Source organism: Rhopilema esculentum, chromosome 13 (genome assembly GCF_057945365.1).
Source record: "Rhopilema esculentum isolate cy_ngs chromosome 13, ASM5794536v1, whole genome shotgun sequence".
Taxonomy (NCBI): domain Eukaryota; kingdom Metazoa; phylum Cnidaria; class Scyphozoa; order Rhizostomeae; family Rhizostomatidae; genus Rhopilema; species Rhopilema esculentum.
The window spans coordinates 3,468,422-3,678,287 of NC_142827.1; the positions used below are offsets into that span (position 1 = coordinate 3,468,422).

At 37.3% G+C, this 209,866-nt stretch overlaps 15 protein-coding genes across 22 annotated transcripts; 10 read left to right on the forward strand and 5 right to left on the reverse strand.

The window, feature by feature from the left end:
- Positions 1–430: 430 nt before the first annotated feature.
- LOC135691759 (histamine H2 receptor-like) lies at positions 431–7,496 on the reverse strand. Its single transcript, XM_065209722.2, has one exon. It carries the CDS (start codon positions 4,534–4,536, stop codon positions 3,616–3,618), a length of 921 nt encoding a protein of 306 aa, XP_065065794.2. The 5' UTR covers positions 4,537–7,496; the 3' UTR covers positions 431–3,615.
- Positions 7,497–7,848: 352 nt separating this feature from the next.
- On the forward strand, positions 7,849–31,391 carry LOC135692275 (uncharacterized). Its single transcript, XM_065210373.2, has 6 exons — positions 7,849–7,923; positions 27,043–28,549; positions 28,759–28,898; positions 30,007–30,241; positions 30,508–30,608; positions 31,053–31,391. Exons 2-6 carry the CDS (start codon positions 28,467–28,469, stop codon positions 31,247–31,249), a joined length of 756 nt encoding a protein of 251 aa, XP_065066445.2. The 5' UTR covers positions 7,849–7,923; positions 27,043–28,466; the 3' UTR covers positions 31,250–31,391.
- On the reverse strand, positions 13,761–22,344 carry LOC135692274 (uncharacterized). Its single transcript, XM_065210372.2, has 5 exons — positions 22,185–22,344; positions 17,674–17,816; positions 15,996–16,230; positions 14,723–14,823; positions 13,761–14,093 (listed from the first exon to the last, which is right to left on the reverse strand). Exons 1-5 carry the CDS (start codon positions 22,265–22,267, stop codon positions 13,897–13,899), a joined length of 759 nt encoding a protein of 252 aa, XP_065066444.2. The 5' UTR covers positions 22,268–22,344; the 3' UTR covers positions 13,761–13,896.
- Positions 31,392–33,245: 1,854 nt separating the features above from the next.
- Positions 33,246–42,100, forward strand: LOC135692273 (hydroxyacylglutathione hydrolase, mitochondrial). 2 transcript variants are annotated; one of them, XM_065210370.2, is made up of 9 exons: positions 33,246–33,405; positions 35,910–36,052; positions 36,877–36,941; positions 37,732–37,849; positions 38,582–38,687; positions 39,400–39,503; positions 40,106–40,207; positions 41,230–41,309; positions 41,622–42,100. In XM_065210370.2, exons 1-9 carry the CDS (start codon positions 33,303–33,305, stop codon positions 41,716–41,718), a joined length of 918 nt encoding a protein of 305 aa, XP_065066442.2. In that variant the 5' UTR covers positions 33,246–33,302; the 3' UTR covers positions 41,719–42,100. The 2 variants fall into 2 exon arrangements, with proteins under 2 accessions (XP_065066442.2, XP_065066443.2); XM_065210371.2 differs by lacking the exon at positions 41,622–42,100 and having other exon boundaries at positions 41,219–41,309.
- A 2,335-nt stretch (positions 42,101–44,435) lies between these two features.
- LOC135692277 (large ribosomal subunit protein uL16) lies at positions 44,436–49,504 on the forward strand. The gene is made up of 6 exons (XM_065210376.2): positions 44,436–44,467; positions 44,686–44,714; positions 45,149–45,207; positions 45,735–45,981; positions 48,461–48,623; positions 49,296–49,504. Exons 2-6 carry the CDS (start codon positions 44,692–44,694, stop codon positions 49,455–49,457), a joined length of 654 nt encoding a protein of 217 aa, XP_065066448.1. The 5' UTR covers positions 44,436–44,467; positions 44,686–44,691; the 3' UTR covers positions 49,458–49,504.
- A 650-nt stretch (positions 49,505–50,154) lies between these two features.
- LOC135692278 (uncharacterized) lies at positions 50,155–54,974 on the forward strand. The gene is made up of 3 exons (XM_065210377.2): positions 50,155–51,847; positions 52,770–52,889; positions 54,618–54,974. Exons 1-3 carry the CDS (start codon positions 51,664–51,666, stop codon positions 54,833–54,835), a joined length of 522 nt encoding a protein of 173 aa, XP_065066449.2. The 5' UTR covers positions 50,155–51,663; the 3' UTR covers positions 54,836–54,974.
- A 7,618-nt stretch (positions 54,975–62,592) lies between these two features.
- Positions 62,593–80,055, forward strand: LOC135692272 (DENN domain-containing protein 3). Its single transcript, XM_065210369.2, has 5 exons — positions 62,593–63,107; positions 65,176–65,394; positions 66,483–68,729; positions 69,125–69,560; positions 73,622–80,055. Exons 2-5 carry the CDS (start codon positions 65,190–65,192, stop codon positions 74,475–74,477), a joined length of 3,744 nt encoding a protein of 1,247 aa, XP_065066441.2. The 5' UTR covers positions 62,593–63,107; positions 65,176–65,189; the 3' UTR covers positions 74,478–80,055.
- A 6,707-nt stretch (positions 80,056–86,762) lies between these two features.
- On the reverse strand, positions 86,763–98,276 carry LOC135692276 (mediator of RNA polymerase II transcription subunit 7). Its single transcript, XM_065210374.2, has 7 exons — positions 98,071–98,276; positions 94,070–94,142; positions 93,748–93,842; positions 93,014–93,091; positions 92,381–92,454; positions 88,760–88,898; positions 86,763–87,919 (listed from the first exon to the last, which is right to left on the reverse strand). Exons 1-7 carry the CDS (start codon positions 98,251–98,253, stop codon positions 87,827–87,829), a joined length of 735 nt encoding a protein of 244 aa, XP_065066446.2. The 5' UTR covers positions 98,254–98,276; the 3' UTR covers positions 86,763–87,826.
- A 3,380-nt stretch (positions 98,277–101,656) lies between these two features.
- Positions 101,657–112,563, reverse strand: LOC135692144 (uncharacterized). The gene is made up of 5 exons (XM_065210187.2): positions 111,816–112,563; positions 111,333–111,399; positions 109,589–110,031; positions 105,681–105,863; positions 101,657–104,904 (listed from the first exon to the last, which is right to left on the reverse strand). Exons 2-5 carry the CDS (start codon positions 111,388–111,390, stop codon positions 103,666–103,668), a joined length of 1,923 nt encoding a protein of 640 aa, XP_065066259.2. The 5' UTR covers positions 111,391–111,399; positions 111,816–112,563; the 3' UTR covers positions 101,657–103,665.
- Positions 112,564–122,471: 9,908 nt separating this feature from the next.
- Positions 122,472–123,584, forward strand: LOC148958602 (uncharacterized). The gene is made up of 2 exons (XM_089112114.1): positions 122,472–122,746; positions 123,285–123,584. The coding sequence occupies exons 1-2, from the start codon at positions 122,645–122,647 to the stop codon at positions 123,489–123,491; spliced, it is 309 nt and encodes a 102-aa protein (XP_088968240.1). The 5' UTR covers positions 122,472–122,644; the 3' UTR covers positions 123,492–123,584.
- A 5,358-nt stretch (positions 123,585–128,942) lies between these two features.
- On the reverse strand, positions 128,943–205,811 carry LOC135692149 (cytochrome c oxidase assembly protein COX19). Of its 5 annotated transcripts, none has more exons than XM_089112082.1 (4): positions 205,668–205,811; positions 205,137–205,248; positions 167,483–167,588; positions 128,943–129,471 (listed from the first exon to the last, which is right to left on the reverse strand). In XM_089112082.1, exons 1-3 carry the CDS (start codon positions 205,744–205,746, stop codon positions 167,507–167,509), a joined length of 273 nt encoding a protein of 90 aa, XP_088968208.1. In that variant the 5' UTR covers positions 205,747–205,811; the 3' UTR covers positions 128,943–129,471; positions 167,483–167,506. The 5 variants fall into 5 exon arrangements, with proteins under 5 accessions (XP_088968208.1, XP_065066270.1, XP_065066268.2 ...); XM_065210196.2 differs by lacking the exon at positions 128,943–129,471 and adding an exon at positions 199,419–199,524 and having other exon boundaries at positions 167,464–167,588; XM_065210197.2 differs by lacking the exons at positions 128,943–129,471; positions 167,483–167,588 and adding exons at positions 196,394–198,765; positions 199,419–199,524.
- On the forward strand, positions 147,934–150,231 carry LOC148958603 (uncharacterized). 2 transcript variants are annotated; one of them, XM_089112131.1, is made up of 3 exons: positions 147,934–148,064; positions 148,583–148,792; positions 148,902–150,231. In XM_089112131.1, the coding sequence occupies exons 1-3, from the start codon at positions 148,036–148,038 to the stop codon at positions 149,152–149,154; spliced, it is 492 nt and encodes a 163-aa protein (XP_088968257.1). In that variant the 5' UTR covers positions 147,934–148,035; the 3' UTR covers positions 149,155–150,231. The 2 variants fall into 2 exon arrangements, with proteins under 2 accessions (XP_088968257.1, XP_088968258.1); XM_089112132.1 differs by having other exon boundaries at positions 147,940–148,064; positions 148,583–148,909.
- Positions 156,959–159,714, forward strand: LOC148958604 (uncharacterized). Its single transcript, XM_089112130.1, has 3 exons — positions 156,959–158,297; positions 158,861–159,070; positions 159,180–159,714. The coding sequence occupies exons 1-3, from the start codon at positions 158,269–158,271 to the stop codon at positions 159,430–159,432; spliced, it is 492 nt and encodes a 163-aa protein (XP_088968256.1). The 5' UTR covers positions 156,959–158,268; the 3' UTR covers positions 159,433–159,714.
- On the forward strand, positions 189,103–191,545 carry LOC135691849 (uncharacterized). 2 transcript variants are annotated; one of them, XM_089112079.1, is made up of 3 exons: positions 189,103–189,806; positions 190,664–190,873; positions 190,983–191,545. In XM_089112079.1, the coding sequence occupies exons 1-3, from the start codon at positions 189,778–189,780 to the stop codon at positions 191,173–191,175; spliced, it is 432 nt and encodes a 143-aa protein (XP_088968205.1). In that variant the 5' UTR covers positions 189,103–189,777; the 3' UTR covers positions 191,176–191,545. The 2 variants fall into 2 exon arrangements, with proteins under 2 accessions (XP_088968205.1, XP_088968206.1); XM_089112080.1 differs by having other exon boundaries at positions 190,664–190,990.
- LOC135692146 (transcription elongation factor, mitochondrial) lies at positions 205,781–208,890 on the forward strand. The gene is made up of 4 exons (XM_065210189.2): positions 205,781–206,018; positions 206,212–206,451; positions 207,163–207,306; positions 208,085–208,890. The coding sequence occupies exons 1-4, from the start codon at positions 205,782–205,784 to the stop codon at positions 208,619–208,621; spliced, it is 1,158 nt and encodes a 385-aa protein (XP_065066261.2). The 5' UTR covers position 205,781; the 3' UTR covers positions 208,622–208,890.
- The last annotated feature ends 976 nt before the right edge of the window (positions 208,891–209,866 follow it).

The following is a 209,866-nucleotide window of genomic DNA, read 5'->3' on the forward strand; positions in this document are numbered from 1 at the left end:
ATAACACTGTACTTGCAGTAACTTTAAAACCATCCAAACCATCAACTCTTTTGATCAAGTTACACCAAACTCTCTTCTCTGGATTCTTCTGCGGAAACTTAAAAAAATGTAGGCCACTGGGTGAACCATCTGTGTTATAGGAAAAATTATAACAACAAAGAGCAGCGCATTGTCTCCCCAGCGATTTCTTCTTCTTCACCTGAATATTAGCTACCGGTTTCTCAGTATTCTCAGCCATATTGCTACCGAAAATTTTTCAACAGATTAGCAAATAATATCAGGAAATATTGACAAACACAGTGTTTGGCCGTATCTAAGGTTTGCGATTGTTGTGCGGAACAACGCTAGCCTCGTTTTCGAAGTCACTCTTCGCAATGATAATGGAATGTGAAAGGGGTGAGGTGATTTCAGCTGTAGATCAACGCAACGCAGCTGTGGGAATATTGAAATGATGAAGGCCTCTGGTAATGGTCTTCACCAGTTGATCTCTGAGCAAACTCTTCTAATAATGGTTCTAATGGGCAAGTGAATATAATGCATTGACTTGATATTGGCTGATCAGCCTAACCTCATCATTGTGTCTGATGATAATTGAGTCGGAGGGCCTAGAGGTGTGTCATACCCCCAGTTCTTTATGAGTTGCCTGGTATATCTTCATTTGGTCCATAAAATTCTCAGTTGGTTGGTACAAACGTCTATTGGTAGGTGAAATAGCACCTAAAGTTTTCTTCATCTATCTATTTGTAGGTAAATTTTATTATGGATGGCCCTCTACCGCACTAGTCTGGAAGGACAAGATTTGCAAATGCTAAAACGTCACTAAAAGACATGATTTACAGCGTTAATGATATGATTTGCCCCACTTTTTCTTAAAAAATCCTCAAATTGAACATTTGAGGCTTTCTGGGCCACCACCATCCATTTGCGCCTCTACGGAGGTGTTCCTGGCATTTTCAAGAGGGACGCTTCTCCAATCTTCCAACCCTGGCTACGCCACTGGTCGAGTGACATGCAAAGTAGCATCAACACCAAACTGTTCCATAGAGAGTTAATGTAAAATTTGATGCAGGAAATACAAAGATTCCCGTGAACAAATCGCTTACGGTCATTATGAGGACGAGTTCATTCGAAAATGTCCGAAGCTGTTTTGATTTGCACAATGTAAATATCAAAGACCGTTTGACATAAATTTCACAAGTGCGAACAGAATCGCAAAGCCAATCTATTTTGGCTTTCCCAATACCGTCGGCACTTGATGGACTTCATCCAGTTTACGGAAGTTTGGAGAAGAATACATCTAACATCGACATGAAAATTTCCGTGGCTGGTTTATTAATTTTCTTTTTGACTCATTTTCGGCATCTTTATAGCGTACCGGCATGATATCATGTCCTTTGGATGATTCGCCCACCTCTCCACTCCAATCTTCTATTTCCATTATCGAAATATGTGGCTCTGGTACCCAGGGTATTCAGTGAGCGCTCCCTCGCATCACATCTTAAAATGATCGTTCATTTCTCTATATATTTTAAAAAACCACATGAAGATGAAGAGAAGAATGACTCTCGATTGATGATTGGAATTCCATTTTAAAATTCCATTCCAATTCCACCTCAAAGAGACATGAATTCCATTTTAAGAATGGAATTGATCGAACGCAAGAAAAGTATGCCTCAAAATGTTCTGCAATCTATTTTAAGCAACTCTTAAGGGTAGAAGGGTACTTAAGGCCTCCCCCTTTACTTTTGCCCTAAGGACTCGAAACCTCTCGGTGGCCCCTACTTGTAATAAGTGTAGAATGAGCAGAGACGCTTGATTTGGAACAGGTTCTCAAACGGTTCTGGAATATTTACCCTAACAGCAGAATTATTTGATAATGAATTCTGTTGTTAAGGGATTCTCTTTTAATTAGAGGCAGTATTATTGCCAATGAAACATTTGATCTGGAGCACATTCTTCGTTTGAGAAAAATGTCTTCATATATTCTTTAAATATTGTTGCTTCTTTCAAAATCTGAAAATTTTTCATGGAAAAACAGTTACAAATAGTTCCAAGGTTTTAGAGAAATAGCCGCCCTCGAATAGATTTAACGCTTTAGGAAAAAACGAAAAAACTGAGTCATGCAGTGCTCTGTCATTATAACATCATCATAATAATATCGTTATAATGGCAACTGAGAAAATGAGATATAAATATGCGAGCTGAGACTGAGCTATATACTTATGATATTATCAAAAAATGGATGATTCTGAGCATGAATATTCATTAAAACAACATTTTTAAAAGAAAATGGTGTGTGCAATATTGGGACTTTCTTTCCATGGGAAAACTACCGAAAAACCGTTCTTGTTTCGATACGGGGCACATCGCACAAATGAATACCTTCTCATATTTTATTTTTCTACCGGTAGTTTGATACATTTTTTGTCAGCAGTTTCGTTGAATAGAAACATCGGCACCTTCAATGTTTGCTTCTAGCGCCACCTCTGAAGTATCTAACTAGAGTTTTGTTCAGATTTGCATGATTGTTTGTGATTAATGACATACACAAAGACGCAGTACCATTTTCACCAACCATGTTTGTCAATACATTTTCCTTGTACGTATTGAACAAACCAATTATATATTTTTTAATTTCTTTGGTCCAATCAGCCTCTTATACGTCTACCTTTGCACAAAATAAATACACTTTGTCCGATTTCAATTAAAATTGCTAGATTAATATTTTTCCATTTCCAAATGTCCTATATCAACACGTGAAATGTTGTGCTTTTTGCTACCTTTCTAGAAGCCTTTTGCAAACAGTGTCTTTTCTTGATACAAAGATATCATATTGTTGAGACCAAAGGGCTAAATTCAATTATTTTTGTTTACACTCAGCATGCAGCAATAAGAAGAATCTGTTTAGAAATCTTTGGACATTGCAAACCGCCTTTTATTATTTTTATGACAATAAGCAAATTTCCACATTTGAATCAATGAAAAACATTTTCGGGGGTTATGATGGCACAACATTTGCCGTTTAAAAAGCAGACACCGCCAATTAATCGTTTCAACATACAACCACACACTCCTTTTCACTTTATCTTTTCTGCTTAATGCAAGTCAATGCGATTCTTCAATTTCAACTGTTATGTTAGAAATATGAAAAACTTCTCCTTAGCAAAACATAAATCAAAGTCTCCGTTACTATTTATTAATGATGCTCAACTTAGTATATCTTTAGACAAAACTTAATCTACCTAAGTAAAAGTGGTCTTTATTCTGTTCAATGATTGAATGAAGACAGTTTTGTGATATCAAAAAACGATTTTAAAGGAAAGCCTATCTAAATACGCTTTTCACGACTACGCGCCAATTTCTATCTACTATTTCAATGCTGGGATCAGTCTAATGTTGTCAATCGGAAGTATATAAGACAATGTATAATTCTTTTTTTATGATGTTGCTTTAAACTGGTGTTAATAACATATTATTCAGAATGTTTCATTAAGGTTGGGGATAAACGGATGGTTTCAAAAATCGAGCCGACCTTTATAAAAATTTTAAGTTTTTGTTTTCGCTTGCAATCCTCCCAGCTCCAGTGTCCATGCCTATGAATTAGAATATTGTATTTTACTCAGGAGCTTCGGTGCTCTTACAGAAAAGCGATCTTACAACTCTGCGACATTTTATATTTCCACGTATAAAAATCAATGAGTTAAGAAAACTGACACTAGCCGCAATTACACCACTCCATATGTAAGTTGTCTCCAGCAGAACTCCGGCAGCAGAACTTTTTTTGAATCCATGATGCGTCCAGAAAACTGAAGCAATGTTGTAGGGGGTGTAACAAATAAGAAATAAACCCAAAACCAGACGAATTGTTTTCACTGCAGCTAGACGTTCATTTTGAGAATTCGGCATTTCATTTCGACTGCCGGGTTGAAATCGAAAGATTGCATTTCTTTGGTGTCTCTCAAGAGTTTTTAATGTTTTTGTATTCAATATAAGAAAAACTGTCTTAAGCACAAAATTAAAAATCAAGATAGTTAACTTGCGGTAGAAGGACTCCCATACTACGCTAATTGTGGCAGCAATAAATCCACTAATAAAGCAAGATACAACCAATAGGATCATGCGATTAGTGTTCATCATTGTCTGATATCGAATCGGTTTTGTAACGTGAAGGTACCGATCAACCGAGATGAGAAGTATCATTAAGACCGAAATACATCCCAAAAAAATCACCATAAAATGAATAGATTTGACCTCAAGGCAGTTTCTTTGTCTACTTGATATCCAGAATGCTCCCGTCACAGGCTGTGCAAAAATTCCAAAGCACAAATCTGACAATGTCATTATGAGAATAAATTTGTTCGAAAATGTCCGATGCTGCTTCGATTTGTACAATGCGAAATTCAAAAGCGAATTTGACAGGATATTGACAAAGGCAAATATAATCATAATGGCTCCTGCAATTGTTGTATTTGGGTTCTCTAGATTGTTTGGAGCCAGCGAGAGACAACGACTTACCACTTCATTTTCTCTTACCATCTTTGTCTATAAAATTTTTCCTCTTGGCGATAAAAATATATTTTTTGTTATGACGCCTTTCTTGGCTTTTTACCTGCAATCCTCTGATATTAACGATGCAAAAAACGAAAATACTACGATAGGCAACTCTCGTTAAACAAGCCTTCCGCACTCTTGCACAGTGCTGCTTCTTCGTTGGAAATATCTTCACTTTTAATCTCTTTATTATCATTTTGATTAAATTTCAAGTTTGTGCAAACATGGCGATAAATATCCCCCCTTACATAGCTGACACTGTCAGTATGACAATAAGTTTGTTTGAAAGGATTCTCCGTAGCTTTCTCGCTTTGTATAGTGTGGCAATAAATATAGCATTTGACATTAACGCGCTGAAACCGGGTGTGGCCGCTTATTAGCTAATAGCGATTCTCATTGGTTACCAGGTGGCCTTCAAGCAGGCGAGTTTTTTCCCCAGTTTGAACATTGTATGAAACATAGTATATCTCTGGGATTTGATTCACTAATGATTTTTCGGCGTTTCACGAGGTAGTTTACTTTTTTTGCTGGATACTTTGTATTCATCTAAAATTAATTTTTCATATCTTGCAAAAAAGAGATTCTACCTTTTGATAACAATGGAAGGGATCATTATCACCGAATTCACCATTTATTCATTTAATTTCATATTTTCAGAAGACATTGCCCGTTGTATCTGTATGTAACAAAGATCACTGCCCAAATCGGTTATCACTGCAGGTTAAGCTGTGCCCTAGCGTGAAGACAGTAGCAAGACATTGTGAAATACTTTAAATGACACAAAAAGCCCTTTTTATCAATGAGTTTATGTGAAGAATCGAACCAATAAGCAAAATATAAATACGTTAATTCTATAAACTAAAACATAGTGCCAACAGAAAATCTGAGTTTTTGCAACACGAGGAGTAAGAGAGAAAGAAAAAAACCAGAACGGCTTTAGCATTCGAATCAATAAACTGCCTGCGTTAAAATTTGATGGTGAAATTTCAACAATATGTTGCTGACATTGAGCAAATATTTTTTTAATGATTGTTCCTCACTATAATTGCATGGTGGGTGATAACACTCAGGATCGAGTAAGGCGGTTTTGTCGACAACGATAATAGATTTTATGGTAATTTTTTTCATCAAAACAAGCCACTTTTGAGCTCATAGTTCTAAAAAAAGTCCAAAATACAACCAGAGTGCTTGCATTAGTAATCTTTCGCCCTTGTGAAGAGCCGCATTTTAACATGTGATTAAAAAGAGAACCTCTACAAGCAACGTCAGTCTCTACAAATAGGGTCCTCAAGCAAAAATTTTGCAAATTTCATATAAGAATAAAAGAATAAGACAGTTTAGTTGCTGCGGAAAATGGAGACGCCTGCCGAAGAAGGTGCAGTCTCTTTGTGCTTGATTATAATCACCAACAGTCATGGAAACCTAAGAAAAACTCTCGTTGGATCCTTTGCGATTCTCTTTGCACTAATAAGCATAGCGTCAAATGTGTTTTTGATCCATGCAATGTTCAAATCGAAGCAGCACAAGTCGTATTCAATCAAATTTCTGTTAATAATTACAACCTCTGATCTGTGCACCGGTTTCTTTGTAATGCCAGGATTGGGAGTATTTTGGTTCACAGGAAAGCAACTAAGTTGCTTTGAACTCCAAGTAATGGAATTTCTGTTGGTATTTTTTACATACATCTCAATGTTGATGGTCGTTTGCATCTCAGTCGATCGATACTTCCACGTGACAAAGCAAGTCAGATACCAAGCCTGCATGAATCGTTTCCAATTTTCCCTTTAAGTAGTAACATGTTTAGCACACGGATTTCTAATGGCTATAATTTGTATAATGTTCTCTTCACTCTACATAGTAGTTGTGATGATGATTGTCAACTTACTTCACGTTTTATGTCGAATTATATTTAATACAAGAACACTCAGAATCCTAGAACGTCATCAAAGAACAATAGCATTACGTCTGCAAAATGGGAACCAAATCATACATGACAAAAATCGTGCTGCAGAAGAGAAACCAATTAGAACGATTCATTTGGTTTTAGCAGCAACTTTAGCCTGTCATCTTCCAGTCAACATTGCAGCTACGGCTTGGACGTATTTCAAGTTTCACCTACATATCAAGTCAGGAACGACATTAACCACGCTATATGAATGGACAATACTCATTATGTTCAGGGTGACTTTTCTTAATTCTTTGATAATAGTTCAAGGCAAGAGAATTTGGAACAAGAGAAAGAGAACTCATCCAAAGTACAAAAATACTTCTAAAGGCAATAGGATTCCCTTCATTCCGCAATTTTTATCGCTTTTGCTTAAACATGGCATTTATACATATTTTCCCGTTACAAAAACGCTGGCATATCTTGATGAATTTCTAGGCGCGTTTCTACCGACATCAAATACAATTAGGATCCTAATTTATCTTTGCTTTAAACTATTTCAACCTTTGATCAGACAATTTATTGTTTTTTTTTGGCCTTGAATACTGGATAAAAGTTTTATATTTATATCTATCTACTGTCACAAATTAAATGATTTGTTATTTGTTTAATTTTAAAAACTCTAAAACGATAAAGATTTGAACCAGAAAAATCTTGTGTCAACAGTGTCAAGCAAATCTTCAACATTTTTCTTGAAATACATACGACGTTAAATGGTTAAAATCCAGCTTTCATAAAAAAAGTGAAATGATCTCATCATCCATATTTGAATTTAAAACTCGCAACGAAAAAGCCGTTGACAATCAGATTAAACGAATATCAGAATGTTTTTTTAATTTTGATTTGCATCTGTTTCTAAGAATTTTCCACCATCACCTTACGAAAAAGTGATTTAAACCGGATGTATTCGCTGGCAGGTGGCAACCAACCACGCCAGATTTGCCCATAGTTTAAACATAATATAACTCTATATGCTTAAAATCAATTCTGTGTTATCCTACATGGTGATTTCAGCTGTAGATCAACGCAACTGAAATGATGAAGGCCTTTTGGAATGGTCTACACCAGTTGATCTCTGAGCAAACTCTTCTAATAATGGTTCTAATGGGCAAGTGAATATAATGCATTGACTTGATATTGGCTGATCAGCCTAACCTCATCATTATGTCTGATGATGATTGAGTCGGAGGGCCTAAAGGTGTGTCACACCCCCAGTTCTTTATGAGTTGCCTGGTATACCTTCATTTGGTTCATAAAATTCTTAGTTGGTTGGTACAAACATCTATCGGTGGGTGAAATAGCATCTAAAGTTTTCTTCATATATCTTTTCATAGGTAAATTTTATTATGGATGGCCCTCTACCGCAGTATTCTGGAAGGACCAGATTTGCAAGTGCTAAAACGTCACTAAAAGACATGATGATAAAGGTAAATTGCAATCACTTTCCTTGTACGTATTGAGCAAACCAACGATATATTTTTTCATTTCTTTGCTGCAATTGGCCAATTAGTTCTTTTTACCTTTTCCTTTGCACGAAGTAAACACACTTTGTCCGATTTCAATTAAAATTGCCAGATTAATATATTTCCATTTCCTTATGTCCTATATCAACACGTGAAATGTTGTGCTTTCTCTAGCTTTCTAGAAGCTTTTTGCAAACAGTGTTATTTTTTGATACAAATATATCATATTGTTTAGACCCAAGGGCTAAATTCAATTCTTTTTGTTTACACTCAACATGCTGCAATAAGAAGAATCTGTTTAGAAATCTTTGGAAATTGCAAACCGCCTTTCATCATTTTTATTACAATTAGCAAATTTCCCCATTTGATTTAATAAAAACCATTTTCAGGATTTGGCAACACAACACTTGCCGTTCAAAAAGCAGACACCGTCAATTAATCGTTTAAACATACAACCACGCACTCCTTTTCGCTTTATCTTTTCTTCTCTATTCAAGTCGAAGTTCCCAGTATAAACTAATTTCAAGACTATGATTTGAAATCTGAAGTTCATTTATGAGAACGGTTTGTAGATAGCGAGATACGGAATCGATGATATCAACCCGGAATGGTGAAAAAAGATGAAAATACTAAAAAAGTAGTAAAACTCGACCCGAAGTGCAGGGCACAGCCCCCTAGAACCCACGCACACGATTGGTAGGAAATTAAGAAACCCCGAAAAAACCCCGTTAGACAAATAAGCAGGCAGCAAAGGGCACCAAAATGCCTTTATCAGGGACATATCAAAGTGCATGATAGAATATGCTCCGATCTGGGCATTACGGAACTGGCATTATTGCATCAACAAATGGTCAATTCTACAATTGTTCTAATGAAAAATATGAAACTGGCATAAGTGTATTTCCGTATCTTATGGAAGCGTTGGCTATGATACTAGCTGCAGAGCTGCACTTGTGAAATGTTAGGTGGCTAATGAGTGCATGCATCAGAAAACATCCATGTGAAATAGAATCAATATTATTTGTACCACACCAAATCTGTACCTACGTATGCATTTCAATTTGCAAGTGCTCGAAATGTGGAGCCCTTATCCAGGGGGGAGGGAGGGGGTTGCTTTACCTTTGAGAGAAATTGAAAGACTACGGGGATTTGCCTTACACAAAAAACTTTTTTGACTCTGTCCTTGAAAGAATTTCTGTAGATATGAAAACTATCCTGGAATAATAGCTTTTATTCCAAATTTGAGCTTTAAGAGAATAACGCTATTGAGTAGAAAACACTCCCATTTTCATGACAAATCTGACCTGTCCTGCAAAAAGTGTCTTTGATGGGCATACCTCTGCCAGAAAAAAGACAACCCTGTCCCAGAATTTTCAGCCGAAAATCAGACTGTTTTAGAAGGGACATCCCCGGTATTCAGTGTATTCCGTAAATTCCCTGGGCCCTCGTCCAAGTGTCATTTTTATTCTGTGATGGATGTCTGAAATCGATAAGAGAAGGCAAAAAGTAAGAGAGAAAGAGAAGCGTCAGCATTGATTTCAAGGGGCGTACATGGAGGCATAAAGTGTTACCTTAGACAACCACATAAAAAAGATAAATGGCCAAGATCAAAAGTAAAAATGTTTTAAGATTCAAGACTTGCTGACTATTAACTATAATTCTTCTGTTGTGTCAAGTTGTGTTTTGATTTGAAATTCCCACAGTTTTACCGAATGATTTCATATATTTTCCAGAGGGTCGATTTTTTTAAAACACCACAAAATTGAAAAAAACAACACCACAAATTAAATTTACAACACCACAAAGCGGTAGCAAAACCACGTTAGAATAACCCCTGGTTCGGGCTGCATGAAAAGTCGAGGCACGCCATTCAAACCGACAAGCACATATTAATGCCTGGTTTAATGATAGAATGAAGACAGTTTTGTGATATCAAAAATGTTTTAAAAGGAAAGCCTATCTTAATACCCTTTCAACGACTGGATATATGCGCCTGTTTCTATCTACTATTTCAACGCTGAGATCAGTCGAATGTTGTAAATCGAAATTGTATAAGCCAATGCTTAATTTTTATTTCATAATGTTGCTTTGAACTGGTATTAATAGCATATTATTCAGAATGTTTCTTAAGGTTGGGGATAAACGGATAGTTTCTAAAATCGAGCCAACCTCCGTAATTTTATGAAAATTTTAAATTTCTGTTTACGCTTTGTTTTCAAGAATCACGAAGTCAATAGTTGGCAAACAGGGGAGAAGGTCCTTTTTTCGACATTAGTGTATACCATTTTATTTAATTGAAAAATCTGTTACACGCCAACCTGACACTTGAAGACCCCTAAAAAATTTTTCCAGCATTAGGGGCTTCAGGTCCCAAGCCCACCTTCTCCAGAGTACAAAGAAAGAAGGATTTTAAATTGGTACATATGAATCTTTTTCAATGAGTTACTCGACGACTTCGTTGCTTTGCGTAACGTCTCTTACGCTCATGTCTTTCCATCTAATGCCCAAAAGTGTTTGTGACTGCTTGCCTTTTTTCTCACTAATGCTTTTTGTCCTCTGCCCAAAAGTTACAATTTTTCTGGTACCATTTCTCTATATAAAACCAATCTGTTTTTCTTTTGGAATTTTTTTGCGTATGTCTAGCATATCTTTTATATAATCATCAACATATAAATGAAAAGCGATATCCAATGTCGTCCATTACTTTTCTCACAAACAGCGCTGGAAATGGATAACATTATTCTGCAACACTTTAAATTTCCATAAAACTTGATCAGAGAATCCAAAAAACAGCACTCCACTCAAAGAAGGCATCTATGAAACCAGACGGTGAATGCATTGTTATTAGACAGTGGTAAACACCAAATACTTCCATAACTAAACGAAGTGTTTTCAGTGCAGCTAGTTACTCATTTCGAAAGTTGGTTTTGATTCTCTAGCATACCTTCTCTAGCAGGGCAAGTTTGAAATATTCGTCAATATAATCATCGGCATAGCTGATGTTAAACATTTAGCGAGGGTCAGTCTGGATCTTGCCTGACTACTCTCGTTCATTGAAAAAGAACTCCCGAAAATAGCCTGAAATGCTTTAAACTTGCCCTGATTAGCAAAGCTGCTGCAATTCTCTCAGCTCCTGTATCCATGCCTATGAATTTAAATATTGTATTTCACCCAGGAGCTACGGTACTCTTACAGAAAAGCGATCTTAAAACTCTGCGGCATTTTGTATTTCCACGTATAAAAATCAATGAATTAAGAAAACTGACACTAGCCGCAATTACACAGCTCCATTTGTAAATTGTGTCCAGCACATTTCCGGGTGCAGAACTTTTTTTGAATTCATGATACGCCCAGAAAACTTAAGAAATGTTGTAGGGGGTGTAATTGATAAGAAATAAACCCAAAACCAGACGAATTGTTTTCACTGCAGCTAGACGTTCATTTTGAGAATTCGGCATTTTTTGTCGATCGCCAGGTTGAAATCGAAAGATTGCATTTCTTTGGTGTCTCTCGAGAATTTTTAATGTTTTTGCATTCAATATAAGAAAAACTGTCTGAAGTATGGAGTTAAAAATCACGATGGTTAACTGCCGGTAGAAGGACTCCCATACTAAAGTTATTGTGGCAGCAACAAATCCACTAATAAAACAAGATATAACCAATAGGGTCATCCGATTAGTGTTCATCATCGCCTGATATCGAATCGGTTTTGTAACGTGAAGGTACCGATCAAGCGAGATGAGAAGTATCATTAAGACCGAAAAATATACCAAAAAAGTGACCGTAAACTCAACAGATTTAAGCTCAAGGCAGTTTCTTTGTCTACTTGATATCCAGAATGCTCCTGTCACAAGCTGTGCAAAAATTCCAAAGCACAAATCTGACAATGTCATTATGAGAATATATTTATTTGAAAATGTCCGATGCTGCTTCGATTTGTACAATGCGAAAATCAAAAGGGAATTTGACAGGATATTGAAAAAGGCAAATACAATCAGAACGGTTCCAGCAATTGTTGTGCTCGGGTTCTCTGGATTGTTTGGGACCAGCGACAGACAACGACTTATCACTCCATTTTCTGGTACCATCTTTGTCTATGATATTCTGTCTATGATATAATATTATAGGCAACTCAAAGTATATTTTCTTGTTAAAAAATGCTTCTGCACTCTTGCACAGTTCTGCTACTTCGTTCAAAATATCTTTACTTCTAATCTCTTTATTATCATTTTAATAAATTTCAAGTTTGTGCAAACAAGGCGATAAATATCCCACCTTACATAGCTGAAACTGTCCGTAGGACAATAAGTTTGTTTGGAAGGATCATCCGTAGCTTTCTCGCTTTTTATAGTGTGGCAATAGATAGAGCATTTGACTAAACCGGATGTGGCCGCTGATTGGCTAATTGCGATTCCCTTTGTTACCAGGTAGGCACCCAGGTGGGTTCTCTCGGTTCAGACGTAGTATAAAACATAGTACATCTCTCCGCGTTGTTGCTATCGATTTTTCATCGCTTTACGAAGAAGAGAACATTGGAAGGGAATATCAACATTTCTTTCTAATCTACATTAATGACTTTGTTAGTATCCTAGAATGTGACGTTAAACTTTTCGCAGGTGATACTTTGTTATTTACAACAGTTCAGAACGAGGCAGGAGCTTTTTCCGAATTGAATAATGATTTCGATGTGGTAAATCTGTTCGCATGATAATGGAAAATGCAGTTTAATAATAAGAGAACTAACGAGGTGATTTTTTCTACTAAGGAAGATAAGACCAATTAAGAGAAGTAAGTTACAGTCTTAGGAGGCTGGGTGAACACGACCCGATAGTAAGTAGAACAACTCGTTTATATTTTGGAAATGTTCGCAACGAATGGAAGAAGCTGAAGCAGGATGTCCGAATGTCAGAGTCAATTGAAAAGTTTATAAACAAGCTTCCAAAGATAATAAGACCACAGAAAAGGTAAGTTCTCGAGATCCGTAATGAAGATGGTCTAAGGCCCCGTTCACACGGGAACGCAATCGTTCCGTTCCGTTCTTTTCCGTTCCGAAAAGCGGAACGCTCAGGGGTTGTGTTCACACGGGAACGCTTCAAACGACATCGTTCCGTTCCAAAAAGTGGACCGATAAAATAAGTGATACGAAAAGTGGAACGGTACGCAATCGTTCCGTTCCGTTCCCGTGTGAACGCGCAGAACTAGTCCAGAAAATGGAACGATAAGAGTTTTGCCCTTGGCGCATGCGTCTGTGTTGTTGTTGATGGAATGAAAAGGTGACAATAATAAACTCAGCGAAGAAAATGGAGGATTTCAAAAACACCATTGGCTGAATCTCACCGTTAGTCCATTTAAAAGATTCAACACCATTCTGCAAACATTGAAATTCCTTCCTTTTAGGGTTGGCTTCAATTTTCCCACGAGCTTGCTTATTTTGGGGCGCCTTTGTATTCTCCATTTATTCAAATTGTTTAAAAAATTCAGAGATAGCTCAGAGATAAATCGAAATGATGAAATCTATCTCCATTGTGGACATGCGCATTAAAAATCATTCGCTTATTTTGGCGCGCAAATTGCAGAACGGAACGATTGCGTTCCCGTCTGAACATAAACAAAAAGCGATACGCAATCGTTCCGTTACCGTGTGAACAGTATACCTTTTCGTTCCAGAAACTGGAACAAAAATGGAACGGGAAAATCTAAACAAAACTCCGTACTTTGTTCTGTGCTCTCGATGCAGATAAATTTCGCCATAACTTTTGAGTCTATTAGCCCAATTTGTGTCTATAATACAGAAAAAAGGATTTTTGCGAAGCTGTTATATCATATTAACGAACATTATTGAATTTCTAAGCGTCATATAATAAACAAAAATAATTGCAAGTACAGCCATATCAGTCAGAATTTCTGGTGCAATAATAAGGATTTCTTTCATGAAGTTCACTCTAATACGTAAATGTCCTTTATGATGTACTCTGGCTTCCCACATGAGGTGTATGTGTAAATGCCAGCATCGTCTGCACCTTTTTCTCTTCGCAGTATAACCGTTGCCTGGCGCTCTCCCTTTCCGTTCTTTAAATGCCAGAAATTATCAGCGTCATTATCACAACGTCCAGTTGCTCCCCCAAAGTAGTTATCTAAAAGATGTAGGCATTAGGAGAAAGTGAGAAAATTTTGATCTATTAAAACTCATTACTGTATTGGATTTTTCTTTTACAGCAACAAATTTTATTAATCTATTAACAGCCAGGATAGCACCAAAGCCTGAGGGTACGGTCGTTCTAGAAAACACTGTATAAGAATTGGCAATTTTCAATATGCATGAACAGAAAGAAGTAACTGTCGAAATTAGGAAAAGTTGAAGTTTTATTTTTCTTTGAATTTCATCCCTGCAATCCAAAACACCAGCCAAAGTAGAAACATGCTACAGGAAGCGACTGTCACAAAATGTCACACGAGCCAGCTATAGCTGCTATACCATAGGTACATTTTCCCTCCCTGTTCTTACTTTCTTTGACTCTCTGATGCTCTTGCACCCAAGATATATAGCTGTTTTTGAGCTTAACACCAACCATGGAGTAGAAATTTAATATAAACAGGTCTGTTTACTGAACAAAAAAGCAAAAAAGCTTGTCAATGCAGAGATTAGAGACTATTCACAACAACGTTTTTGCGTGATAAGGATAATCAATATAAATTCCTATAATCTTATCCATACTCGGATTTCGCTGTTTTCTTATCGATAAGTTGTTTGATGGTCACCTACTTGTTGATGAGCCCATGTTCTTCTCCCCAAAAATTATGTCTCCTCTTGTTGGATTAAATGGTTCTAACCCAGCTTTGTGATTTGATATGCTGTCCGGCACTCTAACAAAAAGATAGGTAAAAGCAATGTGTATTGAGAAATCGCTACAATATCGGACAAAATCGTCGAGACAAAATGCAATTTTGCAATTTTTTATTTTACGCTGTCCCTGTTAATTTGAATCCCTCCCCCCCCCCCCCAAATCAATGTTGCATTTGTAGTTCAATATTTTGTGCTTCAAAACATTTATCAAACATTAAATATGGCGGGGGGGGGAGAGTTATTTTTCAAAAGAAAGAGAAAATATCAACTTTTTTGAAAGGTCTCAACTAATTTTTTTTACTGGATTTTAGCTTAAATTCAATCAAACTAAAATGCAGTCAATTCATTTTTTAGGACAATGTGATCTTTAAATTTTACGTCTATCCTTTCATATGAATTGATTGAAAAATCTTCGTTTTTATCGAATGTAACATGAAATATTCCTATTCCATTAATTCTCAAAGATACATAATTTCAAAACAGCTGTAAAAAAGTAAACAGTTTGAGACAAATATATACTTAGTACAAAATGTCAAACCACTATTGTGTAGACAGAAGGAGTTAGCTTCCCCCTTCGACTCCATTTGTAATTTTTTGAATAGGCATGTACTCTTGTTTCTGATTGGCTCAATTCGATTCACAACTGGTTAGTTCTGAAAACAACTCAACCTTCCTTCGGAGGAAAATTTGCCCATCTTAAAGTCTTCCTAGTACATTTCAATTGAAAGTTTCTTAGAAATGGAATTTAAGTTAAATCATCTACATTTTGTATTAACGCTTTCTTAGGAAAACCAAAAGTTCAAGTACAACAGTAAATTCCCCTCAATTTATATATTTTCAAGTTACGCATTGGCCTTCCGAAAAACTAATGCATCGTTGGATTCCTTCTTCGGCTAACAGCCGTGAAACCGTAATGTCTTCTGGATTCTGATAACCACTTTAATCAGAATTTTCAATCACTAACTATTCTTACGTTTAATACTCTGAAGAGTGTGGGGAAAAACTAAAGCAAGTTTTAAACTCTCGTTTTTAAAAGCAACTTTACAAATATTTTTCAAAAGTTATAAAGATACACAGATTCTTACGTATGCAACTAATTACCGCTACCTGCTACTTATAAACCCTAGCTATTGTTTTTTTGATAAGTGACTTGCTTTTCCTATGAAGTAAGTAAAAACGCCTTTTAACTTACTTGTGGCCAAAAATCTGCCAGCATGAAGTATCACCTTTAAACACTTGAGTGTACATTATCTGTTGCCAATGGCCTTTTATGTGAATCACAGAGTATGAAGGATTGCCCTTGCCACATCCATAGTTGGTTACCTTTCCATTGATATTCAAACTTCCATTTGGATCGCTGTACATGCCTAGAGTAACTCCATCTTTGTGAATGTGAGACACCATCGAAGTATCCACTTTTCTCCATGCTTAAAAACAAAAGTCCTGGTTTTTCACGACAAAAATTAAGAGACTAGAATCTTGAACAGGTTAAATTTAAAATCGATAAATTTTGGAGAAATCTGAAGTTTAAACAGCAGAGTCCAGAAAAGTTGTTAACCTTCCTCCAGATAAAAACATCCCAGAAGGCAAACCTTCCTCACAAAACAATAGAAAGTGGGCGTGGCTTGGGTGTGTCATAGGAGCTTCTATTGTTTTTCGTGGACCTTCCTCCGGTCAGAGGCCGTGCGACCGTAATGTTTTCCTGACTCTGCTGAACAGAAATCCGAAATATTGGTTCAAGGACATTTATGATAAATACTTCATTGCTCGTGATACTCTATATTCTTAATCGCCGACTTTTCACTGTCTCTCTGTTTTTACAATACACTGTAATTACAGAAAGTTTGCTTAGCGGCAACTTTGTTGAGAAATTCATTGTGATTTGTATTTTTATGCAGTATGATATTAAGCCGGTACTGAAAATATAGTCGCAAAGCATGCCGGTTGCGCAAGAGCCGTTAAGGTTTAAAAATAGCACGGAAAAGCTGAAACGTATCATGCATCGGTACACTAAGCTACTTTTCGTCCGACACACACTCAAAGTATAAACGTCGGATAAGGACTAAAGAAGGCAGAAGTTTACCCTGGGTACCAGAACCTCAAAATTAAAAAATGCGCGGAAATTGAAAACCAAGCGGAGAAGCGGAGGAGCATGCTTCTCAGAAAGATGCTCCTCCGCCCCTCTGCTCCTACCTTCTATTTAATCGATAGAAATTATGTGGTAGCCAGGGTAGCAGAAGTTTATATACAGATCCATATCGAAAGTAACCCGAGAAGAAAAAATGCTGCGCCGTCCAACGCTATGCTATGTTTCCACTTTTTTGCATTATATACTGTTCTTAATTTTGTTGAAAATCTGAGGCTGGATTGTTCTTAATTTATTCTTAAATTGATATGGTGTAAGCAGTGCGATTGCGATTGCAGTGCACTTCGCTCAAGGGAGGTGTTCAGGCCTCATTTGCCAACAAAGTGAGTGAGACAACCTTCATTTGCCCACAGGTTTGAATATTCAACGAAAAAGCACCCACACATGGCTTGAAATCCTCGTTTTCGAGATAAAACGTTGTTCAAACTTGCATTTTGCAGCAGATCAGCCTCAGCTTGTTTTTAATATGTTCTTAACATTTAACCAATTTTGAGGCTCGTGTTCTTATAAAATTGTTCTTATAAAAATAAAGCGTGAAGTTGACGTTAAAGCAATTGACAGATCCTAACGAGGCCTTATCCATCTGCCAGTCAACCATTGGCCAATCAGTGAGCGTGATACAACTCACACGCCTATTGATTGGCTTATATTGATTTACAGGTGGATTAAGCCACTTTAGTATTTTTCGGTTGCTTCTAATGCATTTTCTAGTTGCAGGGCTAACCTTGTGCTTTGCACTGGACTTGCTTTGCAGCTCTGATATTGTCAATGAGCTCAATTTTACTCGTTTCCAGGTATGTTTTAACCATTTGCATTCCATCCTCGCATGTCTTCTGTTGTTTAATCTTGACTTCACTTTTCGCTTCACTAAAAATTAAAGCTAAAAGTTAATGTTCTTGTTAGCAACAGCCATAACCATCAGACTACCGAGACTCCTTGACGTGAATGAAATAATAATACCAAAGATGTAGTCGAAAATCATTGGTGTATATATGACAGCGTTCAATATATTTACCAAATAGGGAGAAGGACCACTTGAGAACGATAATTAGATGTTCTTTTCGCCCCCTGTTTATTTCACGAGTTTCATCTTTTTATTGTGACAGGGACAATTCTCTGGCTAAAATTTAACTAAAAAATATGTTCCTGCATCCACTTCTCTTCGAAATCCAACGGCTGCTCGACGGGCTCCAAGGAGTTCTTGCGGCGAAAAGTCGATAAAAATGTAGCAAATATGAAACACCGCAATAAGCCGAGAATAAACAACAATAAAAACACGTAAATCAGTAAAGGCTAATGTTTCGCCACGGCATACGGGGCTTCGTCAGAGCAAAAGTTTATACATTTATTGTTTTATCTTGCGCTCGGCCAATGCTTCTAAATCACAGTCCTATCAATCCATGCGATGCGAATGCTGGTAAAACGTCATATGGCAGGCGCGCAACCAGAAATTTCAGAGGGCAGGGGTCCAAGACACAAAAAGGGCACTAATTAAACTTCATTCAAGGTCCACCGGGGCATTTGTTTAGGTACACCGAAAATATGAGCAGTTAGTAAATCTGTAAATATTGTACGCCAGACAAGGGAAACTGATCAATAGAGAAAAGTTGTGGTGTACGGTTTATTTTGTGGTGAGGTGTGATGAAGTTTAGGAGGCCCGAAGGAGGGGGGAAATGGAATAAACAATGCCTCTTGCGAGCGAAGCGAGCAAAAATTTTGCCACCACAACCTTGCAAATAGCTTAAATTCACTAATTCGTTTAAGATGTTTTACTTTTTAATTGTAATTTTGTTACTTCTAATAAATTCCATTTAAAAATGGAATTCATTGCTTTGTGAGGCTCCCTAGACCTCGAGGCCCTAGGGCAATTTGCCCCTTTGTCCCCCTCTCGGCGACCCTGCTGTCATCTCCTTTTCCCAGCGCCAGCTCACTTTTGAATAGCAACCCATCATCTTCCATATCCGAAGACATTTTGCGCTTTAAAATATTATTATTGAATTCTTTGCTTCGCACTACAGATTGGAGGAGGTTGAACAGTTCCACGAGCCTTGCCTTCAGCTGGTTTCTGTCTCCAAGTCTTGCCTTCAGCTGATTTGTAATACTGACAAGGAACGGAACAGCTGAACATCAACTTTTTGTGCCATATTTACTGCTTGCTAATACCAGTCCGAAAATATTTCTCTGCATTCGCTCGTTTCATGCAAAGGTCTTCTATGACCCTGTCAACTATGTGACAGGCTTGAAAAATGTCTTGGTTTTTATTCTTGTAACTTTTTACCAGAGGTCGTAGAGGCTCTATCCCGTTCAAAATCTTGTGCCTTTATTTTGGTTTTTGAGTTCCAGAACCATTCTTTTTCAAAGCCAGTGCGTAGCGCATCATAAAACACGCTATAGAGTTGGGGCTTGAAGATAGACTCTATTACTGCAACATGATGACGTTCGACCCAACAAGTGCGTGAAAGTTTGACTAAATCATTTATCTGTATTCCTGCGAGGTCCATTACATCTCCGGAGTGTGTCATTTACTGTATGACCAACCATTTTAGCGTAATAGTTAAAATATTCAAGCAATTTTCCAGGAAAAAGGGCACTTTTCCCCTTTTGAGAAAAAGGGCAGGGGTCTGGACCCCCAGGACCCCCCCCGTAGTTGCGCGCCTGTATGGAGATAAAGTGACCAGAGGCTTATGCTTTCTATGACCCCTCGTTGCTCGCAACCTTCACTGAAGCCTTTGCTTGCTAATAGATCATGACATATCTACATCGTAGTTATAAATGAACCAGTGGCAAAATTAGGGAATGTGGATGTTATTAACCTATCAACCTCGTGCCATACACGTCGATGAGATTTTTGACTGTATTAACTAGTCACAGGTTTACCAGGCACGGATTCATTATGTCTACCCAACCTGTATTTCTGTTCAAACGATACCGGATTCATTTCGTACCGGATCGCGTTTCATATCGGATAGGCCTTCTGTTCACACGATGACGCTTGATTCCGATACGCTCTGTGTCGTTTTTGCGAAGTCAAACCATTCCGCTGTGAATGTTGAATGGAATCATATCGGATCGCTTTTGAGCTCGTGTGAACGCATAAATCCGATACGGTTTCTTTTCCTCTGTTTCGAAAAGGCAGCTTCGTTTTCGGAGTTTTTAAAAACAGTTTGGCACACATTTCAAGACACAAGATTGAAGTGGATTGCAGTTGAACAACAAATATGCTCCTTGCGATGATGATGAGCTTCACAAGACTAATGCAAAGAAAAATTAGATTGTTTGAAAATTGATTTTGAAATACTTCTTCTTAAAAACAAAACAACGTATCAGTTCTGTCACGTCAAAGAATGTTTTCAATCAGAAAAAGAGCAAAACAACGAACAACATTCCACGTTGCTATGCAACTGCTTCAAGACAATGGATTTTTCGGAGCAGTGTTGATGCGTGAACAGGAACAGGCCCGATACGAATAAATCCGGTATCGTGTAAACAGAGCTTAATATTCGTATCGGATTGGGTCAGTGAATCCGATATGAAATGAATCCGGTATCGTGTGAACAGAGCCTCAGGCGACCCCAGGCCAGCTCTCTTTTTGCGCCAGGTGGTGAAATGATCCAGTTGACAAGATCTGCCGAGACACTGCCAATCGGGCTACGTAAAGACTCATGCTGGGATCGTCTCGACATAAACTGGTCCAAAGGCTACCATACACTTTTTTCTAAGAACCAGTAAATTTAAGTTCAGGCTGACTGTTCTTAATTTTTGCGAAAATTTGAGGCTGGATTGTTCTTAATTTGTTCTTAAATTAAAAAGGTATAAGCAGTGCGATTGCCAGCTTTTTCGCTCTAGGGAGGTGTTCAGGCCTCATTTGCCAACATAATGAGTGAGACAACCTTCATTTGCCAACAAATTTGAAAATTCACCGAAAAAGCACCCACATCTGGCTAAAAATCCTCGATTTTAAAAAAAACGTTCAAAATTGCATTTTACAGTAGCTCAGCCTCAGCTTGTTCTTAATTTGTTCTTAACTTTTTAACAATTTTAAGGCTCGCGTTCTTATAAAATTGTTCTTACAAAATGAAAAGAGTGTAGTGCTTTTGTCTTACTTTGAAATTTTCCAGTGTGGAATCCATGTAGATGTTACGCCGGGAATATCCGGCAAAGATTTCCCTTTGTATTTTTGTTGTTTATTGGCGCATATCCGGCCTGAGTTTTATACGGATTCCACCTTTAATTTCACAGTGGATACTTTAAGGAATTCCAGTCAATTCTGCTTTATAAGACAAGAATTCAGCCATAAAGTCCCAGCTCAGTTTTACATTTAATATATTATTTGTGAAATGAAACAATCTATTGAGAAAATGTTGGCTATATTGAATGAGTTGGTAACTTCATGAAATGAAAGATGTATGTAAGACCCCGTTTACACTGTCCCGTGCAAGTTTGGAACCGTGACAAAACTGTCGCGGTTCGCCCTTGCGTTTACACTAACACTGTGGAACCGTGACGATTTTGCTCTGCTATCCGGAACAGTTTTGACCCTGCTTTGAAAGCGAACGAATTTTGTACCGTCACGGTTCCGTTTTTGAACGGGACAGTGTAAACACCTATCCGAAACGATTTTGTCACGGATTCACAAAGAGGTCTTTTGTATGGCTGTTTCAGGTAATCGAGGCTTTGATTGCGGCGTAACTACGTTCTCAAATTCTGAAGAAAAGGAAATTCTGAAGAAAAGACGACCACAGAAAAGGCTTGTATTGTTTCCCAGTTCAAGCCTTGATTGGACTTTGCAGTTTTGAAGTCTAAAATAACACTGAAAATTAAAGCCACATTTTCGTTCGTCCAAGGGAAGTTTTTATCGGCCTTCTTCTCCATTTTATCTCCATTTTATAAAAATTCGATTGTTGACTTCAGCGGCAAAATAAAAGCCTTGGTTGACAAAATACAGCTTCTTCTAAACAATATTCTACCATTAAATTAAGGTCGCACTGGTACAGTGTAAACGGAACGGCTAAACGGAACAATTTGGAACCGCGACAGTGTAAACACTTGCGAACCGTAACGGTACAAAATTGTCCCGGGACAGTGTAAACGGGGTCTAAATGTAACAAGACAAGAACCGACTTGAAACAACTTGAACTTATACTTAAACAAGAATCGACATCCTTAGGCATTATGACTTTTGCAAAAGTTACACAATACAGGCACAAGTCAATTGGGAAATAAGTAATACTTCACCTTGTAGAAGGAGGCTGCAAATTGCAATTCCCAGTTCCAAGAAGAACTGCCGTAGCAAGCAGTAGTTTGAGCAAGTTATCCATATTGTCTTTCTTCTTCCTATCGTGATCTTCCTCTGTCGTCCTCTTCAAATATCACATGCTTGGTAAACATGGCCCTTTATAACAATGCATATGTCTGTCATTTCTCAAAGCCACAGTGACGTCACTGCTCGTATTTGTCAACACCTTGATGACAAAGCGTGCTTCGAGACAGGCATGATACGTGTATCAGATGAAAATGTTTACCAGACCAGCGGAAGTGTTCGACAGAGAAAATCGAATAATGGGTGTGTTTAGGGATGAAAGGGTGTTACTTCCTATTCGTATTTAAACAAATACGCGATTAAACATGGGGACAACATCGAAGAAAGTCTAACCACGAGATTAAAAGGGCTAAACTAATAGCAGCTATCCAAAGGTTTACTTATGGTGTTGCAGAACATTTCTGTAGCCCAGAAAATACCATCAATGACCATACTGTAACACCATTACTGAAACTCAACGACAAACGAGAGAGTTTCCGTCGAGTCAATGAGCAATACCTCATTGGCCTAGCAAACACTCTCACACCAAACGGTATGAACAGAACCACTGACCGTTAACCTTACAGTAACATTATCATTATTTCATATTATAGTACTTCACAGGGCCGTAAATCCCGGGGGGACGGGGGGACTGGACCCCCCGAAAATCTGGAGCAAAACGATATTTTTGAAGAAATTACCATCATTTTCCTTGAAAGAAAGAAATCCCTGGTAGCCGGGTTAGAACCAAACTACGTTTTCTGTGTTATTGCAACAAACCTCAGCCACTAAGGTTATTTTTGTAAGCAGAGTGGTTTTTATAATTTTTACAAGATAAAAACTTACCGTTTTCTACCGTTTTTTACCGTTTTCTACCGTTTTATTTTTGAAAACAGAGTATGAAAAAATAGAGAGCAATCTGTCATTTTATTTGACCTATTTACTAACTTATTTAGGAACATTTCTATTATTTGTCTATTATTTACTTTTATTTAGTAAATCACTTTTTGTATCATTAAAATCAAGATTTCATTTTTGATGTGTAAACATGGTCTACTGAAATCAGTCGAAATAAGTAAGACGCACATTTCTGTTCAGAAAGTAAATTTCTACCAATCAATACAACAGCGTCCCATATTTCCCCAAATTCTGTCACTAAGGTTTAAGCATGACTCTTCCCCTCAAAAATTTCACCCAATAAACAATAATCTGTGTTCTTTTGAGAAACGCCGAACTTTCTATCCTGAGCGATTCTAGTATTTTATTAAATTTAGCCTGGGGGATGCTTTTTTAGCCTTTCTAGAAGGTAAAATTTCAAAAATTTTCTTCAGCATCGGACCCAACCAGGTAGGTCCTCCTACGACAGTAAACTTGATTCTTAGCTCCCAAGGTTCAAGTTCTTGGATCCGTCTCTGAAAAATGTTATCCATCCAATCATACACACAAGTCAATGTACCAAAGAACATCTGTAAATACCTTCTATAGAGCAGAAAGTCTTGAGAAATCCAAAAATATTGACTTTTGTTTTTAAAGTAATTTGCCCCTCAACTATTTCCATAACACATACCATAAATCCCTTGTGGTGCGATGACCCACTGCATACTTTTTATTCATTCGCTCTGCTGAACCCCCCCCCCCAAATTCACATGACATATTTACGGCCCTGGTACTTCATTCCCATTACATTTTCATTCCACCACCACCACCCACCCTCTCTAATTCGCCACCCTTCCCTCCTCTATCACTGCGCTGCATTCACACCATTCCACATCAGCCAATCCGCACATTCTCGCTCAATGGGCATGTCAGTATGCACGTTCATCCTCTCAAGGCTGTCAATTACAATTAGCAACCTATTATTATGCAAATTATGTCATGGTGCCATGGCATGGCAGTGCATAGCATATCTAGTTGCAGGCCATTACACAGCACGTGGCTCATGCCACGTTGTATGAGTTGTTTTCCCCTCCCAGTCACACCCCTCTCCTAGTTTTTTTCTCTACCTGCCCCTATTACACTTCCTTCTCCTTCTCTTCCAGCTAGTTCTCACACAGTATTCACTGCGTGACAGGTGTATCAGTCTGATTGATGGGTTAAAAACTGAGATAGTTTTTTCCCTGAAATCAAACGCCGACCATACATTACGTCATTGCTCAGGCAATACAAGGGCTGATACACCGAAAGCCCAAATTGTTTTTCCTGAGATAGGGACTTAGTTTTAGAATTAATAAGGGGCCCCGCGAAGGAATTAACTTGGCGTATTGCGGTGTTTCTTATTTGCTACTTACTTATGTTGCACTCAGTGGCATCTCCAGCCTGGGATAAGTGGGGGGACAAAAGGTGTGTCAGGAACAACGCCCATTTGGACCACGCCCTTTCCCCTCTTTGAAGCTTTTTTTTCCGGAGGAAACACCTGTTGTCTCCCAAGAAATGTCATTTACATGTGACGATCTAGATAACGTACATCCCCCCCCCCCCCCCGAAGTTTTCTCATCAGGTTTGCAAGAATCTCAAGGTCCAAAATTTCTGAAAAAGTGGGGGGGGACTAGTCCCACCCCCGCTCCCCCTCGTGGCTCCGCCACTGGTTGCACTGCTTGAGGTTTGCCAGTCAACATTTGCCAAGATATATGAGTGTCTTTTAATCTAATTTAGAATATACCAAATCGTTGTTTTGACAATATCAGCAACATTGCCTGTCAAAGATTCAGTAATCATGTTTACGCAAAAGTTCATTTACAGACCAAAGACTAAAGAATCTTTATGCTTTGGTCCTATCAAAAATAGCCTTCAAAGTAGGGAGCTTGTCTGGATAAAAAATCATTCCATCTAGCAAGCATTTCTTCTATATAATTTGCAGGCTGGTAGACTTAACATCACATTGTTGTTTACATACAAAACTATTCTATTAAAAGCACTTGCAAATGAAATATTCCATTTCAAGCAGATATCATTAAATTTGCAGATACCATTTCAAGCAGATATCATATAAGGTAGTACTACTTCCAACAGAGAATTTTTTTTCCACTACAAAAGTATGGATTTTGTTGCTAATGTGTCAACTTTGCCCTAAAGTTTTTCAGAGGAGCCCCTCAGCGTGAAAATTTCCTGTCGATATTCATTAATATTCAATAACTATTTAACCTCAATATTCAACAATTTTGTCCCATGAATAGACATCTAAGAAAAACTGCTACTTGGAACTTGGCAATATGATTATCTTTGCTTTGTTTTCTCTAAATAGGTGCAAAATGATCACTATTTAACAAGCGAAATCATTCATATATTACACTAATTTTTTATAAGAAACGGTAGGCTCAATTTTTCGAAAGTTAAGAAACAAACCTTCCAAATTGAAAAAAGCTGAGAAACTTTTATAATTTGCAGTTTTAATTCTACGAGTTGACACTCAAAACAGTCTTGACATTAAACATCACTGTATATACACCAATTCGACTTACGACGTCGTTTTGGAAATTTCTCCAAACTTAATTATACGACTTTTTAAGCTCAGATATGGTTTTATCGCCATAATTTTAGGCCCAAAACAATTTTTCATATTGTTTGAGCTTATATTTTAGATTTTACGGAGAAATGAAGTTTGAAAATTTATAAGGGATTTGACCGCAAAAATCGTTTCGGGGGAAAACTTTACCCCCCAGTTGCCGATCACGGTAAAATCCTTTATAAAATTGTCATCTTTATGTCGTTATAAAATCAATATCGTGAGCAATACCATAATGAAAACTTCCAAGTAGATTAAAATCATTGCTCTCAATCCGAATCTGCGGTCAAAAATTTTGTACAAAAGAATTTGAAGAATTTTTTCAAAATGAGGCCGTGAATCGATTCAGTGTATTGCAACACTACTTGACATGCAGTTTGAATTCATTCTCAGTAAATTGCACACTCAAGAAGTTTCCATTTTAAAATTTGTTTTGACTTCAACTTGACATTGATGAATTTCAATGAGCTTGACAGATCTAAACAGAGATGGTCATTCTAGGAAAACGAAATTCCTTGATCACTTTGTTAGTTTATCTCTGGATGTGAGTGAACTACTTTCTCTACCTTGGAAGCACATTTAAAAACTTCATAACCTTAGAAATTAAAGAAACATAAAAGAAAATTTTTGATAGCAAAATGGCCAGAAACTGCCTACCAGCACCGGACCTTAGTTTCTTATTGAAAAAATATGACTGTTTTATTCAATTGATTTATTCAATTGATCTGAAGCGAAATACATGTATATAATTTTCGCTGTATGAGCACCTATAAAGAAAATAATCAAACTGTTTTTCATTCGATCTCTAAAGAGATGCTGAATTGTCTAAGAATGAGGCGTCGTGAGAAAAGATCTTGTTAGATATTTGTTCGATATCTGAGAGATATCTGAGATATCTGAATATTTGTCGTGTTGCTATTGATATGGCCGCTATATTTTAAAAAAAGAGCTAAGAAACGTCATTTAAGGGGAGCACCATTTGAAGACATATCCCGAATAATTCTTAAAATTCTGTGATAGTCTGTACTTTTTTGTTTCCAAAGTTAATTTTATTCCAAAGTTAATTTTCTTGATATTTTAATCCTACTTTGCTCACGCAAATCATTCTTTCCTTCTCATACTCAATCCAATACTCAGAGAACAACATAGAAAATCAGTGGAGCATAGCAAGGCGGTTGGCTGAGAGTTTCGTTCGCAATGTGACCCAACTGTAAAATAAACGTTAATTAAATGAATTATAAAAATATCAACGTTTATGAGAAGTATAATTTATTCTATCTTATATTTTGTAGGGCGATGTCCAGGTTTCTAGACAGCCGCCATTTGCAGTGGAATTGACTGAAATCAGGGTCTTTTAAGGGAAAACTAGAGTTGCACAATTTTCTCGGGAGCACTGTACTCATGGGCTCCGACGCAGGTTGGAAAGTGGAGGGGGCCAAGAGAAAATATAACAATCATAACTAAAGGTTTTAAAAAAACTCCATTGTTTTTGTAAAAAGTGACGGGACCTTGGCCCCCCGCCCCCCTTCGTTGGAGGCCCTGGTGTTAAAGGAATAATTATTGGTTCCTATAAGTGTAAAAGATGTACATGATGCTCAGGTACAAGAAGCTTGTGTTTCAGACCAGTGGCGTAACGAGGGTTGAATGAAAGATTAGAGGGGCAAAGAGGAGTCTGACAGCACAAGGTCCGGGGCTTTTCCCCTGGGAAAATTTTTGCTGACCACACCCTAGAGAATTAGGGAAAACGTCTCATATTGTAAATGCGTTTGAAGAAGCTATCACTGTTTTGCCTGGCAATGGTTGGCTAACCAAACACAATAACCGTCATATGTAGCTTTTTGTTGCAGACCCCTTTCAACAACTGTCTATTGCAGTAGGAGCACGTTCTCAGAAACCAACTTACTCTAAAACCCAATCTCCAGGGAGAAAAAAATCGGCGAAATACGAAAAAGTTGGCGCGAAATACGTTATGGGCATGCGCAGTGAACTATTGCTGGGATTTCTCGCGAAGAATTTTTCTGCGAAAAAAAGTTAAAATGAGTTCAACTTTTTTCGCTTTTCGCTTGCGAAATCCTTCAGCAGCCAAGCAAGCCGCTTGCAAAATCCAACGCTTCCAAACTTAGCATTCCAATGTCCTGAGGTCAACAAAAGCATTCAAAGGAATTTGTTCGCGTGAAGTATTTCGCAGCGAAATTTGGCAATACTTTTTCTCACTGGAGATTGGGCTTAATGGCTCTACTGTATTTTCTTTATGATTATGTACCTCCCCCTTCAAATATGAATATCGTTGCCACAACACTGAGCCATTAAAAAGCACAAAAGCGTATACTGCGTAAAAGATGCACCACTTGTATGGCTTGTTTTTCCAGATACCTGTTTCCGCAGCATAATGTTCTAAAATAAATCACCGGACATGTAATTTCAAGAACTCCGACGCTTACAAAACTGGATAATAGAAGGGGCAATACTTTGTAAATAAATGGTAAACCAATACTTAAATCAAAGAAATTAACTCTTTGAATTGCTTAAAACACATTTCTATACCTACATAATTTGGTAAGCTGACCTACGACCAGTTACAATATATTCTGTCAAATTGTGTAGACTAGCACGTAGTGTGTTAACATATTAACCTATAAAAGGCCGTGTCTACCTGCCAGCCATTGCAGTTTCAGCATTAATAGACCAAGGTAAGATATAAAGAAAGAAAGGCATCATGGATAAGCTTGTCAAACTGATGCTAGCTACAGCAATCGTTATTGGAACTTGTCATTGCAAGCGTCATCCACCTTCAACAAGGTAAGACAATGCTATTCAATCAACCTACTTACAGCTGCATTGCAGTGTTAAACATGTACCAAAGTCCATCTTCTATATTTTTTGAGGACGTCCTAGGGTCAGAGTGCACGCTTTGTGACCTTAACGACATTTTTTCTAGATATGCAACAATTTTTGCTTTTTCCACGCTTTGCCTAACACAAAATAACAGAATGTACTTACTTTTATAGTGGAGGCCATAAGGGGCCATCTTCACTGGGTGACAGATGTGTGGATGGGATGAGAGCAGTTAAAAGGTACGTCGAGCTGAGTAGAAGTGCACTTATACACAAAATCATGGTTGCAAAGCATCTTCAATGCAAAGCCCAAGGTAAGCTTCTGCAATTTAAAACTTCAGACAAACACGTTTACATGTTGAAGTAGCTTACATTTTTTCAGCAAAGTTCAGTTTTAGAAGAGAGGCCTGTTTTCTTATACTTAGTCCCTCCGTTTCCCATTACGAAACTGCCCTTATCTACCAAATCTACCTCATGTTAGTATTACTATTTGAGGAGAAGGTATGGCACAATTTGCTTAGGGGCCTGGAATCTAAAACCCCAATCTAAAAATAGCGTGAGGGGGGCAATTGTCAGGTTGGGTCCACATCCTATCTCTCTCAGCGTATGAAACTGCCCATCTCCACCAAGTTTCATGCTGGTATCACATTCTGCACAATTCATGTAATAACATCCCACACTATACAATTCATCGTTTAATTCTACTTGTAATCTTTTCAAGGAATACCGTTAGCAACATCGGTTATATTTGATTTATATTATATTTAGCGTTGATAATTTAAATTATTTGGTTTCAATTAGCTTAAGTATGCATAGCTAGAAATTGTACCAACTTCAAATAAAGAAAGAAAAAAATACCATGTGAATCAAAAACAGCCAATAAAACCGGCACTAAATCACAGGACAGGAGGTCAGAATCTCAGCTCCTTTCAGTATCGTTGGCGTTACAACATGGCCGTAGCTATCACTTTTTTTGGGGGGGGGTGAAGGCTCAACATCTTTTGCTTTCAATGAACGACCCCTTATTTTCCGACTGTTGACATACTAACCAATTTACGGTACGACGTCACACCACTTGATCCGTCCGACTTTAGGCCACTGCAAAACAGCAGCTTTGCAGAGCACATTTTGAAAAATAACAAGACCTTCATTCTCCTTTAGCAAATTTGGTCGGCGATGCTTGTTCCTCGAAGCCTGCAGGTTGCTCAAAGCCTACATGTAACAAAAACACCGGATTAAGGTCTTATTTTCTTAGTTGAACATCCAATAGAACTTTCTTTAAAAATCGGATCTTTCTACCGCCTAACATGAAAATAGCATTTGATAGATTTCTTCTTGGTGACAAAAAGTCGCTAGCATGCAATAGGCTTTAGAGGAAGAAAATAAATGGAATGGAAATATACCGGAAGGTTTTTTCTTTAGGATGGAGAAAAGTGGACATTTCGATGGTGTCTCACACTTACAAAGATGGCGTTACTCTGGGCATGTACACTGATCCAAATGGAAGTTTGTATGTCAATGCAAAGGTAACCAACTATGGGTGTGGCAAGGGCAAGCCTTCATACTCTGTGATTCATATAAAAGGCCATTGGCAACAGATAATGTATACTCAAGTGTTTAAAGGTTCTGCTTCATGCTGGCAGATTTTTGGCCACAAGTAAGTTAAAAGGCGCTTTTACTTACTTTATAGGAAAAAATTCACATTTCATAGAAATTTTCAAACTACCTATCCAATTTTCTTCGATTTTGTATCCATATCCAATTTTCTTCGATTTTGTATCCATATCCAATTTTCTTCGATTTTGTATCCATATGAATTATGACCTTTTTCAGAAAAGCCGGTAAAGCATGTTGAAACTCTGACAAGCCAGAAATTGTATCGATTGTAGTTTGTTAAGGAACTTAAACAGGATTTTTTTTAAGGGTGCCAGACAAAGTTTCGAGTCATAAAGCTGGATTAGAACCATTCAATCCAACTATGGGTGACATCATTTTCGGTCAGAAGAAAATGGGCTCGTCAAAAAGTAAGTAACGATTCAGCAGTTGAGGTACGGTGAATACCACCTTTATAATATCAGCGATGTTTATATACAATCAGCCTTAAGATACAATTAAAAATATTTTATTTTAATATATTCAAGATAAAATAAGAGGACTAAAATAGTCTAACTTAAACCCCTCGATTTACCTCCCTTTTCGCATCCCAATTGTCGGTGGAACGAGCTCTGTTGTCCGCAAGAGCAAGCCTTGACGAGGCGAATGAGCCGTTGCTCTTACATTTCTATTATGTTTTAGTATTGTTTCCAGGCACTTTTCCTTTGCCTGTTTTGTACGGTTTTGTATGCCCTTTGCGAAGGCAAAGTGACGTTTTGTTATATTGTCGAAATATTTCATCTTGATATATTTTATCTTTTATCATTGATATATAAAAGGTTTTCTCAATTTTTTCTATTCCATGTATCTTCTAGATAACTACTTTGGGGGAGCAACTGGACGTTGTAATAATGACGCTGATAACTTCTGGCATTTGAAGAACGGAAAGGGAGAGCGCCAGGCAACGGTGATACTGCGAAGAGAAGAAGGTGACGACGATGCTGGCATTTACACATACACCTCATGTGGGAAGCCAGAGTACATCATAAAGGACATTTACGTTTTAGAGTGAACTTCATGAAAGAAATCCTTATTATTGCACCAGAAATTCTGACTGATATTGCTGTACTTTGCTTATATAACATTTTCAAAATACAAGAATATCTTTTTAAGTAAATTATAATGCTTTAAACATGATAGCTTTGCAAAAGAAAGCTGATTGCTCCATTACTAATAGAAATATAAAGTCTTCTTCGCGGAACTTAGTTTTTCTCTGGGTGCCTAAATATTCACAATTTTGTTCTCAAAACCATGATTTATATTGAGTCTCTGGTTGTGTTTAGACGATGCCGGATAACTTTTGTTTTGGATTTAAAGTTATACGGAAAGGCTTTCAATTTACACGAGTACTGGACTATCCATGCTAAACTTGGTTTAGTTAGCCAAAACTTTTAACCCTTCTTGTAAGTCGTTTCAAAGTTATTTTTAATCGTATAAATCAGTTACCTCGATAAGCTTTGCTACTGATGCATGTTACAGATAAGAACATTATGCCACTAAACAAGTTTTGATATCGCATCGTAGGTTTTTCGAGGCTGTGGTAGCCTGTGATTTCCCAACAAGCCATGGAAATCAACTTGTAGGACTGTACTGTCTAAGAGTAGTTCTGGTTGCCACAGCTTATGAGAAATCTCTTTCGAATTTTGTCTCTTTTTACAAAATGATTAAAGTTCAAGATTGGCGACTTTTGATTGGCTAAAAACCCGTTAACAATGGACGAGAACAAAATTCCTCCCTTATTTGAGCAGCTACATTATATCTTATCCTAAATTCATGGGCGGCGCCAAAGGGGGGCTGGGGGCCTAAGCCCCCTCCCACTCATTTGGAAAAGCGTTTTTAAGAAAATGAAAAGAAGATAAGAAATAGAATAGAAGAAAAAATAGTGCGATTAACCCTTTTATTGCTTAATTTTCAAGGAATAAGCCGAGATCTATGAGGCCTTATAAAGCATTGAATTCCATTTTAAGACTGGAATTAATCAATCGTAATAAAGGCATGCCTTAAAAATTTGCCAAATTTCTTAACCGATTTCAAGAAAATGAGTACAAGAAATATTCTGAAATATATTTTAAGCTGATCTGAAGGGCGTGGTCGCAAAGATTTTCTGCTCTCTACGCTCGCAAGGAACCCTCTTCTTTCAGAGTTATACCAAGGGCCTACGACAACATCTCGCCGTCCTTTCCAATTTTCCGGTAGCATAATGATTGCCCTTTAAAATCATATGCATCAAATATTTTGAAGCATTTTAGTGGGTTTTACAAAATTTGCTTCCTTAGTGAAATGAAGCTATCAACTCGAGCCCCCCTCCCCACTTTGAATTTCTTGGCGCCGCCCCTGAAATTGCAGTAGTGACATTGTCGCAGTTTCCTCTTATAGCTGAAACACCATATTTTCAACCGAGACCAGTTTTATTTATTCAGATACGAAAATTAGAGATAACTACAGAAATGTAAATTTTAAAGCAGCATAACAACAGATGTAAATTTGCTTTATCAAAATTGGCTTTTCGTTGTGCGTTAAAAATATTTTACAAACTTACACAAATAAATGGTTAAAACCCAAGTATTAAGTTAATACATAAGTGAAAACAAATATGATATAAAAAACCAAATAAAATTTGATGAATTGAATTGATGTCCATTTAAAGCAAAGTTTTATTATTAATTAAAACTTCTTCTACCATGGTTGTAAACAGTAGTTTTGTATTTGTGGTAATTTTGATAGTTTGGTAGTTTGTTGAAGTCAGTTGGGCCTTTGTATAGAACATTCGTTGTCCGCGATTTGACAGTGCTATCTGCATAGTCAATAAAAGTCGGTTTCTTGTATTATACGAATGAATTTCATCATTTCTTTCAAAGAAAATAAAGAATAGAATGTCAATGGAACTTTTTTCGGGTATATAAATATATGAAGTTCAAACAAAAGCGAAGCTTTGGTCCTCCTCCAGGGCCTCCTCTGTATTTGCATTTGGTGCTGATCCAAAGTCCTCGTTCTGGTTCTTGTCTCTCTTTCAAATTTACTAAAGAAGGTCAGATTGTCAGATAGGTCAGATTGTCTTGTGTGAAATGAAACTTCGACATGTTCTGTTAGCTTTTAAGCAGCTTAATCGTCAAATTCACGGACGTACTCAATTCCTTATTCAACCTTGCAAGGCCGAGGTAACCAGAGGTATGTTTAGTTAAATCTTGTAAGTTTAGACGTTAAAAAAGTTGTTTTTTAAACCACCCCTTGAAAGTCTCATAAACTTTTTTGTGGAATTTTTATTAGGTATTGCCTTTTTCCGAAAACCTATGGAAATCAGTATAAATGTAAGGGCTGAAGTAAGAAATATATTTAACAAAAATTTAGCCAGCCGTGTAAATACAGGGGTGTTGGTCTGTTGTTTGGGAGGGGGGGGGAGTGGTGATGTCACATCAGAAATTCTAAGCCCCAATTTTCAAATAGCCAACGCCAAAATTCTCTCGTTTCAGGAAGGAATTGACAGAACTGCATAATGTTAAGGCTCTGTAAGAAATGGCTAGTACAATGTTCGTACAAAATAATAAATGGCTTATTGTCATTCGGAAATTTTGCTCCCTTCACCCTCCCAAAAATACCCATCAATTTACATCCCTAATCAAGTATAAAATTATGCCACAACCAAACAGTCCTGTTCAAACTAAAAACTAAAATGTCCTTTTTACAATACATAATTTTAGTATATGATAAATAGCATATCATTAGCAGAGCGCATTGCCCTCCCATGCCCTCCATTCATTAGCTCTTTAAGGCTGTTTGTTGGAAAATCTAAATGATTTTCGGAAAATTTTAGAATTTTCCACAAATCACATCCCAATGACTGGCTGTTTGCTTTGAATTGATTAGTTTTATGTAGCATTGGCTGAAAATAGCCAAGAAAGTTAATCCTTGCAGAAAAATTTAGTGGTCCTTTGTCAGGAAACACTTTAGGATTGCTTTTGCGATAAGCTCTGAGATTTTTCCAGTTGATCACGGAACCTTTACAGTGGGAGGCAAATAAGCAAGTGGCAAAATGATAATTAAGATATCTATTCAGAATTTTGCTTTATGCTGAAGATGTCTCTGCCACCGAAACTCCCATGACACCAGAAAGTGCTACAGAGATTTTAAATATAGGCCCATGTCAACCTCGAAAACTGGAGACTGATCCGATTACAAATGACAAGCAAAGAGTTGATTTTTTCAATTCTAGATGGAATCTGCACAGAATTGGATTGACATTTAATGGGAATTTGTTAAAATTTTAATATCTGCCCCAAAAGAATCCTTTTTAAGGTGCAAGGTCTCATATAGAAGCGAATTCTTAATATTACTAGAGGGATTTCAATGTTGCAGACACTATCAACGAACTTCAAGATTTCCAGCCTTTCTATAAAACATTCATTGTCACAAACACAGAAGAAGATGATCTGAGGGACCTCCTGAAATCTATTATGATCAATCGGCTTTGCTCTTCTTTTCCAAACCTCTCTATGATGCTTCAAATTCATGTTTGTCTACCAGTGTTTACCATGCTTATTTAGAGGGCTTGTTTTGCAAGGAGTTTGTTAAAACTACTTTCGATCACCCATTGAAAATGATCATTTGTCAAATCTGATGACCCTGAGTCTCTGCAGAAACACTGAAGTTGATTGTGACGAGGTACTGGACTAGTTTGCAACCATGAAAAAGAGAAGAAAATTATTGGTTGGAAAGACCTTACTTTTTGGCATTATTGTGTCATGTAGCCTGGTTTTCCTTTGCTATCATGTCGTTTTGATAACATTGTTTAACTTTGTAACCTTTTGAATTTACTGAAAAATGCTTCCACTTCAGCAAGAAGGGACCTTCCCATGAGGAAATCTATCTGCATCTAAAATATAGCAAATTCGGTTGCACAGTGGGCCACCAGACCTATACATAGCAAATGGGAACTGACAAATAGATACACATGTGTATTCTACCATTGAAGTAGATATGTTGTGAAAAAACATTATAATGTCCACAGCCCTATATGTCAGCCCTGATCATTAGGAATGCGAATAATAAAATAAATAGTGCATTTTATGATTTTTGTTGCAACAGTTAATTTACCAAGCATAAAAACTTTACAAAAACACCTAATTTATATCTTTCCCCAATAAGCCCCATCAAATAATGTGCTGAATTAACAAGCACCCAGAGAGTATTATCATACTATAAATTTTCCAATAAGCCGCATATTGGAAGATTTATAGTATGATAATACTCTCTGGGATTTGCTATACAAGAAGAACCTTTATTGTTTCACCCAAACTAAGGTTGGAGCATTCATTCCACTCGAAAGAAATGAAAGGGCCCTTTTTAGTGTTGCATGGAGTGCTAGGCTTCTGAATTATTAAGGCTTTGAGTGCCAATGTCTTTTTTTACCTAGAACTCGAAGCAGGTTGAGACAGAGCACAGATTCAACCTAGCATGCCTGGCATACTTTATGGTTCTAGATAAACTTCAATGGGGTGGGTCAAAGTGATCTTTTGGGCACAACAAGGATCTTCTGCAAAATAAGTAAATATTTTAGCATTCCCAGTTTAAATTCTGCAAAATAAGACCTTCATTAACCTTTTTAATGTTTTCCCTCCCTGTCATCTCAACATAGAGATATTTAATTTTGTTTAATCATTCACAATTTTTAACAGGCTGTCACACCAAGTCAACCAGAGTATTTGCAAGCAACATGAGAGTGAAAGTATTATCAGCACTTGATGACAATTACATGTATTTGCTGATTGATGAAGAATCAAATACCGCTGCAATTGTTGACCCAGTTAACCCAGAAAAGGTTTCTAGAAGTTTTTTTTGTTTTGTTTAAGATATGCAGTAAAGTATTGTTCAGAAATGAATGGTTTTTATCTTTTATCCAAAATAACTTATTAATTAGAGAAAATTTACAAAGAAATTTTAGAGAACAAAGAAATATGGAGAACATCAGAATATTTTTTTGAGATTGTTGGTACTCACTAGCTTGTGTCATAGTTTGTTTTTTAAGCTGTACTTGACTCGGATTTGAGTCTCATTGAATAAGCTGTAAGTGTTACTACAATTTCAACTTTGGGGCCCTGAAGGTTTCCTTCATAGATTTAAGCCTTATTTGCATCTTACATAAATTTACTTTTTCAAATCACTTTGAGGGGGTACTGGTAAGCTATTTTTTTAATTGTTAGTGCTTTTGAACTATTTTCTAATCTGTAATTATCATTGGTGAATGCAAGCTGCTAACTGGCTCACTTCATTCTGATTTTTTGTGTTGGGTGTGAAGCTGGCAAAAATTTTCACTTTGCTTGTGCACCAGAATATCTAAAAATTTATTTTCAGACAATATATAGTCCTTAGTCATATTGCTTGTTTCCTATAATTGTAGCAAAGTAATCCCTTTGTTGTTGTACTACTAGAAGTTTCTAACTAGTCTTGTAAAGTATGGTTGAACTGTTACCCCTGAAAAAGTCACATGTCTTGCTTTGGCCAATTTTAATTTTGTTTCACACGTGTTAAACTAATGATATCCGATTACAAATCACCCTCCTAGACATACCTTGTCAATTGTTAATTAAAATGGTCATAGTTTGATGTATAAAGTAGTAAAAGTCCGGCCATTTTCTTTTTTAGGTAATTTCTGCAGTAAAAGATGAAAAAGTTAACCTTACAACGGCTCTCACTACACATCATCACTGGTATTTATAGAACATTCTTTTTTGGTTCAGTGTCTGATTACTAATTTTATTTTTCCCATAAGTTATTTATCATTTCTATTCCATGCAATTTCCTACCCAGCAGAATTTATTTCTTTTCCTTCTCATATTATTATAAAAGATACCAATAAGGGTGAGAACAAGGACTCTTATAAAAAGGGCACTTTGGCCCCACTTGACCCTTGTATGAAATGGCAAGATGGGCGATAGCCCCCCTACACCCCCTTCTCTGGGGCCCCTAAACATAACATATAAGAGTAAAAAAGAACATTGCTAATCGACGACAAGGAATGCAGCTCATATTACAAATTGAGAGGGCTAAAACTTTGGGGGGGGGGGCAAAAATGCCAAAACCAAAAGCAGGTTGATTTTGTATGCTTTTTAATTACATTTTGGAAATTATTAGGGGGGATAAAGCCCAAAAAGCCCCCTGCTTCTGTGGTTCCTGGTTTGCGGGGAATAATAAAATATATCTTGAGACTGATTAAAAGAATGAAAATATGAAAAAGAAGATAATTCTTCCACCCTCCCCTACATGTGGGGCCTCATTATTTCCTTCTTTCTGTTTTTTGTTATGTTCTTTGAAAATTCAGATATTCCTGCTGTTTGGCTTTTTTCCTCCTGACATACACATCCTAATAGCTCTGCAACTTTCATTTAACATTTATTTAAAATGGAAAGTCTTAACTACTGATCAAGTGATGATATCTAGAAGGTATAGTCTTTAACTCAAATCTTTCTTTGTTACTTATTGTTTAAGATTTTTTAACAGGGATCATGCCGGTGGAAACGAAGAGTTATGTTCAAAGGTAACAGGGCTTAAAGTTTATGGAGGAGATCAAAGAATTGGTGCCCTTACAAATCAAGTGAAACATGGCGATAATATACAGGTACCATTTATTAGAAAATTTAAACTGCAAAAGTTTCAATTGGCACAGAAAATCAGAGACATGGCACATGGTATCAGAAGTGTAGTAGGCAAAACCTCTTATACGAAGCACTTAACACAGATTGCAATAAAAGCATGATAATCTGCACCCACGCAGTTTGATATGCTGAGTAAGATGGGATTGTGACCCAGTCTGAGAAATGCCTTCAATAGCTATATTTAGAATGATTAATTGTTCCCACCCCTAAAATGATAAACTCTACAACTTTGTTGAAAATAAGACCAATTACATGAAATTTGCAACAAATACTAATCATAACACGGTAAAATCGTCAAAATGCTCCCAGATTCATTTTTACAGAATGTAATCGTTTCCAGATCTCTAAATGCTAATCTTTAAAACTTGGCTAAAAATGAAGTCAATGACCAGCAACTTGATTTAGATGCTAATTATAATACACTTAAAAGATTTGAATCGACACCCATTTTCAAAGTGCCCCCAAGTACTATTTTTGAAATGTTATTGTTCTCTGACCCCTCAAATGATTGTCTCTGTAGCTTTGTTGAAAATGAAATTAATGACATGAAATTTTCCATTAATACTAATCATTTTCACAATAAAATGTGTTCTATTCAGCACGTTAAAACGACAGAACTGCATAAAGACAGACAGCCCATCCACCCCCACAGTTGTGGAGGATTTGTAGCCAGTCTTCATAATTTGTCATTTTAGGTTGGAAACCTGAAGATAAATTGTCTGTTCACGCCATGTCACACTTCTGGCCATATCTGTTATTTTGTAGAAGGAGATGGGAAGGTGGCACCCAGTGTATTCACAGGTGATAATATTGAGGCCTAAAACCATGATTTTCAGAAGTCAGTATAATTAAACACTGCTGACAAGAACTTTTGGTTGTGTTTTTCTAAGGATAATAAAACATTAATCTAATATGTAATAATCCAGGAACTATGAATCCATACACCATAAGATGTTTTTATTATTTTTTTATAAACCGATGCTGAGAAGAATGTAATCCGCAGAGTTCCTGGTTCATATTTAGGTTTTATAAATATTTATTAAACAGCACTTTGGTAAATAGATCAGGATTTAATCAAGCTTTTTTGTTTGTTGTCAAGATATCGAAGTTTTATGAGACAGACATTGATTGAAATGAATGGAAGAAGTTTGTCATTATTCACATATACTCATGTGATTTGATGACAGCCGCCCAGCAGGGTTTATGTGACTATGTCAGTTCGGGGGCGTCGATTCAGAATTTCAATATAACTTACCCATACGAAGAAGCACTTACGTGATATGAGGTTATTTGCCCCTTAAAATGAGTTCAACACTTACTATATAAAAAACATGCACAGAGACGTACAATCGATTTTAACGACATAAACCACAGATTAAGATGACTTAATGAACATATCTGAAGGATATTTACCATGCCTTACTCTGTCTGTCCCTATCGATTGTTATGTTGCCCAAAAAGGGGTTTCAAGATGGCGAAAGGCGTTTAGCTTTTGCAAATGTTCTTGCCTTAGGTGACACCCTCTTTGTCTCTGGTTGTGGTAGATTCTTTGAAGGTACAGCTGAGCAGATGCACCATGCACTGAATGAGGTCTTAGCGACCCTTCCACCGGCAACGGTAAGATCTACTTTGCAATTTCAAAACGCTTTCTCAATCTTTTCAATTTTCAACACACACTTGATTTTTGAAAATCTTAGAAACTATGCGGTAATGAAAAGCTCTTGAATTGTAAAAGTTAATTACAAAAATTCAGGACATTAATCTTTCATGCTTTTTCTGTTAAAACCGACAGTCCACAGATGAAAAGTCTTATTGACAAATATAAGCAATATTTCTTTTTGAGTGCCACAATCAAACTTGAAAATAATTTGAAAAGCGGCCTTACCTTTCTGAGCAGCCCGAGTATAGGGATTCATATATTTAGGTGTGTACACGACCATTGCATGCCTCGATTGTTTCTGTTAGGCTTTGGTTCCTCGATTGATTCGTTTTATTTGCAAACTGTTTACAAGAATTCAAGGAGCCCCTTGCCACCCTCACCCTTCCTTTTCATCCAAACCCTTTATTCAAAGTAAGGGTTGCCAGATCCGATAGTGACATAACAATATTCAAATCCTACCTCGTCACATCATTCCGTTTTATCATATTGTCTATCAAAACAGACTTTATTTGTTCCTTTGTTTCATATTTCTCATGTGTATGTTCATTTTGCCTCACAGACAGTGTACTGTGGCCACGAGTATACAGTGAGCAATCTGAAGTATGCCCTTCATGTTGAACCCGGAAACCAAGATATTATCGATAAGCTGGCATGGGCAAAGGTATCAATTGTTTATTTAAAAACATTGTTTATGGATAAACTAATATTTTATATCATCAACAGTGTCTTGGCTAAGGATGTCTTGAATAGTGGGAAATGAAGAAATTTTGCGAGAAAATTAAGTGATTCGCTCAGGTTTGCTTCAACCCTGTATCGAATTATCTTCAAAAGCTTCCGTTAACGTGTTTTATCAGTATTCTGCGAGTTGATCGTGCTCCTTTTAGCAAAAGACAAAATATTAAGTGTGTTATAAATTCCCTTGTTTACTTAAAAATAACATCATTGCAATCTGCCCTACCATTTTCCAGCACACTATCTATGAAGCACATTTAACTGTGATTGGAGTACACTGTACAGAGCCCGATCATCTTTTCATCTAGACGTTTTTGGAATACAAACGAGACAAACTAAAAAGCCGCCATTGTATAGACAGAATGAGTTCGTTTTCTTTCTTAGACTTCAGTGATTATTTTTCTAAAGGCACGTAGTCCTGATTATAAAACTCTTCCGGTCATGTGTTCGCATTTTTCTGACAGTCTTTTTCCGATCCACAACTGGGTGTATATGCTCCATCTTGTTCATTTTGACACTTATTCTGACACTTTATACTCTGAGGAGTGTCAGATGAAACAACTTTTTTTATGCTTTAAAATATTTGCTTTTATCAAAGCCTTTTCCCAATTTCTTGCCGCTAAAAAATTGTTCACGCTTAGCAGTGCTGGCTATACTTAACTCTCTGTATCATTTGTGCTTTTTCAGAAAAGGGTTTCTTTATCCAGCGTTTTGCCCGTAATCAATGCAGTGTAGGACTCGAAGTTTCAGTCCATATGTTTTCTCCCTGTTCCACCTCCAAATCTCGATTGCCTTAATGTCTTACAGTGTATGTCACCAGTCTATTATCAACTGCTTTTTCTTGCATTGATTATTAGAGAGCTGCTATTAATCCTATTTAAAGGTTTTTTATAGAAGTCTCTCTAAGGTACAAGTGCTAAGTTTTTTATTCCCTAATCAATTTTATTGAAGAACCGACGTGAAAGTAACCTTTCAACCATTCCATCAACCATTGAAGCGGAACTGAAGTGTAACCCTTTCATGAGAGTCAAGTAAGTCGGGGATCTGCCTAAATTTTTCGATTCACGACTTTCTAGCAAAATTTTATTAAACCATAGCTTTAACTTTTTCTGATTTTTGTTTTTTTCATTTTCAAGTTCTGTACAGCCTAAAAAGCTGAAAAATAATAAACTGTACTGAAATAATGGACTGACTGAAATTTGTCGTACAAGTGGAATTTTTGCTCTAAAGATTAGGTCTTCGATAAACTGTTAAAATTATAGCTTCCTTTTTCTGCATTATATTATTGTTGCACAAAATGATACTACATCGTACCGTAATATTGTTTTGTTTATATTTTACAGTGAGGCAGTGGTGCAATGTCATACTAAAACAACAGATCCTGTTGCCACCATGGGGGCGCTGCGCAAAGAGAAAGATGCATTTCGCCCTAAGATGTAGTCTGTGCTGAAGCTGTCCTATGCGCTTGATTCAACATTCGGGCAGAAGAAGAATGCCTTAATGAATACACACGAAGTCCGTTTGCATGCTGATTAAAGTTGGGGAAATGAACAAGCGAAAGTCTTCTTATTTGTGAGCAGCCCCCGTCAAAGAGTCAAGAGCATTCGTGATACAGTTCCATGCGCATACTCCTTGACTCAAAGACAGGGGGTTTGCTTCACTCATTCGAAACTTTGTATTGTCTACTAACAAAGAAGTAGTTGCTGTTTCTCATCTATAGCAAGAATAAGAATCGACTATTTTTGTTCAAACTTAATGTATTTGCATTGATAAGGTGTAAGTAAGCAGCGATTGGATGATACAAGTCATACATAGGCTGTAACTCGGTGATATCTTTCCACGCCTTACCTACCCCTTCGACTGCATATTGTTCCATCTTGGTTTTTCAAAGGACAGCTCATTTCACAGAGTTCTTATTTTTCAATATTTCGCAGCCTATATCTGTTACACCTTAACCCTAGCCCTTATATCTTATTGTATTTATGAATGAAGAGCTTAAGTATTGTTAACATTCAGTCATTTCTCCAGACATACGGTAAAGTAGAAATGAAATAGTGACATTTACATTTTATCAAACTACTTACCTCTGAGATTTCTTTTATCATTAAAAATTCTTACTCGAAAAAAATCCAAATTCCCATCGTGCATCGTGAAAAAGATCGTCTCCCAAGTTCAAAAGTAGAACAATCCACGAAAATAACTTTTCATTGTTATTAAACCCTAGCTTAAGATGATGTAAGTAAAACACACGCTTTCTAATTGTAAAATATATACATTACAAAATTTACACATCACAATCATTATTTTCGAAATTTTTCGCTGCCACGATCAAACGAAATTATTCGCTGCCAAAAACTTGAAAAATTGACATTCGAGACGAAAAAGAATGACATTTAACCAAGGAAAATTGCTCTTACTTATTTCACTTCTCAGCTCCTCAAAATCTAATTTCTCAGCTCAGCCATTCTCTCCCCACCTTCAATGGAGCTCCATGTTCTGTTATCACACACTATCGAACAGAATTCGATGTGGTTAAAACCGAAGTTCAGCTACAATTAAGAATATTTTCACCAGGGTTGCAGAGGTGGGGGTGTGGTGGTGGTACAACCCCACTTTTAGAAGAAGCTGTCAGTAATTTTGGGTTTGGCGGTAAAAGTTTGGATGTGATCTTGACTTCGGTCATCATGTGCTAAAAATCGTCTAGGACATCATTTCATAAAACTATTTGGATAGCGCGTTGAGTATGACTCTACTAAAAGGCATTTTGCTCTTCAAAGACTTCTCGTTTCTGCATCTCTAACCACAGATAGAGGAAGGAAAAGAAAACTGTAGCTTTTGTAGGTGTTCATTTGAAAAGAAAATCTTCGTAGTATATCTTTGATGATGTGTTTTGGTTTTTTGTTGTTGCTGCTCAACCTTTTCCCCTTCTACTTTCACCAGGCTCTAATCCAGTCCAGATTGTCCAAAGGATAGCTTTAAACTTTGGAGAATCTCTCCTATCTTTGTGTCAAACTTAAACCAAATAAAACTATGCTGCATAATTATAAAAAGATTACAATTGTGATTTTGCCTAGGACCCTCCTTTGTTAAAAACGATCTTCTGAATATTTCAAACCTCCATTCTCCTCTGGTTCATAAGTTTGCCGAAGCCTCAAAAAATTGACTAATGTCGTAGTGCAGGGCGTCGTGGGTAGAGACTCTTGGGGGGCACAGCTTGCAAATTTTGCGACAACGGGTTTGATTTAAAATTATGACAAGCGCATGCGCAGGTTTTTGAATGCAGAAGACATGGGAAACAATATATATCTTTTGCAGCATCAATTTTACCACTCGACAATTGGATAATCCTAATAATCAATAATCAGTATCTGTGATTACTAGTGAGACTCGCAGTATGGCTGATAATTAATGTCTTAAGAATCTAAAGAAACGAACTGGACGATTTTCAGTGCATTAGAAGTCTCCTTAGCAATGGTGTTTCAGCAAATTTGCCGATTACTTCATCACAACTGAGTGTCAAATAAGTCAAGCTCAACATTTTAATCAACCTCTCTTGGTCCATTGTTGATCGCAGCCTCTTTTTGCACATTTGAGCACACTTGAGCTTTAAAAAGGTGCACTTGCATTTAGTAAAATCAATTGGCAAGCTTGCTATTTCCTGTACAACTGTACAGATTTTGATAGGCAGAATGAAAAATAAAAACTTACGAGTTTAACAGTCTTAAGAAAACTTTTTTTGTTTATATCTTCCTTCTTATACTAACTAGTTCCTTTGAACTTTCTTGCTTTTCTATGAGCTAAAAGTATTATTTTTCTGAACAGATACGAAATTTCCGACAAATTTCCGAATGGTCGATGATAGGGGGCAGGCGCACCCCTGCCCCCTCCCCATGCCACGACGCCCCTGGTCGCCTGATATTCTTTTATCATTTTATCAAATCTGCGTCAATGAAATAAAAAACCGGCAAACTATGTTGTCCTATACCCGTTCCTTTTTAGAACAGTGGCTGTAAAATTTTTGTTTTTATGCATACTTTGTCGTGACTTGTAGAAAATTCTAGGTGATGATGACAGACTGACAGACATGACAAAGGATTCCATACGAGGCGATAACCTAAACGAGATCGCTGCATCATGCTTGGATCTGCGCTTCTCTAAGGCCTTTCTCTATAAATTTTGATCGAAAACGGTGAGTGAGCAATACAAGTTTTAAGAATCCACACGAATCACGGCATTTGTGAATTTCTATCTAATTCATTGGGTTAGAATAAGCAGTACTAAAGTAAAATTGTCTGCATTTTGTTCTATTTGTTACCTGTCTACTAGATTTTGATAAATTCAGTTTAATTTCTTAGCCTATTGGATCTTCCAAGGCCTAATTTTTCAAACTTGTCCTATCGATTTTAGATCAAAATGGGTCGCAGACCAGCAAGATGGTAAGTTACTTTTCTATTTGAACTTCTCATATTTTCTCGTTAAATTTCTTCTGTGTTGCTGTACAGAAAATTCGCCATTTAAAACTAGTTTTTCTACCATATCATTTCTCTGGTATTATTTAGGAACTTGACAAGGGGGCCTAAGATTTGCTTATAGATAATTTTATTATCAGACTAATTTCAAAGCACAGTAACTGTCAAGTTCTTTTGCAACTAAAGCCTACTAAACTGAGAAATTAGTCCAATAAACCACCTCGATCGAATCTTTATCGAGGATGAGTCCCAGGAAGAAAAACTAAAGAAGGGAAAAAGATTTCCTTGGTTGGTATTCTACAGTTGTTTTATCGGACACAGTTTTTCTAATAATATATGTTTTTCCAGTTTTTCGGATCTTTTTCACAGTAGCATTCTGAATAATTTAATTCTTTTTATAGCTATCGTTATTGTAAAAACAAGCCATACCCCAAGTCAAGGTTCTGTCGTGGTGTTCCAGGTAATTGATTATTTTGTATTAGTGTGTTTTTTAGGGTTCTAAAACACTATAAATCTTTTAGAGTTTCCAAGTGTTGGTCCTAGAAAGATTTTTTTGCAATGAAATAAATATATATAAAGTGTGTTAATTTTTTAAGAGCCTCACCAGAGCCTAAAGCCAAGAGCCTAAAGTGTGCTAAAAATTGCTTTCATTTATATTCTTTTTGAAAATAAATAGTTTTTTCTGTGTCAAGCATTAAAAGCCTGCCCTATTGCAAGCAAAATTAAACAAAAGCAATTCATTTTGATGACATTGTGTGATGATACATTGTTAGGTTACTTAGGATGATTGAGGTTAGTCAAATGAAAGTAGTTTGGTTTGCTGTTTTCCTGCTTTTCTGTGATATTGTTATTTGAATATTATTTAATTTGCTTTTTGTCTTTCATTAAACGCTCAATACAGCACAACAAAATAAGTAACCTTCTAGATTGTGTGTTTTGAATTAAACAATGCATTTTTGTAGCTAAAATTTTCTTTTTTCATGACAGACTCAAAAATTAGAATCTTTGATCTTGGAAGAAAGAGGGCACCAGTTGATGACTTTCCACTTTGTGTGCATATGGTCTCTGATGAGTGGGAACAGTTGTCAAGTGAAGCTTTAGAAGCTGGTCGCATCTGCGCAAACAAATACCTCATTAAGATGGCAGGAAAAGATTCTTTCCATATTCGGATGCGACTTCATCCCTTTCATGTTGTCCGAATCAACAAAATGTTGTCATGTGCAGGAGCTGATAGGTTTGTTTTGAAGTATATACATTGTACATATCGTTTTGTGATTTTACAGAGTTGAAAAGGGGCAGAAGGGTATCAGTCTTGGTTGCAGGGATTGGGGAGTCAAGGCGACTGAATTTCTCCCTTTGCTCAAACCAGTTTAGTGAATTTAACACATAAAGAAGCTTTTTAAGGGTCAGTTCCAAGCAAAAATGCAAGGTTCATGCCCATCCCAAGTGAAGGCCACAAAAGCAAAGACCATTAATCCTTGTCAAAGTTAGAAAGATTCCAAAAACAAGTTAGAAAGGCACAGCAGTTAGGAAATGGTAGGCAAAGGCCCTGCTCACACGATACCAGATTCTTTTTGCATCGGATTGCTTTCCATATCAGATAGGCCTTCTGTTCACACAATGACGCTTGAATCCGATACGTTCAGTATCCTTTTTGTGGAGTGAAACCATTCCGCTGTGAATATGGAATGGAATCGTATCGGCTCTCTTTTGAGCTCGTGTGAACGTATGAATCCGATATGGTTTTGCTCCGAAACCTCTGTTTCGAAAAGACAGCTTCGTTTTCGGGGTTTGTAAAAACAGTTTGGCACACTTTTCAAGACGCAGAATTACAGTGGATTGCAGTTAAACAACAAATATGCTCCTTGCGATGATGATGAGCTTCACAGGAATGCAAAGGAAAATTAGATTGTTTGAAAATTGATTTCAAAATACTTCTTCTTCAAAACAAAACAGCTTATCAGTTCTGTCAGGTCAAAGATTACATTTAATCAGAAAAAGAGGAAAACCACAAACAACATTCCAGGTTGTTATGCAGCTGCTTCAAGACAGTGGATTTTTCGGGGTAGTGTTGTGGCGTAGTTTATTCGTGTGGACAAGAGTTAATCCAATACAAAATGAATCTGGTACTGTGTGAACAGAGCTTCATATTCGTATAGGATCTAGAATCCGGTATTGTGTGGACAGGGTCTAAAAAAGGGTCAGAGCTAACAAACTTCCAATACAAAATTACACCATGAAAAGGCTCTGTTGGCAAGGATAGTTCATACTTACTTAGTATATAGACAAGAGAATGTATTTACCTTTTTGCAAAACTGAAAGAATATTTTGCTGTTTTGAAGAAAAATTTGGTGAAACTTTGAAGCTTTTCTCTGGTGAAAAAAAATTTCTGAGAAGTTTGTTTAGCAGAAATTGAATGTGTGAGTAGAATTACTTAAGTAAGCCCAAGCTGCCTATTATAATTAAAAAGCAGATAATATTTTCACAAAAGAAACTCTGGTTTATATGATGCAACTATGATATATATATATATATATAAGTTTGACTAAATGCTGTGAAGAGCCATAAAATATTAATTTTGCCTTTCCCTTTATGCGCATGCCCATACGTTGCACTTTCTCATTGGTTCAGACAAATGGATAGAATTATGGCAATAAACAATAGAAGTTTAGACTCATCTCCCCAACAGCTTAGAAGTTGTTTGTCTGATTTCATCATTCACTACCTACAGTCTGATTTCTCAGCTGAAAGATCGTCCCAGTAATATGTTTATAATCAAAGCAAATGTGCATGTATTCAATTCAAGTTTTATGAAATAAATTTTAATCGACCCTTTGATATATATTTCCAGAATTTGTTTTGAAGCACTGATTTGAAGTTCCCCAGAACTTCTTGCTAAGAAAAGTAAAAATGTCCTCAAAATTTATTTTTATTTGAAAACTATATATTGAAATAGGGCATTATATATTTACTGCTGGGGCTTAAGTTACCTATTCCATGGAGTTTTCTTTTGGAAATTTGTCTGCTCTGGCCATTTTTGTTTTTATAATATTTATACACATAGAAAGTTTAGGTATATATATATATATATATATATATATTTTAATTTCTTCAATCTATGATATATCACGCTCTACGTGCTAACGTATTGAGCACTGTGCTACGGAAGTATCAAAAGACAAATTTCTATATATATATATATACTCAATCTGCAGACAGTACTGTTTCGCCCTTTGTGGGCTCGTCAGTGCAGCACAGAGCTTGTCTGAGACACAACCCGAGCTATGCTGTCAGAGCAACAAGGCAGTTTAACGGATTGATTGTGGGACCCTGCCAGAGTACTCAAACAGCGCATGCGCAGTGAGCTTCGCATAATGCTAGAAGCAGGTCCCCACAGAGTCCCAGACATAGAGTGCTCGACCAAACTAGTGTAAGGGAGCGTAATACTCAATATATATATATATATTTATATAAACATGTACTGTTTTTCAAACTGATGTGTTTCTTTTTTAATTAGATTAGAGATTGTGGCCAGCATAGACTCAAGATAAGTGGGGCCGCTGTTGCATAATAGAATTTTTCAAAAAGGCTAATCTATATATATATCATGTTTCATAATTGATCTTTTAGCTGCCATTTATCAAATTGTTTCCATGCTCACATTTGTATATGTTTTTGAATATAGCCTCACTGTATCTATATTTCAATGTTAGGCTCCAGACTGGTATGAGAGGTGCTTTTGGAAAGCCACAAGGCACAGTTGCACGAGTTCACATTGGGCAACCCATCATGTCTGTGCGATGCAAGGACAACCATAAGCCAATTGCAATTGAGGCTTTAAGAAGAGCCAAATTCAAGTTTCCAGGAAGACAAAAAGTAAGAAAATTGACAAAAGTTAACCTGTGACTTTCTGCATTGAACCAAGCAGTTATGGTTTACAATGTGTGATATCATATGATACCATTTGATACCAGTTAAAGCTGAGTAGACCCTGCATTTCCCTGGTTTACTCAGCTCTAACTAACTAACAGTATTGTTTGGGTTTTTAATGAAACTTGGAGCAATCAGGTTTTGAGCTTTGCATTGCCACATCCATCTTATAGAAAAATTGCACATTCTTACTGAAAAGGCACATGAAAACATGTAGCTTTTGATTTCGAAATTATATTGGGCTGATACTACAGATATTTTCTAGCAAGGATTGTTTTATTATATGAATTGAATATCAGACAGGTTAAGGATGGGTTACCAGGCTGGATGAGTTTGTGTTCTGTTAACACAGGACATCAGTTAACTTGTGTCAGATTTTTGTCTCATGGCCTATCTTTTCAACTTTTGCGAACTTGAAACCCTTGCATTCACCTATCCATTCATTTTCTAAGAACCTGTTATGTAGCATGGAATTATTCAAGTAAACCCATTAACTATACTGTAATGGGGTCAGTTCTATTTAAGGTTTGAAAGGGGACCAAATACAAATATGTTTCCACTTATTCAACTGAATGTCATATATACAGAAAGTTGAAGAACCTTGTTTAATTCTTTTAGATTTTCATCTCAAAGAAATGGGGCTTTACAAAATGGGAACGTGATGAGTACCTCAGTAGAAGAAATGATGGCACTTTGATGCCAGATGGTGTGCATGCAAAGTATCTTCCACCCCGTGGCCCACTCAGTGCATGGAAGCGCAGGGTTCAAATCAGTGCCTAGTTGTAAATCAATGTGAAAAAACATTTGAATGAATTCAATCAAAAGTATCTGAAAAGTAGTATTTTCTAGCTTCCTTTTCTGCTGTTGCTAGATAAGTATCCTTTGTATGGATCAATCCATATATAGCATCACATCTAAGTGCAATACTGTCCAGATTTTCTTGAAATTTGACTCTTTTTTTTATTTCAGTTAAATTTTTCAGTCAATTTTTTATTTCTGTGCTAGGGGTGTACCGGATCAGGATTTTCAGAATCCGGCCGGAACCGGATTTACCAGATTTCTTCGTGGAATATCCGGCCGGATTCTACCGGATAATCTGACCATTTATAGAATTTTAAGTAATAAAAAGTTTTGAGCCACTTTGCGAAAAAATGTATAGCGAGAAGATCAAAGAGACCTATTCAGGGTTGCCAGATTGAATTTACAAACGAAGGCTAGACTGGTGAGCAATTTAAGCCAAAATGCTCATAAAAAGGCCAAATCAAAAAAACTCTCAAGAATCCATCGAGCAGGCACTGGTTATATTTCTACCCTTGTGCCTGTTAGATAATTTCTTAACTTTGATAAGAATCTTACTTTTTTCCAAAACCCTTTGCTAATATCAAGATAATATTTAGGTTAGGTGATAAAATTTGAAATTTGGTTAACACTTTGTAGTTAACTACTAACTGTTCTATGAATGTAGTAATTACTTATTAATTTTGGACGTCTGCTGAAAAGGCCAACAAGGTCAAATTTTTCCAGGCAATCTAAATCTAAAAACCAAAAATGAAAAATTTGGCCTAAAAAGCCGATCTGGCAACCCTGGATCAAATTTGTGAATTATATCATCCAGTCTTCCTGTTTCGTGATGACGAGCACTTTCATTTCAAATCTGTTTTCAAGGCGCTTGTTTTATCATCGATATTGTTTAGTTCTGGAAAATCCATTTTTGATCACTGTATGAAGGGAGTCTGACTTGGTTTTCCAAATTTTCTTAGTTTTGATTAAAGTTTTGGAAAATCCGGCAACTGGTCGGATTTCGGAAACAAATCCGGCCGGAACCGGATTTTCAAAAAATCAGCGATCCGGCGCCGGATTATCCGGTAAATCCCTATTCTGTGCCAGATTCTGTCTTAGTTTGGCTTCCTTTTCTAAAACAGGGGCTTTGGCCTTTTTACCTTTTTTGGTAGATTCTTTGCCATCCTTCATGTAACAAACAATGATTTATTGTTTGTTTAATTTATCAATAAGAGCAACATTTGATATTATTTTTCTCTGAGAACCCCCCTCCCTGTATCTAGCCCCAAAGCAGCCTACAGGGCAACCCATACTTTCAAGATGTTTATGTCATGTCATATACCCCTGCCAAAACCTTTTTAAAAAATATGTAAGACTTTAGATGTAAGACAAAACATATTGCAGACTTACTCTCTAGCAAAAAGAATTATCAGTAAAGATTAGTCCATGTCATCTAAATTTAGTCTCATGAAAATCGATATGTGATTTTACAATCAACCATTTTCAAGTGAGACAGCTAATGATAAAGAGGCCATTATTTTCAGAAAACTGCATGGCCAAAGGCGGCTGAAAGTACACACTTTGATCCAAACATAAATTTAATCTTTGCCAAACTTTAAGCTATGGCAAATGAAAGATTTGAAGTTTGCTACCAGATAAGTGTTATCTTGGCTGTAGTTCAGAAGCTACCGTAATTTGATGGGAACTAAATTATGGTAATTTGTTAGGGAAAGTGCCTTTGATTACGTGGCCATATTTAGCAAATTTTAAGCATATTTGACTGATTTCGAAAATATAGATGTGTTTTTATCCCCTGGTTGTGCAATCAGAAAGTCCTAAAGAGAGACTTGTGTGAGGTCATAGCTTGGAAACCCTAAACGTTCCTTGACAACACCTTATAAAGCACTTCCTGTTTATAAAGCAATAAAACCCCTTTAATTTTCTTCATTTTTAGCCCCTCCCCCCTTGGAAAGATATAAATCAAAATTTATTTCAAAAGAGGCCATTGGAGGCATGTCTGCTTTTTTTAGCCAATCAAAATATGAGATTCGTTCTAGAATTTTCTGGGAAGTGGGAATTCCCCTCTCGAAAGCCTTTGGCGATTGATGATCCTCCATTCTCCAGAAAGCAGATGGTCAGAGAACAGTTTTGCAGATCGATCTAGAATTTAAAGTAGGACGTCAGTGAAGTAACAAACTAAGGATTGATGGACCGGTGTGTTAAGGATAAAGATGGAAGACTTGGATTTCGGGCTTTTGGTGACGTAGTAGTGATGTGTGCCGAAGATACTTGCGGGCCTAAAGGGAAGGCCGAATTTTGGTGCGAGGAATGCTGCCGCACTTCAACTACCGTCGCAACAAAGATCCGTACTCCAGCGTGGAGAAATCTCTGTAAGTCGTGTTCTGTTTTATTCTAATAGATGTTTCAACTTCATGTTCGCTAATAAGGGCTTTTATCCGAGATGAAGGTGTTGGAAGACATATTGCAATAATTTTTTTTTCCAGACCAACTTGAACAATGTAGTGTCTTATTAGATTTGTTAGAATATGTACTTACAACTCTTTAACCTATGATAATTAATCAACGACTTCTGTAATTTATAACAATTTCAACCTTTCTCTTCGATGTTACTGATCTCTTTTGAGAGATTACGTCATGATGACGTCAACCATAGTCATGCAAACATAATGTAGGCTTCGGGCCAAATAATTTTAATTTATATGAATGAATTCTAGGTAACTAATCTGTTTCTCCCGTTTTCTTAGTTTTCCTTCTCAATTTATTTTTGCTTTAGGACATTTTCGTTGTTAAGTTTTCCCCTCTATGATATATAAAGTTCCTAAAATCTGTATAACTATTGAACAATTTTCAATTGAATAACAATTGAAACGAATTGGCATTCAACTGGCAGTTTGACGAGCATGCTGTCTGAAATTGTTAACAATGAATCTTTCTGTTTTTAAGATTCTAATTTGTCCTAAATTTAAAATTCATTGTAGCTACAATAAAAGGAGTAAATATGATTTAGTAATAAAGACCCTGCCATGTTTAGTATAATAAACATAGTTTGGTTGCTGAAAAATTGCAGATAGTGGGCTTGCTATTTTCATTTTCATTGGCCTACTCATTACTTGCCAGTCTCTTTTTCAGATTCTGTTATGAAATTCTTGTTAAGATAATTTTTATATATTGCTTAGAACCTCCTTTCATATATCTCAAAAGATGTGAATTGTAGGAGACCATTGAAGGAGGCTATTTGCTAGTGAAGGAGACCAGAATTTTGTAATAGTCTTATAATACTTTTTTCACTAGCAACATCAACAGCAAGGAGTGTCATGAATCCTTCTAGCGACCCTGGCATTTCTCCTGGATACATCACAGTTGCATGTGTCGTAGGATTTCTGGTTTTGGCTACCATTATTGCAATAACAGGTAAATTCATTTGGAATTTAGCATTCACCTAAAACTATGTTAAAAGTTGTTCCTATATGGGGGTACCAGGTATTTTGGCGTGATTGCATGATCAGCCTATTTTCGATGCATGAATTCATGAAACAAATTTTTGTTATGCGTGAATGCGTGAATAGACATTGGCACGTGACCTTTGAATCAGTATTACAAATGCATGATTGCGTGAAAATGAATTTTGAAACAAATTTTGATAAATGTCTTGGTAAATGTCAGTTTCCACTACCAGACCAGGTAAATGTCTCTATTATTCAGAGGTTCCAATGCCGATGGCTCTGCCAACAAGAAGTTACTACTATTAGATAGTTATTAAAAAATTCAGAGAGCTTCTAGCGGGCGTGATCTTGAAATTTAATTTCCAGTACCATGAAATCGTGAATGCAGTTATTTCATGCACGATTGCGTGATTCAGCCTGTATACCTGGTACCCCTCTAAAGAGTATGACACCACAATGTCAAGGCTATGAGTGATGTTTCAATTGTGCCAGACTACCAAAAAATTATCATCTTTCTTTTGGGGGTATGGAAAGGATAATTTGCTTAAGAAAAGTGTATGTATATATGCTTATGATAATTGGGAAAAGAATTTTTTTTTTAATATACCTTTCTTACCAAAGTGTAATGCAATATGGACATTCTTGTTTACTTGGTATAAATCACCTTTCCTAAAAAAGGAATCTTTCAATTTTTATTCATTTTTATAGCACCCTTGAATAACTTATGGTCTCCAAGGGTCCATGCCACGGTTTGTAGACTGGGGGGGGGGTGGCAACAAATGGAACAATTTTCCTTGTTCCCCGTAACAAAATTTTGCCAATATGCTGACATAGTTCCTCAACATTAAAAGAAGGTCCACCAAAGGGCTTAGTTCCTTGCAATTTAAAGAGAAATTTAACAGGCCATTACAAAAGGGCGTCCAAAAGATTTCTTTGCTGTAAATCCTTGAATTGTTTAAAGTATTGAGTTGCTACCACCCAAAAGAGTTCCTTCATTTTTACATTCACATGCCAGTAGGATTCTTTCTGCGTAGGAACCTAAAGACTTGTGGGTAGAGAAAAACATGTCCCTTTAAACAGAAGAAAAGTCTCCTTGGTCTTGTGGATCTAAAATGCCAATCATAACTTGTGATTCTGCCATTGGGAAGCATTACTTGACAACTAAGATTTTGCCAGAATTTTTAATGACAGCATGTTTCTTAATTGGCAGACTCACTAAAAATCCTTTTTGTTTTGTAAAGTTTTTTGAGATAATATCTCCATCTAGTTGAATAGTTTATTACAGGCCACAGAATAAGAAGCCACAGATTGGTATTTCATCCTACCTATTGTTATCAAGATCTATTTACATGAAAATAAAAGTAATTACTAACATGCTGATAAGATAAATCTATGTGAAAATTTGGGCTATTTTCAAACCTTAACTTTCAATAATGTGGGGAAATGTCTGCCCCCTGCCCCCTCCTTTTGCATGGACCCTCTCTTTCAAGTTGCTCATAAATGTTTCAACAAGCTGAAGATTAAACATGCTTGTTTGAGACATACTCTATATAAATATCGACTAATTTGTTATACTAAAACATGGCTTAGTCTATTTTTATGACACTTGATTTGTTTTGTTTAAATGAAACTTTTGATTTTATTTGTTTTGGTTGTCATGTGGAATATATAGAAATAACATGTTTTTGTATCCCAGTTTATTGGAAAAAGCAGAAGAATAAAAAAAAGCGAGAAAGGAGTAAACAGAACACTTTGCCTACTCAAGTTGATAAGAAAATGGATGGAGAATATGTTATCCAACTAAATGGTCAGGTTGTGACATACCAACAAAAACGCGATGTTACAACAGAGCCCATTCAGGCCACACCAGATGATAATTTGGGACCAGAATCTGGTCTCCTCACAGGGCAATAAATCAGGGGAATCTGAATTCTGACAGAACACAATTTCTAGTGAATGTAGATAGTTAGTAAATAGTGTGTATATATGCAAAAATGACATTTGATGAGTTTATGTAAATATTGGTCAAATCAAATTTTAATTGCCAACTTTACATTTTCTTTATCTGATGACTGCCTCAACAACATTGTTCACATTTGATTCTCTCAAAAAAAAGTTGATCAAGGCTGACATCTTGATTGGCATGTGTCCTATTAATGCATCTTTTTGTAATTAATAAATGGTCATTAATTTGTGTTGATATTTTAAAACCCCAATAGCAATGCTTCTTTCCCTGAGGTCATTTATCTTGTCCCCAATAGAATAACTCTAAAACAGTTTTTTTTTCGACACGATGGCCCCGTTTAACATATTCAAAACTGATGTGCTATGCAGACATGTCAACTCTCCCAGTTTTGCCAGGAGACTCTAGGTTTTCCTTGCTTTCTCCCAGTCTCCCGGTTTTTTTAGAATTTTCTCCCTGTTTTTCTTGTCTTTTAGCAGAGGCTATCTTATAACAAAAATGATTGAAATGGCTTTCTTCGTGACAATGTTTTTTGTTAGTGTTTACAAATCGACGAAAACGTTGAAAACCATCGATAATTGTTGTCATTAACTGTTTGTCCAACAGGACTTTTTTGCAGGTATGTTGTTTATAAATTCAAGAAATTCCAGGGATCCCCCTGTTTTTGGCCAAATCTCCCTTTTTTTCTCAACAAAAGATCTGAAATCTCCAGGTTTTGAAAATTTTAGGTTGACAGGTCTCGATGTCAGCTTGAAGTTGACGAGGAGTAAATGAGCGATATTGCAATAAAAGAGGTGAACACAGTCGACTCAGATGGTAGTTAGTCACTCTGCTTTAAGTCATAGTATTGTTTACAGTCACATAAAATTTAGACCCTAATACGCAAAATCGTTCAATTAAGCTTTAAAGTCAGTCCGTTTACTAATGCTGCCAATGAATCTGAAAATTGGCAATGGCTTTTCCCTACCAGAGAACCGATCCATCAGTCCTATCTCTGGTCGGTACTGTCTGGAAGGGAAGCATAACTTGCTTAAAAATGCTAAGCCTGTCATAAAAACCTAAAAAACATCAGCTGCACCATGTCTCTTTCCAGTCTCCTCGATCCTGAGCCAGTCTCATTGCCTCAACCATGCTCACACCACGGAGATCCTTCAGTACGTCGCTGTAGCGGGTTTTTATTTGTCCTTTTTCTCTTGGACCTAGCAGGTTTCTGGTCCACCTCCTCCTCTTGGGCCAAAAACGACGATACCATTCAACAGGAACTTGTCGTAACTACTGTTACAAAGGACATTATCAATGAATTTCGTTAAATTTATCCAGAAGAGTCTGCGTTCACACCAATTTTTGAAGGAATTCACCATTTGTCTTCCTTCCAGCGGATGCTGATTAGCTGTCTGTAGCACAATTATTCAAATCTTGTATGTTCTTTCTGTCCGAGCTTTTTAGGGCCCAGCTTGTATCTTTCCAGATTTTTATCTTTTCAGTTTTCTTTGCATTAGTAACAGGCCCGTTTTTTCACTTTCAGTAATTACTCGTCTGTCAACCAGGGGTGGCGCTAGAGACAAACCTTCAAGGTGCCGAAGTTTATATTCTCGGTAACTGCCGACGCTGGATGTGTCAAATTGCCGACAGAAAAAAAAATTCGATTTGCCCCATATAGCAGGCAGGGCCGTCGCGAGGCAAGCCTCGTTGGGGGGGGGGGGTGGAATGCAAATTTACCTGATTAAAAAATTATTGCCTGAAACTTTTTAGCTGGTGTCACAAACCTCTGCAATACATTTTATCAATCTAACTCTGTATGATAATAACCGACTTTTCTAATAGTCTTGTCAAATCTCTATATCGGGACGGGCAAAAATATAGTTACTACCTGAGGCGGCACCATGGTTGCCGCCGAAGGGGCAAGAAATTTTCGAATTGTGATGCTTCTAGTTCCCTGGAAAATGCGCTCTTTTAAGCAAATTTCACTAAAGCAATCCTCCTAATCCTATTGAAAATTATTGTCTTTTTGCAAAACTTTTTTACAGCAGATAAAAACAACAATTTCGCCGTGGTCTTGAAAATACCAGGTTGTCAGTTACTTTTAAATTTAGATCCCTCTCTCCATCTTAGCATGCCTTTTGAATGTTAAGAAAAATCTGGAGCTCATATTGAATTGCAGTTGACGCTTCTACTGAGAAAATTTAGAAGAAATGGACACGAGGCACAATTTTACCTAAGATTGCTTGATCCTTTATAGATTTTATGACAGGAAGGTCTCTGAAATACCTAAAGCGTTTCTTCCACCGAGCGGATTTTACCTGAAATTTCCTATTGAGATACTATTGGGGTGGGTGTGACAACCCCCCAGTCTCGACGCCCCCTGAGCAGCACCTCCAATGAAAGGGCACCGATATAGAGCATTTTTCCAAGAGCAAGCAAGCATATAGAGCAAGCAATAGAGCATTTTTCCAAAATCGTTTGTTGTGGGTGCAAAATTCTCCCTTGCCCCCTCCCCGCCCCCATTTTCCAACCTGTGTCGGAGTCCACGAGATTTTCTCGGCAAATTGTGCCTTGTAAGAAACTTAATGCGCAAATATTGCCTATTGTTGAATATTTCTTCCTATCCATGTTGGAAGAAGTTAATCGATGGTTTTCTCTAAAACATTTGTTTGTCGGAAGCTATGCGGTGAACAATGCTATTGAAAAATAGTTGATGAAAAAGGACAAGAAGTGCTTTTTGAAAAATCTATTACGCAAAATGTGCTCATGATCGAAATGTTTTCATTGGCAATAATAATGTCTTGAAACGAAAAGAGAATCCCTTAAGAAGAAAATTCATTAAAGAGTTTATTTACGACAACGTGATTTTGCTGTTGTTAGGGTAAATTTCCTTGAAACGGTCCAAAACATGATCCAAATCAAGCATCTCTGCACGTTTCGCATGAATTGGCATTCGCATGAGCAGCAACAGGGATTTCAACAGAGAGGAGCACGATGGTATTGTGGGTCAGGCGAAGGAGCACCATGAAATTAAGAGCCAGTGCAGTTTTCTCCTCGATTATTTTTGTCATTCAAACAAGATTTAAACCGGGTGACATCCATCAAGTGCCGACGGTATTGAGAAAGCAAAAATTGATTGGCTGCCGACGGGGGGGCTAACAAAAATCTAGGGGGGGCTAAAGCCCCCCCTTGCCCCCCCATGCCGCCACTCCTGCTGTCAACCAGCTCCTGTAGTTTCGTCATGCTGCCCGCTACCTGTACCTTATCATCAGCATATATCTGGTTGGTTATCTGGTATCCACCTATCAAGTACTGCCTTGAAATCCATGTAGCGCCTTTTTCATGATTGTCTCAGAGTAGATATAAAAAATATGGTGATTAAATGCCAGGGGCGTAGCTAGAGGGGTGCCGAGGGGTGTAACGCCCCCCCAATACTTCATTAATTCGTCGGTAAATCTCCCTTTTGTCTACAAAATCCTTTATTTGTCGGTAAAATCATCTACCAGTGGGTGAAATAGCACCTAAATTAACGTCTTCGTTGGTAAATTTTTCTTTTCATAACCCTCCATAAAGTCTGGAAGGTCAAGCGACGCCACTGTAAAATGCATCCTTGCCTAACGCCTTGATCAATTTTTAACCATTCAGCAGGGCCTCCCATAAACACCCCCCCCCAACCCCCAACACACACTTTTTCACAAAAATAGTGCCTTTTTCAAAATCTTTTGTTATGATTGTGAAATTTTCCCTTGGCCTACCAACTTTCCAATCTGCATCGGAGCCCATGCTCAGTCAACCCATAAGTAGCTTTTACTGTTGCTTTTTGATCAATATACATTGCTTTCAAGAGAATGATGACGTGTGGTCAGGACAGCCCATGTCGTACATGCTCTTTCAAAGGATTTCATGATCCACTTTGTCAGACGCTTTCCTGTAGTCAATGAAACAGAGAAACAGATCTTTCCAGAGAGAGGCAAAGTTTGTGGTAGAAAGCCTCCATGTTTGGGCCTTCATTTTTTATTATTTCAGCAGAGATTTCATATATTACTTTGCTTTTCCCATCTTTCATTTCTTTGATGGTTTCTCTTGATCCTTCTAGCGGCGGTGTCGGTTCGTCTCCGGCGGAACAGTAGTCTTCCAGCCTTTTAACGAGTTTTGTCTTGTCTTTGTCTTTAACGAATCGTTCCATCTTTAGATAATGGTATCCGCTGTGGGCTTGAATGTTTTGGTGAGGCATCCAACAACTTGATCATACTTTGACTTTAGTATTAGTATTTTTCTTCAATTTTCTGGCATTCATGTTTTAGTAACTTTTCTTTGTCCATTCTAATTATTCTTTGGGTTTTGGTAATTCACTTTATCAACTGGACCTAGATCGTATTTCTCTCCTCGCTGTAGCTTCAGTTACCGTTTAAGCACAGATCCATTTGTTACTTTTCTTCTTTTTCTTACAGGTCATACAGGTCCTGTAAGTTAAGGTAAATAGGAAGACAAAGTGAAATTACTGGGCGCAACAATAGACAACCAACTAAAATTTGATGACCATATAAAATTGTGTGTAAAGAAGCAGGAAAAAAGATAAATGCACTTTGCAAGAATAGCGCCTTATTTAAAGTAAGATAAAATAAAACTTTGATGAAAACATTTGTTTTGACATTCTTCAATTACTCTTCGCTGGTATGGATGTATTGTAGTAGGAAAAACGATAAACTTATTGATAACATTCATAAAAGATCATTGCGAATAGCCTATAACGATTTTTCATCTAATTTTGAACAACAACTGCTCAAAGACAACACGGATACAATCTGTTGCAAACCTTGTGTTTCATGTGTTAGACTTTAGACAGAAAATTTTCCAGCTTTTGATTTTATTATTTATAAGATACAAGCTGATTACATATTACGTTGCTACTGTACTCAAAATTCACGCCCTCTCCTTCCTCCTCCTACCAAGAACTCTTCACGACACGTGTTCATTTTTCTAGGGACCTGGGGCGAGGCCTCTAACACAATCCATACAAGGAATTTAAAGCAACTTGCAACAGAAATTTACAAAACTGTTCATCACGAAACCCCAAGTTTTTCATGGAAGATATTTTTAGCATTAACTGAATCACCTCATTTTTTTGCGTAGTTAAATTTGGTTATTGTTAAAATATTTGGTTGGTTTTAATTAGCTTTAGTATAGCTGGTAGAGTACGTTTACCAACTCAAAAGAAAGTAAAGAAAAAAGGTCGGCCCGTCATTTTGATGCTTAATTCGATATCTGCAGTTAGGAGTTGGTGTTCGCTGTTGCAGTCTACACCTGTGTGAAATAGACGTTTAAATCGAGAAGAACGAAAATTTGAAGAAATGACGATTTTTGCGAACGGATGGACTTTTCCTTCCATGTCCATCTTATAACATTCAAATCCGAGTCCAAACTTTTATCCAAACGGCTAACATACAAAACGATGGTTCTTCGCGAACTTCATTACCACATGCACTCTGATGAAAATATTTTACGAGGTACAGCGCAGTCTTTCTCAAGCACTGCCTGTCCTAAATGTGCCTCAACACTTAAACTAGTAAACTGAAGCCTGGTTCACACGTGTAAAGCAAGGGCTGAAGCAAGCGAAGTAGGCATGCGCAGTTAAAACTTTTTGGATTGTGACAATGTGAAGTAAGCTGTTCACACACATGCAAGCAAATTAATCAAATCTGATGAAAAAGTAAAGGTTTCCTTGATCGGCTTCAAGAGAATCATACATAAACAACGATTTGGTCTGTGATATAAACAAAATTTGAAGAAGAAGTTTAACTTTCATTAGGATACTTGATGCTAAAGCGTAGAATACGTAGACGAAAGCAACTCACAGTTTCAACAGTACATAGTCATTTTTTCCTATCCATGGAAAACCTGTCGGACTTATTGTAAAGAACAAGTTGTTTTCTTACAGCTTTTGCAAATATTTCTTCCGCCATGTTATATTTGTTGAATGCAAATTATAGTTTTACCACGTGACTCTGTACTCGGGGGCGTTGTGGCTCCTAGAAAAGGGCCGGGACGAAATGATCATAAAAGGGCCCGACAAACCAGAAGTCGCCAAAAAAGATTATATATGTACCTGGAAGCCATGCACTTAAGAATAATTAAAAATATGCCAGTTTTTATCATTTTTAAAGGTTCATTTGCTATATTTGTACCCCCTTTATCTAACCATTGTCTCTTTAAGACTGCAAAGAAAGTATAACAAATCCAATGCAATAGTGCACGCTTGATACAAACACAGACGCGACTGCACTACGAGCAAAGCGAGCAAAAAAATTTTGCGGGGAAGCCCTTTAAATAAGCTTGAAATACATTTCAGAATGTTTTTACAGTCATTTACCACGTTTTACAATTTTTAGGCATACTCTTGTTGCGTTTCGTTAAAATGCAGCTCTTAAATTGGAATTCCTTGCTTTAAGAGGTCCCCTAGAGCTCGAGGCCCCAGGGCAGTTTGCCCCTCTTTGTCCCCCTTCTCGGTGGCCCTGTTCATATTCTACGCACTTCTTTCACAGTGGCCTGAATTGAATGGGGCCCACCGGGAAATTTCCCGATGTCCCGCCTAGCCACAACGCCCCTGTCTGTACTCATTTCATAGAGCACGCGCTGAGTACGACGTTCACACCACAAAATTTATTGAACAAGCATGACGCAAAGGAGAAGCAGACGCAGCAGTGAAGCAAGATCATCAAATCTTTTTTATATTCTTCATTCAATGCATGCTTCATGTTTGCTCCATGTGTAAGCCACTTGCTTCTGCTGCCACGCCTGCTTCTGCTTCAACTCCAGGGCCTAAAATAAGAATTTTTTACAGATCTACATTTTCTTATAAATTTTCAATGGGCGTGGCAAATATAGAAACTGCCACCATAGTGCAAATAGCATGTCCAGGATGGGCAAAATTTTGAATGAATGAAGCATGTGAAGCTGGCTCTTTGCAATATACGGATTGGGTTTATAAGAAAATTAGCAACACATAGCGATGTCTTAACTTGTGAGCATAAAGTTATCTAAAGGAAACCCTTTTACATTGTTTGTTCGGATCTCCGTCAAATTTATTTTTTCTTTCCTTTAACCTTCAAAAAACCATTCAAATCAGTCTTGCTTCCCAGACTTTAGTATTTTTGTTTTTTAGAGCCCGAATCATGCGTGTTAACCAGGCTTTAGGTCGCAATAGCTTTGGCAAGCCTCTTGGGCAAAACGGTTAGCTTCCTTCAAATGTTTAGCCTTGCATGTATTAACTTTCTGAATCTCGCTCCGAATATCTCTGAATCTCTCTGAATCTAACTTGCTAAGCATATATGTTTATAGGTTTATATGTACAAGGAAAATAACAAAAAAGCATTACGTAGCATAAAATGTTACCTAAAATAGGCTATTAGGTAATTCTAGAAGCAGAGGCATACACAACTTGATGAGGGTAATCCTACAACAATAGAATGCTGTGTAATGCGGAATGGGGCTTTGTCACCAAGACAGAACATTCATTACACAAGGACAAGGGGGTTCACCAAAATGCTACGCAAAAGACGAAATAGCTACGTATGCAAAACAATGCGAAGCGTAATTGCTAAATGAACCCATGCTTAGGCTGGCATTATTTTAGCTATATTACACCTTGTCGTGTTTTTACATTTTTCATACAGCTTTTCCATTTTTCACTAAACAAAATAAATATGGTCAATCTGATTTCCTGTTTTTCCTATCAGGTGCTGTCAAAGTATCCATTTTTACAGTCATTCCGTTTTCAAACATTACAACCCCATCCAATCTCAATCCTTATTTTCCGATTTCCCAGAAAACTTTTCTGTGAAATGGAAATCAGTCGCTGAAGGCTATTTAACACGTTGCAACTTGTTGCAACCTGCAATCAATGCATTTCCGATTTCCCATGTTCGCGGAAGAGGCAATTCGAGGCAGGAAGCGGAACTGACTTGGAAGAGAGGGCGATACTTCGTTTCACAAAAGCAGGCGGGCAGCTCGTAGCAGAGTTTTGAGAAAATCGAAACAAGCACAGATGCTACACACTCGAGTTGAGCTAGCGAAGATTCATTATAGAAATACATTTTCGATAACAAAGATTGAAACTAGGGTACATTTGATACAGAAGTGATGTAGCACTTGACACCAGTTAGCCTAAAGATCCTTAGTCTCGTCATCGAGGAAGAAGTACTCTATTGAATTAGATAAAGATTTCATAGAAGGGAGGGTCAGGTATGTTGAAATTTTCTCTCATTAGATGTTTAAATATACAAATAATCTGTCTGCTGTGAATTATTTGTTTTTTAATCAAGGTGTATTTTTAATTAAATAAAAACTTTTATGTTTTAAAATTCTTGCAAGAAAATGCTTGTTAGTGGTTTATTATCAGATGCAGAACCTGAAAAGAAACTGAGCATGGTCTATTGTGTATCTTGTAAAATAGTGCTCAACATGATTCTTTCTACAAAATGCATTTGATAATGCAGTATCAATTGCAATTTGATCAAATATACTGTACCTAGTATGACAGCTGAACTTTCATACTAGGCAGCTGGGCAGCTGAACTCCCAAGAAATTTTTGTAAAACAATGAGTGCACTCTTGCACAGGCGAAAGATGGGTTTGGTTTGGATGTGTTTTTGGATGTGCTGCAAATTAGGAAGTTTTTCAAATATGGCAAAATGGCCCTCTAAATTTGGTCGCAACTGTGATTGGAAAAAATGTGCCATTCTAAATTGAGTGATCCACTTGAGATCAGGGCTGCCAAAAAGTTTCAGTGGGCTTGTGGCAAAACTGAAGAAAGCTCCTTGCGAGCGAAGCGAGCAGACAATTTTTGTGTCAGCTGTTCTTTGGATTAGCTTCAAATACACTCCAGAATATTCTTTGCAGTCATTTTCTTGCAATTGTTTCAATATTACTTTGTTTCAATTGTTTCATTGTCACGTTTTACTTTTATTTTCATTCTTTAAACTGATTACTATCATTTAACTATAAACGGTTTTATTCCATTCTTAAAATTGAATTCCTTTCTTAATGAGATTCCCTAGACATCAAGGTTTCCTTAACTTTTTCACAGAATGTAGTCCAGGCGCAAAATTTGAACATCTTTAAGACCAGGCTTGATAAGCGTTGGGAAGACCAGAAATTAAAACTGGAATTTTTTGCTTGAAGAGCTGAGGTGGCCCAACTGCAGAAGGGAATGAGATGACATGTTAGGTTTTTTCACAATTGATTCCTACCGCTGCTTTTGAGCCACTTCTAACCGAATTAATGAAAAAATAGTATTTTTAATTAGGTTAATGAACAAGTGCAGCAGCTCTTCCTTGAAAAAACTTTTTATTATCTTTATCCGAATTGAAATCCGAATAATTAGCCAAGTGTCGGCTTCGCCACTACATGTTCACCCATCTTCAGAGGAAGGTGGTGATGGATTTGTATGTATGTATCAAGGCCCTTAGGCAATTTGCCCCTTGTACCCCTCTCGGTGGCCCTGCTTTAGATCATCCTCATGATGCTCTCAGGATGCTTATGTTTTTGGCCTTCTTGGCCATTTTTATAGGGTATGTCTTTACTTGCCAAGTCTTTAGGAATTTGAATAACAGCCACTGATGGTAGTGGTAGGTAAGCGCAGTTCAACTCTCAAGCATGAATATCCCTGAGATGTAAAATGGATGTAAAAAAGGAAAAATGCTGAAAAAAATATGCACACACTCAAGAATCACTGAGAAATTTGATGCACACTCGAATGTGCTCACTTATCACAAATGCACTCTTGCACTCAAAAACTGCCATGAAATCCAGACCGGTACTGTACAATGATCCCCAATATACTGGATCAATGTTCATCCAAGTGCATTAGTTACTGAATCTACTAGGCCTACTGAATGAAAGAAAATATGATTCATATTTTGAAAAAGTTACACATTCAAAATAATATCTAATTTGCACCTGAATTACATAAGTATTATTCCTGATATAAAAAATTATGTTGGCAATAGTGCTCTCAAAGAGCTGTCTTTGGAAGTGCTGCTCAAATCTCTATTGTACCCTGTTGTTTTCACTGCATACTTTGTTAGCTCATCGTGGTTTTTGGAGCATATTCTTATGCCCTTTCCAAATTTGCAATTAGAGTCCTAGACTATAGTCCCACCTATCCAAACCCTGCTCTCTTTGCTGTTATGTTTTTCTTGAGTTTTTGATACTTTTTTGGTATTTTTGATTAGAAATGCCCAGATTTTTATTGAAATCCTGTCATTTTTAAGGCCCTTCAAGGTGAATTTTATGTTATATTTTTCTTTTAGCATCACATAACGCCATGGCTGGGGCTCTACACAATAGATTGGTAGATGCCTGTGTTGTTGTGGGAATGGATGAACAAACAGGGCTGCTGCCATTACCAAATATGATCAGAGTCGATCAAGTGAACGAAATTGATGTGCTAGGCCCATTCCAGTTGAATGTTCTTGGTGTTCTTACTGGGACAACTGCTTTTTATCCTTGTCAACAGGAGCAGCTTTCGGGTATGTTGCATTCAGTTACTGATTTCTACAAAAAGTCCATGTTTTGTATAGTAAACTATATTCTGTATTGTGAGGTTCTGTTAACTCATGTTTTGGAGTTTGGAGCAGGGCAGTATTGAGCAGGCCTAATAGGATTGCAGGGAACTGAACAGTGTAGATGTACAGGAAAATTTGGTTGCAGGGCACAAAAAACAAGACGGGGGTATTACATGCTTGCTTTGGGGCCCACGCTCTAAACTACTGAGACTATCTAAACATATCTGCTTTTGCAGAAAATTTTATCAGTCTGCAAACGTTAACAGACTTTTAAACAAAAAAAATTATGTTGATGTTTTCTTAAATTAGCAGTTAAATTAGCATTATGTTTAAATTCCCAAAGCCCCTTTATAAGGAGCCTCGTATTCATTATAGCACATAGAGAAAAAACTCGAGCCTTTTGGAGATTTTACTTTTACTCCAGAGATCATTTACCTTCGACAACTCAGATGTTAATTATCCTTAAAATTATTTTCCTTGTCTATTAAAGATTTTGAACAGTTCACTTTATAACAAACTGTTAATTCAAAAAATACATCGTCTGATTTTTTTGTATTTCAAAGAAGGGTAAATGCTCTCCAATAATTTCAATTTTCAAAAAGCTCTCGGCTTTAAGGAAAGTCGATCCAATTATGTAATTCGTAACCCGGACCAGTCTTTGTTCCATGTTCGTACGCACACAGACATTGTAAAATCTTAATCATCTAAGATTGCACGTTTTTAAGATATATATTCATAACCAAACGCTTTTTTATTCCAGTGTTTTAATTCCAGTTAGACTTAGCTCATTTTGCAAAGAGACCCCTTTTTCCAAAATCTAGCATTTATCATTTTATTTTATAAGCCATGGCGTATAGAGTTTGTTATTAATAGATATACTTCGGTGCAATGCTATTTAAAAACTTGACTGTTCTTAGGGTTTAGGTAATACATGATACATGATAAAGGTCCTTACTTTATGATATTTCTTTACCGATGATATATAGTGTTACTTAAGGTCTACAGGGAATAAAGATGATATATAATTGATATGGGAATTTTTGAATTTCTAGGTGGTGATTACTATTCTGAGTCCAATGTGATATGCCCCTGTGCTGCAACTAACACGCCAGCAAGCCACGGAAGGAAATTCCGACGATCGATGTCTTATGCACCAAATACAATGCCTTTCTCTGCAGAAGTCGTTCAGAGTTTGCCCCCGTTTTGTTTCCCTGATGGTGGCTATGCGTATAAGTCCGTCCAAGATCCGCACATGCACTATCTTGTCCTTACCAATATGGACGGGGGTCGTACATATTGTTGCGGGCTTGTCATGACGAGGAAATTTGCAGCTAAGGAGGTCAGTCAGCTTTCAAATTCTTATGATCTCTTTCTGAAGTCAAATGATGAAACTACGGATAGTCTGTACATCCCTTTTTGTGTTTGCCTGGTATCAAAGTGGGCCTACTTCAATACGATGAAGGATCTTCTTTCGTCGCTTCTGGTTAAGTTGCGTGATAAAGCCAACGTTTGGCCAACCATAATGAAATTCGCATCCCATGTGGCTTGTATCATGGCCCCTCCCCCTGGAAACCTATCTATAGAAGTTGAACTTTTTAATAACACAATATTCGTCCCGTCGGCTGATGAAAGCGAAAGATCTGTAATGGACCTTGACCTTCAGCTTCCTTTGCTGCTACTGCCCTTTTCAGAAATCATCAAAGTCATATCTTGTATTCTGACGGAGCAGCGAATGATATTCATCTTCTCAAATCAAGCATTGATACCGATTGTGATAGAGAGCTTCTTTACCTTCATCGAACCATTCAAATGGCGGCGGACCTATGTCCCTGTACTTCCCCATAAGCTCGCTGATTTGATTGAGGCACCTGGTCCGTTCATAATGGGATGTCACAGCCGTTTGCGCAACCACATTAGGCAAGTTATACGCATGGAAGAAATACCAAGCATTGTTGTAGTTGATCTAGATAGAGGCACTGTTGATGAAAGCCCCAAAGAGAGCATAGTAGTTCTGCCAGACTATATCGCACAGGCATTTTCTGTTCGTCTGCGTTTTATGAAGTACCTGTATGACCTCGAATGTATGAAGATTCCAACCTTCTATAATGTAGTCGAGGCTAAACTTCATAGAGATACGTTCAACAGAGAGTTCAGGCAAGGCGTTAAAGATGCATGCCTCGATATGATGGTAAGTCTGTTTGCTGAGGTGTTGTTGTTTACCAGAGTAGGTGAAAAGATCTTCGATAAAGAAGGATTTTTGAAAGCGAAACTTGACCAAGATCAGCCATTTTTCAAGCAAGTGTGCGCTTCTGATGCATTTGAGCGATTTGTTGATGATAGGCTTGAAAATCCGAGTCAGCGCGATACTTTTGCAGTTCTCGCCGAAAAAATAATCAACACTAGTAATTCTTTCACAAGAAAACGAAGCACAACAAATTTGATGCGCAGTGCTGGTAAGAGCCCCCAATCACGCAGTGGAGATCAACTGGCCCCGAAGACGTTTTTCAAGCAGCCGAAATTCCTAAAAGAGGGTTTGCACAGTGGAAAGTACTTTGAAAAGTGTATCAGAAGACTAACAAATGAAATTGACAGTCAGAAAAACATTTCCTTAAAAGCGTCCTATTTGTATCTTCGTGGCATGATGCATTTGACAAGTAACCAACTAATCGAAGGCCTAAAGGACTTCCATTCTCTGTACTCAGCCAATCAGGAGCTCTTTCCAAGCGAGTATGTCCAGAGTGTTATTGCAGATCTCGACTCAGCGACTGAAGAATCACTTAAACAACAGGATTTCTACAAACGGGCGGCGATGTTCAGAATTTTCAAGAAGAAGATCGAAGAACAGTCTTCTGGTCGACCATTGCGGAAATTACCCAATTCACCGTTAAGATTCGAAGAGTTTGCGAAATTAACCAAGGCATTGCAGATTGTTTTGAGTAATGAGACGGCAGAACGATTATTTGCCGCCCTGACACATAACAGAGGGAACGAGGTAATGCCAGACCAATTCGCTCTACTCTACAACACGTTTACCAACATCAAAAGTGACTTGGAGCTCCTGGAGTTGCCTGGATTGAAGCTGGTTGGAGAAGAAGAATTGATCATACAATCACCGCTGATTAACACGACCAGGGGCATGGGCCGAATCGTCATCACAACAACAAACCTCTTCTTTGTGGTTGATGGTGTTCGCGAAACTGTCTTCATTATGAAGCTTCACGGTGTGAAAGAGGTTACACGATACCAGCACTACGTTGTTTTCCCACCTGGTGTTGCCGCCATAAGAATTATAAATAAAGGTAAGTTTTATATCAAAACTCAATTTTAGAAACAAATTTATCGTAGCTTTTTTCATTTATGCCATATGTTTTGCCATAGTTTTATCCTGTAACCAACTTGAGCGAAGACAAAACTTTCTGAGCTAATCATTGCGTGACGTCATCATTGCAAGTACTGGATTTCTACATATAACTTACCCTTAGACCCCCTAATTGATGCAATTCATCTTGTCTGCTAATTTTAAAGCTAATTTTTTTGTGGCCGTGGTTATGCGGTTTCCTTTTAATGCTATTATTGCTAAAGTCTCCCTCACTCTGAAACGTTCACAGTTTTGAACAGTCGCTAGTGCTAATGGTTGGGAAACTCGAGCAGGTTTATTTGTCTTGTTGCCGTTATATCTCCTACGTATTTTTAGAACGAAGTGCTGCCACATTCTTTGCCTGCCTTAAAGATGACAGAGACTTCTGGGTGACTGCGATAAATGAAATGGCTGGAGCCAGTGAGATTGCGTTCTCCTTAAAGGACCCAAAAGTTGTTCTCCAAGCGGCAAATCACGTGACATTGATGAACGTGCTGGTTCAGATGGGGATTTCAGAAAAGATTGCCAGTGCTGTTTGCTACTTTGCACGGAAGCGAGATTCAGATCATGATAAGCTTTCTGATGAAACTCGCGAATCACTGGAAAGGAGGCTAGATCCCTGCATCCGAGAAACTAACAGAACAACTGTTACCAGCGTGACCTACGTTCCTGGAACAACGCAAGCCGAGGCTGAAACAATATGGTGTGGTCTTGGATCGGGAACCATCATTGTGTACGAAATAGAAGAGTGGACTATTGTTTCAGAACTCAGGTTAGAAGTTTTTGTCGATTTTCAGAGTTTATTTGTAGATAAATGAAAATTACAACATTTCTGGCCTAGATACTGTTCTCTATGTTCCTCTGCTTGCTGCGTTTTGAACACCAAGTTAGATTTAGGGTATCCTTTCTACTTGACACTTGGGAACATGCTTTGACTAACGAGTGACAAAGTTTTCATTGATAGCCTACACGGTTTTATTATTTCTCAATAAATTATACTGATAGAAATCAAATTCTACTGATAGAAATAATTTTTGATGTATTATTGAAATCCAATTCTCGTCTTCACAATTACTGACTAGATGTTTATTTGCTGTGATATTGTGCCAGTATTTTGCATCAGCTCAAAAGCCTGCTCACTGATCTCTTTCTTTTCACCGTTGCAATTTTCCAATTGAGGGAATGGCTAAGTAGAATCACATACCTTTCTGCTTTGGCGTTTATACCAAACTTACTTGCAACACAAATTAAAGGCATGTTATTATTTTTATTATTATTATTATTATAATTTTATATTACCTCCATTATCCGTCGCATGAAATCCTCTAGCTCTCCTTGTCCAATTGACAAAATATCAGTGATTTGCTTCAAACGCTGTCCTTATCTTCGCTCTTTCTTAACTGATTTGATTCGCTTAATCTGGTTATCTGGATATGTCCCATCGGAATGGAAAAAAGCTTGCACTATATTAATACACAAAAAAGGAGATACAGAGGATCCCTCAAACTTCAGACCTATCACTCTCCAATCGGTCCCACTAAAAATCTTCACATCTTGCCTCCGAGATTCTGTATTTGATTTTCTCAAACAAAATAGTTTCATAGAACATCAGATTCAAAAAGGTTTTACCCATCAGATATCGGGTACACTAGAACATACTGCGATGATGAGCCATATAATAGACAAAGCTCGAATAAAACAACGGTCTCTAGTCATAACATTATTGGATCTAAAAAATGCCTTCGGAGAGGTTCATCACAATCTAATCAAATCTGTTCTGTCTTATCACCACGTACCAGAAAACATCCAGTCCCTGATTTCTAGTCTCTACATAAATTTTAAAACCTCTATTATCACAGATAAATTTGTTACCCCTGCTATTCCTGTTAAACGTGGAGTTCTTCAAGGTGATTGCCTAAGTCCCCTTCTATTTAACATGTGCTTTAACACTTTCATTCAATACATAAAGGCAGAAAAATTCAAACAACTTGGTTTCTCTCCCCATAGCCAACCAGACTGTATGTTTACCCCAGAGCACTGGTTTCAGTTTGCAGGCGATGCTGCAGTCATTACAAATGGGGAGAAAGAAAACCAGCTACTCTTAAACTGCTTTACAAGATGGTGTCAATGGTCTAACATGATTATAAGAGTAGACAAATGCACAACCTTTGGTATTAAAAAATTCTCAACACGCTCCCTACAATATCAGCCAAAGCTCTTCATCAATAATGAAATGGTCCCTCCTGTCATAACTGGAGAGTCTTTTAAGTATCTTGGGCGTCACTTCGACTTTAATATGAGCAACCAAGAACATATGTCTAAGCTCAGCTCCATCTTCACAGAACTCCTAACGCAAATTGATTCTTTACCTCTCCATCCAAAGAATAAGCTGCTTCTTTATAACAGCTATCTTCTCTCACAAGTTTCGTGGCACCTCACAGTAGCCGATCTATCAAAAACCTGGATCGTCGAAAACCTTGATAATCAAGTTTCTGCATTTATCCGCCGTTGTCTCGATTTACCCATTAGTGCTACTTTAAGTGGCATTATTCTGTCAGAAAACCAGTTCGGTCTTAACTTGATTCTTCCTTCTGTTAAATTCATGCAGTGTCAAACTGTTTGTCGTAATGCACTGAAATCCTCTCCCAACAAAAACATCCAATCTTTGTGGAAAAATACCAGCCAGAGCATGAACATCCAATATGATGTTTACAGGAATACTAGAGAAGTATTGAAGGCTGTTAGATCAGAACATAAAGAGCGCCTTCAAAACCATCTTGTATCTCAAGGTACCGTTCTTTCCTTCATCTTTGACCACTCTCTTCCTATAGCCTCTAAAATATGGACCACGGTTCAAAGCAACATGCCCAAGAACATTTACAGTTTTACTATCAAATATCTTAGCAACTCCCTTGCCACGCGAAAAAACCTATCTAAATGGAACATTACTCAGTCGTCCGATTGCTCTTTTTGCCATATGCCAGAAACGTTACTTCACATTGTTGCAGGCTGCAAAACATACCTCGAAGAAGGCCGTTACACATGGCGCCATAACTCTGCATTGAACTTCCTAGCACAATCTTTAAAAGCTATACCTAATTGCTCTCTTTACGCAGATCTTTCAGGTTATCTCTCACCCTCTATCATAACAGGAGACTCTTTCCGTCCTGATCTACTTCTAGTCACTTCTGACCATCGACTATTCATACTCGAGCTTACAGTAGGATACGAAACTAACTTGGATGTTAATGCTAACCGCAAAAGAGAGAAATACTCGAATCTCATTCACAGCCTAAGCTCAGCCTATTCCTCTATCATGTTTGTTAATCTTTCTATCAGTTCCCTAGGTATCTTTGGTCTCTCTTGCTCCTCTTTCATCGACATGTGCAACGCTCTAGATATCAGCGAGAATCATCTCCGCTTCATGATCTCCAAACTATCCAACTTAACTATCCGTACTACCTATTGCATTTTCTGCCGCAGAAATAAATCTTGGAATAATCCTGAACTTCTTCAGTTCTAACGATCTCTGCTACTGACGACTTCTAAAACAAACAATGACGAACCTACTTTTTCCTCTTTTTTTTGTTAATTTCTTTTGTTTGTGCTTGTAATAGTCTTTTTCTTTGTAAACCCAGGCTAGCCAATTGCAAATTACCTTTGTAATAGTGAAATTTGTAATTGTAGTTTTAATTGAATTGAAAATGAAAAGTTTCCATTATTATTATTATTATTATTATTATTATTATTATTATTATTATTATTATTATTATTATTATCATCATTATTATTATTATTCAAACAATCTTTTGGTGGTACAAAACTAGTAAATGGCTTTGAAAAAAGCAAACATTTAGTAAACTAAAGTTTTTCGTCTGACACTCTTCAGAGTTTAAAACGTCAGAACATAGATCGAAAACTCTACGCTAAGAAATATATATACCCAGTTGTGGATCGAAATAGGCCAATCAGAAACACGAGAACTTGACTGTAAAGGTTGACCAATCAGTGCAGTTTGCCTATTAGAATGTTACCAATGGAGTCCTAAGGTGAAAACGAACTCCTTTTGTCTACACAGTAGCGGTTTTTTCGTGCTTATGTAGATAGATCCCAAAACTGCTAGGTGGAACGACGATCGGGCTTTACCAATAATCCGAAACATGTCACCATTATAGTTTTTGCACAATCTGGGTTTCTAGCAAATGCTGCCCGATAGCAGAATCGCAGGTTTTAGTTGTAATTTTAGATTTGCAAGACCGCGGTGGTTGTTCTCTTTGGGGATGGGTTTCGTTTCTAATATTAGATGGAACATGTTGTTTTATTCTATCCTCCAATCTTTGGGTGGTGCGTCCTACGTAGCCAGAATCACACTGGCACGTAAATTCATATACAACAGAACTTTTTTGTGTGGCAGGAACGCAGTCCTTTTGAATGGACGGAAGGGCCTTTTTCGTACTATAAACAACACGTGGGTTGACCGCAAAGAAACAATTAGTAATGGCCTGTTTTATTTGGCTTTCAAAACGAAGGGAGCTGTTACCGATCCAGGGTAGTTTTAAATAGATCGGGCACTTTTGAGGACCAAATTTTATGTCAGCCGAGAAATTTCCTATCTTCTCCTTAATGTAAACTGAAATAACATCTTCTGGATAGCCGTTCTCCAGAAAAATCTTAGTTATTTTTTCAAGTTCCGAGTCGAGTTTAGACTTGGAACAAATCATCAGTGCCCTATGTGTAAGTCTAAACTCGACTCGGAACTTGAACTCGGAATGATTTTATTTAGTATTTCCTTCGTCGTTTCGTTTTACCATCTAAGCTTTTTACCTTCTGCAGGTATGCAAAGCATCGAATCAGCTGCCTGGTTCCTGTTGGAACAGGAATAGTCTGGGCTGGCTCTTTTGATTCAGTTATCTACGTCATCAACACTGACACTAGAAAAGCAGAACAGCAGCTACAGCAACACACTGATTTCGTATCAGATATTGTGTATTACGAAAGCAAAGATGAGCAACTTGATGCGGTTTGGAGCGCGAGTTTCTGCGGGCAGATTATTATGTGGAATCCTGAAAGTATGGAGGTTCTAAAAGAGATTTCCTTGGGTCCTAGCACGAAAACGTTGTCAAAAATTATGATAGTTGGGGAAAGAATTTGGTGCGGTGCCTTAGACCGTCTGTTGCTTGTTGATGGTAAGTCGGGTGGCTTAATCAAAACACTTCGTATGGATGATGACATCGGCATACCTATACCCATGGAGTGCTATTCCAAAGTGTCCGAAAAAAAAATTTGGGCATTCGGAAGGAAAGCAGGAGAGCTTTTCATTTGGGATACCAAGTCACTTGCATGTCAACATTTTAATTTAGGCGATGATCTCAAAGCGAGCACGATCATGCCGATTGGAAACAAAGTTTGGATTGGTGATAAAGATGGGAAAGTCTTTGTTTTAGATGTGAACGATTTCGCAGAAGATCGTGTCCTTCACGCGCACACAGACAAAGTCACGTGTATCTGCGTGACTGAAGAAGGTCATGTGGTTACGGGATCTTCATCGAAGGAGGGGAAGCTCTGCGTGTGGAATACTTTCATCAAAGATGGTTACGAAGAGGCGCACTCGCTTGGATTCGACATTCTTGATGGTCGCCTTCAAGTAAAATCGAAGCTTCGGCCGAAACGTGGGACTAAGCGTAATTAAGACCGCACTTTTTGCTGATATTGTAATACAAGTGTTTATTTAAGGCCTGAATTTTTTTTTGAAAAACCAAGGCTCAAGGCGATTATCCAAAGCATCAAAGCCAGCCTTTGATAACTTTAAGATAAGGGTAAAAAACCGCGATTAGAGCCATTTGTTGATAAGCTGCAAATTTTATAGGCAGATATCTGGTCAAAAAACAGCAAAGGTTCTAGTTTGAGCATTTCTATTAGTCTGATATGACACCTCTCCTCTCTTCTTTGTGAGTAGTTTTCTTCTTTCTAAAATCTGACAAAAAAAGACAATCTGAAAGAAGCCGCAAATGTCCTTCATTGATCATTTTATCGAGCCCTGTGAAGCTGTCCACTAACCCAAACTTGAAAATGCTGTGTTGTGTTTTCATTTAGAAACCTTTTTGGTTTCCTTTTTTCATTGTCCCTTATCTTTGCGTTTTCAACCCTCGCAAAATTTTGGCTAAAAACGTCAGTAAAGAAAATGGCCTATTAGTAAACCTCTGTGTATTGAGCTTGGTTATTTAAGGGCTAACGGATGTTTCACTGTGCCCACAGTGTACTGTCAGTACGGGACGGTGTTATGTTTTGTTCAGTTCGTTTGTAGCTCAGTTACAGAGGTATGTTTCAATCAGATATGTACAGAATGGACTAAATTTTTCTAATTTGATTTGATTTAATTGGTTTTAGGTAATTTTGATAAAAGGACGTCAGCTTGGGCTGGATGTACCTTTTCTACAAGTACAGAAAATTCTTCCAAGATGGGCCTGTTGTACGTTTGCAGCCTCCCAGCCCAGTAGCATCGACCATATTTTTAAATGCGGCGCACGAATTTTGCGATTTTCTCAGGCTGATGGATTTTGCGATTCTCTTTTGATTTCTGCAATTAATATATCTTAGGCCTTGGATGCACAATTAAGTAGAGGGTGATTGATATGTCAACGTTTAGCAAAAACCGGTCTTCAGATATTTTTGTGAGTACACAAGAACCTCGCCCGTGGCTCTGCGCTTCTGAACGGCAGATTAGGGCATTTGGACCCTTTTTAGATACATCATCGGCCTACTGCTTCCACTATAATCAGCTCGCAAGACGGTTTTGAAAAGTCACATTATTTGGTCAAAAACTAGCAGATCCTAAGCTTGAAACTGCATAGTGGATCTGACAAATTTGAACTAAATCTTTCACGATTATAGATGGGTTTTTTCACAATGGTCAATTGATCAATTCCTTGGATTTAGCTTTCCGGGAAAAGTCTTGAAATTTTTTTTACATTTGTTTGCTAGATCCAAATACGTTTTGGAGACCTCGCTATATGTGTTCCGTAACTGTTTACCAGCTAAATTTTTTCTAAAGTGCTGGATTGCAGGTCTGAAAACTATGTGTATATCCCCAAAAGCACCTGAAAAGGGTCTGTATCCAGCCGCATATCGTGTCACCTGGGCATGCATTCTTGCTTCCGATTGGTTTTTTATGCATTTCTTAATCAATGTTACTCTACTGAAGTAATTTCGGCAGGACAAGCATGAAAATCTGAATAAATGTGTGTCAACCCTGATGTGTTTAAGTTGAAGGTCTCAAATCCTTTATGTCTAACATGCTTCTACATGTTCTTTATACGTGTCTATGCTTATCATTCTCGATTGGCGAAATTTAGCAGTTTTACATCAAAGCTTTACGAAATCAAGGCTAAAATCAATAATGTGTTATCATCCCTCTTCTCTACGTAAATATTACGATTAACAATATAAGGTGTCGTGCGCTGACTTTATCTGTGTACGCAATCTTTCTTTAACCCTCCAAAGCGTTTTCTGAATGCCCCCTCACACTTCGCTTCTTATAATCAAATAGAATAGAGGTTTTCAATCTTTGAAATAACCTAGCAATCAATGAAGAAGTTTTCTGATAAAATTCCGATGATAAAGAATATTTGTTGTATCTAGTATTAGCTGTGCATAAAACCTGTCGGCATTTGGAATATATTCATCATCATCATCAGTAACGGAAGGGTCAAGGCTGACCCGCCGTGGCACACGCAATGGTTGTCCGCCAAGTGTCCTTGTCTTGCGCCTTCCGAAGCAGCTCGGCCATGGTCATTCCCAGTAAATCTTCCACGTCGTTCTCCAGTTTCCTTCGTGGTCTTCCTCGTTTCCTCTTTCCGTCTACCATTCCCGAAAGAATGTCATTTCCCAAGCCTTTACTTCTCGCAACATGGCCAATAAAAGATAACTTCCTTTTGTTGATGCTGTTTATGAGGGTTGCTTGGCCGATCCTTTCCAGGACCCATTCGTTCGTTTTCCTTTCTCTCCAACTTATACGCATAATTCTTCTGTAACACCATATCTCGAAGGACGTCAGTCTGTTCCTGTCACATTTCTTGAGGACCCAACATTCACATCCATAAGTTGCTACAGGAAATACTAGCGTATGGAGGATTCGGATTTTTGATTGGAGTGTGATCGAGCGGTCTTTCCAAATGTTGCTGAGGCTTACTACTGCACTTCTTGCTATGGCCAACCTTCTTCTGATTTCTTTGCTGTCATTGCAATCGTTAGTAAAGTTTGCACCGAGATAAATAAAATTATCCACTGTTTCAATGACTTCGCCGTTAACAGCAAGATCTCGCATTTCCATGTTGTCTGGATCACCAGCCATCTTCATGACTTTCGTCTTCTGCGTGTTTAGCATCAGTCCTGCCTGCTCGCTTGCTACTTTGACTCTTGTGACGAGGTCTTCCAGCTCTTGCATGGATCCAGCAATAAGGACAATGTCATCAGCGTACCTAAGGTTACTGACGGTTCTTCCTCCCACTTTTATGGATCCCTTGAATCCGTCTAGAGCTTCTCGCATAATTTTCTCAGAGTAGACATTAAAAAGATGCGGCGACAGTATACAACCTTGGCGGACTCCTTGACCGATGTTGAAGAAATCTGTCATGCCATAAGTGGTTCTTACAACTGCTTTCTGGTTGTCATAAAGATCTTTTATGAGATGGATGATGTGCGTTGGAAAGCCCATCTCAAACAGTGCTTTCCACAGTGTCTCGTGGTCGACTGTGTCAAATGCCTTCCTGTAGTCTATGAAGCACATATACAGGTTATGGCACCGCTCTCTGTGTTTTTCCATTATCAGCTTCAAGTTTAGAATTTGATCTCGTGTGCCTTTGTTTGCACGAAATCCACATTGTTCATCTGCAATTTCTTCATCTAGTTTACCTTTCATACGACCGGCTATAGCTTTTAAAAGGATCTTGCTGCAATGGCTGATTAAAGATATTGTTCTGTTGTTACTGCATTCTAAAACGTCTCCTTTCTTTGGGATGGGTACAAAAACTGATGTAATCCAATCCTCTGGCCATTTTCTATCTTTCCAGATCTTTTTGCAGAGAACATGGAAAAACTCGACGACATTCTCTCCACCGTTCTTAACAAGTTCCGCGGCCACTTCGTCGATACCTGTGCTTTTGTTGTTTTTCAAATCATTTATGGCTTTCTGGATTTCACTCCGCAGAGGGGGCGGTTCTTCTTCGGTTTGGTCGAACGCAAAGTTGTCGTGTGCTAAGTTGTCATTAATTTTATACAGATCTTCGCAATATGACTTCCATCTTTCTTTGACATCATCTCCATTGCACAAAGCATTACCGTTTTCATCTTTTATTGTGTCAATGGTTGGTTTGAACTTTTTGGTCAGATCTTTGATTCCTCGATACAGATCTCTGGTTGAATTAGTTATGGAGTTTTCTTCAATTTTCTTACAGACTCTGTCTATTTGCTGATTTTTGTCTTTTCTCATCATTCTTTGTACTGTTGCATTTTGTTTTTTGTATTCGTCGGTTGTTCCTTTCAGACATCTTCGTTTCTCGATTTCTGCTCTTGTTTCTTCTGAGATCCAATCATTTTTTATCTTTTTTCGCTTTTGGATAGTTTGCTTTGCAACTTCGACTAGACATTCCTTGCCTAACTTCCAGAAGTCGTTAGGGGGAATTTCTTCAGTTTCACACTCTAGCAGGGATTCGAATTTGTTGTTAATGTCAATCTTGTACTTGTCGCCTAGAGTGGAGAAATCTAGACGTAGCGTTGGTGGTGGTTGATCTAATTTCTTCAGTCGCATTCGGATCCTGGCGGACAGAAGTTGGTGATCACTGTTGCAGTCGGCTCCTGGTAGAGTTCTTGCATCTTTCAGGCAGCTTTTCCACTTCTGTTCGATCATGATGTAGTCGATTTGATTTCTGATCGTTCTGTCAGGCGATGTCCAAGTGTACAGTCTTCTTGGATGCTGATCAAAAAGCGTGTTGGCTACGACAAGATTGTTTACTTTACAGAAGTCGATGAGAGTTTCTCCTCTTTCGTTTCTGATGCCAAGTCCACAAGTTCCGTGAGTTGGTGTGGCTGTGTTTGCTGTTCCTACCTTGGCATTCAGGTCTCCCATCACGATTTTAATGTCACGGCTGGGTATGGCGTCTAATGTCTCTTGCAGTTGGTTGTAGAATTCTTCAAGTTCATCGTCACTGGCAGTGCTTGTTGGAGCATAGCACTGTACAATGCTGAGATTGTATGGCTTGGCTTTGATACATACTTTCAGGATTCTGTCTGATATTGGCGAGTAACCTATCAATGCATTTGCTGCTTCTTTTGCAAGGATAATGGCTATTCCATGGCTGTATCCGACTTCTTTTCCTGAGAAGACGACTTTGAAGGAGTCTCCGCTGACAAAACTGCCGCAGTTGTTCCAGTTTGTTTCTGCAATTCCCAGTATCTGGATCTTGCTTCGACTCATTTCTCTGCACACAGTGTCAAGCTTTCCTAGTTGTTTAAGTTTGCGTACATTCCAAGTGCCAATGCGCAACTCGTTCCGCATATTGTGGCATTGTTTTCCAGTAGCATACTTGTCGTGTCCAGCCTGGTTACCCGCTGGATAACGCGTCCCTTGGTGACCCGCGCGACGGACGATGCGGTATGGGGTTTTGTTTCGTTGTACAACCATTTTGTGTGTGGTCAGGAGCTAGGACTAGGTGGAGTAGAGGCCCCAAGTCTCTTTCTTCAACCGCAGTGCTCGCTAACTGAGCAGGTGATCTCTGCCATTTGCTTGGTTGTACCAAACCTTTGCCAGACATACAAAGCTGGGATGGCCATGGTCCGCAGTTGCACCGCAGTGTGCCCATCTCCGCAATCCGCTATCCTGCTGCCAATAGCTTCACCGTTACCCTAGCACGGGGAGCTGATAAGGTACTACTCCTTGCTCAAGGGAGCCCCAGGGTGCAGTTTACCGTCGTACCCAGGACAAAATATATTATGGAATATATTATTGAGATATAATTTGTATGATTTATTAATGTAATTGCTCTTTTAGTATGTATACTATATGAAATTTTAGCCACAAGAAATAATTGATATGTTGCTTCGTTTTTTACAAGTTTGATCGACAAATTATATGTACTAGCTTAAATGAAGAAAAGCTTTTATATTTTCTCATATGACAAGATTAGAATTAGTATTTTTTATATCAATTAGTTAATCTGCATAGTTTTTCTTACCAATATCTTGTATTTATTCAATCAAGCAATTAGAAGATGGATGTTGAATGTTTCTCGATCCATGTCGCCCTATATATTTACACAAATTCTGTTATTTTTATAATGGTTTTAAACCATTTTATTTCTAATGATTCAGGCAAAATTGTTATTAACTTCATCCCTGCAATTTAAAAATGTCTAATGCTAAATGTTTTAGTAGTAAGCAGTTGAACCAATTAAAGAAAACGTTAACTTGGTTAAAGTCAATAAAGTAAATAGGTTTTTTATTGTAATATTATTCTGAGCTTGTTTTTATGATAAACAGTTTTCGCCAAAAGGTTTTCTCCAAGACCATAGACGTTGGAGGCCATATTATTTAGAGAACAATCGTGATTTCAATTTTTTCTCTAATCTTGCAATTCCAATAATGCCTCTGGGTTACTGATCACAATTTAACTTTTGATATTGACTTTTAGTAATCATCATCGACATTTTTATAGATACAAACGTTTTCCATCAAAATGTAAATTTTTGAAAGGCTATTGGCTAACCTTTCCGCGCAAAATCGTGAGCAAGAACTTCTCACATTTTACAATTACCATAACACCAATGCGTTACCAATAAAACTTTGTTGATGAACTTTAAGGATCTTCTTCATAAAAAAGGTAATAAGAAACCTTCAGATTTCATTGGAGTGTCAATTACATCTATTTAAGACGTTCTACATCAATTTTGGTATCCAAATATTATTTGGGAAAAATTTAAATTTTGCTAAGGCTATAGCCTTCCATTTTGCCAAAAAAGGAATCTTTCAAAGTATTTTTTCCGTAAAAAGGCAAAATAAAACTTTCAAATTTCTTTGGAGGGTGCATTACAGCTATTTAAGCCATTTAATATCAATTTTCTTTCCAAAAATTATACAGAAAAAGTGAAGTTTTGGTAAGACTATAGCCTTGCATTTTTGTCCAAAAAATTAAGATATTTTTTAAAAAATTTTATCCGTAATAACGCAATAAAAAATATCATTGGAATGTGCACTACACTATTCACGCCATTTTATCAATTTTCTCTCCAAAAATTATACGGAAAAAGTGAAGTTTTTGTAAGGCTAAAGCCTTGCATTTTTGTCAAAAAATTAAGGCATATTTTAGAAGAATGTTTTTTGTAAAAAGGCAATAAAAACCTTCAGATTCAATTGGAGTGTGCATTACAGCTATTTAAGCCATTTGACATCAATTTTCTTTCAAAAAATTATACGGAAAAAGTGAAAGTTTGGTAAGGCTATAGCCTTGCATTTTTGTCCAAAAAATTAAGATATTTTTTAAAAAAAATTATCCGTAATAAGGCAATAAAAAATATCATTGGAATGTGCACTACACTATTTACGCCATTTTATCAATTTTCTCTCCTAAAATTATACGGAAAAAGTGAAGTTTTTGTAAGGCTATAGCCTTGCATTTTTGTCAAAAAATTAAGGCATATTTTAGAAGAATGTTTTTTGTAAAAAGGCAATAAAAACCTTCAGATTCAATTGGAGTGTGCATTACAGCTATCTAAGCCATTTTGAATCAATTTTCTTTCCAAAAATTATACGGAAAAAGTGAAGGTTTGGTAAGGCTATAGCCTTGCATTTTGGTCCAAAAACTAAGGCATATTTTAGAAAAATATTTTCATAAAAAGGCAATAAAAACCTCCAGGTTCAATTGGAGTGTGCATTACAGCTATCTAAGCTGTATAACATCAATTTTCTTTCAAAAAATTATACGGAAAAAGTGAAGTTTTTGTAAGGCTATAGCCTTGCATTTTTGTCAAAAAATTAAGGCATATTTTAGAAAAATATTTTCATAAAAAGGCAATAAAAACCTCCAGGTTCAATTGGAGTGTGCATTACAGCTATCTAAGCTGTATAACATCAATTTTCTTTCAAAAAATTATACGGAAAAAGTGAAGTTTTTGTAAGGCTATAGCCTTGCACTTTTGTCAAAAAATTAAGGCATATTTTAGAAAAATGTTTTTTTGTAAAAAGGCAATAAAAACCTTTAGATTCAATTGGAGTGTGCATTACAGCTATCTAAGCCATTTTAAATCAATTTTCTTTCCAAAAATTATACGGAAAAAGTGAAGTTTTTGTAAGGCTATAGCCTTGCATTTTAGTAAAAAAATTAAGGAATATTTTAGAAAAATTTTTTTCGTAAAAAGGCAATAAAAACCTTTAGATTTTATTGGAGTGTGCATTACAGCTATCTAAGCCATTTTAAATCAATTTTCTTTCCAAAAATTATACGGAAAAAGTGAAGTTTTTGTAAGGCTATAGCCTTGCATTTTAGTAAAAAAATTATGGAATATTTTAGAAAATTTTTTTTCGTAAAAAGGCAATAAAAACCTTTAGATTTTATTGGAGTGTGCATTACAGCTATCTAAGCCATTTAACAACAATATTGGTGTCCAAAAGTTCTAGAGAAAAAGTGAAGTTTTTGTAAGGCTTTAGCCTTGCATTTTTGTTAAAAAATTATGGCATATTAAAGAAAAATTTTTTTCGTAAAAAGGCAATAAAAACCTACAGATTCAATTGGAGTGTGCATTACAGCTATTTAAGCCACTTTACATCAATTTTCTTTCCAAAAATTATATGGAAAAATTGGAGCTTTGGTAAGGCTATAGCCTTGCATTTTTGTCAAAAAATAAAGGCATATTTTAGAAACTTTTTTTCGTAAAAAGGCAATAAAAACCTTCAGGTTCAATTGGAGTGTGCATTACAGCTATCTAAGCCATTTTGAATCAATTTTCTTTCAAAAAATTATACGGAAAAAGTGAAGTTTCTGTAAGGCTATAGCCTTGCATTTTTGCCAAAAAATTAAGGCATATTTTAGAAAAATGTTTTTTTGTAAAAAGGCAATAAAAACTTTCAGATTCAATTTGAGTGTGCATTACAGCTATCTAAGCCATTTTACAACAATATTGGTGTCCAAAAGATCTAGAGAAAAAGTGAAGTTTTTGTAAGGCTTTAGCCTTGCATTTTTGTTAAAAAATTAAGGCATATTATAGAAAAAAATTTTTCGTTAAAAGGCAATAAAAACCTTCAGATTCAATTGGAGTGTGCATTACAGCTATCTAAGCCATTTTACATCAATTTTCTTTTCAAAAATTATACGAAAAAATTGAAGTTTTTGTAAGGCTATAGGCTTGCATTTTTGCCAAAAAATTAAGGCATATTTTAGAAAAATGTTTTTTTGTAAAAAGGCAATAAAAACTTTCAGATTCAATTGGAGTGTGCATTACAGCTATCTAAGCCATTTTGAATCAATTTTCTTTCCAAAAATTATACGGAAAAGTGAAGTTTTTGTAAGGCTATAGCCTTGCATTTTAGTAAAAAAATTAAGGAATATTTTAGAAAAATTTTTTTTCATAAAAAGGCAATAAAAACCTTTAGATTTTATTGGAGTGTGCATTACAGCTATCTAAGCCATTTTACAACAATATTGGTGTCCAAAAGATCTAGAGAAAAAGTGAAGTTTTTGTAAGGCTTTAGCCTTGCATTTTTGTTAAAAAATTAAGGCATATTATAGAAAAAAATTTTTCGTTAAAAGGCAATAAAAACCTTCAGATTCAATTGGAGTGTGCATTACAGCTATCTAAGCCATTTTACATCAATTTTCTTTTCAAAAATTATACGAAAAAATTGAAGTTTTTGTAAGGCTATAGGCTTGCATTTTTGCCAAAAAATTAAGGCATATTTTAGAAAAATGTTTTTTTGTAAAAAGGCAATAAAAACTTTCAGATTCAATTGGAGTGTGCATTACAGCTATCTAAGCCATTTTAAATCAATTTTCTTTCCAAAAATTATACGGAAAAAGTGAAGTTTTTGTAAGGCTATAGCCTTGCATTTTAGTAAAAAAATTAAGGAATATTTAAGAAAAATTTTTTTCGTAAAAAGGCAATAAAAACCTTCAGATTTTATTGGAGTGTGCATTACAGCTATCTAAGCCATTTTGAATCAATTTTCTTTCAAAAAATTATACGGAAAAAGTGAAGTTTCTGTAAGGCTATAGCCTTGCATTTTTGCCAAAAAATTAAGGCATATTTTAGAAAAATGTTTTTTTGTAAAAAGGCAATAAAAACTTTCAGATTCAATTTGAGTGTGCATTACAGCTATCTAAGCCATTTTACAACAATATTGGTGTCCAAAAGATCTAGAGAAAAAGTGAAGTTTTTGTAAGGCTTTAGCCTTGCATTTTTGTTAAAAAATTAAGGCATATTATAGAAAAAAATTTTTCGTTAAAAGGCAATAAAAACCTTCAGATTCAATTGGAGTGTGCATTACAGCTATCTAAGCCATTTTACATCAATTTTCTTTTCAAAAATTATACGAAAAAATTGAAGTTTTTGTAAGGCTATAGGCTTGCATTTTTGCCAAAAAATTAAGGCATATTTTAGAAAAATGTTTTTTTGTAAAAAGGCAATAAAAACTTTCAGATTCAATTGGAGTGTGCATTACAGCTATCTAAGCCATTTTGAATCAATTTTCTTTCCAAAAATTATACGGAAAAGTGAAGTTTTTGTAAGGCTATAGCCTTGCATTTTAGTAAAAAAATTAAGGAATATTTTAGAAAAATTTTTTTTCATAAAAAGGCAATAAAAACCTTTAGATTTTATTGGAGTGTGCATTACAGCTATCTAAGCCATTTTACAACAATATTGGTGTCCAAAAGATCTAGAGAAAAAGTGAAGTTTTTGTAAGGCTTTAGCCTTGCATTTTTGTTAAAAAATTAAGGCATATTATAGAAAAAAATTTTTCGTTAAAAGGCAATAAAAACCTTCAGATTCAATTGGAGTGTGCATTACAGCTATCTAAGCCATTTTACATCAATTTTCTTTTCAAAAATTATACGAAAAAATTGAAGTTTTTGTAAGGCTATAGGCTTGCATTTTTGCCAAAAAATTAAGGCATATTTTAGAAAAATGTTTTTTTGTAAAAAGGCAATAAAAACTTTCAGATTCAATTGGAGTGTGCATTACAGCTATCTAAGCCATTTTAAATCAATTTTCTTTCCAAAAATTATACGGAAAAAGTGAAGTTTTTGTAAGGCTATAGCCTTGCATTTTAGTAAAAAAATTATGGAATATTTAAGAAATATTTTTTTCGTAAAAAGGCAATAAAAACCTTCAGATTTTATTGGAGTGTGCATTACAGCTATCTAAGCCATTTTACAACAATATTGGTGTCCAAAAGTTCTAGAGAAAAAGTGAAGTTTTTGTAAGGCTTTAGCCTTGCATTTTTGTTAAAAAATTATGGCATATTAAAGAAAAATTTTTTTCGTAAAAAGGCAATAAAAACCTACAGATTCAATTGGAGTGTGCATTACAGCTATTTAAGCCACTTTACATCAATTTTCTTTCCAAAAATTATATGGAAAAATTGGAGCTTTGGTAAGGCTATAGCCTTGCATTTTTGTCAAAAAATAAAGGCATATTTTAGAAACTTTTTTTCGTAAAAAGGCAATAAAAACCTTCAGGTTCAATTGGAGTGTGCATTACAGCTATCTAAGCCATTTTGAATCAATTTTCTTTCAAAAAATTATACGGAAAAAGTGAAGTTTCTGTAAGGCTATAGCCTTGCATTTTTGCCAAAAAATTAAGGCATATTTTAGAAAAATGTTTTTTTGTAAAAAGGCAATAAAAACTTTCAGATTCAATTGGAGTGTGCATTACAGCTATCTAAGCCATTTTACAACAATATTGGTGTCCAAAAGATCTAGAGAAAAAGTGAAGTTTTTGTAAGGCTTTAGCCTTGCATTTTTGTTAAAAAATTAAGGCATATTATAGAAAAAAATTTTTCGTTAAAAGGCAATAAAAACCTTCAGATTCAATTGGAGTGTGCATTACAGCTATCTAAGCCATTTTACATCAATTTTCTTTTCAAAAATTATACGAAAAAATTGAAGTTTTTGTAAGGCTATAGGCTTGCATTTTTGCCAAAAAATTAAGGCATATTTTAGAAAAATGTTTTTTTGTAAAAAGGCAATAAAAACTTTCAGATTCAATTGGAGTGTGCATTACAGCTATCTAAGCCATTTTAAATCAATTTTCTTTCCAAAAATTATACGGAAAAAGTGAAGTTTTTGTAAGGCTATAGCCTTGCATTTTAGTAAAAAAATTAAGGAATATTTAAGAAAAATTTTTTTCGTAAAAAGGCAATAAAAACCTTCAGATTTTATTGGAGTGTGCATTACAGCTATCTAAGCCATTTTACAACAATATTGGTGTCCAAAAGTTCTAGAGAAAAAGTGAAGTTTTTGTAAGGCTTTAGCCTTGCATTTTTGTTAAAAAATTAAGGCATATTAAAGAAAAATTTTTTTCGTAAAAAGGCAATAAAAACCTACAGATTCAATTGGAGTGTGCATTACAGCTATTTAAGCCACTTTACATCAATTTTCTTTCCAAAAATTATATGGAAAAATTGGAGCTTTGGTAAGGCTATAGCCTTGCATTTTTGTCAAAAAATAAAGGCATATTTTAGAAACTTTTTTTCGTAAAAAGGCAATAAAAACCTTCAGGTTCAATTGGAGTGTGCATTACAGCTATCTAAGCCATTTTGAATCAATTTTCTTTCAAAAAATTATACGGAAAAAGTGAAGTTTCTGTAAGGCTATAGCCTTGCATTTTTGTCAAAAAATTAAGGCATATTTTAGAAAAATGTTTTCATAAAAAGGCAATAAAAACCTTCAGATTCAATTGGAGTGTGCATTACAGCTATTTAAGCCATTTGACATCAATTTTCTTTCCAAAAATTATACGGAAAAAGTGAAGGTTTGGTAAGGCTATAGCCTTGCATTTTGGTCCAAAAATTAAGGCATATTTTAGAAAAATATTTTCATAAAAAGGCAATAAAAACCTCCTGGTTCAATTGGAGTGTGCATTACAGCTATCTAAGCCTTTTAACATCAATTATTTTTCCAAAAATTATATGGAAAAATTGAAGGTTTGGTAAGGCTATAGCCTTGTATTTTTGTCAAAAAATTAAGGAATGTTTTAGAAAATTTTAATTTCGTAAGAAAGCAATAAAAACTTTTCGATATCCTTTTTTGATGTCTACAAATTTTAGGTAAAAATTAAAATATTGGCGAAGCTATAGGCTTGCATTTTGGTCAGAACCTTTAAGGATTTTTTGAAAACATTTCCTTCAAATATGCCACAATATAAATCTAAAATTGATCGGAATGTGTTTTAGAGCTATTACAAGCATTGTATATCAGTTTTAATCTGAAATGACTTTGGAAAAACACTTGCATTCTTTTTAGCCAAAAGGCCTTGGTGGAAATTAATAAGATGCACTTTTTTTAATTATAATTGAGCTCCATTGCTATTAGGCTTGATATATCCTTATATAGAGCCCTCTAACAATATTCCGAGCTGTTTTTATGATTATAAAAACTTTCTTTAAAAATCATATCTTCCATACAAGTAGTCTTGAAAACATGAATTGACTTTTAAGTTCCGTTTGAAAATGCTCTTACATTCTAGCAAAAACCTTCATTAACTAGCAGAAACCTCGTTAACTAGCAAAAACCTCGTTAACTAGCAAAAACCTCGTTAACTAACTAGTTATCTAGATAATGGTATACACGCAACTCGTTAACTATCTCGTTATCTAGGAAATTGATACAAACTACCTAGTTAGATTGTAGCCATTATCTAGATTACTTACTGTATCATTCTAAAACTTGTAGTAAGGGTAGTCTTAGACTTTTTCGATGAAAGGTAGAGCTTTGCGATCATAGTTACGACAACCACTGCTAATTAAATAACACAAAAAGAGACTACAATGTCAGAATTACGTGATCTGGTCGACAATATCACACATAAGTTTTAGATTCCTTTTCTGAGTGTCATTGTCTGCAGATTCTCTTTCAACATTATCATCTACCTGTTGGCAAAATTAAGGATTTACAGAAGGAAGTAAGCAGACGAGCATTATCACTGCTACAAGTAGGGGAACCAACAGCGGTGAATAAGTGTTGTATGAAACATGAAGGGAGCTCGATCTTAAGTATAAATATGGCGCACTTATCTTATACAAGAAACTGCCTGTAAGGAACGAAACCCTGAGATGACCAAAACATTAAAAGGGGGTTAGAAACCAGTAGCCGTCGTGGGAGTGAATGAGAGATGGCCTTTTCCTGGCCCATGAAAATGAAAGTACCGATCATCCTCGACATTGACAAACAGCTCAAAAATCTATTTTCAAGATGGGGTGGAAAAGATTCTTTAAGACAAAAGGAGCCCCTTTATAACTTTTAATTGAAACTGTTTCAAAAGAACGAAGAACTCGTTGAAATCAAATTGATTTTCTATTCTATGTTACGTTGTTGCGTTTCTAAAAAAAACAACACTTTGTTGTTAAGAAAACCTTTACGAAACATTTAGGACTAAAAGTGATTAAAGAATTGAGAGAATAATTGCTACTTCGATGTTTAGCTTCTGATGCAAAATTGCGTGTATATCAACAGCCAACTCAAACAGATATTTGTGATATCGAACTTATTGATTGTGTGTGTTTAGTAAGGATCGTTGAACATATTACAAATTGAGGGGTTTAAAATTTTTTTTTGGGGGGGGGGTCATGCTAAAAGGTGAAAAAGGTGTTTTTGTATGGTTTTAAGCACATTTTGAAATTATTGGGGAAATTTTTATTAAAGGCTTGGCCCCCCCGCTTCCAAATAATAAAGGCTTATCAGATTACAATTCTAGTAATGTTACCACTTACCTTTTCTTCTTGATGATTAGAAATGCTATAATGTAGTTGTTGCTGTTTTTGCTGTTGTTGCTGCATTGAGTGGGCAGGCAGTTTACTGAGGACTGCTGACTGGCAGCTCCGGAAACTCACTTTCGCCTTTTCAACATGCCTGAATCAACAGAAATGTTTTTCAGATATATATCTGATGAAGGTTACTAATAAGGTTGAGATTTCTCGATAATAGGGAAAAGAGGGTGTTATGTTGTTAAAAAGGGCCTAGTCATGTGCTCACAAATTATACGTTCTCTTCCTTGGCCTCGTGCTCTACAACTAACTCTTCCTGTTACGTCCTGTTACGTCAGTCCTGTTACGTCATAATATGTTAATTTATTTAAAACATTGCAGAGGGGGTGAAACTTTAAAGTGGAGAAAAAGAAGTAAAAATGAATTAAAGAAAGGGAATTGATAAATAAAAAACGGGAGGAATGAACAAATGAATAAAGACAATTTCTAAGTGAGTTCTGAATACCACCTGTACGTAAATTGCCTGTTAAGATCACGGTAAATGTTTCTGACACGATAATTGGTTTTCTCTCCCTAAAAGCAAAACTATTAACGGAATCAGATTAGTCTATGCATCATTCGATGCACAAGATTGTGGCCACAAGACCATATCAAAATAATTGGCAAATATTGTAAAATGATACTTTCCAGGCAATTTTATTGCTGAAATGAGTGTAACATCTTCAAAATCTGACTTATATCAGCAGAAAGCGCAGATCCTTAGCTACCAAAGTGTTTCTCAGATTTTTCGTATTCCTCTTCCCCTTGAAACTATACCCTGTCAAAAATTGGCAAACAATTTTGCTTCCCTCTCATAGCTTTTTTGGCTATAAAAGACGGACCAGAGCAAATACAAAAATTTTGAGATACACTTTGCTTATCCGACATCTGTCCTGGCCGTGTGCAAAGTTTTGAGCCATTCGATTGGTTAATTGGGTTCAAAATAGCTTTTTCGTACCTGTATAAAGACGAATTGTAAGTCCGGAGAAAACAGGATTTTACTGATCGCACTTGCAAGGTACACTCGTAAACCACAGTGTAATCCGGTTCAAGTCACTTGAAGCTTTAAGATCAATAAGCCTGTTTAAATAAGCACGGCCGTACATTGGATATATGGATGTGTACGGTGCGATATTGTAAATGAGTCATGCGACCACAACCGCAAAGCAACGATAATCGGCTTAACAGGTCAAGAGATTTTCAGACCTCGACTAAAAGTTTTGATAAAGAAATTATGGAAACCTTCGTTTACATGTAATTTTTTCCATTTTCAAAATTTCTGATAGTTTCGTATTTGGTATCATTGTGTGCCTTGAAAGTTCGACTACTTAAATGTGAAAAATCGAAAAATGGATGTTTTCATACAGAAAACGTTTACGGTGACCTTAAATTGAGCATTTCAACGGTTGCACAACTTTGTAGTAGGACTAGATAGTATTATAATTTATGCACTAAGCCCTAACCTCGATTCCGTTGCATTAAAATAATCTCACGTTCATTGAGCTGATGATAATCAATGGGGTTGTGCGTGTTGTACGTCGAGTAATGAACAAAAATTGATAAAATAAAATAACAACTTTGTACAGGAAAATTAATATTGATTACAAATTTTAAAAAAGACTTTTCAAGCATAACTCTTCATCAGGTTAAAAGAATAGAAGGAGAAACGGTTAAGAAGAGAATAGAACAGTAGAATTGAAAGATTAACTATATGGAACGTAGTAGGAATACGACGTAGAACGTAAGACGAGATGGTGACATTAATAATAGCTGGATTAGGAAAGAAAGGAAAATTGCTTATTGAGACCATTAGGAATAAGAGTACCAAGTTTAAAAATAATACGTTTTTCGAGGGTATTTCGTTGATTTTTGTTATGAGGTGCGTAGAAAAGTCCAGTGAGTGATGTTGGCTGGTGTATGGTCATCTTTGTTAAAGTGAATGGAGACTGTGGCATCTAGGTCTTCTTTCCTTGATTCTTGAAGATGTAACAAAGTGTAATCAATATTTTTTTCTTGTACAAAGTCGTTATTTTATTTCAATTTTTTCATTTTTGTCATCAATTTTTTTTCATTGAGCTGATAAGCCTGTTTACGATCTCATAACATTGTGTCGGTCCCAGGGCTCTTATGCAAAGGCTTTGCGCAACGTTGCATACTCTGAAGGGTGTCAGAAGAATTTAGTGTTTTATCGTGCTATATTCCAAGTCTACAGTACCATGTGCATATTTAATTAACATTTCTAACGATTTGGCGACATTTTTGTTTGTTGAAGTACTACTTGCAGCTCGGGGGGGGGAGGGGGGGTTAGCACGGAATGATCGGTATCAGTTATCGAAATGTGTGCGGAACTATGGGCACCGTTTGAAGAAACATACAAAATTGTGGCTACCATTTTGGGAAATTTTGCAAAATTGTTAGGAGGGGAATTTAGCATTCAACAAAATGAATTCCCAGTTCGCAATGTAAGTATGAAATTTGGTAATATTGAGATTTTGGGACAAAGGACATTCAAAATTTGTTTGATGATTCTTTTGTGCTTTAAAAATGCTCTTTGCTTTGTGGAATTTTGGGTAGAGTTTTCGTCATGTTTACGAAAGGATGGGTCACATTTTTTCAGACATGTGTGAAATTTCGGGTCCAAAACTTTTAAGCAAAATGGTACGTCCTCGTCCAAAATTAGGCGCAGTTAACACCCCCCTCCCGCCCCCCGAGTTACAGCTATAAAAATTCTTCTAAATAAGCGATATCATTAGGAAATGATGTAAGAGCTGAAAAACATAGTTAACCTTTCTGACAAAATGTTTTTTAATTTCAGGCTTATATATATGAATTAAATGTTAAACTTTATCCTTGTCTGGTCGCGGTCATGTCCAATTCAAAACATATAAAACAATTGGGCATAAAAGAAAAAAATCTTATGCATATTTTCTAGAATATAATTTTGAATACAGTTTCCAGCCATACACTTTCAACATATCTCGTGCCGCTTACCATAGTGGAAACTTTCACTAAACCCATGAAAAATTTTAACCTTTAGGAATAATGATAAAGGAAAGTTTATGAATGATGCCTAGAGTCTTCCTTTGGGCTAAATCGATGTTGGAAAATCATAGTTGCATTTTTTGGCCATCCCTGGAATCATATCTTCAAAATTTGCATGTCCCCAAACTGTAATCATATTTCGCCTGGGCTGATAGAGTTATACCTGAGGTGTAGTTAACTTGGAGATGCCACAAAAAAGACTCCTTTCCCCCCATCAATTGCGAATTATAGAACTTTTACAACGTTCATTTTCTTGCAATTTTACCATTTATCAAGCTGATCAATTTTCGTCTGTTCATAAATACATTGTTCATGTCCATACATCTTTTTGCTACAGCCCTTAAAAACGTAGGTTTTCTGTAAACCATTGCAGAAAAACTAACAGAACGATATTATTTTGTCTGTCTTCATAAATGTTTTAATTGAAAGTGGTTTCAAAACACTCTCGTTTCATTGTATTGAAACATAATTATCACTTGCCTGAGAAATGGCCTAAGTGCAGTCTCTATAGAAATCGATGTTGACGACATATGATACTTTTCTCACCTTCCAAGCTTTTCAGCTGTTTCGAGTTTCTGCGTCTTCTGTCTGTGTAGCATTACTCTTAAAGTTTCTCTAGCCTGCAAAAAAATTTCAACATAAAAATACAGTCAAAAACAAAACAGAAAACTAGCTTTATCAAATCAAGAACAGTAACTTACAAAAAGGTTTGAAATGTGTTTAAATACTGTTTTGACAAAAATAGCTCAATTAATCGTGGTGGATTTCCATTAGTTGGTTCAATTTTAACCAAGAAGCTTGAGAAATATGTAAGTTGTTAGATTGCGTAAACTTTCTTTTCAAGTTTGTTTTCAATAACAAGTGAACACCATTAAAAAGGTTCCATATTCAATACACTCAACACGAAGCATGAGACGGCCTCTTTTTTAACAAAACAAAACAAAAAAGAGGTTAATTCTTTAACGGCTCTTGCGCAACTGGCATGCTTTGCGACTATATTTTCAAAACTGGCCTAATTTCGTACTGCATGAAAATGTAAAACACAATCAATTTCTCAAGACAGCTGCCGCTAAGCATGCCGATTGCAAGTATTTAAAAAATAAAAAAAGATTAATAAGTGTTTATAATATATTTTTAGTCTCTAACAAATTGATATGAGAAATTTATTATGATGGTCACCTGATGTGGTCTAAATTCATTTATCAAATGATGAAGGTTGATAAACAACATATTCATGTCATCTAGTTTGAGTTCCCTCTGAAAGAATAAAACAATTCAATTTCGAACAAAAACAAAATTAACAAAAAAACAAACGAAGACAAAATATCACTCTCTTCTCTTGACGTTTTCTTGCAGGGCCTTCTCTCAGAAAAAATACTTCGCTGAAGTACCTCTAAGTGGAGGAAGAAGCTCCTGGCCAGATGGTGAAGGCAAAATCACTTAATGATAGTCAATGGAGCTTATCTTGAAAAAATGATTGCTGTAAAGACATTAAAAACTAAAGGTGGAAAATCTGGTTAAAATATCACATTTCAAAGCCAATTTTGCACTGTATAATTAACTAGACTGCAGTGCAGGTGCAATTTTCCTTTGGTTTGCATGTGTAATAAGTCTTCCATACCACAGAAATTCAAAATTAAAGAAAGAAGTTTGATAATTCCAAAGAACTTCAGTATATTGTGATATACTCTGTCTTTGCAATGCCGATGTTTAGGTTACAACACACAAACTTCTCCAACAGTTCTTTTTATAATAAATTTAATTGTTTTATGTGAATGATACTGATAGGAAGCATCTTCATAATCATATTTTCTGAGAAAGTATGCAAGGAAGTGAATGACAAGGGCAGGACTCTGTTGTGGCCCTAAATGAAAATAAAGATGTGCTGAATTATTTCAAACTTTACTACAAACCTCCTCCTGTGATGGCGCATCTATCAGAGTATCAAGCAATTCTAGAAAGCTCACAAGAATCGAATGGTTTATCTTCTTCATCTCTGCTAAAATGTCTATGAAAAGAATTGAATATAGTCAAGAAAATATTGGAGGCCGAGAAAATTATTCAAAAATTCAACAGTTACTGTCCAGTTTCTCATGTATCAAAGAATTATATTCTAATAATTTCCAACACTTGAAAACAACTTAGTATACATTTAAATATGATATATAGGGACATCTGAAAGACTTTGTAATTTACAAAAGCAAAAAAGAATCTACTGAATTTAGATTCACCCACCTATATTTTCCTCTGATGGGTACAGTCTTGGGATGCCTTGAGCTTCAAGAGGCCTTATGATATCTTCATTTGCCTAAAAGGAAAAATTTTTAACAAATATAATAGTAAAATGCTTTATTCTTATTGGTAAATTTTGTTAAATTGAATAATGATTTACATGGACAAGCTTTAACAGCCTTTTATAACTTTCCAAAAATCAAACAATCTGAAACGCTCACAAACCTTACTGACCTGGCCGCAAGAATTTTGCCAGGCAGGCAGAAGATCACTTTCCTTGTTGGATTCAGGTGGGACATTGTAACAAAATGTAAAACTCATCATTAAACTTTTTCTGACACCTTTATAAAAGTTAGACAGAAAATGGTTTTACTTTCTGCAAATGACAAAATGAATAACAAGTCCTATCTATTGTGCTTTGTATTATAAATTCATCTTCACTTAAATTTGATTCTTATTCATTAATCCCCATAAGCTCCACAATTGTTCCACTCTTAAAATAAATTTTTGCCATGTTTCACAGCCAAAGACAAGATAAACATAAAACTTTAACTTCCATCATGGACTTTACAAAAACGCTGTTAACACATTTACATGTGGAAGGGTGAAAAGTGACTTTTCAAAATGGCTTTGGTTTCAATGTAAACATTCATCTTTACAAAGTAAACATTCATTGAGACACTGACAATGTGTTTTATTATATTTAAGTGATTTGAATCACATTATGATTTGTTCAGTATGCAATGTAATCCTATTAAAAGGAGGTTGAGGCATGATTGCCCGCGTATAATAGTGAAGGGCTTATAGTCTGCCCCGCGTATAAGTAGCATATGGAAGCTTCAGTTCATGTTGTCAGCACTTTGTCAGCAGATTTTGTCACTTTTCTGCTGCCATGACAACTGTCAATCAATTTCATTGTCAATCAATCGGCTTTGTCGAGGAGGTCGTTAACCGCCACCTCTTTGTGCGGAAGGCAATTATCTTTGGAGCGTTGCTCTGCCAAGACTCTGCTAAAGGCCTTCAGTTTTTTTTGGCACGAAAACGGTGCTGCATCACAGCTCGGTTCTCCGCAATGGATGGAAGTTTTGATTCGGAGTTTTGGGAATCAAAACCAGTTGAATGCCACACCTTTCTCCCAAAACTCGAGACCGTACAAGCAAAAGTTATGATTGTCATGATTATCGCCTGTACATCGCTGAACGAATCCTTTATCGCAATCGATTTTAGCTGTACCCGTTCTATCACATGTCCATTTTCATACGTCTTTGTTTACTTCACGAAAACGAAAAATTAATGTCAAACCCTAAAAAAACTTCATGATTTTTAAAAGGGCGTTGGACTTAAATCAAAAGCAAACTGAACACCAAAAATTCTTGATAAAAAGAATAGTTTAGCATCAACAAGAGCAGCTGTTTTTATAAAATTGCGAAAACCCAAGATGGTGTCTTCTTCGAATGTCCTGACCTAAATTTTCAAAATAATCATTATCAAGGAACTAATTGTTTGCGGGCAGTACTAGCAAGAGCTATTTCTAGTATTATCTCTAGTTCCATCAAACAACCAAATTTCATTGCTAATGCTAAGGGTCAGGCCAGATCAAACATGTGCATGATGCAATTTTGTATTTGTTTACAAAGTTCAAAAATTGTTGACAAGTGATTGAGATTTTTTAGAATAGATAAAAATATCTGACAAATTTATAAAATCTCTGAGCACGAGTAGTCATGAGCTTGAAAAACCTTTAAAAAACAAATTTCAGACTTAACATTAAAGGCATTGGGCATGGTAAATGTAGAATTTCTATAGGAGGTAATTTGGGTTTGGGTTTGGTTGTAGTTTCATGTAAAATCAACATCTGTTGTTGACAACTTGCTATTGATGGATACTTTTTTGTTAATCAGTACAAGGTGAGTTCATGCAAGCAGTCCCAGGTGAACCAATAGCATTACAGCACAAAAATCTTGACTCAGGGGATTTGGGTATGTTTAGGTATAGCCTCTCCTTTAATTGTGACTCAATGTCTTTAATGCTTGAAACATGACACTTGATATTTCTATGTGATTAACATAAAAAGCTATGGTCTCCCAAATAAATAAAGGCTCAAGACTGGCGTATTTTGCTAGAAAAACATACCTAAGTGACTCTTCATTTGTAAGAAAATAAAATTTTGGGGGTGCCATTGACATTCAAATTTGGTGCAAGCACACAAAAAGCTGATTTTCAATTGGTTCCTACCAAATGCTGACCAGGGCACCCAATCAGGTTTTAGCCTTGTTTTTAATCTTATTCAAGCAAAAAAGTATTTATTGTCTATCGTTTGAGAGAAAAGATTGAGGAGCACTTTGGCCAAAAATCGCAATTGCATCAGAAAATTAAAAAAGTGGCAGTCCTTTTAAAAAATTTCCCTGAAACCAGAAAAAATTCAGCAAACAACAAATAAATGGCATGTAATTAACAGAGGTTGGTCTTTCTTTTAAAATGATTTGCCATTTTATGCAATAATTTCATGATTTTCTGAATTTTGAAAATCACTCAATTTTTGAAAGTTGCATGTTGTGGTCTGTTAAATTGCAAAATTTTGACCGTCCTCATTTCCCTGACAACAACAAATAGGCATAACAGCCACGATGTCTGCAAACTCATACAGGTTTTCCAACCTGGTTTGTCATGATAACTTTTGTTGCCCGGAAGCCATTCCTACAACTGGTCCTTGACTAATTCTTTTTCAAAATCAGTACAAAATAATTATAGAAGCAATAGTTGATACATGAAATTATTGTATTGTACCATTCATGATAGTAGGGTTGAATCACCCTGATTGAGTATGTACCTTGAAACATGACATTTACATCGCTTTAACTATTGCAAAAAAATGGGAGATTGGAGCTAAGCTGCAACAAAAAAGCGCGAAATCATGTGTATATGCCATTTATCAAAGTTAATAAAACATTTTGCGTTCAATTGCTCAATTGATGAATGAATAATCGGACAAGAAAGTGACTCACCTGAAACGAAGAAGTATGTGTCTGCCATTTTGCATAGGATGTTTTCTGTACTCATTTTTTCATGATTATTTTTTAAAGGGACAAGCATATTTTAGCTGCTAACCTAGCAATTTTAGGCACATATCATGCACGAGGAGTAAGGATCTTTGCATAAATTGCTCAGTTTCCAATTTTTTGCCACAGAGAGGAGTGAAATAAAGCTGACTGACTTGACCTAGGTTCACCCTGATTGGGTACACTAAAACGGCTGTATTAGTTTGTTAATTGTTTCGCATTAATTCTCAAAAAGCAACCTGTAAATTTCAAATTGTCAAATATCTTTAAAAAATACTCTAGAGAAAATTTGATACATTTTGAATACAATATTTGGCTAAAACATTGCACTTTGTCAAAACCGTTAATTTTCCCCTTGTTTTCAATCTTGCAAAGCGACAATCTTGCACGCGCCAGATCGGCAGATAAAAAAAAATTAACTGAAACATTGGCATGCAAGAATGTTTTAAAGGTGTTTGCAAGTGTTTAATCACTAAATTTCTTTTCGATTTTTTATTCGTGCGTGCTAATATTTACATACGAAAAACATCCCAATCAGGGCGACGCCAGAAACTTAGGCCGTCAAGACAACTAAGAAGTATCGCAGCTTTTTCAAAAAACTTTGTAAAACCAACTACCTGATCTTTTGAAATATATATCAGAAGAGCATGAAGGATTTTTTCAGTGCAAAGTTTTATGTCTAAGTCTAGGCAAAATAGAAAAATTCTAATTTGTATCTAGGTATACTCAATCATGGCGACGTGACCCTAGCATTGCTCGACCTGCATTTTCTTTTACAAACATCTGAATAACTGACACATTGACAATAATATGTTATCCACTTAATGTTCTTATTTCGCATTATAGAGTGTATCAGAAACAAAAGTATTTCACTTTTTATTACAAAGCTCACTAGCCAGAATGCTAAGATGAGAAAGCGAGAATTAATCTAGCTGATATACTCACGTCGTAAGTGTCTCCAAATGTAGAATACGAACCAGTGATCACTTTTGGTGGGGCTGGTGCTGTTCCGGCATTGACATTTTCATCGGTATATTTACTGAAATACTTAACAGGCGGTAAAGGAAATGATGATTGCAAGGATCCTTCAGCAGCATTCCCTTCAGTTCGTCCACCATCCGCCGCCATTTTGGATATGTTTCAGAATGAGGCTAATTTGCAGTAGAGACTGCGCTAAGAAGAAAGTTTTTTGCCAAGCTCCCAGGCACGAGCCTTGTGGAACTCCATCTTCTATAAGCTGGATTTCAGAGGAACCGCCATTGACTGTGTAGAAATTCTTGTGGTTCAGTGAATAAGGAAGGAACCGATCATGCTCCAGATCATAGATGCCTTAACGATACACTTAAGCTCAACCAAAGTATAGTTTAACAGGTTTTCAGACACCAGAAGATAACAGCGCCGACTTCAGTGGTGGGCCAAGAAGGTAAGATGGGGAATTACCACCAGTTCTTGTCTTTAGTGTATTTGTTCGTTATTGTCTTTCTATTTTATTGGTTCGATAGCAAAGGGCATATGGCACTGAAATGAGGCGATTAAAGCAAATATGCTTTTTTCTGAATTGAGAGGTCGAAAAATTGATGGATTTAAAATATTTATTGAAATGGATTGTAGAGTTGATTATTTACCAGCTTTTCAAGCAGCCTAGGAATAAAAAGTAGAACAAGATTATAATTTGACTCATCATCCAGTGGCGTAGAGTGAGAACAGAATTTAGGCATGCGGTAACATTTCATATAAGCTAATGGTGAGTAAATAAAATTGTAATCGCAGCTTTTTGTAAATACAAGCGGTAATTAAAGTTAATCGTGATAATAAATTTTGATTATGAAAATACGCATAAGTTTGAGAGCCCTGCGGTACTTTATGTTCATTTTCCTCTAGAAAATAGCTGGCATGGCCAGCAACATAATTTATATTAAGTGTCCCACACTGTAAGCCATCAGAATCGTGAAGCAAAATGCTAAGATTTGAAATAATATATCACGCAAACAATATTTGTAAAAAAGAGCTTATGTGCGAAAGAATGTTGAGGATTATCAAATGCTTACGCTCAGGCCGACCACAAGCCCCAGCCAGGAAAATTCTTACTTCTCTCGGCAGCTGCACTGGAGCATCGCATGTTTCTTTTTATCGTAGATGACGAAAATATACAGGCAGAAAGGGTGATGTGGAGAGGCTTCAGTATTTCATAAATTTCAAATGTCATAATTTTTTAGCGATCTGTTTACTTGGAAAAATAACCAATTGGCCTGTTTACGTATGCCAATCATGACCAGAAAGAGAGGCTATTTATTGCAGAAAATATTTCACATTCACTTTAACACTACAGCGCATTTATTACCGATAAAAATGTTGCAAGAATTTTATAATTTGTCTAGAATATTTTACGCTTGCGCCGAAAGCTTGGCATACATGGACGGTACGCCAATGTGACCATCATGTCCTCTACTCTAAAGAATGACTGCATAGATTTCCGACAATAAGGTTAAGTCCCAGAATTAATTAAAAAACTGATATTTTTGCAAAGTGAATACTGAAGGGGGCAAATTTCTCAAACCCTAAATAAAGTTCTTTTCATTAAGTCTTCTTAAACATCAGTGAGCATCTTCTTCACACGAGTACAAACCATTGGAAAAGTAAACACAGAAAATGCAAAAATTCTTTAGAGAATGGCGCAATCAAAATAGGAAAATGGCGCTTGTTGTGGCCCTAGAAATTGTCTTACCTGAAATCATCCCCAGTATTGCAAAGCAATACGGCGGCGGAGGAGGAGTGGGTGCGGTAGACGGGATAGAAAATGGTCTGATCTGACTGGATTCAAGAATTTGCATGTTGTCACTAACTTGACAAATGATGGGGCTGCAGTTAGAGGGACAGCTGATGTAAAGGATGAGCTTGAACACCACATTGCTCTGAAGTCTGTTAAAAATTGTTATATGGATGAAGATTCATATCGCGTAATATTTTGTCGAATAAATATTTCTGAGACTAGATTTGAACTATGTTAATAAGAATAAATGGAGACACTGGCACTCAAAGGGTAGAAGAGCGGAATGCCCAAACCCTGCCTTGGTATTTTCTGGAGAAGGGGTTAGCTCTTTCTGGACCCTGCACAAATGGATAGACATGTCGCTCTCAATTAAAATATCAAATGTGACATGGTATTTGCTTGATGATAGAAGCCAATGAATAAAGAGATGTTCGGACATTCCAAAATGAAGATTTGTACGGCATCGTGAAAGAAGATTATGAGAAATTTTTTCCTAAAAACAAACCTTCTGGACAACGGCTTTCCAGTTAGATATCATTTTTTCTTACACTAAAAGTTTACAATATTTTCGGCCATCCAAGAGTTTGGTCCGCAAAAGATTTGAAAGTCAGATTAAACAGGCCATGACAAAATGTTTCTTTTCTGTCAATCCTCTTATTGTATACAGTACTAGGAGAGTCCTTCAAACCGTTCAAAAGGACTGCGTTCCTTTCAGTATCACCCAAAAAAGTTCAGTTCTTTATGAATTTACGTGTCAGTGTGATTTTGGCTACGTAGGACGCACAACCAAAAGATTGGGGGATAGGATAAAAAACATGTTCCTTCCAACATGAGAAACAAAACTGCCCCTCAAAAGCGAACAGCCTCCTCGATCTTGTAGGTCTAAAAAACCATTGTAAAATCTAGTGACTCTGCCATCGGACAACACCTTTTAGACAACCCAGATATTGCAAAACTCGAAAATGACGACATGCTTCAGATAATTGGCAGAGCCCAGTCGTCTTTTAACCTAACAGATTTGGGATCGATCTACAAACAAACGAAAAAGCCACCATGGTGTAGACAGAAGGAGTTCGTTTTCTCTCTTGGACTCCAGTGGTAATTTTACTTTAGGCACGCAATTTTACCGGTCTTGTGCTTGCATTTTTCTGATTGGCCTATTTCGATCAACAACTGGGTATATATTTACCATCGTGTTCCTTCCAACCCTTATTCTGATGTTTTATACTGTAGAGTTTTCTACAATGTGAACTGTTAAAATTTTTTGGGCGGTACAGAACTTGAAAATGGCTTTGGAAAAAGCAAACGTTGCTACATACTGTAATAAATCTTGTCCCAGATTGTTGATTGAAAAAATGATATGCTAAGAAGATTGTCGACTTGAATTTCAAGAAATGAAATACATTCAAGTGATAACATAGATGAGCCCCTCCCACCATCAAGGTGAACACAATGGGATCCTTGCTGGTATGATGCCAGAGCCATAGCAAGTCGTTCCCAATGAAAATTAAATCAAAATATAGCAAATAAGAAACACCGCAATACGCCGAGAATAAACAACAATAAATACACGTAAATCAGTGAAGGCTAATATTTCGCCCCAGCATACCGGGCTGCGTCAGAGCAAAAAATGATATTATGTTTATCAGAGCAAGAAAATCAAAATATGTTGGTTTTAGTTCTGAGATCAATAATTACTGAAATTTACGATCATAGCAACTTTCACAGGCAAGAAAGTAGAAGAGGTAATATCTATTGACGTTGCACTTATCAAAACTTTTATAGCTGGAAATTCGCCTCACTCCAATACATCATACTATTCATGCTCTTTGAATACAAAGACTGCACAGAAGCTATACTAACCTGATACGGAATATGATTGGTCATATGACAGTTGATTGACAGAACGATATTGACCAATCAGGCTAAAAAGGCATGCTAAATAAAAGACGAAATTTATGACCGCTAACGGCCGATGCCAAGCAGATTTATGTAGGAAAACGTAAACAAACTACATCACCACGCCAACGGCACAGGGGATCCGTGGAGAACGCTCAGCCCCACTTGTTAAAAATTCAGAGATTTTGGGGGCTCAGTCCCCCCTAAACAACGCACTCTGTTTGGCAGGGCGAATTCTTTACTTGGCAGTGTGAACTAATGCTTGATTTTGTTATGGATTTTCCATAAATGAGCAGCTTCTATCATCCCTTGGAAGCCGGTGAATAGTTTAAATGATTTCATAAAAACATCAGAGAATCAAAAACACAGCTGCAAGTATGTTGGGTGTGACCATGGATGTGGTCTTGGTTGTGGCTACAGCACAGCTTCCTGTCTAACTTGTTAAGAATAAATGCAAAATACATTTTAGTTGGATTTGATTTTGAAGAAGTCCAGTACTTCTCTTTCCTCTGTTATTAGAATAACTTAAGCTGTAAACGATATGTCAACGAACAGTAGTGGCAGGCAAAAGGAATAACGGCTTGGGCTTCAAAACTTACAAAACCTGGTACTAGATAGATTTGCGTAGTAACTTGTTCAAGTTGTTTTCAGCAATATCCCTACATATCAGTTAGGTGACGCAAGATTTCGTTAAAAGCAGATGACAGCATGAAACAATCGCTATAGAGAGACACTGCTTCGCTGAAAAGCATTTGCTTGTCACTAGCAAATATTGCATTTGATATGCAAACGTTTCAATACTAAATGGAACATCATATTCAATATTTCGTTAGGCAATATGTTCTGATTTAACATGTACTTCACTAATGTAAACTTAAAGAAACATATGACACTTGCATTAGCGGAGAGGAGCAGGGGGGGGGGGGGGGGCGAAGGCCCATTTTTCACGGAAAATGTTTGTCTTTGGCTCATACTTTAAAAATTCGACAGAAGGGTAGATACACCATAAAATTTTCCTGTAATGGGATCCAAATCTAACGAGAAAATCTGGTCATTTGGTAAAGTACTTTTTTATCCTTGATTGTGTATGATACCGTTTTCGCGGGGGGGGGGGGGGGGGCAGGGAGGCTACCGCCCCAATACTTCAGACGACAATGGTCTTGTGTTCTAAAACAATGGGAAGTGTGACGTCATCTTATTAAAACATTAGGCTCCCCCCCCAATATTTGACCAAGTGTCCGCCCCTGGTCGAGGCTCAGATTTATCTAGCCTGATAACCAGACCCTCCTATTTCAAAGAAAAATAGCCATTTCCTTTGAAATCGGGGTCTGGTAATCAGGCTAAAATTTTTCATGCCGACAAATTTTTCATGTCGCAAAGGATTCTGCAATAAACGTTAGGAATTAGACAAAAACTAGTTCTACCGAAAATTATCGAAAGCCCAAAACACTTTTCATTAAAATTGATTATCATACTTTGACGGTGAAGATTTATTCGATATATTAAGCAAGCTATACCAAGACAACAGTTAGAAACCTTTTTACACTTGAAATCTAAAATGATAATAATACAAACATTAGAAAGTCGGCACTTTGGCTAACATAAAATTTTTGTCGTGTAATAGATTTAAAAATATTCACATCACATCAAAAAATATAGGGCACTTTTTTCTTATGACTATTGGACAGCTGATTGATTGAATCAGAACAAGAAGTTTGAATTTACAATAGAGTGCATAACGGCAGGAGTATGAGAGGGTGTCTGATATTATATGCGTAAAGCCGCCATTAACAGTGTTTTCAATATTAGCCAGAAAATAATCAGAACAAAGTATCTGGGAACTAATCATCGTGTGTAAAACAGCTGAATCTTTAATTATTTAAGCGAACGGTGCATGGGTTGCTCATCTGGCCTTCTCTTCCGTTGACATCAACTGGCAACACTGCAAAGTGATATGAATTACCAGAGACAAACTGCGTCAAAGTGCACGCCATTGGCAAAGGTAGTGCTTTCACAACTCCGATCTTCTTCCACTCTGATTTAACTGTAGGAGGATTCGGACTATCTTGCGACGCAAACAAATGATAACAGTCAATCGCCGGTATATTGGCAGGCGGCTCTGTTTCAAAGTCCCAGGACAAAACAATTCCATTTCCAGACACTGTTATATTAACTTGCAACTTTGGCAGGACCGGTGTTTCAACTTGAACTCTCGTCATTTGATAGGGTGGAGGAGGTAACTGTGAAGGCGCAACTCCAGATGCACCGGGACGAGCTCGAAATTCGCTGTGGATGATGCCGCGCTGTGGGACGCCCAGAGGCACCTGTGGTCTCATGTCAGGTGGAGCTACTTGTGAAGGCATTCGATGGCTGTTTGGTGGCATGGTATGTGAGATAAACCCAGGCATCACATTCTGTGGAATATAATGGACTGTTTGTGTACTAGATCCTTGCATACGGACTAGATTTCCACCAGGGCGTGATAATTGCCCCGGCTGGGAAAGTCTTGATCCCATACCACTAGGTGAAAGTATTTGCCGCTGGTTGGTATGTTGACCTGCCTGCTGGGGTTGTGGTGGTATCGTGGACATCCTTGGACCAGTTACCTGCACTGGTTGAGTGGTATAAATCATTTGACCTGGCGGTCTAGCAATAAACTCGATTCCAGGTGCACGGGGGCGTTGTCCACCAACTTTTTGCATGACCATTCCATTTTGTCCAAGATGGATGAACTGCGAATGAGGCACTGCAGAGGACCCTGCGCTTAGTCTCTGAGGCACATACTTAACTTGGGGGCCTTGCCTCGTTATGGGACTCCCTTGGCTTGCAAAGGAGGCAGCACCTTTACCGTGATCATTCAACACAATATTCATATTTGCAGAAGTTTTAGAAGATGGCCTGGAAATTTCCACAACTTCTGCTCTTGGTCTCGCATCTCTATGCCCGATACCTTCAAAATTGGCTTCCCCAGTGGCTTTTTGTACATGATACGGACTGACCACAGCTGACTGTCGTCGGATTGGTGAAACACCTCCAGTCTCTACTGCCATGGGCTGTGCACTGACATTTTCCAGAACCTCCTTCAGTTTGGATGACGAGACATTATCATCCTGGGGAAAAAGTGATATATTACGAATTGGTAAGCACTAAAATTGCCAATATGGATACGTGTTTGTGAACTTGTTTAGGCAAAATCATTTGCAGTGAGCAAAGAAAACATATCATGCATATATTATAAATCAAAAAAACATCGACGTAGATTTAAAATATTTTCTTTAAAAATGGAGAATGAGTTAGTTCATAAAACCTAAGCACCCGTCCTTCGTGCCTTGTGGTGTCAGAAGGGCTTAAAACGAATAAAACTCTTATGCATACACTAATAGACATATTGTCTTGTAACGATCTTGCAACACATTGTTCTGTGAAAGTCTAGGTTAAAAGGCTCAAACAAAACCCTTCAGCTTTCAATGTATACCCTAATTGGAACTTTGTTTCTCTAGTTAAAATTTACAATCTAGACAAAGGAGTTAATTACTTATTAAACTTTTGCGGAAACTTTTCGCGATTTTGTCCCTTAAAATGGCGAAAGTATGTTCCGTAAAACTTCCTGAAATATGAAATTAGCGAAATTTTATTCTTGTCAAATTTTCAGATAACTCTGCATTAACCCTCTTGGAGGCTTTGATGACGAATGGTTGTTCTTAAACGAATTTCAACACTGATTCCGTTGTTTTAGAAACTTTCTTCCAGCGAAACTTTCTTCTCTTAAAGCATATTGAATACCATTAGAAACTAAACTCTTTTTAACCGAAAAATAAAAAAATATGAATTGTCAAACATTACATTATCAATTGTCAAACTAGAAACCTCGAGACAGTGATATTACCGTTTTAATTGACTGTATAATTGCATCGAGTTTATCTTGTAATCTTCTTGCGTTTCGTCGCAAATCTCTGTTTTCTTTTTGAAGCTCAATAAGTTTGCCGTTTAATACACTGTCAGTAACTGCATCGCCAATCAACGACTGTTCTAGTTGCTTCATTCTCCTGAATACAAGATTCTTTACAATCTAGTGGTAGGAAGAAAAAATTCAACTGATAGAAGGTCGTTTACAAGCTGGCAAAAAAGAATATTTCATTTGAATGAGCATTTTACAGAATCTGTCAACATTCTTGATAACAAAACAAAATTTCTCTGGGCGGGTGATGTTGATCAGCAAGATAACAGGGGATCAAGCAGAAATTACAAAAACTTCAACCATAATAAAGATAGGACATTAAGATATGATCTTTCCAATATTGCTTGGCTAAACGGCTTTCCAAAGTTTTGGGACCGGTTCTAAAACTATATCTATTTCGCTGTATGAAAGACACTTTTTCGTTTATACTTTTATACAAAACCTGCGATACCGGACATATATTGCTGAGGCTTTTCAAGAAAAGTTGATGCTTTCTCTACCCTTTCATTAGTTTATGCTTTCTCTACCCTACTAATCAAACATTGATCCGGAGGAAAGGGGGAATTCAAATATACCGGGGCAACGTATAGTTGAAAAGGAAATTGAGATTGAAAAAATTGAAAAAAATCCATTTTGCTGCAACAATTTTGTCATTGGCAGTTTGTTTTACAGCGGAGACGATACTTTGTCTCGCAGCAACAAGTTAATCCAATTCCCAAGAACCTTTTTCAAAGAACTAACGCTAAATGCCACTTGGGGCGCTGAATATAGGCCATACAATCAAATGTACCGACAATTAGATGGAGCTGCTATGAGTAGCCCTTTGGGTTCAGCATTAGAAAAGAATTATGTTGGTTTCCATGAAAATAGATTTTTGACAAGTCCGAAAACAAACGCTATATCGCTACTTTGATGACACCTAAATCCCCAGCGGCAAATCAAGTGTCCATTAAAGCCTCTGATTACCCATATTTCACAAGTTTCTTTGTAATAATTTTTAAATATGTCAATAATTCGGCATAGTTCTTTAAATGGTACCCATAATTCTGCACTTATTTCAGAAAGTGATGCGAAAATTCTGTACTTTTCAGAAAAGGTACCCCTACATAATGCCAAGCCCCGTACCTCAAAACCTATTAAGGTACACCCCCCACCCCCTAGAAAAAAGCACAATTTCTTACATCCTGCTCTTAAATTTACCATGTAAAGGTGTAAAGCTAATTACTATGTTCTTGCGAGCACCAGGGAAACAACGGTTCCAGAAAGAAACAACCGCAGAATATTTGCAATAAACAAAATGCCCAAATAAAATCTGACTCGACAATAGGTTAGCAGCTGTTCAAGGTAAAGATTGCTCCGAAACCGAGTGACTTCGAATCCATCTATATTAGAAGAAAAAACTGACTTGTGTGGACGGAAACAGTTAGTTTTGTAAATTAGACTCATAAACTAATTTTAGCTTAAGAAGATTATTTTTAAAGCGTTCCACAAGCAGCAATGATAGCTGCAACTTGTGACGATTGTGGCCAAGCACCTGTCTTGGAGACTAGAAATAATCTATAAAAAAGGTCCCTGGAATCGTTTCCTGAAATAAAACCGAATGTGCTATGTTTCCGATTTCCATGCTTTTTTCGACATTTTTTAATCAGGGCTCTAAGAAGTCGAAGACAAAAGACATTTGTGTGTGTCATGGAGGCCATTATTAATGAATGGCTAGGGTAAAGGGGTCCGATGGAGCTCCACTTAGACAACATAGTTGACCAGTGTTTTTAAGACTGTTAAGAACAAGAGCTTGTAGGTAATTTCAGGTAAACACGTGTGCCTTAACACGGGGCATCATGCCAGGTATTGAATTCATCTGATCATACCATCTGTAAAATGTAACTTTAAATAGATTTGCAATCTAAAGAAAAAAAGAAGGAAAGAAGATGCCAGTGTAGAAACCGAAGGGCATGCGTGGCAGCCTTAAGCCTGCTGTGTCCTGGGCATTGCAGTGTAGATTTTTACTACAAGCAAAAAGGGGCAAAGAAGTGTGATATCTCTTGTGTTGTTTTCCATCCACAACCGTATGGTTGTCGGGAATCCATGACCACGATTATTCCTCGACAAAGCTCCAAGATCCAATTAATAGCTCCACCAAACATGAAGATCCAACGAACAAATCAATGTAGATCAAATACCAAATACTTCTCAAGATTAAAATTACAACTTATAACACCAGAATCAATGATGATGCAGGGTAGATGTGAAAGTATACATTTGAATTGGATGAAAAAAGAGTTGTCCAACAAACTGGGTTCAGACGAAGACTCTCTGCAGACAACAAGGAAGGTATTTGTCAGATTTCCCCGAACTTGTTTCAAGATGACTTCATATAGAAGTACTTTGACTTCACCTGGTATTTAACAGGTTCCAATGAAGATCTGAAAACTTTACGCAATCAACGGAAGTTGAATACAGTTTGTTATATAGGGTCATCAATATAAGCCATCAATATAATTTCTCCCTTATACATACACGATTGTGAAATTGTTGCTCAAATATAGTTCTTTCATGTAACTAAAGATAGGAAGTGGCTTGCCACAACATTATTTGTCATTAACCAGAAGACTAATGCTTAGTGTGGAATAAATGACGTCAAAGTGTAGGAGTAAACTATAATTAGGTTGAGTCAGGGTGTTTTTCCATAGGCAACAGCAAGGTCAAAATCCCAGATCAATTAAGTTTTCAGGAAAGATCAACTTGCTTTAAAGTTGTAAACAATAAGAAAATGCTATGTTCTGGAGCAGAGCAGATCATATCTGATATGTGCAAAGACACTATAACCCTTTGCTACAGAGTTACCTTCCTACGACAGGAGTGATTTTCATGTAGACTATCAGAGTGTTCTTTACTTGGATTGTGAAGTGTAGTATAACGCCAGTGCCTACTTAATACAAAAGTCATTCTGTTCTGTTCTATAAATTCTCCAATAAGGAGCTTTAATTTGTGGTTGGTCAGCTTTAAGTGACTTGTTTATGGGTGATATTATCCTGTTTATGCTTCCATTTTTCTACAGGGTTGACAATATGTTACTTCTCAAGGGTTGGACAGGTGACATAGTAATTGCTTCATGATTTATTCTTGGCATCAAATTTGATTGTTCTTAGCAAACATGTGGATAGAACTCATTGTTTGAGGGAGCGTTTTAACAATAGTTCAAATATCAATTACTTTGCCATTTTGCCTCCGAAAAGGACAAACAAAACCGTACAAAACACAAAAGTTGGTGAAGGAAAACTTGCTAGAAATCGTACTAAAACATAATTGAAATGTACGAGCAACAGCTCATTCGCCTCGTCAAGGCTTGCTCTTGTCAAAAGTGTTGCTTTGGACAACAAGGCCTGTTACATCAAGAATTGGGATGCAGAATAGGTGGTAAATCGAGGGGTTTTAGTTAAGCTATCTTAGTTTTCTTATATTATCTTGGTAATATTTTTCAAACCCATGAGAACAAAACTCTTTACAAAAGCATTTTCTTTCATTTATTTACTATTATATTGCATATATAAATAAATACAAAAAGCTGACAGGAAGAAATGTTTTCCTACAAGGGTGTTGCCTGATTGTAATAATTACTCTTAGCCAATACCAATCTTGTGCTTTCTGCATTGAATCATCAGCAAACCATCTAATAAGCTGCAGACTTTAAAAGCAAAACTGGGAGATATCAATGATGGATTTGCCAAGACAGATATTTTTGGTTTTGACCATAAGCCATCTTTAGAGTTACAAAATTTCAAAAAAATGAGGATATGAAGAATATCCTTGTATATTATAAAGAAATATATACAAACCTTCACAAAATCTGGAAATGTCTGGGTTGAAGCATCTACTCTGCATAGAAGTGGTTCTTCGGTGTTGTCAGCAATAGATGTGACAGAGCGATCTGAGCATAGGCGGTCTATGATGCTCTCAAGTTTTTGACCTGATCCATTTTGCAATGTGCCTCGAAAATCAGGCTTTGCTGTTGTAGACAGCTTTTTTTCAAGGTTTGTAGCATCAGGTTTTAAAGCACTTTCACTGCTGAAATGGACTGAGGTTGAGTCTGTTTTGGCAGAAGGTGCCAATGAAGTGCTAACAGTGACATTAGAATTAACAGTAGTGGAAGAAGAACTACTGTTCTCAATTTTATTGTTGTTTTCTCCACCCTCTTTAACAGGAAGTGTTTTCTCTTCACATTCCTCAATAGCTGTTGGTACTTTCACACTATCTGGTTTTCTTACATCATCCAGTACAACTAGAAGAAATGACACTGTTAAGAATTGTGACCATTATGTTTTATTTGCTTCACCATTAGAAATATGTTCATTAGAAATACAATAACTTTAATAATGCAATGGAAATTTATACCTGCAATTAAGGTACACCCCCAATACTAGAAGATATTCCTAAAAATAGTGATGTGCAGTAGCCTAGGGTTCCTTTACACACTTCAACTGTTTTGAGTTTAGCATACAATGTTTAAATCTTAAATGAGACAAAAATGAAACATAGGATTTCTTAACAGGGTGTTAAATTTGTAGCCAAACCTGCCAAAAAGTTGTATAAAATTACACATCAAGTACATGATAACGAGAAAATGCTCAAAACGTTGTGTTTTTAACAATCAAACTATTATACTTTCATTCTGATACTAAATTTATTTGCTAACTGTATTATCATTATTCTGGATGAAGTACCACACGCAAAATACATAGTTAATTGGATTTTTTTAAAGTCTTGTAGACGAATGCATAGAAGCATTTATATTGACATGCAAAAGAAAAGGCAAATTGAAAAAAGATGGGTCTAATGTTTGCCTATATTTAAATTTTGATATGTTTCTACAAACTCAATGACTTATTACATAAAAATGATATACCTTATACAAGTAAAAGTTCTGACCAACCTATAGCATAATTTTTACAAGTTACTTCCACTTCAAGAGACTAAGCCAATGTGCAATCCAGATAGGTTACACCAGATAAATTAAGCATGGATTAACAATTACATATTCTATTTCTACTGTTTATTGTGTATATTCTGTGTTAGCGTTACATGAATTCCACCCTGGTATACATCTACTTCTACTTCTACATCGATACTGAGCAGCACTGAGTATCGGTATAATGCTCAGAGTGCAAGAAATAATAGATTGATGATTAAAAAGTGCTAGAAGATGCCACTGATCAATGATTAGATTGAACATTTACATGTCAAATGACCATCTAAGCATTTACATTTACATCCTTGGCAAAAACCTTTACTTGAGATTCACAGAAAAATTATCTTTTAGTCAAGAAATATTCCATTTTTACTGACAAATAAATGAGAAAAAGATTGAGGATGAAATGAAACTATGAAAGTCTAAAAATTCCAATTATACAGAGAATATGGATCAAAATCATCAACCTACTGCTATGTACCACGAGATGTTGGAATAATCAAATACATGTAAGTTTATTCATAATGCATCAGAATATGTATAATTCAGTTAAGGTATGATGTGAAATCTGATTTACAAAGCAGTTGTTTTAAGCGTTGAAAATCATATTTTACCTATATCCTGGTCATCCCCAATTTTCATCCTCTTTGGTTCTGGTCCACTGCTCTCCATGATGCCTGACTAAAATGTGAGAGCAGGAATGTCGTAAGAAACGAACATCGCGAATACAATGAGTCTGAAGAAAGTAGTGAATTTGTAAATAAAAAGGTCAAAGTTATCATCAAGTTCTGTCCTGCATTAGCAGTGTGGATGCACAAGTAGGCTAAGATAACGAAATGTTTACAAAAGGTTCATTGCCATCTCTCTGAACTAATAGTAATACCAGTTCTGCAATCAACGCAAAACTCGTCACTTCACTTCCAAATGGGCCTAGAGACAAATGGGCCTAAACTTCGCCAACGGAAATTTGCATTTGCAATCCAAAACGCGACGATCGGCATTGAGTTTAGCTCCTTGACAGTTCCGCCATCCAAGACATTCATCGGAGAAAGCCAATGTTACATAGACTGAGAGAAAGATCTGAGGTAACAGCCTACCTTCTTCGACCAACTTTGCACACCGATGGACACCTACTTCGCTATTACCTCATTCTTCTTTCGGCACTATTTGACGGTGGAAAATCCACGGATTTTCAAAACATCCATATCCACCAGCATCCACAAGATGGCCAAAAGATCCAATGCAAAGAAGTGACAGATCTCAAATCTATTACCCGTATATGGATTTCACAACCAACGTGGGTTTGATGAATTTGACAGAAAGACAATGGAAAATAAAATCCTTTTGTTGCGAAAACGCTAATCTCTGTATTCATGCGAGGTCTTAGTGACTGTCGAAACCGCAAGATTTGATTGGTGCCTGCCACATATCCGGCCTAAGTTGTTAGCCGTCAAGATATTGCCATCGTCAACTCTCCAGTCTGTAACGAAAGTGCAAATTCTCGATATTGCCACAAGAAAATTAGGCCTACACTGCAGTATTGTTCACGAATAATCTGCAGCATTTTTTGCAAAAATTATTAGTCGCCAACACACACCAAGATCTACTATAAATAGACATAAAAACAGATAGAGACATGAAACAAGATTGAGAGCAAATTTTTAAGGCCAACGACGAGGTTTACAAAGGGTATTTTTTGTTGAACAAATGACATTTCTAACAATGATTTTGAAGGAGCGTGCGTACAGTTCGTGCTTGCTCTAAGTTTCGTCTTCGTACCAGATAAATTGCAGTTTATTTACAATAATTTGTGTCTAGAACCCCGTGCCTACTTTCGTTCACAACATGGTTCAAACCATAGTCTTTAAAGCTCAGACGATATTACCGAAGTAACGTTCGCCTTTCCCGTTTGCCATCAAAAACCAGTGAAGTTTCCAACTTAGAAAACCTCCATAATTTCATACAAACATGTTAAATAAAAGGACCAAAGTATTGCCAACAAAATAAGGAACATTATCTTCAAAGCCAAAAGTTGCAGCCAAAACTTGCAATCATCTTTTAGTGACTAATCAAAAGGAATTAAACCCGCTGATCACGAAACTTAGCTGAAGATTTCGAAATAGCAACGTTTGTAGGGCTTCAAACAAGGGAATCTTTTTTCCGTTATCTAGAAGTTGTTCAGATTTCACAACTGAATTTTTCAAGTGAAGTCACGTGAAGTAATCAAACAAGTGAAGATTGTACTAGTAAACCGGTTCGATATTTTCAACGAAACAGGAAAAAAACCTTACTGTTTCCTTTCTAAAGGTGGATTTCCACTTCACGGTATGGACAGAAAACGGGAAACGGTATACGGTACAAGCAAGCGCAGAAGATACTTTCATACGTACCGCTTTCCGTTTTTGAAAGTTGAAATCAAGGCAAATTTTTTTCCACAGAATTCGTACCGTTTTGATCACTCATCCAATCATGCTCGAGGCATTACGTCATAACTTCAGCAAAAAGCTGTGCTTCTTAACCACAGTCATTCTGAAATACTTGAAAGAGTATTACCTATCATCGGTTGAAGCAGGCAGAGTTGTAGGGCCCCCTTGTAAATTTCAATAATGAACCCTTTTCTACTTTTTGCTATCCTTTTCGAGAAGGCTTCTCTTGTATTTTTCATTGCAACACTTTTAATTAAATAGTTCCCTGGGTGGAACTTTCTTTTTTGCTTTTTTCTTGAAACGTGTTTTACCCATACTCTCTACTCGCATACTTTCTTTTTTAACTTTTCAATCTTCTTGCAAAAGAAAAAGCACCATAAAGTTGTTAAACATAAACATGCCGTCTTTCCCGAAAATTCCTCGGGCTGAAACTTTCCGAACCTCTTACCGTTTACCGTTTTCCGCTTTCTGTCCATACCGTGAAGACGAAATCCACCTTAACAGTGGAAACTTCGCTTTGCTAACAAGCAACACAAATGAGATACCCGGGCTATCATTATTTGACTGAATGGCTATCAACTTTATTACGCTGAAAAGTCAAATAACGTGTGCTATACAGTATTTCCAATTGCTGAGCCATTTGGAGATGCCAAACTATGTTTTCTTTAGGGCGTACACAGGATCAGGGGCGGATGCACACATTTGTCTCACCTTCGCACAAAAAGACCGGTATCGCAAATACTATTTTGAACCACACCAATAAACTTGATTCCGAAAATTTCATAAGTAATGTAGAAACGCTCATCAAATGGACTTTTTGTTTGTGACTAGTTCAAATTTGGAGTTGCCAAAAGATGCCCCGAAAGACCCTACACAAAATAAACTGCAAATTAAAAACTTTAAGGTTGATAATTTGCCAATAGAGCACCTTTAACATATGAAAAACGTCGTGAATGTAAAGGAGCAATTTTATTCAACCAGCAAGCAAAAACTGACATATATTCTTAGGTTGATTTTTGCTGTACTGTCTTCGTTGTTTTTTGAAATTTTTTATTTCATCTAAACGGAATTTTCCAAGCCACAAAAGCGGCTGATAGTAAGCATTTTATAAATGATAAAAAAGGACCACGTGAAAACCTCGTGACCAATTCTTATTGGTTGTCTTTTTTAGCCTATTATTTAGACAAAAGTCGCTTTTATATCCTTCTGCAAGGTTTTAGGAGTTGTATTCTTCGGTTATTCTTACTGCTATGTTTAGCTAGATATTTTATTCATTCTGTTGCGTGTTTATGTCATAGGTATGCTTGTTTATCGTACAGTTGTGTTTGTAACTTCCTTTCAGAAAATGTGTGTCACTGTCATGGTATCATGTTGCGTCTCGCAGTGTTCCTTTGTGCGGTGAATGAAAATCAGCCTTGTTTATTGTGTGATCTCTGTTAAAATAAGTCAGTTTTATTGTTTGATTAAAATATATACAAACATCGACAGAAGAAGTCTAGGCTTGTCTAGGCAATCGGGTAATCCACTCTCCTAAGAAAAACCAGTTTCTGAACGATAAAACCTCAATCGTTGGGCTTACAAAATTGTACGAATCATCATGACAACATATCTTTAACTTAATTTTCCAACAGAAATAGCGACAATAACAAAACCAAATCAGTATGATCCAAGAAAACCCCTTCAAAATCAGAGGAATACCCAGGTGGAGATTCCCTGGTTAACATGGTTAACTGAAAGTGACTGAAACTTGAAAGAAACTGGAAATCCACAAAGAAAAAAATTTACTTTGCTATTTTCAAGCAAAACAACTGTGCCAACGTTCATTTAATACCATCTTCGCGATGGCCAAAGTGAAGGAATCGTCCAATTACACTGTAGTAGGCCCTTCTATCTATTCTACATTTCTAAGGAACACTATGAATCCTCTGTGTTGCGGAGGAAATTGACATTCATATCGACATAGGTGGAAACTAGTAATCTTCAATTTCTAGATCTTAGATCAAATTGATTTTCCAAAGATATAGTTTACTTTTTGATACACACGATCAGAAGAAACAACTCGATACTAAAGAGCCCTCCACCTTCGAAGCTGTGAAACATTTTAAGCTTTTGTCAAATATCTAAGAACATTTTGAGCCTATACCATATTTTAATGTTCTTTGCCCAATGGCGCGAACCGCACTTGAAAAAGCACTGATCACCGAAGCTAGAATTATCTAACAATATTATTGGATAAAAATATTTGGTGTGAACGTGTTTCTGATGATACTGTGCATTGAATACCCTGAATCTAACCATGTTATCTGACTTGAGACAGGCTGCGTTTACACGGGGCCGGCCGAATATTTGGTCGGTCAAAGATTTGGTCACTTAGGCCTTGCGTTTACACGGGGCCGGCTAAACGACCTCAAATTAGGTCACTTAGGCGTGCAAATATTCGGCCACCTAGGAAAGCGTCCTTCTTGAAACTTGGCCGGCCGAATTCGCGAGCGGCCTCGTGTAAATATTTGCACGGTACCAAAAAGAGGGTGTCGATGCGTGCTACGGAGGCAAACACAAAATGGGAAATTGAAATTTTGGGGCCGAAATTAATGTATTGTTGCTGGTTAGAGTCACTTGTTAGATTTTGCGTTTGTAGCTTGTGATTTGCTGAAAATATGAATGACTTTCGTCGAAAGACTAATTTTGAAATTAAAAAATAAAAAGCATCGCAAATTTCCAATCATTGATAGCAGTTATGTCAGCCATCCTCTTTCAATAGAATTTTGCGAAGTGAGCACACGAGAACAGAGAATGAGAGAAGTTGTTTTGTTAGCTCTTTGTTCACAATGATTTTTGGCTTCAAGTTTTAGACACATTGCGCAAGTCATAAGAATTAGGTCACTTGAGCGGCCCCGTGTAAACGCAACGCCTAAGTGACCTCATTTGTGGCTGGTTTCAAAAGCAGGCTAAATTTTTGGCCGACCAAATATTCGGCCGGCCCCGTGTAAACGCAGCCACAGAAACCGAGTTGGTATATTGATCTTCTTGTCCCAAATTGTGCACAGTTTATATTACTAAGCGACAGTTCCGTTTGTGATCAATAATTAATCATGACGAGGTTAATCAGTTCATTAATCTCGTTTCTATCAAGCAGAGTCTATGAACTCTGTCCCAAGCACCCATTTTGAGTGTGCGCAAATTATACGATTAATCCTTGCCTAGATCGACCGCTTCGGAATTTTGTTTCGGACCGACGGTAATCAGGGTAACCACATCAACTTTGATCAACAGCGTAGTGGCGGCTTTTTGAATTTTTACCCTGGAGCAATTAGAACTAGAATACAAATGGGAGATTTTTTACCAAGAACTCAACTTGGGAGGAAAATGACAAGATGCAAAAGCTCTTTTGAGAAGCACTGCAACTATGTTTTTGAAAGGCGACTTTCACACGTGCGAATGGTGCGACAGTCATATCCGTGTTTATAAAAGGAAGAAATATCTGAAATCACTGCCAAAATTACTTGGAACACCCAACACTTTGCGCCGTGTTTCTTTCGTTTGTTTTCTCAAATACTACTACCTCCGTTCCCCTTTCCCTCCAGAACAATGTTGAAAGTATATAGAAATATCATAAAGAGCCACAAGAGAAAACGTACTCCATAACTTTTCTTTTTCAATTGTAAATCAACATTGCGCCCAGGCCGAAAGGGGGGGACCGAATTTGCCTATGAAAACAGACGGTTAGTGACCAAGCCCTCCCGGCCCACAAAAATTTCGACTGTCCCCCATTCTTACTCAAGAAAATTTGAAAACTTCTTCCCCTTGGCTCCTTGCTAGCAACAGTTTTCATTTCATGACTGTGGCAGCCTGGCCACATTCGAGTTCAACCACGAGTTCAACTCGTCGTTTTCTAAGTTATGATCAGCCGTCCACTAGCATACACAGCTTACACTAGCATACACAAAAAGGCCTATATAAACTTTTATTTTGTAAAACATGGCTGTTGTTACAATGATTTATAAGAGCTGCCTCCAACTCTGAAAAAAAGAAATATTGCTTCGAACAAGATTGTAAGCCACAAATCTCTTTAGAAAGGGTTACTAGATGTGCATTATAAAAAGCCAGTGAAACTTTTTCACTCATCAAAGAGAAATTAATTCAAAGGAGAAAAACACACATATAGCTCAATGCATCTGCCCCTAAAATCAAGTATTCCCTTTCCTGGCAGAGAAAATCCTAAGCTTACACTCACCCTCTTTCGATATAACAAAACTTTTCTTGATTTGGAACTAAAGGAACTATCGTTTAATTCATAGGCAGAAGCTCAGTTGGAATGTTGGTCACGTTTTAAGTGACCGTTCTTCCTCCGGACGATTTCACTCAAGTATTGAAAGCTTTAATCGGTAAAAATATAAGACAGGGTTTGGACATATAATTCTAATTTATCTTGACTTATTTATCTTTCTTGTTTTCTTTTAATTAATGTCTTTGACATTACAGCGACACTGACATCTTTTAGGTGCTCCCCCAGCCCAAGGAAAGATTGGGTCCCTTTGCAAAAATAACTTTTCAGGATATGGTTAAAAATTGCGTCAAAGCTGAATACTTCGCCTTACCAGCACTTAGAAAGTCAGTCGATAAGTCAAGAAAATGATTTTATTGCTTTTTAAGAACAAAGTTATTTCCTTTAGTTTGTATACAAAATATCTGTTCTTGAACATATAAAAGCCTCATTCTCTAAAAAAATTACTTCTCTAGCCCTTGTTTGTGCAAATTTCAGAGTAAGATTTTCAGCATAGCTTGTAATAGTCTTAACGTCTTTGATGTCATTAAAAACACCCTAATACAACATTGATACAATGAAAGGATCTTATACTCTCTTTAGTGTTGCATCTTTTTTAATCTCATCGTTCTTTCTTCTTGTGACCTTCTTAGATATTTGTTGCATTGCTTTTCTCAAGATTTTTGTACTTTCTCTTAGGCAAAACCTCTTCTCATACTTCCCTAGAAATCTTCCATAAACCGATTAATCAAATAACCGACTAATCAAATACACTATTCATTCAAGAACGACTTTGTTTTTCTTGCTGGGTCCTAAACCTACCTAGTTCCTGAAAACCCAGCTCATTTATAGCAAACGAAAAGCTAGCCATGAAACATAACACAGAATCTGTAAGAGTATCAAAGAGGGCTTAAAATGTATAAACCAGATGAATCTATTTCTACCTTGCTACGATACAGCCAAAATGAAGGTAATGAACATTTTAATGAATAACTATTGTTTTAGCTGGTTTGTTAATTCTGGAATCAAGGTATCTGCCGTTGGCTATATCGCAGCCGAATTCGGATTATTAAACAGTTCTGTCCAACCTTGGAAAACCCTACAATAACCTTTTAACGTCAAGTATCATGCAACAAGATTTTTGTATTGTTATCAATTCCTAAATCTACATCGCAATAATAAGTCACTAAAGGCAATGGTCCTTTGAGCAATGATCATCATCATCATCATCATCATCATCATCATCATCATCATCATCATCATCATCATCATCATCATCATCATCATCATCATCATCATCATCATCATCATCATCATCATCATCATCATCATCATCATCATCATCATCATCATCATCATCATCATCATCATCATCATCATCATCATCATCATCATCATCATCATCATCATCATCATCATCATCATCATCATCATCATCATCATCATCATCATCATCATCATCATCATCATCATCATCATCATCATCATCATCATCATCATCATCATCATCATCATCATCATCATCATCATCATCATCATCATCATCATCATCATCATCATCATCATCATCATCATCATCATCATCATCGTCATCGTCATCGTCATCGTCATCGTCATCGTCATCGTCATCGTCATCGTCATCGTCATCATCATCATCATCATCATCATCATCATCATCATCATCATCATCATCATCATCATCATCATCATCATCATCATCATCATCATCATCATCATCATCATCATCATCATCATCATCATCATCATCATCATCATCATCATCATCATCATCATCATCATCATCATCATTATCATCATCATCAACTACATCTCTTTACATTAAGCTCTTTACATCCAAATGACAAACTAGAGCTTTTTACACAAACAGTGGAAAAAGAAAAATTAATTAATGAACAGCAACAACAAGTAACAAGCTGCCAATATCATTCACCAATCATTTGTTTCTGGATTGCAGTTAGTACTAGCTTTTGTTTGAATCTTTGAGAAGAGGAAGCGAACTCATATCATTTAGTGCCAAAATATAATGAACAGTTTTAATCGCCTTTGAAATATATTGACATTCAAATGACAGCTAGAATTGCAATTATTTATAATATCTGTGAATTTCTATTCGGCCAAAGTCTCAGGAATGAATAACAGACCACATTGAAGAACCGTGAACATAAATCAGGTTAAAAATGCATTACAATAAATGAAGATTAGGCACGGTAAAGATATGGTTGTAAGAGAGCAGAAAATATGTTTCATTTCCATTAGGAAAGAGATTAGGAGGGATTAGGAAAAGAGAGGGGAAAGATCGAGCTTGTTTATTCTGTTTGTAATAAAGACAGGTTTTGAGAGTTTGGGAAGCAGGAAGAGGGTTGAGCGTTCCAAAGTTTGCAAGACCTTGGTAGAAAGGAAGAATTATGGAGTTGAGTTCGTGCATTTGGCAAAGAGACCTGGAAAGGTCGAGTACTGTTCGTTGTCTAGTATTGCGTAAATTTCCCTAGGGACCCGGGATCATGTCTCTGATCTCCAGAGAACAACAATCGTGGTATAATCTATAAAAATTGCAAGATCAGCGTCGATCGGAAAAAGGCTGAAGAGACTTGGTGAGGTTTTTGATGAGGCAAATGGCCCCGGATGTAATATTTTAAATATATATTAGACGCATTATATTGTCTTATGCCAAATGTTTTTATATCCTTTAAACCATATCTGCATGTATGCAGCTGATTTTTTCTGGCATTTATAAAAACGATGTTTAAGCATACAGGTACCAAAACCTTCAGAATTCCTCCGTGAGAGAATCGATTAATTTACAACCTTTTGTTCCAACTTTGATAAAAGCGAGGTTATAACATAGAATACAGGCTTCCTGGTACCATATTTTTCTATAAAACATCGTTTTTGAAATCAGCATATCGAAATGGATAAGAATCAATTAATTTACAAAACTATTATTCATTGTCTCAATTATGATAAGAACGAGGTTTGAACATGAAATAGAGGCCTCCTGGTACCGAATCTCCGTACAACATCGATTTTCGTAATCAAAGTGTCAAAATTGACCAAATAAAGTTGTTCTTGCAAATTCCCTCGATAGGTGACGTTAATTCCCCTTGCTCGTCTGGTCTATTTGGGCAAAAACTGCCTATCCAATTCATAAGGGTTTGATGGAGACCATACATGGGGAGTTTGGAAAGAAGACCTTTGTGCCAGACACCATCAAAGACTTTTGAGATGTCGATAGAGATCACTCGACTCTCACCAAACAAATATTAGGCAGAGGAACAAACATGGATAGATTTAGAAGATCACCGGTGGATCTTGCTTGACGAAAACAATGCTGGTGATCAGAAAGGAGTTGGTTGGTTCCGAGGAAGGTAAGCAGTTGTTTGGTGGTGATTGTCTCCATTGTTTTAGAAATGAGGGAAGTGATTGCATTTGGACGATAGTCAATTTGGTCAGACTTGTCGCCCTTTTAGGCATGGATTGCTATGAAACATTGTGAGTTGAGCCACTTAGAAGTGGACTCCAATTTTAAAGGAAGATGGAGTGAAAAGTTCCACACCAAAGAGAAATCCATTGGCGATAAATGAAACAGAAGTAGATGGGTCTTCGAAAGAGCCTAAAGACCAAGTGTATGAGGAATGTAAAGTTTGGAGATAGTCCCACTCAGCTTTACTGTAATAGAAAAATTTAGGGAAAATGAAAGTACTATCCTGGTAAAAAGGAAGTGAGTGTTGTAAGGCTAGTAGACAGTTGTCAGAGTTGCCAACAGGTGCATTCATTAGTGGCGTTTTGTAAATATTGGGGGAGAAGGAAAAAAGAAAAAACCCTCATAACCAGGGCATTTGAGATGAGGGGGGGGGGGGAGAGTGTCATTGTTCTCTTGGTCAAGAAGCTTGATCTTGGTCACTGTTAGGAAAAGTGCAAGGGTTAGGGAGTTTTGGTTTGCAGATGGTGGTGCACAGAATTAGGATTGGAGAAAAGTCCAGGGATGTTTGAGAAAGAGATTGCAAATGGTTTAGAAGTTGCCACATTAGTAGCTGCAGCTGATTGGTTGATTGCGCTTGAGTCAGAAAACATATTTAAAAGAAAGATTGGAGAAGATTGGCTTATTCACTATGGCAGAACCAGCAGCTAGTTGAATGCATGAGAGAGACCCTTCAACCGTCCTGTGGCCTCAGATTGGCCACAGATTGGCCTCCCGGAGCAGCGAGCTAGGAATGGCTCTAGTCGCGAACTGGCATAACAAGCAGGCCAGGATTACTTGCTACCAATAGGTTTGGGCCTCTGTAATATCTGGCGCCAGGCCTGCAGTACACCTTTTCCGTCGGTACTCTCAGCTGTTTTGGCAGCAGACATTTATCCCAAGAAACATTACACAGGATTCTCAATAATGGAAAGGAGTATAAAAAAGAGTAAGTAAGTAGTAAGAGCTTCTCTAGGACACACGCTTCGTTTGGTTTCAAGCGCCCATCAAGTTTCAAAATCTAAAAAAAATCGGAAAAGTTTGGCAAAAATACATTGGCGTGGCATGAATGTGCTAGTTTTTTATTCGAAAATTTGCGGACGTGGCGAAAACCATGCGAGATTTTACTTTCAACAGAGTTGCACTGACTAAAATTTCAAAATAATGAATTAGTTTGAATGTCTTCCATTGTAAACTGAACAATAAGAAGAGGCGACATAAAACTGGAAGACTTAGATGCATTTCAAGCTTTATGCTTGGTTAAAAGTAGTAGAAGAAAGACAAGTGCTGGAAGAACAACAAAAATAACAAACGTTTTTAAAAAGCTCTGCCAAGATTCCCTTCTCGAATAAGCATCAGAAAAGGCTACAGTTTTTTCTACCCTGCACCCTAATTTGTGGCTCTAATGTAGGAACCATAGAAAGCAACGGGATAAAAATCAGAATCTGTATATACAATTTTGACTCAATTTGTTATCATGAGAATGAGACCTAATTCTCATCATACGTCAAGATGCACCTTCTATCTATATCGCGTTGCTTTAATATGACGTCATATCGAAAGAAATGAAGAATATGTGCAGATATTTAGTCTCACATTAGTCTTCGCATCGAGAGTAGCACAGGCACACGACTATTTACTTATTCGACTAGAAAATATTTTGAAAACATCTACGAAAGAAGTTGCAGAATTAACGCAAACATCTATTAAGAAAGAATCATTTGTACCAAAGACGTTGGCTATTTGCAAAACCTACAAATGGACACGTTCTGGAAAGTCGTCCAAACAACAGTCACGTTCGGAGTGGTTGGTTACGCTGCCTACCTTTGGTATGACATCTGGCGGGAAGAGCAACGAGAGGTGAGCATTCTCAACACAAAAGCTTTCATTCACTTTGTCAATATTTAAAGATAATAACTCGCTAGCCATGCAGAATTGGGTGAAAATTCTAATTGTCTACTGAACGAACAAAATATAACAATTCAAGTGTAATTTACATTAAAAGCTAACTGTTCAACAGAGCAGGGCAATTGTTACTTATTCAAAATTTCTTAGCAAATGTTCTTGATCCAATATAATCTAAATTCAAGTATGCATCCAGTTGTTTTCCCCCTTAACAAATTGCATAAATTATGTGTAAGAAATATTCTCTTCTGATGGCGAACATATGCTTTTGATTTTTCATGGAAGTTTGAAGAAGACTGTGAAAAAAATGTTATGATTCGTTTTTCTTTATTTGTTAAATAACACAATGGAACTCAGATTTTTTCCAAAAACTTTCACCCTATGTGCTAAAAGAGACATATTCAGACATTTTGAAAAGATTTACCAAAGCTTAGAATTCTAGAAACAAATATCGATTCATAACATATAAAATACATACCAATGTCAACTTTAGGCTCAACTTCAAGAGGAAGAAGAGGCCGAAGCAGCAGCAGCACAGGCCGGTGAGAAGGAGAAAGCACAGGCTTCTTCTAGCCAACTTGCAGATGGCAATCAAAGCAAGAAGAGCAGCGAAAACACAACCAAAGGTTCAACAAAGAATACAGGGAAGCAAAACTCGCGGGGCTTTTGTGGGTTTAAAAAAGGCTTTCTTCTTAAATGAAAGGTAGGTGATAATTATTACTAAGTTTCGCACTGCCTTCACAATGCATTGATACTCTTTTAGCAGAAAAGACTGCAATCAATTCAAGTAAAAACGATCTTTTTCATTTCAGATTTCAAGGAGAGGAGAATGCTATAGCTGTATAAGATTGGAGAGCTGTGGCATTTCGTACACTTGCTGGATGGGCAAATCAAGTACAGAAGTTTAAAGATAAAGAAAAAACATTAAAAAATAAAAAATGGCAGCAGATGAGATTACATATTTTTTTCCCTAGCAAAATCTACCCTTGTTGTGTATTTTCATGAAGCAGATAGGGCCTCTTAAGGGCACACTGATACTCAATTTCTGGGGCACACTTTTCTAAAAACATGGAGAGGGGGCACAATCCAAACACTTATTTGTGATGTCATGTCCCCAGTTAAATCGTTTGTTCTGATCCACCAAGAAGAATAACCCGTGTATTTGCTGGGCAGAAGAACGTCAACTAGTTTTGAAATGACCGAGGCATGCATGGCTCAGTCATTTCAAGACTTCCTGTCGTTCGTCTACCCAGCAAATATGCCGAGAGGAACAAAATATGCACCTTCAACGCACCTTGTCAGCATTCTGTGTCTAATAGTGGCACAGAGTGCTGCTGGCCCCATTGCCTTCTATGGTCCCCCATTGAAAAGCCTCATTCAACTTTTATTCAACATAGCAATGTGATAACGTTTTTTGAAAGTAGAAAGGGGGACCAACTAGCAGGCCATCAGATGTCATCTCGTTGAAAGGCTGAAAGTTTTACGAGAAATGCAATAATGCCAGGTGTACAGATTTAGTATATCTTCCTTGTTGTGTTTATATGTCCTATAATTTAGGCTTTACTTTAGTGAAACAAGTAAACGTTCAGATGGTATCTAGAAGTGCATTATTGACGCTTCACCAACTTGAACCTCGCTTGTGTAGCTGTAGTAAATGCCTTGTAGTGTCGTGCTTGTTCTGTGTTGTAACGTGTAACACTCTTCTCTTCCTGCATCTTTCATTTCTAGTGACTTTCTATTTTATCTTATGTTAAACTGTTTCTGTTGTTGTCTCTGCAACTTCTTTCGTCTCCAATCATTTTTCTTTTTTTTAACTCTATCTTTATCTGGACCTATCCTTCCCTTCTCGTCTCGATTCCATCCGCTATCCTCTCTCAATCTCTGAATTGAGAAAATGCTGTTTTTATGTTGTACCTTTGTTTCTTTCTAGACTGCAACCCTTCCTTGCACAGTAAAATTACTCGTGTTTATGTCTTATTTTATATTAATTTTTATTGATATTTCAATTTACTAACATTTTGGCTAGGTCACTTACGTATATTTAGAGCAATCTCAATTTCCTTAATTACAAATTATTCTTTTGTTATCGTTATATCATTTTGCTTTTGGAATTAGATTATTAAACTTAACTTTAAAATAACAGTAAAAGTAATATCAAGTTCTTCCTAGTTAATAGCTTAAAATTTAAATAAACATAAAATAACATCAAATAGTTTAATTTTAGCCAATATAATAGATAGCTTAGAGTTATTTTCAAATTGACGTTATTTATTATCAGTTTGTCATTGTTTCGTTGTCAGCTATGGGTTGCCCATTTACAGTCTGGTATAGCAGTTGCATTGTAGTGAAACGATAAAGCCTGGATGAGGGGCATCTAGAAATGGTGGACAAATCCATCTATAACTAGTGTGGTTTTTCTTGTTGGGGCAGGGGAATAGATGGAGCCCACCAGATGGTCTGCAGTGGAGGCTGGGCCATAAGAGTGTGTTGAAGGGAAAACTTTGTTCCTCTCTATACATGACAGCCTTTTTCGTAGATCAGAACAATGTTGATAGTTTTGGGTAAGGGCATGACATCAGGATTACAATTGCTTTTATGTGCTTGGAGTAGTGCCCCCTTTCTGATTTTAGTACCACAAGGGTACCTCTTTTGTTGGGCACTTTAAACAAATTCAGGAGCAGCATGTGCCCTCAAGAAGCCCTTACTACTTCTTTTTTCTTTTCTATACCCGTATACATTTGCTTTACTTTTGACCGTCTCTTGTAATGTTTCTTGCAATAAACATCTGCTGCCAAAGAAGCATTCTTTTCATTCATGTCTACATCTAAATGTTTACGCATGGTTGACAATTCATCCTTTTTCAAAGGAAGTTGGCCAAAAATGTATCAACAGACCTAACAATATTTGTTGAATCAAAAGCAACTTTTTCTAAAGTCCACTTAGCTAGCAATTATTTCTCTACAGGGGCGGAGCCAAAACATTTTATTCATAAGGTTGCAGAAATGATATTTCCCGGCAAAAATATGGCGCGTCTTATTCTTTCAGAATATGGAAATAAACAGACTTATATGCTGCTGTTGTGCATGAATATATTTCAAATTCATACTTTAGTGCTTTGTTGTGGAAGGTTAATTGCTACATTTATGTTGATATGTTACAATTGTTGGTAGGTAAGTAGCAATTATACTACAGGGTGAGGTAAAATTTTCTTCTTGAAAATGGCTTTGAAAAAAGCAAACATTTAGTAAACTAAAGCTTCTCGTCTGACACTCTTCAGAGTTTAAAACCTCGGAACATAGATGAAAACTATACGCTAGGAAATATATATACCCAGTTGTGGATCGAAATAGGCCAATCAGAAACGCGAGCACATGAATATTAAGATTGACCAATCAGTGCCGACTAAGCGGTTTGGCGTACGCTTACAGTAGCTCTCCCATCGACCACTCAGATTTTCTTTTGCATAGAGAACATTTTCAAGCATTCAAATCTCTATGGTCTAATAATGACATCTTTATTACAAAGCCCGATAAAGGGTCAGGAGTGATTATTTTGAACAAAAAGGACTACATCCAAAAAAATGAAGAATATTCTAATCGATAAGGAAAAGTTCGAAAAACACGGTGACGTCGAAACAAAGGATAAAACGGCCAAGCTAGAGCGGAAACTTCAAAAACGCCTTTTGGAGCTGGTTAACTCAAAAGTGTTGACTAACGAAGTTTACGATAGGATAAGACCCACAGGTTCGCAAGGTCCACAAATGTATGGCCTCCCTAAAATACACAAGCCGGATGTTTCACATAGACCCATCTTGTTTATGATTGGCTCAGCACAACATGAATTGGCTAAATGACTTTCTGAAGTTTTGGACCCTGTTCTTCAAAAATATTCAAAACGGCGTATCAAGGATTCATAGTTATATACAGCGCTCTCTCGTCATCAATTTTTGAAAATTTTTCAGCGCCCCCACTACCAACTTCCCCTCCTTCAAGTTTGCTCTGGATTTGCCCCTGACCAAAAGCCAGGTGTCTATTTTCGAGACGTGTAGGACATATATACCATCTTCAAAACAGAGGCTGAGTGTGATCACTATGGTGTGATACTTTCCTAAAACGCCTCAATGGCCTTCACCCAGCCCTACAGTTTACATTTGAAAAGGAAGAAAATAACTCCTTGCCATTTCTTTATTTAGGTTGATGGATTTCTTAAAAGTGTATACCGTAAACCCACATTTTAGGGGTTATACACTCGATTGGCTTAATTTTGCCCAGAACAAAGAAAAATCAGCCTCATCCAAACGCTTAAAGATAGGGCACTGATGATTTGTTCCAAGTCTAAACTCGACTCGGAACTTAAACAACTAAAAAAGATTTTTCTGGAGAACGGCTATCCAGAGCATGTTAAATTCAGTTTACATTGAGGTGAAGATAGGAAATTTCTCGGCTGACATAAAATTTGATCCTCAAAAGTGCCCCGTCTATCTGAAAACTACCTTGGATCGGGAACAGTTCCTTGCGTTTGGAAAACAGATAAAACAGGCCGTCAAAAATTCTTTCTTTGCCGTAAATCCATGCATTGTTTATGGTACAAAAAAGGCTCGTCCCTCCATTCAAAAGGATTGCGTTCCTACCAAACGAAAGAGTTCCGTTGTATACGAATTTTACGTGCCATTGTGATTCTAGCTACGTAGGACGCACTACCCAAAGATTGGAGGATAGAATAAAAGAACATGTTATGTCAAATATTAGGAACAAAACTCGTCCCCAAAGAGAACAGCCACCTCGGTTTTGCAGATCTAAAAGTACAACTAAAACCTGCGACTCTGCTATCGAGCAGTATTTACTGAAAAACCCAGATTGTGCAAAAAACTATAACGATTCCATTTGTAACATTCTCAATAGGCAAACGGCACTGATTGGTAAACCTGAACAGTCATGTGCTCGTGTTTCTGATTGGCCTATTTCGATCCACAAAAGGGTGTATATATTTCCTAGCGTAGAGTTTTCAATCTATGTTCTGACGTTTTAAACTCTGACAAAAAGCTTTAGTTTACTCAAATGTTCACTTTTTCAAAGCCATTTTCAAGTATATAATATTCGATAAAGTCAAAAATAGATTCAAACTCATTCAAAAATATCAAAGATTGTTTGCCAAGGTGTTTGTGTCAAAAATATCCAAGGGAAAACCCAACGAACTTAAGTCAACCCTAAATCTTGGAGTTCCGAAGGATTCCAACCCTGCCAGTTGGTTCACCCATAGCGAAGTATGCAAAGCCAAGACTTGATACGATCGACATTAATGACGTAATAACGAACCCAAATTGAATACAAATGTACTTGTTAGCATGAAGTTATACCGGTTATAGAAAACACATTCCAATATTCTAACCTTCCAATGTTCCATATTCCATGCTTTCAAGATAGCCTTTTCAAGATTAGTAGAATCAGAAGAGTTAGATTTTTTCAAGGTTTCGGAATACTTCCTTTTGTAGCACGAAAATTTCCTACAATAAAATCATCCTCAATATTTGCAAAGAAGCTAAATGTCTTACAAACTCTAGCATCAACGTCTCGATGCTTAGCAAAAGGTATGAATTTTTCAAGAAGACTTGTCCTGACCCTGTTCAAGAATATGAATTTGTTTTAAATAAAATTCAAGAGGGAAGAGCCTAAAACGATCTAACCAACTTCCAGCGATAAGAACCGTAACTAGGGAAAAAACCGAACATCGCAACGCAACGGGACGCAACGCAACGCAACGCAAGGGAACGCAACGCAACGCTGAAGACTTTTGCTCTCCACAATCCAAAATCAGGTTGTCTTGCAACGTGCGAGGAAGAAACTAAGCCAACATAAATTTTACATACTCGAGGCCAATGCACACTTAAGAGCTTATTATATTGGCCGTATAAAAAAACAAAATGTAGTACAATGCTACAATGAACCCAATCTCCACAATAGTGCCAACTGTACCAAAAAGAGCCAAGGGCACCAAAAAAGGCGACCTTCTTTCACATACTGAACGTGATTAAGTTTCATTTAATCCATCTTTCTATTGCTCTTTGTTGGTAAGAAAGTGAGAACATAAATTCTATATGCTTAGAATTTGTTTTTCACCAAGATGATGAGGATCGAAAGTAAAACAAAAGAAAGAATGTATAGGGGATTCTTTGAAATCAAACCCATTGTTCTAAAGAATGTTCCAAAACAACAGAAAATATAGCAGAGACACAGACCTAACATCCTATATCACAACAGTAGAGTCCTCACAGTAGAAATTATAGGACTAGACATTATAATTATTTGCCAGTGTGATTAGGGAATATTTTTCATACCTTTAAGCGGTATACATTTCTACATATATTGAGAGTGTTCGGCATCTTTTGAGAAGGAAATCATGCACTGTATCCAGTTCTGCGTTTTTGGAAAAAAAGGTTCGAAAACGCATGACAAACATGATGCGACATTGGTGAATACAAGAATCGCTAAATCAAGCTAAGAATGTACTATGATAATTGAAGACTCGGCATAGTGAATAAAAAGACACTCCAATAAAAATTACAACTGCAACTTACTGGTTGCAGACTTATGAAGACTTGTTAAGAATCCCTGCTGTCTTCGTTGCCACTCTCTTCTTCCTTAAACCCCAACCTTCGAAAATCTTCTTGGCTCATGAGGTCTCTAAAATGGTGATAAATACATAACTACATGCAATGATATAGAAGCGCCGAAGGCGCTAGATGTCTAACTCGGGTCATGCTGCGTACTGCCGAGTGAGGCAAATTTTTTACCTTGCGCCATTTTAAATAGTGGCAAAAAGCGAGCTGCAAAAGGGTTCAGTATGGAAAATTGCTTGTTTTAATGAATGATTTTTTCGTGGCTCACAACTATTTCAGTGCCTTTTCTGATGCAGGTAGTTAGAGGAGATATAAATCAACAACACATAACAATATTTTGGGGTTTCTAAAAAGAATTTTAAAAATTATGGCTCTTTTAGTTTACGCAGTTACGGGGGGAATATGGCAGTGGCTTGTCGTGTTTTTATGAGTTGAAAAAGTATGTGTTTGCAATTTTTATCTTCATATAGATTAGAAAAAACTTTTTAAGTCTATTACCTAATAATATAGACCATTTTAGATATATAATTCTTGAATTTTTCTGTCTGTCGTTTAGAACCTAAAATGGCATGAGTAGGACAGTGCGAATGTTTTATATTTAGTTTGTCAAATTGAATTTGTAGAAAAGAAATTTGATATGAATTAAATTTCTTTCCTCTTGGTAAGGCCAAATTAGAAATCTTTGTCGTGAAAGTGTACCCAGAAGGTATTTTATAGGCCTAAAAATACGGGGAGGGACGTATTGTGCTGAAGAATAATTACAAGCAACGAGTGTGGTCAGGGCGGTCTGGCCCGGGTGGCAAAGTGGCGATCGCCACCCGGGCCCTGTGTACAAAAAATTTACGGGCCTTTCCGCGTTGGAGAAAATTGTTTAACTTAATGTAAAATACTTAATGCCCTAGACTGATTATATTGCGATTAAAGTCCTAATACATGCGCTTCAAACCACCCAAACCCTGGTTTCCGTTATTTCAGCCATGTGTTCAATCTTACGTGTACCCTGGGTCCCAGAGCCACAAAATTTCGAGCGCGTAAACAGAATGCCAAGCAGAGAAGCGAATGAGCGTACTCTCATCATCTATTTCCGCTCTCTAATTTATGTGGCTCTGATGCCCAGGGTATCTGACTGTCAGAGACAGTGCTGTGGGAACGAAATTCATGTTGGGGGGGGGAGGGGTTGCGGCTGCTCATTGTATTTATTTCCACTTAGTACACTGTTATACAGGACATAAGGCTTAGGCTGCAATTATTGGGAGGGGGGCTTCAGTAAATGAAAATAACGTAAAATTCAAAACAAGAAATTCAGAAGAGAGATGACAAGGGGTCGTCACTATCATCTGGTTACAGAGATCTGTATCAGGATTTAACAATTCTAAGAAGATTTGTTGGCACAAAGAGGAAGCAAAAGAGCCATAGGAGCCTTTATCAAGATTTCAAGTTCACAGAATGTCAGAATTGCTGGCATTTGCAAATTGCTACCAGCAGCTTATCGATCAAGTGAAAACAACAACTGATGGGAATAGAGATCCTGAAAACAGATAATCTCAAGGAACAAGCTTTTAGAGAAGAAACATTTGGAGAGGAAAACTGTGACTTTCAAGGTGGGGATTCACAAAGAGAGAAAAAACCCCAAGGTCGACATCGACACTCTCTATCAAAAGGGTAAAAGCTTGCCAACTGTGCATACCCTGCGCATTCAAAACTTTGTACCGACGCTTATATAATTTTTTTAATATATTTATATCTTTTATCATATATAACAATTTTATAAGAATATGAGCATCAAAACTGGTCAAAAGTTGAGATCAAATTAGGAACAAGGTAAGGCTGAGTTACTGTTTAATGCATTTTTGAACAACATTTATCCCAAAACGAGGATTTTTAGCCATGTGTGGTTGCTTGTCGGTGAATATTCAATCTTGTCGTCAAATGAAGGCTGTCTCACTCACTTTGTTGGCAAATAATGCCTGAACACCGCCCAAGAGCGAAAAAGCTAGCAATCGCACTGCTTACACCCTATTAATTTAAGAACAAATTAAGGACAATCCACCCTCGGATTTTTGCGAAAATTAAGAACAGTCAGCCTGAACCTAAATTTACTGGTTTTTATAAAAAATTTAGTGAATACAACATGCGCCTAGTAGCATACCCTTCCCTCTACAACGCGTATAAATGCTTGATGACACTTAGCTGCACCCAAGTTTCCTTTGAAAGATTATTCAGCGCTACTGATAATTTCAAAAGAAAAGAAAACTTTCCACTTGATTACGAGCAAGTCATTGGCGAATTTGCTGATTTATTTGCACTTCTTCGAAAAGAGTTGAAACTCTGAGAATTTAAACAAGTTTTGATCTTGATTCTTAACTCAACATGGGATTTTAAAGCCTGTTTACACGAGAGGAAAGGTATGGATCCAATTTGGTCCGAATTTACGAAATAAAGTCGATATACTTCTGCTGTTTAGCGTATTGCTTTATTATCAATTTTTCTTGAATCAATCGTATTCTAAGCCACATTTTTAGTGGGTGTGGCTCAATTTTTCCCGCCACGCCTTAAACCGGGCCCTTGAGTTTTCTAGCGACCCTGCGATTCTGACGCCAGACCGCCCCTGGTTTCGAAGCTACTCTTCTCTTGGCCATAGTGCTGGATCTCTCTCAGCCCGTCTCTTAATAAGTTCTCTCTCGCACATCAAGTTCTTGATGCTTGGAGAAATCCATGGTACATGTGCATGCCCCGTCTTAGCGGTCCTTTTTTCAACGGGGCATGCACATCCAAGACAGCAAGAAAGAGATCGTAGAAATTGCTAGCCATCTAGACAGGTCATTTGCTGGAAAAATTAGGCCTTTTTTCCTGTCAAGGTTTTCTCTTCGAATTCCTTGGCAAGAAACATGCTGGAATAGATTAAGACTTGGGGCATGTTGAAATTTGCCGAAATTGGCGGAATTTTTCAAAATGGCGAATTTTTTACAATGTTTTGGCTACAATGTATCGATATAGTCTTCTAAGACGAGCATTACTTGGCACCAAAGTGTCTTACAATGTTAAAGGCATGTTTGTTGTCATGACTGATCATCAAAAATTCAAAATGGTATACTTTTGATAATTCTGATGGCCGACAACAAACTTTGACTGGGTCACAGACGACACACTACACCATGGGAACGATTTTCCAGCCATCATTCCTGGTGATAAAGGGACACGCTTATATGAATCATTCGTAGATCTATTGCACCACGGAATGAAAGATTATGGCTCATATGTTATTCCAAAGAAACGGGCAGGCCTTCCAGCAATGCCTGATTTTGAAGACAAAATCAAAGATTCACCACTGATTGAAGAGGCATTTCATCGTGATGTAGCTTGGGTATTTTGTGGTGCTGTAAGTAAAGAGATGCTTCTAGAAATACAGCCTGAATGAGACACGATGCTCTCCAGCCAGTTGGATCATGGACGAACTTAATAAAAGCTGTAAAAGATTGTACTACAAAAAGGTGCAAACTAGAATATCTTCCTGTTATTTCTCCACATGATAACGTCGTCAAATGGTATATGGACATGATTCAGAAGATGCTTGATCAGCTAGAAATAGATCATATTTTTCTTCGTGCAGATCAAGCAATTATTCAAAAGTTCTTATTATTCAATGGCTAAACCAAGGGGAGTACGATCAAATCATCACCTACTTGGGCGGCTTTCATCCCATAATGGTCAATTTGAATATCCTTGGAAAGAAGTATTCTTGCCTCAGACATAAGGAATGGTGGATGAATGCCGATGTAATAGCTCAAGGGTCTGCTGGTCAAGCGATGAAGGGAAGGCATTGCCATAGAAGCATAAGGCTACACAAACAGGCTTTTGAAGCATTGCTTCGCTATCAAATGAAGGGTGTCCTGAACAAAGGTGAATTCAGTCCAAGATTCAAAAGGAAAATTGTGAATTTGAGGCTTGTCCAATCAACCGCCAATTTGAAGTCCATAACTAATTCACAAGAATTCAAACAGATTATGAACAATTTAACAGATGCCTTTGACACACAGGATCAAATGATGATGCAATACATTCGTGATGTCTCGGCTGTTATGCTTCGTCAGTGCTGTAAGAGAAAATACAATTGAGCGCCATTTAGCAGCAGAGCGTGTTTTGTTGCCAAAGTGTTTTGCATTTGGGCATCAAAACTATGCCTGTTACCTGACATTTCAGCATGTCAAGCTGCAGGATATTAGATCAAAGCAAGAGCGAGCATGGGATGACCTTCTGGTTAATGGCTTTGGTGGTTCAGTCTCTGGCAAACCATACTTGACTAATACTTGATCATACGTGACTTGATAACCGAAACAACCATTAACAAAAAGGTAACGGTCAGAGGGAGCCCCATGCAAGGTGGATTTAGAAGGCTGTTGATACCTTTGTAAAGACCAGTCATTTCATGGCTACTGTTTGAGCCAAACTGAAAGAACGCTTGAATGTTTTGACGCAGTCCGTTCACAAAGAAACAACTGTTTGTGCGATAAAGAAGCACGAGGCAATGACCGAAGATCTTGTTTTGCAGCTTGATAAGTATTATGATCCATTCCTAGATGGTCCTGCAAGACATTTCAAAACTGGAGCCGAAATCGAGCCATCGGTCATTGAGGGACTTCTGAATTCATCTGCAGTAGGAGAAGCAATGTATGCTGAGTTTATTGACGAAAGACTCAAAGCCAAAGAAAGTAGGGTTAGTAAATTTGCATCAATAAAAATCCTAGGATCAAAACTGGCATGGAGCGGGCAAAAAGGTTTCCAAAGCCATAAGCATTCTCAAGGAGGACAGGCAAACATTTGGAGCACTTGTTGGTAAAGGCTACAAGTCCAAGAGACGCACACTCTTATCCTCTTACAACTGTTCCACTAGCTTTAGCATCACCTGACAGTGATCTCAGACAAGGCTGGAAAGTTGCATTATGAAATTCGCTGATAGAAGAATCTTTAGCAGAAGTGCAAACACCTTTGTTTAAAGCAGCGTGGATAATTGACGGCATGGCTGCATTAAGGTCAATCAAAAGTGAACCGACTTGGGGAGAGTATGCAAAGGCATACTTCAGATTTTGCACACCTGCAGCCTAAGATCTTCAGAAGTGGCAAATGAAGATAGGACATTAAAGATTCGTAAATATCGAGTCAATTTGTTCAAATATCGGCATAAAAGCCTGTAGTATTTTGGCAGCATACTACAGCATCACTGGTTGTGATACGACGTCTTTTCCATTTGGATTTGGAAAATTAATATCATGGAAAAAGATGGTCAAATTGAGATGCTATAGCCTGCTGAAAAACTTTGGTTCCACTCTGCCTTCCATCGGTTTTTGTCTCTTGATAAAGAGTTCTTTCGAATTGTCATGTACAGAGGCAACAAAGATGAATGCCACGTTGACACAATAATTCGAATGTACGAAAGGCAGAAAGTCAAGTCAGGTTTGGGAATAATTCCTGATGAGAACAGTACAACCCAACATTTAAAGCGAAAATGGCTCCAGGCTCACATATGGCATCAATGCACAAAGCAGATGATTAACTTTCCTCTGTTAACTGAAACATGGGGATGGAAAGAAGTATACGTGCAACCAGTTTCCCCAAATAACAACCAGTCGGACACTGATAATGGAGCAGAAGTTGTTGGTGGAAGTGAAAACAGTGAAGCAGAAAGCACAGATGATAGTGACTATGACTTTGATGCTGACTCAGATGGAAGTTAGGATGACTTTTAGTTTTCAGTATTGAAATTGATGATGGAGTTGGACCATAATAGAACCTTTTTTGTTGCGTTTGTTTAACTTTTATATGGTTTCTGGCCACAGTTACTTTGTTTTATGGAGCGAAGCGCCAAAATTGTTGATTTGTTTAGTTCTGCCACTTTAAGAACACCATTTTGAATTTTTGATGATCAGTCATGACAACAAACATGCTTTTAACATAGTAGGTCACTTTGGTGCCAAGTGATGCTCGTCTTAGAAGACTATATCGATACATTGTAGCCAAAACATTGTAAAAAATTCGCCATTTTGAAAAATTCCGCCATTTTGAAATTTTCGGCAAATTTCAACATGCCCCAAGTCTTAATCTATTCCAGTATGTTTCTTGGCAAGGAATCCGAAAAGAAAACCTTGACAGGAAAAAAGGCCTAATTTTTTCAACAGATGACCTGTCTAATCCTATTAGGGTCATCCGATCTACAGGACATAGCCATCCCCTAGTCAATACAACGCAAGTCATTAAGGAAAGAGTCACGGTCATAATTTTTCAAACTGCGTGACTCTGTCTTAAATTTCACGTCATTGACATGAACTCTAGCGTTTAATTTTCTAATATCGTATGTGATAAAGTGGTCTATAATACCGATTTTTACGACCGATACATTACAGAGGTTGTTGGGTCTGTTTGAAGAAAGGTGATCTATTAACTAAAAAGTTTTATTAGGCTCTTTATCTTTATTTTAGTTAAGTTAAGTGAGCTTCTGCTAGATGCCCAGAGCATGATAGGGCAACTGATAAATTATTACTGAATATTTTATCTTCGACACGATCAAATTACGAAATTTACAGCAATGCTGACATTTACAGGAGATGTTTTGATTTTGGTTCTGGGCATTTCGCTTTGTTTTAAGTTTTGATAAGAGAGTCTTTCCTATGGTTATACGAGAATTACAATACATGAACTCTATATCGAACTGACGAGGAAAATTCACATTTTTTGATCAAAGCAGGAATCTGGGATAGCCGGAAATAGACATTTTCACAAATCCCAAAATTCAATACTTCGAAGTCAATACCATTCAATAAATTATACAATTACGAGGAATTAGCAAAAACTGGTGAAAATTTCATACATCATTGGTATAGTTTTTCTCAATTTAATGGTGAAGCTAAACTAAACTGTAAAATCTATGACGCCGAAACCATAACCACGGCGAACTTTTTATGCAAACGTTCTTTCGAGAGGTCAATTGATGGTTGTAATCAATTTTAGTTCTGTACGAATATTGCTAATTGCCTTTCGAACGTTTCATGAAAAATTTAACTCGAAGCAAGGGCGTACCGGGAAATTTCGCCGTGTCCTGGTGGGCCGAGGAGCGATGGGTGGAGAAAAACTGTGGATAATTCCTCGCAGGTAGAAAGGCCAAAATTTGGTGTATCCTGTAGAGCAGTGAGAGATCGCTTCCAAAATATTTTCATTAACAAAAAGTCCAAAAATAGAAGAGAAGAGAGTGCAAGTGGAATTAACCCTGAGCACACAGAAAAACATGTTCTCCTTGCAAGATAAGGGAGCTTTTTGATGCAGCAATTGCTGATCAGGAAGCAGCATCCCAGCAAGTTAAAGAAAAACAAACAGCAGAAATGGAAAAAGCTGAAGAAATGAGAAGGAAATCAGTAGAAACAATGGGAGAAAGCAGAAAGAGAAAGGAAAGGGAGGTAAAAAGTGTAAGTGAAAAGAAACGTAACATTCGGCAGAAAACCTTTCAAAAGTATTCAAGAAAGAATCAGAGTTGGCAGTTCACTCAATCCGGGCTGACTCACAATTGCGTTTGGAAACCAAGTTTAGACCCACTTTCCGTTTAGAATACTAATACAATTATATACAATATAATAGAAGGGTTTAGAGAGATGGTGACACAGGGGGGCAGGGGGCCTAAAATCTTTAAATTATCGGTGATATCATTTATGTATGACCCTGTCATGATTGTCAAATGTCTTGTCTACACAATACTCTCGAACCTTGTTTCAGCCTGGGTAGGGGGTAAAGTGAACCAAAGTAATATTTTCAGTAGTGCGAACACAAAGTTACCTAGCCAAGGTTGATCTGGGCTGACTCAGCCCGGGCTGACTCGGCTCGGGCTGATTCGGCCCCGGACAGCCTCTGACTCAGCCCGAGTACTTGTTTCTAGTGAATACAACATGCACCTAGCAGCATACCCTTCCCTCTACAACGCGTATAAATGCTTGGTGACACTTAGCTGCACCCAAATTTCCTTTGAAAGATTATTCAGCGCTACTGATAATTTCAAAAGAAAAGAAAACTTTCCACTTGATTACGAGCAAGTCATTGGCCAGTTTGCTGATTCATTTGCACTTCTTCGAAAAGAGTTGAAACTCTGAGAATTCAAATAAGTTTTGGTTTCAAAGCCTGTTTACACGAGATGAAAAGGTATGGATCCAATTGGGTCCGAATTTACGAACCAAAGAAATGAGATATACTGCTGATGTTTAGCGTATTGCTTTATTATCAATTTTTATTGAATCAATCGTATTCTAAGCCACATTTTTAGTGGGTGTGGCTCAATTTTCCCCGCCACGCCCTTAACCGGGCCCTTGAGTTTTATAGCCACCCTGTGATTTTGACGCCAGATCATCCCTGAGTGTGGTTTTGAAATAGTTTAAAAATATCAATGATTATATATCCAAGCATTGAAGTATGACCTATTTTCGGCTTTTTCTAGAGTATGGTCTAGATATTCCATAGCAGTTTCTGTAAACAAACAAAAAAAAGTAACTAAATCACATATTTGTACAAATGTGTTAAGAAATTTATGCATTGAGTGGCTAAACATTGTTGCTGGATCCGTTTTAAAATAGATCAGTTATTATTTTCTGGAATTTCGACAAGACAGAAAACACCACAGCAAGCACCGCGACAGTAAATAATTGGAATTTGCGAACGACGGCTTATTTTTCCAATATTAACATCAGTTCATAAATTTAAGTGCAATATAAGGCCACTCACCAAAGTTTACATCGATATTAGAAAGAGAAGTGAACGAAATCAATCCTTACTTGTACCAAATTTATAAGGGCTCAGTATGGAGCAAGTTCCTTTTTGTCACTATTCAAAATGGAGGAAGTAAACAAATTTGCCTCACAGCGGACCTGTGAGTTAGACATCTAGCGCCTTCGGCGCTTCTATATCATTGACTACATGGTATAACTATGAGAACGAGATTGAAGCATCGAGAAAGAGCAAGGTTAAAGAAGGTAGAGGAAGCGCAAAAGGGAAAAGGCTCTACTATGTTTCTGCAAATGATAAAGAGTTAAAATTTGATCGTGGTGAAGATGTTAGCTTAACAAGTGTCGAGATGAGGCAAAAGTCGTAACTTCTGGATGACAAGAAACACTCACTTTCTCTAAAAAATCACTAAACCCAGTTTCTGTTCTTTGAAAGAAAACCATGTCAATAGGAATGTAAGCACTCGAGAAGCAGTGAGAAAGAGAAAAATCGGAAGAGAAAAATCCTTTCATTATGTTCCCTGACAATTTACATCAGAAATCTTCGGTATGTACCATTTGCGAAATATTTCCGAACAATTTTCCAATTATTTTAGAAAGAGAAATACATTAAAAATTTTAAATTCAAGATTCAGCAGATATGACATTCCATTACAAGTTTAAAATGACAGACATGACAAGTTTAAAGATGAAGAAAAAAAATCATTTAAAAATAAAGAATGGCAGCAGATGAAATTCCATAATTTTTCCTCTAGCATCAATCTCCCCTTGTTGTGTATTTTTGTGAAGCAGATAGTGCTTCTTGAGGACACAATGATGCTCAATTTTTGGGCCACACTTTTCTAAAAACATGGAGAGGGGGCACAATCCAATCACTTTTACAAAGTATAATCCGTGATGTCATGCCCCTAGTTAAATCGTTTATTCTGATCCACCAAGAAGTACAACCCGTGTATTTACTGGGCAGAAGAACGACAGCTAGTTTTGAAATGACCGAGTTATGCATTGATCAGTCACTTCAAGACTTTCTGTCGTTCGCCTACCCAGCAAATATGCCGAGAGGAACAAAATATGCACCTTCAACGCACCTTGTCAGCATTCTGTGTCTAATAGTGGCACAGAGTGCTGCTGGCCCCATTGCCTTCTATGGTCCCCCATTGAAAAGCCTCATTCAACTTTTATTCAACATAGCAATGTGATAATGTTTTTTGAAAGTAGAAAGGGGGACCAGCTAGCAGGTCATCATATCTCATCTCATTGAAAGGCTAAAAGTTTCACGACAAATGCAATAATGCCAGCTGTACAGATTTAGCATATCTTCCTTGTTGTGTTTACATGTCCTATAATTTAGGCTTTACTTTAGTGAAACAAGTAAACGTTCAGATGGTATCTAGAAGTGCATTATTGACGCTTCACCAACTTGAACCTCGCTTGTGTAGCTCTAGTGAATGCTTTGTAGTGTCGTGCTTGTTCTATGTTGTAACGTGTAACACTCTTCTCTTCCTGCATCTTTCATTTCTAGTGACTTTCTTTTTTATCTTGTGTTAAACTGTTTCTGTTGTTGTCTCTGCATCTTCTTTCGTCTCCTATCATTTTTCTTTTTTTCAAATCTAACTTTATCTGGACCTATCCTCCCTTCTATCCGCTATCCTCTCTCAATCCCTGTATTGAGAAAATGCTGTTTTTATGTTGTACCTTTGTTTCTTCGACTGCAACCCTTCCGTGGACAGTAAAAGCTATTGTGTTTATGTCTTATTTTCTATTAATTTTTATTGATATTTCAATTTACTAACATTTTGGCTAGGTCACTTACGTATATTTAGAGCAATCTCAATTTCCTTAATTATATATTATTATTTTGTTATCTTGATATCATTTTGCTTTTGTAATTAAATGTTTAAACTTACCTTCAAAATAACAGTAAAAGTAATATCAAGTTCTTTCTCATTATTAGCTTAAAATTTAAATAGATGTAAAATAACATAAAATAGTTTAATTTTAACCAATATCATAGATAGCTTAGAGAGTAATTTTTTTCAAATTGAAGTTATTTATTATCAGTTTGTCATTGTTTCGTTGTCAGCTATGGGTTGCCCATTTACAGTCTGGTATAGCAGTTGCATTGTAGTGAAACGATAAAGCCTGGATGAGGGGCATCTAGAAATGGTGGGCAAATCCATCTATAAATTGTGTGGGTTTTCTTTTTGGGGCAGGGGAATAGATGGAGCCCACCAAATGGTCTGCAGTGGAGGCTGGGCCATAAGGGTGTGTTGAAGGGAAAACTTTGTTCCTTTCTAAACATGACAGCCTTTTTGGTAGATCAGAACAATGTTGATACTTTTGGATAAGGGAATGACATCAGGATTACAATAGCTTTTTATCTGCTTGGAGTAGTGCCCCCTTTCTGATTTTAGTACCACAAGGGTACCTCTTTTGTTGGGCACTTCAAACAAATTCAGGAGCAGCATGTGCCCTCAAGAAGCCCTTACTACTTCTTTTTTCTTTTCTATACCCGTATACATTTGCTTTTCTTTTGACCGTATCTTGTAATGTTTCTTGCAATAAACATCTGCTGCCAAAGAAGGATTCTTTTCATTCATGTCTACATCTAAATGTTTACGCATGGTTGACAATTCATCCTTTTTCAAAGGAAGTTGGCCAAAAATGTATCAACAGACCTAACAATATTTGTTGAATCAAAAGCAACTTTTTCTAAAGTCCACTTAGCTAGCAATTATTTCTCAACAGGGGCGGAGCCAAAACATTTTATTCATAAGGTTGCAGAAATGATATTTCTCGGCAAAAATATGGCGCGTCTTATTCGTTCAGAATATGGAAATAAACAGACTTATATGCTGCTGTTGTGCATGTATATATTTCAAATTCATACTTTAGTGCTTTATTGTGGAAGGTTAATTGCTACATTTATGTTGATATGTTACAATTGTTGGTAGGTAAGTAGCAATTTTTTAAGTAGCAATTATACTACAGGGTGAGGTAAAATTTTCTTATTGAAAATGGCTTTGAAAAAAGCAAACATTTAGTAAACTAAAACTTTTCGTCTGACACTCTTCAGAGTTTAAAACCTCGTAACATAGATAAAAACTTTACGCTAGAAAATATATATACCCAGTTGTGGATCGAAATAGGCCAATCAGAAACGCAAGCACATGAATATTAAGATCGACCAATCAGTGCCGACTAAGCGATTTGGCGTACGCTTACAGCGGCTCTCCCATCGACCACTCAGATTTTCTTTTGCATAGAGAACATTTTCAAGCATTCAAATCTCTATGGTCTAATAATGACATCTTTATCACAAAGCCCGATAAAGGGTCAGGAGTGATTATTTTGAACAAAAAGGACTTCATCCAAAAAAATGAAGAATATTCTAATCGATAAGGAAAAGTTCGAAAAACACGGTGACGTCGAAACTCAAGATAAAACGGCCAAGCTAGAGCGGAAACTTCAAAAACGCCTTTTGGAGCTGGTTAACTTAACAGTGTTGACTAACGAAGTTTACAATAGGATAAGACCCACAGGTTCGCAATGTCCACAAATGTATGGCCTCCCTAAAATACATAAGCCGAATGTTCCACATAAACCCATCTTGTTTATGATTGGCTCAGCACAACATGAATTGGCTAAATGGCTTTCTGAAATTTTGGAACCTGTTCTTCAAAAAAATTCAAAACGGTGTATAAAGGATTCTTTTATGTTCGCTGAGTTCATGCAAAACTTGAAAATCGAAAACGAAACATCTTCCATGTGTTCTTTCGACATTCAGGCGCGGATCTAGGCCGGTTGCACTGGTTTAAAAAAGCCGGTCAAATTCTAAGAGCTATGTTTTTCTGTAAATCTTGAAATTTTTATCTATATTTCAATTGCAACAATTGCTGCATATCTCCCTGACTGACTACAGAACCCCCACAATTGCTGCATATCTCCCTGACTGACTACAGAACCCCCAAAATTGCTGCATATCTCCCTGACTGACTACAGAACCCCCACAATTGCTGCATATCTCCCTGACTGACTACAGAACCCCCACAATTGCTGCATATCTCCCTGACTGACTACAGAACCCCCACAATTGCTTCATATCTCCCTGACTGACTACAGAACCCCGACAATTGCTGCATATCTCCCTGGCTGACTACAGAACCCCCACAATTGCTGCATATCTCCCTGACTGACTACAGAACCCCCACAATTGCTTCATATCTCCCTGACTGACTACAGAACCCCGACAATTGCTGCATATCTCCCTGGCTGACTACAGAACCCCCACAATTGCTGCATATTTCCCTGACTGACTACAGAACCCCCACAATTGCTGCATATCTCCCTGACTGACTACAGAACCCCCACAATTGCTGCATATCTCCCTGACTGACTACAGAACCCCAACAATTGCTGCATATCTCCCTGGCTGACTACAGAACCCCCACAATTGCTGCATATCTCCCTGACTGACTACAGAACCCCCACAATTGCTGCATATCTCCCTGACTGACTACAGAACCCCCACAATTGCTGCATATCTCCCTGACTGACTACAGAACCCCCACAATTGCTGCATATCTCCCTGACTGACTACAGAACCCCAACAATTGCTGCATATCTCCCTGACTGACTACAGAACCTCCACAATTGCTGCATATCTCCTTGACTGACTACAGAACCCCCACAATTGCTGCATATCTCCCTGACTGACTACAGAACCCCCACAATTGCTGCATATCTCCCTGGCTGACTACAGAACCCCCACAATTGCTGCATATCTCCCTGACTGACTACAGAACCCCCACAATTGCTGCATATCTCCCTGACTGACTACAGAACCCCAACAATTGCTGCATATCTCCCTGACTGACTACAGAACCTCCACAATTGCTGCATATCTCCCTGACTGACTACAGAACCCCCACAATTGCTGCATATCTCCCTGACTGACTACAGAACCCCCACAATTGCTGCATATCTCCCTGGCTGACTACAGAACCCCCACAATTGCTGCATATCTCCCTGACTGACTACAGAACCCCCACAATTGCTGCATATCTCCCTGACTGACTACAGAACCCCCACAATTGCTGCATATCTCCCTGACTGACTACAGAACCCCCACAATTGCTGCATATCTCCCTGACTGACTACAGAACCCCCACAATTGCTGCAAATCTCCCTGACTGACTACAGAACCTCCACAATTGCTGCATATCTCCCTGACTGACTACAGAACCCCCACAATTGCTGCAAATCTCCCTGACTGACTACAGAACCTCCACAATTGCTGCATATCTCCCTGACTGACTACAGAACCCCCACAATTGCTGCATATCTCCCTGACTGACTTCAGAACCCCAACAATTGCTGCATATCTCCCTGGCTGACTACAGAACCCCCACAATTGCTGCATATCTCCCTGACTGACTACAGAACCCTCACAATTGCTGCATATCTCCCTGGCTGACTACAGAACCCCCACAATTGCTGCATATCTCCCTGACTGACTACAGAACCCCCACAATTGCTGCATATCTCCCTGGCTGACTACAGAACCCCCACAATTGCTGCATATCTCCCTGACTGACTACAGAACCCCCACAATTGCTGCATATCTCCCTGACTGACTACAGAACCCCCACAATTGCTGCATATCTCCCTGGCTGACTACAAAACCCCACAATTGCTGCATATCTCCCTGACTGACTACAGAACCCCCACAATTGCTGCATATCTCCCTGACTGACTACAGAACCCCCACAATTGCTGCATATCTCCCTGACTGACTACAGAACCCCCACAATTGCTGCATATCTCCCTGACTGACTACAGAACCCCCACAATTGCTGCATATCTCCCTGACTGACTACAGAACCCCCACAATTGCTGCATATCTCCCTGACTAACTACAGAACCCCCACAATTGCTGCATATCTCCCTGGCTGACTACAGAACCCCCACAATTGCTGCATATCTCCCTGACTGACTACAGAACCCCCACAATTGCTGCATATCTCCCTGACTGACTACAGAACCCCCACAATTGCTGCATATCTCCCTGACTGACTACAGAACCCCCACAATTGCTGCATATCTCCCTGGCTGACTACAGAACCCCAACAATTGCTGCATATCTCTGACTGACTACAGAACCCCCACAATTGCTGCATATCTCCCTGACTGACTACAGAACCCCCACAATTGCTGCATATCTCCCTGACTGACTACAGAACCCCCACAATTGCTGCATATCTCCCTGACTGACTACAGAACCCCCACAATTGCTGCATATCTCCCTGGCTGTAATGGGGGTAAAGGACCCCGAAACCGGTCAAAATGTTGGCTAGATCCGCGCCTGACATCGGTAGTTTTTTCACAAATGTTCTTTTGAGTGAGTCCATGAATATATGTGCCGACGTTTTGTACCGGAGCGAGCTCAATAGCCCACCATTCCAAGAGGAAGTATTCATTGGATTGAACTAATGGAAACTGGGATACGTTCAGTTCTATTCAGTTTTAACAATGAAATGTACCAACAAAAGGATGGTGTCGCTATGGGTAGCCCTCTGGGAGCAGCCTTGGTCAAAATCCTTGATGGCTTTCATGGAGAGCGTTTGTTTGACTGCGACCAAAAGCAGTGGCGGATTTAAGGGGGGCAACTAGGGGCAGTTGCCCCTCTCTCGACGAGTCCAAGCAAGTATGGCACCCCTTTTTGGAAATTGTGCGCCCCCTTTGAAGAATAAGAATCAGGTGAAAAAGTTTCTAAGACCAATAGGTTGAATTGCTTCAAGGATTATTTCAAAGTTATGTTGTTTATTCCGAAAATGTATCTGAAATTGTTGTATACAGCGCTCTCTCGTCATCAATTTTTGAAAATCTTTCAGCTCCCCCACTACCAACTGCCCCTACTTCAAGTTTGCTCAGGACTCGCCCCTGACCAAAAGCCAGGTGTCTATTTTCGAGACGTGTAGGACATATATACCATCTTCAAATCAGAGGCTGAGTGTGATCACTATGATGTGATACTTTCCTAAAACGCCTCAATGGCCTTCACCCAGCCCTATAATTTTTATTTGAGAAGAAAGAAAATAACTCCTTGCCATTTCTAGATGTTTTGGTTGGTGGATTTCATAAAAGTGTATGGAGTTTGTTTTGCCCAAAACACAGAAAAACCAGCCTCATCGAAACGCTTACACATAGGGCACTGATGATTTGTTCCAAGTCTAAACTCGACTCGGAACTTGAAAAACTAACTAAGATCTTTCTGGAGAACGGCTATCCAGAAGATTATATTTCAGTTTACATTATGGAGAATATAGGAAATTTCTCGGCTGACGTAAAATTTGGTCCTCAAAAATGCACGTTCTATCTAAAACTACCCTGGATCGGTAACAGTTCCTTGCGTTTCGAAAACAGATTAAACAGGCCATTACAAATTGTTTCCACGCCTTCCCACCAAACGAAAGAGTTCCGTTCTATATGAATTTACGTGCCCGTCTGATTCTGGCTACGTAGGACCCACCACCCAAAGATTGGAGGATAGAATAAAACAACATTTTCCGTCTGATATTAGAAACAAAACTCAACCCCAAAGAGAACAGCCACCTCGGTTTTGCAGATCTAAAATTACAACTAAAACCTGCGACTCTGCTATCGAGCAGTATTTACTGGAAAACCCAGATAGTGCAAAAAACTATAACGGCGACGTGTGTTTCGGGTAATTGGTAAAGCCCGATCGTCGTTCCATCTAGCAGTTTTGGAATCTATCTACATAAGCACGAAGAAACCGCTACTGTGTAGACAAAAGGAGTTCGTTTTCACCTTATGACTCCATTGGTAACATTCTCAATAGGCAGCGGCACTGATTGGTCAACCTGAACAGTCTGATTGGCCTATTTCGATCCACAACTGGGTACATACATTTCCTAGCGTAGAGTTTTCGATCTATGTTCTGACGTTTTAAACTCTGAAGAGTGTCAGATATATTTGTTGCCAAAATATAATGAGCAGTTTTCATCGCCTTTGAAATATATTGACATTTAAGTGACAGTTAGAATTGCAATTATGTACAATATCTGTGCATTTCTTTTGGCAAAAGTCTCAGGAATGAATAACAGACCACATTGAAGAACAGTGAACATAAATCAGGTTAAAAATGCATTACAGTAAATGAAGATTAGGCACGGTAAAGAAATGGTTGTAAGAGAGCAGAAAATATGTTTCAATTCAATTGGAAAAGAGATTAGGAGGGATTAGGAAAAGAGAGGGGAAAGATCGAGCTTGTTTATTCTGTTTGGAATAAAGACAGGTTTTGAGAGTTTGGGAAGCAGGAAGAGGTAGAAAGTTTGCAAGATCTAGGTAGAAAGGAAGAGTGGAGTTGAGTTCGTGCATTTGACAAAGAGACTTGAAAAGGTTGAGTACTGTTAGAATGTCTAGTATTGCGTACATTTTCCTGGGGACCCGGGATCATGTCTTTGATCTCCAGAGAGCAACGATCGTGGTATAATCTACAAAAATTGCAAGATCAGCGTCGATCGGAAAGAGGCTGAAGAGACTTGGTGAGGTTTTTGATGAGGCAAATGGCTTTGGATGCAATATTTTAAATGTATGTTAGACGCAATAAATTGTCTTACGCCAAATGTTTTTATATCCTTTAAACCACATCAATGTGTGCAGGTGATTTTTACTGGCAAACATATTTAGAGAAAAGATTGGAGATGATTGGCTTATTCACAATGTCAGAACCAGCAGCTAGTTGAATGCATGAGAGAGACCCTTCAACCATCCTGTGGCTTCAGGTGGGCCTCCCGGAGCAGCGAGCTAGGAATGGCTCTAGTCGCGAACTGGCATAACAAGCAGGCCAGGATTATTAACCAGCAATTAAAGCAGCCACACAACTAGCTACCAATAGGTTTGGGCCTCTGTAATTTCTGGCGCCTGCAGTATACCTTTTCCGTCGGTACTCTCCGCTGTTTTGGCAGCAGACATTTATCCCAAGAAACATTACATAGGATTTTCAATAATGGAAAGGAGTATAAAAAAGAGTAAGTAAGTAGTAAGAGCTTCTCTAGGACACACGCTTCGTTTGGCTTCAAGCAACCATCAAGTTTCAAAATCTAAAAAAATCGGAAAAGTTTGACAAAAATACATTGGCGTGGCATGAATGTGCTAGTTTTTTATTCGAAAATTTGTGGACGTGGCGAAAACCATGCGAGATTTTACTTTCAACTGATTTGCACTGACTTAGATGGAAACTGGAAGACTTAGATGCATTTCAAGCTTTATGCTTGGTTAAAAGTAGTAGAAGAAAGACAAGTGCTGGAAGAACAACAAAAACAACTAACGTTTTTAAAAAGCTCTGCCAAGATTCCCTTCTCGAATAAGCATCAGAAGAGGCTACAGTTTTTTCTACTCTGCACCCTAATTTGTGGCCCTAATGTAGGAAACATAGAAAGCAACGGGATAAAAATCAGAATCTGTATATACAATTTTGACTCAATTTGTTATCATGAGAATGAGACCCAATTCTCATCATACGTCAAGATGCACCTTCTATCTATATCGCGTTGCTTTAATATGACGTCATATCGAAAGAAAATGAAGAATATAATGTGCAGATATTTAGTCTCACATTAGTCTTCGCATCGAGAGTAGCAAAGGCACACGACTATTTACTTATTCGACTAGAAAATATTTTGAAAACATCTACGAAAGAAGTTGCAGAATTAACGCAAACATATATTAAGAAAGAATCCTTTGTACCAAAGACGTTGGCTATTTGCAAAACCTACAAATGAACACGTTCTGGAAAGTCGTCCAAACAACAGTTACCTTCGGAGTGGTTGGTTACGCTGCCTACCTTTGGTATGACATCTGGCGGGAAGAGCAACGAGAGGTGAGCATTCTCAACACAAAAGCTTTCATTCACTTTGTCAATATTTAAAGATAATAACTCGCTAGCCATGCAGAATTGGGTGAAAATTCTAATTGTCTACTGAACGAACAAAATATAACAATTCAAGTGTAATTTACATTAAAAGCTAACTGTTCAACAGAGCAGGGCAATTGTTACCGATTCAAAATTTCTTAGCAAATGTTCTTGATCCAATATAATCTAAATTCAAGTATGCATCCAGTTGTTTTCCCCCTTAACAAATTGCATAAATTATGTGTAAGAAATATTCTCTTCTGATGGCGAACATATGCTTTTGATTTTTCATGGACGTTTTAAGAAGACTGTGAAAAAAATGTTATGATTCGTTTTTCTTTATTTGTTAAATAACACAATGGAACTCAGATTTTTTCCAAAAACTTTCACCCTATGTGATAAAAGAGACATATTCAGACAGCTTAGAATTCTAGAAACAAATATCGATTCATAACATATAAAATACATACCAATGTCAACTTTAGGCTCAACTTCAAGAGGAAGAAGAGGCCGAAGCAGCAGCAGCACAGGCCGCTGAGAAGGAGAAAGCACAGGCTTCTTCTAGCCAACTTGCAGATGGCAATCAAAGCAAGAAGAGCAGCGAAAACACAACCAAAGGTTCAACAAAGAATACAGGGAAGCAAAACTCGCGGGGCTTTTGTGGGTTTAAAAAAGGCTTTCTTCTTAAATGAAAGGTAGGTAATATTTATTGCTAAGTTTTGCACTGCCTTCACAATGCATTGATACTCTTTTAGCAGAAAAGACTGCAATGAATTCAAGTAAAAACAATCTTTTTCATTTCAGATTTCAAGGAGAGGAGAATGCTATAGCTGTAAAAGTTTGGAGAGCTGTGGCATTTCGTACACTTGCTGGATGGGCAAATCAAGTACAGAAGTTTAAAGATGAAGAAAAAACATTAAAAAATAAAAAATGGCAGCAGATGAGATTCCATATTTTTTCCCCTAGCAAAAATCTACCCTTGTTGTGTATTTTCATGAAGCAGATAGGGCCTCTTAAGGGCCCACTGATACTCAATTTCTGGGGCACACTTTTCTAGAAACATGGAGAGGGGGCACAATCCAATCACTTATCTGTGATGTCATGTCCCCAGTTAAATCGTTTGTTCTGATCCACCAAGAAGAATAACCCGTGTATTTGCTGGGCAGAAGAACGTCAACTAGTTTTGAAATGACCGAGGCATGCATGGCTCAGTCATTTCAAGACTTCCTGTCGTTCGTCTACCCAGCAAATATGCCGAGAGGAACAAAATATGCACCTTCAACGCACCTTGTCAGCATTCTGTGTCTAATAGTGGCACAGAGTGCTGCTGGCCCCATTGCCTTCTATGGTCCCCCATTGAAAAGCCTGATCCAACTTTTATTCAACATAGCAATGTGATAACGTTTTTTGAAAGTAGAAAGGGGGACCAACTAGCAGGCCATCAGATGTCATCTCATTGAAAGGCTGAAAGTTTCACGACAAATGCAATAACGCAAGGTGTACAGATTTAGCATATCTTCCTTGTTGTGTTTACATGTCCTATAATTAAGGCTTTACTTTAGTGAAACAAGTAAACGTTCAGATGGTATCTAGAAGTGTATTATTGACGCTTCACCAACTTGAACCTCGCTTGTGTAGCTCTAGTAAATGCCTTGTAGTGACGTGCTTGTTCTATGTTGTAACGTGTAACACTCTTCTCTTCCTGCATCTTTCATTTCTAGTGACTTTTTTTTATCTTGTGTTAAACTGTTTCTGTTGTTGTCTCTGCATCTTCTTTCGTCTCCTATCATTTTTCTTTTTTTCAAATCTAACTTTATCTGGACCTTTCCTTCCCTTTTACTTTCGATTCTATCCGCTATCCTTTCTCAATCCCTGTATTGAGAAAATGCTGTTTTTATGTTGTATCTTTGTTTCTTTCTAGACTGCAACCCTTCCTTGCACAGTAAAATTTATTGTGTTTATGTCTTCTTTTATATTAATTTTTATTGATATTTCAATTTACTAACATTTTGGCTAGGTCACTTACGTATATTTAGAGCAATCTCAATTTCCTTAATTATATATTATTATTTTGTTATCTTGATATCATTTTGCTTTTGTAATTAAATGTTTAAACTTAACTTCAAAATAACAGTTAAAGTAATATCAGGTTCTTTTTCATTAATAGCTTAAAATTTAAATAGACATAAAATAACATCAAATAGTTTAACGTTAGCCAATATAATAGATAGCATAAAGAGTAATTTATTTTCAAATTGACGTTATTTATTATCAGTTTGTTAATGTTTTGTTGTCAGCTATGGGTTGCCCATTTACAGTCTGGTATAGCAGTTGCATTGTAGTGAAACGATAAAGCCTGGATGAGGGGCATCTAGAAATGGTGGGCAAATCCATTTATAAATTGTGTGGATTTTATTTTTGGGGCAGGGGAATAGATGGAGCCCACCAAATGGTCTGCAGTGGAGGCTGGGCCATAAGGGTGTGTTGAAGGGAAAACTTTGTTCCTTTCTAAACATGACAGCCTTTTTGGTAGATCAGAACAATGTTGATACTTTTGGATAAGGGAATGACATCAGGATTACAATAGCTTTTTATCTGCTTGGAGTAGTGCCCCCTTTCTGATTTTAGTACCACAAGGGTACCTCTTTTGTTGGGCACTTCAAACAAATTCAGGAGCAGCATGTGCCCTCAAGAAGCCCTTACTACTTCTTTTTTCTTTTCTATACCCGTATACATTTGCTTTTCTTTTGACCGTATCTTGTAATGTTTCTTGCAATAAACATCTGCTGCCAAAGAAGCATTCTTTTCATTCATGTCTACATCTAAATGTTTACGCATGGTTGACAATTCATCCTTTTTCAAAGGAACTTGGCCAAAAATGTATCTACAGACCTAACAATATTTGTTGAATCAAAAGCAACTTTTTCTAAAGTCCACTTAGCTAGCAATTATTTCTCAACAGGAGCGGAGCCAAAACATTTTATTCATAAGGTTGCAGAAATGATATTTCCCGGCAAAAATATGGCGCGTCTTATTCGTTCAGAATATGGAAATAAACAGACTTATATGCTGCTGTTGTGCATGAATATATTTCAAATTCATACTTTAGTGCTTTGTTGTGGAAGGTTAATTGCTACATTTATGTTGATATGTTACAATTGTTGGTAGGTAAGTAGCAATTATACTACAGGGTGAGGTAGAATCTTCTTATTGAAAATGGCTTTGAAAAAAGCAAACATTTAGTAAACTGAAGCTTCTCGTCTGACACTCTTCTGAGTTTAAAACCTCGGAACATAGATAAAATCTCTACGCTAGGAAATATATATACCCAGTTGTGGATCGAAATAGGCCAATCAGAAACGCGAGCACATGACTATTAAGATCGACCAATCAGTGCCGACTAAGCGATTTGGCGTACTCTTACAGCGGATCTCCCATCGACTACTCAGATTTTCTTTTGCATAGAGAACATTTTCAAGCATTGAAATCTCTATGGTCTAATAATGACATCTTTATCACAAAGCCCGATAAAGGGTCAGGAGTGATTATTTTGAACAAAAAGTACTACATCCAAAAAAATGAAGAATATTCTAATCGATAAGGAAAAGTTCGAAAAACACGGTGACGTCGAAACAAAGGATAAAACGGCCAAGCTAGAGCGGAAACTTCAAAAACGCCTTTTGGAGCTGGTTAACTCAAAAGTGTTGACTAACGAAGTTTACGATAGGATAAGACCCACAGGTTCGCAAGGTCCACAAATGTATGGCCTCCCTAAAATACATAAGCCGAATGTTCCACATAGACCCATTTTGTTTATGATTGGCTCAGCACAACATGAATTGGCTAAATGGCTTTCTAAAGTTTTGGACCCTGTTCTTCAAAAATATTCAAAACGGTGTATCAAGGATTCTTTTACGTTCGCTGAGTTCATGCAAAACTTGAAAATCGAAAACGGAACATCTTTCATGTGTTCTTTCGACATTCAGGCGCGGATCTAGGCCGGTTGCAATTATCTAAAATTCAATTGCAACAATTGCTGCATATCTCCCCGACTGACTACAGAACCCCCACAATTGCTACATATCTCCCTGGCTGTAATGGGGGTAAAGGACCCCGAAACCAGGCAAAAATTTGGCTAGATCCGCGCCTGACATTGGTAGTCTTTTCACAAATGTTTTTTTGACTGAGACCATGAAAATATGTGCCTACGCTTTGTACCGGAGCGAGCTTAATAGCCCACCATTCCCAGAGAAAGTATTCATTGAACTGATGGAAACTGCGATACGTTCAGTTCTATTCAGTTTTAACAATGAAATGTACCAACAAAAGGATGGTGTCGCTATGGGTAGCCCTCTGGGAGCAGCCTTGGTCAAAATCTTTGATGGCTTTCATCATAGTCAATAGAGACAACTCTGGTCTGGAAGCCCATTGTTCTGTTCTTTTGTTCTCATCTAGAACTTGAAAACACTTTTATTCTAATCACGTGACCTAAGTAAGGGGACAAGATAGAACATTTTCTTCTCTCGCAATAGCAGATGCAGATAGTTTTGTGAGGCCCAGCGCACACAGGCGACCCATGAGTGTCAAAAACAATGACATTTGGGCTTTTGACAAAGTTTCTGCGTTTCAAAGTCTGTCTTCGCGATTAAAAAAACTAACTTTCAAAAAACATTTTTCACACCCTAAAACAGATGATAGCTGATTAAATGTGGATGCAAAAAAGTCGAATCTGATTGCTCTATTGTTTTTTCATCTTTCAACTTTTCAACCAATGTTTCTACGTTGAATACTTTTGTTCTGTCCAAACAGAGACCGAGATACAACATTTTGTTTACTTTTTTGGGATAGGGGGAAGGGGTTGTGAAGCCCTGATTAATAAGTGTAGCAACAGCCAAATTTTAGAAAATAAAAGTATTTTACTTATGCTATTAAGTTTTTGGGGGGCAAGGCTCCTGGCCCCCCGCTATCTCGGTCCTTGGTCCAAAATGATGATGGCGAGGGCGCCCTGTTGTTTGTCCTTTGTGTATTCCTCTGAAAATTCTTTCATAAGTTTTTTGATCACACCCTATTTTGGCTCTTCGAACTTCAACCATATCTGTATCAGCAACGTACTCGACTTCATCAATGTTCCACGAAGGCTCGTATTTTTGTTTCAAAACTCTTATCAGGTCTAGACAGGACATTTAAGATTGCAATAATTGAGGTCCTCATTTCGCTTGAACATACTACAAAATGTGACTTTTGGAGAAACAGAGCATTGAAAATTTCTTAAATTTCTAAATTGGTAATGGTTTTCGCCAGGCGCGTAGCGGATGTTCGACGTTCAGGGGGGCTGAGCATGGATCTTCCCTGAAAATCGTTTCTTCATTGAGATAGAACTGTCCGAGTGGAGTCGGAAATGTGACAGTTTTGTCTGAGATAGGGGGGCTGCAAATAACCCATCCAATTTTTCCCCACGCCGATGTTCTCGCAACTAAAAACATCTCCAGATTCAATGTGACGCTTAAAATAATTGTTTACAGTCGTGTTATTCTTTCTATACCGTTTATCCAAGCCAAAAAAATATTGTCAATTGCGTCGCGAAGTTCTAAGAAATCTTACTTCCGAGTAAGAGTGGTGACAGAAATGCCCCATCCCTGAACTGCACAATATGAGCTGACCATAGTTTTAATAATATCAGCACAGAATAGATTGTAAAATTACCAATACTCTCGTGAAACATTCAAAACTCAACAACAATCCTACACACTTGTTTTCACGCGTCCCCTTACTTAGGTCACGTGATTTCAATAAACACGAACAAAGAGTTAGAACAAAAGACTTCCAGACCAGAGTTTTTTCTATTGACTATGCTTTCATGGAGAGCGTTTGTTTGACTGCGACCAAAAGCAGTGGCGGATTTAAGGGGGGGCAACTAGGGGCAGTTGCCCCTCTCTCGACGAGTCCAAGCAAGTATGCCCCCCCTTTTTTGGAAATTGTGCGCCCCTTTTCAAGAATAAGAATCAGGTGAAAAAGTTTCTGATACCAATAAGTTAATTACCTTCAAAGATTACTTCAAAGTTATGTCGTTTATTCCGAAAATGTATCTGAAATTGTTATATACAGCGCTCTCTCGTCATCAATTTTTGAAAATTTTTCAGCGCCCCCACTGCCAGCTGCCCTCCTTCAAGTTTGCTCTGGATTTGCCCCTGACCAAAAACCAGGTGTCTATTTTCGATACGTGGAGGACATATATACCATCTTCAAAACAGAGGCTAAGTGTGATCACTATGGTGTGATACTTTCCTAAAACGCCTCAATGGCCTTCACCCAGCCCTACAGTTTACATTTGAAGAGGAAGAAAATAACTCCTTGTCATTTCTAGATGTTTTGGTTGGTGGATTTCTTAAAAGTGTATACCGTAAACCCACATTTTCGGGGTTATACACTCGATTGGCTTGATTTTGCCCAGAACAAAGAAAGATCAGCCTCATCTAAACGCTTACACACAGGGCACTGATGATTTGTTCCAAGTCTAAACTCGACTCGGAACTTGAACAACTAAACAAGATTTGTCTGGAGAACGGCTATCCAGAGGATGTTAAATTCAGTTTACATTAAAGAGAAGATAAGAAATTTCTCGGCTGACGTAAAATTTGGCCCCCAGAAGTGCCCCGTCTTTCTGAAAACTACCTTGGATCGGGAACAGTTCCTTGCGTTTCGAAAAACAGATAAAACAGGTTGTCACAAATTCTTTCTTTGCCGTAAAACCATGCATTGTTTATGTTACAAAAAAGGCCATTCCCTCCATTCAAAAGAATTGCGTTCCTACCAAACGAAACAGTTCGTTGTATACGAATTTTACGTGCCAGTGTGATTCTAGCTACGTAGGACGCACCACCCAAAGATTGGACGCACCACTATATTAGAAACAAAATTCGTCCCCAAAGAGAACAGCCACCTCGGTCTTGCAGATCTAAAAGTACAACTAAAACCTGCGATTCTGCTATCGTGCAGTATTTACTGGAAAACCCAGATTGTGCAAAAAACTATAACGGCGACGTGTTTCGGGTTATTGGTAAAGCCTGATTGTCGTTCCATCTAGCATTTTTGGAATCTATCTACATAAGCACGACGAAACCGCTATTGTGTAGACGAGAGGAGTTCGTTTTCACCTTATGACTCCATTGGTAACATTCTCAATAGGCAAGCGGCACTGATTGGTCAACCCGAACAGTCATGTGCTCGCGTTTCTGATTGGCCTATTTCGATCGACAACTGGGAATATATACTTCCTAGCGTAGAGTTTTCAATCTATGTTCTGACGTTTTTAACTACGACAAAAAGCTTTGGTTTACTCAAATGTTTGCTTTTTTCAAAGCCATTTTCAAGTATATAATATTCGATAAAATCAAAAATAGATTCAAACTCATTCAAAAATATCAAAGATTGTTTGCCAAGGTGTTTGTGCCAAAAATATCCGAGGCGAGGAAAAAACCAACGAACTTAAGTCAACCCTAGATCTTGGAGCAAGATCCGAAAGATTCCAACCCTGCCAATTGGTTCACCCACAGCGAAGTATGCAAAGCCAAGACTTGATATGAGAGACATTAATGAAGTAATAACGAACATACAAATGTTCTTGTTAGCATGTAGATATATCGGTTATAGAAAACACATTCCAATATTCTAACCTTCCAATGTCCCATATTCCATGCTTTCAAGATAGCCTTTTCAAGATTAGTAGAATCAGAAAAGTTAGATTTTTTCAAGGTTTCGGAATACTTCCTTTTGTAGCACGAAAATTTCCTACAATAAAATCATCCTCAATACTTGCAAAGAAGCTAAATGCCTTACAAACTCTAGCATCAACGTCTGGATGCTTAGCAAAAGGTATGAATTTTTCAAGAAGACTTGTCCTGACCCTGTTCAAGAATATGAATTCGTTTTAAATAAAATGAAAGTCCAAAGGGAAGAGCCTAAAACGATCTCACCAACTTCTAGCGATAAGAACCGTAACTAGGGAAAAGAACTGAACATCGCAACGCGACGCAAGGGAACGCAACCGTTCAATATTACCAAACCGTTCATATTTTATAAACAAAACTTTAGCAACTTGGCATTCCAAGGAATTGTAGAAGAAATTTGGCAGGAAAGGATTTGGCAGGAATTGTAGAAGAAACAATTCCTATACTAAGGAATGTGTAAATCAAATACCAAACTGTTGAAATCCAAATTATAAATTATTTATTATTTGTTGCCAAAATATAATGAGCAGTTTTCATCGCCTTTGAAATATATTGACATTTAAGTGACAGTTAGAATTGCAATTATGTACAATATCTGTGCATTTCTTTTGGCAAAAGTCTCAGGAATGAATAACAGACCACATTGAAGAACAGTGAACATAAATCAGGTTAAAAATGCATTACAGTAAATGAAGATTAGGCACGGTAAAGAAATGGTTGTAAGAGAGCAGAAAATATGTTTCAATTCAATTGCAAAAGAGATTAGGAGGGATTAGGAAAAGAGAGGGGAAAGATCGAGCTTGTTTATTCTGTTTGGAATAAAGACAGGTTTTGAGAGTTTGGGAAGCAGGAAGAGGTAGAAAGTTTGCAAGATCTAAGTAGAAAGGAAGAGTGGAGTTGAGTTCGTGCATTTGACAAAGAGACTTGAAAAGGTTGAGTACTGTTAGAATGTCTAGTATTGCGTACATTTTCCTGGGGACCCGGGATCATGTCTTTGATCTCCAGAGAGCAACGATCGTGGTATAATCTATAAAAATTGCAAGATCAGCGTCGATCGGAAAGAGGCTGAAGAGACTTGGTGAGGTTTTTGATGAGGCAAATGGCTTTGGATGCAATATTTTAAATGTATGTTAGACGCAATAAATTCTCAATAAATTTATATCCTTTAAACCACATCAATGTGTGCAGGTGATTTTTTCTGGCAAACATATTTAGAGAAAAGATTGGAGATGATTGGCTTATTCACAATGTCAGAACCAGCAGCTAGTTGAATGCATGAGAGAGACCCTTCAACCATCCTGTGGCTTCAGGTGGGCCTCCCGGAGCAGCGAGCTAGGAATGGCTCTAGTCGCGAACTGGCATAACAAGCAGGCCAGGATTATTAACCAGCAATTAAAGCAGCCACACAACTAGCTACCAATAGGTTTGGGCCTCTGTAATTTCTGGCGCCAGGCCTGCAGTATACCTTTTCCGTCGGTACTTTCCGCTGTTTTGGCAGCAGACATTTATCCCAAGAAACATTACACAGGATTTTCAATAATGGAAAAGAGTATAAAAAAGAGTAAGTAAGTAGTAAGAGCTTCTCTAGGACACACGCTTCGTTTGGCTTCAAGCAACCATCAAGTTTCAAAATCTAAAAAAATCGGAAAAGTTTGGCAAAAATACATTGGCGTGGCATGAATGTGCTAGTTTTTTATTCGAAAATTTGTGGACGTGGCGATAACCATGCGAGATTTTACTTTCAACTGATTTGCACTGACTAAAATTTCAAAATAATGAATTAGTTTGAATGTCTTCCATTGTAAACTGAACAATAAGAAGAGGCGACATAAAACTGGAAGACTTAGATGCATTTCAAGCTTTATGCTTGGTTAAAAGTAGTAGAAGAAAGACAAATGCTGGAAGAACAACAAAAACAACTAACGTTTTTTAAAAGCTCTGCCAAGATTCCCTTCTCGAATAAGCATCAGAAAAGGCTACAGTTTTTTCTTCCCTGCACCCTAATTTGTGGCCCTAATGTAGGAACCATAGAAAGCAACGGGATAAAAATCAGAATCTGTATATACAATTTTGACTCAATTTGTTATCATGAGAACGAGACCTAATTCTCAACATACGTCAAGATGAACCTCCTATCTATATCGCGTTGCTTTAATATGACGTCATATCGAAAGAAATGAAGAATATAATGTGCAGATATTTAGTCTCACATTAGTCTTCGCATCGAGAGTAGCACAGGCACACGACTATTTACTTATTCGACTAGAAAATATTTGGAAACATTTACGAAAGAAGTTGCAGAATTAACACAAACATCTATTAAGAAAGAATCATTTGTACCAAAGACGTTGGCTATTTGCAAAACCTACAAATGAACACGTTCTGGAAAGTCGTCCAAACAACAGTCACGTTTGGAGTGGTTGGTTACGCTGCCTACCTTTGGTATGACAACTGGCGGGAAGAGCAACGAGAGGTGAGCATTCTCAACACAAAAGCTTTCTTCAATATTTAAAGATAATAACTCGCTAGCCATGCAGAATTGGGTGAAATTCTAATTGTCTACTGAACGAACAAAAGATAACAAGTTAACTGTAATTTACATTAAAAGCTAACTGGAAAGTTCGGAGCCTGAGAGAGGAGCAATGTTCAACAGAGAAGGGCAATTGTTACCGATTCAAAATTTCTTAACAAATGTTCTTGATCCAATATAATCTAAATTCAAGTATGCATCCAGTTGTTTTCCCCCTTAACAAATTGCATAAATTATGTGTAAAAATAGCCTCTTCTGATGGCGAACATATGCTTTTGATTTTTCATGGAAGTTGTAAGAAGACTGAAAAAAAGTTATGATTCGTTTTTCTTTACTTGTTAAATAACACAATGGAACTCAGATTTTTTCCAAAAACTTTCCTTAATGTCACCTTATGTGCTAAAAGAGACAAATTCAGACATGTTGAAAAGATATACCAAAGCTTAGAATTCTAGAAACAAATATCAATTTATAACATATAAAATACATACCAATGTCAACTTTAGGCTCAACTTCAAGAGGAAGAAGAGGCCGAAGCAGCAGCAGCACAGGCCGCTGAGAAGGAGAAAGCACAGGCTTCTTCTAGCCAACTTGCAGATGGCAATCAAAGCAAGAAGAGCAGCGAAAACACAACCAAAGGTTCAACAAAGAATACAGGGAAGCAAAACTCGCGGGGCTTTTGTGGGTTTAAAAAAGGCTTTCTTCTTAAATGAAAGGTAGGTAATATTTATTACTAAGTTTCGCACTGCCTTCACAATGCATTGATACTCTTTTAGCAGAAAAGACTGCAATGAATTCAAGTAAAAACAATCTTTTTCATTTCAGATTTCAGGGAGAGGAGAATGCTATAGCTGTAAAAGTTTGGAGAGCTGTGGCATTTCGTACACTTGCTGGATGGGCAAATCAAGTACAGAAGTTTAAAGATGAAGAAAAAACATTAAAAAATAAAAAATGGCAGCAGATGAGATTCCATATTTTTTCCCCTAGCAAAAATCTACCCTTGTTGTGTATTTTCATGAAGCAGATAGGGCCTCTTAAGGGCACACTGATACTCAATTTCTGGGGCACACTTTTCTAGAAACATGGAGAGGGGGCACAATCCAATCACTTATCTGTGATGTCATGTCCCCAGTTAAATCGTTTGTTCTGATCCACCAAGAAGAATAACCCGTGTATTTGCTGGGCAGAAGAACGTCAACTAGTTTTGAAATGACCGAGGCATGCATGGCTCAGTCATTTCAAGACTTCCTGTCGTTCGTCTACCCAGCAAATATGCCGAGAGGAACAAAATATGCACCTTCAACGCACCTTGTCAGCATTCTGTGTCTAATAGTGGCACAGAGTGCTGCTGGCCCCATTGCCTTCTATGGTACCCCATTGAAAAGCCTGATCCAACTTTTATTCAACATAGCAATGTGATAACGTTTTTTGAAAGTAGAAAGGGGGACCAACTAGCAGGCCATCAGATGTCATCTCATTGAAAGGCTGAAAGTTTCACGACAAATGCAATAATGCCAGCTATACAGATTTAGCATATCTTCCTTGTTGTGTTTATATGTCCTATAATTTAGGCTTTACTTTAGTCAAACAAGTAAACGTTCAGATGGTATCTAGAAGTGTATTATTGACGCTTCACCAACTTAAACCTTGCTTGTGTAGCTCTAGTAAATGCTTTGTAGTGTCGTGCTTGTTTTATGTTGTAACGTGTAACACTCTTCTCTTCCTGCATCTTTCATTTCTAGTGACTTTCTTTTTTATCTTGCGTTAAACTGTTTCTGTTGTTGTATCTGCATCTTCTTTCGTCTCCTATCATTTTTCTAACTCTAACTTTATCTGGACCTATCCTTCCCTTTTACTTTCGATTCTATCCGCTATCCTTTCTCAATCCCTGTATTGAGAAAATGCTGTTTTTATGTTGTATCTTTGTTTCTTTCTAGACTGCAACCCTTCCTTGCACAGTAAAATTTATTGTGTTTATGTCTTATTTTATATTAATTTTTATTGGTATTTCAATTTGCTAAACATTTTGGCTAGGCCACTTACGTATATTAAGAGCAATCTCAATTTCCTTAATTACAAATTATTCTTTTGTTATCGTTATATCATTTTGCATTTGGAATTAGATTATTAAACTTAACTTTAAAATAACAGTAAAAGTAATATCAAGTTCTTCCTCATTAATAGCTTAAAATTTAAATAAACATAAAATAACATCAAATAGTTTAATTTTAGCCAATATAATAGATAGCTTAGAGTTATTTTCAAATTGACGTTATTTATTATCAGTTTGTCATTGTTTCGTTGTCAGCTATGGGTTGCCAATTTACAGTCTGGTATAGCAGTTGCATTGTAGTGAAACGATAAAGCCTGGATGAGAGACATCTAAAAATGGTGGGCAAATCCATCTATAAATTGTGTGGGTTTTCTTTTTGGGGCAGGGGAATAGATGGAGCCCATCAGATGGTCTGCAGTGGAGGCTGGGCCATAAGGGTGTGTTGAAGGGAAAACTTTGTTCCTCTCTATACATGACAGTCTTTTTGGTGGATCAGAACAATGTTGATAGTGACATCAAGATCACAATTAGTTTTTATGTGCTTGGAGTAGTGCCCCCTTTCTGATTCTAGTACCACAAGGGTACCTCTTTTGTTTGGCACTTTAAACAAATTCAGGAGCAGCATGTGCCCTCAAGAAGCCCTTACTACTTCTTTTTCCTTTTCTATACCCTTATACATTTGCTTTTCTTTTGACCGTCTCGTGTAATGTTCCTTGCAATAAACATCTGCTGCCAAAGAAGCATTCTTTTCATTCATGTCTATATCTAAATGTCTACGCATGGTCGACGAAACATCCTTTTTCAAAGGAATTTGGCCAAAAATGTATCAACAGACCTAACCATTTTTTTCTAATCAAAGGCAACCTTTTCTAAAGTCCACTTAGCTAGCAATAATTTCTCAACAGGGGCGGAGCCAAAACATTTTATTCATAAGGTTACAGAAATGATATTTCCCGGCAAAAATATGGCGTGTCTTATTCTTTCAGAATATGGAGATAAACAGACTTATATGCTGCTGTTGTGCATGTATATATTCCAAATTCATACTTTAGTGCTTTATTGTGAAAGGTTAATTGCTACATTTATGTAGATATGTTACAATTGTTGGTAGGTAAGTAGCAATTATACGACAGGGTGAGGTAGAATCTTCTTCTTGAAAATGGCATTGAAAAAAGCAAACATTTAGTAAACTAAAGCTTTTCGTCTGACACTCTTCTGAGTTTAAAACCTCGGAACATAGATGAAAACTCTACGCTAGGAAATATATATACCCAGTTGTGGATCGAAATAGGCCAATCAGAAACGCGAGCACATGAATATTAAGATTGACCAATCAGTGCCGACTAAGCGATTTGGCGTACGCTTACAGTAGCTCTCCCATCGACCACTCAGATTTTCTTTTGCATAGAGAACATTTTCAAGCATTCAAATCTCTATGGTCTAATAATGACATCTTTATTACAAAGCCCGATAAAGGGTCAGGAGTGATTATTTTGAACAAAAAGGACTACATCCAAAAAAATGAAGAATATTCTAATCGATAAGGAAAAGTTCGAAAAACACGGTGACGTCGAAACAAAGGATAAAACGGCCAAGCTAGAGCGGAAACTTCAAAAACGCCTTTTGGAGCTGGTTAACTCAAAAGTGTTGACTAACGAAGTTTACGATAGGATAAGACCCACAGGTTCGCAAGGTCCACAAATGTATGGCCTCCCTAAAATACACAAGCCGAATGTTTCACATAGACCCATCTTGTTTATGATTGGCTCAGCACAACATGAATTGGCTAAATGGCTTTCTGAAGTTTTGGACCCTGTTCTTCAAAATTATTCAAAACGGCGTATCAAGGATTCATAGTTATATACAGCGCTCTCTCGTCATCAATTTTTGAAAATTTTTCAGCGCCCCCACTACCAACTTCCCCTCCTTCAAGTTTGCTCTGGATTTGCCACTGACCAAAAGCCAGGTGTCTATTTTCGAGACGTGTAGGACATATATACCATCTTCAAAACAGAGGCTGAGTGTGATCACTATGGTGTGATACTTTCCTAAAACGCCTCAATGGCCTTCACCCAGCCCTACAGTTTACATTTGAAAAGGAAGAAAATAACTCCTTGCCATTTCTAGATGTTTTGGTTGGTGGATTTCTTAAAAGTGTATACCGTAAACCCACATTTTAGGGGTTATACACTCGATTGGCTTAATTTTGCCCAGAACAAAGAAAAATCAGCCTCATCCAAACGCTTAAAGATAGGGCACTGATGATTTGTTCCAAGTCTAAACTCGACTCGGAACTTGAACAACTAAAAAAGATTTTTCTGGAGAACGGCTATCCAGAGCATGTTAAATTCAGTTTACATTGAGGTGAAGATAGGAAATTTCTCGGCTGACATAAAATTTGATCCTCAAAAGTGCCCCGTCTATCTGAAAACTACCTTGGATCGGGAACAGTTCCTTGCGTTTGGAAAACAGATAAAACAGGCCGTCAAAAATTCTTTCTTTGCCGTAAATCCATGCATTGTTTATGGTACAAAAAAGGCTCGTCCCTCCATTCAAAAGGATTGCGTTCCTACCAAACGAAAGAGTTCCGTTGTATACGAATTTTACGTGCCATTGTGATTCTAGCTACAATCACTGCCAAAAGTCTTGGAACACTAACTAGGGTTTTCAAAGGTAAATTCAGCCATCCCCCTCTCCCCCTAGGAACAATGTTGATTTACTTTAGAAAAAAGAGAGAGGTTATGGAGTACGCTTTTTCTTGTGGATTGTTTGATATTTTTCTATACTTTCAACATTGTTTTGGGGGGAAAGGGGGGGCGGAAGTGGTAGTATTCAAGAAAACAAATGAAAAATAGAAAAGCACAGCCCAAAGTGTTAGGTGTTCCAAGTAATTTTGGCAGTGATTGTCTGAATGGAAATTTGAAGCTTATCAGATACACTATCACATGTTATGTCTACCCATAGGTTTTCGATGGTGCTGAGTCCATTTACGGCATTTTCAGAACCGTACGTATTACTAATAAGGAGATATGGGGGTATTCTTTGTTTTCAGGGGCTGGGGTAAGCTACCCTCATAGAACTAGGTACCATGTTTCAAAAATGGTATAAATTGAGAAAATTAAAATTGATTTCTGATCAGAATGGTCAAAATGACATTTTTAAATTATTTGAAACTTCATGGATATTTGAACATTAATAAAATAATGGGACAGAAGAAATACATGATTACAGGGTAGCAGCTAGTAAAATACTTGAAAAAAGAAAGGGTGCAATTTTAAAAGATGAAAGTCGATTTTTCTTTTGCATTTCTAAAATTGTAGAAAAAGTCTTATTTAAGAATTATGTTGGGTAGCTGCCATGATTTTACCACGAATTTACAAGCTGCCGCTGTCACAAGTTGTTCCTATGCATTTCACTGCCCAAATGGCAATTTTCAAGGAACATATCAAACTCGTAGAGAAGAACCCTGTTTTCCCCGCAAATGAGCTCTCAACAGGCTTATCTACGATTCCACGTTGGCCTTTAAAAGAGCTAAAATACAACTGACGTCCACTCATACTTCTGCGCCCTAAAATTCCAGTTTTAGTTGCACGCCAAGTAAAGGCTCCGTTTCTGCTTTCACTGTTTTGCCAAAATGCCATTGCAACCATGACTGTGCCTCCCTCTTTTTTATCCATAAAAGCGCTGGACCGATTATTTCAACAATAATAACTTGCTGCTTTTGTTTGCCTGTCATTTAGCATACCAAAACACATTTCATCACCCAATGCAAAATGCATCCTTGTCAGAGGCAAGGCCCCGCAAGCCCACTGTCGTTCACAGATATGAGAAACTGTAGACCGTACTGTTAACCGTGGAGGCTTTTTGCAGTTTTCTCTATGGTCAACAGCATTTTTGCCCCCAAATTTACCACAAAGGTGTGTCATAATTCAACTTACATGTAGGACTAGGTTTTGCATGAATTCCGTGATGAAAACGGCAAGATTTTAGAAAAATCCCACGGTTAACACTTGAAACGAGAAAAGATCTTGAGTTCTTGAAATTCCTTCTTCAGAAAAGTGTTAACCGTGGACATTTTCCTGCATTTCTGGAGTTTTGTAACTGGAATGAAGCTGAAAGGCTACAGACACCTGTAAAAACACATTGCACACATGCTGGCAAACTATCGTCTATTTTTATTGAACAGTACGATTTTTATAAACATTTTAAAAAGTGTAGACCGCGACTGTTAACCGTGGGCAGTAGACATTCTCATACTACACAGCATTCACATTTGGGAACGAAGGCTCTCCTAATTCCTCGCATACGTTGATAATGACGGACACAGAAACATAATTGACACACATTATTTTGCATTAGTGAGACAAAGAAAGAACAGAAATGAAGAGGGTAGGATGGGGGTATCTTTGAGCACTACCTTGTTGCCACGCGTAAATGCGAAGGAGCGTGCTTTCAATTCAAGTCCTGCATGGTTTTGGAATGTTTTGGAAGGGTTATGATAAATGAAGACGAGTCATTTGAATCTCCTACTAGCATTTTATTCAACATCATATAAAGTTACTTATTTATAGAAAAACCTACGTATTTCATCTTCTTCAATTAATAAATAGAGCCGTAAAGAACGGAAGTTGCTTGTAAAACACATTTCTTAAAAAGTTCTGCAGTGTACTGTTTTTGCTTTTTACATGGTAATTTTATTCTATCCAATCATTCTGTGCTAAGGTTTGTTAAATAATGATAGTTGTGATGATATTAACAAAAAATTGAAGTATATCATTGCTATAAGAGAAAGCTGCAGAGTCAACCGTAGAAGCCCTCTATACAGGCCTCTCCCACCCCCACACCCCCCAAAAACTACATTGCGAGTAAAAATTTCGAATTTTTATTTGCACCAATGAATTCAGCACCATCGAAAACCCTATAGTAAGACCAACTTTTCCTGTCATAACCATTGGTTTTCGAAATTGTCTTCAGACAATCACTGCCAAAAGTCTTGGAACACTAACTAGGGTTTTCAAAGGTAAATTCAGCCATCCCCCTCTCCCCCTATACTTTCAACATTGTTTTGGGGGGAAAGGGGGGGCGGAAGTGGTAGTATTCAAGAAAACAAATGAAAAATAGAAAAGCACAGCCCAAAGTGTTAGGTGTTCCAAGTAATTTTGGCAGTGATTGTACGTAGGACGCACTACCCAAAGATTGGAGGATAGAATAAAAGAACATGTTATGTCAAATATTAGAAACAAAACTCGTCCCCAAAGAGAACAGCCACCTCGGTTTTGCAGATCTAAAAGTACAACTAAAACCTGCGACTCTGCTATCGAGCAGTATTTACTGAAAAACCCAGATTGTGCAAAAAACTATAACGACTCCATTTGTAACATTCTCAATAGGCAAACGGCACTGATTGGTAAACCTGAACAGTCATGTGCTCGTGTTTCTGATTGGCCTATTTCGATCCACAAAAGGGTGTATATATTTCCTAGCGTAGAGTTTTCAATCCATGTTCTGACGTTTTAAACTCTGACAAAAAGCTTTAGTTTACTCAAATGTTCGCTTTTTCAAAGCCATTTTCAAGTATATAATATTAAATAAAGTCAAAAATAGATTCAAACCGATTCAAAAATATCAAAGATTGTTTGCCAAGGTGTTTGTGCCAAAAATATCCGAGGCGAGGAAAAAACCAACGAACTTAAGTCAACCCTAGATCTTGGAGCAAGATCCGAAAGATTCCAACCCTGCCAATTGGTTCACCCACAGCGAAGTATGCAAAGCCAAGACTTGATATGAGAGACATTAATGAAGTAATAACGAACCCAAATTGAATACAAATGTACTTGTTAGCATGTAGTTATATCGGTTATAGAAAACACATTCCAATATTCTAACCTTGCAATGTTCCATATTCCATGTTTTCAAGATAGCCTTTTCAAGATTAGTAGAATCAGAAGAGTTAGATTTTTTCAAGGTTTCGGAATATTTCCTTTTGTAGCACGAAAATTTCCTACAATAAAATCATCCTCAATATTTGCAAAGAAGCTAAATGTCTTACAAACTCTAGCATCAACGTCTCGATGCTTAGCAAAAGGTATGAATTTTTCAAGAAGACTTGTCCTGACCCTGTTCAAGAATATGAATTTGTTTTAAATAAAATTCAAGAGGGAAGAGCCTAAAACGATCTAACCAACTTCCAGCGATAAGAACCGTAACTAGGGAAAAAACCGAACATCGCAACGCAACGGGACGCAACGCAACGCAACGCAACGCAAGGGAACGCAACGCAACGCTGAAGACTTTGCTCTCCACAATCCAAAATCAGGTTGTCTTGCAACGTGCGAGGAAGAAACTAAGCCAACATAAATTTTACATACTCGAGGCCAATGCACACTTAAGAGCTTATTATATTGGCCGTATAAAAAAACAAAATGTAGTACAATGCTACAATGAACCCAATCTCCACAATAGTGCCAACTGTACCAAAAAGAGCCAAGGGCACCAAAAAAGGCGACCTTCTTTCACATACTGAACGTGATTAAGTTTCATTTAATCCATCTTTCTATTGCTCTTTGTTAGTAAGAAAGTGAGAACATAAATTCTATATGCTTAGAATTTGTTTTTCACCAAGATGATGAGCATCGAAAGTAAAACAAAAGAAAGAATGTATAGGGGATTCTTTGAAATCAAACCCATTGTTCTAAATAATGTTCCAAAACAACAGAAAATATAGCAGAGACACTGACCTAACATCCTATATCACAACAGTAGAGTCCTCACAGTAGAAATTATAGGACTAGACATTATAATTATTTGCCAGTGTGATTAGGGAATATTTTCCATACCTTTAAGCGGTATACATTTCTACATATATTGAGACTGTTAGGCATCTTTTGAGAAGGAAATCATGCACTGTATCCAGTTCTCCGTTTTTGGAAAAAAGTTTCAAAAACGCATGACAAACATGATGCGACATTGGTGAATACAAGAATCACTAAAGCAAGCTAAGAATGTACTATGATAATTGAAGACTCGGCATAGTGAATGAAAAGGCACTCCTGTGAAAAATACAACTGCAACTTACTGGTTGCAGACTTTTGAAGACTTGTTAAGAATCCCTGCTGTCTTGGTTGCCACTTTCTTCTTCCTTAAACCCCAACCTTCGAAAATCTTCTTGGCTCATGAGGTCTCTAAAATGGTAATAAATACATAACTACATGCAATGATATAGAAGCTCTGTAGGCGCTAGATGTCTAACTCGGGTTATGCTGCGTACTGCCGAGTGAGGCAATTTTTTTAACTTCCGCCATTTTAAATAGTGGCAAAAAGCGAGCTGCAATAGGGTTCAGTATGGAAAATTGCTTGTTTTAATGAATGATTTTTTCGTGGCTCACAACTATTTCAGTGCCTATTCTGATGCAGGTAGTTAGAGGAAATATAAATCAACAACACATAACAATATTTTGGGGTTTTTGAAGAGAATTTTAAAAATTATGGCTCTTTTAGTTTACGCAGTTACAGGGGGAATATGGCAGTGGCTTGTCGTGTTTTTATGAATTGAAAAAGTTTGTGTTTGCAATTTTTATCTTCATATAGATTAGAAAAAACTTTTTAAGTCTATTACCCAATAATAAAGACCATTTCAGATATATAATACTTGAATTTTTCTGTCTGTCGTTTAGAACCTAATATGGCATGAATGGGACAGTGCAAATGTTTTATATTTAGTTTGTCAACTGAAGTTGTAGAAAAGAAATTTGATATGAATTAAAGTTCTTTCCTCTTGGTAAGGACAAATTAGAAATCTTTGTCGTGAAAGTGTACCCAGAAGGTATTTTATAGGCCTAAAGATACGGGGAGGGAATCATTGTGCTGAAGAATAATTACAAGCAACGAGTGTGGTCAGGGGCGGTCTGGCCCAGGTGGCAAAGTGATCGCCACCCGGGCCCTGTGTACAAAAAATTTACGGGCCTTTCCGCGTTGGAGAAAATTTTTTAACTTAATGTCAAATACTTAATGCCCTAGACTGATTATATTGCGATTTAAGTCCAGTACATGCGCTTCAAACCACCCAAACCCTGGTTTCCGTTATTTCAGCCATGTGTTCAATCTTACGTGTACCCTGGGTCCCAGAGCCACAAAATTTCGAGCGCGTAAACAGAATGCCAAGCAGAGAAGCGAATGCGCGTACTCTCATCTTCTATTTCCGCTCTCTAATTTATGTGGTTCTGATGCCCAGGGTATCTGACTGTCAGAGACAGTGCTATGGGAACGAAATTCATATTGGGGGGGGGGGAGTGGTTGCGGCTGCTCATTGTATTTATTTCCAATTAGTACACTGTTATACAGGACATAAGGCTTAGGCTGCAATTATTGGGAGTGGGGGCTTCAGTAAATGAAAATAACGTAAAATTCAAAACAGGAAATTCAGAAGAGAGATAACAAGGGGTCGTCACTATCATCTGGTCTCAGAGATCTGTATCAGGATTTAACAATGCTAAGAAGATTTGTTGGCACAAAGAGGAAGCAAAAGAGCATTAAGAGCCTTTTTTCAAGATTTCAAGTTCACAGAATGTCAGAATTGCTGGCATTTGCAAATTGCTACCAGCAGCTTATCGATCAAGTGAAAACAACAACTGGTAGAAATAGAGATCCTGAAAACAGATGATCTGAAGGAACAAGCTCTTAGAAAAGAAACATATGGAAAGGAAAACTGTGACTTTCAAGGTGGGGTTTCACAAAGAGAGAAAAAACCTCAAAGTCGACATCGACACCCTTTATCAAAAGGGTAAAAGCTTGCCAACTGTGCATACCCTGCGCATTCAAAACTTTGTACCGACGATCATTATAATTTTTTTAATATATTTATATCTTTCATCATATATAACAATTTTATAAGAATATGAGCATCAAAACTGGTGAAAAGTTGAGATCAAATTAGGAACATGTTTAATGCATTTTTGAACAACATTTTATCCCAAAACGACGATTTTTAGCCATGTGTGGTTGCTTGTCGGTGAATATTCAATCTTGTCGTCAAATGAAGGCTGTCTCACTCACTTTGTTGGCAAATAATGCCTGAACACCTCCCAAGAGCGAAAAAGCTAGCAATCGCATTGCTTACACCCTATTAATTTAAGAACAAATTAAGGACAATCCACCCTCGGATTTTTGCGAAAATTAAGAACAGTCAGCCTGAACCTAAATTTACTGGTTTTTATAAAAAATTTAGTGAATACAACATGCGCCTAGCAGCATACCCTTCCCTCTACAGCGCGTATAAATGCTTGATGACACTTAGCTGCACCCAAGTTTCCTTTGAAAGATTATTCAGCGCTACTGATAATTTCAAAAGAAAAGAAAACTTTCCACTTGATTACGAGCAAGTCATTGGCCAATTTGCTGATTCATTTGCACTTCTTCGAAAAGAGTTGAAACTCTGAGAATTTAAATAAGTTTTGATCTTTATTCTTAATTCTACGTGGGATTTTAAAGCCTGTTTTCACGAGAGGAAAGGTATGGATCCAATTGGGTCCGAAGTTACGAATCAAAGTCGATATACTGCTGCTGTTTAGCGTATTGCTTTATTATCAAATTTTCTTGAATCAATCGTATTCTAAGCCACATTTTTAGTGGGTGTGGCTCAATTTTTCCCGCCACGCCCAAAACCGGGCCCTTCAGTTTTCTAGTCACCCTGCGATTGTGACGCCAGATCGCCCCTTGCTTCGAAGCTACTTATCTCTTGGCCATAGTGCTGGATCTCTCTCAGCCCGTCTCTTAATAAGGTCTCTCTCGCACATCGAATTCTTGATGCTTGGAGAAATCCATGGTACATGTGCATGCCCCGTCTTAGCGGTCCTTTTTTCAACGGGGCATGCACATCCAAGACAGCGAGAAAGAGATCGTAGAAATTGCTAGCCATCCTATTAGGGTCATCCGATCTACAGGACATAGCCATCCCCCAGTCAATACTACGCAAGTCATTAAGGAAAGAGTCACGGTCATAATTTTTCAAACTGCGTGACTCTGTCTTAAATTTCACGTCATTGACATGAACTCTAGCGTTTAATTTTCTAATATCGTATGTCATAAAGTGGTCTATAATACCGACTTTTACGACTGATACATTACAGAGGTTGTTGGGTCTGTTTGAAGAAAGGTGATCTATTAACTAAAAAGTTTTATTAGGCTCTTTATCTTTATTTTAGTTAAGTTAAGTGAGCTTCTGCTAGATGCCCAGAGCATGATAGGGCAACTGATAAATTATTACTGAATATTTTATCTTCGACACGATCAAATTACGAAATTTACAGCAATGCTGACATTTACAGGAGATGTTTTGATTTTGGTTCTGGGCATTTCGCTTTGTTTTAAGTTTTGATAAGAGAGTCTTTCCGATGGTTATACGAGAATTACAATACATGAACTCTATATCGAACTGACGAGGAAAATTCACATTTTTTGATCAAAGCAGGAATCTGGGATAGCCGCAAATAGACATTTTCACAAATCCCAAAATTCAATACTTCGAAGTCAATACCATTCAATAAATTATACAATTACGAGGAATTAGCAAAAACTGGTGACAATTTCATACATCATTGGTATAGTTTTTCTCAATTTAATGGTGAAGCTAAACTAAACTGTAAAATCTATGACGCCGAAACCATAACCACGGCTAACTTTTTATGCAAACGTTCTTTCGAGAGGTCAATTGATGGTTGTAATCAATTTTAGTTCTGTACGAATATTGCTAATTGCCTTTCGAACGTTTCATGAAAAATTTAACTCGAAGCAAGGGCGTACCGGGAAATTTCGCCGTGTCCTGGTGGGCCGAGGAGAGATGGGTGGAGAAAAACTGTGGATAATTCCTCGCAGGTAGAAAGGCCAAAATTTGGTGTATCCTGCAGAGCAGTGAGAGATCGCTTCCAGCATATTTTCATTAACAAAAAGTCCAAAAATAGAAGAGAAGAGAGTGCAAGTGGAATTAACCCTGAGCACACAGAAAAACATGTTCTCCTTGCAAGATAAGGGAGCTTTTTGATGCAGCAATTGCTGATCAGGAAGCAGCATCCCAGCAAGTTAAAGAAAAACAAACAGCAGAAATGGAAAAAGCTGAAGAAATGAGAAGGAAATCAGTAGAAACAATGGGAGAAAACAGGAAGAGAAAGGAAGGGGAGGTAAAAATGTAAGTGAAAAGAAACGTAACGTTCGGCAGAAAACCTTTCAAAATTATTCAAGAAAGAATCAGAGTTGGCAGTTGACTCAATCCGGGCTGACTCACAATTGGGTTTGGAAACCAAGTTTAAACCCACATTCCGTTTAGAATACAATTTGAAGAGAGTTTACAGGTTGAACCCGGGTAGCTTTTCGTAGTGTAAACCGGGCTTTCGATTGGAAATAATTTCACTTGCTTTCATTATTAAGCGTCGAACAAAGAGTTCAAGTGAATTTTGTTCCACTTTCCCGAGTTATTTTGAACATTATTTCTTTCTTGTTCTCATATTGTAGTTTTATAAATGTATTATCAGTCATTCCATCAGTTCAATTTTGCGTAGACACGACATGCTCAATCCATTCTAAACAACAGGTTACATCATTCAATCTTTTCCTCTCTTGGGTACAGTTAAATTTTAGCTGTAAGTCAGCGCTGTGAGTTATTTTTCTCCGATCGCAGTAGCTGCCTAAAAAATTCACCATATCTTTAAACGCGTTCAGATTTGCAAGAGTTATAAGTTTCTACAGACTAAACACTGAAGCAACAAGCATCGTAGAGAAATCAGTTCTGTTCTACTTTTCAAATGAAAGTATAGGGAAGGGCGGGGGGGGAGTGTGAGAAGTCACGTCATTGGCAATATAATAGAGGGGTACAGAGAGCTGGTGACACAGGGGAGGCAGGGGGCCTAAAAATTTTTAAATTATAGGTAATATCATTTATGCTTGACCCTGTCATGAATGTCAAATGTCTTGTCTACACTATACTATCGAACCTTTTTTCAGCCTGGGTAGGGGGTAGAGTGAACCCAAGTAATATTTTCTGTAGTGCAAACTCAAAGTTACCTAGCCAAGGTTGATCTGGGCTGACTCGGCCCGGGCTGACTCGGCCCGGGCTGACTCGGCCCGGGCTGACTCGGCCCGGGCTGACTCGGCCCGGGCTGACTCGGCCCGGGCTGACTCGGCCCGGGCTGACTCGGCCCGGGCTGACTCGGCCCGGGCTGACTCGGCCCGGGCTGACTCGGCCCGGGCTGACTCGGCCCGGGCTGACTCGGCCCGGGCTGACTCGGCCCGGGCTGACTCGGCCCGGGCTGACTCGGCCCGGGCTGACTCGGCCCGGGCTGACTCGGCCCGGGCTGACTCGGCCCGGGCTGACTCGGCCCGGGCTGACTCGGCCCGGGCTGACTCGGCCCGGGCTGACTCGGCCCGGGCTGACTCGGCCCGGGCTGACTCGGCCCGGGCTGACTCGGCCCGGGCTGACTCGGCCCGGGCTGACTCGGCCCGGGCTGACTCGGCCCGGGCTGACTCGGCCCGGGCTGACTCGGCCCGGGCTGACTCGGCCCGGGCTGACGCGGCCCGGGCTGACTCGGCCCGGGCTGACTCGGCCCGGGCTGACTCGGCCCGGGCTGACTCGGCCCGGGCTGACTCGGCCCGGGCTGACTCGGCCCGGGCTGACTCGGCCCATGACTCAATTTGTTTGAAGTAATGTATTGTTAATGCGAAAGAGGGTTGAGCCCGGTTAACTTTTCTACTGCGCATGCGGAATAAGGTTGCAAATTGAAAAATGTGCCAATTTTTTCTGCGTCTTCTTGCAGAGCTTGTGTTTTTTATTATACTTTAAGGTTACGGTAAACGTTTTCTGGACGAAACCATTTTTCGATTTCTGTACTTTCTAAAGGCGATCTTTTAAGGCACACAATTATAACCATGTTTGAAACTAGCAGAAGTTTTGAAAATGCAAAAAATTTCATGTAAACGGAAGTATCCATAACTCTTTGATCAAAACTACAAGTTGAGGTATGAAAATCTCTTGACCTGTTAAGCTGATTATGACTGTGTTTATTCAAACAGGCTTATTCATCTTAAAGCTTCAAGTGACTTGACCCGGATTTTACTGTCGTTTGCGAGTGTACCTTGCAAGTACGATCAGTAAAATTCCGTTTTCTACGGACTTACAGCTTCTCTACATACAGGTAAGAAAAAGCTATTTTATACCCAAGGAACTAATCCAATGGCTCAAAATTTTGCACACGGCCAGGACAGATGTCGGGTAAGCAAAGTGTGTCTCAACTTTGTGTAGCTGGGAATCAGTTTAATGCAAACTATGTCATAATTCAATTAAACTAGGAATTATACTTGAAAAAATTAACGAATTAATTAACGACGTTTCGAGCATAGCCCGTCATCAAATTAGTATATTTATGTCATAATTCATTCTTAAAATCTCATATAATGTATGACGGAATGGGGAATTATATTGCAAGCAAAACGGGGGCTTGTCGCCAGGGATGGCGCCAGAAAAGAAATGCTGGGGGGGGGGGTGTAATGTCAGAGTGCCGACAGTGAGTGAACCACCAACAAAGATCTAATGTAACACCATTTTTGCTGTGGTAATTCCAGTTCAAAAATTAAAAAAAACTGAAAAAATCAAACAATTAAAAAAAAATAAAAAAATCACGAAGTGGAAGTTTAGCTTAAAACTTTTCAAAAATTGAATGCCGACGGAGGGGCACAATGAATTTTTTAGGGGGGCTCCTGCCCCCACCCCAACCCCCACCCTCCAAGCACCCCCGGTGGCGCCATGCCTGTTGTCCCCGGAAAATATTTTAAATCGCACTATTAGGACATTCACAAAATGCCAAAATTTAATGTCTTTTCTTTTCACCATTTGCTTTGGAAGAAGATTCTCAGTCAAATTGATTGTATTTGAAACTCTGAAAGGGTCATAGGCGCCGACTTTTTTTCCCAGGAGGGGGGGGGCCTCAAAATTTAAATTAAAAGAAAATTAAAAAAGTTAAAAGGTAGAGAAATCCCCTGTCGCTTTAATAACGTAATACAACATATGTAGTTTGTATAATAACAAAACAAAACATTTAAATAAAGCAGATATAACATCATGGTCTACAGTTTAGAATAAATTTTTTACAAGGGATTTATTTGATTCAAATTATTCTTCAACAATAGATAAATGTCACATTTTTGAGCCTTAGAATATACATATACCTTCCTTCAGCTGTTCTGCGCTTATTTTTCAGCCCAGTGGCGGATTTCAAACGAAATTCTATCTTCTAAGATTTTACAGAGAAAGCAACTTCTCTTTCCAGCGTAGGAGACGAGATTATTTTCGATTAAACAGGCAATCTTCTGAAATTTAGCAAAATAATGACTTTATTCTCATCAAACGGTAATTTATGAATTTTTGAAAGTTTCAAAGCGTTTCTTTGAAAAAATAAAGAGGGGCTTTAGCTCCTACTAGCCTAGTATGATGCCCGTACAATTATACGTAATTATGGTCAGGCATTGAACATGTGCTTATAAAGCTATTGACTTTTCAGAAAGATATCTGACAACATGAATTGGAAAAATGGGTTCTAAGGGATCCTCATGCTACCCGTTTATGCAAATTGATAATTTTGCAGATTGATGGGCTCCTTCTGTATGAGAAAGACATGGTAAAAAGGACAAAGAATCTCTTAAGAAAAAAACAGATATTTTCAAAACATACGGCTTAATCTTCCATCAATTCTTGTAGGAGTTTCATATTTTCCGAACTCTTTCTGTAGAATTCCAGGTTTTAGGTGTTTCTGCCAAGTTCCAAACAAGGAGAAAGGGGGAGGGGTACGGCTGGTCATTAGTCAGGGGATAAAAAGCCCCGTTTGTCACTAGACACGACTTTTGAATAAATTGGACAAAATTTCTTTTTAGTACAAAACGCAGGAGTTTTAGCGCTTCAAATACAAAATCAAGATGCCTTTGAGTTCTTAGTTGAAATGTGAAATTAAATTGCCTGTCACGGGACGTTTAAAAATTTTTATCCCTGATCATTCCTAGAGCAGACTTAACTATTAAGGGATATTTTATGGTCCAAGGAAAGAGCCAGGGCCTATTTTAAGAAATTTTCAATACTGCACATTTTTAAGAAATTTTTAATACTGCACATTTATAATCATATTTTTTATAGGAAATTTTTTGTTGCAATCAGTGCAAACCCCTGCAAACCCCAGGTATCTTAGCCATGCAAGTGTAGCGAGGAAATTGCCCGAATTTCCAACACGTGTATAGGCCATGACGTCTTTTAATTAAGTTAAGTGAGCTTCTGCTAGATGCCCAGAGCATGATAGGGCAACTGATAAATTATTACTGAATGTTTTATCTTCGACAAGATCAAATTACGAAATTTACAGCAATGCTGACATTTACAGGAGATGTTTTGTTTTTGGTTCTGGGCATTTCGCTTTGTTTTAAGTTTTGATAAGAGAGTCTTTCCGATGGTTATACGAGAATTACAATACATGAACTCTATATCGAACTGACGAGGAAAATTCACTTTTTGTGAACAAAGCAGGAATCCGGGATAACCGCAAAAAGAAATTTTCACAAATTCCAAAATTCAAAACTGTACATTTTCGAAATTAATACTGTACGTTTTTGAATTAATACTGAACAAAGTGTGTAATACAATACTGCACACTAAAATAGGACCTGAAAAGAGCATTATCAATCAAGAAAAGGAACATGCACAAATTACATAACAAAATATAGGCAACATTGGAAAAATCATAATCTAATTTGCATCATTTATTTATCATTTTGACCGTAAAAATTTGTGTGAACCCCCTTTCTCCATCTTTGATTAGGTAATATGTGAACGTTCCCATACCCAACTGCCAATGCATCGATAATCTATCCAGATACAACTATTCTGAATGGAAAGAACACAGGATTGTACTCAGTTAATGCTTCAAAAGTGAGAACCCTCTCAGCTTTTCGATATCAGGCATTTGAAAGAATTCGCATTAGTCATAAGTGAAGAAACTAATTTGCGCTGGTCATAAGTATTGGTTAATCATAGGTCTTGGGCGTTTTGAAGATTTCGGAAAACCATTCAAAAAATTATACAATTACGAGGAATTTGCAAAAACTGGTGGAAATCATACATCATTGGTATAGTTTTTCTCAATTTAATGGTGAAGCTAAACTAAACTGTAAAATCTATGACGCCGAAACCATAACCACGGCGAACTTTTTATGCAAACGTTTTTTCGAGAGGTCAATTGATGGTTGTAATCAATTTTAGTTCTATGCGAATATTGATAATTGCCTTTCGAACGTTTTTTGAAAAATATGACTCGAAGCAAGGGCGTACCGGGAAATTTCGCCGTGTCCTGGTGGGCCGAGGAGCGATGGGTGGAGAAAAACTGTGGATAATTCTTCGCAGGTAAAAAACCCAAAATTTGGTGTATCCTGCAGAGCAGTGAGAGATCGCTTCCAGAATATTTTCACCAACAAAAAGTCCAAAAATAGAAGAGAAGAAAGTGCAAGTGGAATTAACCCTGAGCACACACAAAAACATGTTCTCCTTGCAAGATAAGGGAGCTTTTTGATGCAGCAATTGCTGAAGAAAGAAAAAAGCTGAAGAAATGAGAAGGAAATCAGTAGAAACAATGGGAGAAAGCAGAAAGAGAAAGGAAAGGGAGGTAAAAAATGTAAGTGAAAATGAACGTAACGTTCGGCAGAAAACCTTTCAAAAGTATTCAAGAAAGAATCAGAGTTGGCAGTTTTCAATTTTCAAACAAAAGTTAGTCATAGGCGTTCACTTCGGACAAAATTGGCGTTCCCTGTTGGTAAAAGGGCGTTTTCTGGTGGTTAAAAGGGCGTGGCTTAAATTTTTTTGGTTTGTCCCCACCCAGAGCTCAGTGGCTGGCGCCGCCATTGCCCGGGTAGCTTTTTGCAGAGTTCAAGTGAATTCTGTTCAACTTTTCCCAGTTTTTTTGAACATTATTTCTTCCTTGTATTCATAACTCATATTGTAGTTTTCTAAATGTATTATCAGTCATTCTATCAGTTCAATTTTGCGTAGACAGAATATGCTCAATGCATTCTAAACAACAGGTTACACCATTCAATCTTTTCCTCTCTTAGGTACAATTAAATTTTAGCTGTAAGTCAGCGCTGTGAGTTATTTTTCTCTGATCGAAGTAGCTGCCTAAAAAATTCACCATATCTTTGAAACGTGTTCATTTGTAAGAGTTATTAGTTTCTATAGACTAAACACTGAAGCAACGAACATCGTAGAGAAATCAGTTTTGTTGATTTTCTTGATTACTTAGATAAAATATGAATCAAGATTATGGACGAAAACTTGCATAAAAAGAAGCACAAATAAAGGGTATTCCTGGGAATTCGGAGCCTGGAGAAATCCCCAACTAGGCAGGCTTAAAAAGGTACCTTTCAGAGTTGCTTTAATGTTCGCACCTTTTTAAAAATATAATTTTCGCAACTTTAGATCTGAAAAATTTCTTTATAAAAAAGAAATTATGCTTTTTTGCTTTGCTCTACTTTTCAAATGAATGTATAGCGAAGGGAGGGGGGGAGAGTGTGAAAAATGACGTCATTGGCAATATAATAGAGGGGTTCAGAGAGATGGTGACACAGGGGGGCAGGGGGCCTAAATATCTTGAAATTATAGATAATATCATTTATGTATGACCCTGTCATAAATGTCAAATGTCTTGTCTAGACTATACTATCGAACCTTGTTTCAGCCTGGGTAGGGGGTAAAGTGAACCAAAGTAATATTTTCAGTAGTGCGAACACAAAGTTACCTAGCCAAGGTTGATCTGGGCTGACTCGGCCCGGGCAGGCTCAGCCCGGGCTGACTCGGCCCGAGTACTGGTTTCTATAAAAAATTAGTGAATACAACATGCACCTAGCAGCATACCCTTCCCTCTGCAACGCGTATAAATGCTTGATGACACTTAGCTTCACCCAAGTTTCCTTTGAAAGATTATTCAGCGCTACTGATAATTCCAAAAGAAGAGAAAACTTTCCACTTGATTACGAGCAAGTCATTGGCCAATTTGCTGATTCATTTGCACTTCTTCGAAAAGAGTTGAAACTCTGAGAATTTAAATAAGTTTTGATCTTTATTCTTAATTCTACGTGGGATTTTAAAGCCTGTTTTCACGAGAGGAAAGGTATGGATCCAATTGGGTCCGAAGTTACGAATCAAAGTCGATATACTGCTGCTGTTTAGCGTATTGCTTTATTATCAATTTGTTTTGAATCAGTCGTATTCTAAGCCACATTTTTAGTGGGTGTGGCTCAATTTTTCCCACCACGCCCTAAACCGGGCTCTTGAGTTTTCTAGCCACCCTGCGATTTTGACGCCAGACCACCCCTGAGTGTGGTTTTGAAATAGTTTAAAAATATCAATGATTATATAAATCAAAAATTGATTACCATATTTAGATTCCGTTGTTAATATCCAAGCATTGAATTAAGACCTATTTTCGGCTTTTTCTAGAGTTTGGCCTAGATATTTCATAGCAGTTTCTGTAAACAAACAAAGAAAAAGTAACTAAATCACATCTTTGTACAAATGTGTTAAGAAATTTATGCATTGAGTGGCTAAACATTGCTGCTGGATCCGTTTTAAAACAGATCAATCATTATTTTCTGGAATTTCGACGAGAAAGAAAACACCACAGCAAGCATCGCGACTGTAAATACCTGGAATGTGCGAACGACGTCTTATTTTTCCAATATTATTCCAACATTCGAAAGATAACTGAAGGAAATCAATCCTTACTTTTGCCAAATTTATAAGGGCCCAAACCAAGATAAACCCCTATTCTATTAATTATAAAAACAAAATTAAAAGCGCAATCGGAAGAGAAAAATCCTTTCATTATGCTCCCTAACAATTTACATCAGAAATCTTCGGTATGTACCATTTGCGAAATATTTGCGAACAGTTTTCCAATTATTTCAGAAAGAGAAATACAGTAAAAACTTTAAATTGCAGATTCAGCAGATATAACAAACATTTAGTAAACTAAAGTTTTCGTCTGACACTCTTCAGAGTTTAAAAACGTCAGAACATAGATCGAAAACTCTACGCTAGGAAATATATATACCCAGTTGTGGATTGAAATAGGCCAATCAAAAACACGAGCACATGACTGTAAAGGTTGACCAATCAGTGCCGCTTGCCTATTAGAATGTTACCAATGGAGTCCTAAGGTGAAAACGAACTCCTTTTGTCTACACAGTAGCGGTTTTTTCGTGCATATGTAGATGGATTCTAAAACTGCTAGGTGGAACGACGATCGGGCTTTACCAATAATCTGAAACATGCCGCCATTATAGTTTTTTGCACAATCTGGGTTTTCTAGCAAATGCTGCCCGATAGCAGAATCGCAGGTTTTAGTTGTAATTTTAGATTTGCAAGACCGAGGTGGCTGTTCTCTTTGGGGATGGGTTTTGTGATTTACTTTGATAAGGCTTATCAATGATCAGTGATTTACTTTGATGAGGCTTATCAAGATCACAAATCACTTTTCAATCAAATTGCGAAAGAACTCTCTTTCTTTTTTATCCTCATGGCCTGAACATCGCATCATATCTTGTGATACTAACAAGCAGGATTCATATCCGTATATGTTTTCATTTTTTACCATTCCTGCTGAGTATAGACCAATTCATAATAATCCCGATTCAAATTCTTCAACAGGAAAACGAGGCCTTATAATACGTCAGTATGCGACACCCATCTATTTCGCGCAGTATTAATATGACGTCATATCGAAAGAGAATTATAATGCTCACTTGATCAGTCTCAAATTATTCTTCGCATCGAGAGTATCAAAGGAACACGAATTTTTATTTGACTAGAAAACATTTCAGGAGTTCTATAAAAGTAGTTTCAGAATTTACGGAAACAATTCTTAATAAAACATCGTTTCTACCAAAGAAGTTGGCTATTTACAAAACCTACGAATGAACACATTCTGGAAAGTCGTCCAAACAACAGTAACGTTTGGACTGGTTGGTTACGCTGCCTACCTTTGGTATGACAACTGGCGGCAAGAGCAACGAGAGGTGAGCATTCTGGATAAAGTATCAAGTTTTCTTTTACGGTATCAAGAATAAAAGGCAACAAATTCAGTGCGATATCAATTAAGAAAAAATCGCAGCTTAGAGGGTTAGAACGACGGTTGTATTGAAGAAGTCTTTCAGCAATCATGTTATTTAAACGCAATTTTTCACCAAGATTTCCTCTATTTGGCCCTAATTACTAGAAAGTTTGTTCTAATTCTTCTTGAAGACTAATAAATTCTTTTGGAAGAAAGTTACTAGAAGGGAGATTTTTACGGCTACAATGAGTTAATAAAAAAATTGATACACCAACATCAACTCTAGGCTCCACTAGAAGAAGAAGCAGAGGCCGCTGAGAAGGAAAAGACACATCCTTCTTCGTCAAATCAAAATGGAGACTGCAACCAAGCCAAGAAAGACAACGAAAAGACAACCAAAGATTCACCAAAGAATGCAGGGAAGCAAAACTCGCGGGGCTTTTGTGGGTTTAAAAAAGGCTTTCTTCTTAAATGAAAGGTAATATTCATTACTAAATTTCGTACTGCCTTAACAATCCAATGATACCCCTTCTGCAGATAAGACTGCAATGACTTCAAGTAAAAGCAGTCTTTTCCATTTCAGACTTCAAGGAAACAAGAATGCAATAGCGGTTAAAGATTGGAGAGCTGTGGCATTTCGTACACTTGTTGGATGGGCAAATCAACTACAGAAGTTTAAAGATGAAGAAAAAAACATTTAAAAATAAAGAATGGCAGCAGATGAATTCCATAATATTTCCTCTAGCATCAATCTCCCCTTGTTGTGTATTTTCGTGAAGTAGATAGGGCTTCTTGAGGACACAGTGATGCTCAATATTTGGGGCACGCTTTTCTAAAAACATGGAGAGGGGGTACAATCCAATCACTTTTACAAAGTATAATCCGTGATGTCATGTCCCCAGTTAAATCGTTTCTTGTGATCCACCAAGAACTACAACCCGTGTATTTGCTGGGCAGAAGAACGACAGCTAGTTTTGAAATGACCGAGTTATGCATTGATCAGTCATTTCAAGACTTCCTGTCGTTCGTCTACCCAGCAAATATGCCGAGAGGAACAAAGTATGCACCTTCAACGCACCTTGTCAGCATTCTGTGTCTAATAGTGGCACAGAGTGCTGCTGGCCCCATTGCCTTCTATGGTCCCCCATTGAAAAGCCCAATCCAACTTTAATTCAACACAGCAATGTGATAACGTTTTTTGAAAGTAGAAAGGGGGACCAACTAGCAGGTCATCAGATGTCATCTCATTGAAAGGCTAAAAGTTTCACGACAAATGCAATAATGCCAGCTGTACAGATTTAGCATATCTTCCTTGTTGTGTTTATTTGTCTTATAATTTAGGCTTTACTTTAGTGAAACAAGTAAACGTTCAGATGGTATCTAGAAGTGCATTATTGACGCTTCACCAACTTGAACCTCGCTTGTGTAGCTCTAGTAAATGCCTTGTAGTGTCGTGCTTGTTCTATGTTGTAACGTGTAACACTCTTCTCTTCCTGCATCTTTCATTTCTAGTGACTTTCTTTTTTATCTTGTGTTAAACTGTTTCTGTTGCTGTCTCTGCATCTTCTTTCGTCTCCTATCATTTTTCTTTTTTTCAAATCTAACTTTATCTGGACCTATCCTCCCTTCTATCCACTATCCTCTCTCAATCCCTGTATTGAGAAAATGCTGTTTTTATGTTGTACCTTTGTTTCTTCGACTGCAACCCTTCCGTGGACAGTAAAAGCTATTGTGTTTATGTCTTATTTTCTATTAATTTTTATTGATATTTCAATTTACTAACATTTTGGCTAGGTCACTTACGTATATTTAGAGCAATCTCAATTTCTTTAATTATATATTATTATTTTTTTATCTTGATATCATTTTGCTTTTGTAATTAAATGTTTAAACTTAACTTCAAAATAACAGTAAAAGTAATATCAAGTTCTTTCTCATTAATAGCTTAAAATTTAAATAGATGTAAAATAACATAAAATAGTTTAATTTTAACCAATATCATAGATAGCTTAGATAATAATTTATTTTCAAATTGACGTTATTTATTATGGGTTTGTTAATGTTTCGTTGTCAGCTATGGGTTGCCCATTTACAGTCTGGTATAGCAGTTGCATTGTAGTGAAACGATAAAGCCTGGATGAGGGGCATCTAGAAATGGTGGGAAAATCCATCTATAAATTGTGTGGGTTTTCATTTTGGGGCAGGGGAATAGATGGAGCCCACCAGATGGTCTGCAGTGGAGGCTGGGCTATGAGGGTGTGTTGAAGGGAAAACTTTGTTCCTCTCTATACATGACAGCCTTTTTGGTGGATCAGAACAATGCTGAGAGGTTTGAAAAAGGGCATGACATCAGGATTACAATAGCTTTTTATGTGCTTGGAGTAGTGCCCCCTTTCTTATTCTAGTACCAAAAGGGTACCTCTTTTGTTGGGCACTTCAAACAAATTCAGGAGCAGCATGTGCCCTCAAGAAGCCCTTACTACTTCTTTTTTCTTTTCTATACCCGTGTACATTTGCTTTTCTCTTGATCGTCTCTTGTAATGTTTCTTGCAATAAACATCTGCTGCCAACGAAGCATTCTAATCATTCATGTCTACATCTAAATGTTTACGCATGGTTGACAATTCATCCTTTTTCAAAGGAACTTGGCCAAAAATTTATCAACAGACCTAACAATTTGTTTTGAATCAGAGGCAACCTTTTCTAAAGTCCACTTAGCTAGCAATAATTTCTCAACAGGGGCGGAGCCAAAACATTTTATTCATAAGGTTGCAGAAATGATATTTCCCGGCAAAAATATGGCGTGTCTTATTCTTTCAGAATATGGAAATAAACAGACTTATATGCTGCTGTTGTGCATGTATATATTCCAAATACATACTTTAGTGCTTTATTGTGAAAGGTTAATTGCTACATTTATGTAGATATGTTACAATTGTTGGTAGGTAAGTAGCAATTATACGACAGGGTGAGGTAGAATCTTCTTCTTGAAAATGGCTTTGAAAAAAGCAAACATTTAGTAAACTAAAGCTTCTCGTCTGACACTCTTCAGAGTTTAAAACCTCGGAACATAGATGAAAACTATACGCTAGGAAATATATATACCCAGTTGTGGATCGAAATAGGCCAATCAGAAACGCGAGCACATGACTATTAAGATCGACCAATCAGTGCCGACTAAGCGATTTGGCGTACTCTTACAGCGGCTCTCCCATCGACCACTCAGATTTTCTTTTGCATAGAGAACATTTTCAAGCATTCAAATCTCTATGGTCTAATAATGACATCTTTATCACAAAGCCCGATAAAGGGTCAGGAGTGATTATTTTGAACAAAAAGGACTACATCCAAAAAAATGAAGAATATTCTAATCGATAAGGAGAAGTTCGAAAAACACGGTGACGTCGAAACTCAAGATAAAACGGCCAAGCTACAGCGAAAACTTCAAAAACGCCTTTTGGAGCTGGTTAACTCAAAAGTGTTGACTAACGAAGTTTACAATAGGATAAGACCCACAGGTTCGCACGGTCCACAAATGTATGGCCTCCCTAAAATACATAAGCCGAATGTTCCACATAGACCCATATTGTTTATGATTGGCTCAGCACAACATGAATTGGCTAAGTGGCTTTCTGAAATTTTGGACCCTGTTCTTCAAAAATATTCAAAACGGCGTATCAAGGATTCTTTTACGTTCGCTGAGTTCATGCAAAACTTTAAAATCGAAAACGAAACATCTTTCATGTGTTCTTTTGACATTCAGGTGCGGATCTAGGCTGGTTGCACAGGTTAAAAAAAGCCGGTCAAATTCTAAGAGCTATGTTTCTCTGTAAATCTTGAAATTTTTATCTAAATTTCAATTGCAACAATTGCTGCATACCTCTCTGACTGACTACAGAACCCCCACAATTGCTACATATCTCCCTGACTGACTACAGAACCCCAACAATTGCTGCATATCTCCCTGGCTGTAATGGGGGTAAAGGACCCCGAAACATTGGTAGTCTTTGCACAAATGTCCCTTTGAGTGAGTCCATGAAAATATGTGCCGACGTTTTGTACCGGAGCGAGCTCAATAGCCCACCATTCCCAGTGGAAGTATTCATTGAACTAATGGAAACTGCGATACGTTCAGTTCTATTCAGTTTTAACAATGAAATGTACCAACAAAAGGATGGTGTCGCTATGGGTAGCCCTCTGGGAGCAGCCTTGGTCAAAATCTTTGGTGGCTTTCATGGAGAGCGTTTGTTTGACTGCGACCAAAAGCAGTGGCGGATTTAAGGGGAGGGCAACTAGGGGCAGTTGCCTCTCTCTCGACGAGTCCAAGCAAGTATGGCACCCCTTTTTTGGAAATTGTGCGCCCCCTTTGAAGAATAAGAATCAGGTGAAAAAGTTTCTAAGACCAATAGGTTAATTTGCTTCAAGGATTACTTCAAAGCTATGTTGTTTATTCCTAAAATGGATCTGAAATTGTTACATACAGCGCTCTCTCGTCATCAATTTTTGAAAATTTTTCAGCGCCCCCACTACCAACTGCCCCTCCTTCAAGTTTGCTCTGGATTTGCCCCTGACCAAAAGCCAGGTGTCTATTTTCGAGACGTGTAGGAATATATACCATCTTCAAAACAGAGGCTGAGTGTGATCACTATGGTGTGATACTTTCCTAAAACGCCTCAATGGCCTTCACCCAGCCCTACAGTTTACATTTGAAAAGGAAGAAAATAACTCCTTGCCATTTCTAGATGTTTTCGTTGGTGGATTTCTTAAAAGTGTATACCGTAAACCCACATTTTCGGGGTTATACACTCGATTGAGTTAATTTTGCCCAAAACAAAGAAAAACCAGCCTCATCGAAACGCTTACACATAGGGCACTGATGATTTGTTCCAAATCTAAACTCGACTCGGAACTTGAACAACTAAAAATTCTTTTCTGGAGAACGGCTATCTACAGGATGTCATTTCAGTTTACATTAAGGGGAAGATAGTTGATTTTTGCTTACGTAAAATTTGATCCACAAAAGTTCCTGGTCTATCTGAACCTTGGATCGGTAACAGTTCCTTGCGTTTCGAAAACAGATAAAACAGGCCATCACAAATTGTTTCTTTGCCGTGAATCCACGCATTGTTTATGGTACAAAAAAGGCTCTTCCCTCCATTCAAAAGGACTGCGTTCCTGCCACACAAAATAGTTCCGTTGTTTATGAATTTACGTGCCAGTCTGATTCTGGCTACGTAGACGCACCACCCAAAGACTGGAGGATAGAAAAAACAGCATGTTGCGTCTAATATTAGAAACAAAACTCGTCCCCAAGGAGAACAGCCACCTCGGTCTTGCAAATCTAAAATTAGAACTAAAACCTGCGATTCTGCTATCCGGCAGCATTTACTGGAAAACCCAGATTGTGCAAAAAAACTATAATGGCGACATGTTTCGGATTATTGGTAAAGCCCGATCGTCATTCCATCTTGCAGTTTTGCAATCTATCTACATAAGCACGAAAAAACCGCTATTGTGTAGACAAAAGGAGTTCGTTTTCACCTTAGGACTCCATTGGTTCGACAGTCATGTGCTCCTGTTTCTGATTGGCCTATTTCGATCCACAACTGGGTATATATATTTCCTAGCGTAGAGCTTTCAATCCATGTTCTGACGTTTTAAACTCTGAAGAGTGTCAGACAAAAAGCTTTAGTTTACTCAAATGTTTGCTTTTTTCAAAGCCATTTTCAAGTATATAATATTCGATAAAGTCAAAAATAGATTCAAACCGATTCAAAAATATCAATGATTGTTTGCCAAGGTGTTTGTGCCAAAAATATACAAGGGAAAACCCAACGAACTTAAGTCAACCCTAAATATTGGAGCAAGATCCGAAGGATTCCAGCCCTGCTAGTTGGTTCACCCACAGCGAAGTATGCAAAGCCAAGACTTGATACGATCGACATTAATGACGTAATAACGAACCCAAATTGAATACAAATGTACTTGCTAGCATGTAGCTATATCGGTTTAAGAAAACACATTCCAATCTTCTACCGTTCCAACATTCCAATATTCAATATTCCATGCTTTCAAGATAGCCTTTTCAAGATTAGTAGAATCAGAAAAGTTAGATTTTTTCAAGGTTTCGGAATATTCCCTTTTGTAGCACGAAATATTCCTACAATAAAATCATCCTCAATATTTGCAAAGAAGCTAAATGCCTTACAAACTCTAGCATCAACGTCTGGATGCTTAGCAAAAGGTATGAATTTTTCAAGAAGACTTGTCCTGACCCTGTTCAAGAATATGAATTCGTTTTAAATAAAATGAAAGTCAAGAGGGAAGAGCCTAAGACCCCGTTTACACTGTCCCGGGACAATTTTGTACCGTTACGGTTCGCAAGTGTTTACACTGTCGCGGTTCCAAATTGTTCCGTTTAGCCGTTCCGTTTACACTGTACCGGTACGACCTTAATTTAATGGTAGAACATTGTTTAGAAGAAGCTGTATTTAGTCAACCAAGGCTTTTATTTTGCCGCTGAAGACAACAATCGAATTTTTATTGTGAGTTAAAATGGAGCGGAAGGCCGATTAAAACTTTACTTGGACGAAAGACAAGGTGGCTTTAATTTTCAGTGTTATTTTAGACTACAAAACTGCAAAGTCCAATCAAGGCTTGGACTGGGAAACACTACAAGCCTTTTCTGTGGTCGTCTTTTCTTCAGAATTTCCTTTTCTTCAGAATTTGAGAACGTAGTTACGCCACAATCAAAGCCTCGATTACCTGAAACGGCCATACAAAAGACCTCTTTGTGAATCCGTGACAAAATCGTCTCGGATAGGTGTTTACACTGTCCCGTTCAAAAACGGAACCGTGACGGTACAAAATTCGTTCGCTTTCAAAGCAGGGTCAAAACTGTTCCGGATAGCAGAGCAAAATCGTCACGGTTCCACAGTGCTAGTGTAAACGCAAGGGCGAACCGCGACAGTTTTGTCAAGGTTCCTAACTTGCACGGGACAGTGTAAACGGGGTCTAAAACGATCTCACCAACTTCTAGCGATAAGAGCCGTAACTAGGGAAAAGAACTGAACATCGCAACGCGACGCAAGGGAACGCAACCGTTCAATATTACCAAACCGTTCATATTTTATAAACAAAACTTTAGCAACTCGGCATTCCAAGGAATTGTAGAAGAAATTTGGCAGGAAAGGATTTGGCAGGAATTGTAGAAGAAACAATTCCTATACTAAGGAATGTGTAAATCAAAAACAAAACTGTTGAAATCCAAATTATAAATTATTTATTATTTGTTGCCAAAATATAATGAACAGTTTTCATCGCCTTTGAAATATATTGACATTTAAGTGACAGTTAGAATTGCAATTATTTATAATATCTGTGAATTTCTATTTGGCAAAAGTCTCAGGAATGAATAACAGACCACATTGAAGAACAGTGAACATAAATCAGGTTAAAAATGCATTACAATAAATGAAGATTAGGCACGGTAAAGATATGGTTGTAAGAGAGTAGAAAATATGTTTCAATTCAATTGGAAAAGAGATTAGAAGGGATTAGGAAAAAAGTGGGGAAAGATCGAGCTTGTTTATTCTGTTTGGAATAAAGACAGGTTTTGAGAGTTTGGGAAGCTGGAAGAGGGTTGAGCGTTCCAAAGTTTGCAAGATCTAGGTAGAAAGGAAGAGAAGAGTTGAGTTCCTGCATTTGACAAAGAGACTTGCAAAGGTTGAGTACTGTTCGAATGTCTAGTATTGCGGACATTTTCCTGGGGACCCGGGATCATGTCTTTGATCTCTAGAGAGCAACGATCGTGGTATAATCTATAAAAATTGCAAGATCAGTGTCGATCGGAAAGAGACTGAAGAGACTTGGTTGGGTTTTTGATGAGGTAAATGGCTTTGGATGCAATATTTTAAATGTATGTTAGACGCAATAAATTGTTTTACGCCAAATGTTTTTATATCCTTTAAACCACATCTATGTGTGCAGGTGATTTTTACTGGCAAACATATTTAGAGAAAAGATTGGAGATGATTGGCTTATTCACAATGGCAGAACCAGCAGCTAGTTGAATGCATGAGAGAGACCCTTCAACCATCCTGTGACCTCAGGTGGGCCTCCCGGAGCAGCGAGCTAGGAATGGCTCTAGTCGCGAACTGGCATAACAAGCAGGCCAGGATTATTAACCAGTAATTAAAGCAGCCACACAACTTGCTACCAATAGGTTTGGGCCTCTGTAATATCTGGCGCCAGGCCTGCAGTACACCTTTTCCGTCGGTACTCTCAGCTGTTTTGGCAGCAGACATTTATCCCAAGAAACATTACACAGGATTCTCAATAATGGAAAGGAGTATAAAAAAGAGTAAGTAAGTAGTAAGAGCTTCTCTAGGACACACGCTTCGTTTGGTTTCAAGCGCCCATCAAGTTTCAAAATCTAAAAAAATCGGAAAAGTTTGGCAAAAATACATTGGCGTGGCATGAATGTGCTAGTTTTTTATTCGAAAATTTGTGGACGTGGTGAAAACCATGCGAGATTTTACATTCAACTGATTTGCACTGACAAAAATTTCAAAATAATGAATTAGTTTGAAGGTCTTCCATTGTAAACTGAACAATAAGAAGAGGCGACATAAAACTGGAAGACTTAGATGCATTTCAAGCTTTATGCTTGGTTAAAAGTAGTAGAAGAAAGACAAATGCTGGAAGAACAACAAAAACAACTAACGTTTTTTAAAAGCTCTGCCAAGATTCCCTTCTCGAATAAGCATCAGAAAAGGCTACAGTTTTTTCTACCCTGCACCCTAATTTGTGGCCCTAATGTAGGAACCATAGAAAGCAACGGGATAAAAATCAGAATCTGTATATACAATTTTGACTCAATTTGTTATCATGAGAATGAGACCTAATTCTCATCATACGTCAAGATGCACCTTCTATCTATATCGCGTTGCTTTAATATGACGTCATATCGAAAGAAAATGAAGAATATAATGTGCAGATATTTAGTCTCACATTAGTCTTCGCATCGAGAGTAGCACAGGCACACGATTATTTACTTATTCGACTAGAAAATATTTTGAAAACATCTACGAAAGAAGTTGCAGAATTAACGCAAACATCTATTAAGAAAGAATCATTTGTACCAAAGACGTTGGCTATTTGCAAAACCTACAAATGAACACGTTCTGGAAAGTCGTCCAAACAACAGTCACGTTTGGAGTGGTTGGTTACGCCGCCTATCTTTGGTATGACAACTGGCGGGAAGAGCAACGAGAGGTGAGCATTCTCAACACAAAAGCTTTCTTCAATATTTAAAGATAATAACTCGCTAGCCATGCAGAATTGGGTGAAATTATAATTGTCTACTGAACGAACAAAAGATAACAATTTAAGTGTAATTTACATTAAAAGCTAACTGTTCAACAGAGCAGGGCAATTGTTACCGATTCAAAATTTCTTAGCAAATGTTCTTGATATAATATAATCAGGGTTGGCGCCACCGGGGGTGCTTGGGGGGGCAGGAGCCCCCAAAAATTCATTGAGCCCCCCCGGCGGCACACAAATTTTTGAAAAAATTTAAGGAATGTCGGCACTTTCATAATTTCCACTTCGTGATGTTATTGATTTTTTCATTGTTTGATTCTTTTTTCAATTTTTTTTCATTTTTTGAACTAGAAATACCACAGAGGAAATGGTGTTATATTACATCTTTGTGGGTGGTTCATTCACTGTCGGCACCCTGACATTACAGCCCCCCCCCCCAGCATTTCTTTTCTGGCGCCATCCCTGAATATAATAGCAAATATAATCTAAATTCAAGTATGCATCCAGTTGTTTTCCATCTTAACAAATTGCATAAATTATGTGTAAGAAATAGTCTCTTCTGATGGCGAACATATGCTTTTGATTTTTCATGGAAGTTGTAAGAAGACTGAAAAAAATTATTATTCGTTTTTCTTTACTTGTTAAATAACACAATGGAACTTAGATTTTTTCCAAAAACTTTCCTTAATGTCACCCTATGTGCTAAAAGAGACACATTCGGACATGTTGAAAAGATTCACCAAAGCTTAGAATTCTAGAAACAAATATCGATTCATAACATATAAAATACACACCAATATAAACTTTAGGCTCAACTTCAAGAGGAAGAAGAGGCCGAAGCAGCAGCAGCACAGGCCGCTGAGAAGGAGAAAGCACAGGCTTCTTCTAGCCAACTTGCAGATGGCAATCAAAGCAAGAAGAGCAGCGAAAACACAACCAAAGGTTCAACAAAGAATACAGGGAAGCAAAACTCGCGGGGCTTTTGTGGGTTTAAAAAAGGCTTTCTTCTTAAATGAAAGGTAGGTAATATTTATTACTTAGTTTTGCACTGCCTTCACAATGCATTAATACTCTTTTGGCAGAAAAGACTGCAATGACTTCATGTAAAAACAGTCTTTTCGATTTCAGATTTCAAGGAGAGGAGAATGCTATAGCTGTAAAAGATTGGAGAGCTGTGGCATTTCGTACACTTGCTGGATGGGCAAAGCAACTACCGAAATTTAAAGATGAAGAAAAAACATTAAAAAATAAAAAATGGCAGCAGATGGATTTCATATTTTTTCCCCTAGCGAAAATCTACCCTTGTTGTGTATTTTCATGAAGCAGATAGGGCCTCTTAAGGGCACACTGATACTCAATTTCTGGGGCACACTTTTCTAAAAACATGGAGAGGGTGCACAATCCAATCACTTTTACAAAGTATAATCCGTGATGTCATGCCCCCAGTTAAATCGTTTGTTCTGATCCACCAAGATGAATAACCCGTGTATTTGCTGGGCAGAAGAACGTCAACTAGTTTTGAAATGACCGAGGCATGCATGGCTCAGTCATTTCAAGACTTCCTGTCGTTCGTCTACCCAGCAAATATGCCGAGAGGAACAAAATATGCACCTTCAACGCACCTTGTCAGCAGTCTGTGTCTAATAGTGGCACAGAGTGCTGCTGGCCCCATTGCCTTCTTTGGTCCCCCATTGAAAAGCCTCATTCAACTTTTATTCAACACAACAATGTGATAACCTTTTTTTGAAAGTAGAAAGGGGGACCAACTAGCAGGCCATCAGATGTCATCTCATTGAAAGGCTGAAAGTTTCACGACAAATGCAATAATGCCAGCTGTACAGATTTAGCATATCTTCCTTGTTGTGTTTATATGTCCTATAATTTAGGCTTTAATTTAGTCAAACAAGTAAACGTTCAGATGGTATCTAGAAGTGCATTATTGACGCTTCACCAACTTGAACCTCGCTTGTGTAGCTCTAGTGAATGCTTTGTAGTGTCGTTCTTGTTCTGTGTTGTAACGTGTAACACTCTTCTCTTCCTGCATCTTTGATTTCTAGTGACTTTCTTTTTTATCTTGTGTTAAACTGTTTCTGTTGTTGTCTCTGCATCTTCTTTCGTCTCCTATCATTTTTCTTTTTTCCAAATCCAACTTTATCTGGACCTATCCTCCCTTCTATCCGCTATCCTCTCTCAATCCCTGTATTGAGAAAATGCTGTTTTTATGTTGTACCTTTGTTTCTTCGACTGCAACCCTTCCGTGGACAGTAAAAGCTATTGTGTTTATGTCTTATTTTCTATTAATTTTTATTGATATTTCAATTTACTAACATTTTGGCTAGGTCACTTACGTATATTTAGAGCAATCTCAATTTCTTTAATTATATATTATTATTTTTTTATCTTGATATCATTTTGCTTTTGTAATTAAATGTTTAAACTTAACTTCAAAATAACAGTAAAAGTAATATCAAGTTCTTTCTCATTAATAGCTTAAAATTTAAATAGATGTAAAATAACATAAAATAGTTTAATTTTAACCAATATCATAGATAGCTTAGAGAATAATTTATTTTCAAATTGACGTTATTTATTATGAGTTTGTTAATGTTTCGTTGTCAGCTATGGGTTGCCCATTTACAGTCTGGTATAGCAGTTGCATTGTAGTGAAACGATAAAGCCTGGATGAGGGGCATCTAGAAATGGTGGGCAAATCCATCTATAAATTGTGTGGGTTTTCTTTTTGAGGCAGGGGAATAGATGGAGCCCACCAAATGGTCTGCAGTGGAGGCTGGGCCATAAGGGCGTGTTGAAGGGAAAACTTTGTTCCTCTCTAAACATGACAGCCTTTTTGGTGGATCAGAACAATGCTGAGAGGTTTGAAAAAGGGCATGACATCAGGATTACAATTGCTTTTTTTGTGCTTGGAGTAGTGCCCCCTTTCTGATTTTAGTACCACAAGGGTACCTCTTTTGTTGGGCACTTCAAACAAATTGAGGAGCAGCATGTGCCCTCAAGAAGCCCTTACTACTTCTTTTTTCTTTTCTATACCCTTTTACATTTGCTTTTCTTTTTACCGTCTCTTGTAATGTTTCTTGCAATAAACATCTGCTGCCAAAGAAGCATTCTCTTCATTGATGTCTACATCTGAACATACTTTTATACATGGTCGACAATACATCCCCTTTTTAATGGAATTTGGCCAAAAGTATATCAACAACATTTTGTTGAATCAATGGCTTTTTGGCTTAAAATATTCCTTGAATCAAAACAAGGTTTTTCTCAAAAACTGCAGAATCTTCAAACTCAATATGTCATTCATGTAAATTGTCATTCCCTTCTTAGAAACCTTTGATCATTATTAAGCCCCGGTCAAAAGATCTGAGCATGGCACCAAGCAACACTCATCATTTACAAATCTCACTTTTTGCCAATCTTTATAGTAGAAGCCTTTGAAGTCTGTCTCTTTCTATTAAGCCCCGTTCAAATGAACTGAACATCATAAAAAGCAACATTCAACATTACTCAGCTCTGCTCACCGCACTGTAAGTACAGGATGGTCAAACGAACGGAACATTGCACCCTACAACTCTATGGGCAAAGAATGATTAATGTGAGTGCCTGTGCAACAAGAAATGAAAATTCCATGCCAAAATATTGCAATTCAAAAGGCATTCTCAATGTTGTCAAAATGGCAAACATACATGATGCAATTAAACGGTTTCAGTGAGCACAATATCAGCAAAAAGGTATTATAGTTAAGCAAGCACGAGTCAAGCAAAGTTCAGTTGGGTGGTCTCACAAGATATTCAACCAGGACATTTCTCTTTGCCCTTGTCGTACCTGTATTTTTCATTTCAGTTGCTACTTTTCAACTTAATGCGGATAAAATGAAATTTTATCAGAGCTAATTTAACAAGGGATGTTGTAGAAATTGATTTACTAGGGGTTTTGGTTTTATACTTACTAGGGGATTTAATTGCCTTTTTCTCTGTAGGTATCATTTATCATGCTTTCATTATGGTAGTTGGTCCTTGTGTGTCCCTTTTTAATGTATTTGGGATAAAGGGCAGTAGGAGTTCTGTATTGTGGGTTTTGGCTCTGATGAGGGTATTCAAGCGTTGGGGTCGGGCTTATCGTGATTGTTGGTAGACCCCGTACCCTCCCTCCCTTTTTGGTATCTATCTAAGTGTGTTTTCTTTTCAAGTCATTCAAAATCTTTTGTTCTTTTAGGAATTAGAGCTTACCGTCATCACAGTATCCTTTAAAAGGTCCTGTTGTTTTTTAGTTTAGGATGGGTCCGGCTTTTTATCCTGTCACATTTTGTATTTCCCACTCATACCTTAGGAATCAAAGGTAGAACTGGTGCATCGGCCCCCTGATGGGGAAAAGTGATCTTTTCTAGTCCATTCCCTGCCAAGAACTTAAAACTGTTTCCACTTGAGTTAATCCAGCTATATCTAAGGTTAATGGTTTTCATTTAGGTTAGGCGGAGCAACTTGTGCCGATGCATCAAAGTTGCTCCCTGTGATGAGGGAATGTAGCCCCACCCCCTCCCCAACGGTGGCGTAGGCCCTGTACTTCTTGATAAGACCTTGATGAGACCGAAAGACTTTGATCAATTTATGCTTTTGTGTTGGCAGAAAGATACTTGAGATACTTTGACAGAAAGAACGCCGCAATAATCGAGTTAATTCATTCGTATCTGAGACCAGAGGTTTTTCTGCAACAAGAATAGAAATCTTGTTAGCAATGGCGTTCGCCAGTCTTAACTCGGCACGGCAATATGAACATTTCCACAGACCTTTCAACTCTCTTATTTTGCCGGGAGATTCCAGGTTTTGCTAGCTTTCTCCTGGTCTCCCGGTTTTTTATGATTTTCTCCGTTTTTCTTTGTCTTTCAGCAGAGGTTTTCTTATACCAAAAATGATTGAAATGGCTTTTTTAGTGACAATGTTTTTTGTTAGTGTTTACAAATCAACAAAGACGTTGAAAACCATTGGGAAGAAGCTTCCCATGATAATGATTTACAGCAACTGTTTGTCCAAAATGACTTTTTTTGCATGTATGTTGTCTTTAAATTCAACAAATTCCAAGGATCCCCCTGTTTTTGGCCGAATCTCCCTGTTTTTCTCAACAAAAGATCTGAAATCTCTAGGTTTCGAAAATTTCAGGTTGACAGGTCTGTTTCCAGCAAAGCCAGGTAGATAAAAAAGGACACCAAAAATTATTAAAGACACTCGTCGTGATTGCAATGTCCTCCTGACAAACGTTTTTTTCCAAGAGCAGCCAGCTGTACATCATTTCCTAACTGAGAGACAGCCGAAAAAGGGATTGTGAAAAGTGAAAATTTCAGTTCAATATATTCAGAATAAAATACGATTAACAAGATGAGGAACATGGAAAGTAAAAACAAAAGAAAAAAGTATACAGGATTCTTTGACGTCAAACTCATTGTTCTAAATAACGAACTGTCCAGAATCAACAGAACAAATAATAGTGACACAGATCTCACATTCTATCTCACAACAATAGAGTCCTTACAGTAGAAATTGTAGGCCTAGACTTCATCGACTAAATCGAAAAATGTAGGCCTACATTGCAGACTAAATCGAGCTGAAGAAGTATTTTGGTAAAGGAAGACTAGGCACATTGAAGAATGGATAAACGACGAAAAATATAATTTAATTCATTTGATGGAAGAGAGAAGTTGTTTTTGGGACGAATTGATACATCATAATGTATCAATGTTAAGTGAAATGTTTAGTCGAATACTGGCATCGTTTGACAAGATTGCAATGAACATAGCCCAACAATTCTCAGTTTTATTCAGCGAAAATATTTAGATGGTTTGGCCGGGGCTTAAAGATGAAGATATCAGTGATTCGGACATGACAGGATGCCTAAAAAACAAAGGTTCTGACGATAGGAACGTTTGGCCTAAGGTAATTCATAATCGTTGTTCCCTATTATAAAAAAGGCTAATTTTTCAATATCGACTAGCAAGATAAACGGTCCTTTTTGGCAAAAACGCATGACAAACATGATGCGCCGACTTCGCCAATGTGCGCGAGTGCGCGAGCGGCGCTCGCAGGCATCCATGCAGACCAGCTAATGCCTGCAGGCACATTTGAAAAAAAATGTTCAATTCTTAAAATTGTTGAAAAATTTCAATCAGCATATCGTATGATTTTAAAGACAAGTTTCATTGCGTTGGTTTTAATGTTTTTCTTCAGGGAGAGAGAGAGAGAGAGAGAGAGAGAGAAAGAGAGAGAGAGAGAGAGAGAGAGAGAGAGAGAGAGAGAGAGAGAGAGAGAGAGAGAGAGAGAGAGAGAGAGAGAGAGAGAGAGAGAGAGAGAGAGAGAGAGAGAGAGAGAGAGAGAGAGAGAGAGAGAGAGAGAGAGAGAGCGAGAGAGAGAGAGAGAGAGAGAGAGAGAGAGAGAGAGAGAGAGAGAGAGAGAGAGAGAGAGAGAGAGAGAGAGAGAGAGAGAGAGAGAGAGAGAGAGAGAGAGAGAGAGAGCGATGACCAGTCACAAGAGGATGGTAGTCCAGCAATCAAAAGATTTATCGTAGAATCGCTTTCAAGTTTTGAGGCTGATCCTTCGCCGAGTGATTTTAAGGAACCTTATGGATCCGCGGGTCCAACAAAACCTTACCCAACAAACTACAAGCATTGTAAAAGAAACTGGCTTCGCTACAGAGAGTCTCTGTTTGCTTCGGGAAATGAATGGAAAATTAGATGACCTGACAGAAAAGATTTCACAAATTCAGATTAACACTGAAAGAGCAAAAGAAAGCGATATATCCAAAGAGGAAATGTGTCAAGAAGGTGCTGTTCCTAAAAATTATGCTATGCATACTTGTCGTTCATTGGAGGATATTGTCAAAAATTTTAGAGGGTTTCGTTATCAAGAAAAAATACAGGCTTTAGTTTGTTCGGTTTGTTCGTCAGTGAGCCAAACATTGTCTGGAACATCAACTGAAATAAGCAGATTTGCTGTATTTAAATTTAACGAAACTGCTGATGATGGTATATCTCATGATGAGCAAGATCCCCATATTTTAAAGAAGAAATTTCGAAATCTAAAAAGCCATTTGAATGCACATTTAAGATCCAAATAACACATCAAAGCATTGGAAAAAATCATTTCTGACGAAAGAGAACTTGAAAGACACGACTCCAGGGAATGTTCTGTGGGAAAAAGAATTGAAAGAATTTTTTACTATATGTTTAAGCTGGGAAGGCCAGACACTGAATTTAAGCCTCTTATCTATATCTATTATGAAAACAATTCAGACATTGGTGATATTAATCACTCTAACTATTTCCCAACAAAATTCCTACCCTATGTCTCAAAAGAAGTAGCTTGGCGAACCAAGAAGTTTTTATCGACCCCACTGGAACAGACTGCTTTCGTCCAGCAGGAAAATTTACGGCAGACAAAGCAACCTGGAAACAAAGAACAAGGCAGTTTGTCACTTTCACAACAATTATTCCAGATTCACCAAAGCTAATACATACATTCTTCCTTGGTCTTCCTGTTGTAAAAAAGCATGATTGTCAGGGACAAGCAGTATCACTGAGTGCCTAAAAATTTATGACATAAACAGATTTCAGAACTTGAGGGGCTCATTTGATGGTGCATATTTCAACCTGGGTGTCCCAGAAAAGTTAGATCAACATTTTGATTATAAGGGGCCAGATGGGAAGCACCATGACTGGGATCCATTGCACAAAGCTGGGTTACAGGACACACGTAAAAGAAAAGATACTGATTTTCAATGGCTAGTCTCTATAACAAACATCATAGGGAACGTGTTCAAAGCTGTAAATTACGGAAATGAATTTGAGCACTTATTTGACATTGCAGCGAAAATGAAAGACACTGAGAGCAACTTTTCAATAGATTTCAAAACACAGAAATTCTTTTCCGAGACCAGGTTTGCAAATCATGCCAGTCGCATATATTCAAGTTTTAGAAAGGACTTTCCTGCCCTTATACGTGTACTAGAGGAACTGAGAAATTACAAGGTACCAATGATGATAGGAAGAAAGCTCGACAAGCTGAATAAAAGGTTCACCATTTTGCTATCTGGTCTTTGTGATGTTTATAGGGTTGTTAGTCACGGAGTCAATATTCTTCAAAAAGTTGATATGTTGCCACATGATAAGTATGACGAATTAAAGTAATCGAGAGATATGACGCAATGATTGTATCCAAATGTCACACAACCTGCCTAGAGCAAAACAAATGTCAGTGGCCAACACTTCACCCAGATCTGCAAGATATCAAGTCTAGAAGCATGTACCGTGGCATTCCGATAGCCCAGTCAAATATTGAGGAAAGTGAAACGAGACAAGGTAAAGAGAGGGCTGAAATGAATCCAACTTATGAAAATGTAGACCCTGTAATTTTGAAAGCAATGCAGTCTTTAACAAAATTTGTGATAAGGCTTAGAAATGATTTCGCAAGAAATGTATACAGTGAAGAGGACAAGAAAACCTTGGAGATTTTAAGACCACTAATCGATTTAAGATCTCTTGCTTTGAAGACAAAGGAGAGCAGTGCCACCCATGTTGCAGCCCTTGAAGGGGATCTATTTATCGAAAACTGCAAACAAATTGCGGTGAATGTATCAAATGTACCTGACAATGAACTTAGATTCCAATTCAGAGAATTCTTGAGACATCTGCAAAGCTATGATTTACCACTCCATATAAACGATTTATGCAGAAAAGATTTAATTAAAGTTTTTCTTAACAGCAAGAGCAAGATGTTCAAAGATATTGAAATTATTATTCATGCCGTCTGTGTTGCTGCAGATGGTTTCCATATATGAAGTCCGTAACAACAAACATCGGCCAATCTCGGAGGAGCGGGCGGAGATGGAAATGATGATTGCTGTCAATGGCCTAAATATTGAAAATGCTGAAAGTGTCATTATTGATAGCATGAAACAATATTGGAAGGAATCTGGCAAGAGCCATAAACAGACTGGCATTTCGTTCATCGGGCTGATAAAATAAAGGACTCAATTTCATCAAAAGTTTTGAAACGATTGAAAAATTCAAAGCCAGAACTGCCTCTTATGTCATAAACTAAACTTGATACAAACTTTGAAATAACATATTTATTGATTAAACGATCGTTATTCTAAAGTCGTATAGTTCTGTTAAAGTTTACTGGTCTTTGAACAATAAAAGTGATTGAAATGAAACTGGGTGTCTTATTGCTACCATTTTTCTGAAACAACCACTATAAATGGATTAAAAAATATCTTTCTTTAAACTCATGCTTATTGCATAAAACCATCACCAAATCTTACTTAATACCTCTCACTCTAAAGAAATTCAATTCCTGCGAATTACACAAAAACAGAATTTTGGCAGGCACATTTTGCACAAAATCTTTGCTCGCAGGCACAAAAATGTTTTAGGGAGGCCTGATGATGCGACATTGATAAGTACAAGAATCAATAAATCGAGCTTAGAATATATTATGGTGATTAAAGATTCGGCATAGTGAATGAAAAGGCACTCCTGTGAAAAATACAACTGCAACTTACTGGTTGCAGACTTATGAAGACTTGTTAAGAATCCCTGCTTTCTTGGTTGCCACTCTCTTCTTCCTTAAACCCCAACCTTCGAAAATCCTCTTGGCTCATAAGGTCTCTAAAATGGTAATAAATACATAACTACATGGTGAAAATATGAGAAGGATATTAAAACATCGAGAAAGTGCAAGGTTAAAGAAGGTAGAGGAAGCGCAAAAGGGAAAAGGTTTGGTAAAAAGGCTCTACTGTATTTTATGAAAAGGCCAAAGAGATAATTTGTGTCTAAAATAAGGTCGGCATTTACCAGTCGAAGTAAAAAAGAAGAATTTATTAATAGTTTTGAGAAATATTTGCGGAACAAGCTCTTTGTGTATAGAACAATAATTATGGAAAAAGGAATGATTGATTGAGCAGACAAAACATTTTATGAGTGACTCTATTTTATTAGGTTGGATGATAAATCACTTTTAATCAAATTGCGACGGAACTCTCTCTTTCTCTTATCCTCATGGCCTGAACATCGCATTATATCTTGTGATGCCAGGAGACAAGATTCATATCCGTATATGTTTTCATTTTATACTATCCTGCCGAGTATGGACCAATTCATAATAATCTCGATTCAAATTCTTCAACAGGAAAATGAGGCCTTATTGTCATAATACGTCAGTATGCGACACCCATCTATTTTGCGCAGTATTAATATGACGTCATATCGAAAGAGAATTATAATGCTCACTTGATCAGTCTCAAATTAGTCTTCGCATCGAGAGTATCAAAGGAACACGAATTTTTTTCGACTAGAAAACATTTCAGGAGTTCTACAAAAGTAGTTTCAGAATTGACGGAAACAATTCTTAATAAAACATCGTTTCTACCAAAGAAGTTGGCTATTAAAAAATCCTACGAATGAACACGTTCTGGAAAGTCGTCCAAACAACAGTCACGTTTGGACTGGTTGGTTACGCTGCCTACCTTTGGTATGACAACTGGCGGGAAGAGCAACGAGAGGTGAGCATTCTGGATAAAGTATCAAATTTCTTTTTACTGTATCATAAAATAAATGGCAATAAATTCAGTGCGATATAAATTAAGAAAAATTCGCAGCTTAGAGGGTTAGAACGACGCTTGTATTGAAGAAGTCTTTGGGCAGATCATGTAATTTTAACGCAATTTTTCCCCAAAGATTTCCACTTTTTGGCTCTTATTCCTAGAAGGTTCGTTCTAATTCTTCTTGAAGACTAATTAATTCCTTTGGAAGAAAGTTACTAGAAAGGAGATTTTTACAGACAACAATGAGTTAATAAAAAAATTGATACACCAACATCAACTCTAGGCTCAACTACAAGAAGAAGCAGAGGCCGCCGAGAGGGAAAAGACACAGCCTTTTTCGTCTAATAAAAATGGAGATGGCAACCAAGCCAAGAAAGACAACGAAAATACCACCAAAGATTCACCAAAGAATGCAGGGAAGCAAAACTCGCGGGGCTTTTGTGGGTTTAAAAAAGGCTTTCTTCTTAAATGAAAGGTAAAATTCATTACTAAATTTCGTACTGCCTTAACAATCCAATGATACCCTTTCTACAGATAAGACTGCAATGACTTCAAGTAAAAACAGTCTTTTCCATTTCAGACTTCAAGGAAGTAACAATGCTGTAGCGGTAAAATATTGGAGAGCTGTGGCATTTCGTACAATTGTTGGATGGGCAAATCAACTACAGAAGTTTAAAGATAAAGAAAAACATTTAAAAATAAGGAATGGCAGCAGATGAAATTCCATAATATTTCCTCTAGCATCAATCTCCCCTTGTTGTGTATTTTTGTGAAGCAGATAGGGCTTCTTGAGGACACAATGATGCTCAATTTTTGGGCCACACTTTTCTAAAAACATGGAGAGGGGGCACAATCCAATCACTTTTACAAAGTATAATCCGTGATGTCATGCCCCTAGTTAAATCGTTTGTTCTGATCCACCAAGAAGTACAACCCGTGTATTTACTGGGCAGAAGAACGACAGCTAGTTTTGAAATGACCGAGTTATGCATTGATCAGTCACTTCAAGACTTTCTGTCGTTCGCCTACCCAGCAAATGTGCCGAGAGGAACAAAACATGCACCTTCAACGCGCCTTGTCAGCATTTTGTGTCCGATAGTAGCACAGAATGCTGTAGGCCCCATTGCCTTCTATGGTCCCCCATTGAAAAGCCTGATCCAACTTTTATTCAACATAGCAATGTGATAACGTTTTTTGAAAGTAGAAAGGGGGACCAACTAGCAGGCCATCAGATGTCATCTCATTGAAAGGCTGAAAGTTTCACGACAAATGCAATAATGTCAGCTGTACAGATTTAGCATATCTTCCTTGTTGTGTTTATTTGTCTTATAATTTAGGCTTTACTTTAGTGAAACAAGTAAACGTTCAGATGGTATCTAGAAGTGCATTATTGACGCTTCACCAACTTGAACCTCGCTTGTGTAGCTCTAGTAAATGCCTTGTAGTGTTGTGCTTGTTCTGTGTTGTAACGTGTAACACTCTTCTCTTCCTGCATCTTTCATTTCTGGTGACTTTCTTTTTTATCCTTTGTTAAACTGTTTCTGTTGATGTCTCTGCATCTTCTTTCGTCTCCTATAATTTTTCTTATTTTTCAACTTTAACTTTATCTGAGCCTATCCTTCCCTTTTACTTTCGATTCTATCAGCTATCCTTTCTCAATCCCTGTATTGAGAAAATGCTGTTTTTATGTTGTATCTTTGTTTCTTTCTAGACTGCAACCCTTCCTTGCACAGTAAAATTACTTGTGTTTATGTCTTATTTTATATTAATTTTTATTGATTTTTCAATTTACTAACATTTTGGCTAGGTCACTTACGTATATTTAGAGCAATCTCAATTTCATTAATTATATATTATTATTTTGTTATCTTGATATCATTTTGCTTTTGTAATTAAATGTTTAAACTTAACTTCAAAATAACAGTAAAAGTAATATCAAGTTCTTTCTCATTAATAGCTTAAAATTTAAATAGACATAAAATAACATCAAATAGTTTAATTTAGCCAATATAATAGATAGCTTAGAGAGTAATTTATTTTCAAATTGACGTTATTTATTATCAGTTTGTCATTGTTTCGTTGTCAGCTGTGGGTTGCCAATTTACAGTCTGGCATAGCAGTTGCATTGTAGTGAAACGATAAAGCCTGGATGAGGGGCATCTAGAAATGGTGGGCAAATCCATCTATAACTGGTGTGGGCTTTCTTGTTGGGTCAGGGGAATAGATGGAGCCCACCAGATGGCCTGCAGTGGAGGCTGGGCCATAAGGGTGGGTTGAAGGGAAAACTTTGTTCCTCTCTATACATGACAGTCTTTTTGGTGGATCAGAACAATGTTGATAGTGACATCAGGATTACAATTAGTTTTTATGTGCTTGGAGTAGTGCCCCCTTTCTGATTTTAGTACCACAAGGGTACCTCTTTTGTTGGGCACTTCAAACAAATTCAGGAGCAGCATGTGCCCTCAAGAAGCCCTTACTACTTCTTTTTTCTTTTTTATACCCTTATACATTTGTGTTTCTTTTGACCCTCTCATGTAATGTTTCTTGCAATAAACATCTGCTGCCAAAGAACCATTCACTTCATTGATGTCTACATCTGAACATACTTTTACATGGTCGACAATACATCCCCTTTTTAATGGAATTTGGCCAAAAGTATATCAACAACATTTTGTTGAATCAATGGCTTTTTGGCTTAAAATATTCCTTGAATCAAAACAAGGTTTTTCACAAAAACTGCAGAATCTTCAAACTCAATATGTCATTCATGTAAATTGTCATTCCCTTCTTAGAAACCTTTGATCATTATTAAGCCCCGGTCAAAAGAACTGAGCATGGCACCAAGCAACACTCATCATTTGCAAATCTCACTTTTTGCCAATCTTTACAGTAGAAGCCTTTGAGGTCTGTCTCTTTCTATTAAGCCCCGTTCAAATGAACTGAACATCATACTAAGTAACATTCAACATTACTCAGCTCTGCTCACTGCATTGTTAAGTAGAGGATGGTCAAACATATGGAATATTGCACCTTACAACTCTATGGGCAAAGAATGATTAATGTGAGTGATCTTTTCTTGTCCATTCCCTGCCCAGAACTTAAAACTGCTTGCACTTGAGTTAATCAAGCTATATGTGAGGTTTATGGTTTTTATTTGGGTTAAGTGGAGCAACTTGTGCCCATGCAATGCAGCCCAACGTTGCTTCCTGTGATGAGGGAATGTAGCCTCAATGCCTGATTTCATGAGGGATGTGGCAATGATTTCTGAGGGAGCTATTTTTTATCAAAGTGAAAACATTTCTTTGTTGATGTTATTCTCCTGAGTGGAAAATTAATTGTGTTTAATTTTGTCTTGTCATTATAGTGGCTTCTTTTAAATACTCTCAACCCATGCTTTTCTGCTGGCATCAACTTTCATTTGAAATCTCTTATGCTTCTGAAACCACCTTAAACTTTCTAGGCACTCGATTGAGCATCATAAAAAATTGTCAATAACAAAATTTGCATTCAGCTTATAGACAGCATAAATATGCTAGGTGTTTGATCAACCAAGCTCCTAGAACTTTCTAGATGCGTCAAGAGGTGCTTGCTGGAGCTCAACTCCTTGCAAGGCTTGGTGACAGACATCAAGATATAAACTAATTTTGGATGATGAAAATTTGTTTGCCTATCCTGCATTGAAAGAAAGGCCAGCAACACCTAGTCATACATAACAGTCACATATCCAAAATAGGCTTTAGTTTCAACACACAAAATTCTTTGATCCCAGACATAGGTCTGCAGGATAAAACTTGTGAACAGATTGGAACTTGGCTTTCTTGAAGGATTTTGACTGCAGACTCAATGGTGTTAATTTGCTTCGTCTTTTTCAACAGCCTCCCAAACTTTTAAGCAACCAATAATCATACAAAACAGGTAAGGGTGGACATTTTATGCAGGTGGTTACTATATATGTATGTGAATGTATGATCATACCAGTGCGTGCATTAAAGAAAAAGAAATGCTGCAAAAACCAATCAGACGGTAAGTTACAACCATGACCAAGATTAAATTTACCTCACCATTATAATTTTATTAATACTTCTTATGAAAGAGGTTTAGAGGCAATAAACAGTTACTAAAATGGCTTCAGCCATTTGTCAATGAACAAGTAACCAATCAGTGGGTATGGTACTGCTGAATTGTAAATTAAATGGATAAAAAAGAAGCTTGCACATGGAATATGTGGCATAAATTACTATTGCAACGCAATATCTTTTCATAAACTGCCATATTCTGCAGACTGGGTAAGAGTGGGATTGCTCACACACTTGTTGATTGGCTAATATTTCACTTCAGTATCTCAGTATCTGCAGATTGCCTTTAAATTATAAAGACTAATATGCCAGACTGCAAAGTTTGGGTAACGTGTTCCCCAAATATCCCGTCTGCGCATTTTTGCAAATTTAGATTAATCCGAGCAGTTGGAACATGGACTTTCATGTGAATTCCGCGCATAGCCTAATCTTGAGCCCTGAAAGTGCTATTTAAAAATGAAAACCTGCAGCTTTTAACCTGTCATTTTGCAACATGATTTGTTCCCGCGCAAGCGTAAGCGACAGAAAATAATTCCCCACGCACAAAAAATACTTTGCACTTTGGCTAATATGATCATCATTCAAGAATGAAAAGACATACCTTTCCATTCGGCATTGCAGATACTCCTTAGACTCTAGTACACATTTTTCATACTGATTTTTGTTCTTTTGCAAACACTGCATGTATGTTTTCATAAAGGTTTTGCATTCACCTGAAAGAATCAAAAAAGTTGAAAATTGTTTGATGATTATAATAAAGAACATTAGATGATGATCATAATAAAGAATAAGAACTTAAATGAAAACAATAGTGTCCCTTTTAGTACCACAACAAGGTTCTCTCTTTTGAAAGGAATCGAAGAACAGCATATGCCCTCTCAAGAAGCCCTTACTACTTCAACACTTAAGAACAGTTCAGAAATCTTTCTTCCCAAGAGAAAATGTTAATGCATATATATATATATATTTCCAAAAGCAATTCACCCATCAAAGAAGTCAAAAACTTTATCAGAAAATATTTATTTTCCGAAGCTCAAATTCAAAACAATGTTTGTGTGAGACAAGTTCATAAACCACAATATTGCTTTACAGTATTTCTGTTATCGATAAATGTTGTTTGAAAAATACAAACCATCATGATCTAATGGAAAGCTGCCTTTTGCTGGCGGTGTTCTGTTGAAAACTTTCAGTGGGTTGTTTCCAGGGTTCATTTCGAGTGCTCCACTTTGGCAACAACAACCGAATAATGGACAACAGCAACAACAATGTAAGCATGGAAAACAGCATCAACCACATCCAACGAAGGAGTTGTGTATTTAGGCGAGAAATAAAGATGATTTTAAGATTTATTGAGAGAAATGTTTTAAAGCAAATATACTCGAGGAAGTCTCCAAGGGTTTTTGGTACACACTATGCAAAATGTTTATCAAATGCACAAGCTGGTTTAAGCAATGGCTCTAATCCTGTACTCGATGAGGATAAGGTAAGAAGAAAAATGAAAGAGGATTTTCTCCTATCCACCTCAGTCTTGAACTTATCGTTGAACTTGACTCCGTATGGAAAATGTGTTTATTTTCGTATTAACAGGATTCTGCAAACATCTATGCAACGATTGTTGTTATCTTTAATAGCTTCATTAATCCGTGATATTATTATTATTATTATGGTTTTTCTAGATTTTACGCGATTTAAACAGCCTACCTGTAGAAGTTTTAAAGGACTTTAGAAACTTTGGAATAGAAAAAGCAAGAAGAGTTGAGAGTTATCGTCAACATAATGATGGCTTAAAGTCAATCCAAGACCTTGGAAACATTGATGGATTCACACCTTCAATCATTAAATCAATTCAACAGAAAGGCCTTGTTTTGAAACAGAAAGGAGGATATAACAAGATACTTAGGGAATCAGAGGCAAAGGTATTTTCTGCTTTGAAAAAAAGTTTGGACTTAGACTGGGAAGTACGCTAGAGAGGCAACCGCAATCATAAAATTTACATGAGCCAGACTCAAGTGGAAACTGTTTTCTTGCGTGGACAAGTTCATTTGTAGAACTTGAAACTGCATGCCTGAAATCATACACTCTTAGTTGTTTTTAGAGTTGATAGTGTTAAATGTTTTTATATTGGGTTTTTACACCCTAGTATGCACAGGCACACAGATGTGTGAACGGGCAATATATTGCGATTGTGCAACAAAGTTTCCGGTCTGGCACATTTATTCAGGCACACCTTGCTTGGATTTTATTTTGCATTTTTATGATTGCACTTTGGGCTTGGGGGTAAATGAAGCTAGAACAGTTAAATCTAATTTTATTTTTTTATTTTAATTTTTAGCTGATTTTGTTTATTTAGTTTGAAACATGAAATTTATCTCTCTTAGTGCATTAACAGATTTTTCATGGAGCTGAGCTACTTGATGCTCATTTCATTTAAATGTATTGGATGAATATGGAAAAAAAACCTTCTTTCTGCAACAGAACAAGATATTGCCTTTCTCACTATCACTCTATTCTCTATTCTGTTTGAATTTTTTGTGAAACTACTAAGGTGTACCAAATTCTAGAACCAAATGTGTCTTAATTGGAATAAGTTGCAAATTTTAGCATAGAAAATGCTTTCAATTTCGCAGGATGTGAAGTCAATCACAGCAATAACAATTGGAAGCCATGAAATATGCTGGTGTAGCATCACAAAGCAGTTACAGGTTGTCTCCTGGGTGAGTGAGGAATGGAAAAGAGAAAAAGGATATCTCCCAAAAACGTTCATAACTAAGGTAAATTCTAAATATTTTTTATAAAAATTGCCATCACTATATATAAAGGTCATATAGAAGTAATAGTCAGGACTAAGCAAAACGATAATGAGAATTCACTGTTTTATGGAATTCTAAAGCAAATTAAATTTTATTTCATTTAATAAATCTTTTATTTGTTATTTTATTTTAGATTCAAACCTATATTATTACCTGGTATTGTATGACATGAAATTGAGTGTTTTTATTGGATGTTATTTCCAGGTGGCTAAATATAGAAAATACCTAACAGAAAGAATGGGATGTTTATAAATATGGATGTGAATTTGTATTTAAAGATATGCCACTGGTTATTAATTCAAGTTGTTTAAAAATAGCTCAGTTTTTCTGGGAACATGGCTCATGTAAAGTTATAAGAATGCTTCTCTATTTTGTTGCAAAGTTTAAAAAATCCTGAGAACATCAGTAGCTTCCTATTGTCCCAAGAATAATTGTTCTGTTGTTTGATAAAGAGAACAACACACGAGATCAACAAGAAATCAAACGCAAAATCTCACAATTGATGCTTGTTTCTAGTTTGTCAAAATCCTGGCACAAGACACAGTTTTATATCAATTGTGTTTTTTAATTTTATACTTAATTATATTTTGCATACTCTAAAGAGAGCCTAACAAAATATACATTAGTGTGGGGCCTGGTGTTTTTCTTGCAATTTGTTAAACATTGAAACTCTATGATAGAAAATTTTGGTTATCATTTTTCATTAGAGCAATTATAAACTGTATTTATTTTTTGCTAGGTGGACAAGTTGCTGGAGAAAATACCTCAGAGCGATATCAATGTCATAGAATCACAAAGCTATAAATCATCATCAAGAGATCCAGTTGTTTTCCCATACATCTTACACAGCCGTTTGACTGAAGCACTGCTGCATTCATTATCAAAAGTTAAAACTGTCTCGTTTGATCCAAACATTATACGTAGACACTTTGACCTATCAAAAGGATTCAATAAACAATATTATTCTGTTGCATTGGTCAATGATCTTGTGTCAGAAGATTTAAAAAGAAACAAAAAAGTCTCTTCAGAAGAGGTTGAGCAGAATGTTGATGAGATGAACGCTTTGCCTGGATGCACAGAAACTGTTTCCAATTTAGTAAATGAAAGTGGCAAGAAGTCGGCAATACTTCAAAGCCATGAGAAACTGAATCAATTAAGTATTCCAGAAGATTTCATTGAACTATATGCAAATAAGCAGAGGAAGGAAGGCCTTGGCAATGCTATTCTACTGGCATTGACATTCCTCGAACTTGAAATATTGAAAATGGAAAAATGAATTTGTTTTTGTAATTTTAGTATCTGCTAACAATATTTTTTCCATGCGTAACATGTGGTTAAACCCTGAGCAAAGAGTTAAGACCAACATGATTTGATATTTTATGTGCACTCGCTTGAGCATGGCATGACACTGACAACTTTCTGGAAGAAATGTTTTTGAAATATCTACAAAAGTTCAAAAGTAATTAATGTTATATTGCACCCTTCTTTATATATGAGAGCAGTAGAAGCTCCTTTCTGTTGTATTTTTTATCTGCTTTCCTAGCCTAAACTGCTTTCTTCTAAACTGTGTTACATTCACAGAATGAAATTCTTATTCCTGTTGTTGTTTCTTTGTCATTTTAGCTGTACTTCTTGAAATTTTAATTCAATTTGAATGCAGTTCGAAACAATCACAATCAATATAACTAGACTATATAACTTTTATTTTGAGTAAAAGCTGTTTCTTTCCATGTTATGGCTCATGTGTGAAAGTGAAGTGGTCACCAGAAATACCGAAACAACAAAACAAGAGACTTGGTTTCAGGGAAGTGGACTGCTCATCATTTGGATCACATTTTCAAGATAAATGTAACGGCAACTTAATTAAGGCATTGCAACCAGGACAAAAAATCTGTACACATGCATATGAAGTGATTTCTTAGTTGATTTCTTAGTCTGTCAGGGGATTTTTTCATCAAAGCAGAATTGATCATGTGACACTGGAGAAAAATCGCTATTTGTTTCCCATGGAATTGAAACTAACGTTGATACTAGGAGCCTAATATTTTTTCTTCTTTGAATTTACTTTGATACTTCCTTACTTAATAGTAACTTGCGAAATAGTATGCTGAAAAAACCAAACACAGAGAGTTACTTAACTTGTTTATCTCTAGGAGAGAGATACAATGTATCATACATGAATAAAAAAAGAATGGCGTATGTTGTTGACTACAGTAGAGAAACCAAGTTACGTATGGATAAGTTCTTGGTTACGTATGGAGTATTATCACAGCTTGGGAAGATACATTTGGAATCCTTGTGGAAGGGTTGTACATCAATTTTCTTCGAAAATTACAGGCAGTAAAGCTGCGACGATAATTTTCATTTTCACATAAACCTGTGCAAAAGTCTTTTGATAGCATAGTCATTCGCGTTTGATTCTGAAACTGAAGACCTATAGTTAACATGACAAGGACATTCCTGTTAAAATCAAATAAAACAAACCTCTACTTCATTCTTGTCTGATGACGAATCTGAAAGC

Bases quoted from the DNA above. Each gene is read 5' to 3' on its own strand.
- LOC148958604 (XM_089112130.1), top strand. From the start codon at position 158,269: ATGACAACTGGCGGGAAGAGCAACGAGAG. The intron at 158,298-158,860 runs GTGAGCATTCTC...TGTCAACTTTAG, and splicing joins GGCGGGAAGAGCAACGAGAG to GCTCAACTTCAAGAGGAAGA. The intron at 159,071-159,179 runs GTAGGTAATATT...TTTTCATTTCAG, and splicing joins GCTTTCTTCTTAAATGAAAG to ATTTCAGGGAGAGGAGAATG.
- LOC135692146 (XM_065210189.2), top strand. From the start codon at position 205,782: ATGGACAACAGCAACAACAATGTAAGCATGGAAAACAGCATCAACCAC. The intron at 206,452-207,162 runs GTATTTTCTGCT...TCAATTTCGCAG, and splicing joins TTAGGGAATCAGAGGCAAAG to GATGTGAAGTCAATCACAGC. The intron at 207,307-208,084 runs GTAAATTCTAAA...ATTTTTTGCTAG, and splicing joins CAAAAACGTTCATAACTAAG to GTGGACAAGTTGCTGGAGAA.
- LOC135691759 (XM_065209722.2), bottom strand. From the start codon at position 4,536: ATGGTAAGAGAAAATGAAGTGGTAAGTCGTTGTCTCTCGCTGGCTCCA.
- LOC148958603 (XM_089112131.1), top strand. From the start codon at position 148,036: ATGACATCTGGCGGGAAGAGCAACGAGAG. The intron at 148,065-148,582 runs GTGAGCATTCTC...TGTCAACTTTAG, and splicing joins GGCGGGAAGAGCAACGAGAG to GCTCAACTTCAAGAGGAAGA. The intron at 148,793-148,901 runs GTAGGTAATATT...TTTTCATTTCAG, and splicing joins GCTTTCTTCTTAAATGAAAG to ATTTCAAGGAGAGGAGAATG.
- LOC135692275 (XM_065210373.2), top strand. From the start codon at position 28,467: ATGGATAAGCTTGTCAAACTGATGCTAGCTACAGCAATCGTTATTGGA. The intron at 30,242-30,507 runs GTAAGTTAAAAG...ATTTTTTTTAAG, and splicing joins TGGCAGATTTTTGGCCACAA to GGTGCCAGACAAAGTTTCGA. The intron at 30,609-31,052 runs GTAAGTAACGAT...TGTATCTTCTAG, and splicing joins GAAAATGGGCTCGTCAAAAA to ATAACTACTTTGGGGGAGCA.
- LOC135692274 (XM_065210372.2), bottom strand. From the start codon at position 22,267: ATGGATAACTTGCTCAAACTACTGCTTGCTACGGCAGTTCTTCTTGGA. The intron at 17,817-22,184 runs GTGAAGTATTAC...TTTAATTTTTAG, and splicing joins TTGCAGCCTCCTTCTACAAG to TGAAGCGAAAAGTGAAGTCA. The intron at 16,231-17,673 runs GTTAGCCCTGCA...TTTGTTTTTAAG, and splicing joins AGTCCAGTGCAAAGCACAAG to CATGGAGAAAAGTGGATACT.
- LOC135691849 (XM_089112079.1), top strand. From the start codon at position 189,778: ATGACAACTGGCGGGAAGAGCAACGAGAG. The intron at 189,807-190,663 runs GTGAGCATTCTC...TATAAACTTTAG, and splicing joins GGCGGGAAGAGCAACGAGAG to GCTCAACTTCAAGAGGAAGA. The intron at 190,874-190,982 runs GTAGGTAATATT...TTTCGATTTCAG, and splicing joins GCTTTCTTCTTAAATGAAAG to ATTTCAAGGAGAGGAGAATG.
- LOC135692272 (XM_065210369.2), top strand. From the start codon at position 65,190: ATGGCTGGGGCTCTACACAATAGATTGGTAGATGCCTGTGTTGTTGTG. The intron at 65,395-66,482 runs GTATGTTGCATT...TTGAATTTCTAG, and splicing joins TCAACAGGAGCAGCTTTCGG to GTGGTGATTACTATTCTGAG. The intron at 68,730-69,124 runs GTAAGTTTTATA...ACGTATTTTTAG, and splicing joins CATAAGAATTATAAATAAAG to AACGAAGTGCTGCCACATTC.
- LOC135692277 (XM_065210376.2), top strand. From the start codon at position 44,692: ATGGGTCGCAGACCAGCAAGATG. The intron at 45,208-45,734 runs GTAATTGATTAT...TTTTCATGACAG, and splicing joins GTTCTGTCGTGGTGTTCCAG to ACTCAAAAATTAGAATCTTT. The intron at 45,982-48,460 runs GTTTGTTTTGAA...TTTCAATGTTAG, and splicing joins TCATGTGCAGGAGCTGATAG to GCTCCAGACTGGTATGAGAG.
- LOC135692149 (XM_065210198.2), bottom strand. From the start codon at position 205,746: ATGAACCCTGGAAACAACCCACTGAAAGTTTTCAACAGAACACCGCCA. The intron at 205,249-205,667 runs GTTTGTATTTTT...TGATTCTTTCAG, and splicing joins CTTTCCATTAGATCATGATG to GTGAATGCAAAACCTTTATG. The intron at 129,472-205,136 runs GTATGTCTTTTC...TCACCATTTTAG, and splicing joins CTGCAATGCCGAATGGAAAG to AGACCTCATGAGCCAAGAAG.
- LOC135692273 (XM_065210370.2), top strand. From the start codon at position 33,303: ATGAAACTTCGACATGTTCTGTTAGCTTTTAAGCAGCTTAATCGTCAA. The intron at 33,406-35,909 runs GTATGTTTAGTT...AATTTTTAACAG, and splicing joins CAAGGCCGAGGTAACCAGAG to GCTGTCACACCAAGTCAACC. The intron at 38,688-39,399 runs GTGATAATATTG...TTCTTGCCTTAG, and splicing joins GGCACCCAGTGTATTCACAG to GTGACACCCTCTTTGTCTCT.
- LOC148958602 (XM_089112114.1), top strand. From the start codon at position 122,645: ATGGACACGTTCTGGAAAGTCGTCCAAACAACAGTCACGTTCGGAGTG. The intron at 122,747-123,284 runs GTGAGCATTCTC...TGTCAACTTTAG, and splicing joins GGCGGGAAGAGCAACGAGAG to GCTCAACTTCAAGAGGAAGA.
- LOC135692276 (XM_065210374.2), bottom strand. From the start codon at position 98,253: ATGGCGGCGGATGGTGGACGAACTGAAGGGAATGCTGCTGAAGGATCC. The intron at 93,092-93,747 runs GTTTGTAGTAAA...TTATTCTTTCAG, and splicing joins ATGCGCCATCACAGGAGGAG to AGGGAACTCAAACTAGATGA. The intron at 87,920-88,759 runs GTAAGTGGTAAC...TTTTGCCAACAG, and splicing joins CTAATCATCAAGAAGAAAAG to GTAGATGATAATGTTGAAAG.
- LOC135692144 (XM_065210187.2), bottom strand. From the start codon at position 111,390: ATGGAGAGCAGTGGACCAGAACCAAAGAGGATGAAAATTGGGGATGAC. The intron at 110,032-111,332 runs GTAAAATATGAT...CATTTCTTCTAG, and splicing joins TGGGGATGACCAGGATATAG to TTGTACTGGATGATGTAAGA. The intron at 104,905-105,680 runs GTAATATCACTG...CTTTTTCCCCAG, and splicing joins TTATACAGTCAATTAAAACG to GATGATAATGTCTCGTCATC.
- LOC135692278 (XM_065210377.2), top strand. From the start codon at position 51,664: ATGGACCGGTGTGTTAAGGATAAAGATGGAAGACTTGGATTTCGGGCT. The intron at 51,848-52,769 runs GTAAGTCGTGTT...TTTTTTCACTAG, and splicing joins TCCAGCGTGGAGAAATCTCT to CAACATCAACAGCAAGGAGT. The intron at 52,890-54,617 runs GTAAATTCATTT...TTTGTATCCCAG, and splicing joins TACCATTATTGCAATAACAG to TTTATTGGAAAAAGCAGAAG.